General features: G+C 45.7%; 2 protein-coding genes across 2 annotated transcripts; one reads left to right on the top strand and one right to left on the bottom strand.

The window, feature by feature from the left end:
• The first annotated feature begins 50,551 nt into the window (after positions 1–50,551).
• PODXL (podocalyxin like) lies at positions 50,552–95,557 on the top strand. The gene is made up of 9 exons (XM_084206763.1): positions 50,552–50,722; positions 79,235–80,056; positions 82,133–82,290; positions 82,777–82,842; positions 88,224–88,377; positions 89,169–89,230; positions 89,326–89,490; positions 90,826–90,882; positions 91,989–95,557. Exons 1-9 carry the CDS (start codon positions 50,677–50,679, stop codon positions 92,178–92,180), a joined length of 1,722 nt encoding a protein of 573 aa, XP_084062889.1. The 5' UTR covers positions 50,552–50,676; the 3' UTR covers positions 92,181–95,557.
• A 934-nt stretch (positions 95,558–96,491) lies between these two features.
• On the bottom strand, positions 96,492–199,462 carry MKLN1 (muskelin 1). Its single transcript, XM_084206527.1, has 18 exons — positions 199,343–199,462; positions 185,189–185,258; positions 176,867–177,009; positions 175,376–175,464; positions 169,442–169,551; positions 165,510–165,702; positions 158,281–158,358; positions 157,061–157,126; positions 148,990–149,102; positions 133,103–133,315; positions 130,601–130,822; positions 128,911–129,040; positions 120,844–120,991; positions 119,741–119,855; positions 117,991–118,130; positions 115,670–115,772; positions 107,379–107,433; positions 96,492–105,492 (listed from the first exon to the last, which is right to left on the bottom strand). The coding sequence occupies exons 1-18, from the start codon at positions 199,432–199,434 to the stop codon at positions 105,371–105,373; spliced, it is 2,202 nt and encodes a 733-aa protein (XP_084062653.1). The 5' UTR covers positions 199,435–199,462; the 3' UTR covers positions 96,492–105,370.
• Positions 199,463–260,652: the final 61,190 nt, after the last annotated feature.

Below are 260,652 nucleotides of genomic sequence, written 5' to 3' on the forward strand. Positions count from 1 at the left end.
GCTCCTTCCAGTGCTTGAAGGGGCTCCAGGAGGGCTGGAGAGGGATTTTGGACAAAGGCCTGGATGGACAGGGCGAGGGGGAATGGCTCAGTGCTCTCAGAGCCTTTTCCAGCCGTAATGATTCCACGGCAGGTGTGGCATGGGCATTCCCCAGCCACTCCCAGTGCCAGAGGAGGGATATCTGGAGGATGCTGCTGATGTTGGTGTGGTGGGATGGGGTCCTGAAGGGTCACATTCTGTTCTCTGGCACTGCAGCCATCCCCAGATCTGCCTTCTCCTGCCTGTGCATGCTGAAGGATGGGGACTCAAACATCTCCATAGTTTTTTATAAAATCACAGAATGGTTTGGGTTGGAAGGGGCCTAAAGATCATCCACTTCCACTCCCTGCCATGGGCAGGGACACCCTCCACTGTCCCAGGCTTCTCCAAGCCCTGTCCAGCCTGGCTTTGGACACTGCCAGGGATGGGAATCCACAACCTCTCTGAGCAGCAAGCAAGCCAAGATTTCCATTTTCCTTTATCTCCTGACACCAAGGGAGAGTTGTTCATTTTTCTGCTTCCTTACCCAAATCCTTCTCTTCCCCACACTGGCTCCTTGGCCAGGTGAAGGCTGTCAGGAGAAGGCCTCTGGAGCTGTACTGGTTTAGGAAGCATCTAAAACTCCTTCAAACCATCTCAAAGACACATTGAGGCCACACAGGCCTCCAGAGAGACCTCCTCCTTTTAGGAGAAGCTGGCTGACACTCAGTGCCAAAGGAGGTGGCAAATGAAGAGAGAAAAAAGCTGTAACTCTGTAAACTCGTAAATCATCAAAGTCCTAAAAGAGAAGGGAAAAAAAAAAAAGGCAAGAACCCAACATGGCCTTTTTGGTTTGCAGATAAGCACAGAGTTTGTCAGGAAGGAGATTAGGGCTTTTTCCAGTGCACCTCACAGTCGATAATTCCCACAGCAACAGAGCTCCAGGCTGCAAACAGCCACCCTGCAGAAAATGGGAGAGAGCAGAGGGGCAGGGGACAGGGCAGGGGACAGCTCATGATTAACTTTGCTGACACCAAGGGAAGGTCCTGACTGATCCTCTCCACACACCTTCCTCTGGAGAAGCATTTCTCCTGTCTTTGTTAATTCAGAGTTTTTGGAAGCCCCCTGATGCTTCCTGGGAAACTCCAGCCTGACTCTATCAGCTCCTGCCAGCAGCCAAGGGTCGTTATGATTAATAGCAGTAGAAAACTGCCAAAGGCACACACAAGGAATTAAGTTGTCACCAACATTTAAAAATCAACGTTAGGCCATGGGAAGGATGGGGGAAGAAGACGACGGTTGTACGATATCTGCAGCTTCTCTCTCTCTCCACAGTTCCTCCTGGGGTGGCCTAAATCCATCCTGAAAATAAACTTTTAAAAGTTTAGATTCCTTTTAAAAAGTCATTAAAATAATAATTTTAATATCAGAACAATTTCATAAAAAGTTTAAATTATTAACTTTTGAAGTCATGCTTCGTGTCACCAGAGATCCCCAGAGCCCTGCCAGACACCAAAATGCCACTCAAAAGATGCAGGTCTTCCACGGTCTTGTGCCACATCTGCCACTCCTGTGGGGACACTGAAGGTGCTCTGGGACATCTCCAGTGACATCAGTTGTGTTCAGGTAGTTTGGGCAAGTCCCTGCAGTTCTGACTGGGACAAAAACACTGGAAAACCAAGTGAGGGACAACAAATGTCACCAAGGTACCAAGTGATAGGATGAGAGGAAATGGCCTCAAGTTGCACCAGGGAAGGTTTAGGTTAGATACTGGAAAAAAAATTGGAAAGGGTTGTAAAGGATTGGAAGAACCTGCCCAGAGAAGTGGTGGTGTCACCATCCCTGGAAGTGCTACAAAACCATGTGGATGGGGCGCTTGAGGACATGGTTTAGTGATGAACATGGTGGTGGGGCTGTGTTGATAGTTGGACTTGATGATCTTAAAGATCTTTTCTAACCTAAATGATTCTGTGAAATGGAAAGGACCATGGATGGCAGATAAACACAGCAATAAATTCAAGCAGAGTTAATTGGAAGGAGATCCAGAGCCAAGAGTCCCCCTGCTCCATGAAGCATCTTCCCACTGCCCACCAGGGTTGAGCCTGGGGATGCAGGAGACCGAGGGAGAAGTAGCAAAAATTCTCAAAACTCAAACATCTCTCTCCAGAGCTCAGGGCTGGGGGAGGGAAAAGAAAAGACCTCATGACTCCAAGGAACAACTCCCTGTGTAAATCAAGGGTGAGAAGTGCAGCTGGAACTGCCAAGTTCCTTAAGAAGGTGTTTCTCCTCCCTCTGCAACTCTTTGTGCCCCCCACTGCCACAGTGAACACAGAAGGATGGACCCTCCAAAGCCCCTCCTGTCCTTTCCTTCATGCCCTGGCCATGGTGGAATTTCCACCTCTCCAGCCCAGTGGCCTGAGGAAGATCCATTCCATCATTCCTCACATCCCAGACTTCCATGGGTGACAAATGAAGCAGAGACAGGGAAGGGGACTGAGGACATGCCTTCTCCTCTTGTGGGAGTCCCAGTTGCTGGGTACCAGCTGTGGGTTTCTCTGGGTCTGGATTGAAGGCACTGGAGATGGCAGGTCATGTTCAGACTCAGGTGTTTATTATTTCTTATCAGTATAACAGTCTCACTACTGGGAGTTCAGCAGCTTTTCATTAGAGGGCACAAAATGGCCAACAATCTCTTGGTACAAGGACTTTTAGGACTAAACTGTCCAATTAGGAACTGACACCTGGACTATTTTCCCTTTTAACCCAATAACTGATCCCACAGAGCTGCAATGGGGACTTTTCTGCCCAATTACAAAATGCCACCCAAACCCATGGAGAAGGAGGAAGAAGCAGCATGAAGAAGAAACCCAGGCCAACACCCTGTACCCTCCATCCTGCTGCCATCCACAACACACTGAAAATCCCAAACCCTCCATTTCTCACCCAGTGACACACCTACACTGCTCTCTATAATCTATTGCACACTTTTGTGGATTCCAGTCCATCTTGAAGTCTGGGAAACTTTCTCCATGGATGAGGGTCAAAGTCAGTGCTCCCCTGGGGGTCAGGGCATCCCAGAGCAGACACAGAAATATTCCCAGTGCCCTGGGTCCCACACCCTCTCACAGTGGGGGGTATTTCCCTATCAGGAGCTGATAAGATTTGGGCAGAGCTCTGCTCCCCACAGCATTCCTTGCAGGAGGGAGCTGCGTGCTGCAGCCAGCAGGGAGTGGTGGCCCCGGTGACAGCGACAGGCTGTGGGATGTCGGCTCACACTCCATCCCTGGAGCAGCCCCAGCCCTCCACAAGGCACAGATGGCTCCTTTCCGTCATCTGACCTCATTGTTTAATCTGACCTGATCCGGTGCTCCAATCTAACTCCGCTTTAATCACCACTACGAAGCCGGGATTGTTTCCCCGGGCTCCACCCTGAGTTCCTTCCCTCCGAGGGCACACGCACAGCCCAGATCCATCCTCCATCCCTCACCCTCAGCTGGCTCCTCTGTGTGTTCTGAGGGGTGCTCCCAGAGGAGAGGAGATGCTGCTGCTCGCAGGCAGCACTGCACTAAAAGGATGTTTCCATTTGGTGAAGTCAGCAGGAGTTTCTCTTATGGCTGCTACAGGTCCCAAGGGTTCCTAAGACCCTTGGCAATTTTTGATCAGGGCTTTTGTAGTGTTTGGTGGCCCTTAAAAAAGGTCTGCTTGATCACAAGGCTGCAATTATAGAACCACAGAATGATTTGGGTAGGAAGAGACCTTAAAGCTCATCCAGTTCCAACCCCTGCCAAGGACAGGGACACCTTCCACTATCCCAGGGCTCCAAGCCCTGTCCAACCTGGCCTGGGACACTTCCAGGGATCCAGGGGCAGCCACAGCTTTTCCAGGATTACTTCATGACTCTGCATGACCTTGGTTAAGTTGCTTAGCCTTGGTGGCAGCACCTAAACTTTTCCCAATTTCCTGCTGTGCTTTGTGTTCTGGTCCTGCTTTGGCTGTCAGTTCTCACAAGGTCATCCAGAGGTGAATCCCAGCCCATCCTTGGGAACCCTTGATTTCCATCCTTGGGAGGTAGAAGAGATCACAACCCAGGGAAGCTGCAGTGCTCTCCAGTTTATTTTATATTTGCACATAAAGACATCTCACCCCAGTTCTCCCTCTTTGAAAGTCTCAGCCCAGCCTCTCCAGGTCAAAATCCATGGATAGTGCAGCCAAGAAGCACCAAACGCAGCTGAGCAGGGCTGCAGGGCTGCAGACACCAATGAGACCCCAATTTGTTCACCCAAATCAGGTCTCAGCCAGCTGTGGGACTCAGGGTGGTGCTGCCTGTACCCAGGAAAGGACTGCCACACATCCCCTTCCCTACAGCCAGAAGGGGTTTATTGTCCCCTGCCCCCCCTGCCCTCAGCCTCAGAGGGTGGGAAGGGGCCTGGAAAGGTCACACAGCCCATGACATCCCCCAAGGCAGCATCAGCTCTCCTCTAGCCCCCCTGGCAGCTGTTTGTGTAACCTGCCCTCCTGTAAAGGAAGGCCCCGTCCTGCCCCCAGCCTCCTCCTCCTCCTCTCTCCAGGGTCACTCCCAGGATTTTCCCACGCTGTCTGGCTTACACTGCATCCCCCCGAGGTGCAGAGAGCCCCTCTGCTCTCAGCTGCAGCTCTTTTCCCAGACTGAATGAGGAGAAACAATTTGCTGATACCTTTGCAGCGTGGAAAAAAATAAATAAAAATAAATAAAACCATCTCAGGCTGTCTTTGCCTCACATCAACACAAAGCCCCTAACTCACAGCCCTGTCAGCACCTGGGAGAGGATGTGGCTCTGCCAGAATCTGTCTGGCAGCAGAAGTGCTCCCAGCTCTTGCAGAGGGAGATTCCCTGCAATCTCAGGGTAAGGAGTGAGAATAAAATGCTACTCCTTTTCTATCCCTACCCCAGGCTGTTCTGGGATGATGCTTGCTCAGGTGCCTTGTTCCACACACTTTGTCCCACTGTGGTCTCCCAAAATCTTCTGTTTCAATGAGTTTTGCCTCCCCCTCTCTCTCAAGCTCTTACGGAAGGGCACTGACAGCTTTACTCTGTGTTCCTCTGGTGAAGGTGGGCTTTGCACAGCAAAGGTCCCACTTCCAAAACACCTCAGAGTTCTCCATCCTCTCTCCTCCCATCATGCATAATTTTTCCTCTAAATTAAAGAAGCTGGCAGGTGGAAAGCAAATATTTATGCCCAGACTGATGACTGGTGCTAAAACTTCTGTCCAAGGTTAGAGCTGACCCTTTGGTATCTCAGCGTTGATCCCCATGTGCTGCTCAAGGGCAGCATCTCCTCTTCCCCCTGTTCAAGTTTTGTCACTGCCTATTTTAAATACACTGCTGAAACCCTGCCCAAGATACTTATTTGCCTTCTGATGGGAAAGTTGTCCTATTTTGCCATTTTTCTCTGTGCTACAACTGCAGTGTAATTCTAGGAACTCCAAGAGACACCGTTACTACAGCAGCTGGGGCTTTACATCCAAAACACACATGTGATCAAATTGAAAGGCTCAGCAACACCAATTCTTCAGTTTCCTCTGGTATTCCATTGACTTTCTGGCTGAAACAATTTTCACTGCAGTATCCTACCAGTGAAACTGCTCCCAGATGCCTGAGCTTAGGCTGCAGATTTGGCTCTGAAGCCAGGTTTCCCAAAATGCTCCTGGTGATTTTCTACAGGGCTTGGAAATCCTGGAGGGTTTTTTCTTTTTTGTGTCAAGTTCACTTTATTTGATTTGGTAGGCTGAAAAGCAAAAGCTAGATCTCTCAGCAGCCCTATGTAAATGTTATTTAAATGTGCTGTCACATTGGCCTCAGAACTGCTTGAGAAATACTCACTCATCTGCCCCCTTGGAAAGCTGTGCAATCCAGGGATTGCAGACAGGAGGATGATTTCTTGGTGCAATGCACCAAGGGATTTAAATGCTATGTGCTCTTTTAGTTCTGAGGCACCTCTTAATTAAGAACTGATTAAAGTTGGGGGATTATTTTGCAACATAATCGCTGTTTTGCAGGGACTGGTGCTCTGCCAGGGCTGGCTGCACGGGTTACACCCTGGGCATTCAGGGATTTCAGGCATCTGGAGCCAGGTTCTTTTAAAGGTAGATGTATTTAATTTGCAGAAGGGGTTTTATACCACTTCTTCATCCCTCAGCCCCGTGGCATGGTTTGTATCCCAGATGTGGCAGGATAGGCACAGTGTGTATCCCAGATGTGGCAGGATAGGCACAGTGTGTGTCCCAGATGTGGCAGGAAAGATGCAAGCTGTGCTTAGTTAAATCATAGAATTATGGAGCAGTTTGGGTTGGAAGGGACTTTCCAAAGCCCTCTAGTCCAACCTCCTGTATTGGGCAGGGACATCTTCCACTAGACCAGGTTGGTCCAAACCCTCTCCAATCTGTCCACAAATCTTCCACTTATGGGGCATCCACCACCCTTCTGGGCAGCCTGTGCCAGTGTTTTACCATTCTCATTGTAAAAAATGTCGTATTTTTATAGAAATTGAGCATCTTTTAATTTAAAACCATCGTTCCTTGTCTAATCAGTACAGCCCTGCTAAAAGGTCTGTTCCCCTCTCTCTTATAGGACCCCTTTAGCATTTGAAGGGACTCCTGGGTTTACCTGGAGCCTTCTCTTCTCCAGGTGAAGACCCCCAGCTTTTCTAGCCTGGCTCCAGAGCAGAGGGGTTCCAGCCCTGGGAGCATCTTTGTGGCCTCCTTTGGTCTCACTCCAACACCTCCAACATCCTTCTGGTGTCAGGAGCCCCAGGGCTGGAGGCAGCTCTGCAGGTGGGGTCTCACCTGAGCAGAGCAGAGGGGGAGATTCCCCTCCCTGGACCTGCTGCCAGGTGTGCTGCAGCCCCGGATACGGCATTCCCTGGGTGGAATGAGCAAACCCAGCCCAGCTGCCAGGAACCCCAGGAACAACTCCTTCCTTTCCCAGCCTTCTCCCATCTGATTCCAGTAAAGTTTGTGTATTTCTAGCTTGGCACCCCACGGTCTGCCAGGGCGAGTGGCCACAAACAGAGGCCATTTTCCATGGGAAAAAGAAGTCATTTCCCTAGAGTCTGGGTGTCAGCTCAAAGGGGGCTTTTGGAGCTCTAAGGGCTTGCAGGGTCCCAGTTGCTGGCAGCTTTAGTTTTGGAGAAATCCAGCAAAGTTGGCAAATTTCTAGCTTGGCACCCCACGGTCTGCAAGTGCAAGTGGCCACAAAAGGAGGCCATTTACTATGGGAAAAAGAAGTCATTTCCTCAGGGTCTGGGTATCAGCACAGAGGTGGCCTTTGGGGCTCTAAGGGCTTGCAGGGTCCTTGTTGCTGGCCGTTTTAGTTTTGGAGAAATCCAGCCAAGTTGGCAAATTTCTAGCTTGGCACCACACGGTCTGCCACTGCCATGCCATCCAGGATTGCTCCCCACTCCTGGGCTTGTCTGTATGGGATGGACAACAGCCACAGGGCTCCTTCTCTTCCCTCTGAGCCTCCTCCATGGCCTCACATCATCTCCTAGCCCACAGCAAATGTTTTCTCTGCTCAGCCTCCTCCACCTCACCGTATCTGCTCTCCCATCGTGGTGTTTACGCTCTTCAAAGAACCGAAAGCCGTTATCCTATCTTGGCCTTAGTCATAATTTGGCCAGGACTTACACATTTCTTGCTCCTTTTATTTTCTAATCTGCTCTCTCAGGTCTCTCCCATCAGGAGACTGCTCTCACAGGCTGCTTAGGTTTCTCTGTTTATCTTGGAGCAGGGACAGCGTAGATTTTGCAAAGCTAGCTGTGAAGCAAGAGACTTTCACACTCAACAAGCTCACGGGTGGCAAAGTGCCATGGGACAGCTGTGGAATGGAAAGGGATTAGAGGAGCTAAGTGGATGCCCCTGGGACATAACCCCCAGTCCCTCCAGTCCTTCCTCCAGCAGAGGGGCTGATGTGGGCTGTGCTGTCCCACCCTGACAGAGCACGGACCTTGGCAAGAAACTCCTGTGAAAACTTCATGAAAATCCCATCATGGGGCTGTAGTGGGAGGGCAGTGTGTGCTCTGCAGACCCCAGGCTGCAGGATCAGCTTGGGCCTGAGAAATGTGTCTTTTCCTGAGGCTTTCCTGTGCCTTTTCCTGAGCCTGGCCTATTATGGGGTGCTTTAGTATCACCCCTTCTCAGTCAGATGTGGGATCTGTCAGAGCAGGTCCAGAGGAGGTCACCAGGATGATTCCAGGGCTGGAGAACCTCTGCAGTGGAGAAAGAATGAGGAAGTTGGGGTTTTTCAGCCCAGAGGATAAAAGGGTCAAGGGAGATTTTATTGTGCATTTCCAGTACTTGAATGGAGTTTATGAAAGAGGTAGAGAGGGACTTTTACAGAGCAGACGGTGACAGCATGAGGGGAAACAATTTAAAACTAATGAAGGAGAAATTTAGATGTTAGGAAAAGATTCTTTACTCAGAGGGTAGGAAGGCCCTGGCACAGGGTGCCCAGAGGAGCTGTGGCTGCCCCTGGATCCCTGGAAGTGTCCAAGGCCAGGTTGGACAGGGCTTGGAGCAGCCTGGGATAGTGGGAGTTTTCCCTGCCCATGGCAGAGCAGGTTGGAGCTGGATGATCTTTAGGTTCTTTCCAACCCAAACAGTTCCATGATTCCATGAGGTCAACATGCAAACAGGCAGGAAGTCAGAGCTCACCCCAGCTGAGCCTGGCTGGTGGGGATTTTGGAGGAAAAGACAAGCAGTTACAGCAGGAGAGAAGGAAGAAACCAACTCTGAAATTCCACCACCCCAGGTGTGAGAGATCAAGGAAACCAACTCTGAAATTCCACCACCCCAGGTGTGAGAGATCACGGAATCACAGAATTGTTTTGTTGGAAAAGACGTCCAAGACCCCTGAGTCCAAGCATTAACACAGCACTGCCAAGTCACCACTAAGCCACGTCCCTAAGCACCACATGTCCCATCTTTTGGCAGGTCTGATCATTGCCTGATGTCAATAACATGGGAAAAAGGCTCTTCCCATTTTAAGATAAGGGTAAATCAAGCCCCAGAGGAGTTAATGAAATAAAACTTCTGCCAGAAGGCGCTGAACCATCACAGCCCTTGGGGCTTGGATTAAAGTTTTAGGCTGCCTGTGACATTATTAGTGCTTTCTGTCCCTGCAAAGTGAAACCTCTCACTGTTCACAGCAAACTCCCTCAGGTTTGGAATGGATGGGAAAGTGAAACGAGAGTGAATGAGGTGTGGAGGTGCCCTCTCTTACCCTGCAGAGCAGTGACTTCTGCTGGCATCAGCACTGGGCACAGGCTGTGCAGCCTTGGCATGGTTGTGCCATTCTGACAGGCCACCGAGAGTGGCAAAACATGGCATAGAGCTGGGTTGGGGCAGGGTTAGGCTGGGGATCAGGAAAGGTTCTTCCCCCAGAGGGTGGTGGCTCTCCAGGGAATGGGCAGAGCCCCAAGGCTGTGAAAGCTTCAGGAGCATTTGGAAAATGTTCCCAGGGATGCACAGGGTGGGGTGGTTGGGGTGTCTGTGCAGGGCCAGGAGCTGCACTGATGATGCTTGGGGGTCCCTTCCAGCTCAGGACATTCTGGGATTCTATAAAACATCATTCCTTTAGACATTATTTGTGTCCTAATCCTTGCAAAAATAAAGGCAGGCAGGAGAGCAATGTGATCCCAAGGGAAGAGCCAGCACAGGGTCATGGGATACCAGAAATCCCTCTCTTGGCTCAGCACAGGCTTGTGTTGAGACTTTGGCCAACTCCACTGCTCTTTTCCATTTTCCCCCCGCTTCCTTTTGTGCTGTTGCATTGGAAGTGCACAGGAGGGTTTCTCTGTGGGCGTGTGGGGGTGCCCACATGTGTGTGCAACATTCTGAGGTCTCTCAGTACAAAGGCAACATAAATTATATCGTGTCAAAATCTTGGAGTGGTGGTATTGGCAGTTTCCTCCCTCAGAGGCTTTGCAAAATAGCTACCTGTGAAATTAAATTAAACATTTCTTCTCCTGGGGTTTAAACAATACACTCCCTCCAAGTTGGGCTAAGGATTTCTTCGTGCTGTATTACTTTATAGATTAATACAGTGCAGAAAATTAATTACCTTTTATTCACTAAGACATTTTTTTTTTTCCCCTTGAAGGTTTTAGATTTTCAATTTGCAGAGAAAACTGAGGGGGGACCACAGGCAATCCCACGTATGTGAGGAATGCAACCTTAAGATCTGGTTCCTGGTACCTGGTCTGCTCTGCTCCTGGGATCTGCTCTGCCTCCCCCAGCTGATAAGAGCACTGCTGGGTCTGCCTGCCACGCTCATTCCATTACTCCTGACACTGCCTTTTGTCTCTGGTGGGCTCTGGACAGGCACAAATCAAAGCTGTCACGTCCTGCAGAGCCCTGGTTTGGCCTGGCGTGCAGAGATCTCTGAACTCTGCCTTGTGCAACCATTTATTACAGGCAGAAAATGTGCAGGGTAGAAATTGGGATGCCTTTTTTGCCTCTTTGCCCAGCCACAAGCACTGATCTTGAAAGGTGAGGTTTTGCAGCATTGCATTTACCAGAGCTCTTTTGGTGGTCCAGGGAGTGCAGCTGGGAGGGGAAGAGCAAAGCACCACTAAGATCTTATCACAGCAGGGATTTGAGGGGCAGTAAAACATTAGTGAGCACCCTCTTTGTCTTCCAGATCATCAGGTAGAGACCCCAAAGGAGTGTGTGCAAATTCCCAACATTTCCCCTTCAGGGATAAATAAAAATCCCTCTGTCTCACTTTGCCATGATTTTTTTTGTTTGTTTGTTTGTTTGTTTTTACTCTTGCTCCCATAACTTGAAATCCTTTTGGGAGCAGCTTGATGCCCACCTCCACTGCCACCACAACACCTCTGGCCATGAATCCTCTGAGCAAGGAAGATGCCAGAGCTGGCAGAAGGCAGCCCAGCTGGAAATCTGGCCAGGGGTGGATTTGGCCAGCACAGGTACCACCACGTTCCAGAGGTCACCCAGCCTCTGCCAATGTTTTCCGTGCAGAGCTGGCTCAGGGAGGGCCTTTCTGAAGTGCAGAGGGCAGCAGTTTTATCTGTTGCAGCTGGCTATCTTTAGACAATTTTAATAAATCAGTGGGATTAAAAGCATTCCAGCCTCCTCCAAGGTGTTTAACCCCATCAGGCTGGGCGATGAGGAGGAGAGCTTTTGAAAACTGATTGCGTTAAAAAGGGAGATCTGGAGGAGTTTGTGGTTATATCCTCTTGAGCAAGTGCTAAAGGCATGAGGCCAGCTTCCAGACCATCCTCTGGGGATATTCATGCTTGTATCAGCCCTGATAAAGGTGCCAGAAGCCATGCAGAGAAGGAAACCTCTGGATCTGTCCTGCCCTGGCTCCATGGCACCATTATCACCACTGCAGAGTGGCAGAGACCTTCCTGTCATCTATTAAATGGTGTGGATCATTTCCACAGTTCTCCTCTAGAAGCCAAGACATCTGGTCCTTGATTTTGGCAGTTTGGGAAGTTTGTCTGGGGACCTAGAGAGGAAAGAGGCCTTGAACTTCTGCTGAGCAAAGTAGAGGCAGAAGCTGTCCCAGAGGTGGTCTCAGACACCCATCCAAGGAAATCCCTGATTATCCACCTCAGTTATTGATTATCATATTGATATGATTATCCTGACAGGTCAAACAGGGCTCTGAACAACCTGATGCAGTGGAAGATGTCCCTTCTCATTGCAGGAGGTTGGACTGAGTGACCTTTAAGGGTCCCTTGTAACCCAAACCATTCCATGACTCTACAATTCCATGACCTGGAGGGCCCTGAAGAGAGTGGGAGCATATTTCTGCAAAATGGCCTGCAAGGAAAAATCCACATTAATCAGAGCATAGTTCTGCAAAATAGCCTGCAAGGAAAAATCCACATTACTTGCCTTTGCAGGGACAGTCTTCAAGCCTCACAAGTCCAAGCCTTTGCATCTAGTAGACCATGACAGAGGTCCTGAGCTTGACATTTCACATTGCTCCCCAGGGAATGCTGTCACTGGAGTGACTCTTTGCCATCAGGGTGTTTGCAGTCTGGGTCCACACTGAGGACCTCCCCAAACCATGACCCTGAGCTTGCCTGCCCATCATTAGGCATTATCTAATCATCCTTTGAGATTGTTCCCTAGGGAAACGTGCTTCCCTTCCCAGCAAAGCCTTTTCCACCAGCAGAGATGGAGCACTGGTGAGTTGAGAGGTGTACAGAGACTTCTCACCTTCCTTCCTGGGTCTTTGTGGTGAAAAGCTGCTCAGTGCAGCTCCTTTTCCACAGCTGGGCTGCAGCAGGGAAATGTCCAGATATTTCTGAAACAACTGAGTGTTGAAAAGTCACCACTGTTTTATGCTCAGAATAGCCAGCATATGAAATAAGGAAAGCTTTGACTTCAGTGGAATTTAGAATCTAATGTTTAGAATCTAATGTTACATTTAATATTATTATTAATATAATGCTTCATTATTTTTTTCCTAGAAATTCTCAGTTCTTTACAGACAAAGCCCAAGAATCTCATACAGCAGTCTCAGTGGCTGAAGATGAACAATAAACATGAACAAAGCACAATAAAATTTGCTGAAAACATGGGATTGCTACCTCATTTCTGCCTTTCCCAGCTCTCAGGATATATGATCTCTGTTCCTGACCTTTAACTATCCGGTGGCATGGAGCAGGTTCTGTCTGTTTGCCCCAATAAGCAACACCAGGAGATTTTTTCATGAGCTCAGGGAACATTTTGAATCTAAAAGATGGTCCAGACATTGCCTCTGCAGCAGCCCTGTGCTGGTATTTTCCAATTAGCTGTGAAATTAGCAGCCTTGAAGGGATGATTTTCCTTGTTGGTGCTCTCATACAAACAGGGCCCTAAGCTCTGGAGAGCTGCAGCAGCCCAGTCACTAAGGCAGAAGAGAATAAGAAGAGTTTACATAAATTTAAAATGGAGAAAGAATTTAATCTCATAGCTTTATTTGTCTGTTCTCACTGCCCATTGCTCCTGGTTCATGCTCAGCTGTTGATCACATCTCTGAGGGTGGCCAGGTCCAGCTCTGGGTTTGGGTGCTCCCTCCGAGTTTGGTAAATGCCAAAGATGAGGTGGCAGCCAGCTCTGGGAATGCAGAAAAACTGTCAAAAACACATCTCTCTGTGTAGAAAACTGCTACCAGCTCCAACAAGTATTAGCTGGCTGCACCATGCAAACCCTGACTGTGTGCAGGGCCTGAGCATCGCTTTCCCTTGTGGAACTCCAACTCAGATGAGCTCTCAACAAGGAGCCCAAAGTGATTTCTGATTGTAGAAGCTTACATCCTAATTAAGTGAAGGAATGACAAAAACCAGCTGCCTTCCTGAGAAGGGACCCTCCTTACCAATCTCGTGTTAACAGGAGGAGCAGGAAGATGCCGACAGCTGCACGGAATCACTATAATTAAAAAAGCGAAAAGACAAAACTTTCCAGTAAGCAGAGAGCTGTGGGCATCCTGCAGTGGGGAAAGGTTAATTCCAGCCTCATCTCCCAGCTGGCTCCACGAGGACAGAGGTTAAAGATGAAGCTGTAACATACACATGTCAACACAGCTCAGATCTCTGCCTAGCAGTCACCCTCCCGGAGCCTGCCCTGAAAAAAACACTTCCCTCCTGTTTGGTGAAGGGAATCCACCTCCCAGCACGTTTTAATGGAGTTAAAAAATAAGTGTTATTAAATATAAATGCTTAAGAGGCTGTGTCTCCAATTGAGACGTCTGGTCTCAGGCTGTAGAAGACAAGTATTGAAAAGAGAGATCCCTTGGGGGCTCACAGCGAGACAAACTTCTGAAAATAACTGGATGCTGGAAAATATCTGAACAGGGATATTACATGTGCTTGCCCTTCTTGATCCTCTCCCCTGGGGTCTGCTTGCAGCCACACTTCTGTTGCCTTTCCTGTTACAGACAGGGTTAGCCTGTCCTACCAAAGCCAAAGACACCTCTCTAAGGAGAGGAAAAACTAAAGGGAGATGGGGAAAATCTGGGGGGAAAAAAGTATTTAAAGTCCAGGAGCTGGTAGGCTGCCAAATGCTGCTCTGGGAGGAGTCCTGGCTGGACAAGGGAACAAAAACTGTCCCTGCTGCCTCTCTCCCACCCTGCTTTGCTCCCTTGCCAAGGAGATCCTGTTGTTCACTGAGGCCTTGGAGGAGGAAGATGTAAATACAAAGATGAAGGAAAAAAGCAACCAGAACCTCAACAAGAAGCTGTGGAAGGGTGGCTGCTCATTTCTGCACTGCAGAAAGGACACGGGCCAGAGGATGCTGCAAACCATCTTGTGACAGCACTCCCATGCCCTGCAGGAACATTTTTCCCAAGATAAGCATCCCCTAGGTTGTTCTCAGGCTGGCTGTGGTTAGTGCAGAGGGGTGATGGAATATAGCTGGGACTTCACTTACACAGCCCAGTGGTAATTAATACAGACAGCCATGGAATCCTGGGGTGGTTTGGATTGGGAAGGACCTTAAAGATCATCCAGTGACATCTTCCACTGTCCCAGGTTGCTCCAAGCTCTGTCCAACCTGGCCTTGGACACTGCCAGGGATCCAGGGGCAGCCACAGCTTCTCTGGGCACCCTGTGCCAGGACTTCCCCACGCTCACAGGGAAGAATTCCTTCCTAATATCTCATCTAAATCTCTCCTCTTTTAGTTTAAAAATGTTCCCCAATTTCCTATCACTCTCTGTCCCTGTAAAAACCCACTCTCCCTCTGTTTTTTACAACCCTCTTTAAGTACTGGAAGCCTGTAAGGCTGGAATGGTTTTACTCCCTGGCTGTGAGGGTACTCTCAAAACCATTTTGGGAAGATGCATCTCTCTCCCCTATTTAGACAGCAATTCCCTCTCTCAGCCCCTGTCCTCAGCTTTGCTCCTCAATACCTTTGTGCCTCAGCAGAACCCCAGGATCTACCCTCACCCATATTTTTCTCCATGCAGCCCTGACTGAACTTGCCCTTCTGCCACACTTCAGCATGCCAGAAGGCTGATGTGTTAAAAAAGTGATGTATTGAAGCAGCATTGCTCATTCTCAAGTATCAGAAAGTCTCTGTGAAATCAAAATGCCATCCTTGAAATGACTGGAAGGAAAACAAATTAAGCAGTCCTTACATTTGTGTTTCCATGAGTTTTACTTGTGTGACTTGGTTCTGGGGTGTCCATAAGCAAATCCTTCTCTCATCTCCTGCAGAAGTGCTTTTACCAGGGAAATTAAATAATTCCTTCACTACCAATCCCAAGAAGTGCAATTTAAGCTTAGAGTTTGAAAATGGGGTGAGAATGCAGGATATAAAAACATGGATAGTCTGAGCAGTGTGTAAGCTACAGAGCAAACTGAGAAGGACATTAACTAAATCCTTGGAAGATTGCAGAGCAACATAAATCTTACCCCTCCTGGAAATGTGATTCCCTGCATGGGGGGTCTGGGTGACCTTTACCTCTGAAGGTTTCCTGTTGGCATCCAACCTCTTGTACTTTGAGCTTAGGACAGCACAAGTCAGGGATTGGATTTTAAATTCCTTCTAAAATTTTGTGGAAAACAAACCAAGTGTTTTGAGTGGATGCTTTTTCAAGTGGCCAAATTTTTGTTTGTTTTGTGGGTGGAAGTGTTTTCCTATAGTGGCTTTTCCATGCGTGTTTTTTTGTTTGTTTGTTTGCTTTGTGAAAGCCCCAGAAGTGGGAAAAACAAACCACCAAAACATAGTTTTCACCAAAAAGGCTGAATCCTCTATCTGAAAGATTTAGAGAGGTTTTTATTTTGAGGGGGGAAGGTGGTAAGTTTGAAAAATTAGAAGGTAAAAATTAGAAAGCTGTGGTGAGATGTTTGCCTGCAAAGATGGGGACAGACTTTTTACAACAACCCGTAGTGATAGGACAAAGAGAAATAGTTTCAAACAAAATGAGTGTAGATTCAAACTATACATAAAGATAAAATTTTTTATGGTAAGAGTGCAGAAATACTGGCACAAGCTGTTTAGAAAGGTGGTAGATGTCCCATCCCTTGGAAGTGTCCAAGACCAGCTCGGACAGGGCTTGGAGCAGCCTGGTCCAGTGAAAGGTGTCCCAGCCAATGGCAGGAGGTGGAATGAGATGAACTTTGAAGTTCCCTTCCAACCCAAACCATTTTAAGATTCCATGATTCTGTGAATGAAACTCAAGGAATGTTCTTGGAGGATTCCCTTCTCTATCCCCTGGGCCTGTTTGACATGGGAAGGAATTGGATTACGGACTTCCATGGGGGAGTTGTGGGACTCAGTTCTGTGGCTGGGCCCTCTATTTCATCCCAAAATGTAGGACTGAAGGCTGACATGATGCAAAGGGTTGTGGGGTGACAATATTCCTGCAACTCCTCCCTTACAACACAACAGAGACATTGAGTCTACTCAACTCCCCTCCTCCATCTCCTACTCTGTGATATCACAGCCATTCTCAGTTTTTCCCTCAATTCTGAGTCATTTCTGTAGCTTTTCTTCAAAATAGGAAATAGAAGGGGTGGGTTTGCTTTTTTAAAATTATTTATTATTAGGCACTCATTTGCAGCAAGGAAAGAAATGAGAATTTGCACCAGACACACAGAGAAATGTTGAAAACAGCAAAAGAAATATTCCAATCCTTTCTGAGAAAACAAGTCAGAGGCAACCTCTGGGAATCGAATAAAGTGCACATACACATGAACAGCAAAAACCAAACATGCTGCATATTAATTCAAGCCAACTTATTTTTCAGAGCTAGAACTTGGAAAACATAAACAAGTTCCTACAAAAACAGAGGAAATTGGCTGGCATTTCCCACTCTTCCTTTCACAGTTTTTGAAGATGTTTGATAAGAGATCCTCTCAGTCTTTTGATGTCAGGGACAGTCCAGTTCCAATGCCAACCCAAAGGCAGAGTCATCACTTTCAGAGGAAATAATGGATTCCATCCCTGCTGCATAGAGACCAAACTCCATCCTGTGGATCACAGCTCCTCTCCAGTGGGACAGAGCAGATCAGAAGGTGCCTGAGAGCTCCCAGACAGAGTCTCTGACCAGGAGGACTCATTAAATGAAAAATACCCAGAGGAAATGGACTCAGGCTCTGAGAAAGTAGCCCCCTCCTGAAGACAGAATTCTTGTCACAATACATTCAATACTTAAAACCTTTTTTTCAGCCTCAGGTCCCAGTGGCAAAACACCATTTTCAGTCAGAAGCTTGGCTCCACCACTCAGCTCTTTCCATTGATTTTCCTTGGCAGCTGTGTGGGTATTCCAAGGATTGGGGCCACTGGAAGGGCTTAGCTCAGCAGTTCCCAGGGTGTAGAAGACCTTAAGGTCATTCAGAGTGGTCTGCACACACACCAACACACACACACAAGCTGCACCCATGTGTGCAGATGGACAGATTTTTAAACCTGCCTTGGCAACTTTTCCTGGGGCAGCTCTCTGGGCAGCAGGCACAGCTGGAATATCTCAGCTCCTTCTGCCCCTGCTCACAGCATGGGGCTGACTCAGGTGTCATTGCCAGCATTCCACATCTTCCTCCTCCTGGAGGTTGCTGTCCCTGAGAACCACTTTGGCTGGCAGATAAAATTACTTGTGGCTTGGATAGAAACCCTCCTAATCCCCCTCTGTGGCTCATAGAGGTAGACAGGAGTTCAGCAGAGATATCAGCAGTCTCTGAAACGAGCACACACTGCTCTCCTCAGGGTGTTTGTGCTCCTGCCTGGACTGAGCTGAGTGACCTCTGCTCTGACCCATGGAGTTTCACATTTCCATTTGGAGTTTCCATTGCTATGTAGGCAAAGTCTATTTCTCCAAGTGTAGGCAAAGCTGTCAGCATCTCCTCCTGAGGAACATCTGTGCTTGGCTGACCAACCAGGAGTTCCTGGGGAAATCCAGAGAGACAGCTCAGAGAAATTTTCCAAACTCTTCCCAGGGACATCAGCTCTTAGTTCCCATTGGCTCCAGTGAGAATATTTCTCAGAAAATGTTGGATAAAGCACATCAGTGGACCTCCTTTTTATCTTCTGAGCAGGTGATGTGTTGTCCTATGTTGATGGTGCTGGGTTAACACTTGGACTTGATGCTCTTAGAGCTTAATTAAATCTTATTAATTCTATAATTCAACTAAAGTCAGACCCTCCTGGTGGTGGACGTGTTTCTCTTGCTGGTCATTGATAAACATCAAGATCACCTTCAAATAAAGTGGTGGCACTGCATGCCAATCTTTGCTGTCTTTGTACTTAACACACTAATTCCAGGTGCTCCTTTTCCAGGAAGCTCAGCCATTGGCAGTGCTTTTATTTTAAAAGGAACATCTAAAGCTGATAATGGCACAAGGATCAGACAAAGTCCCTGAGGTCCCTTTCAAGTGTGACCTTGGGAGCTGGCTCCAATCAAAACTCCAGCCAGGAGCAAACTGTGACCAATCTGCTTCTCCCAATATTGTCCTTAATTTGGATTCTTACCTGGACAATTTGGAATTTTTAGAATTTTACCTGCACAAAAAGGCAATCCTCTAAGCTGCCAGCACAGAGGATAACAGGCAACTCCAGGATGCAGTTCTCCTTCTACACCAGACAGCCAAGTTTGTGTAGGTGAGCAAATCCCTACAGGTGGCTGTTCCTCACCTTTAAATATCCAGGCAGCAAAAATGAGCAGGTCAGGTGGAGGAATCTGAATTTAGTGAAAGTAAACCCTTTACCTTTATCCTGACAAAACAAAAAGCTCTTTTTCCTCCCCAGAACATGCAAATGTCTTGTCCCTGGGGATACCTGTCAGAATAATTTTCAGGTTTGGTTTTTGTTTGGTTTTTGTTTTTAAGAACAAGCAACTTTATGCCAGTTGCTGTTACAAATGTGCTTTTTTCAGCAGTTGTGGAGGTCAAGTCACAAGCCCATTGGTATAAATCGCTCTCACTCTCAGCTGACATCTTGTCAGGAGCTGGTTAAAAGCACTTTTAGGGCTCAGAAAGAACCCTGTAAAGGACAAAAAGCCTTCAATGGGGTGAATCACCATCTGCTCTGATAGAGACACATCCTTCCCAGGGCTACTGGGAGGACCTGTGTTCAGGAATGCTTTATTCTTGAAGGAAGCCATAAAAAAAAGTACAAGGAAGGGTGGGGTCACAATCTCTGATGGTATAAATGAGTAAAAACTTTTTCATTAACCCATCATCTGATCTGCAGTAACTAAATACCTATATTTGTGATCCTAAAATTTGGGGATTGCCAAAGTGAAGGGCTGGCTCAGGTCACTCCTTTATTTCTCCAGGTGGGAGAGCCCACCTGGGATGTGCTGATGCTGATCAATAATCCTTCAGCACCATGAGGTTGTGGGCTTAGAAGAGACAGAGAGGAGTCCAAGGCTGGCAATTTTTCTGTCACTGCTGAGTTGAGAAAAGGCTGCTGAGCTCTGACTTACAGAAACCAGTGATCCTCTGCATCATCCAGGAACACAGGAGGTGAAAGGGAGGCTCTGGGAAAAGGAGATTTAAGTTTCAGACTGAGCAAGTCTGAGAAAATAAAGCTCTGGGGCCATCTGACCTGGGCTTTGCTATTTACTGTGCATTTCTTGTCTAACACAACTCATAAGGCTGGAATGTGCAGTAGCCAGAGAGAGAGCCTGTTTGCATTGTATATGAAAGCACAATAAAAGCAAAGCTTGCTCCCAGAGAGCTTTAGAGACTTAGAAAAAAACATTGTTCATATTTGAGAAGGCAGAAGAAGGATGAAAAAGAAAACAATGACACACCCAGGAGTAAACAGGAGGTAGAAGTAGAGTAAGAGCCTAAATGAGAGATGTGGGACTCCAAGCAGCTCTTCAAAATGCAGTTTATTGTATTTTATTGATTTTATATTATATTGATGTTACAGCAGTCCAGGGTCGTGGGTAACAGAGCCTGGGCCTAGAGCTGTCAGCTCCAGCTGCAGGTATGGCCTGGAGACCCATTGGTTTTGGTTACAATGCATTATATACTTTTCTTTTGGTTACAGTGCATTATATACTTTTCTTTTGGTTATATTGCATTATGTACTTTTCTTTTGGTTACATTGCATTCTATACTTTTCTTTGCTGAGCATCTTAATACAGTAGAACCAATCTATCCCTTAACTATTACCTATGGCCTATCATAACTGCTATCATTACCATATTCATGTCACTGTTCTCCAATCACTAAAAGTCACTACATTACAGTTTAAGCCAGAAGTTGTTATTCAGTTTCTTGCAGTGGAAAATTCTGAGACATTTTTTCTACTTGCAATATCAGCAGGCTTGTTTGTCTGTGCTCTCTTTCTGCTTGGTAAAAACATCTTCTTGTTTGAGGTGGGTTTATCCTTTACTCTAAGCCATAAAAACCCCTTCTAACTAACACCCTTTGCCTCCTTGGTTATCCAGGAAGTCTGGCTCAGCAATTCTTTTCTTCCATATCAAAACTTGCTTCCATCTCTATTTCTTCATCAGGCTCCGCATTCAAAAATCTTTCTGCCAAGCACACACATCTGTGAGACCTTCTTGTCAAACTTTCATCCTTCCCAACAAAGTAGGTAGGAGATGAACCCAGGTATGCTGGCAGCCTGCTGCTTTGTCCTCTTGCCCCCTCTGACTGGCACAATCAAAAGCTGGAGGAAGGAAAGGACTGGCACATGGCAAAACCAGGCAAAACCAGGCAGATGTGATTTTTAGGAAGGATACCTGTTTGCAGGGGCAGCAGATTTCCTTATCTCATTGATGCTCCTGTTCCCTGAGCATAATTATTCACTGTCCCCTTCTGCCACCAGTGTCAGGAGCAGCAGAAAGGCACTGCTGCTCTTTTTCTGTGCTTCCCATCCCCATCCATTTTCCCCTGCCACTTGCTGTGGGCACAGTGTGTGCAGCCCAGTGACAGAGCAATGGCCCTGTGTGATGGACTGCATCTCCCTCTGTGACCTGTTTGCTCTGCCAGAGAGACAGCTCCAGATCCAGCAAGGAGCAACAAAGAGCCCATAAAGGAGATCATTTATCCCTTTCCCAGACACATCCATGAAAGCAACTTATCTTCCCCTTCATCCACCCAGAGCCAGGATATGGCTCTTATCTGCCTGTAAACCAGACAGAGTGTGGAGCATGTTGCCCTTTAAGGTCAACCTGTTGAAAAAGAAGGTGGAAAAAAAAGGAAAAAAGGATAAGTAGCAACATTTTTAAGCTTTGTTTTTTGCCTAGCAGCTCGGGTGTGTTGGACATGTCTGTCATCATGGCAATCCCTGGGAAATGGGACCTGTGCCTGCTTTTTGTGCTCCTCTTGGAGCTCTTACCCCTGATGTTTGAGCTCCATTTGCTCCGAGCCAGCCCAGAGGAGGCCACAAAGATGCTCAGAGGGCTGCAGCACCTCTGCTGTGAAGAAGTCTGGAGAGAAAAAGGCTTTGGGGAGACTTTAATGCAGCCTTCCAATACATGAAGGGGGTCAAGAGATGAAATAAGGCTCTTTACAAAGACAAGAAAAAGACAAGAGACAAGCATTTTAAACTAAGCGTAGATTTTGATTGAATATAAGGAAGAAATTCCTGGCTGTGAGGTGCTGAGGCCCTGGCACAGGGTGCCCAGAGAAGCTGTGGCTGCCCCTGGATCCCTGGCAGTGTCCAAGGCCAGGCTGGACGGGGCTTGGAGCACCCTGGGATGGTGGAAGGTGTCCCTGCCCATGGCAGGGGGGGAACTGGATGATCTTCAGGTCCCTTCCCAAGGCAATCATGCTCTGATTCTGTGTTTTTTTGTGCAGGGAACTGGACAATACAGTCAGTGGCCAATGAGGTGTTACACAACCTCTGCTAGCAGAAAGCTCTCCAGTGGGTGAGGTGAATCACATTCCTACCAATCCTGGCTCTCTGTGGAGCCTGTCCCCTGCTCAGGAGTGGCCTCTGGCACAAAAGATGCCCAGTTCAAACGGGGTGAATCCACTCTTAAAGCTCAGTGAGATGAATCCCACCCTGGTGACTCAGAGAGAAGGAATTGCAGTCATACAGGCATATGTGATGAAGTATTTCCTTTCATTTCTCTTCCAGTCTCACTCCTGGTCATTTTACTGGATGCATCTTGATTCCTGTGTTATGAATAATAGTGAGTAACAACTTCCTACTCACCTTCTCCATTCTTCCCCACCTTTCATAGTTCTAAAATGTGATTTTAGAAAAGAAACTGGAATGATTCCACACAAAAGACAAGGCTACACTGCAGATTTAAGCAGTTCCATTCTGTTACTCTCTGTTTTGTTCACTATTCCAGTAATTCCTAACATTCAGTTCCCCTGGGCTCTGATGCCAAGATCTCTTTTGTGAGTGGAAATAGCTACCCCAGAGACCATTACTGTGTATAAATATTTAGAGCTGCATTTCCCACATGTGCATTACTTTGCATTTACTAACACTCAGTTTCACCTGTCTCTTTGTTGCCCGGTGTTGAGATGATCCTACAACTCCTGATGGGAATATTAGTTTCAATTACCATGAATAATTCTGTGTCATCAGCAAATTTCATCACTCTTCTATTGTCAGTCTTTTCCAAATCATTTACAAGTGTGTTCAAGAGCACAGTTCCCAGTGGAAAACCCCGCAGGACTCTCCTGGCAATGTTTCCCATCATCAAAACCAATCAATTCTTTGTTTCTTACCTTCTAATAAATTAATAATCTACAGGAATTATTAATCCCACAACTTCATTTTTTGACTGCTCTGTTGAAAGACCATGCTGACACCTCCCCATTTCCACACAGCTGGGTGATTTTATCACATGTTTACAAACTCCTTCCAAACACTTTGAATTGTGGGGATTAATTCCTCTAAAAGAGGTGCTGCCTTTTCCCCAATGTTTGCATTTAGCCCTGGGACTATGGATGCTGCTCCTCCTTGCAGACCCCACCAGTGAGTTTAATTCAGACATCAGCATTCATTTCCCAGGTCCTCATGGTGCCCTTCTGAAGAATTCCCAGCCCAATTGCTGTTTTTTATTGCCCTGCAGCTAAATCTGATTGAAGTGACAAGCTTCACACCACAATTAATAATGCAGTAGTTTTGTATCTCCATTCCCTCTTGAATCATGTTTCTTTTCTTTTCATTGATTTTTTTATAATTTATTTTACTGACCCTTCTGTGAGGGATCATTCCTGTGATTGACTGTGTCCCTCTTCTTCCCCAAGATCAGAGTTGGTGTAGGACCCATCTGAATCCACTCCATATTTAACAGGATTGGAAGAATTCCTCAAACCTTTCTGCTGCACACAGTCACCATCTCCTTCTCCCTTTCATCTTTTACTCCACTTAAAAGTCCCATAGAGTCTCTGGCAGATTCTTGTACCAATAAACTGGAGTGAGGTTTTATTGATATTTCATTCCTTTAGTAAAATGTTTCTTCAAATCTTGCTGGCATAATTTATTGATGTTTTATGTTAAACTTCCAGATATTGAGTTTCTTCTATGCCTCATTTGTCATATAGATCTTATTAAGGATTTTGTTTTGCCTCAATCACTTTTAGTCTTTTACTAACCACTTATTTTTCTAGATTTAGTCTTTTTTAAAGATCTTTTTAATACATGATATATATTTATCCTCTGAGCATCCAGTTTGTTGTCTGCAAAGTATTTACAATATATAAGAACTTTGCAATTTTTGCCATTTCTTATAGTTTCTTTTTGAAAGTTTCCCCCTTTTTGATTAAGTTCCACCCCTTTTGGGGCATAAGGTTTCATTAGTGGACTTTTCTATCTTTTCCTCCCTTGTAAATATTTGAGTTTATGTACATTATGTTCACTGTCAAAGCATAGCTTTGGAAGCTACTGGAATTTCCAGGCTTCAGAAACAAGGAAATAAAATCCAGTGATTCCTCCTGTACTATGTCATTCTTTGAATATTTTTTTAACCACTTTTATACCTCTGGTAGAGAGCAGAAAGAGCTGGCCTCTGTGAGGTGAGAGTGCACTGAGGATGATCCATCACAGCCTGATTATCATCAGTTAATTTCAAAGTTACATTCTGTTCTATCAGATTTCATCTAGTCGAACTTGTAACCTCTCCAAGGATATTCTGAAGCTGTTTCAATAATCAGTCATGCCCATGGGGAAGAATTGCACCTCAAAACCAGACAGAATTTCTTTTTCTGCTTTTATTTTCACTTTTGCTATCTCACAGTTCACCTTTGTCTTCCCTGAGCAAAGTCCATCTCCTGCTGCAGCCTCACAGTCTGCCCATCTCTCCAATCTGTGCACAGACGTGTGAGACCATGTCAGAAGTGCTGCTTAAATACAGGTAGGAGACACCAGCTGCTCTTGCCTGTCAGCTCATCCCAGGAGTCAAAGTTGTCCAAACACAGCCTGTTCTCAGTAAATCATGTTCATAATCTTCTTTTTTTTAAACTCCTGTGCCTGTAAACAGCTCACAGGGGGACTTGTCCCATTATTTTCCAAAGGTCTGAAGAAAAGTCAACCAGATTTAAGTTTCTTGGATCCTTTCACCTCCCTCTTTGAATCTGAATGGGATGTCTGCCTTTTTCCATCAGGAAACTCCAAGAGTTGCCACAGTCATTCAGACATTGCCCAGCACCCTCAATCTCATTTCCTCTGATGTCTTGTAATTGCCTACAAATTATTTAATTCTCCTCTACTCTGAGCAGAGTCTTTCTTCTCCTGCCACAAAGCATGTCGATCTGGGAAGTTTGGAGGAGTCTCCAGTACATACTGAAGCTAAGAAAGCCCTTGGTTATTTCCTTATAAAGCATCCTACGCAGTTTTGCTGCAGCAGAGAAAGCAGCTGCCTCTGTGACCTTTTCCTGGAGTACTTTCAATCACAGACAGGATTTTAGAGGTGGCTTTTCTGTGCAATGCCATCATCATCAGAACAGAGCTATGGGATACCTGGTGATGATATCAGCTGCTTGTTTTGGAGATGCTTGTTTTGGAGCTGCTTTTTCTCCAAATGTTGTAGAAGGCTAAATAAATGCTAACCCTTCCCACAGATGCTGGATTTCAGCAGAGCTGTGATTAGAGAGCCCTACGAAAAGGTCTGACCTTGCTGAGTAGGAGGCAGGAGGAAGAGGATCCTCTTCATCACTGCTGCAGGACAAGGAGTCACCACCAGTTACTACTAACCCACAGCTCAGGATTAAAATCCAAATGTACAGCAACCACATGCTGCCTGCAAAGCTGGGCTGCAGGAGAGGAGGAAGGAGAGTTGCTGCAGCCCATCCTGTTGTTGTTTTTGTAGGATCAGGTTCTGCCTTTGGTGTGTGTTGAGCTTTAGTTGGGCCTCAGCTTTTCAAAGAGACACGAGCAGTTGTTGGTTGCTATAAAGTGCTTCTTGCATGAATACATCAGTCTCAAAGGCAAAGAGCTCAAGGTGTTAAAGTCCCTGCTAAAGCTTTCTGGCGTGGAGTCCTGAGCTGGAGCAGCAGCTGCAGGGCTGCAGGGCTGCAGGGCTGCTCTCTGCTATGGAGTGCCCGGTTCTCTGCAGGAACAGCAGCAGCAGCAGCACAACAATTGTTCCCTGGCACAGAGTCCAACGTTCCCAGCAGCAGCAGCAGGGACCACAGCCCTTTTTTCTTCTTTTTTCTTTTTGTTGTTCTTCCTTCCTTCTCTTCTTCTCGTTGTGGTTGTTGTTTCTTGCCCCCCATTACAGGGCATTTTATTCATAAAACATCCAGTCAGCAAAAATCACAATTCTAAAATATTCTGAACCAATCTGAACTTGATTCTAATGTGCAAAAGTAGTACAAAAGTAGTGTCAGTTCTTGCCTAAAAGACTACACATATAATATTCTCTATTTATGCAAATATACTATTTTCTTACTTAAAATGTACATGTATAAGTTTATCTATCTACTTGAATAGTTCTACCTATTTACACATATAGTTCTGTCTGTTCTAGAGATGCAAGCAAAGTTCTGCTATGTTTTTGTTATGTTTGGAGCTAAGTTACTGGACTTTAAACTAGGCTTTAGGGCCTTTACTAGCTAACACAATTCCTTAAGGAACTTGAAAGATATTTCTACTAACTTAATACTATAACTTACACTTACTTAAAACTTAAACCTACACTTCTACTTCATATCTGCGTGGCTTAATATATCTTAAATTTCTCTAAAGGCTTTAATTCAACCCCTGCATTCATCTCTCTCTCTGAGGAACTCAGAGGCTTGCATTCCAAGAGGTGTAGCTCAATCCTTGGTCCTGGTTTGTCTTGTAGCCCAAAGCAGAGTCCAGCTCTGAGTTTGCACAGGGTGAGTTGGGGGAGGTTGGGCTGACACCTCCTTGCTCAGAGAACTATGTCTGGAGTTCCTGGGCTCCACTGCTAATTAGAACACAGGTACATTTTTAATCTGTTCCTCTTTCCACGCTGCCAAACTCTTTCCTTTCCCACTGTTCCTTAAATCCAGCCCTCTCTTGTTGTGGCTCTGGTCTGAATTCACACTGAACCTGCCTTTTGTTTCTCTGCCTTTCCCACATGCCAGCCTCCCTCCCCTCCCTCTGCTGCTTGTAATTTACGTTCTGCCCCTTCCCTGACACAGATGGGATTTCACATTTAAACAATGTTCCACCGTGTACCATTTCCCCCTGATAAGTCGACTCAGTCCCAGGGTGACTCAGCCCCGTGGCACGCAGGTAATTTCTGCAGCTCCCTCTCATGGCATTCCTCCCCGGTGCCTGCCTGTGAGAGATTCTCACATTCTGGATGTCTGTGTGTGCCTCAGGTGACTGGATGACCTGTTTGCAGTGCACAAAGATGTGATGTACAGATTTAATAGAAATCTTCATAGCAGCTCTGTCTTGAAAACCTCGTATTGAGCTCATTAGGAGAAAAAGTGCAGAACATTCCAGGGATGGGGCAGCCACAGCTTCTCTGGGCAACCAGTTCCGGTATTTCACCACTCTCACAGGGAAGAATTTATTCCTAATATCCCACCTAAATCTCTCCTCTTTCTGCTTAAACCATTTCTCCTTGTCTATCACTACATATCACAAAGTGCCACATCTTGTTTTTTGAAAAAGGATTCTGCCACATCCCTTGTTACAATGCCTAATCAATTTTCCAGTGAAGAAACTTTTCAGAATATCCAACCTGAACCTTCCCTGGTGCAACTTGAGGCCGTTCCATCCTCTCTGTCCCAGAACCACACATCCATTTTTGCTGATGAATGTTGCAGATTTTTCTCTGTGACTGTTTTTGAGCTGCTTCATCTCTCAAGTGAGTGGTTGAGATGGGTCGGAATAACACCGTGAGGGACCCTGCCAACACAGATAGACATCACCACAGAGACAACTGCAGCTTTTTTTTCCCTCCAAACATATGTTCCTCTTGTTGCCATAACTGGAATCAGCTTGTTGGAGAGCCAGGAGAAGTGTCCCAAAATAAGTAATAATTCACTCCTCAGATCCGATGGGTTTGCGTCAGGATTACGAAGGCAAAATCCGAGACAGTTACAAATCCACGGAGTAATGGTGCACTGATAAAAGGGAAGAGGGAGGAGAATCACATTCCTCCCAGCCCAGCAGCCTGCCAGGGAATAATTCCTTATTCCAAAAGGAGTAAGAACATTTAGTGCTCTGCACACCAAGTCCTCAGCCTGGCAAAGGGTGTGAGCCTTATCAGCTGGGCAGGGACTTTGTGCCTCCCCAGCACCTCTCTGAGCCAGGTCACACCTCTGAGGTGTGATCTCCTTCCCTGGTTTGCTTCTGCTTTGCATTTCTCAGCTGAGCACTTCCCCATCCCAAAAAACCCCATTGGATGGGCTAAATTAACCATTTTTGCTTCCAAAAGCAATACATTGGGGTTCACCCACAAGTGACAGGAGATTTAATTGTCTGTTTTCCTTCACCTTTTTTATTCTGCTACCGCAATGTCCAAAAATGTATCTTCTTTTTTTCCCCCCTTTTTTTTTCTTGAGCTTTGAGTACTGACAGATTCCTTTTTTCCAGTTGCCCAAGGGAGGCTTAGAGGGGTCAAAAATGTGCTATTATAGGTTTTTCTCAAGGCTGGCAGGTCAAGAGGGTCCAATCTAATCAAGGAGAAACATCCGCCTCCAGATGAGGGTTCTGCTGGAGTGTACCACGGGTCTGCCTGTGAACTGCCCAGAGAAAAACTGTCAAATAGGAAAAAAACCTCTAAACAAATAAATAAATAACTCAGAGATGTTGAAAAAACACTCTTTTACTTGCTTTCAAACTGAAAAGTTGAAGTGCTAAATTGCAAACTTTGCTATGATTTAAGTTGACCTTTCTCAAGAGCTTGCAGGGATAAGCAGAAAAAGCCACCTGATTTGAAATGTTTCATTTTAAGACAAACCCAAAGTGATGACTCAACCTGATACAATTTTTGTCTGCTTTTTTTTTGCCTATTTTTGGGAAGAAAATAAAATTTAAAAAAACATTCTGTTTCGACCAATATCCATATTTTGATTTTTGATTGACTGTATTTTCTGAGAAGAGCTTCTGAGCCAAAAAAATCTCCCAGATGAAGATGTAACACTCGTTCTGACTCTGTGAAGCAGCTGATAACCACCAGATACTTTCTCTGTTCTTATGGAGGTCACCTACATTTAGATAGGTATTTCTGGCAAATATATGTGAAAACAGGAAACTTCAATTCCCTGCATCAAGAGCAAAATCAGAAATCCCTCCCAAGTTCCTGGAACATCCCCCTCTGCTCAGTCTGCTGTAAATGACCCTCTTTGGACACACCTGCACCTAGGGAAAGACCTTGAAAATGAAGATGAGCCTTGGAACCAACTGAAGAGCCTGACTGAACACCCAAAGAGCAGATATCCTCCTTTCTTACAAATTTATTCCCCATCTGACTCTACTGATTTACTTCTAACCAGAAAATCTCTTAAGCTGACTCCCTTTATGCCCTGAAGATGTACTGAGAATTGTGCAAGTGCTTAAAAGCTGTTTTCCATATCTGCTCTGCACTCTGAGAGGAAAGTTGGACCAATTCTCACATCCCAACTCAGCTGCAAAGGTGAAGTGATTTTCAGGCAATGCCTCAGAAAGAAAACCAGGTTCACCAAATTATGTTTGTGCCTGGCCTGGTTATCTCCACACACAGTTTTAAGCAGCTGAGCCAGAGCTCTGGGATCACAGTTAGGAATCTGTTTAAATTTTCCATTGCAAATCTGTCTGAAGAGCAGGAATGGCATGGTGGTGTCACCAACCTATGTCTCCAATCCCTGAATGATAATAAATCATGGTCAAGTCACCCTTGGTGCCTTTTGAAAACAGAATAGTCTGAATTAATACTTTAAAATATTTACCCCTTGTGGAGGAAAAACAGTCTGCAGCCCTACAGGGGGAAGATGCAATCAGATATTTTGGAAAATATTATTAAATGATCTTTAAGGTCTACAAGATGATTTTTAGGGTCATGACGAAGTCTCCGGTGTCGAGATGACCCCAAGGTGTTGCAAAGTCTCTTTTTCCCAGCCCCAAGAACCAAGAAGAAGACAGGATTCCTTGGCTCTCATTGTCAAGCTTATTTGCTCTTCTCTGATACATTGTCTTTCTGACCCACTGAGATCTGTCCAGCAGGTCGGGTTGTGGCTCAGTCCCTGCCCTTGGGGTGGTGTTGGCTTTCTATACTAAAAACTACGTGTGCTTTATTTACAATAATTTTCCAATACCTATCACCTGTGTTAGACAGTCTGTCTCTGCTCTAAACCAATCCAGAAGTGTCACCATCCCAGCAGAAGATGGAGGACAAGAAGAAGAAGGACAGGACATGCCCAGATTCCTCCATCTTTCCTCCTGAACCCCCATTCTAAATCCCCAAAATTCTGCTTTTTCACCCTGTGACAAATTCACTATTATTCTACTCAAACCCTTGTGGCTTGTAACTCCTCACACAAAGTTGGTAATTGTTTCCATGGCTAAAATCAAAGGCACAGGAGTTTGTGACTCCGTGCCAAGGTCTCTGAGCCCCCTGCCAGGGTCTTGAGTCCCCCAGGGCAGCCAGAGGAATGTCCTGGGTCCTGACAGGATCCCTTCCAACCCAAAACATCTCTGGTTCTATGAAAAGACAGTGTCTGCTCTCTCTTTCACTCCCTAGACTGGTGCAGAGAAGAGGCACAGAGACATTGTGCTATTTGCCTGGAGGAAGCACGACACCAGTGACTATTTGCCTTACCTCTTTGCAAACAAAAATGTAGATTCTTGCTCTGATTCTCATTCACTTTTTCTATCCACCTCGCACACAGTGCCGACCCAGTCCCTGCCTCATGTTTTAGCACAGAGATGACAAGGTGGGACCTGCTTTAGGATGGTCACAAAGAAATACCCGAGGCCCTTGGGCTCAGCTTTCTCCATCTGAGGGCTCACAGTCTGTTCCAGCAGACAGCCAGGTCACTGCAGTGCTCGCCAACAATGCTTGGCACAGGAATGTGGTGCTGATCACACCCTCAGAGCTTCCTGCGGCTGCTGGCAGAAAACAACTTTCCTGTGCCAGGGCAGCACAAGCAGCTCCTTCAGCCAGGCTCGAATTTTTGCTCTCAAACCCGCCCTTTCCTTCATTTAGAACCATGGACTGATTTGGGTTGGAAGGGAAATCAAAGACAATCTCATTCCATGCCCCGTGCAATAGGCAGGGATACCCTGGCAGTTTTGCTGTGCTTCTCCAGCTCCAGTTCAGCAAACTGGGAAGGATTCTGGTCCCCTGAAGACTAAATGTCACCACTGCAAACTTACAGAAAAAGGAGGACTGTGGTGGGCTATCCTACCACTGCAGGAGAGCTGAGCTCATCGAGCCCCTCAGCTCCACATCAACCAGCAATCTTGCAAGACTTCCCACCATCACCTTTTGGCATAAAGAAATCTTTGTGGATCCCTCTGGATGCTTCCCTCAATGACTAACGCACTGTGTGGAACCACGGGAGAGTGTGGAATACATGATGCCTTGATTCCTCTGAATTTTGAACTCACTTGGCTTTATTTGCCACTGTGATTATTATTTCATCAGCCTACTCCAAAACTCCTCTTTTGACCCCCACCTTTTAGTTACATTGACTGTGTAAAAGTTCTTTCTGGCTTTGTGGTTTTGCTTCTGAACCTCTCAAGAGGTTCTCCTTGCAACGGTAGTTTTAGATAAGTGGGTATCAGTTTTCCTTCTCATGAAGTGAATTTTCTTTGATTTCCTGAATAGGAATTTGTGGAAGCGTAGACCAGGTCTCAGAGATCAGCATGTCCCTTTAATTTTCACATACTCTTGTCCTAAGAAAGGCAATTTTAAAATTTATTCAAAAAGAAAACTCCAGCGACTACCGCTTAGTTTGAAACTTCTTTCAAGTAGCTCCACTAAAACAAAGGTTTCACTTAACAATGCATTTCCTTATGTTCTTTAACTCTCAAGAGCATGGGAGCATATAATCAAAATCCTGGCTAAACAGAAGTTTATTTTAAATGGAAATATCTATAGAAATTGTCAAGAAGGATGTTCCGTCAAACGTCACTGCTCCTGGCAAAAATACATCTCAACTGGCACTGTTTGATGGCCTCAAACCCACAGAAAGTTCCTAGAGGATAAACAATGCACTCCACTGCACTTCCAGGCTGCAGGACAGATGGTGACACAGGAGCTGTTAGCTGTGGCTGAAGGGAAAAAAATCAAAGGTCCCAAGAACTCGAGATAATTGACGTGCTGGAGCTTGTTACAAGATAAAATATCTCAATTCCAGTGCAATTTCAGAATTATGCCTGGGCTCCCTTCCCACTGCAGGTTCAGGAGGCTGCCTGCTGTGACATTTTGTATTGACTTCTGTGTGCACAGCAGGACCTTTTGGGGATGAATGCTCGGGGAGGTATCCCCAGTGGGTCAGATGATCTCTGCAGTCCCACTGCACAAATAGTGCTGCCTCAGCTCTAACCTGGGCAGTTCTTCCTAGCCAGGAATATGGAATTTACTACCCAAAGTCTTTGGTTTATAGGTCGGTTGGATGAGTTTTGACAGGTCTGAAATTTTGGGGGTGATAGTTTTGCTTGCAAGAAGTTCAGAAACCAAAACTCAGTGTTCTGTTTGACCCTGAAAACCAAACATGATGTCATTTAGGTGCTCAGATGGACTGGAATGTGACCCTTAAGTAGCTGAAGGCAGCCTAGAAAAAAGATTTATTCACAGAAATAAAATTCCAGTCATGGAAAGGGACTTTTACAAAAGCATGGAGTACAGGACAAGTGGGAATGGCTTCCAACAGAAAGAGAGTGGGTTCAGATTATAAAATATGAAAAAATATATATTGTGAGGGTGGTGAGACACTAGAACAGGCTGTCCAGGGAAATATTGGATGCCCCATCTCTCAAAGTGGCCAAGGCCAGGTTGGATGGGGCTTGGAGCAACCTGATCCAGTGGAAGATGTCCCTGCCCACAGCAGGGAGTGGAGCTGGATGATCTTTCCAACTCAAGCAATTCCATCATTTTGTGATTCTATTAAAATAACTGTCCAGTGCAAGAGCACAGTTATGTAGATGCAAGTGGCAAAACATGGAATTTCTGCACTCATGACTGGAATTTTCTTTCTGTGAATAAATAGACATCCCATCAATAGCAGGTATCACACCCTCATTGCACAAAACACACACTGAATGAGTTTTGAAGCACATTGCAGCTCTGATCTAATCAGCAGTGACCAACTTCCTGACACAACAGCTTTTTGGTTTAGGATCCACAATGACAAAACTCTGTGAGGCATTAACTTTCCTCAGCAGGAGGGTTTGAAAATTAACCTTATTTGCCACAGTTCATCTCCATCACTCAAGATGACTTTCAGTGCCACAAATACTCTGGGAATATCAAGATTTCCCTGTCTGGTGTCCATTAATTTCAGTGATGTTTCTAATTTAAGCCTAGAGAGAAAGTCCTCAATGACAGTGAGTTACCCAACCACAAGGAGATGATTTAAGAGCAGATGCAACGATCTAGTTGTCAAAAGTTTCCTCTCTGTCTGCCTGGCTGGTGAGTTCAAGATATCCTACAGGATGCCAGTAGATAAGTGCTTCCTGTGACTGGAATCAAAATATGCCCTAAAATTCTGCCCGTGACACAAAATGTGTTTGGGGTGATGTCTTTAAACTGACAGAGGACAGGTTCACATTGGATATTGGGAAGAAATTCTTCCCTGTGAGGGTGGTGAGGCCCTGGCACAGGGTGCCCAGAGAAGCTGCGGCTGCCCCATCCCTGGAAGTGTCCAAGGCCAGATTGGATGGAGTTTGGAGCAACCTGGGACAGTGGAAGGTGTCCCTGCCCATGGCAGGGGGTTGGAATTGGGTGGTGTTTAGGTTCCCTTCTAACCCAAACCCCTCTGTGATTCATTCTGTGATTCCATCCTTTTGAGCTGGGTGTTTAAACTCCCATGGAAGCCAACAGAGACTGAGGGCTGAACTCAGCTGAGCTCTGACACTAGCTGAGGGGCTCTAGGAGGTCACAAAATATCCTGAGATGGAAGGGATCTCCTAGGATCATTCAAGTCCAATTCCTGGCCCTGCACAGGACAGCCCAGGAACCCCACCCTGTACCTGAGAGTCCTCTCTGTGGAGAAGAGAAAGCTTACAGATGTATCAGACACCTCACAAGACAACCCAGATGATGCAATAACCCCATGATCAGGCAGCTGAATCCCACCTCCTGTGCATGGCATGGTCAGGAGACCAAAGTAAAGCTCAGCCTGAGGAGCAAGTGACGTGGAAGGTGGAGGACACCTGCACTCAGCCAGAGCTTCTTCACCAAGGGAGCAGAGACAGGTCAGGAATACCAGACATTATATGGGATTAGTTTGCACAGCCAGAAACAGTTCCCAAAACAAAACTGCTCTGGGGAGGGCTGGCCCAAAGCAGTGGCTAGTGGCATGACCAGCTGTGTGCTGTGCCCATTCCCATCCCTCAAACCCCATCTCCTGCCCCCACAGAGGCAGCTCCTAAGCCTCAGGGGCTGGAAACGCACCAGAGGTGTTTTGCTGCTGTTTGTTAGGCCCTGCCAGCAGTGGTGGAAACTAAATATAAACTGGCTCGGGCTCACAGATTTCATTATCGAGCTCAGAGGAGGAAACACCTGGAGCGAGGGGAGGAGGGGCTGAGCACAGCCAGCTGTGGAGCTTGCAGGGAATACCCGCCCCAGAGGCAGCGGTGTTCCCATCACAGCCTCCTAACAAACACCAGATACTGTTTTCCACTCCACAAACACGTCCCTTCAGAGTCACTGTCCACCCTCAGGCTGTAATTACTGCCCCAGGTGGCTGCAGGCTCCTCATGGATCCATCACTCATTGTGAGAAACTACTGCTCACTTTGAAAATTTAAAGAGGTTTATTAAACCTTAACAAAAATATAACAAAGGACTGCATAAGGAAAAAGCTGCAGCTCTGGGAACTGCCCCTCATGCTCACCATGTGTCCAGTTCATCTTCAGGATGGATTCTGAGTCTTTTACACCCCTGGGGCTGCATCAGCCAGCCCTGGCCCTTCCCAAGGTCTGTCAGTCAGCTCTGCTTTGCCATTTATCAGTGCAGACTGCTTTATTGTGACTGGATTGGAGCTCAGGTGTTGCCATGCTCACCCCCTAAGCACCCCCTGAGCTTTTCCATTCCCACCCGCCCCATGCAAGGGACACCTGTGCAGCTCCTTTGTACCTGTCCTGGACAGCCCAGGCTGTCTGATGGCAGCAGTACAGGGGGGAAAGGGAACTGTGGGGAGAACAGAGAACATCCAAACTACACTAACATAACTATACCTCACTAAAGCTTTTATTAGTATTCACACAATAGTTATTTTTTTAATTGTGAGAGCAAATCATCTCATTATCCATCTATAACACTCATCGAGGCGCTGGGGAGGATGAGCAAAAGCATTCCTGTCCACCTGCCAGCCCTTCATCATCTTCTGCTGGCCAGGATTTCTGCTGCCCAGGGCACAGGGATGTCTTGCACAGGCTGGGTCCCTGTCAGAACCCAGGACATCCCTCTGGCTGTCCTGGAGGGCTCCAGCCCCTGCCTGGGCACTCAGAGACCCTGGCACAGAGCCCAAGACCCCTGTGCCTTTGATTTTGACCCATGGAAAAAATTACCAATCTTATATGAAGAATTACAAGTCGAGAGAGTTTAAGTGGAATGATAGCCAGTCTGTCACTGGGTGAAATATAGATTTTTGGGGTTTTAGAATGGGGGCTCGGGGTCCCAAGATGGAGGAATTTGGGCGTGCCCTGTCCTTCTTCTTTCTTCTTCCTAGCCTCCATCTTCTGGGTGATGTTGGCACTTTTGTTGGCTCAGTGTTGTGCCTCCCGCTCCCACTGAGGTCGGCACTACAAATAGAAACTCACTACAAGTAGAAACTCACTAACACAGGTGATAGGTATTGGGAAGTTATTGTAAGTAATGTACACGTAGTTTTTAGTATGAGTGACAACACCACCTCTGAAGGCAGTCAGTGTGACTCTGTCTGACCTGCTGGACAGACCTCGGCAGGCCAGAGAAAGAATGTTATAGATAAGAAATAATAAACAACCTTTAAAACCACAGCTGAGGAAACCTGACTCCTTCTTTGACTGCTGGGCTGGGAAAAGAGATTTGTACGTATCTCAGAGTCACTCTGAGCAGCAGAGATTCTGAGAGGTCCCCATCCCACTGTCCCCAGTGTTAAAAACGAGAGCAGATTCCTGGTACCAGAGTGATTTCAGCATTTATTACAATAAACAGAAAGGCCTAAAGCGCGGGGGCCCGGGCCGAGCAGGAGCGTTCCCGCCGAGGATGCTGCAAGGCCTGTAGCGATGTCCCAGATGTTCCAGGTGGAGCAGCACAATTCAGTGGGTCAGAAACCCCTTTTGATCCTGATTTTTGTCCCTTTGGATCGGTTTCTGTTTGGATCCTTCATTTGCATGAAGGTTGAAGGCGCTTGATTTGTCATTGCAGTTCTGCCCAGGCTGGCTGGTTTCACTTGGGGGTGGTGCACTTTACTGAGGTGTAATTTCTTATACCTACCCTTTTAACCCCTTTTACCATAACCAAACTAACATTACATGTTAAAAACGAGGGCAGACTCCTGGTACCAGAGTGATTTCAGCATTTATTACAATAAACAGAAAGGCCTAAAGCGCGGGGGCCCGGGCTGAACAGGAGCGTTCCCGCCGAGGATGCTGCAAGGCCTGTAGCGATGTCCCAGATGTTCCAGGTGGAGCAGCACAATTCAGTGGGTCAGAAACCCCTTTTGATCCTGATTTTTGTCCCTTTGGATCGGTTTCTGTTTGGATCCTTCATTTGCATGAAGGTTGAAGGCGCTTGATTTGTCATTACAGTTCTGTCCAGGCTGGCTGGTTTCACTTGGGGGTGGTGCACTTTACTGAGGTGCAATTTCTTATATCTACCCTTTTAACCCCTTTTACCACAACCAAACTAACAGTGCATGTTCAAAACGAGAGCAGGCTCCCTGTACCAGAGTGATTTCAGCATTTATTATAAGAAAAGAGAGGCCTAAAGCGTGAGGGCCTGGGCCGAGCAGGAGCGTTCCCTGGAGGCCGCTGCAGCGCCCAGCAGCGATGGCCCCGATGGAGCCGCACAATTCAGAGGGTCAGAAGCCCCTTTTTTATCCTGTTTTTTGTCCCTTTGGATCGGTTTCTGTTTGGATCCTTCATTTACATGAAGGTTTAAGGTGCTTTACTGGCCCATTACGGCTCTGCCCAGGCTGGCTGGTTTCACCCGGGGGTGGTGCACTTTACTGAGGTGTGTTATGGCACATTGAGTACCCTATCTCCTATAACTACCCTTTTAACCCCTTTCACCATATAATAACCCAACTAACAGTACATGCTTAACGACCTATCAACTATTTCACAACAGTTTCTGACCAATTTTGAACACCTAGCACCACCTAACTCGTGGCGTTTGCCTTTCCTCCCTTCCCAGCCTCCAGCTCCATCCACCTCCTCCATCCCCAGCCTGGACTCATCAAAGGGCTCAGTGTTGTGCCTCCCGCTCCCACTGAGGTCGGCACTACAAATTATCCTTTCATTTGGCACAGCACTCAAGTCCCTGTCCCCCCCGCCCCTACCCTTCCCAAGTTCAAATCTGAAAACAAAAATGGCATTCTGGTTTTTCCCCACCTAACACAGCCCACCTGCTCTGACTTTGGTCCCCATCCCGTTTTGTGCCCTTCCTTGGTGTGCTGCCTGTTCTTACAGGAAAACATCCACAATGGAGGGGATCCGAGGCGGTGGGGAGGATCCCACAGGAGCCAGCATCCATCCAGACAGCTGCTCCGGCTCCACCAGCCAGCAACAAAGATTTTGTTTTCCTCTCTCCCTTCACATGCTAATCACCCAGCAGTGATTAGAGCTGCAGCCTGACTCCAAGGCAAAGGAACAGAGGCGAGGGGCCGAGGGGAATTTTTTCAGCGCTGAAAAAAAGTAGAAAGGGGGAGTGGAAAGGGGGGCAGAAATTGGAGAAGGAAAAAAACACCCAAAAAACAAAAACAGCAAAATCAAGGAATGGGACTTGAAGAAGCTTCATTCCTTATGGTTGGTCACGTCCATCCCTTTCAGCATTCAATCCCAAAGTGACCAGGCAAGGAGCCCATTGAAGATCCCTATTTTGTTATTAGTATTCCTCCCTCCCGGCGGAGGAGGTGGCGAGGGGGGAAAAGGGAGATGGGAGCAGGTCTGGGGAGGGCGCTGGGAAATTCCTGGCATTTTTCTGCCTTTGTGTCTGGGGGCTGAACTGAAAGGGAGGGATGCCGGGCTGCATTAAGCCTCCTGCCCCCTCCAGAAGAGAAGGGATTGCGCTCCCAGAACTGAGAGCCTCTTTATCCCCTTCCTTAGAAGGCTTCCAAGAAAATAAAACCTACAAATTCGTTGGTGTTTTGAGGTAGAAATTGCTCTCAAGGGAACTCTGGGTTCTCCCTGCCATCTCACTGGGTATTCCTGACTCCTTTTGATCCCCACAGGAAAGCAGATCTTTGTTCATCCCTGGGGGCTCAAGCCCTTCATTTTTTGGGCTGATTTTACTTCCCAGTTGCTGTTTGATGGGGCTCCCCTGGCTCTTTTTTTTTACAGGATTCTAGTGTGCTTATTTTCACTGTCAGATCCCTCAGGTCACATTCCTCAGGGAATAGCATCCACCACCCTGGAGCTCAGCAAAGCCTGGCCTGAGCCACCAGCAAGGCCCCAAAATAACCAGGGGTGGATAAAGGGGCAGAATGGGAATGGAGGAATTTTCCTGGAGAGCAGAATGAGAATTGCAACAACAGGAGATCTCCCCAGGAGCTCCAGCACAAGGGTGGTGCACGCCCAGAGCATCACTTTCATCAGCCACCAGTATTCATGTCACCAGAATTTCATGTCCTCCATGAAATTTTTTCAGCTTTTTCCATGTTTCTGGTCTCCACAGCATGCTGAGACAGCAAGAGCCACACCTGAGCTCCTCCTGGTTGTGGCTTGGCTGAGGGATGCTGCCCAGCTGCTGGAGTTGGGGGAAGGAGCAAATGCTCCTGCCTCCTCCCCCTCACCCTGGACGCTGTGACCCAGGGGCTGCTCTCCTGCTCAGCTTTCTCTGCTGCAGACAATGGGACCCAGTCCATTCTTACACAGCAGCCATTCAGGGCTTGGAATTGTTCCTGGTGCTATTGTATCCCCCTGAGGTGGGGGATCAGCATTGTGCCCACCACACAAGGGGTCAGAGCCCAGGTGGGGCTTTTTAAACAATATTCTTCTCATAAACTCTAAACTCCTATTTGACCTTTTTGACTCTGGCTGAGTGCAGTGATGACATTTCACTCTTTCCAAGGATGACACCCTGGGAATGGTTAATTTGAGGCCTCTGTATGCTCAGGCTGCTTTTTTTTTTTTTTTTTTTTCCATGTGCAATCTTTTTCACTTTTCAACATCAAATACAGGCTGTCCCTTTTCTTGCTCACTTCCTGCAGACTAGGAAGAATATCCTTCAGCAGGTTTTCCTGGTGAGTTTTCAGCAGCATAAATCTCTGCTGGTTTCACTATTCAGCCCCTTTGCCAGATCAGTCTGAGCAGAACAAGACCAGCATCCTGACTCTTCTGGGAAAATCAGCCACGCATTCCTGTCCTTTGTTCCCCAGCTTTAAACATTTAATTAATCCACTGCAACCCTTGAATAAAGACAGTAGGAAAGTCACTCCAGGAATTGGATCAGTCCCATCAGATCTGATTCTGCCCATGTGAGTGCCAACTCACCCATGTTTTTGACAGGGTCCAGCAAAAGAAAGTGCCCAGTGGCAGGATGGCCTCACTCCTGAGGTTCAAACTGTTGCTTTTTGGGTGCTGTCAAGAAGAATTCCCACAAGAGGCTTTCCTGTAGTCCACATCATCCTGTGAGAAGAGAATGTGCCTAATAGGATAAGGTTCAAGCATTAAATCATAGAATCAGAGAATACTTTGGGTTGGAAGGGACCTTTAAATGCCCTCTGCAATGATCAGGGACACCTTCCACTAGACCAGGTTCCTCCAAGCCTGACCTTGAATGTTGCCAGGGTTGCATCATCTGTGCCACCTGTGCCAGGATTAGCTTCCTTAGAGCTAATCTGAATCGACCCTTTTTGTTTAAAACCATCACCCCTTGTCTTATCAAAACAGACCCTGATGAAAAGTTTGTCCCCATCTTTTTTCAGTATAGAAAGGACACAACAAGGTCTCCCCAGAGCCTTCTCTTCTCACTGAGTCCCCAGAGCTCTGCCTGGATTGATTTTCCCTGGGGGAATCATCTCACCTAATCCCACCCAGCAGGACACATCTCCAACCCTTCTCTCCTCCTCCATCCCGCTGGCACCAGGAGGAGAAAATGTGCAGGATTTTACATCATGGGGAGCTACAAACTGTGTCCAGATCTGTTTCCTGGAAAGAATTGCGAGGAGCTGACAAACATCCACACATCATCTGATAGCTAAAAATAGGGAGTGTCCACCAGGAACCACCAAGCCCCACCTTGGTGTGCCCGTGGAGCACGGGTGGGATGTGTTTGCAGATACACAGTGGGAGATGGGGAATGCTAAATATAGGGAGAGCTGTTCTGTAGCACAGGGAGGCGTGGTGAGATGTGTGCCATGCCAGGAGAGCGGCCTTTGGCCAGTAAATAAGAGATGACAACAGTCAAGGAGGAAGAACTCCATTTATTCCTGGATATGTGCTGTCTTGTGCCTCTGTGTCCTGCCAGGAGTGACCTCAGGGAAACAGGGAGCTCTTCACCACCTCTTCTCCTTCCCTACTCCTCTTTCTGCTTTGGATTTCTCTGTTTGCCATTCTCAGAATATGCACAAGCACCCTGTAGTAAGAATCCCTCTCATTCATTAACAAATAAATGCCTCATATTGAACCCACTGCACACTGGAGAGGAAACTCTCCATGACTAATACACCAGAGGAGGTTTCAGGCATCCATTTTGTTTCTCACTATTTCCTGTGATTATCCTGTGCTTTTTAATGAAGAATGAGAAGTCCAACCCTGCCTGGTGCCATAGGAGCCAGAAAAGCACATCAGGAAAGCTCAGTGATGTCACATAAAAGTAGGAAAAGAGAGATCCCCGCCTGGGCTGGTCACTGCAGTTTGGCTCTCTGGTTCTTACTCATCTGAGGTTCAGTCCTCAAAAAGGACAACTAAGTTGGGAGGGTTTTGAGGGTGAGGTCAGGCCTACCATATTTGGGGTTGTTATCTGTAGAAAATGGTCATAATATTTCCTGTTTTCCATGTTTGCCGTCCTGTGTGCAGGGCTAAATGCTGTTCTGTAATGCCACCACATGCAGAGACCTGAAACAGAAAAAAAACAGTCTGAGGAGGACAAACAGACTCTTTTTGGAGAATATGTAATTCAGTGTGTGAACTGCAATGTTACAACATCAACCTGTTCTTTAATCCAGCATCTTGAAAAGCAGCATTCAGGAGTCAACATCTGGGTTTGTCATCTACCCTGTGATTTCAGTAGCCTTGAGGGAGGTGAGGCTCTTCCTGCAGGGAAGATTCTCACGGGACAGCAGTTTTTTGTGTTCACAGTCCTTGTTCCAGAGAGGCTTTTCCACCTTCTGAAGCAGGAACTTTGCATTGATCCTTGCATTGATCCAGATGAAGCCTTATACATTAAATAACCATGTTCCTAAAGTCTGGGTAGGAATTAATTTTGTTATCAGGACCTTGGAGACAAAAGAGCTGGGAGCTCTTCCAAGGTTACCTGGTTCTCCCCAGTGCTGCAGCTCCTTTATCACCCTTGTGACCATCCTGCTCCTTCCACCCTGGGTGTTCCAGGCATCATCAGCGTGGCTGCTGCACATGGATGGGCAACCCTGCCTTCCCTGGTCATCTCAATGCTGGACCCCACTGTCCAGAGGCTTATAAATACAGAAATATTACAGATTTCATGTTTTCCTTGTTGTCTCAGGATCCTAAATATTTCCAAGTATGAAGGAAGTTATTAAGGCACTGCCTTCTGTGTTGTGAGGGGGCAGCTGTGCCTCATCTCACATCTGCCAGAGAAAAAAGTGAATATCTATGTTAATCTCTCTCTGTCCATCCCACCCAGGGCAAGGGAGGAAAACATCTCCATCTTCTCCAGTGACTGGAGAGACCCTACAAGGAGAGACAGCTTTGAAAAAGCCCAGCTGCTGGTGCCCCAGGAGCCATAGGAGCTTTACAGTGGATATGGAGCATTCACTGATTGGGTGTGGATTGAGACTAAGCCTTCCCTCTGGTTCAGACCAAGATACACTAGATAGAGACCAAGGTACAGATAGAGATCAATAGTATGGATTCCAGTTCCACCCTCATCTTGGCAGCTTTGGGAGCCAGCTCTGATCCTGGAGTAGGTCCATCGGACAAAGCATGGAAAACTCACCCTCTTCACCCCCTGCTGCCTGATTTGCCCAACCCAAATCCAAAAACCCATCATCAGAGCCGTGGGACCCCTCGAGCATGGTCCCTGCTGGTGGTGTGTTGAGGTCTGGCTGTTTGCAAGCCTGTTGGGGAAGGAACTGCAGGTTTTCTCTGCAATCAGATTCAGCCTGGAGAGAAAGGTCAGAGCCTTGTTGGATCCTTTTGCATCTTTTGCAGATGTTCTCCTCAGTTCTCCCTCACACACAGGATGTACAACATAATGACAACTTCCTTCAGTCCCAGAAATTCAGCAAAGCTCTCCCCAAAACGGGGCCTTCCCACCATGTTTCTTACAGGAGCAGGTCCAGCCCAGCCCCCTGTTCTTCCCAGAATTTCCTTTTATTGTTAATCTCAGCAGAGTGAAACACAGACCACATCTGGAGTGTTCTCCTGGACATTCAACTTTCCCACCAGCCACCCTGGAGAGAGGAGACCAGGCCACAGACCCCAGATTGCTGGGGATTTAATTATTAATTTTCTTCTTTTTTTCTCCACTCTGGCTTTTAGCTCTTCTCTCTTTATTATCTTGGTAGAGTTACAGCCCATCACACTGCAGAGTGCCAGAGTGCCCTTGCAGATCTCCCTCCTTCAGGATGCTCAACCTGAGAGCCAAAACTGACATTTTTAGGACAAAGCAACTCCCCTGCCATCACCTCCTGCATCTGTGAGCTGAACCCCTCCTCTTGCAGGTAGCAGAGAGCTGAGGCACGAAGCAGGGCTGCATCTGATGTAAAACACCAAGGTGGAGGGATGTGAATGCTGCTAATTGTCCTTCACTAAATGTCAGCTCCCCAGGTACCTCATTAGCATCCTTAACACAGCCAAGAGGATGTGGCTTTATGCTGTGCTGGGACAGGAATGCTCTCCATGCCTGTTTGCACAGCACTGAGCAAAAGGCAGCTTTTGAATCCATTTGAGCTTTCTTAGATCAATCTGAACCACAAGAAAGAGCAGTAATATTCCTTAGCTCTAATAAACCCCATCTCATTGCCAATGTCCCAGGCTGAAAGGAGAATGAAAGGAGAATTTCTTTTTACTGGTAGAGGCTGCAGGCATTCTGCCTCCAGGCTGGGTTGATCTCGAGGAGGTGAAGTGTTTGCATGAGGTCTCCTGGCAACAATTTCCCAGTGCCTGGGCAGTTTGGTTTAAGCCAAATCAACAGTGACTCCACATTTGGGATGATTTGGGTTAATAACTCCTGCCTAACATATCCTACCTCTGAGTGCCAGAGAAGAAGTAAAGCCACCACAGATCACCAGCACCCTGCTGCAGCAGGGAAACCACACAAACCCTCCCCAAAGTCAGCATTTGCTGGGAGTCCCAGCCCCAGTAGAGGGGAGATGATGACAGGATCTCACACCTTCATAATCTGTCCTTTCCCAGCTGCTTTGGAAAGCTCTGAGCTGTCCTCTCTTTTCAAACACCACTCCAAAATTGTGCTGGCAGGGCTGCTGGTGTGGGCACCTGCACAGAACTGCAGGAATGGTGAGGAGCTGGCTGGATGGAGCTTTCCCTTGCTGCCTCACTGCATCTCCCCTCTTCCCCTGGCAATTTATTGCTATTTTTTTGCAACTGGAGGGGGAGAGAGGTGCAGCTGACCTCTCCTGAAAAGTTCTTTATCCACAGGTTTTGGTGCAAGCAGGAATTCTCCTGTCTCTGCACTTCTCCAGCAGGGAAATTGAGCTCCATCCTTGTCAACCTGCAACCAATGTCCTTCTGTAATTCCCATTACTGCTGATGAGAGTGACGCATTTCCACTAACTGGGTGAATGTCCCTTAAATTAGTCTTCCCTGAAACATGGAAGCAGGGAAATAAAAGGGAAGCAGTGTTTCCATTAGCTCCTAGTTTGTTTTCAGCCTTGTCTTTGAATAGGAGAGCTCCACATAAAGTGTTTAAAAACCCCTCAGAGCTGAGGAAGAAAAATAGAAAATGTGTTTATCTGTACAAAGCTTTAGTTCATGGAAATAATAACATTTATTATTTCCACTGCATGTTCTGTCTGTAAAAGCCTTTCATAGACCCAGCCCATGACCATCTTGTTAATCTTGTTGAGGTGCAGGATGTAACTCAGAGCTTGTGTTGAGAAACTGAGGAGCTGGAAGGGAAAATGGCATTTTAAAAACTAAACCAACTAAACCAACCAATTAGAAATGAGACTTTGGAGTGGGGTTCACCTCATCTGACTGCCAGAAGTGACTCATTTGGCCTAACTTGAATTCCCACTGCAGAAGTGAATTCCCCTTTCCAAATGCACCTTTCTCACCTTAATTTACCACAAACAAACACCAGCATAAGGATTGGGGGTGCTGGGGTGGCACAGGATTCACAACTCTGCCATGCTGCTATGCAGGGAGGGGTTTTGGGGGTGGAAGGAAGCCATCTGAGGTCATTCATGTCTCAGCAGCCCATGGCTTGCACCAGGCATGAAGGAAACTGCTCACAAGGCAGCTGGGAGCACCAGTGTTCAGTAGTGGACATTGGAGTGGGGAAGAGGAAATAAGATTTTTGACAGTGCTGGAGGAACTGGAGGGGTCCACCACTACTCTGGGACATGAAGCTTTCATTTGACCCCTTCTTTCCTCTTTAATTTTTATCCATGTCTAAAAAAGCACAAGGGAAAGCAGGAGGACAGCAACGGAAACACTGTCCAGGACAGGGACAGAGAGACAAACAAACAGGGGTTGGCCCAAGGCTACCTGACCCAACCCAACCCAATCCAACCCTCTGGCCCTCACTCCCAGCCCTCACTGTTCCCATGGCACCCTCACAAAGCCCCAGCCACATCCTAAATGCTCCATGGAGAGGATCCACAAAGACAAACCACGAGCTCCCTCCCATCCCCTTCCCCACTCCAGGCTCCAAAAACTTCCCCTCATCTCTAATAATTCAACAAGCTTTGTTATGACAGGGCAATGCACTTAATGGAGAGTGAAATTGAAGAAGAATGTGTGGAAGTTGCAGCTTCTATCTCTAAAACAAATAGCGAATTCCTCAGGGCTGCTGCAGCCCCAAAAAATGATCCAAGCTGCCGAACCTTTGCAGGTTGCCCTGGTAACTTCCAGGCTTTTTTTGGGGCAGATCCTTGTCAAAGGGAAGAGGTGGTGGCAAGGCCACTCCAAAGAAATGTGGAGCTGGAGTTTGGAGAGCAGTGTGTGCCCAAGGGGCAGACGATATTTAGATTGTAGAGGTGTGCTGCACACAAGGGTCATCTTGGGAAATTCCCACTGGATCCAGAGTGGGATTTCAAAGAGTTTCCCTGCTCCATCTAGAAGGAAGTATTGCTGATCCCTTGTCCAGCAAAATGGTGCAATCCATCCCAAATTTCTTCTAGAGGGCTTCCACTGCTCCTTCACAGCCCACAGACCTCTGCAGGAGTTTGTGGGGAGGATGAACACGAGGATTTTGGAGCAGGAGTCATCCTCTCTGTGGCCTTGGAAAAAGAGTTGTCTGAATTCTCTCTGCACCTTCCTGAGGAGAGGAAGTGGGGAAGGAGGTGCTCTACTCCCTGATATACACTGACAGGAGGTGTTGGAATGGTTCAAAACTGTGCCAGGAGAGGTTCAGACTGGACATGAGGAAGCATTTCTTTACCAAGAGGGCAGTTAAACACTGCAGGAGATTCCCTAGCAGGAACGTTGGCAGCTTGCTGAAAATGAGTCCTCAATTTTTCTCTTGGGAAGGTAAACCCAAGAAAATCAGAAATTTGAGTGGTCCAGTGCAGAGAAAAGTGGAAGAACAGAAGTCTTCAAAATAAGATCACAGCTGAGATCAGGAGATTATTTCAGAACTGAGGGCTGAACCTGGATTTTATAAATCTTTGTCTAATACCAATTGGATTTTTACCTCTTCACTCATCAAAGTTCAGGAAAAGACAGCTGGCATTGTGAGAAGCATCCTGGGCTGTTCTTGGCTTTCTCAAGACAATTTCTGCTCCTAAGGCAAGCTACATTTTGTTGCCTTCTTCTGAGTCAGGTCCAGGCTAAGGAACAGACTCCCATGTGATACTTCTGACTGCCCATCTTCTGTATACAAATACAAACATCAGACCACAGGTATTTTTGTCTCTTGATGAAAGGAGGGTAGTTTGGCTTTGGTGTTTTGTTGTTTTTTTTTTTTGCTTTCCTTCCTGAAATAGCCTCTGGTGATTTTCAACCCAGGAGTCCACAGGCTGTTACTCACATCAGAGGTATCAGCCCTTCCTCTTCCCCATCTCAACCCCAAATCTGAATTCCAAACGTTATTACTTCGTGCCCAGTCTCACAAGGAGATAGGTGACGACATTCAGTAAAATCGGATTACTGGCAAGTTACATGATCCCAAGCTGGATCTCAGCCCGAGGATTTTCAAGCTTTGCAGGCTTCCCTAGGTCATTTTCTGTGAGAAGAAGTAAATATTGCCAGGGTAAATATTGCCAGGCTGCCTGGAGACGTCAGTCAAACATTGTGACAAATCTGAACACAGCCAAGAAGGAATTACAAGGTGCAGAAAAGATAAAACTGTCTTGGGGAATTAATCCCAGCACAAGAGCACCTCCTACTTTATGTTTTCCTCTCCTTTGTCCAGTTTACTTCTAAACTGCAGAAGAAATGGGGTGTTTGTACCCTTTGGGGAATCACAAAAACATTTTGAGATTTCCCCAGCAAGGAAATCTTGTGTCATGTGGAGTCTTCCTCCTCCTGAGAGGGTTTCAGCCCATCTGACTTGCATACCTTGAAACCACTGACTCCCTGTGCTCTTCTTTCAGAGCCTTACATAAATATTTGGCTGGAACACACAGAACTAGGTAAATGTGAACCTGTGTGCAGCCACATCAATGTCAGAATTAAAAAACACACTTGACTCACTTAAGCTCATGAGATTTTAAATAATCATAATGTCAATAATAAATTTTAAAGTAAATTCTTATTTTTGGCTCCTGCTTCTCAGACAGATGTGCAGGCCATTCTCCAAAGGGTTTCCCTTCACCTCTGAGACATTCATGTTTGGAGTTGAAAGCAAAAGCTCTACATAATTTCCTGGCTCTGTGGTTTTGGTGTTTAGGAAAAGCTCCAGAGCTGGGCTACTGGTGAAAAAGCTCCTAGCTAGCAATGCTGCATGTCTTGGGGTCAGTCAAAGACTGACAAACACCAATGCCTTTATGACACCCCCAGAAAATTCCCAGTTTCCCAAATTGGGGTTTTTCCTGACCTTTCCCCCAGCTGATGGTTGGGATGTACTTTATCAGACACCCAGCTTTTGAAGTAGTCATGCTAAATATCCCTTTCTTTTTGCCATCAGCTGCTCATGATTCACAGCCTTCATCTGGCACCCTCAGTAATTATCCCCTTTCCAGCAGAGGCAGATTTGGGGGAAGGCACCTGCACCCTGCAAAGGAGCAGGAATAGTGGGAGACCTTCCTGCTGCCCTCCTGCCAAAGGAGGCTCAGCTCCATGTTTCTGGGTGAATCCCTGTTTCCAAGAAGTGGAGGCCATGCTGTTGTTTCAGCCACTGTGGTAATTGCCAGCAGCCAAGGTTTGAGGGAACCAAAGACAGTTATGTCCAACAAGTCTGCTGAGAACTCACAAAACTCTCTGTGTGAGTGCCAGGCAGCCTTTTGTGATAATTAAGAGAAAACCTACATCCCAAATCAGCAATCTAGAAGGACTCAGATGCTCAAGGGGTGAGCTCCCTCCTCTTTGCCCAAGGCCAAAGGATCAGCACAGCCCAGATCTCCTGATGGGACCAACCAGACAGAATTCTTCTGCTAACTCTCATTAGTTACAAACATCACACAATAAAACCAAATCCAGCCTGACTTTTAAGTGGATTTCAGACTGTTCAGTTCTGTTTTCCTTAGGTTGCTGCCAAGGGAGCTCTGTTCTTATCTGTTATTCCCACAGCCCTCAGTTAGAGAGGAGACCCAAGACACTTGGGGAAAGCCCCATCTCCCAGGCAATGAGCCACAGGATGTTTTTGCAGTGTTTTATGGGCACTGGTGCCATAAACAGAGAGTTTGAGGAGCTCAGCATCACCTCCCTCCTCTCTATCCCAGAATCTGTCCTACTGAAGCAGCCCAGGTTTTTCCCTGGGCTTTCTTGGCTTGCAGTTAACACCAAAAATTGGGAGAGAGTGTCTGTGTGAATGGGATCTGTTATTAAAAATACTCCTCAGGGGGAGAAGGAACTGCCTCTCTGATACTGGTAGGATTAATAATGTGTACCAAGACTTTCATTCATTTATTGCAACTCGAGTTTCACAGTTTTGGCTGCTGTGTAGCGTACAGTTGTAGCAAGAAGAGGTGAGGCTGGGCTGAGGCATCTGGAAAGTCTCTCGTAATCATTAATATGAGTTTATGGGGTTTTTTGTTTAATGTTTGTGTACTTTGGTTTTTTATTAACTTAGATTATTTTAATTTTTAGATTTTTAACATTTTTGTAAGTTGTAAATTACATTTTTTTGAGTTCCTGAAGATTTTTTAAAATATTTCTTTTTCATTAAAAAATTTTATTAACTGACCCAGCAGTTAAATCAGGACAGGAAACCTTTTCTGGGGACAACATGTAAAGCAGGGAGGGCTGAGCCAGCAAACCCAAGCATGTCCTCATCTTCTGAAGGCGACCTTGCAACAAGAATAAAGTCCACCTTTAACTGAAGGCATCAAGAGAACCATGTTTGAAAAGTCCATTTTGGAGTGAAGGTTGTCTTTATCCCCTCTGGTTCTCCAAATAAACTCCCAGCCCTGCTGAGAATCCCCAAACAAACCCAATATGGATGAAAATTCTCAAGTAACCCACACCTGGATGTGAATCTGAAATCAAGCCCCAAACCCCCATCCAGATGAAAATCCTAAATCCACCCCCATCTGCTCATCCTGATAAAACCCACACATTTTTGCCATGCAGGTAGGAATCCCAAAGAGATCCCCAAGTCAGCATCCAAACAAAAATCCGAAATCCTTGTTCATGTGGGTGGGAATCAAAAATCAATTTACAAACCACCATCCAGATTAAAACTCCCAATCCCCCACAAGTTTTCACCATGATAAAAATCCAAAATCAGCCCTTGGCTCCAGTGAAACCCCCCCCAATCATTCCTATGTATATTGAAATACCAAATCATCCTCGCTCCTCTCATTCCAATAAAAATACCAAATCCTCCCCAACATCCCAAATCCAATGAAAACCCAAACCACCCCCACACAGATGGGAATGAAAAATCTCCCCTTAAACAGTCCACCCTGACAAAAACCCCAAATCTTTCCAAAGTCTTCATCCTGATGAATATTCCAAACTCCCTCCGTGCAGGCAGGCATCCCACCACCCCCCAAGCCCCCATCCCAATGGAAATCCCAAATCCACTCCTAAATCAAATGTAATTCCCAAATCTCCCTATGTTGTTGAGAATCCCAAATCCCCACCCCAGATTTCCACAAATCCCCACCTCAATGAAACCCCAAACTCCTCCCCAACCCTCTAACTCCAACAAAACACCCAAATCCCTCCATGAAGTTCAGAACCCCAAACCCCATCTTCCATACAGCCACCCTAACAAACCCCTTAAACCCTCTCCAACCCTCCAACTCCAACAAAACACCCCAATCCCTCCATGAAGTTGAGAACCCTGAACTCCCCCTCCCATACCTCCATGCTAATGATCTCTTAATGATCTCTTAAAGATCTCCAACCTCCCACCTCCAATGAAACCCCCCAAATTCCTCCATGAAGTTGGGAAGTCCAAATCTCCCCCAGATCCCCATCCCAACGAACCCGTTAAACTCTCTCCAACCTCCCAAATCTGATTAAACCCCCCAAATTCCTCCAGGAAGTTGAGAATCAAACCCCCCCCCCCCCCATACCTCCATCCTAACAAAGCCCTTAAACCCTCTCCAGCCTCCCTTAAACCCTCTCCAACTTCCCACCTCCAATGGAAACTCCCCAAATCCCTCCATGAAGTTGAGAAGTCCAAATCTCCCCCAGACTGTCCATCCCCTCCACAGGTGCATTCCCTGCTCCTTGCTGCCCACTCCATCCCCATCCATCCCCATCCCCATGCCCATTCCCATCCCCATCCATCCATATCCCCATCCCCATCCATCCCCATCCCTATCCCCATACCCCTACCCATCCATCCCCATCCCATGCCTATCCCCATCCCCATACCCATCCATCCCCATCTCTATCCACCCCCATGCCTATCCCCATCCATCCCCATCCCATCCCATTTCCATCCCCATGTATTCCCATCCCCATCCATCCCCATGCCTATCCCTATCCTTATCCCCATCCCCATCAGTCCCCATCCATGCCCATGCCCATGCCCATCCTCATCCCTCTCCCCATCCCCACCGTCATCCCCATCCCTATCCCTATCCCCATCCCCATCCCCATCCCCATCCCCATCCCCATCCCCATCCCCATCCCTATCCCCATCCCCATCCCCATCCCCATCCCCATCCCCATCCCCATCCCCATCCCCATCCCCATCCCCATCCCCATCCCCGTCCCCGTCCCCATCCCCATCCCCATCCCCATCCCCATCCCCACCCTCATCCCCATCCCCATCCCCATCCCGATCCCTATCCCGATCCCTATCCCCATCCATCCCCACCCATCCCCATCCCGGCGCTCTCTCCCGCCGCGCCGGGGGCGGAGGCGGGGGCGGTCCGAGGCCGTCCTGCGCCTCCCCCGGCGGCGGGAGAAGGGGGGGCCCGCGGCCGGGGCCGTGGCCGGGGCCGGGGCCGGGGGAGGGAGGGCATCGCCCGCCCGCCCCGCCGTGAGAGAGCGCCGGGAGCCGCGCCGGGACGGCCGCGCCGAGGCACCATGCGGGCTGCGGGGCTGCTGCCGCTGCTGCCGCTGCTGCTGCTCGGTGAGTGCCGCCCCTCCGCTTCCCGTGCCTTCTCCCCCGCTTCAAGCATCCCTCGCCTTCTCGCCGCGCTCCGCTTTTCCCGTTACTATTGGCGAGTTTGGCGGAACAGCAGCCGGGGAACGCGGGGCGCGCACCCGCCGCCCCGATGCGGCTTTATCGCGGCTCTTATCGGCAGCCGGGGCGCATCCAGCGCTCCGCGGCAGCGCAACTTGGAGCCGCAGTGCTGCTCGGTTCTGCGGAGGGATGAGCCTCCAGCTCTGCCCTCCCGCATCCCGCTCCCGCTCGGGCTCTGGGGAGAGCCGAGCTTCTCGCCCCGCTTTTGGGGTCCCGTCGAGCCGGGGGGATTTTTGGGGTCGGCGTGGCGGGGCTGTTCTTGCAGTGGTTCAGGTGCTGCGCCCGCGGAACGTGAGGCAGAGATGGCGCGGGAGAGGAGTGGGGAATGCTGCTGGGGCCAGCAATTCCCGCGTGGAAGTTGGTGGTGGAGTTGGGAAAAGGTGAAACTGGGGATTCTTGGCGAGGTTTGAGAGTGGAAACAGCTCCTGGGGTGCTGCGGTAGTGTTCGGGTTCGGGAGGATGTTCGGGGTGATGGAGTGGGAGTTGTGGTGCTCTGGTGGGGTGTTTTGTCGGAGAAGTGGCCATAAACCACATGGAGAAGTAGCAGGGAAAGAAAATGCACTGATGCTTTCCAGAGTGAGTAAAGGTAGGGAGGAGTGAGGCATTTCTTCCTTGTAATCAGGGAAGGAGAGGGAGGTGCGAAAATAACATAAAATAAAATAATTAAACAAAATAATAAAATAAAATAAAACAAAATAATAAAATAAAATAAAATAATAATGAAATGAATAATAAAATAAAATCCTGCTCCAACTCACGGCTCCCAGAAGAGAGAGCTTCTGCAGAGCTGAATGTGCTTTTATTCAAGGTAACAAAAGCTGGGGGATGCTCCGGAGGTAAAAGCACAAGTGGAGGCAGGGCCCTGGGGATTTAACTCTGGGGTGAATTCCCAGAGCTCTGCCTGAAATCTCTGCCTGCTCCTTGTTTTCTCCTGTTCCTCTTGGGACTCACGGGGTTTGGTGGGCAGGCAGGTGTGAACCCCCATCTGTCCCCGATGCCAACAGGGGCTTTCAAAGAGATTTCTCTTCCCATTAAGACTCAGGAAGCCCTGAGCATCATTAATACTGGCATAAAGCAGGAGCTGTTCATGCAATTTTTCTTGTGCTGGCCAGAATTTAGCTGAGTTTAGCTGACTTTGCCTTCTCAGAAGGTTTTGTTCTGTTTTCCAAAATGAGGTGATAAATACAATGGGACTGGGACAAAACAGGCTTGGAGTGTGTGGACCTGTTTCTATAACACTCTGAAGTGATCCTATTTCATCTTTCTCAAAAATTAATTGATTAAATCCTTTAAAACAGCGTTTTCTGCCATTCCTTGCTGCTCTTAAATTTTGAAATAAGCTCCTTAGAGATGCTTTTATGTTGCTCCCTGGGTATTGGAACCAGGATTTTCTTCCTTAGGGGCCAAGATAGGCATCCCTGTTTGCTGAGTGTTTGGGCTCAGGGTCCCAGCAGTGCTTAACTCCAAAGCTGGAATCTGCTGTGGTCATCTGAGTTTCTCACAGCCTAAAATTCATCTTTTTTCCCCTTCCTCCTTAGATGGGAAGAAGTTTGTAAGTGAAGCTGTAATATTTTGGGTATCTTAGGAAATAACGACTGGGATGGAGCCTGCATGATTTGCTGTGTTTAAATTGGGTGTGAAATGAGAGTTGGGGATTTCAGAGCTGGTTTTTGGAAGGTGACAACTTCTGTGTGTGGGGCAGAGTAGAACCTGCCCAAGGTTGATGAATTTTTAAAAGCAGCTCCCTGGGGTACAGCAATTTCCTTAGAAATACTGACTCCTAGGCTTGTACATCCCAATGCCCTGATTTTGCAGAGATTCCTCTTTATATCCTTGCTTAAATCAGAAGAAAATCAGCTTTAGACAATGCACAGCTAGTGTGTGCAAGAGATGCAGCAAATACATCCTTAAATTCCACCGGCCGGGGAGGTGCTCAGAGTTACCCATTACAGCATCTTCATGGGATATTTTATTTTATTTATTCCTTCTCCACATTGCATCTTGTATTCCCACCGGCGCTCTGATAGCAAAATTGCATCAGGAAGAGACAAAAAATACTTTTTATTCTCAAGGGATTCAAAAGAGCCACAGCTCAAACCTGTCCTGGGGGCAAAAAAGGGCAGGAAGGGTTTTTACCAGAGATCAAGCACCGGGCTCAAAGCAAGGCACAGATTGATGGGTTTGAAACCCTTGTTGCCAAAACATCACTTTTCATTCCCAAAGCTGAATTCCCAGGCTACCTCCCCAGTACTGAGAGTTCCCTGGTACTGGGAGTTGGTGTTTGTGGATGAGCTGTCAGAGGTGTGCATTTTAAAAACAAACATTTTATCCATTGAATACTAATCCTGACACAGGCAGGAGGAGGCAATTGGGGCCATGCCCCCAGGAGGAGAAAAAAAAAATGTTTAACCAGAGGGGGTTTTAGAATCAGCATCAAAGCAGAGAGACTCCTGTAAGATATTTTGTCTCAGAGGAATTTTGATAAGACTTTTGCAGCCTTTTTGCCATTTTAGCCGTGCAAAGCCTTGGATTCCCCTCACAGACACAGTAACACTACCCCAGGGGCTGTTTGGGAGCCTTAATTAAAGGATTGTTTGTAAATCACTCGAAGATTCCTGGATGAAAGGAACTGGAACCGTGCAATATACTGATCTAATTCCAGGATCTGCCCTATAGGTTTGTGATGAGGGGGATCATTCATGCTGGTGGCTGGAAATATCTGCTCCCAGCATTTGCAGGGAGGCTGGGGTAGCACTTTGGTTATTATTTTCCCTATAAACCCTGTATTTTGTCTCTCCATCTGCCATTCTAATAGGTCTAAACCCACCAGAATGAGTTCTGGGGTGTTTTTGGCCACTGAGGGAGGTAATTCACAGGCAGTGATGATCCCTCTGGCTGTGCCCCCGTTATCCTGGGGGTTTTATCACTCTGTGAGAGCAGAGAGGAGCTGTTGGGGTTTAGGTACCCTAAATTTTGCCCCTTTATCCATGATGCTGCTCTGGATGGCCCCTTTGCTGTGTTCCCAAGGACCCACCACACCAGTAATAAAAGCACAAGTGGAGGCAGGGCCCTGGGGATTTAACTCTGGGGTGAATTCCCAGAGCTCTGCCTGAAATCTCTGCCTGCTCCTTGTTTTCTCCTGTTCCTCTTGGGACTCACGGGGTTTGGTGGGCAGGCAGGTGTGAATCCCCATCTGTCCCTGATGCCAACAGGGGCTTTAAAAGAGATTTCTCTTCCCATTAAGACTCAGGAAGCCCTGAGCATCATTAATACTGGCATAAAGCAGGAGCTGTTCACGCAATTTTTCTTGTGCTGGCCAGAATTTAGCTGAGTTTAGCTGACTTTGCCTTCTCAGAAGGTTTTGTTCTGTTTTCCAAAATGAGGTGATAAATACACTGGGATTGGGACAAAACAGGCTTGGAGTGTGTGGACCTGTTTCTATAACACTCTGAAGTGACCCTATTACATCTTTCTCAAAAATTAATTGATTAAGTCTTTCAAAACAGCGTTTTCTGCCATTCCTTGCTGCTCCTAAACTTTGAAATAAGTTTAGAGATGCTTTCATGTTGCTCCCTGGGTATTAGGCAAAAAACACTTTTAAATTCCACCTTTAAATTCCACCCAGAGCCCCCTGAAGCTCTGCAGAGCCAAGGATGGGGTGAATGGGGTTTTGTCCTTACAGGGTGAAGGTGAAGTCCTGCTGTCACATCTGCCTGTGCCACAGGGGCTCAGCTTCATCCCCAAGCTCAGCTTCATCTCCAGGTGCTCCAGGCAGGATGATGCCTGTAGCAAACCCACCTGTGGATGTGCAGGAATTCCTCCTTCCCCACTGCTGAGCTGATGAGTAGTGACACTTAAAAACACCAAGGTTGTGAGCCTGAGCATGCACCTGACCTGCAGTGTTGTTCCCAGCCTGACACCAGCCCTGCACTCCAGGAGCCACCCCCAGCTCTGCCCAGAGCAGCACGGGAGGGTTTGAACCCTGCAGGAATCCGGGTGGCCCGGTTGGGTCCATTCCCTGTGTCAGGCATGTGAAATCTCAGCAGCCTCTCCAGGGCTTTCACACGCTCCTGGCAGCTTCCTGCTCCTGAGCCTGTTTACGTGCTCAGCCCCTTCCACTACTGGCCCATCTCCACCTAAGGATGTTGTTTCTGAATTCTTGCAATGCCTGCCCTTTCCTTCACACAGAGATCCTCAGCAAACCTTGCTTTTTTCTTTCTTTTTTTTTTTTTTCTCTCTCTCTTTTCCCACTCTCTGAGCAATGCACACACAAAGTCATCTGGCATTTCTTGCTCTCCAGCTACCTGGGCTCAATCCAGTGCCACCCCCAGGGCTTTGCCAAATACTCCACCTGGCAGAGAGCACTTCCTTTAGCCTTGGAATTGCCAAACGAATCCATGAAGTGTTTCACCTGAAATTTGTGAGGCCACCTTGATTATTCATTTGGATCTTGCAGCTCCTTTGGGGATGTGGCACCCATCTCCCTCAAAAACCCCTCTGTTTGACACTGGGGCTTAATAAAAAGAATCCTTATTTTTTTCCCTGAACTGCCTGGTGGGATGGTGCCCCACACCCCAGAGTGAGGGTGCTTCCTCCAGTGCTTTGTTATTTGGGAGGTTTGGGGACAGTTTGTCTGAGCTTCATCGGGTTTTAAGCGCTCTAATTATGTATTTGTTGTTGTGCTGGGCTGAAGCCTTGCAGTGTTTTGCTCTGGGGATCCTTGAGGAATACACAGATCCACTGCAAACAGGGAGGAGGGATGTGCTCTGCTCATATCGCAGCTCCAGAGGTGCTCAAAGAGATGCTAATTTTTATCCAAAAATATGCTAATTTTAATCCAGAAAGATGCTAATTTTTATGTTAAAAAGCCCTGTCTGGGAAGGTAGACAGAGCTGGGGAGAAACAGATAATCTTCCTTGTTACTGTACAAAAATCATATAAGATTTTTTTCAGCTAAAAACTGAAGAGATGAAATGCTGTTTAAAGAACTGGCTGTGGTGGAGTTCCTCTCTCTATTTTTCAAGTGTTTGGTGGCCAGACTGTGCAGTGAGTGGTCAGGGACAGGGGGGATTCTCTCAGCCAGGGCTGCTGTGGTACAAATAGCATTGAGAAGTGTTCAAAAGTGTAAATGTGGTGCTTAGAGATGTGATTTAGTGGGGGACCTGGCATGTTAGCTTAATAACTTAATGGACTTAATGTTCCTAGAGGTCTTTTCCTACTAATGGTTCCATGATTCCATGGGCAGGGACACCTTCCACTGTCCCAGGTGGCTCCAATCCCCATCCAACCTGGCCTTGGACACTTCCAGGGATCCAGGGACAGCCACAGCTTCTCTGGGCAGCCTGTGCCAGGGCCTGCCCACCCTCACAGTAAAGCTGAGGTGCCTTCAAAGATGACTAAATCTGTTTCAAGATACCTGCTGGCTTTGAATTGCAAATAATGCTGGAAATAGTGATTATTGGTGGGAATCTTTGAAAATGCTGATAGTACCTTTCAGGACTTTGGGGAGTGCAGAGCTCTGTGGTAGCTTATTTAGGGTGACTTTTTGAGGGTCACATGCCCATGTGCACTTGATTTGAGCTGTTGTGTGTCTTAGAGCCAGCTTTTGGCACTGAATTTTGCTGAAATCCATTGAGAACCAGAAAATGCCAGGATAGCCTAAAGAGAAAAAAACCCCTCCCTCCTTCAAGAGGTGAAACTGATGCCTTGTGAAGGCTGACCTAGAACAAAGACTAGATGGAGCTAAAGAATAAAGAAGGGATTTATGGAAAGGATCTCCTCCATGGAGATCCTCCTGGGGCAGCACCAGAGCCCAGCCAGGGCTGCACCCAAGATGAACCAAAATGGCCCCAAAATCCCCGAGCGCTGCCGGGGTCTCTCCCTGGGATCAGCTCTGCTCCATTTGCACCTTGCAGTTCATTGTCCCATCCCAGCTTCAGCCCCTGCAGTCCCACCCTGCTTGTTTTTCTCTCTGCAGCCCACGGGGTTTGTGCTCCTGCCCTGAGATTTGGCTCATTTGTCCTTGGTGCCCAGCTGGAGCAGGAATTGTTTTGTCTCCCTGCTCTGTGCACAGAGCTCACCATCCCATAATATGAAGCTCAGACCCACAGACCAAAGCAGCACAGAATGTGAAAAATAGAAAAGCTCAACCTGAGGCATCATTTCCCCCCTGAAAGCTAAAACCTGAGGCATCAAAGCAGAGCTCCTCAAACTCCAAAACCACCAACATCCTTCATTACTCATCTGCCTGTTGGGTCCCAGGTCTTGCTGTTGGAAGTTTTCTCACCACCAGATGTGCCTGTTTAGCAAATCTTTGCATCCCTGCATCCCTGCATGCTGCAGGCCCCTTTTCTCCCCCATAAATAACACGTGTCCCACACCTCGCTTGGCCGCGGGCCAGGCGCTCTCAGCAGACACCGGTGACACCTTGGTGACAAAGCATTGCAAGGACACAAGGAGAATTCAAACAGCTTATTAAAATCGACTCAGTGTGATGCCACAGCACCCAGCAGAGAGCAGGAGGGGGAAGGAACAGGAGTGAACCTTTATTTTGGGCAATGGGAATTCCAGCGCTGCTGGAATTTTGGATGTGCATCCAAAATGAACAGCAGAGGGAAAGGTACAGGCCAGGCTGAGATTTGGCTTTCAGCAAGGCTCCACTTGTGAATAACATCCAAGGTTCTGTGTCTTGGGTCTGGGTTCCAGTTTGGCAAACTGGGATGACTGGACTTGAGGAGGAAGGGAAAATTGGGAGTCACAGTGTGACTCTTCTGCCTTTTCCTCCCACTAAAGACCCCAGATAAGGCCATGGAGGTTTAGATATTTAACTAAGGTGTTCAAGGTTGAAGCTGAGTTATCCTTGAATCCAGCTGTGCCTTCTGAAGGCAATTCAGATGGGTCTTGGGATGATTTGCACACTAGAGATGCTTGTTTCCATAAATGCTCCCCAACATGGTCTGATGTTGCACCAAAAATATCCAGGACCTGCCCCTGGAAACACTTTGTCTAACACCATATGCACTCAAAAATGTAAAAAAAAAAATTGGTTTTGGGATTTGGATGAACTTCTTGCTGGTGGGTCAGGAGTGCACCCTAAAGGCTGCAAAATGAACAGGCAAATAAGAAGAACATGGTCCTTGGGTTCAAAAACTAAACCTGTGCCTTGTCAAGTGCGGGACAGATCCTTAGAAATAGGCAGAGATGGGATCTGTGTTAGAAGCTCCTCCAAAACTGAAAAGGTAATTTTTTTCTTTCTGAGTTGGTCCCATTTTAGTTGTTGCTTTGAGGTCTGCTTCATATCCTTATCATTCTGAATAAAATTGGATTTATCCAGTGGCTTTTTCTCTGTTTCACAGGCTCTGAGTGCAGCTTTGGTCTAAGGCCACATGGCTGATGAGGGTGGTGAAAGGGGAAGGAAGGTCATTTTGCAGTGGAAGAATAAGGCCTCAGTTATTAATGGCAAAGGCTGAAATTTTCTCTCTCAGCCTTAATTGATTTTGGCAAATTTAACTGGAGGAGGAGGTAGAAATTGGCTTAGAAATTAAGCTCTAATACTTAAATATATATTGGATCTATTGTAGAGAAATGAGGAGACAGCCTTGTTAGACTTTTATTCTAAGTGGCTTCTGCTGGATACAGGCAAAGAGAAAAATACCCAATTTCTAACTTGGACAAAGGGGACTTGAAAGGCTCTTCAGAAAGGCTTGGAGAAACTCTGTTTTGAGAAAGTGCTTCTTTGAAACCTAATAGCAAAGACCACTTCTTTTTTCCCCCTCCTCCCTGGAGTCTAAAGGCAGGAGAGCAAGATAAGACATTCCACCACGTAGGCAAATGGGAAAAAAAAAAGAGAGAAAAAAGTTTAAATGATACTGCTGCAGGCTGTGGAAAGTGGAGAGCTCTCAGGGTGACTATTATGTGCTGCTTATCAAAATACTGTGAGCCCTGACTGTGAGAAAAAGCAGAGTAATTGAAGAGATGCTCTGTGCCAGCACGGATCTGGTTAGCAGTGGTGGTTCTGGAACAACATCAAGTAACCAAGGTCCTTGAGATATATCCAATTCTATATCTAATCTATACCTATATGTATCTATATCTATATCCACAATAAATAAGCAATAAAGCTGTTCTCATTGAACCTTTCTAATTAATCAAACAACAGAAGAAATGGTTAAAGCACAGGTAAGAGAAGCAAGTTTTTTATTACCTACTGAGTCAGTTGATAAGGAGCAGCCTCAAAGCAGGTTGTGATTGCAGGACTCCAAATCAGTATTCTCATCATGCATTTTGTGCAGCCATCACTCTCTGCTGGCGACCTGGTTCGGTTTTGGAGCCTGAAGGAATAAAAACAACAAATAAACAAACAAGAATTTGTTCCTGTGGGTTTCTCTTGGCAAAGCAGAGAAAGTAGCAACACACAGTAAAAGCAGAAAACAGCCTCCTCCTGTTTTATTTTCTTTTTGTTGGCTTTTTCCTTCTAACATTGGTCTCATTTTCAGATGGATCAGCACCCTGATCTGGTTTGACAAATGCTAAGAAATGTTTGTGCTCTCCATTGCCTCATTCTAAGGGCACATAAATTTATACCAAATCACAGCATTGCCATGAACACCCCAAAATCCTGTGTGGCAAAGAAAAGCTGTGATACCTGTGCTGCAAATGGGAGGAACCAGAAATTCTGGGGCTATCAGAAATCCTGATCCAACTGAGAGACAGCCAGGACAAAAGATAAGCAAAATGGGACAGGGCATTGTGTCAGCTGTGAAGCCAGAGAGCAAAATTCACAGCCTTGAGCCCAAATTTCAAGGGTGCAGGAGTTAATCTCCCCATCACCTCCACTTTCCCAAGGCTCAGGGTCATTCCCATACCAAAAACCAAGGAGAGATGCTGATCTCTCTGACATAAAGAATAAATTTTCCTGTCCTGCACAGTACGCGGAACGCTGCGGAAAATGAAAGTTTAGAGATTAATGCAACACCCTATTATAGACAATTATTTTGTTTCCTTAAAATTTTCCCAGCTGGCTAAAAAAAGCCCTCAAGGCTCTCAGTCCATGTGATTTTGTGGGCTTCTGAGACAGTTCCTGCCCACGAATGGCACAAATAAATCCCCATTAACTGCATTCAACAGGAGAATGATCTTTTTTTCTCATTAAAGCTTCACAAAGGGTTCAAAACCTCATTTTATGGCAGGGTGCTTTGATTTAAATTGATGTGGCTTAAATTATGAATTTTAATCATGACTTAAAATACAGAAGGAGAAAGTCATAATTTGAATGATTTGGTTTTTATCATGTTTTTCATTTACAATTCATAGCTATATCCCTTAAGCAGGGCTGATTCTCCTCATTGTAAAACTTGGAGATTTACAGCCCACTTTTGCCTTTCAACTGTGTTTTCTAACCAGGTTGGCACACTGAACATATTTGTGGAAGGAATTTTATAGCCTGAGACCTCTCTATTTTGATCTCTAATTTATGCATCTCTGGAGTCGTCCTTGGTAATGATGAATAAAAGTAATTTAGGGTTTATTGGTGGAAATCACTCTTTGCTTGTAGAGGAAATTTCTGTTAAACTGACAAGTGCAAAAGAGCATTTACAATTCCTTTAAGATACATCAAATAACCAAGGACCTGGGTACCTTATGCAATAAACTTTTCAACAAACTTTTCCGTTTAGTGCTGAGCAATTCACTGAGCAAATCTCCAGCATCAGTCTGTGATGGAGTTAGTGACTGAAATGAATTGTTCTGTGTCCCTTGAGGGTTTCAAATAAACAGGAGTCATTCTCTTAATATTCACTTCTTACTGTTTAAAATGGGAGAGGAAACAATTTTGGTTTTCAGCTGCTAATTTCCAGTTGTTTTTGCAGCTTGGAATTAACTGTTGGTGGAGCAGCTGAATGCATTTCTCCTTGACTTGGAGAGGGAATTTCAATGGATAGCTGAGGTTTATGCAAATAACTTTTGACTGTCTAACTAACCATCCCATGTCTGGATACCCTGGACATCTGCCCATAGTGTAGGCAGAAAGCAATTAAAGAGAAGCAAAAATTGACAATAGTTCTTTTAATTGACCACCCTGTTTTTGTCTCACATCCAAATCCAGCCCCACTTAGTGCTGGAAAAGCTGAGTTTCCCAAGTGCCATGGGTGTCCTGGTTGGGTCTGGTCTCACTGCAATATATTTAATGTTCTTTTTGGTGCTAGATGATAAAATCTGGTCTCCCAAAAATTAGGAAGAGATTTGGGCTTGATGGATTGTGGCCCATTCCTTTCATGCAGCATGTTCTGATGTGTCTCCTTGCTGATCCAACATGAGAGCTTTTTCTCCAGCAAGGTTGGCAAATAAAACTTTGCTGTTTAAAGCAACAGAGGGGAGAAAAAGAAGGAAAATAAAATAATCCTGAGGTGATTGTGGTTGCTGCTCCTGCCATCACTCTTTGCACAAAGCCATCCCAGTGAGAGGACACATCTGCTTCTGCTGCAACCCATCAGTTTAGGCTGATAAATGTCTCTGATAAGCTGCATTTTGAGCCAACTCAGGGTGGAGGATGCACAAACAGACCCTGGGCAGGTTCCTTCAGCCCTCACTCTGCATTTCCTTAGCCCAAATCCCTCCCAGGCTCTCGGGAGGAGCAGCATCCCACGATGGCCATGCTCCTGAGAAGTTCTTCCATGGTGAGTTCTTCTCAAAACCTGGCCTGTAATTCACCATCTCACCCCCAAACATGATTTCCTGGGGGGTTTTCCAGCCAGGAGAAGGTTAGCAGTGGAAGGGTGGATGTTGAGGAATTCCTAATGAGGACAAGGATGGGCAATACAACCCCCACTGTTGGCTGTCCAGTGAAGGACAAAACCTGTCACCCATCACTGTCCACACTCCCCATTCCAGGTTTCTCCAAATCACAGCTTCCGTTGCTGGGGGTGATTTAGGGCAGCCAGTTTGGGAGGGGAAAAAAAAAAGCTTTTATTTTGGCAAAGGAAGTGGCTCAAGCACAGTGGAGTGGTGGGAGGGTGGTGAAGAGTAGAAATGTGAGGTTGGGTTGGTGGCAAGGGGATTTCATGATCAGTGTGTGCATTTATGAATGTCCTTTACAGAGGGTTGGGGAGGGAAATGCAGGAGTCCAAACTGATGGTTGAGAAAGCAAAAAGGTGGTTGTCTGCTTTAAAAAATTCCACCTGTTTGTGTGTTCCTATTACTGCACCTGGCCACAGGTAGCTGATAGCTGCACCTGGTGAAATTTTGGGTATTTAAAGGAGTTTGGGTGTCACAGGAGAACCCCAAGGCAGCAGTGCTCTTCTTCCCTGATCATGTTAGAAATGAAAATTCCAGCATTTTTTAGCATCCTTGATGGAAGCAAAGGGACCTGACCCCACCAGCAGCTCCTTCAGGAGTCTCTGCACTTAATTCCTGGCCAGCTTTCAGCATTGCAGGACATGCCATGGACAATTGGAGAGGCTCTGGATGGGTGCAGAGCCATCTGCATGATGGTTACTGGTGAGAAATTCATGGGGGTGCTGTGGAGAGTGGGTGATTTTGGCCCAAACCCAAAGCCAAGCTCTGGAGTGGTTGCACTCATGCAGCTCTCCGTTATCTCCTCTAGGTTCTCACACAGAAAAATCCCACTGCCAATCCTGATAAAATACTGCAAGTGGGGGAAAAAAATAAAAGAAGTCAGGAAACCACCAAGAGAAGCTCCATGTGCCTTGGGGGTTTGATGGGGAGCGCTGGGGGGGACAGACACGCCGAAGGAATGCCGGCTATTTCGGGCTGTGTTTGTGTTTGAGAGGCAGGAGGAGGAGGAGGGTGGCAGCTCCTCGCTTTTTCTGCCGTGAGAACCTTTTGCATGTCTGGCAGGACAGCTCCAATCTGATTAGGAGGGGGTTTGATTAGGAGGGGGCTCTGTGGGGGCAGCAGCAGCAGCGATGGGGGATGGATGCAAAGCTGCTTCCCCTGGGAGCAGCAGCCGGGGGATGCCCCGAGCCCAGCTGGCCTTTTAGGGAGGGCTCCCTTCTAATCCAGCTCAGAAGCAGTTTTGGGGCAGGGGTTTATCTCTGTCTTGGCTGGTCAGATTGGTACCCTGAGGTGCTGGAAGAGGAGTGTTGATAAAGTGGATGAGTAAGAAGGAGCAGCACAAGGAAACCTCTGTAGGGGAACCGCCTTTGAGGCTGGATTTTGGGATCCCACTTTACTTATTAATGAATTAATTAATTAACTCCCATCCTGAAGGCTGACACTCATCACAGTGAGGGGGAGGATAAAAAAAGTGCAGCCCATGAGCTGTTCCTGCAAGGATTTCCACTCGGTCTGAGCAGAGGCACTCACCCCACAGAGGGACAGGAGAGAGAAGAGGTGCTAAGATTTTGTCTCTGCTCAAATCTGACAAGATCAGATGCTCACAGCCTATGTGTGAAGAAATAAGAAGCATTCCTGCCTCAGGAATTTATTTCTTAGAGTATTTTTTTAGAAAGGAAATAGGGGAAATATTGGAGGAAATATTTATTTCTGAGACCCTTGGATCTCCCAGCCCCTGTTTTAAGCACCAAGACTATTCCTTGCTGACATGGACAGTTATGCCTGTGGGCAGATTTCCCATTTTTTCTCCTCACAAAAGGCAAGAAAGGGCTTGTTACAGGAACTTGGTACCACCTGCATCTCTCAGGACTCCCCAAAGCCAAAGAGTTGCAAATTTTCCCAGTCTGTTCAAGCTATGGCTGTTGCCATGAAACTGCCAAGAGTGGGGAAAGAAAGGAGGAGCCCTCTGCTTGGTAGTCTAGATTAGGAGTAAGGAATTTGTTCTGTAGTAATAAGGATCAGCTTTGGATCTGCTTGGATTTGGAGTTGAGCTATCTTCCCAGGGGTGAGGGCCCAGCATCCAAATGTCCTGATGCTGTAACTCCTCACACGTTTGGGCTGCTCTCCAAGCATCAGGGTTAGGGTTAGGGTTTGCAAGAAGGGGATTTGCTCCACACCTTGATTTCCTCCAACACTGTTTCTGCCCCTGTTTGGGAGAGCTGATTTGAATCCTGCAGCAGCACAGGACTTGGCCATCTGCTGCATCATCCTTAGTCCCAAAATGCAGTGCCTGGATTCCACCACATATTTTATTTATTTGGCTGCTCTGCTGTGCAGAAACGTCCTGGGCAAAGGACCTGGTGCTGTTGGTTTGTATCATTTGAGCATTTCAGCCTCTCATCAGTGACTCTGTGGCCCAGATTGGGAGGTCTGGGTACTGGGAGGGACTGGTGATGGAGAAGCAGAGCAATTCCAGGCTAGGCTGAGTGGAGTTCTGGTCTAGTGGAAGGTGTCCCTGCCCATGACAGGAGGGCTGGAACAAGATGATCTTCAATGTCCCTTCCAACCCAAACCATTCTGTGATGATTCTGTGCCAGCCACCAGGGCCAGGAGCATGCCTGCACCACAGAGCCGTGTCTGCAGTACGTGGGCTTGCAAGTTATTAATTATTTAAAGCAATCAGTTGCTAAGAATTTAGAGCAAACAACAATCAATTACTGAGAATTACCAATGAGCATTGCTGGAAGTTGTCATTTGCTTTTGATGGCTCAGCTCTTTCTTGCCTCCATGGTCAGCAGGCTCAGGGCCTGATTTCTGAGTGGTGTCCAGCAGCATTTTATCCAATTATAATTTCCAGACATGTCAGGAGGAGATGGGGCTCAGGGCAGGGAGAGGGTATTTTTGCACAGCAGATTGTGCTTCTCCAAATGCACATTTGAAATGTGTGTGGGGATTTTTCAGCTCTGTTCTGCCTAGCTGTAATCAGGGATGCTGTTTTCAGGTAGTTTTGGCAGCAGAGCCATGCTTTGATTTGGCCAGGGATCACTTGCAAACATGCCAGGAATGTTCATGCAGCTGCAGCCTTCACCAGAGCAGGGGCTCCACCTCCACTGCCCAGCTCCAGGATCACAACCAGCAGCACCCAGTGAATCCCAGTTCAATGCCCCCTCTCCTCTGCTCTGCTGGTGACTTTCTGTGGGTCCCATCATGTCCCTGCCTTCTCCTCCCATCTCCAACCCCACCATGAGTCCAGCTCAGTCTCCTAAAGGAAATACCCAAGATGACATGTCAGAGTTTCCCTGCTGAGCCCAAAGCAGGACCTGGTGTCTGTCACCCCAGGAGCAGAGGAATTGGGATATCCCCATCAAGCCCAGCCCCACAGCTCCCTCCTGTACTCAGAGCTGTGGATCCCCTCCAAGGTGAGAACTCAGCCTGGTATTTGCAGACCTGATGGCCCCTCTTAGGAGGAAGAGGAGGATGATTAGCAGCAGGGAGGGGATGCAGCTCCTTCTTCCTTCCTGCTTCCTTTGCTCCCTTCCCTTACCCTGCCACAGCCTCCAGGCACTGCCCTGGAGAGAAGGATTTGGTGGCAGGGAGATGTTTTGGTGGCAGGGAGATGTCAGCAAAGCCCTGAGCTCAAAAGGTGACATGGACAGGGTCTGTTCCATCCAGACCACCCTGGGTGCAGGTGCTGTAAGCTTTGCTTTCCTCTAGATACCATTTAGGTTTTTCCTCCCTGACCAGCAAATCTCTTTGTGCTCAAACTCTCTACCTGTCATGGGAGTTTTGGAGACCTGAGTGTGACCCGTGTTGTGTGCTGTATTTTTTTTCATATATTACATTTTTTTTGGCTGCAGTTTCTCAGCACGCAACCACGTCATTGAAACCTACTGAGTGCAAAGCATTGCATCCCCAACCCAGTGACATCCCACAACTTCCCATGCTCTTCTGCTCAGCTGTAACCAGGCAGGAATCTCACTCCTTGCTGGGCTGCTGGGTGGACAACATTGTTCCCCTATTGAGTCATTAACAATGAGGTCATTGGGCTGGAAAGACAATGTCATTCAGCAGCCAAGAACCCAGCTGGCTGATCCCGGTTGTGTCTCATCTCCTATGACAAAGCCACTTTTAATTGACTAATTAAAGCTTTTGCAGGCTCCATCTTGGAAGGGATGACCAAAATAGACATTGTTCTTTGTCAGCATTAAGCCAGGCCGGTTGGCTGATTAAGAAGCAAGACCTTTCTTCCTTCTCCACTTTGCCACTTGCTGTGCAGGCTTCAATTCCTGGCCCTGGCCAGTGGGAAAACCTCCTCAGAGATATCCCACCATGTGTTGTAGAGCATGCTGTTTGAATGAGGCCCCAAGGACCTCAAGAAAGCTCACCCAAAGCCCACTCAAGCCACTTTGGGATGGCCTCTCTGTGTTACCATCACACCTTCTGTTGCACACTTGATATTTTGGGCTCCCAGCTCCTGTAGGAGTTTGATATGGCACCTAAACCTATGCATTGGGGTGCTCCCATACCCTTAGGCCTTACCAGGAGAATTTGATCCACTGGCTGTGGGCCAAGGGCATTTTTCTTCCCATTTCTGGGCCGTCTTTCCCTTTATGTACTTTTTGGGTGGTGCAGTGCAGGTGGAAAGCAGGGGCATGTCCGAGCACTGGCAAGAGATGTGCCCGCAGTAAATCCTTGCTTCCCTCAGCTGAGTGCTCCTGCACTGCCAGGACCCTCACCACTCTCAGAATGAAGATTTTTTGAGCCCTGAGACCACTGTCCACCTCTGCTCTTTGCATTTCTCGCTCTCATTGCCACTCTGAGTATTACCATCCCCAAACCAGGGAATAAATGTGCCCTGAGGGACTCCACGGGACAGAGGCTATTTCGTGCAGCTACCTTGCCATTTCCATTAAACCCTCAGGGCTTTTTCAGCCTGCAGTGTGATTGTCTCAAACCAGATTTGTCTCCTTCTGGCTGCCCAGGCCCTGCTGAGCAGGAACGCTGGGTGTGTGTTTACCAGGGCCGGTGTCCCAGCCCTAAAGCACAGCAGCCGCTTCTTTTGAAGAACACACAAAGCAAGGAAGAGGAGCGATTGTTTGGGAGGAAGTTGAACCATAATGTAATAGACTCCCATGGGATTTACTATTAGTAATTATTTGTATTGCTCTGGCACCTAACCAAGGCTGGGGCCCCGGTTAGCAAGGTGCTGGATCAGCCTGCAGTTGAAGACAGCTCTTCTGTCCAAAACCTGCCCACTCTTGCAGGTAGAGGTGGGGAAACTGAGGCAGGGAGAGGTTGACAAGCGTAACGAGGGTTGTTTTAGAGAGTTGTGGCTCAGCAAGGAGGTGAGCCAGCACACAGTGCTTACAGGAGCATCCTTCCTCTCTGGGGGTGAATCCTAGAACATGGAACTGCAAAATGGTTTGGGTGGGAAGGGACTTTAAAGACCATCTCGTTCCACCCCCTTCCATGGGCAGGGATAGCTTCCTCTGGGTCAGGTTGTTCAAATTCATCCAACCTAGCCTTGGACACTTGCTCTACTTGTGCTGCTTCCAGCTCCACCTAAGAGTCCATTGGGTAACAAATATGCTGTGCTGGAGGGTCCTGCCCTGGGACAGCACTGTAAAAGGTAGTTTCTCACTGTTCGTGCCTTTAATAAGTGATTTCTGTGATCATGTGTATTATTCTAAGGAGGGGAGGAGCAGGAGCTATCAAAGAACAAGTGCTTCAAATGGAAACTGAGTCCCACTTCTCCTGAAAAACAAAACAAAACAAACAACAAAACAAAAGGCTAAAATGGATTTCTCTTTCTGTAAAGTTTCAGGAGAGTTAAATAATGAGGCAATTACGAATATGCCAACAATAGAAGCTGATCAGATTACACAGGCCTGTAAAACCAGGGGCCTGCAAAGCCAGATCGAAACTGGAGCCATTTGGTGGGAAAGAAACTCAGTGCCAGACAGTCTTTAAATAGTTTTGAATAAGAGGGAGGGTTGGCTGTGTCCTTCCCTTCCGAGGCTCTCCCCCCCTAAAGAATAGCACCGAGCCTCCTGCCAAGTCCATGCCTGAAGGCTCCACTCACAGGCCAGTATATAAATATATAAATATATGAATATATGTAGGTGCTCATGCATGCAGTGTGTATATATAGAGCTTCCCAGTCATCTGGGAAGACCCCACCCTGAGGGAGGTGCGGGTGTGGAACTGGAGGGAAAAAAAAAGCCCAAAAAACAAAAGGTAGGACCCAAAATAGCACGGACACACAAAGGATCCCAAGGAAACGTGGAGCTCTCCTCACGGCATTGACAGGAAATCTCTGGGCTGCTGGCTCAGTAACCCTGGCTAGCCAAGGTCAGGGGGGACTGATTCCTGACATCCATCTTCTGCAGAAATCCTGGGGTGAGGGATGTGAGGGGGAAGCTTTTATGTCAGCGAGGCTTTGCAGGTGTCCCAAATGTGCCTGCAGAGGAACCTGTCTCCAGCATAGCCTGAAAGAGAAGCAAAGTAGACAGAACTGGGGAGGATATTTAACCAGGAATCACCCCAAATTTTACTTAGAGAAGCTGGGATGCTTGAGGGCATCACCAGTGCCTCTTGGAGGTGGCTTCTCTGTCACTTGGCATCACTTGTGTCTTTCACATCACCTTGGAGTGTCAATAAACCAAAGACCTCAGAATCACGGAGTGCCTCCAGCTGGAAGGGACCCACAAGGATTGTCCAGTTCAAGATATTTCAGGTCATCCTCTCTGGGCTCATCCTGGCCTGCTGGTGGGTGTGTGTGAGATGGGCTGGGGGAGGACGCCTGACTTGCCTCCCAGAAAGTAAATTTGCTGGCTGGAGGGCGTAAATTTGGGCTGATTTGTGACTCATCAGAGGTGCTGGGTGCACAAAGGAGGGTGAGGCTCTGGACCTTATCCTGTCCCCGCCATCTCTTTTCCGCTGGTCCGTTCTGTCCTCGGGACAGGCAGGCAATGTCCAAGTCCTGCCCTGAGCGTGACCCTGGGGACTGCCAACCTCCCCCACAACCCACAGGGGTGGCAGGAGCAGGCAGAGCTGCTTCTGAGGGCGATTCCTGCTGTAAATCTTCTGGGGAGGTGGGGAGGAAAGGGAGGTGCAAGAAGCAGGGGACAGCGTGTGGCAGTACCACAGCAGCTGTGTGCCAGCACAAACTCACCTCCCACTCACCCCTCTCCTTTTTTTCCCTTGTACAAGAGCAGCCTGTGGCCAGGCCGAGGTCTCCTTATTCTTTTGGATTTAGGGTCTCTTCCTCTTGTTTTCTGCCCCTTAGAGCTGTGGTTTGGACCTCCTGCCTGCTGGGCCTGCAGCTTCAGCCTCCAGGTGGGGATGGCATCCTCAGTTTTGATGGCACAAATTTGGGCATTAGATCCCTGCTGCTAATACCAGCTTTAACACCTCTCTGTGGTCTGGCTTTGTCAGGCTATGAGGCTCCAGAGAAGCGTGTCCTTGACTTTGTTGTTGATCCTTTTTCTTTAGGAAGAGCCCCTTCCCCAAGAAAGGGAATATTCCCTCCCTTCCTCTTCCTCAGTGCAAAAATTAGAGTGACACTTACAAAAAGAGAGGGGAGTTTTGGCTGCAGAACCAGCCCCCAGGAGCTCTGCTCCACGGGAGCCTTGTGGCCCTCATTGCCTGTGGATGAAGTCTAGACACGTCGCTGATGCACAGCACCCAACTTGAGTGACATTGGATGTGACAACTCTTCCCCGATGCCAGCCAGCTGGCAGAGGTCCAGCTGGCAGGATGAGCAGCTCAGGGCCAGCTCCATCCCTGCCTTGCTCAGCATGAACCCAAATATGGGCCCAGCCAGCTGGAGAGGAGAGCAAGGCGAGGAATGTCATCCCCCCGTGCCACCCAACAACTTGTAGGGTGCTCTCTCCGCTGCCTTCTCTGGTCCTGCCTTTCTCCAAGGACAAAAACTGAGAAAAACTGAGTTCCAGGGGGACCTGAATGTGGCCTTTCTGTAGTTAAGGGGGCTTATAAGAAAGATGGGGACAAACTTTTTAACAGGTCTGTTGCAATAGGACAGGAATGATGGTTTTAAACTGAACAAGGTTCAATTTAGATGAGATACAAGGCAGAGAGTTTTGATGATAAGGGTGCTGAGATGCTGGCACATTTTGTGAAGCTGTGGATGCCCCATCCCTGGAAGTGTTCAGCACTAAGCTGGATGGGACTCTGAGCAACCTGACCTAGTTGAAGATGTCCCTGCTCATTACAGGGGGGTTGGACAAGATTTTAAACATTTGTTCCAACCCAAACTAATCTATGATTCCATGATGTGACATCAAATCTGACATCAAACAAAGCTTTCCATGCCCAGGAATTAGGAAGGGCCAACCTCAGCTGGGGAGGAAGGTGTGCCCCATCCCTGGTGTTTGGTCAGTGCAACATTTAGGAGCATGTTTTCTGGGGACCATCACCAAATTTCTCCTGGATTAACCTTCCTAAAGTGCATCCGCTCCCCCTCATCAGGTTTAAGAGCTGAGGAGAGTTTGATTTAACTTACTTCATTTGGGCTAAATTAAATAAAGACTGATTTAAAGCTGAACAAGAGTGTCCACCTGCTGGGTTATGTGCACTTTGACTAATCCACTCTGAAGTCATACCTCCTTTTAATTTTAGATTAATTTTTTCTGAGCACCCCTGTGTAGACAAGCCATCAGGCTGTATAAAGATCAGCTCCTGTCTCGTGGGCTCACGACCTCACTCCTTCCCAAGCTGTCTGGAGGGAAGTCCTCCAGGAAAAGCCAGGGATGATTCCTCTTTCTAGGGTGAAAAGCAGACTTTTCTCTGTCTGAATGAATAAATCTGTGTCCCCAGACACCCTCCCTGGTGAGGGTGGAGAAAGGAGGTCACGTCCCCAGGAGGAGCTGCTGGGATGTGACAGCTCAGCCCTCCAGAGCAAAGCTGAAGCTTTGGCCAAGCAGTTCATGGTGTTGGCTTCTCCAAAGGGCTCCTTCCCACCACCTCGACAGCTCCACAGCTCCTTCGTGCTGGAATCAACTGGTGGTCCAGCCCTCAACCCTGGGGAGAGATGGTGAAGTTCCTCCAGCCTTTCTTCCACCCCAGAGAGAGGTGGTGAAGCTGGGTGGGATCCTCAAGTGGTGAAGGTGAAATTCCCAATCTGGCAGCCCCAGTTTTTATGTTCTTCTCATGAACCGAGATTTCTGTCCAAACTCAGAAAAATCTAGACTGTTAACCTATTTGCATTTTCTTAAATTAAAAAAAAACAGCTTTTAAAGTGCTCATGTCCACAGACAAAATCCTGAAAAACCATCTTAAAGTCTTACAACACAGAAGAAAAACCCCAGATATTCAGAGTATAACAAAGCTCTGTATTCTTACAGTTTTAGTGAGGTTTTCAGTGTAGTGTTGACTCACAACCACTGCTTTGGGACAGAAGCACCTGTGCTTTACCTTGATCCAGAGAGACTTTCTGGCCCATTACTCGGTGTAAACCTTGAGTTTCTTCCAAAGTCCTGTGTGACTTTTGCAGAAATAGAGGGGTCTCAGGGCTAAATGTAGCAGACACCATGTCCTTCAGCGATGGTGATTGATGCTCTCTTGATACAGCCACAAATCCTCCTTCAAAGCAGCAAGGTCATCATGGGGCAGCTCCACTCCAAGGGTACAAAGGATTCAGGAGGGGACAGGAGCGTGGCAAACTGTGTTTTGGATGGCCTGGTCAGGCTGGGACATGAGGCATTTTTGGCTCCTGCTCCCCACGTTTCTGGTCCAGCAGCTCTGGTGCCATTTCCTACACAATGAGGAGTTTCTGGCTGCAGAGCCCCCAGCTCAGTCTGCAGCCTGGAGCCAGGTCCCTTAAAAATCCCATCGTGGATGGGATGGAGATATCCTCTTTCTCCTGATGGAAAGAGGATTATTTTTAGTGGTGAAAAATGCCTGTGGGTTGCGTGGATAGAGGTGGGCACGTGTGTTTGTGTTGGTTTGATTCCTTGACAACCTCCTGTGAAGGATTTCAGAGCTTTCATTTTCCACAGTGGTCTTCCTGTCTCCTTCTGGTGGTTTTTTTGTCTTTCCCCTTCACTTTTTAGATAGCCACAGATTTTCCATGAGGAGAGTGGTGGAGACACAATCCTAAAGAGGATGTCCTATGTTTATCCCTAAGAGAGGCTGGACTTCCCACTGCTGGCATTCCTCACCTCTGGCTGGAGCTGGCCCTGGGATGCAGAACAGCCTGGGATGGACCAGCTGGGTCCACTTGAGTGAAAAATGCCACAGATCACAAATCTCAGGCAAACCCCAGACTCTGAGGAGAAATTCAGAAGAGTTGGAAGCGTGGCATGAAGGACAATTCAACGACAATGTTTTTGAGAAGGTGGGAGTGAGGAGCACTGAGATATTCCTGCTCCCTCAAACCCCCTGTCTGGTCATTAATTAGTGCAGCAAATGAACCCATTTCTGCCTCCCCAAATGTGGTGTTTAGAGGGACCAAGGGAGTGTGAAGAGGAGACGAATCAGGGCTGCAGGAAAAGAGGAGTGAGGGGAGGTGTGCCTTGGGATGATTATTTTTAATATTTGTCACACTTCCAAATGAAACAGCGGACGAGCTGAGCTGGCTCAAACACTTGCAGAAAGAGCTGATGGGGAATTTGTTAATGAAGCAAGTTTGTCACCAGAAAATGCTGGTTCATCAAAACCTGGGTTCTGGGGACATGTGTTGCAGTCCTGGCAGGAAAAGTGTATCAGGCTGCAGGTGGGTTTCTTGGTTGGAACCAAGGAGGTTTAAAGGCTGTTGTGTGAATAAAATAAAACCAGGCAGATCTAACAGAGAGGATGAAGCAGCCAAAGCTCACGTGAGGTTTGCTTCAAGTCCTGTTCTTTGGGCTTTGGGGTTACTTGTACTTGGTAAAAATAGGGAAAACTTGAATTTTTCCCAGTTCTGGAAGCAGGGTGGCCTTTTGGCTACTGTAGGGATTTGATTCACTGCAAAACGTTGCAGACTTAGAGTCCTCAAGATGATGCTAAAATGCTGTGAGGACATTCTCCAGAACTCCTGCTGAGGGGTATCTCCAGACTAGCAGTGAAGTAGGAAGCCCTGGATGCTCCTCTCCATCTGGAGATGAGGCAAAACTCCTTGGGGCTTGAAGCACATCCATTTCCCACTCTACCCTGCTCCAAGTCCAGACAGTAAGGATCCATTGGGAAGGGTTTTCAGGGCAGAGGCAGTGGCTGCAGATTCCCTCAATTTGACAGGAGAGGAGAGGGCACTGTCAGCATCACTGCCCCCATTTCACTGCCACTTCCACACATGATCTAAACAGCAGCAATTTGAAGAGATTTTTCAATAGAGCCTTCCACAGTGGGGCAAAGGAGGTTCCCTGCTGACAATAAACCCAGTGGATTTAAATCAGAGTCCAGGCACACTCATAGAACCACAGAATGGTTTGGTTTAGAAAGAACCTTAAAGATCATCTCATTCTACCCCCCTGCCATGGCAGGGACACCTTCCACTATCCCAGAGTGCTCCAAGCTCTGTCCAGCCTGGCCTGGGACACTTCCAGGGATCATGGGGCAGCCACAGCTTCTCTGGGCACCCCGTGCCAGGATCTCACCCCCCTCACAGCCAAGAATCCCCTCCCCTGACCTGCTGCCCACACCTCTTTGATGTAACCCCTCCTCAGGTGTTATGGCCACACTAATTAGACCCAGCCATTAGGTCTCATCTTGAACATTTTGCAGAGCAATTCTATCAGAAGTGTTCTGCAGCAGTTTTTATTCTGGCAGGGGTTTGGGGAGGATATGTCTGCACTGGAGGATTGGACTGATTGATTAGAGGCGAATGGTCTGGCAGCTGCTGTTGGACCTTTCCCCATTCCATAACCCAGGAAGCCAACTGGATCTTTGGCCTGGGTGAAGCCATTTCATAAAGCTGATGGCGAGGCTGGCAGCAAAGGGGTTGGGGGATACTCATTAGGAAAGCATCTTAAGACATGGAGAGTGCCAGGGCGGTGTGTAAACCATCCTTGTACCACATCCCTCACTAAAATCTCCGCAGGCAGCTCAGGAAGACCCTGTTTGGATCCCATCCATCTATCCCTAAGCCAATGGAAGGGAAAGAGCCTCTGCACAGGCAAAATTAAAAACCCTGTGAAGTAACCACTTGCTCTGGTAGCCCAGCTTAATTCCAGGATAAATAACACTGCTCTGTGATATTCTGCCAATCTGATCCCTCTCACGGTTTCAAAAGGAGGTGACAGATTTCCTGTCCTCTGCAGTGACTGGGCTCTGCTGCACCTCAGATACGGCTGCATTGCAGAGGGTGGATAAAACCCTCCTTGCTCCCAAGAGCTTCTTGCAATGCAAAGAAAAGTCCAGGAGTTCCTCACTGACTTTGGCCAATGCTGTCCCCTAGGAAAGGCCACCCCCAGAGCCTCAGCCCCTGCTTTGCCTTTGATGAACTCAACCCGCTGCCCCTGTTCAATCAGGAAAGGCTGCACAAAAGGGGAGGAAAATAGGAACTTCCTCAGGGCCTGGCTGACATCCCTTCCCCTTCCCTGGGCTGCTCAGGCTCCTTGGCTTTCTCATCCTGCCTGGGAGGAGCAGGAGCTGGCTGCCGTAAGGCTCCGAGCCGGGCTCAGCCCGCCGGCCTGGGGTGTGTCACCCACCATTTCCTAAGTTATTCTTTTGAGTTTCCTTCTCTCACTATTAATAGAATTTCAGCCAATATCTGAGCTGTTAGAACAAGGTGGATGGGGGCAGACAGGGGGAGGCGTTACCGAAATAGGAAGCGGGAAGCTGTTGGGGAGGGAATAGTCAGAGGAGCTGCGTGGAGAGGGAATAATCGCTGCCTTTGGGTGGGCTCTGGGAGGATGGACGGGACGTGTCCTTTCACTTTGCATTTTGAGCCTGTTCGATTCTCTTTTTGCACTCCAAGCCTTGATCTTTCCAAAAAAACTTCTCCCCTGAGTGCCTTCTCCAGCCTGCAAAATTTCACGTACTCGCTGCACTGAGGTTACAACCAGAGCATCACCCCGTGGCAAGGTTAAACTGGAAGAGGAACACTTTAGATTAGATATTAGTTGGAAATCAGTAGGAAATTTCTTCCTGTGAGGGTGATAATGCCCTCAGAGAAACTGCATCTGCTCCAGCCCTGGAAGTGTTCAAGGCCAAGGCTTGGAGCATCGTGGGATAGTGGAAGATGTCCCAGCCCATGGGTTGGACTAGAGGGCCTTTAAGGTCCTGTTCAACCCAAACCATTCTGTGATTCCATGAGTTAGAGGCGGTGCAAGTTGTGTCTGTGACTGCTGTTGTGAGGAGCTGTGCTGGCACAAAGCAGCTCACCTTTCCTTTTACGTTTTGGGTGACTTTTCACATCCCACCAGACCCTGACCAGAGAACTCCCACACCATCCCATCCCCTCCCAAATGGGCTGAACTGGGTAATTAGCGAGAAGGGAAAGTTGTCTGCCCTCCCGTCTGTCCCCATCCCAGACACACTGTATCCCAGGCCTGCCCGTGGGATACACGTATCCGGACATGAAATCATGTTTTTGCAGCGCACTCATTTCCTCCAGTTCGGCCGCTGAGCCGCTGATGCCCGCAGGGCTCGCGCCCTCCTCCCACGGATCCACCCCACACCCAGCCCCAGAGGTTTGGACACAAAAAGAGAAGCACAGACCAGCCTTTAGACTCATTGCAGCCAGGTCAAAATACCCCCAGTAGCTGCTATATCGCTCTCATCTCCCGTAAAATGGGGAATTGGTGACGGTCCAGGAAAGTGAAATCAAAAAAACGGCCTTGGCATGCCAAAATGCAGCCAGGAAGGTCAGGGGCAGGTGGTATTTTTCTGCCTTCTGGAAAACAGGGTGAGGGTCTCTGGCTGAAATTCAAGTGGGCTTTCTTTTGGGAAGGGTCTCCTGTGGGTAAGGGGAGGGATAACTTGGAGGATCTCCATGCTCCATCCTCCTCCTCCTCCTCTCTCATAGATGTCTTAAATCCTTTTATCTGCGGGCTCACGGCATGAAGGGATCACTTGTCCCCAGCAAAAGGACTTACTGTATCTTTTGTGAGTGATTTTCATGCTGAAGGGGCCCCGGACATAATCCTGTCCTGTCTGGCTGTGCTTACCAGGGGTTTTCTCCTCCTTCAACCAGATCCTTTTCATTTCTGCTGTTGGGGACAGTTGTCAGGCCATACTGGCCACCAGCCCAGGCAAACAGGGGCTCCTTACCAGTTATTACCCCTGAGTCCACCACTGAAAATTGGCACAGGTGGCCAGCAAGGGGGGAAGAGATTGAAAGAAAAAAACATTTTCTGGCATTTAAAAGAGATACAGTACGTGTGGAAGGAAAACAGTGACTCCTGGGACTGTGGTGCTCGCTCGGTAGTTGTTTCTGCTTTGGAATTAAGTTTGCAATGGGTTTGGCTAAGCCAGGTCTTCTGTGGGTGGTGATCCTGCAAGACAACAACAACAACAAAAAAAAAAAGGCAATTTTTCTAAATGAAATGCATTTTTTCCTAAAGCTGCAGTGAGACAGAGTCCCTGGACAAACAACAACATTAAGCTCAGAGCAATAAAGCTGCAGGAAGGTATTGAGCCCCGTGACTGCAGCAGCACCTGGTGCAGCAGCAGTGAGAAAACAGTTTAATTTAATGCAGCAGCATAGAAAAGGTAAATTTTGCTGACAAAAAGGTGCCCCAAAACCTGCAGGAGGGGTGTGGAGATGGATGTTGCTGCTCCTCTGTAGCTCTGTAGCCACAGCCCCTCTCCACTGGTGTGTTGTAGGTCCAGCCCATGATGTCTGATCCCTCTTAAATCACTGGTCCTGGCTTAATGGGGAAGAATAAATGGATTTTTAATGTCTTTTGACCTTAGTGAAGAGTAACACTAGGAGCAGAGGCAGAGATGCAGAAAGATAGAATACTAATGAGATTTTTGGGCACCAACTTGAATTGTGGTTCTTCTCCCAGTCTTTTTTTTTGGGGGGTGGACGGACTGTGTCACTCTGTGCCTCAACAAAGACCCTTCTACCACCCCAGTCAGGACTAGCCTGGAGGATGTCACCAGATCTCTCCATTAGCAGAAAAACCCCTTGCTTTGGGCTTTTGCTCTCAGTTGTTTGCTAAAAGTGGTAAAATCCTATCTGTATCTCCCCAGGGTGGGACAGGAAAGTGCTGGGGCAGGGATCCTGGTTCCTTGGATCACAGGGTGGTCCCAGCTGGACACCAGGACTGGCCCACAGCCAAAGCATGGTCCTGAACCCTTCTCTTGGCCTGAGTTGAATTGAATTGTCTTTTTGACCTCTGTTGGGAGCCTTTAATTTCTGCCCCTCTGGGATGAGCCTGGGGCATGAAGAGGAAATGAGAGCAGTGTGGGATTTCCTCCTTCCTTCCAACCCTTTCTTTCTTTACATCTCTTTTGTATTGTTTCTACTTTTAGGGGATTCTTTGTACCTCTTTTGTTGTCAGACCCCCTGTCAAACTTTTACACCCTATTTATGGGACAGACCCATTTTGTGGCTCACTGGATGCCTGGTCTCTCCCCAGTCTGGTGCAATCATCACTGACAATTCAAGACACACAAATTGATAGCACAGCTAAGGAGGTGGTTGATCAAAACTCCCTCCCATCTTCAACACCTGGGGTTTATCTGTCAGGACCCTGTGATGGTGTTTTACTTCTTTACCTCTTCTTCTCCTGCAGACAGTGGTCAGCCTATAGGAAATATGACTTATCTCCACAAAAGCCCTTTTCCTGCAGATGTAATGGAAATGTTTTCTCTCAAGCCAAGTGTTTCCTAAAATAATTCATGCTGCTGCTTTCAGTTACACTCACATCTTGATTGTGTTTCCAGGAGTGGCTGCTTTTGGTGGCTGGTGAGGAAACCATGTTTTGGGAGGAGATCTGAACTTTTACAAAGGCATGGAGTGACATGACAAGGGGTGATGGCTTTAAAGTGACAGAGAGCAGGGTTAGATGGGATGTTGGGAAGAAATTCTTGTCTGGGAGGGTGGTGAAGCCCTGGCACAGGGTACCCAGAGAAGCTGTGGTTGCCCCATCCCTGGAAACGTTCAAGGCCAGGCTGGACATGGCTTGGAGCACCCTGGGATGGTGGAAGGTGCCCCTGCCCATGGCAGGAGGGGTTGGAATGAGATCATCTTTGAGGTCCCTTCCAACCCAAATCAGCCTGTGGTGCTGTGATCCCCCTGAAATGGTCAGGCAGTTGTATGAGCTGATCAGTGTAGGTGCATTCCAACTGAAATATTCTATATTCCATTCCTTTCCTTTCCATTCCCTGTTTAGATACCTATGCAAGGCCCAGCTGTAGCTCCTCTGCCCCCTCCAAACCCACTCTGTCCCCAGGCAGTTCCCACAAGAACCCAAACTTGTTGCAGTCTCCCCATCTCAAATCCTTCTCCCCAGGTCCTTCTCGAGCCAGATCCTGACATGGTGAAGTTAAATTTTCCCACCAGAAACCTGAGCTTCATCAGGTCTCTGATTCACAGTCAGTGTCAATAGACAGGCTCTGTAAGAGAAGATACTTTGCCTGTGCAGATCTCTGGAGAGCAGCATTAGGCTAAAAATCAATCCTTGGGAGTGTGACTCCTCTTTTGGAGGGTTGGAAATAATATATGAATGCTTCATGGAGAAAAAAAATAAGATATAGCAGTTCTTGTGCACTGACCCCAAATGGAAGAACCTTCTCCCCAAATCAGGTCACTGCTTTGACTCCAGAGGGATCCATGGATAAAGTGACTCAGCCCATGTTTCCTGAAAGGTGAAAAATTGGTCAAACTTTTCCAGGGGTGAATTTGAGCAAGAGCCCAGAACTGGTGATTGCCACGTAGGGAAACTCTCTGTGGCCATTGATGGAGCTCCTGCAGTGATTACAAACAGAAGAATAGACCCAGATTTTTATACTGGTTTAGCAGTGAAAATACCCATTTTGGCATCACAGCACATTGCAGAGCTCTCTGCAGTGGGAGAGTTCTCTCTTGTCAGGTGAGTTGTCCTTCAGCTGCATCCCCCACTGAGGAACAGCTTCATCATTTGAAAGTTTAAAGTATTCTTCAGAAACAAACACAGATCTCTTGGCATGTGATAATGTGAGGTAATTGTTTGGGCTTAATGATCTTGGAGGTGTTTTCCACCCTTTATGAGTCTGTGATTGTGTGTCACCATCCCCTTCAGGGATGGGGGAGACACTTGCAGGGATGGACACTTGCAGGCATTGCATCCCTTGGCTGTCCCGTTACAGGGGCTGGATCTGCTTTATTTTGGGAACCACTTGCAGGGCTTTTCATGGAAGCTGCTGGACCTCCCATCTGAGGGAGTCCTGTGTCCTGAGACCCCGCAGGCCTTGTCCTCCTGCTCTTGCTCTGAAGTCCTGTTAGTTTGACTACATTTGGAGGTTCCTCTTGTCCTCCTCTGCTGTGCTTCCTGCAGGACACAGCGATACCAGAACATGGAATTTAATTTGATATGACTTTGGAGAGCACGAGGCAATCCCTGAGGGAACGACTCATGGTTTATACCAGTGTTTACTTCTACAGATACACGTTCTGAGGGGAAGCCAAGGGCAGTTTCCTTAGTTCAGCGTTTGCTTTGGTGTTTTCCCTTTCCCCAGGTGTCAGCTCTCAGGACGATCCAAACACAGGACAAATCCAAGCCCCCGGAACCGGAGAAGCCACCACGTCAGCCTCGCCTGCAAGCGCTGGAGGGACCTCACCAACCACCCTTACAACAACACCTGCCACACCCCAACCTGTCACCACTGCCACGACTCAGCCCGTTGTGGCAACGACCAGCCCTGCTCAAAACATCCTTGCCACGACCAAGCAGGGAACGTCTCCATCCCCCAGACCCACCTCACCCAGCACAGCGACAGAGAGCACCCTGACCACACCAGGGGCTGCACTGAGCACCAACATCCCCCCAGCCAGCACATCTGGGCAGGACAGCCCTTCCCACAGCACCACCGGCCCCAAAACCAGCCCTGCCGCCAGCACCGCTGCGTCACAGCAGCCCAGCACCACAGTCAGTTCGGGAAGCCTGAGCAGCAGTGCTGCTGCAAAATCTGCTGTCACTGATCCAGCCCCTCCTACAGGAGCTGCAGGGGCTGCTGGCATGTCCTCTCCCTCCCCAGAGCCTCAGGGAAATCAGCCTTTGGATCAGCCTAACAACACTGTGAGCACCACAGTGCCGAGGACTGACACTCCCCAAAGCTCCAAGGAGTGTGCTGTCACTCCTCCACCATGTGACACCAATCGGCCTCTTACTTCTTCCAGTCCTCCAGCCCAGGAATCAACCTCTTCCATCAGCTCTGGGAGCACCAAACCTTCTGTTACCCCTCTGAGTGGATCCCTGGATCCCACCACCAGACCAACGTCACCAGCTGCCAGCAAAGACACGGTCTCAGAGACCACCACCACGACAGCTCCTGGGGCAGGTAACAGGGGACAGGAACCTTGGATTCTTGTGCTGGGGAGGCCTTTTGTGTTTTCTCTTCCTCTGGCTACCTAAGCATCTCATGCCATTATGGGCTGTCACCACCTTGTGTCATTTTAGGACTTTCCAGCACAGTTGTCTGTGTGACAAGCACGTGTTTAAGTCCCTGTTGTCCTCGGTGGAGGTTGAGTCAATGCAGTCAGTGAAATCCAAGGAATGAATCAAGTGGCAAAGTGCAGGCATTGGCTTTTGGATGGACCAAGGGGTGCCTGAAGCACCATCAGCTGCAGAGGCTCCATCTTCAGTGGCAGGGAACGGGAGCAGCAGGGATGGGCTGGGGACTGAGGCGGGAGAGCAGGGGAAGCAGTGTGACAGCCCCCAAAATGCTGCCCCTGGGACATCCCTGGGGCAGCTGACAGCTTAGGGAAGGCTGTCTGGGCATGCACAGAAAATGAGCTTTAGATGACTAAGGAGATTTTGTGGCTAAACTCTGAGTTTACATCCCCTGAGGAGTCTGACTTTGGGAGGATGTCCATCAGGGCTGTGTGGGGGCTTTGGCTGCTGTCTAGGCAGCATTAGGAGTGTCCATGTGCTGTTTAGGACCTTGCTGAACACCAGTAAGGTGTTTTCTCTGACCTCTGAAGTTTTACAGTCCTGTTAGCTCCTGAGTGTCCTGGTGAGGCACAATTCAACCCTCCCAAACTGGCATTTTGTCTGGAAGCATTCACAGGGAATTCACAGACCCTGTGGGACTGTGAGGGCTCCATGGACCCCTCCAGACTTGGCTGGGATTGTGGGCTCAGCTCACATCTGGCTCTGAATAAAAGCTGTGATCCCACTGGAGCCCTTCATTATCTTCCCCTGGAAAATGCTCTTCTTGACCCAATTTCCAGTTACCTGGAATACAGAAGCCACTCAAAAACCATCTCCATCCCCCTCAGCCTCTCAGCTGTTGGCATCACTGAATGGGCCAAGGTTTTATTGCAAGGCCATCGTCACTGGCTTCCCCCAAGTCCTGTTTTCATGTGTGGGCAGGAATGAGGTGAAAATATCCATGAAGGATGTTTCTTTTTCCTTTCTTTCCCCTCCTGCTCCACAGGACTGTTCTCCACTGAAGGATCATATATAAAATTATGTTAATTCAAATTGGGCCTCAAGCATTAAGCCTGAAGAGGTCTAAAAACCCCTTTATATTTAATAAATAGCTGGCAGAATTCATGAGAAACAGATGGCTTTGGAATTAATTCTCTCCTGGAGCCTTCGGAATGTGTCTGGGAGAGAAATATCCCTCATCTTTTCTGTGGAAGAGGTAGGAGTCCCAGGAGCAAGCAGGCTGTGAACATCCTGTGGCATTTTAATTCTCTTTGTCACTACTTAAGGATCAATTAGCAAGCCAGGGATGAAGATACATGTCTTCAAAGGGATCTGGGGAGGCAGGAGGCTGCTGTGCTCCTTGCCCTACTCCCACTGCACAGAGAGTTCTAAGATGATGCAGAACTTAACCAAGTCCTCAGAGGTGACCTCAGGTATCAGAGACACCTGAATGGGGCTGCCAGATTTGGGACTTGTGCCCTCCTGCAATACCAGGCAGGACACCACAGGCTGTCCCCTGCAGAACCAGGCACTACTTCTAAGCTTGTCACTCTGGAATTTTTCCATGGAGGTGCAGTCAGCAGAGGTTATGGAATTACATCCCCTCCCAACAGTGACAGATCCTGGGTAGCCAGGTCTGCGTCTGTCGAGGAAATCTCTGTGGAAGATAAAGTGAAAAGTGGTCACCCCACACTTCCAAGTGATTACCCAGCTACCCACACACAGCCATCCAATGGCCTTTGGTTCCTCTCTGATGAGTTTCAGCAGCAGAAAATAAAATCAGTAATCAGATTCTTTCCATATCAAAGTTAAATTAAAAATGGATATAAAATTAAAGAAGCAATCTAAAGCCTCTCCAGCAGAAGGAGCTTCAAGGTAGAACTAGAGATGAGAAGTGATTTTGAGGAGTGGGCTATGCCAGCTGTATCCTCTATATTGTGTCAGTGTCTGTCTGCTTGTTTTTTGGTGCATGCTGGGGAGCCAGACCAGAGTACCCAGGACGCTGGATCTGCATCAGCCAAACCCACCGGTGCCTCCCAGAGCCCTGCCAGTCCCCAGCCTCCAGCCCCGGGGGACCAGACAGACCAGGCAGAGAGCTGCACTTCTGGCCAGCCACAACCCAACATTTCATATCCCAGCGAGGTAATGGCACCAGATGGGAAGGTGGGCACCTCTCAGGGGTGCTCATTCAGCTCCATCCCCCATGGAGTCTGCGCCTTTTCTCGCTGTTGCTGTGTCAGAGAGAGTGAAAATCTGCCAGCAAAGCAGTTCCAGGTTGTGGAGTCCCAGAACTGTTTGGGGTGGAAAGGACCTTTAGAGGTCATTTACTCCCATCCCTTTCTCCTGGAGCTTTCCAAAGAAGAGACAATGAGGATGGAGGTGAAGGGGAGCGTGTCCAGGGGAGGGGTCTGGAGCACCAGCAGCAGCTGAGGGAGCTGGGAGGGCTCAGCCTGGGGAAAAGGAGGCTCAGGGGGAACCTTCTGGATCTCTACAGCTCCCAGGAGAGTGCAGCCAGGAGGGGGTCAGGCTCTTTTCCCAGGAAACAAATGATGGGCTGTTGGATTGGTGACCAACTGTCCTTCCAACCTTTGTCCACCACTGAGAGCTGTTTTTCTTCTGCCTTTCCAGATCATCTGTATGGCACCAGTGAAACACACCAGGCCCACCATCCACCTGAAAGAACCCAGAAGCTGTGTAAGTATCACCTTTTTGACTTCTATGGAGAATTAGCCAGATGTTGGAGGTTCAGATTTTAACCTGTGGTGCTCTGAGCATGTGAGAAAATGCTCAGAAATTAGGGAATTTCATCAAAGATGCAACCAATGTAAAATGGTGAATGCAAACCCATGTTCAGCAGTGTCACCAGTGGGGGATGTGGCAGGAGGACAAGAGGCCACTGTTGTCTTCTCCAAGTAGAAGGACCAGCTGAGCCCATCCAGATCTTACAGAAGGACAAATGGAAAATTTTAAAGTATAAATCTTTCCCTGTGCTAGGGGCTGAAATGTTGTCCCAAAACCCAAGAAAAAATTGAGGTGTTCCTCTACAGTTATGGTGCACTTGTGGGATCTAGTACCTCACACTGGGCTAGGGTGGCATCCAACTGCAGAGCAGCTGGGAAGCAGAGGAGCCTGGAGTTTGGGACTCACTGTGCTCCTCAGTGCCCCCATAGAACCCTTAAGTGAGAGGTAAAAAATTTCATTTCACTGGTTTTAGACCCTTTACGAGACCAGGGAGCAGTAAAATGTGATGGGAAGGCTGGGGGCAGGCAAGCCCAACTCAGGACCACACACCAAGACCCTTCCTGGTGGGTGGGCACTGTCTGCTGGTGTTCCTGAAGGATATTCAGAATGATTCTGGTGGAAACTGTGAGCTTCCTGCAGTAGGGAAGATGATACTGATAAGTTCCAAATAGGAAGAAGTTTAAAGTTGGTGATAAAGAGGAAGAGACACCAGTAAATGGCTGGTGAGGTCCTGACAGAGTGACTTTGGTAGGGCTCAGGGGTGGGGTTTGGCATGATAATGCTCTGGTTTCTGGCAGTGTAAGCAGTGTAAAATTGGCACTTCAGGGACCTTCTCACAGCCTGTGCCATGGCAGGGACACCTTCCACCAGACCAGGTTGCTCCAAGCTCTGTCCAGCCTGGCCTTGGACACTTCCAGGGATGGGGCAGCCTCAGCTTCTCTGGATAACCTGCTCTGGTGTCCTCACAGTAAACAATTTCTTCCTAATATCTAATCTAAATCTCTCCTCTTTTAATTTAAAATTGCTCCCCTTTTTCCTGTCACTCCTGTCCTAAGTGAATCACAAAATCAGCCAAGTTGGAAGGGACCCTCCCAGTGAAGCCACACTGTGTTCACAAATCCCCTGCAGACACATTGTGAATTCAACTCCTGACACAGCAGCTCTTGAAATTCCCTGTACCTGGGTGATGGCCCTGCCTGGCAGCCCTGGACAGGGCTTGGACCTCCCAGCATCATCCACTGTGCTCCTGGAGGAGGGAAAGCACCTGCCTGCTGTCTGTAGTCACCTTCCTACTCTGGCTGCTGCTGGGTGTAAATGCTCCTTGCCCACACAGCTGCAGTAGTGGTGATGTCCTTAGTGATGCTCTGAATGCTGAGGATGATTCCAAGGAGGGGCCTTATTTTCATGAAGCCCCAGCAGGATGGTCTCTCCTGAGACCAGCCCTTTCCCCAAGCAATGTCTGGACATGGCTGCAGGTTCATGCTGGAAAATCTCATCAAATTTTGTACTGAATATATAAAAATATTCAATCAGATTGACAAAATCCAATTTTGGAGCCTAAGGGGAGTTAGGACCACGCTGGTGTTTAAAGCTGCCCCCCTCCTTCTGGGCACAGTGATGTTCCAGAGCTGCTGTCCTTCCCATGGAGCTGTCCTGGGAGGCTTTTGGAAGCAGGGATGGTGAGGCTGGGAAGCACCAGCGAGCTGAGGGATGGGCAGAAACCACATCCTGGCATCAGCCTGCTCCAGAGCCATAGAGCATTGGAGCTGGCGAGCCAGGGAGTCTCCCACCCTGCTTCCCTTTGATTCTTCTGGGTGTAATAACAAGCCAGAGCATTGTTAGCACAAAATGCCAATTACACCCCAAAACAGCCACAGAAAGGCTGCAGGGCTGCATCCTCCCATCCCATCGCCCTCCTTGGCTGCCCAAGCACCTCCCCACGCTCGCCCTTAACTTTCCACTCCTTGTATTCCTGAAAATTGCAGCCCATTTTGTGCCTCCCAAGCCAAGCAGATAACAGAGAAATGGCACTATCTGGTTTCCCTGCTTTGTAGGCCTGGTAAACACGTCTGTAGCCAAATCCTGACAGCAAAGTGAAAAAATCCTCTGCGTTTCACAGCCCGTGGGAAAACAGGAAAGTGTGTGCTATAAGAAGTGTTCCAGAAACAGCTCCAACCCTGCTCCGAGAACAGCCAGAGTCGGGGTGGCATTGTACTCAAAATCCAGATCCAGCAAGAAGCCAGGGCTGTGTGGGGGGACCAGTGGTGGGGGACATGTCTGGATCACACAGGGCAGGGGAGAGGACAGTGCAGAGCCACCCACCCCATTCCCAGCTGGGCTGGTGGGGCAGCACCAGTGATGGGGGTACCCAGCAAACAGCTGGGACTGAACCCAGGAATTGCAGACCTTTCACCTCACCACACCTCACTTTCCCCAGAAAACAAGGAACTCAAACTATAAATCCTTAAAAAAAGAAGACAATATACAGCTGGTACCACTTTGTGGACTGTAGGTGTTTCACAGGCTGGTTGGTTCCCTGCATCCTTCCTCTTCAGGTGATGCTTTGAACCAATGCTGAGCAGGTCAGCCCATGTTCCCCCACCTTCTCCTTCTCATTCCTTTGATTACAGCAGGATCTTAATGAGCTTTTTAGCAAGGGTTATTACCTCAGTACTTTACATCCTAAAGGATGACTTCTTCCAAGGTGTGGCTTACAAATGCATTTTCAGTTGGGTTTCTCCTGCTTTGGAAGGGATGGATGGATGGATGGATGGATGGATGGATGGATGGATGGATGGATGGATGGATGGATGGATGGATGGATGGATGGATGGATGGACGGACGGATGCTCCTCATCCCAACCCCAAAATTAGTTAGGTGAAGCAAGAAGTGATGCTGACAGAGGTGGTTGGTGTAGCCTGAGCTGTGGTTCAGCCAGAAAACCCCGTGTCCATCTCCCAGGTGCTCCTCCTCCATCATGCCCCCCACCTGGACACAGATGTGTCCAAGGAGCTGAGTCAGTGGATGCTGGGGAGCACCAGAACCTGCTGCAGTGGGGGATGCAAAAACCACAGCAGGACCACTCGAACCCACTGGAACTGCTGTGTGACACCCACTGGAACTGCTGTGTGACACCCACTGGTCGGGGGACACAGGACAGTCCCTGGAGCAGGCGGAGGGAGTCCCTCACTGAGCAGGGTCGTGGTCCCCCCTCACCCCGTGCAGCTGGCGGGGCTGGTTTGTTGACTCAAGTGCTGTTACCTCATTCGGGGATGTTGGTTTTAGGTCCCCGCCAGTGTGGGAACCGGATCCGAGCGCTCGGCAGCGCCTGTCAACTCCGGCCAAGGAATGTGAGCGGGAGGGGGAGCTGCCAGGGGCATCCCTGCCGGCCCAGCCGCCTCACCCTGCCCCTCTCCAGCCCTGGAAAGGGCCAATCCCTCCAGTTCACCCTCCGAAGGGCTTCAGGCACTGCTCACCAGCTGCCACTGAAGTGGTCTCAGCGAGGTTTTAGCCTCGAATCCCATTTCCCTCTGCACCCAAAAAAGGTTTTCTTTTCCCCCCCATGGGGTGGTAGGGGAAGAAACAGGTTATTGAGAGCTGGGGGAAAGCAGAGCTGCGTCAAAACCAGGGGAAGGAGGATGCAGGGAGGCAGCAGAGGCTTTTCCTTCCCCTGCCAAGCAGAAAGTGCTGCTCAGACAGGGACTGGTAAATCTCAGGACATTCCAAGAGTAGGAGCACAACCCAGCGTCCAGACGTGATAAAACCACCAAGCTACAGCCCCCTCCTCCCTGTCCTGCTGGGAACCAGCTTTGCAGGGAATGCTGCCCTTGGGCTGGGGCAGATTTCCCATCCAGCTCTTTTCCCAGGGATGCTACAACCCCACGGAGGAGCCCCGGGGAGGCTGTCCCCGGTGCAAAGCGAAAGGACAGGCAAGGGACAGGGGCTGTTCCCAGGGACAGCCAGGGCCTCCCGATGCTGAGCTCTGTACCGGGGGCCAGCCTTCCGCCCCGGCAAGTGCATCCTGTCTCCACTGCTGCTTCCCAAATATTTAGATAAGATGGGGTGAGATTAGGTGCATCCATGGGTCCGGCAGCTCCCATCCCTGCGGTGCAGCAAGCAGGGTGCTGCCAGCCATTAATGGTGTTGGGATGGGAGGGGAAGGTTTGGGGTGATGGAGCAGGCAGGAGCAGAGCCTTTCCCACCTCATTTCAGCAGGGATTAAGGACTTTTACACACAGGATCACCTGCAGATCAAAGACTTGTGCACGCAGCAGCTGTAAATACAGCACCTCTCATACAGGACCTGTGAGGGCCAGGTCTGTGCACAGAATCATGGAAGGATTTAGGTTGGAAAATCCTGCTAAGATCATAAAGTTCAACCATTAACCCAGCACTGCCAAATCCACCCCTAACCTGTGTCCCCAAGTGCCACATCCACACGTTAGGATCTGTGCAGGCAGGAGGGTGGGCACTTTAGTGAGCTCCCAGATGCTACAAAGCATAGAGCAAAAAACCTCAGGAACAGCCCAGGAGGTGGAGGGAGCACGGGCTCCATCCACCCCTCTCCCATCTCTCCGGGGATGCTTTGGTTTGTCCAGAGAAGCAGTGGTTTCCCATCCCTGGAAGTGCTGAAGGCCAGGTTGGAGGGGCCTAGAGCAATCTGGTTCACAGAAGGTGTCCCTGCCCATGGCAGAGAGTGGAACTGGATGATGTTTTGGGTCCCTTCTAACCCAAACCACTCTGTGATTAATTTTGTGACTCCATCCAAAAGAAGACACACTCTTTTGCCCTTCCCTGCAGAGCTGTGGGGAAGTTTTAGGCAGGGCAGGGAGCTGTGTTGGTGGGGACAGAGGGTGGAACTGTGGGGCTGCACAGCCCTGCCCTGCTCCCGCTGTGGCCCCCTGGCCTCCCCAGCCCCCCCGCCCTGCCTCCCTCAGGGACCTGCTATTCCTGGAACACCGAAAGCTGCGGCTCACAGATAAGGCTGGTGCAGGGCCCCGGTGAGGAACAGCAGCCAAGAGCTCGGCTCCTTGAAAAGAAACTCCTTTTAAACTTTTCCTGTTCCCCGGGAGGGCTGGCGGCAGCCGGGCAGTGCACAGGGAGGAGGGAAGATCACAGAATCCATGTGGTTGGAAAAGACCTCTGAGATCACCGAGTCCAACCCATGACCCAACACCACCCTGTCCACCAAACCACGGCATGGAGGGGCACATCCAGCCTTAAAGGGGTCATTCTATGAGGATGGGACATCCTGCACCCCTGGCGATGGGGCAGGGTGGTCCTGGGCAGTCCCTGGGTGGGGGAGCAGTGCTGACCCTTGCTGTCCCTGCAGGAGGAGTGGAAGGCCAGAGAGAACGACTCCTTCTATGAGAGCTTCTGCTCCACGGCCCAGCACGTGTTTGATGCCAGGAGGGACGGGTGCAAGGTGATGCTGACGGCCTGCGAGAGCCCCTCCCGCCACTGGGCCGTGCAGGTGGTCCTGCACCGTGAGTATGATCCCATCACTGGCACTGGGCACCCCGCAGCTGGAGGCCTGGCAGAGCCCTCAGGTCTGCCAGAGCTTGGCCAAAGGGTTCTGTTCTGCCCCATCCCAGTGGTCTGGGAGAGGAACGATCCCAGAATGAGCTTTGCGCCCCAAGGAACGCACCAAATCCCTCTGCCATGTTGAGTCATGCCCAGTCCATGTTCCTCAGTCTTCCAGGAGGAAGAATTCTTCCCAGGTGGTTGAAACTGGGTGCCCAGTTCAAATCCTTCCCCAAAGACCACAGAGAGGAGGTTCTCACCCATGTCAGAGCCTTGCTGGGATCCCCAGCTCAGCCTGGATGTGCTCAAACACTGCTTTAGGATCAGGATGCCTGGGAGATGGAGACATCCTGCTGCCCTAGCATGAGGGGGAGGAAGGCCTGAGCTCCATCTGCTCTTACTCATCATCAGAGCAGGAGGTGGGTGGGTGATCCAAACTCCACATCCAACCTCAGGGAAATCACCCAGGCACTGGGGACTAATCCTTGAGGAGACAGGTACAATCCCTCACTGGGCTTGCTCATAATCACCCACTGAAGATGGATGGTGGAGCCTGGGGGCTCTGGGGCTGTCCCACTTCCAGAAGAGATCCTGGCTCCTGGTCTGGCTGTGAAGCACCTACAAGGGTTGGCTTCACCCCCACACATCTTCATCCACCTCCTCCAGAAGCTGGGTCACCCCTCTGACGAGGGGGATGGTGGCACCTGTCCCCTGTCCACACCTTGTGCTCACTGAAGCCTTTTTCTTCCCCCAGTTCCCCTGGACTCTGGAGAAGTCCTCATGGAGCTGCAGGAGAAGAAGGACAGGTTAGAGGAGGTAAGTGGGTCCCTGGTCATGGCACAGCTACCCCAGGGATGTTCCCCAATGGTGGGTGGGTGGCACAGGAGCCTGACCTGTCCCTTCTGTGGCAGTTTGGCATCGTCAACATCACCTCTGACAAAATGGTGGAGGACATGACCATCAAGGACGAGTTCAGCACGCCCCTGATCATCACCATCATCACGCTGGCCGGCTCCCTGCTGCTCGTCGCGGCCATCTACGGCTGCCACCAGCGCCTCTCCCAAAAGAAGGACCAGGTAAGGTGGCAGGAGGGTGGGACAGGTATCCCAAACCTTCTTCATCGCAGAAGCATCTTCAGGAGATGAGGATCATCAGTGTTGCTGTCTCTGCTGGTGGAGACATTGTGGTTTGCCCAGTGGGCATCACTCTGGGTTGTAATTTTGACAAGAAAGGCTTTCTCATTCCAAAACCCCATTCCATAAACAAGCCCCTCAAAAAATTTTCTTGAAATACTTTTACAAGTAGTGGAGCTGGGTTGGGTGCCAGGAAGCCCCAGGCTGTGTGCAGAGAAGAAGGAGGGCGTCAGCAGGAAGGGCATCAACACTGCAGGGCTCAGTCTTTGCAAGAGCTGGGCCAGGGCCAAATTTCAGAGCAGCAGCAGCAGCAGGATTTAAGGAAGAACCAACACAGAAAGAGAAAATAATGTGATTTTTATCTCAGGAAGCAATCCTAGGCGATTTTAGCGTAGCATCCACCTGCAAGGACTGGCCATTCCCATGCCCTGGGACACTGAGGTTTGCACTGGCCCCAGCTGCTGTCCCTGAGGATTTACCTCTAGGGCAGACAGAAACAGAAAAGGAAAATAATTATGAAATCAGATTATGCAATCAGGGTAAATCACCCTCTGATGGAGAAGCAAACCTACTTCACTCCTACTTCAAAATTGCTTTCCCCTGGACCAGCTCATCCATTCTCAACCCACCCAACCTCTGCCCCACAGGAAAACAAGGGATAAAGCTTTAAATATTTACAGTGCAAGGTAGGTGAACACAGGAGGGAGGGAAGAGCAAACCAATGCCCCATCAGACTTGTTTGTACTTACCAGGCTTGATTTTTTGGGAAGAAATAGGGGAAGAGGCAAGACCTCAATAAATATTTGACTGGCACTGTGGTCCTCTTGGAGCTTCCAGGGTTTCATCATCCCTTGCATGAAATCTCCCTGGCTGGCATGAAAAACATCCCACTGGGGACAGGTAGCAGCATAACTCGCCCCATGTTGTTCAGAAAACAGGTAGAAATGGGGTATTTTTAGCAATGGGAACACGTGTCCCTAAAATAACCTGGTGCAGAGGAATAGGTACCAGTCCAACTTGGATGTTCCAGAAGTAAATTCCCACCAGACACAGGGCAAAATAGCAAAACCAAAGCAAGGGATGCTATTTCTGAAAATCAAACACATTCCTCCTTCCTGGCTTTGTTTTTGGGTGGTTTCTTTTGTTCTCTTTCTGTTTCATTTCCAAAAATGACTTGAAAGTTTGTTTTGTTTTTTTTTTTTTCTATTTTATTTTTTTTCTCTCCGACCCTCCTCGCCCCCACCTCCCTCCCTGTTGTTTTATCTTGGAAATACCCAGAACATCCACCCTGATGTCCCCGGGTTTGATGATGGACATGTGGCCCTGATCTTTAATGTGAGTTCCAACACAGGGATCGGAGGGGCGGGCGCCGCATCCGTAACACCCCCAGCTCTCACCTCCGGCGCTTGGTAGGGTCCAGTAGCTTTTAACAGGACTAAAGCCCAGCTTTACAGCCCCTTCCCCTCGCTGCATGGCTGGAAGGTGCCTTGCCATGGTGGGAGAGCAGCAATCCCACAGGGAAGCAGCCCTTGGGAGAGCCCAGGTGCGTCCTCTGCTTTCGAGCATCCCAGGATCCCCACCCTGCCACAGGGCAGTGACACGGGGGACTCCCAGCAGCGCCTTTGCAGCTCCTCTGCCAGCACCAAGCCCTGCAGTTCTGCTTCTCCATCCCTCTCCTTCTCCATGGATTCCCTCCCACGCCTGTCTCCTGACATTTATAGGAGCACTGTAATAGAGCAAGCTGTGAATCCAGGCAGATTTTAACAGGGCTCCCCAAAAAGGGCTGAGCAAGGACTGCAGTTCCCCACTGAATCCCTCTAGGGAAGGATGGGGATGCAGGAGCCCAAGTGGATGCAAAATAAGAATGGGCTGGGGTTCTGCCAAGAGAGGAAGGGCTGAGCTGGAGCCTGAAGCACATCACAACAAAGGACCAGAGTGATAAAGTGTCTGATTCCATCTTTCCCTGCCTGGTTTCCACTGAGAGTTCCAGAATGAGGAAGGATAATGCTTAAGATCTGGCAGATGGGAGCTGCCCCCAAATAAAGAATAATAAAGAATAATAAAGCAACTAGAAAAAGGACAGGGGTGGATAAATAGGGGAGAGGAAGAGCAGATTTGAGGTAGGGACGCAGGAGTTGGGATGCAGTGTTGCTCAACCTCTTCCCAAGGTCCTGGATGGAACAAACTGAAGCTGGCAGCTGCTCCTGGAGGTTTTCCACATGTCTCTGGCTGCTCTTTCCTCCTTCCCATCATCAGCAGAGTCTTCCTCTTGCCAGCTCCATGCTATCCCCTCGCTGCCCCCTGCCTCAACCTCACCATGAAAGTCTCTATATGTAGCTATAAAAATCTGTATGGGGCAGCTGTCACAGCCCTGAGGTGACACTTGCAGCATGGCCAAGGTGTTGTTCAGTAGGGTTTATGGCTTTCTTTCCTCATAGCAGCGCCTGACCGAGGAGATGCAGACCATGGAGAATGGCTACCATGACAACCCCACGCTGGAGGTGATGGAGACCTCCTCTGAAATGCAGGAGAAGAAGGTGAACCTCAACGGTGAGCTGGGGGACAGCTGGATCGTTCCTCTGGACACCCTCATGAAGGAGGACCTGGAGGAAGAGGAGGACACGCATTTATAGGATGCAGAACTTGATCAAGAGAAAAACAACCACCCCCCCCAAAAAAACCCCACAAACCCTACACACACGCACACAGAGCTCCAAAATAAGGCAAAATTCCCCCCCAAAAAGCAGAAAAATCCCTTAATGAACTAATCGTGGCCCCTTGTGCCACCACATGGGGTGCAGGATGGAAAAGGACATGAGAAGACACCTCTGGGGCACAACAACACAAGCCACTGTGGTGGCCACATCTGGCCAAGCATCCTCCAACCCCCATCCACCTCCCACGCCAGACCTGACCAGCCGTGGGCAAACAGGGTGGCTCTGCTCCTGAAGAGCTGCTGGTGTCTCCTCCAAGCATGTCCCCTCCCATCCCCACATCTGACCACGCCAGCCCCATCCTCCAGCTACCAAGTGACTCAAAAACCAAGAGAAATAAAATAAATAGGACGAGAGATGGAGTGCATCTGACAGCAAAGCAGCACCTGGCAATTACAGCTTGACAAATCCTCTGGCCCACGCTGTTTAGTCATCACCCTGCCCTCCCTGACACCCAGGTAGTGAATGAAAAAAGCTGGAACAGCCTGTTCATTTTTAAACCAGTTTCCAGCCTCTCCCCAGAGCTGAAACGCACAAGAGCCCCTCGTTGTGCCATAGGCAAATGGATCCATGCAGACCCAGCGGGATGGCAGGGATGCAGCAGTGCCAAGTGATGCTCAGCCCTCGTGCCAAGGGCTGAGGAACTGATTCTGCACCCACCTGGAGACCGAGAGAGGTGCAGCAGCTTCTTGTTTTGAAAGGATGAGATGGAGGGAGAGGAAAAGGAGGAATTCCTTGAGTTCATCCCTCTTTAGGAAGGGTGTGGAGAGCAAGAGTGATGCTTGGTCTCAAGCCCAGGTGTGATGTTGGGGGTTTTGTGGTGCAGGAGCCCAGCTCTGGTGCTGCACTTCCCTCTGGAAGGATCACTTGCCTTCCAGGAATTACACAGCAGCATCTCACAGCCCTCATCCATCCTCCAGGGGACTGTGGGACACACGTACCACGATGGTTTGTGATTTTTGAGGGCACATTTTCCTGCGTGAGCAGCAGAAGAGGTAGAAGAGCAGCAGAACGTGAGCCAGGTAGCTCAGTGGCCTTCAGGTGGCGTTGGTGTTTCACACCCTCAAGGTTTAAAAGCTCAGCCTCAAGCTCTTCTTCACAAGCCACTAAAATAACAGAGACCTGCAAAGCAACTTCCAGCTCAGCAGCAAAACTGAGATTGAGCTTTGTCCTGCAGCCCTTGGTCTGTCACCCAGGTCTCCCTTTGCTGAAGCCTTTAAAGGGGAGAAGAAAAACATGGCTGGACTGAGGCCATTTCTGGATTTTGACTCCCCACAACAGCTCGTGAATAGCTCTAAAAGGCTGGGGAGAGTTTCATGCCTTTGCTCTGGTGAAGCAGCTCAGGCCTGGCAGAGGCAGGGATCATCCTCCAGCTGGGGTGCATCCTCCAGCACACGAGGACCAGAAGGTGACTTGGCTGAGTCCCTCTCCCAGAATGAGGATGGTGCTTGTCCCAAACCCTCTGCAAGCCAGAGGAGCTGCAGAAAAGAGCCATGCCCAGACACAGCCCTGCTCCTCTGCTTGCCATAAACCAAGGCACAATGGGGAGACTTCCTCTGGGCTCTGCCACCAAGTCAACCCGACTGGGATTTGCTCCCACGGCCGCCCTGAATGAGGGGAAAAGCAGAGCCAAGCAATGGGAAGCTTGGAGAAACCCTGGTGAGGTTGGGAGTACTCAGGAAGGAGGGGATTGGGGTGTTTTGTTCAGCCCCCGGACAGGCACTGGCAGAAGATACAAGTGGCTCTTCCCCCTTCTGTTCTGCACTGAAGGGCAGAGTCTGAAGTGTTCAAACCTTTCTATTTTTGTATGTAAATATTCCTGCTATTCATTAGCAATGTATTCTGCACACTTCACTTACCTGTGCACTGCACTATGGGGAAGTAATTTTGGAGGGGAGGGGAAATAACAAATAAATAAATTAAAAAAAAACTTAAAATCTTAAAAATAAAAAATAAAAAAAAGGAAAGAAAAAGTCAAAGGCCTGGTAGGAGATAAAAATTTGACATGAAGCAGAAAAACACCTCTTGCCCAGGTAACCTTGTGCCCCAGCTTTGTCCCTGTTCTGGCAGCATCAAGTTCAGCTCTTTAACACGGCCACGAGTCTCAGAGAATGGAACTCGGCATCCACAGCTGCTCCTGTGAGCATTGTGGCCTCCCAGCTGCCCGCACAGACAAGCAGCTGGTCCATTCCTCACATTTCTGTCCTTCCCAGAAAACAAACACAGGGAAAACACAGGGCAGCAGCGATGCTGTGGCCACTGGGGCTGAGCTGCCACGAGGACACCCCTGGCAGGACATCTCCAGGCTTTGGCATGTGCCTAAAGATTCCCCCTTCCCAGCAAAGAGATGCCAAAGTGCTTTAATGAGTCAGGTCCAAAGACTTTCCAAGAGAATCCTACAGAGGCTTGAGATCAAGTAACCTTAAATCTTTCCGAGCAGAGACCAGTGAGGATATTAACTGCTCAGCAAGTGCTTATAGTGACTTATATTTGAATAGGAATTGTACATTTATTTATTTTTCCAGACACCATATTTTTAAACCACTAATATTTTATAGTAGATTTTCCCTTCCCCTATTTAAAAGAACTATTTCCACAGGAAAAGAAAACAGTACTTTTTGGTTTTTTTTTAATGTTGAGAACATTCTTTTTTTGGAAAAAAGAAAAAATCAGCTAGGAAATGCAGCAATGAGCATCTTTGGCCTTAACCCTTCCCTTCGTAGACTGTAGCCATAATTGTTAGACCAAAAATAATAAATAAAAAAAATAAGATTTACCAAGGCATTTCCTTCCTCCCTGCCCCTCCTCCCTTCCCTGTGCTCCTCTTCTCTGCCCCAAACCAGCTTTAACATCCCACACATTGTACAAAGAGATTCCCGCTCTTACCTTTTGGCGAGAGCTTTACAAGCAGCTCGGATGTCCTTGCAAGAGACTTTTCTATTTTCAGATTCAAGAGGAAATGTGTAAATACTTTAGGAGCATTTTATCTCCCGCTCGCAGTGCCGTGACCCAGCTGATGAGGTTGATACTGTGACTGCTGCCTACAGAAGACACACAGAAGTCATAATCCATGAGGGACTGGAGAAGGAAAACCTAATTCCCCAGGTGGTTACCTGTTGAACCTTGCACATATCGTAGAGCTCTTACATACTGTGTGTAGCAGCACCTCTCACAGGGACAGGAGTCTGATTTACACTGGAATTTACTGAGGAACTGGATTGTAAGAGATTATTCTTGCATTTTCCTACAAATATATTTTGAGAGCATCATGTATTTCTGTCAATAAACATTCTTATGTAAAAGGCTCGTGTCTTTGGATGAGTGAGGAGGGGTGGGCAGGTCAGAGGACAAGTTCCAGGGCCACAGCTTCCTGCTCTGGAGAGCCTCCATGGGAAAACACTGGACCAGCTGGAACAAACCCAACCCAGACCTTCAAGGTAGCCAGCCATGGAAAAGCCTGCATTTTTCCTGTGCAGAAGGAAGTAGTATAGTGGTGGAAAAACTATTAAATTTAAAAATCAGAGGACTCAGTGAGGTGGGAAGCTGAGGTGATGTGAGGGCACCCCCACCACAGCCTGAGCACTTGCCTGAGCTCTTGATGCCTTCAGGCTCTCACAGGAAAAGGCAACTCACCCTTATTTCTGCATTTCACCCCTATTTCCCCATTTCAGCCTTATTTACTTCTGCATTTCATCCTAACTCACTCTGGTCTGCAGCCCCTCCTCGCACTCAGGTCAGGCTGTGGAGGAGGGAATCATCCTCACACATAAAGCAGGAGAGGCATCACCCAAGGGCAGCAGAACGGCAGCAGCAGCGTGAGCGGTTTAGCAACTCTGGCCTTCAAGCACCCAAAATAAAACATTTTGCTCCAGGTTAAGTTTCTACTTATGTAAAGGAAAAAAAAATGTAATTTGTTGAAGTCAGATATTAAAAATCCATGGTTTGCTGCAGCCTATGTTCTAACTCTGTGCTCCTCCCCAGAAAAAGTTCCTGTGAATGAGTGGAATATGTGCTGGATTTATGGGATACTGACTGAGCTCATCAGTGAGGTCAGGCAACAGGGCCAGATGTAATGTGCCACTAGTTCCACAATTTCTCTACCACTAAAAGACCTTCACAGGCATTTTTCCACTCTCTGAAGTGATGTGAGAACAAACAGATCTCAAATCAACACCCTTGCTAGCATATACATTTTTATTAAGAAAAAAATGAACAAAATACATTCTCTCCTTATGTACATTACATACAACGTAACTACATTTGTAGATATTCCTCGTGTCACTCATTCATTTATGTACAGCATGGGGCTCACACACCAACCCAGAAATCATCAAAGATGATTTATGCCAAGGAAGAAAATTAACACTCCGGGCTGAACAAAGATCATCCATAAAGAAAAGGGTGGGAAGGGGAATCACCAGAGTCCAGGGAAGATGCCTGTAACCACCATGGGCTCAGCACAGGAGCAGTCAATATTTCACCTGCCTATTCACCTGCCTAAAACACATGAGCAGTTCACAGCTTTCATCACCCCATGGATGCTTCTTTCCAGCCCAGGGCTGTCCACACCTCTCAGCTCAGCTCTCCTGTGCTCAGGTGTCCCAGACAACAACTGCAGGACAGACACCAAAGGGAATCCAGACGGACACCAGAGCCTGCAGGATTGCTGGGGAGGTGCAAATGCTTTAAACTGAGTGCCAGAACAGAACAGAGAGGCCAATTTGTGGACAGGGGGTGGACCCTCACACTTCCAGCACTAGGGAGGGAGAACCAGCTTTTGGGGATCACACTGGGGTGTAGAGGACAAGATAATGAACATTGAAGGTCCAGACAAACAAACCATCACACACTACAGTGATACCATCAGAGCAGAGGCAACAGCTCAACAAACAGCTCAAAACCCCACCCCAGTCAGGTGATGGTGCCCAGCCAGCTCACTGGTGTCTGACCCCAAGTTACCAAGGTCCTGTCCACGCCACCAACTTCCCTAAGAGCGACAACTGCAGCACTTTCAAAGGGCAAACATTTAACGAGGTTCAATACTCCCAAAATGAGACACGCTGCATCTCTGAATGCACAACATGTACAACACCACCAGCCCACAAGGATGGGAATGTCACCTCCAATTAACTGGGAATGAGCCCACAGACTTTCAATTTCTGTCCCTCAGCAAAGTGGTCTGCGTGGTTCGGGGCCTCCAACTCGCAAGACTCCCGTGAACACATTTGTTTGTATAATTAAGCTCTTTTCTCTGGCTTATGGTCTCCCCAGCACCCCCTCATTTCCTGCTGTGGAGGAGGGAATGCTGGAAGGCAGCAGAAAATACAGCTTTAGCAAATGGCAACAGCTACTAATAACGAGGGGTTTGTTTTCCTTTCCACTACCCTGCACAGCAGCTTCTGAAGTGAAAACTGTTTTGCACATCAAAACATCAACAGGAGGGACAGGAATGAGGAGGAAGAGATGAAGGGGAACCCTCCACTGCTAGTTTGCATTCCCGATGACCACAGCAGACAGGAGGGGAAAACATGTCAGCAGCACAGTAGTTCTCCTCCATTTGCCCCTTTTAAGAGCTGAGTTTTTGTCAAAACCTCAAAAAAAAAAAAAAATCACTTTTCAGCCTTGAAGTGGCTTTTTTAATGAACAGACCCTGTTCACACACCGCAGCATTTCTCTATTTAGTGAAACACTGAGTAATAGATTGAATCCCTTGGTTACTAAGTCAGGATATTTAAAGTATATTTTCCTATCACTGGGGAGTAAAACCTATCCATTTGGGATGTGGAGATGACTGCAAGCACTGGAGCCACTGTTATGGTCTAGCCTCCCCCCCATCATATTAATTAAAAAGCACTTAATTTCCTTTAATCGAACTGGCAGCTTTCGTCAGAAAGCTCAAAACATTTTTAGGTTTTAACAATCCCTTAGGGCAGCCAGACCTGATCCAAAAGCCAGTGGGGCTTGGGGCTGCACCACCTCAGGTCTGTTTGGGCAGGGTTAAGCCCTACTAACTGGCTTCCTCACAATTGCTGTGGAGAGAACAGAATTTGTATTATTCTCTCTGGTGTCAGGGGTGGAAAGGGGCTGAAGCTTGAGTTGAAGCTCCAGGACTAAAGATCCTGCTACTGTATCACTTCTCTCTGAAAAAGAGCAGAGAATCCAGCTCACAATGTAAAATCAGCTCTAAATAGCAAAGCTACTGTTAGGAGAGTCCTTCAAAGCCCTTCCACAAAGACAGAGCACACCTTACACACAGACTCACATCAGCACCCCTGTACTAACCCCAAGACTATTTCTCTTCTCACTCCTTCTACCCTGCAGAAATAAACCAAACACCCCAATAACCCATTAAAGTTTTGGAATGATTACAGCAGGTGCAGGAAGCCAGGAAAACTTAAGTGTTGGTAGTATCACCTTTTTCTTCTTGAGGCCACACAAAATAAACCCCGAGATGGGAGCGAAGGAGCATCACAGCACTGAATGTGAGGTCATGGAAGGGCACAAGTAAATAAGTGTGTGCTGCAGTGGGCAATCATCTCCCAGGCTTCCTTATTCCTAACCCAGGATGAGAAACAGCCCTGGAAAGAACACATCACAAGGATCCTTCCTGACTGTTTCAGAGGCAGCAGGAGGAGTTTTGCAAAGGAAACAACTGAGTAAGATGTGGAGAAACCAATGCCTCAATACCCACTATGCAGCTCTAACCTTTAATTCCTCCATAGGTACCCATTAAACTCAGGGAAGTCTGAAGCCTTTTAATAGGAGTGAACAGCCACACAGAGAAAGAAAATACAGAATAAACAGGGGAATAACCAAGGGGTCATGCTTTAACCATCACATCTGCTAGTGATAAGACTTTCCTTTCAAAATTAGTAGCAAACCCAAGCATCTAACTTGACAAAGCCAGTTTTGAGCTGCTCACTCACATCCTTATTTCCAAGAATGAACTGTGATTCCATGCTGGAGCTGAACAGTCGAGTGAGTTCTGACAGCACTCACACTCTCCAGGTCATCAGTAAAAGCTGTGCTGACTTACAGCAAACAGCTGGAAGCCAAGGCAACGTGGAGCTGTGTCTGCACCAAGTATAAATTGAGATTTCAGGGTACCAAGGTGCTAGCAGCTCCATTGGAAACAGAGCACTGAATTTGGGTCACGGCATTATCTGGAGTTTACCCCTATCAAACCAAGCCCATGAAAGCAAAGCAGACAGCAGCAATGTGTTATCCTCAGGATCTGTGCTTGGGGAAGGTGCTGCCCTGCAGAGCTCCACACCTCAGCCATGCAGCTGGAATTACACAAAACCCACACAGCTGGAATTGCACACAACCCACGCAGCCACCTCATCCTCCTTGGAGGTTTAGGATACAATCAAAGCACACGTGGATAATCCCAAACTCCAGGCAGCTCTGTGACCTCTGCCCTGAATGCCAAAGGGATACCTGCTGGCATCCCCATGAGGCTCTCCTGCAGCACTCTCCAGCAGCAATTAGCAGGTCATTAACTGGCTTCCACTCCAAAACCCTGTTTGGATCCATTGCCTATGGACAAAAGCATCTGGAGTCAATTTTTCCAAGTGCTGAGCCATGGACTCTTATCCTGGTTCCAGTACAGTTAACCTACTTTCTCCACTCCAACTTTTCATTACACTAGAAGCTTTCAGTAAAAGAGGGATTTTGCCTATAAACCATTACCACAACTTGAATAATCTCCAAAATAACCTTCTCCATGACAGGATATGATTGGGTCTCCCATTCCCACAGGCATTTAGATACACTAACAAGCTTCTGACAGCACATTTACATTTCAACAGTATTTACACCTTATATACTACTAGCAATCTATAGCAAGAACAAGTCATATAGCTGTTCTTAAACTCTCCTCTCACAAAATAAGACCCATCTCCAAATTAACACATGTACTTATTAAAATAGGCCAAGCTCAGAGTTTCTATAATCTTTCCCCTAAATTAAAACACCAATAATTTTAATTTTTCAACTGGGTCCACCTCTGTTTCTGTAATAAGTACAGCTATAAAACAACACAAGCACTTCCAGAGACATACATGAACTGCTTTTACTGTCAGGACTTCACTTGACAATAGCCAAACATTCCTTAACTCTGAGCCAACTAATAAGCTAAAATTCAAAGCATACACGGGGACTTCAAAGTTTCACAAGACATTTTTCCACTTTTAAAAACAAAGGGACCGAATGGAAACGTATCTACTAATTTTTGCCATTTTTCCCAGAAGTGGCACAGCATTACATCAGCAGAATTACTGCCTGTACAGAGAGGGAGGTTGTACACAAGTTATTCAAATTAAAGTTCATTCGATATGCTCTACAAAAGTATTTATTTCTCGATTCTGAAATGCAGGAGGCAGCAAGAGAGCTGATAGTAATTGTGTAACAGGTACCTACCACCCTCCTGCATTTGACACAAGAGCATTAACGCTCATCTTTCTCACAGTAAGAGCAGCAAAAAAATTTGCAGCATTCCTCAGGACTCTGCTCTGAACCCATCACTCACCAGTGCAGGTTGGCACAGCACAGCCAGGTCAGCACAAAACTCTGGGACAGAGAAAACTCCCTTCAAAAAATCTGCACACATCAGGAAAATGGTTCAGCCAACAGCTGTTCCACAAAGCCCCATGGAAAACACTCTTCCAGAGTCATTACTCGGCTTTGGAAGGAGTTTCTTCTGGAAGAATGAGTAGCTCATGGAGCCCTGGACACTTGTGGCTGCCAATTAAAGAAACACACAGATGAGCTGTGGCAATCCTTGCCCACCAGCCTGACACCTCTGCCACCCTCCTGCAAATAGGTGGGTTCAGTTAATGTGCTTACTGTCTTCTCTATCTTTGAACTGTAATCATTAATCATTCAATTTTCAGGCTGGGTAATTATAATCAATGACCAAAATGTTTCAGCAATTTAATTTAACTTTGTTACTCCACAAAGGGAAGCTTTTCTATGCTCTTTAGGAAAATATCTAATTTCACTCCAGTTGCCACTGCACAAGGCAATGTCTTAGAAAAGCTTTTCCAACTGGGTATTCCCAGACTGATTTTCCAAACTAAGACTTTGCTAACTGAAGTTCTGGTAGGAAGCTCCAACATGATCCCTGAGCCAGCGTGTACCCGTGTACACCCAGAGCCAGGTGCCCAGGCAAACAAAAACCAAATTCCAGAGGTTTATTTACACAACTGGGTACAGCTACCTTAACTACCCATGCAAGATGCCACCCAGGGAAAGGGCAAAACTGAACTTTTCCAAGACAAAGTTCTCCTTCCTCATTATGCTCAGCAAAAAGAAGAGATTATAAGAATAAACACATCACAAATATAAAGAGTCAGAAGATAACAAGTACAATTAATTTCAATGGACATTTTGCATCACCCTTCAGGCCTTCCCAGGACCAATACTAACTAATGGGATCCTCAAAAGAAAAGAGGCAAAAAGGTGGCTAAAGTGGTTATAATCTCATTTAACAACATGTAACAAAGTCCTTCTGCCACATGACAACATTTTAGGTCACACTGCAAGAGCAGAACATGCTTGGAGAAGTAATTCTGGGAGAACTCCTAACAAGTTCTACCTCATGCCTACTATGAGAGGTTGTTTAAGACGAACATTAACAAACTCACTTAATTCTACTTAATCCAAGTGACCAAAAAAATTAATTCTAAAGGGCTCTATTTCTCTAAGAAAATGCATCACTTGATAAGAAAAACATAAAGAATAATTTCTTGTTTTCCAAGGAGATGATCCACTAAAGAGTATTGTAAGGGTCAGAGTCAGTGAAGAACCAAACACAGGGATTTCAAAGGATATTTTTTAAAAAAGCTAAATCAAGAGTGAAGTCTGGATGTCTGTATCAAGTTTACCCCACCCTGACTTCCTCTAGCTTTAAAAGACATACCAGAACCTTGTAACTTTGGCTTTAAAGACTCAAAACATGATGAATGAGTCCCTCTCCGACAAGGAACGACGCTTTCCTTCGCAAGACCTTATTTACAAGTTAACACAGAATTTACAGATAGAACTACTCACTGTAGTGCAAAGATTATGTGGTGTCAAGTTCATACACAGAGTCACCTTATAATCTAAAGTAAAGGCAAATAGAGTATGTTTGTCTTGTCTAAGCTAAAGAGCAGCCTCAGACACAGCCTACAAGCAATGATGGTGAGGTTTGAAGACTTCTCACGCACAGCTTGGATATTTATAACCCCGCATGCACTGGGCTGTGAAATGTTTTCAGGTGGCTGTTTTCTGATCCAGCGGGTTTCTTTACTGTTTGTATTTCAGGCTTTCTGTAATGAGCACATTAGATGCTTTCCTGGAATATCATCAGTGTCTTTAAAGATCAGCGTGCAATGAAATTCAGACTACTTGTGTCACTGCCTGACAACAAGTGGCTGATTTTAAAAGGAAATTTATACTTCACTGCTCTGAATTTTTGGTTAGAATTTAAAGAAGGTAACGTAGCATACATCAATGCAAAGAGATCATTTGACTCCTAGCTTTAAGGACAAAAAGAAGGGAAAATCCTTGGCAAAGCCACAAGAAGCCTTCCCTTTGGATTAACCTCTCTGGCCACACGGTGCCTCTGCTGCTCAACAAATACTGCAGAGCTGAGCAAAGTTTCTGCTGGTTAATCACCAGCTGTAATCCATGCACTGTGCTGGTGCGAGCAGCATCGATCTGCTCGGGACAAAGGCAGGTCAATATTTGATCATCCTGAAGTGCTCTCGTTAGCTGGGACTGTCAGTCCTGCAGAAGCCACGTTCCCCTGGCTCAAACAAATCATTGATTTGCACGATGCTACAGAACACAGAGCCGAGGCTGCCGAGCTCCGCGCGCACCCCCGGCGCAGAGGACAATGAGTCTGGATCGAATTCCTGTCACACAAATACGACCTGACACGATGCACTGCTCACCAGCAACACCGTTCAAAGCTCTCTGGCCATTCCTGAACTTCCCCTGCCTGCTCACCAGGGCTTCTCAGGGTGTACCTTTTGGGTTTTTTCAGCCATCCAAGGTGGACACACAACAGTTTATGAAGAGCTTGGTTAATTAGAGAATTGTCACAAAGAGCATTTAATCATCTGACTGAAGCTGAGGATACACAAGCAATGAGATCAAGTGGGAAAGGTGCACAGCAGCAGTAAATTTAAGTACTGCAAGGTGACAGAATTTTGGCTGGTTGCACTAAAAGTGCTCATTTCGATCTCAATGGAAGCAACAGCTCAGCTGGAATATTCCCCCAGTATCTACATTTGTACTGCATAAACTCTGCATTACTTAACAAAGCCTCAGCAAGGGTAGCACAGCACAAAGCCCAGCAGTGATGTAAAACTTTCTGTGTCAATAGGAAAAAGACCTGCCACGTTCCAAAGAAACAATTTCATCAGATTTCATTTCCCACACCGAGTGGATTCTTCTGCAGACATCTGATTTACCATCCACTGAAGTGCACAGTGTCTGAACAGTCTCAAGTGACAGGTTAAAAACACTTCATTTGTACAGTCCTCCCTGAAGACAAGCCTGGCCTCTGACACACTGTTCCTTTCTAAGTGATTAAACACTAGTATGAGGTTTTGAAATTTATTTCTAATGCAGCAGGACTACAAAAGTTACACAAAGAACATGATAAAGAGGCAATACAATCAAAGCAAGCAGACACTCGAGCTCTGAAAAAGACACTTGACTAACTCTTTATTTCAAGAGTCCAAATCATCTTTGCACACACAGGACTTCCACCAAATTCAACAGGAGCCACAGCGGGTGCAGCAACGATACCTGACTGGCATGAACACTGCTGGACAGAAAGTTTTGCAGTTTCATATAAATATTTACATCTGCCAGTGTGTACTGAATGCTCCCAGACACTGAATGCAGAGTTTCTAATGCTGGGTATGCATGTCCTTCATTCAACCTCACAGTGCAGCACCAAGCCCTTACAGTGTTTATAAAGAAGGCTTTCAGCAAAAGGAAGAATACATTTTCTATACATATGCATCAGCTCATTTTCATAGATTTATGCTAAGAAGGCCTCCCTCACATTCAGATCTAGGTCTAAAATGCTTTGACAAGGGAGCTGCACTTATATAGGAAGGAGACAAGCTGTTGGGAGCAACGCCCTGTACACGTACACATGGACAAACACACACAGAAACGCTTCACATGGAAATGAAGACAATCTGCTTCAGCAATCCTACACCCAACCTGGGGTCAGGTTTGCAGAGGTTGGGGATGTGTGTGGTGGAAGACCCAGTTCTGCCAGGCTCGCTGAGGACCCACAGGGTTTCTCAGTGGATGAGCACAGCAGCAAAGAGATCAATCCCTGAAAAGGGGCCCGTGTGGGCGGTGACCGCACTCCTGTTTTCCAGCTGTATCTCAGGTTCCCTCTTGCCTGCCAGCTTTAAGTGGAAGGCCCCAGAGAACAGGAGATAGGGATGTAGGTCATCAGTTCAGATGGAGTCTCAGAAGCAATTAGACATGACTGTCAGCACAACTCTGGGAAGGAGAGACAGACGGTTCGGAACACACGCTCGCCTTCCCGCGACACACCGTGAGTACAGGACTCAGGACATAAATTACATCATCTCAACACCTGCCAGTGTCCTGCCACCAAGTTATTCAGCTGCTGAGGATGGAGTTGTAGGATAAAGCAATACATGACTAGTTACAAACGAGGAAAGAAAAACCTCTTCCCCCTCTTCCTCAGGAAACACAATATAAAACCCATCATCTTGAATCCCAGACAACTCACAAATCTCAAATTTTCCCCCATAGGCAAAAAGATCACTGCATGACTGGGTTTTATTTCTTTTTCTTTTTCCCCCCACCTTTTCATCTTACATTTGCTAACTCAAAATCCAAAGTCAGAAAAAATATATATATTTAGTCAGAAGTACGTCAGTTACATTTTATTAACCTACTCCAAGGGAAAAGCTCCAGGGATTCACCATACAAGTATAAAACCCCTTTCAAACACCTAGGGGTTACTATTAACTTCATCCCAGCAGTCAATCAACGCAGTAAAAAAATTAAAATACTGAAAATGGATGCTTTTCCCCTCTTCCATGTGTCCAGTGATTGCTCCATTACAGGGTGATGAGGTCCACCAGGTTGCCTTTAGGAGGGGTCATGTTGTCTGGGAAGAAGTTGACTAACGTGTCAAACAGCTGAGTTCTCTGGGCATACGTGTGGTCAACGTCTGAAAATCCTGGGGGAGGAAGGAAAGGGGAAAGTAAGTCACTCCTCCCAATCCCAAACACTCAGTTTAGCTGTGGAATTGTCCATTTGGGATAAATGTTAACAGCTCCCTCTGCTCCCACTAATAAGGCTGCCAGCTCTCCATCCCACTACTGTAAGCACATATAGAGAGATTATGTCACCCTGAGCCTGCACTGCCATCAAGATGCCATAAAAAGTAATAAACAAATGCCTGTCAAGATCACTGACAGGCCTGAAGAAATGGGGGAAGCAGGAGTTCTCAAGGGACTGCTCTGATGTCCCAGAAAACAAAATCCATGCAGCTATTTTTATTTGGTGCCTCATTTCTTCTGTCCTCGACTTTCTTCATTATCTTCACTGCCATAACCAGAACTGCTCCTTGGATGGCTTGGAGTTTTCCTTGAGATAAGCTGTGCTGGCAGCAGGAGTCCCAACTCAGAGTTGGTATTTACTCACTGGACTTGCACCTGGCTGCATCTTGGCACACAGGAGCTTTGCAAACCAGTTTCTGGAGTGCTGCCTCCCAACATGGCAGAGTTTGGTTGGCATTGTTTATCCAAATCCTACACTAAAACCATCAGCAAGAACAATAGGGCAGGCACACAATGATCTCCTCCACTTTGGATTACTTCATTACTGCTATCTTTAAGGAGTGCTTTTTAATTCACTGCTCAGTTAATCAAAGTCAACCAAGTTAATCAAATCAAGGAGAGCTGGGGTTTTTATTTTCAAAGCACCTCCTGATGTACATATCCTCCCACTGTAAATCCAAAATCTGGATAAAGTATTGTACTGAGTCAAGAACTAATTCATCTTCTAAAATGCTTAAAACTAGGGAAAAATTTTGAGGGTGGTGAAGCACTGGCACAGGTTGCCCAGGGAAGCTGTGGATGTCCCATCCCTGAAGTGTTCAAGGCCAGGTCGGATGGGGCTGGGAGCAACCTGGGATAGTGGAAGGCATCCCTGCCCATGGCAGAGGGGATTGGAATGAGATGATTTCTGAAGGTCCCTTCCAGCCCAAACAATTCTATGAGTCTATGAAAAATCTAACTTTTTTGAAACTTGGGTTTTCTTTCTTTAAAAGAAGTTTGATCCTATCGGTCAACTTGATGTCTTCCAAACCACAGGAACTCAGCAGAGCTTCCTCATCCAGCAGGGCAGAACTGCAGTGGGCTTTAACCTTCCCTCAGTTTCTCAGATTGGAAATTAAACCTCCATCAAAAACTGAAGTCATCCATTCTCTTAGCGAGAGCTCAGTGACTTGAGGACACTCCAGTAAAAGGATGTAATTTCTGCCTGTACCTTTCCTATAGCTTGCCCAGGATGAGTCTCTGAGATCTCTCAAAGAGTTAACTGGACAGAGCAGTGAAACAAATCATGGCTTTGGCTCAGCCCTCCTGTTTCCAGCCCTTCACGCCACTGTTTTCTCCACTCTTGACACCCTGCCCAAAGAACTCGTTCTGCAGAGAACAGAGCGAACCAAACTACTCCAGGAATTGCAGTTATCACAGCAAACAGAGCCGTAGCCATGCTGTGAGATTCCAAAGTGACATGACAGGAGGTGCTTTATTCTGACCAAAGCTTCTGTTTACTTGGGTAACAGCAAAGGATCAGATGTAATAAGAGACACAAAATGATCCCGGGAGGCATTGGTTTAAAACCACTGATGTTGACAGATGTTTTAAATATGGGCTTGAGGTATTGGACACTGCTCATTATAAATAACCTCTCAAATGTCTGGGGAGTGGCACTTTGCATATTGAAAAGAGCCCACAATGTTCATAGGAACTATAACATTTGATATAAAAACCAGTAGAAACTAAGAGTAATTATCAAAGAGAACATCATGTAATTCCTCTGACACACAATACTCACCGAGAGTCGTGAAATCCGAGCCAGACTTAAATAATGCTGAGGCAAGAAGCTGAAACTGCAGAAGAAGAGGTAAAGGGACAAAGAAAGAAAAAAGTGTTATTAACCACAAAGGCAAAAACCCCAAGGGATTCATAGAAGTACAAGTAGCTTTAGAGTTGCTGTGTTTTCTCTACAAAATCCTCCTAACTCCTGTGTCATACACACGAATTACAGCAGCAGGCACTTTCACATGAGCACCACAATTTGTCACCTTGGCACAAGTTAGATGGTTTTTCCTAGAATTAAGAGCAGTGTTGATGCAATGAAAGGTATTTGACTGAGAGCTCTAAAAATCTCTTCTTTTTTACATATAATTTTTTGCCTCTTTGGCAGAAGGTAGAGTCCCTTCCACACAATAACATTCCCAGGGATTAACATGGTACAGGCTCAGCAGCCAGGGATTAGATGGCACAAAAACAGGGTAACTGCTGGAGTGAGCATGAACTTCTTGATAACAGAGAAAGCTCTGCCCCACAGAGAGAAGCTGTGGATGCCCCAACCCTGGCAGTGTTGAAGGCCAGATGGGACTTGAGCAATCTGATCTAATGGGTGGCATCCCTGCCCATGGCAGGGGATTTGGAACTCAATGATCCTTAACATCCCATCCAACCCAAACCATTCTGTGATTCTAATAACAACCACTCTCAACTGCCAGAGATCTCACATCACAAATTTAAGGCACTATCTTCTTAACTAAAAATAAAAATTCTTTGTTTGGGAACATCAAGACCATGAATAAAAACATTTTACTTAACACATTCATGGTTTTAGTCTCCATGTCTCACTGGTAGACAGTGACCACAGTGTGTTGCTCTGCCCCTGACTGCTGTTTCTAGGAACCCAAGGAACAAAGCTTAGTGCTTTGTCATGCTCCTGCAAAGAAAGAGTTGATTCCTTAAAGCCTTGGAATCTTGTGTCTCCTGCCTGTGTGTCTTTTCAGCACACAGCCTGAAGGAAAAGAAGGGAGGAAAAAAAAATCAGAAGAGAAGCAAATATGTTCAGAGAAGGAGTGGAAAGAACAGCCAGGCATTACATATCCATCAGTTTAATTTCAATTTCAATAAAAAATGGGAACACAGACAGTTTGTAGGCATGTAGGAGTGGAGAAGGTGATGAGTAGCAGCCAACGTGAATTTGGCAACAACAAGTTGTAGCACATCAATCTGATTTCTCCTATGAGGCAGAAGGCCCTAGGGATGGGACTTGGCAATAGACCTTGTCCATTCTGACTTTCATAGGAATTCTAACACTTTTATATGATATTTAAGGCACATTGTCAAGGCATTATTAGATTAAGCCAACAGGGAAAGGAAAACAGGTCAAATAACTTTTCTGTGGGTGGCCATCAATGGTTTGACATCAAAATGGAGCCTTGAATCAGGAGTGATTCATCTGTGCCCCAGGGTCAGCATCACCCTGGGTTTTCAGTGATAACCTGCTTGGCAGAACAGGGCAGGATCACCAGACCTTACACCACTGCCAGCATGGAACAGACAGCCTTCCAACTGTTTTTCCACTTAATCCAAATTATAATGATGGATTGAGGTGCATTTCACCAGGGCCAAGTGCAAATCAACAGAAACAGGAAAAATCAGGAATACAGAACAGGTGCAGAGGCTCTGTGAAAATGCACTTAGGCACTACAACAGATCAGTATCACTTTATTATAAAACTGACAAATGCAGGAAAAGAAGCAGAATCTTTAAAAAAAATACTCTTGCTGTTATCAAGGTTTTAAAGTCTCCTCTACAATAAGGAGCCCACTTTGGGATGCCCTGTGTCAGCCAGCACCATATGAGGAAAGCGCTAGAAAAAAATTTAAGTATTCTGAAAAGCAAGTTCTACGAAGAAAGCTCAAAGGAGTGAGGGCTGCAGAAAACGATGGCCAAACACAAAACTGCCAGAAGTCACAGGTGCTAAAAGTAGAAAAAAATAGAAAAAGAAGCAGAAAAAGTGCTACAGAAAGTAGATCTACAACCATGTGCAAGAAGCTACAAAAACACTTCAGTAAGATCAGTTTCAATGTGACATCAAGGGAAAAATCAAAAATAAGGACTGTAGTGTCTGGGGAAGTCTGCATCCTTTGGGGAGGGTACGGTGAGAGAGACACAGGATTGAGAAACTGGAAATGAGGGAGAAGGGGCTGTAAAGTGCCCTCCTGAGTGCAAGGCCTGGTCACACTAAATCACTGCAATGCCACACGTGGATTCCACCGTGAGCCTCATTTGTGAGAACAGCTTGGCTTCCCAGCAGCACTGTACTTAAACAGCTGCCCAGCAGAAATAGCTCCAAAAGTTCCAATAAAACCCGTGGCTAAATCCCTGCAGCTTCTGAGAGCAAATGCCACGCTCTGGCCATCCCTCCCTCCCTCCCACATGATGGCCTTGGGCCCGCTGCCAGCTGCCTGGTGGCACACCAGGCTGGGATAAAGCGGGTGCCACGCGCTCCCAGGGGTTCCCATGCTCCGGCAGCAACGCCCTGCTGGGAGCACAGAGCCACACTGGGGCTCAGGTGCCTGACCAAGAGGCCAGATGAGCAGGGTTCAGCCAAGAACTTGCTGAACTGAGACCAAACCCCTGCTGACAATGGCCTCTGCCAAGTTTCCAGCCTCATCTGCACCAGGCATGATGGATTTTCACGGCTATGAGCTTCTTTGCAGCTTTGTGGGGAAGGAGGATCCTGTTCCCTTCTCCACTCATGGCACCACACTTGAGTTAACCTTGAGGGCTGTTGTTTGTTTGGTTTGAAATCTAATTTGTGTATCAGCTCACACTTGAAAAGTACTTTCTGATAGAAAAGTCAAGCATGTGAGTTAAGAACATCAGTTAAGGACAGTGCTGAACCTAAGCTGGTTCACTCTGCATTTCTATTACAATCCCAAACCCTACAGTGTTCTCCCATAGGATCCCTCTGTTTTTCCCAAAGTGTAGGACAGTTACTGCTCACTCAATACCAGGTCTCTTATATACCATTCCCAGCAGATATCCAATGAACTATTTTCTTCACAAAGTACAAGCTCTGCTCTAAAGAAGGAATTAATTTCTTTATTGACTTTATCATATTAATTGTTATTCTAACAGATGGCACTTCAAACTCTGATTAATTTTGGGTCTATTTGAAAGCAACAGTATCTGATTTTTCAAAATATGTAGTGTTATGCAACAGCTTCTGAATTCACAGAAAAGCATGGCCCTCAAGCAAATCACACCTCAGATCTCTCCCATCAGGCACCAGAATGAAACCCAATTAATGACCATCTAGGAAAAACAATTTGCTTAATATCACAGAGCAACTCTGTTATGGAGACAAGAGCAGAATTCAATTATCCAGCAGAAGCATCCAACTGCTTTAATCACACCACCACCCATTTTCTTCTGACAATCCCTCTGGCTCACTGGCTTCATCCATTCCAAATTAAATCTCCACTCAAACGACAGCATTTCCCTTTGTTACACAATTAACTTCTCTCTCGGAGATCCAACCAACCTCCTGAACAGAGGCAGGGGTTTCTTGGAGATAAACAGATCTGGTTAACTAACAGAAGGTTATACACTATATCTATTTTTATGTATTTGCTGCACACCTCTGCCTTTGCACAAACAAAATGATTGAGGGGGAATGAGTAACTCTCGTTCGGGATACCTGGCCGGTTGTATGAATCAGACACAATTTCTCCTCCTTCTCTGTAATGCCTGTGTGTGAGTGCTCAGATCACAGCATAAACCAGTTCCTCAGTCTGACCAGTTCTCTGGGGCTGGTGACTCCCAGCACGGGCTCAAAGAGGCAAAGGGAAGCTCAAACCCTTTGAGGAGGGAGCTGCTGCTGAAATTGGGAAGGCTGAACGCTGTTTCTGTAAAGGCTCCTTGGCTCCAAAGCCTATGCTCCTGCAGCACTCAGGCTCTGAGGCTTTACAAAGAATCACAGCAGGACACAAAGAGGAGGAACAGGCTTTTCTTAGCTCCTTCCTAGAACTATTTTTCCCATTTGGGCTTCAATTTTCCCAGAAATACCAGTCTAATGCAGATTCAAACAATACTTTTGGGCCCTGCTGGCTTGATCTGTCAAATTTATTAAAGACAAGGTCTTAAGAATGGAAAGTATGAAGCAGCCTTGAACAGGGGCCTCCAGCCTCAGTCTACAAGCAAGTCAGGCCTCAGATTGGCCTCCAGGTCCTTGCTCTTTCTCCTATCATGCTCCAAGAAAAACATACTGTGAGTTTTCCTTGTGCTTTGTATCTGTTTTACAACAATCATGGGATTGAGCTTCATCAGTTGTTGAATCTCCATGTACAAAATCATCCTGCTCTCTCATACTTGGAAAGCACTGGACATTTTTTTGTGTCATCTTGATTTCTACTGCAGCCCATTTAACAGCAGCAAAGTTTTGGATATAATTACTGCAGTATTCAAGGAGCATCTTTAGCTTTTATACATGAACTACTGATGTTTCTGTAATTTAACAGCACCTGTTTTCTCTAAGCACAAAATTTGGAATTCAATTTGATATTTATTTTGACCATCCTTTTATCTTTAAAAGCCTGCTGTCGTAATCTTCCACCAAATTCAAATCTGTGTGTGACAGAGAAGAACAGCCATTCCAGCAGAAAACTTTACACCAGCAAATGACCCATTTATGCAACTTTTAGTCTGTTAAATCGCGAGTAAAATTCTCCATTTTCTAGAAATTTACCCTCCTTTTCCTATACTGTCAGGACTATTAACCCACAGCCACTAAAAAGATCCACTAATTTGGGAACACTGAACTGACTGAGGAGGTTTAAGTGACATCAAGCAGAATCACAGTTAATGACTGGATCTGCATTTGTGGGCAGAGAAGTTGCTGGCACACAGCCTGCGGCTACTAAATCAAGCACCCATGCAATACCTGTTACCTGCAGGCATCTACTTCACTTCAGAGTAATAAAAAAGGGGAAAAAAATAGTCCCCTTAGCATCCCTAAAATTCACAGCAACAGAATGAAAATCTTGGGGTATGTTCCTACTATCAATCATTCATGCTACTTTAAACAAAATCAGTTACTAAGGCCAAAGTAAGTTTCAAGAACAGTCTGTTTGTTTTCCTTGGCATCCAACTGCAAACAGCTGAACAGACTTGCCTAACTAAGTCAGAAGGAATTACTTCTATTACAAAGCAAGCAAGCCTCACCACAAGGGGAAATTCTGCTTGTAATGGTATATAACACCACCCAGATCTCCAGCCATAAAACATGAAGCCATACAGGCCAGTCCCCAGAATTATTGCACTAATTCAGCCTGGTCCTTCCCAAATTTAACAGCTGCCCTGGAAAGAGGGAAAACAGGCTGAATTGATTCCCTAAAGTTCTAAGATGCCTTACAGCATTCAGTGGCTGCAGCCAATCGCATCTATCACCTTTGTTATTAATCGAGATACAAATCAAATAAAGGCAGGGTATGGAGGTGTCTGGGCTGAGAGACACAATCAAAGTGGTGCTTGAAATTCGATATGGAATCCAAAATGCCTGCGTCAGTCCTTTGGAAAGCACAGGAGCTATTTGAAGATGCAATGCCAGAGCAAAAAGCCAACTCGATGTGATAACCGGAAGGTAAATTGACGTCAACTGGAAATGCACCCAGTCAGTACCAGCCCAGCAGCTGGCTCTGTGCCACAGCCCTGGCAGATCTGTCCCAGTGGAGAAAAAAGCTTTGGAAGTTAAAGCTTTATGACCAGCACAATGAATAATAATTAAAAAAAAAAAAAAACTAAACAAAAAACAAAATAGCAAAACCCAAATGAAAAAGCGTCCCAGAAATGGTTAGATGATTTTTGGAGATGGCTGGAACGGATGGAAGCTTTAATTCTGCTGAGTGGTGTGTGCTGATCCGACAGCCCAGCACAACAGACAGAAGCTATTGGATTTTGTTTGGATCAGACATTAGGCCTGCAGAGAAAGAATCCACAATATATTCACTCAGCTGGACTGAGCTATGTAAGCTCATTCGCTGGATCATTAATGTTCAGAACACCAGTGTGCTCTCTGAAAAGGGGTAATTCTTTTTTTCAAACATTTTATTCTACTTCTACTGGTATGATACAGCTTCTACATTCCCCCAAAATCTCACAGGAGCCCATGCAGGCATGTAAATTCTCCATTCCTACAAGGTGGACAAGTTGAACACAGCTGGGAAAAGGAAAAGGAGGATATTGAAGGGTTTTCTGTGCCAGATGTGCCCAACACGCAGCTTCTGCAGCAGCTTCCTCGGTCTGTGGGCGACAGGAGGCAGCAGGAGCTAGGAGAAGAGCTTGCTCATCACAGCACAGATGTTTGCTGTTCAGGGAATAATAAAAACGCCCAGCCAGCCATGAGATGCAAGATCTCCTTAGGAATAACTGGCTGAGGAGAGCCAGGCTACCAGCACACAGGTGTGAGATGAAGAAAAAAGGAGATCAGAGAACACAGGACACATCTTATAGGAGTGGGGGGGAAAAAGAGAGTATCAGGATGGGAGCTTGTATTCTATGGGTTAGTACAGACTCAAACAGGAAGAAGAAACCTTGATTCTAGGTTCAGTTTTGGGCCCCTCAAACACAACAAGAACATCACTGAGGGGATGGAGTATGTCCAGGGAGGGGAATTGTGCTGGGGAAGGGTCTGAGGCAGCAGGAGAGGCCGAGGGAGCTGGGAAGGGGCTCAGCCTGGAGAAAAGGAGGCTCAGGGGAGACCTTCTGGCTCCGCACAACTCCCTGCCAGGAGGGGACAGCCAGGTGGGGGGTCACTCACAAGTAATAAAACACAGGAGAAGAGGAAATGGCCTCAAATTAAGACTGGGTATCAGGAAAGAATTCACCAGAAGGGTTGTCCAGCTCTGTCACGGGCTGCCTGGGCAAGTATAAGCCCCATCTCTGGAGGTATTTAAAAGCCATATAGATGTGACACTTGGGGACATGGTTTAGTGGTGGCCTTGGCAGCACTGAGGCAATGGTTGCAGCACCTGATGACCTTAAAGGTCTTTTCCAACCTCAAAGACTCTGGAAGTGTTACCACACTGGGAAGATGACACATATCTCGGGGGGGGGGGGGAATGTCCTTTCCTACCTTAAGAAAAGCAGGATCATCTGCTGTCTTTCCTATGCTAGAAATGGCTAAAAAGAATGTGAAAATACTTGATATGGAACAATTTGAACAAGAAACTATTCACAGAGAACAGAGAGTCACAGCACTTAAATATTTTGTTGAATCACATGTTTATAAACGCTGATTAGAATTTATGACAAATGTGATCACTTCCAAGATCCTGGTAAGAGTAAGCTTTTTTCCTAATTCTAACCCTACAATTCCATCCTGTAGACATGCAAGAATCTTCTTGTATTCTCCCCCAAGACCTTTCAGTGTCTGTATAATCTTTTCTTTAGCTAAAGTAGCAAGTTAAAGCCACCAGATTAAGAGATTTAATCCAGGGACTCAGTATGGACTAGAACTGCCCCTCCTCCCATCATGATTTTATAAATGGGGCTGTCAAATCCTTTCCCAAGTCATTAAGGAAAGAAGACAGCAAGAACCCCAGACTCTTCCTTATCTACCCATCAGGAGCTGAATGCTGGCACATCTCAGCTGGCTGCTCCAAACTCCATGTGGAAATTAATGCCAGAGTAAAATCAGCCACCTTATCTGACACTTCTCACTATTTCTTTAATCCGTTTTGTAAAGTGACACGCACTGCAGTACTGGAATCAAAACAGGAAATGGGAACAAATTCCTGGAATAAATAAAGAACATGCCTACTGGATAATATTCAAAAGGCAAAGGGCATAAGATTTTAAGGGTAGCAAGCAGTGTATAGGTATAAACTACTTCAGGAAATATTGATCATCTTTGGAAAAGCTTTCCCTCCCCAGAGATGCTGAATATTGAGAAGCCTGAGCATGAGTAAGTTCCTACTCCCTTTGTACTGCACAACCAGCTACAGACTGGTGACATTTCAGAGAGTTTACATTTCAATTAAGGATCCCAAAATATACACCAGCACACTGGAATAAAAACAAGGCTTAGCCTTCACTCTTAGGAGTACAAAAGCTATTTTATCTGGACCTGCAGTTGTTACATGACTGTTTCCAAAACAGTGTGACTTAAGTGCAGAGAAATACATGATACAGCAAAGTGTCTGGCACCTGCTGAGCTTTTACAAATTGAATAAAACCCAGGTTTAAGAGGCCCAAAACTTTCAATGAGAATGCAGTTTACATTTCTTTAGGACAAGGTTCATTGATCCTCACCTCCTTTGTCTCCTCAGGGTCCGAGTGATCCACGGTTACATATAAATCATTCTGCAGGTACTTCAGTGCACTAAGAGGGTCAGTCTGAGCTTTCTCCTCAAACCTGCAGAGAAGAGGCAGAAAACTTGAGCACAGCCATATCCTTCAGGTCTAAGTACTACTGGTTCAACAGAGAGCAAAACCCATCTAACAAACCCAGTACTTCCAAAAAAAACCACATTAGTGAGCCTCATGTTTGATGGAATTTCAAGCCAGACTGAAATATGGAAGAGGGTTTTTTGGGGTGTAAAGGAGTTAAAAGGGCAAAGTATTACATTCTTACTAAAAATATTCAAAAGCATATGCACAGAAACTTCTTGATACATAAATATAAAATCTTGAGTACACCTTGTCTTTCACAAATGAAGTAAAATGTGAGTAGCATCTCAAAGCAGACACAGGCAAGCCTTGAGCACTTCAGTCCCTGGGATATTAACATCCCACCCTTGGAAAGAGCACAGCTCCACAATCCTGCACACCACCACCATTATTTCCTCATTTTCTATTAATGAACAGGAACTGCAACGTCTGTGAATTCCCTCAAGAAGTGAACAGAGCCCTCAGGATATGATTCTGGGCTCAGCATACTCAGTGAGCAGAGCTGCTTCCCTGCAGCACTGAGCTGGTTGCATAAGCCTAGAAAGGATGAGGTTTAAAATCATCTTTTTCCTCCTCTCACCTACCCCTGAGTGCAGCATCTTACTGTTTGTCATCTTATCATATTGTTATTTTTTTTATTTGGGTCATCTACCTGGCTATTTATATCACAGTGGACATGTGCAGCCTGAATTTTGAAACTGCCTAAAGATGTCAGTGATTGAGCAGCACAGGGAGCACAAAGACCTTGTCTGTCACCTGATGCATCTGACAGTTTGGTCACTACACATGGTTTCAAACACTGCCATAGATTTTCTCAGATGACATCACCATGGTCCAGAGAGCTGAAGTGCTTTAAATGAGTGGAAACACTGCCTTTCCCTTGGAAACCTTGCTCTTTCCCACCTGCCCAGCCTCTCTGAGTGGTACTGAACAAGTTAATAGGAAAAACAGGACTCAGGCTGATGCTGTGGGTTTGCTGTGGATCAGTATCTGTTCTGCTACCCAGAGTTTGGGGCAGTGCAGATAAAGGGCAGCCAGTGACTCCACAGCAATTCAGCTCCAGCCAGGCACCCATCCCACCATCCCTGGCTGCTCAGGTTTGGCTCCCTCACATAGATCCCAAAAATGGGAGCATGGTGCATAACCCCCAAACTTCTGCCAGGTAACACACAACAACATTTCCTACAAGCGCAATTTAAGCAAGTAGAAACAAATAATGCAGAGCTGTCTCTGGAGGCTGCACAGCTGCATTTCCACACCACCACATCTGGGTTTAATAAACCTCCCAGATAACTGGGCAAGGCCTTTATTAATTCTTGTAGGTATTCACATCTACCGTGTGGCTAATCTCAGTGTCTCACCCAGCCGCAGTGGCTGTGAGCTGAGTACAGCAATTTGCTTGCTGCCTCAGAAATAAAATACCATCAGGTATTTTAACCTGACCTTCTAACTCTTGGCAGAGCCTGATAACAAAGTATTCTCCCCCAGAATGCAGGGAGAGCTATTTACTGCTTTCAAATGATTTGCTGGGCCCTGAAAGGCTCTCTCACTGCTGCAATTTCTTGACTAAGGCAACACCATAAGCTTGATTTTGAAAAGCTGTTGCCCTTAATAGCAAATATAAGGCAGCTCTGAAGCATCCAAAGTGCAAGAAGCACTGCAGTGTAGCTGAATTCTGCCTAAGTGAGCTCTTTCAGGAGTTTCTGAATGAGAAACTCTGATGACCTCACCACGGTTGAGTCTCAGATGTGCAAAGGCATCCAGCCCCCAGACTTCATTAGCATCCTTGCAGGCTGTTACTATCTCCAAGCACAGTGTTTCCAAAACATACTCCACTTCCTTGGGAGGTGACAGCACCAAAACACATGTTGATGAGCAGCAGAGTGAAAAGGGAATCTAAAAATTCCCCATGACTCCCCACACAATAACCAGATTCTTCTAGTTTTAGAATAGCATGGGCAAAATGAATCAAGTTAATTTAGTAGTTTAGTCCTGGCCCACTGCTTTTTATTAAAATAATTTTTAAAAATAATCAAGAAATATGCAGAAGGTTTAGAAGGGACCTTGAAGAGCATCTAGTTTCATATGTCACAAAATGGTTTATGAGAAATTTGAGTCTTAGCAACTTGAAAAAAAAACAGACACTTGGAAAAGGAAATTGCAAACCACCTTTGTTTCTATACCTGTGCTTTCTGATGAGGTATTTGCAGTGTCTTAGCAGATATTCCTTTGAAGGTCGACAGAGCTTCAGAGACCAGAAATCATCTAATCTCATCTTTGGAGAGCAGGATTTACCAGGATTCCCTCCAAATAAGTAATGAACCTAAGGAAATGAGAGGCAGATCAAAAAATTGATTGTTTGTGTAAATCTACTGAACAAAGACAATTTACTATGTCAGCAGCTTTGCAGAGGTTTATTCTGGTGGAATAAACTCTGCCTTTTAGACAAGTTGCTCCATCTTATTATCAGCCTCACTTTGTCCCCATAGAGATCAAGAAAGTTCTCCTAAACAATTCACATTTTAAGATAATAAAAGAGTTGTACTGTTAGAACATCCCTTTAGCAGATACCTGAGATATTTACAAATGAACATCCAAAATGCACACAAAATCTTTCTTTAGGAAAAGCCTATGAGAACGATAAATCCTTAAGCACTGAGAAAGTGAGCTGGAAGTCCTGAAGATGTCCAAAGTAAAGTGAGAGCAAGCCCAGTCCAGCAACATTCTAGACTTTGAGAGAGGCAAACTTCCAGAAGAGTGGCAGTGTCACAAAAGGACTGTTTATTTCTTCACTACATTTTTCTTCCTATCGTGTGGTAATTTCAGACTCTGAACTGTTGATATTAAACATGCTACAAAGGACCTTCAAATACTGAAATTTAACAAGTCCAACAGCCTACCTTTCCCCATGGCTTTAAAAATAATCACTCAAAACAATGTATTCTGCATCCCACTGCTGAAGGCTCGCCTTATTTATATCAGAGGAGTTTAGAAAGGTCATTGGAACAGAGGTTTCTAAAAATAAGACTCTTCAAAACAAGCACATCAAACAGCTCCTCAGATAAAGCTGGGCAACAGTGATGATTTAGCAACCTTCAGAGTAACTCAGAAAATACTACTTTCTCATGGTGCCTTACACATAAAAGTAAAAGCAGAACAGTATTTACTTATTTACTGTATCATTACAGTGAAGACAACAAGCAATTCAATTTCCCCATACAGAATCTGCACCCATTCCTCCTTAAAATCCCTCAAGTTTTGGGCTATCTAGGTTTCCCAAATTTGATTAGCATCCCACAGAATGCAAGACTAAAACATGTTTTTCTTTAACTCAGACTGTTTCAGACTAGGGAGAATTTTTAGAAAAATCCACGAAAGGACCAGTAAACGTGTCACAGTAATTTAAATTCATGAGTTTATGAACCTAATCTCTGGGTTTGTGCTATACTGCTTAATATCTACAAAGCTTTAAGTTTACTGAGCTGTCATATACACTAAACCAAATTTTAAGTCTATTGAAGTATGAATGTGTCCACTGGAGGCTGACAGTGCTAAAGAATGACAGTTCCTTCTGACATGCAGGGCAAAGTCAGGCACCTCTGATTCAGAGGATTCTTAACTGTGATTAGTTCATTCAAACACATCTTTTCCTAGAAATTTTGGTAACTATCTGTTCTCATTTATTCAACAACAGGTGAGATTAAATCCCTGAGGATAATGAATGAAGCTTTGTGTGTTCTGAAGTGTGAGAACAGATCTCATGTTTACTTCAAATTGACATTCAAAGTAGTTTAGCACCTTATTTCAAAGTATGGGAAGTGGGAGTTATTCACCATATTAATCCAAACATTCAAAAAGGATATTTATCATCTTTAAGGAAATAGCTATATCCTCAGAGCAAAAATACTTTTTAAAAAAATTATCTCTTTTTACCTTGTGTAACTCATCATACACCAGCTGATGGGCAAACCTTGGGCAGGGCTCCTCTTCCTGAAGGCTTTTACCTGGATTCTCTTTGGCTGCTTGGTCATTCTTATAGACACAAGACCTGAAATTCAAAGCAGTAAAGAATTATTAGCTGTACCTACAGGAAGCACAAAAAGTTGCTGAAAGGCTGGAGGGTACAAATGATGTAAAACACTAAAGATTTTCTTACTTCTCTTTATGCTGTCCTCTATTATCCCATCCTATCCTTAGCTCTACAAAGAATCCAGCCAGCAATCAGAGATCTTCTTGGCTGAAAACAGTCCTCAAGCACAAGTTAAACAGGAAAAAATTCTAGAAAATTATTTGTCATGAGCTTTGGGGAGCTCTTCAGACGTCACATTACTTGCCTACAGAACTGTCAGCATGAAGTAGTTTTTTATGATGGAAGAAAACATCTTGGACCCAGTAGAGCTTTAGACCACATATTATAGTAGAGGTAGTATTTCAGTCAGTGATTTCCAAGCAGACTTAGATTATAACTGAGAATTCCCTTTTAAAAAACAACACTCACACCTTTTGAAGTGATTGACCCCACTTTAGAAGAGGCCTTGAACACAAAATCTCTGTCAGTTCTGGAAAGGAACAGTGGCAATGAGCTACGAAGTACAAAACCAGGAGATATTTTGTCAGAATATCCCTTTTGGCACGGAGACTTCTCCATCACCATTCACTTGCACCAGTTTCCTCAGTTTCTAAGAATTAGAGCCATGTACACTGCTATTAACAACTTACACTGGACTGAATTTGCTGCACTGGACCTGAATCCTGGCCTTGAACCCTTCCTGCAGGAAAAGCCTTTTTTAACTGCTCACTTCCCCTCATCCCCTCCACCTGGCTTCAATAAAGATGTTCACATGATTTCCCTCCCTCATTTGGATCACTGCCATTATTACCTCTAAAGACAATGGAAAAAGAGGTGCTAAAGAGAACTCAGCTATCTTTCACAACTTTCAACAATTCCACAGTTAATAGAGGTCACAGAGCTGCTTTATGAAGACAGGATTGCTTTCTAAATAAAGTCAGTGTGGAAGTCAGAAGTTAAGACTTACCAGCTGTTCCTCACGATGTCATAAATCCAGAAGGAATTCCTCACGTTCTCTTCCCGCTTCTCCTTGTCTTTACTGAGCCCTGACAAGACGTGGATTTCATTCAGTTCAGGATCAATGGTGGCCCTTTGAGTGAAACCTGTCATTGGAACTGAGAAAAGAAAAGAAAAGTTACACTCTGGAAGTAACGGAGGATGCAGGAAAGGATCCAAGAATGAGGCAAATGAGTTTCCTTCCCCCTGCAATTCAGCAGATCACCATGCAGAGGCCAACTTCTTCCCTGTTAAAACCAAGTCCAATGAAAATTCTTTTCTTCTCTTCCTATCTCTGACTCTTGGAAGAAAAAACAAACCATTCTGAGAGCTGCTGTTTCCTAGGAAAAGATATGGACAGAGCCATGTGGGAGATGACCAGCTCAGAAATGAGGATTAGCTGCCTAATATAGAGCTGAATGACCAGATGACCCTTACAAATATGAATGGAGTGATTTTTGTTATTGTCTCATCTGTAAAAGGAAGCATTGATTGCAGAAAGCTTAATTGCAAAAGCTGGGAAACTCCAAAAAATTCAAGATGACCTCTCAGTTCTGTAGCTCACAACCCTGCAGGACAAAGATATCAAAGAAGTTTTTTGTATTTTCTGAAGAGTTGTGGCGTAATTACTAAACTATTCTTCTGTCCCACCTTCAGATTTAGAAATATGGCGAAATCCTACGGATTCCAATAGTTTTCACCATAATTCCCTGAAAAAAAGGTCAGCAAATTTGTTTGGCAGTCCTTTTTGTTTGTTGTGTAATTCCCCGTTTCCTGTTTCCCTAGGCAACCACCCTTCCAAAATGTATTTGTGAAGGGCACGTGATCTTTGTTTACAGATCCTGTTTGTCTCCTTTCTCTTTCTGGGTCAGTTTACAAAGGCTGGTAAAGGTTCCTGGCCTTCGGTCAAGATTTTGGCATGAAAAATTCTCAGAACTCTTGTATTTTGCAAATTCTTCCTTGCAATTAACTGAACTGCCCCCACGGCCTAGAAAAAGAGCCCTATGTTAATAAAATGTTTAATATTGCCGTTGGGGAATACACAAAATGGTATTTTGGAAACCTATTCTGTAAGTGGTTTAATTCTCACGCTTCAGTCTTTTCATTAGGCCAGGAAAGCAATAAAGGAATTAAAAAATTCTGAGTAGAATTTAGTTCTCTACAATTTTAGCCCTTACTGAAGAATTTAGCAACACCATAAAACCTAAGCATTTCTTAAAAAAAAAAAAAATCTTAATTCTCATGTAAATTTAAATAGAAACTGGAATATATTTGGGTAACTCAGACTCCTTTTGACAAAATCCTTCCTTATGATTTTACAGGAGGAAGAGGCTTTGGAGCCCTCATCAGCATAAACCTGTCTAGTTTGGCCTCCAATTTTGCCACAATATTTTAAAGGAAAATGAATCCAGTTTATAAGCAAAATGGGTGGTAGAAAAGAGAAAAAAAAGAGGGAATAACACTGACACAACAATGGCTACATACCTTGTTTTATCTGCAAACCACAAAGAACTTTGTTTTTTAAATAAGGCAAATGAGGACTGTGAAAGTCATCCCGTAAGGAAATTGAGAACAGAAAGACAACTACAGACTAAAAATTGCTAATTTTTCAAAAGTATCATGCAATATGTTTGCTTGCATAGTCAGGGACTAAGTTGCTGACCCAAAAGGATTAAATTCAAGGCCTGCTTGAGACATTTCTGGCAGGAGAGCCATCTAAATTTGATCAGCAATGCTAATGCACATGGAAAATGTCTTTGCAACCCTATCTGCTGCTCTGAACATTTGAGACCAAGCTGGGAATATTAAAAAAAAAAAAAAAAAACAAAAAAAAAAAAACCCCTGTGCAAATCTTCAGAGCACTAATACCTCATTGAAATGAAAATTATTATAATCATGAGGAACATAGCTGCTCTCTTACCATTGATACTCAAAGCATCTGAAACTTGTCTATGGAAGTCCCATCCCTCCTCCTGAAATGTTGTTAAATAAATTAATTTTGTATCTCGTTTATGCTCGATTTCCCGAAGCTGAAATTATTATTTAAATAATGAAGGAGGGAAAAGCTGCCAAAGTTCAGCGCTGGTGGCTTTTTTCCTCTTGATATTAAGAATAGAATTCATCTACAGCAACTGCAATCAAACCAAGATTCAAGTCAAGTAATTTCAGGCTTCCCTCAGCTGTAAATCAATCTCTTCTTGAGACTGGTTGAAATGCAGAATGCCTAGAAAAGTACCAGAAATATAAATCCCCACATTTACTAAGGGCTGGGACAAGGAGTAACTTACATAAACTCTGTGACCTATCTAAGCAACTGGGTAGAAACTGTATTTAAGTAGTGCCTTAGGCAAGAAAGAGTTGACATCTGGTCTTTTGCAGAGGAGGACAAAATGAGAAAGTTGGATGCAGTGTCATTAAAAAAAACCCATAACACAAATTTGATAAACAAGTCCCTGAAAATAAATAGACAGTAAGACAAGATACTACAGAGTGGGCAGGAAAAGCTGTGATGCTTTAAACCCAACAGAAACATCAAAAAGATGTTTCCCAAGGAAGTCTGATCCTTGCCAGAGCAAAAGGGCTCCATAAAAACCTCAGGACTGAAATACTTCCACTAGGGGGTAAGAGAGGTTCATCATTTGCAAGTGCAGCAGACTGGCAGGAACTGTTGGACAGAATTCAAACGAGAATGGTTGGAGTATTAGAGAGGGACACGGGCTGGAAATGTCGGAAAAATACTTGTGACATTTAGGTAACAAAATGTACACTGGGAAGGAAATCTAATTGAGCATGGGCAAGAAAACTGAACCTGTAAACATGGGTCTGTAACAGAGACAATAATTGAAGGCTTAGGATGTATTTTTTTAAATTTTAGGACTTGGGAGAAAAAAGTCAAATAACAAATAACAGTGCATTTCCAGATCTGTTATTTACAATGTAGTAGATCCAAGGGGTGAATGAAGTGGTAAGAAAGGCTCCACGCAAGTTCCCTCACTTGCGCTTCTCCACAGAAATGTAAGATCAGCTTTGGAGCAAATCCCCACCAATTCCACACCTTTCAGGGCACCTCTTGGGTCAGCTGTAGGCAGCCAGCTGCAAAGACAAAGCAGTGACTGAGGCCTTAGCCCTGGGTGTTTCGAACACTGGCCTGCGGCTACATGGCATTAACTTGGCTCCTATGACAATACATCACTTATTGAAGAGGAAAAGCTGTAGAGAGAAATCACTGAACACCACACAACCCTACAAAGTCTGGAAGATGGTGAATGCTTTTCCTTTGCTACTGAATGTTTTCTTCCCCCTTAATCTCATTAACCAGCCTATAGCAGAAAGGCAGTAACTACCTGAAAATAAGAGGTCTGAATCCTTGCCTGGGAACTTAGTATTTTCATTCATTTTTACCCAGTAAAAATTAAAAGCTTGTGGCCTCAATATTTAAATACAATATTCAGCCACACAGGCCTGGAGTTTGCAACCAGTTCCATAAGCAAGCAATAATTCCTGAGCAAGCTCCGAGGAGATGCTGTGCAGCTCTGTACAGTGGAATTTCCATTTAAATAAAACACACAGGAAAAGCTGTCCTCTGAAAGTGACACCTAATCATGGAACAGCCCTGTTCCCACTACCACAGTCCCTGCTTACAGGAGTTTATGGGATCACAGTGATCATTTCAGCCAGCTGAATATTTTTTAGCTGGCGTGTGCAAACAGCTACAGTTGTTTCAAGCACAACCTTGGCTGCTGCCAGTATCAAAGCAAGAAAAGAGTTTTTACACAGAGATAGAGCTTGCAAAGCAGGAAATTTAAATTCAAGGAATTCTAGGGTGGTTTGTGTTAAGGGACCTTAAAGATCATCCAGTGCCACCTGCTACAGGCAGGGACCCCTTCCATTACTCCAGGTTGCTCCAACTCCCATCCTACCTGGCCTTGGACATTTCCAGGGATCCAGGGGTAGCCTCTGCCCTCTGGGCAACCTGAAGTCAAGTTTATGGTTACAGAGATGTGGCTCTCATAGTACTGGACAGCATTTTGGAAATTACATCTCATCTCTTACATTTGAGGAGATACTACAGCAAATTTTTCTACACACTTTGAAACAAAACAACGGCAAAACAATGCTATAAATTTACAGTCTACAGACCAGGCCTGAAGGATTCATGAAGGATAAATAAGGGAAGCAAATTCACTGACAGGGTTTTAGTGCCACCTGAGTTATGAAACCCTCAGAACATGTGACTGCCAGTCCCACTGCAAGCGATTCACAAGAATCCTCCCTCCTTGTGATGCCTTTGATTACAAAATTGGGAGAAAACTTCATCACATGGATACTGCTGCTCACCAGAATCTGGCACCTCCCAGCGGATTAATTTTTATAAAGTGGTAGGTGCAAATTATTCCAAGCCACTCCTTGTAGTTCCTACAAAGTGGAAGCAGCACCTCCCCCAGACTTTAATGGAGCAAGTCATGGTGAGTGATAGCACCAGGCCAGCTGTAGACACAGCAAGATAATGATTATCCTCTTGGATTTTTCCTGATGAGACTGCATCTGGCAGTCTGCCAAGGAGCAGCTAAGGAGACCATCTGAGCAGTTTGGTTGTCATGTTGACAAAGCAACAATCCAACGTGCAACGCTCGGGTGTCTCTGAAATTTTGGAAAAAAACAGTCAGTCAGTAAATCTGAATGGAATTCTGAGCTATGGCAGCTCTGCAAGGCACCCCTAGGATCTGGTGACTGCCTCTCCCGCTCCTCACCTTCACAGGTAGAGGAAAGGATTTGGAGATGAGTTCTGAGAAGCACCTCACAAGATGAAAAGCACATAAGATCCCTCACAAAACAAAATGCTTCCATGGCAAGGATGTGCTGGCCACTGGCAACACCTTACCTGAACACAGGCACAACATGCCAGGTGTCACTAAGAGGTGATGAAAATCCAGCCTGTCTGAGCTGGATCCCAGCCATGCTGAGATTATCTATCTATTTTCATTCATGTTCTTGTGACTTTGCCTTGTTTCCTGGGCTGGGCTGTGTCGCCTCTGTCCGTGGTACTTAACCATGAAATTCCCCATCCATCAGGTGCACAGCTGTGTATGTGAAACGAGCACCTGTCCAACAAGAGCCCTGGGAGCTTCCCAGGGAGCTTAAAAACTAGGCTTAGCTTTAAAATCTGTAGGCTGCCCTTAAGAACCATTTCACCATTACAATGAGCCACAAGAACTTTTAAGGCTTGCTCACATTTGACTTTGGAAGTTACTTGATGCCAAAGGATATAAGATGCTCTGCACATCCTCTTGCAGAAGGAGCTCTCCCTCTGAGCAGGAGCTCTGACACACCACCTGAGTCAGGGCCAGAGGGGATTATCACAGAAACTTCAACCAGAAGTGCTGCCATGAGCTCCCTCAGAGCTGAAATGACTGTCCACAATTAGTCATGGGACTAAGGGATTTAAGAAAGCTCCCACTCCAGCCCTTAGGGACACCTGGGACTGATGGCATCTCCAGACCACCTGTGTGTTTCAGATATACGTGATTTTTGTTCGCTGGGGGGGGGTTTATGTTGCTTGAATGTTGTTTATGTGCTTTTTAAAGCAATTAAAATATAAAACTGCTCTAAAAGTGTGTCCATCAACATAAACATTTCTGTCTCTCCTCCAAATACAAACTCTATTCAACGGTACTAAAACACCTCTAATTTGCACCTCTGTTGTTTTCCTTCACATCCAAGACATCCCCACAGGTGCCTGTCTAAATTTGTTAGAATTATATATTTTACTTCAAATTAAGAAAATTTAAGTGATACTTATCACCCATCATTCCCAAACACATCAGCCTTCCAAGGAGCTGGTCTAAGGATCAACATCAGATGCACAAACAAAAGCAAAGAAATGCTGAACAGCACAAATATCTCAGAAGATGAAAGCAGCAAAACCAACATATCATTACCATGGTTTTATAGCACTGCAACAACTCTGTGTTATGATAATCCTTATTATCCATTTCACTACTTTTTAGAAAAAAAAATCCCTACTCCATGAGATATTTAAACAAATGTACAATTAAGTTCTTTTAGAAAGGGTAAAAATCAAAATAGCTCAACTAAGAATAGAACTGAATGCCACATGCGAGCCAGGAACAAAATGTAATCATGGGACTTTATAGGAACATCTAGGTCAGGCATCCTCAACTTGACTCATCACACTGAGCAGCTTAAAACTTCACAGCGACCAGGCAGGCAATCACTTTGTTCAGACAGATCAAAATGGTGTATCACTACCTAACAAGAGCACAATAAAGACTTGCTTTTTTGGGGTGAAAATAGCGCTGTCAACGTTTGCTGTCTGAATGTAATAAGCATTTTGTTCTTTTCCTGTTAAAATGCAAATTATCTCCGTGTTTTCTTTCAAAAGCAATGGAAACGTTCAAATCTCTTTGTTTACTTTTCACACACAGGAGAACAGTAAACCAAAAGAATCTACTTGTGAATTATTTCCAGTGAGTCATTTTCTTATTAAAAAAAATACAAAATCTTCTATTCATCACTTCAGGGCCTGTGGGAATGGGGAGAAGGGCTAAAAATTTACTTCATTTCTCATTTATTTTACTGAACACTGAAGTTCATGTATGAAAAGCAGAGCTCAGTGTCCTGACAAACTCAGTATCTTTAAATCTGAAGTACACAAAGGTGTTAGCTTAAAGCCACATCTTTTCAAGCTTCTGGCTATGAAGACATGTAGCTTGAAAAGATCAAAATGGCAGAATGTTACTAATTTCCTGGAGGAAAAAAAAAAAGTTCTTTAAAAGCTCTAAGGACAAAAAAGGGAGTGTGGGTGTGTACAGAGCAGCATCAGGCAATGTGCACCTGAATAAGAGACTGTCAACAATATGAGCTGGTTCTTTCTTGGAAGCACTTGAGTAAATAAATGACTCCAGAGAATTAGAGCTTGGGTACTTTTCTCCCTTATTGGCATAACTAAATTAATGAGCAAACAATAACTCATCACCACCAATAATTGACTTCAGAATTTCAGTAAAATTACTTACTAAAAGTTAAGCCTGATCAAAAGGAGGAGGGCAGCCTAAATTCAAGATTAATTACCTTCCTGGGGTTTTAGTAACTGGAAGAAGAGGAGGCTGGGACTGAATACACAAAACATGAGAAATACTCATAACTTCTGTCCCACAGTGGTACACAGTGCAACTCAAATTTCAAATTCTGATTGGCAGGATGAAGATCAGGGTATTTGTAACAGGAAAATGATGTGCTTATACATGCAGAAAGGCTTTTTGGGAAGAAAGGAACATTTTTCTCTGTCATTTGAGGAGAAAAGGCATGAAATCAGTTCTTCATGGTTATGTTACGGACCTTCTGGGTGTTTTTAAAGACTTCTGTCATACAGAACTACACACAGGATACATAGCTCCAGTGCTATGAATCACACAGAACTGAAGCCCTGATCCCCTCCTCTTCCTTTTTTTTCGCCCTTTTCTGATATTTATTACAAAATATTGCAGGACAACAGCTTGGTCTCATCTTTCTGGTGAAAATAACTTCTGTCCCTCTACTCCAGTTCTCTGCCTCTGAGCACCCTACCTGCCTTTCTGCAGATTATCTTTATCTTATGGCAATTTACACATAGTGAAAACTAGAAAGATAAGAATTTACTTTCTCCTTTCCAGGCTTAAAGACTTTTTTTCAGCCTTTTTTTTGTCTTTGTTAGAGTTTCCAGAAGATGTATTTGTTCTTATTTTGCTGTTGGTTTTTTTTTTTTTTTTTTTTTTGAGGTGCTGTGTGGTTTCATGCATCAATTATTTGTATTGTGCTCAAGATGGAGAGTGTCAAATGACAGAAAGAACAGAAGAGCTGGCAGAAGTTTAACCTGTATAGTGTGGAGTTGACCTGGGTATGGAGGGTTAGTTAAGGATGCCAACCTGATCCCACAGGTTGAACCCGGCCTTTCACCTCCATATTTCTCCTTTTACAATATTTCATCTTTCACAGTCTAGTTCTCATTTGTACCAAGGGAATGTAGTTATCTTCTTACCCATCCCTGAATCTTTCTTTGTGCCATCTGAGATAATGTCCACGTGGTCACTGTCCACATCATAACTGAAGAAGTCGTTCAAGTAAGTCTTTGATCTCTGGCCACCAAACACATATAAGCAGCGATTTTTCTGTAAAACGGGGGGAAAAAAGAAATCTTTACAAGTTCAAGACAGCATGTTGGTCAACTGTGATCATTAACAGCAATATTTATCATAGAATCATAAGTGGTTTGGGTTGGAAGGGACATTAAAGCCCATCCAGTTCCAATCCCCTTCCACTATCCCAGGTTGCTCTGAGTCCCATCCAACCTGGCCTGGAGCACTTCCAGGGATCCAGGGACAGCCATTAATGAATCCTAGAGGACCAGAGATGTCTCTTCTAAGTTTAACATCATTGTGCTCAGGTAACTGATGCAGCCCTGCCTCATCTAGCTTTGACTTCAGCCCATTAAAGCAGCAGCTCGTCTTTCAAGTTTACTATTAAAGAATTAACAGGCCTGCTCTCTAAAGTCCATCATAAAATCACTGTTAAAAACACAACAGGAACAAAAGATAGACTGTAGGAGAAACCATCCAAGTACCAGCACATTACTAAATTCAGTACAGGCAAATGGCAAGGAGCAAGCCAAGAATAACAGGTTTATTGCTTCTTTCAAGTCTGCCAAGTGGAAAGTCCGTAAGAGGCAGATTATTTTTCTTTCAAATGGTTGAGAAAACAGAAAAGGACTTAAACTTCCATGACCTGTGCTTACAGAAACCAGTATTCTTACATTTACCATGGACTCCTATTTGAAAGATCCTCAAGTTCTTGTGCAGAATTTTGTGGGGCAATATATTTTCCACCAGATTTTAAAGAACCATTCAAAACAAAAATAACATTAAAAGCTCAGAAAGCCCAGTATTAACTATAAAAATTCTGATCTTTCACTTGAAAGGGCAAGAGAAGTAAAATCAGCAATTTCTTCAAATTGGTGGGGTTTGAGTTGATGGTATCAGTAAATATTTAAATGGCACAACATTAATTTTAATTCTCTTTACTTCTCTTCTCTTAAATAGACATTTGGTTGATGAACACATCTGGAAAGGCAATGTAAGGCGGCTTTTAATACCCAACATAAAATAAAATGCTATATACACCTCTCCCCCACCTTTCTGCTTCTCCATGAAGCTCTGGATGAAGTGTCCATCATCCCAACTGTTTACAGCTGTTTGCAGCTGCTCAGGACAACAAAGAGCAGCTGGATGCTCCAGCACCAAAGGCTCTGAAGCCTGTGCAACTCAATGCATATCCATTAAGTCTCATTCCAGTAACAACACAGATTATCTACCAGACCAGAAGCTCCTAAATTGCTCTTCTATCTTATAATCTTAAAAATAATACATTTTTAGGTCAAAATGAACCACAACCTTTGTTTCTATTTACTATTATTATACTAAAATCAACACTTTTAAATTCACCTTAATTTTCACTCAAAATTTTATTCAGTTGGAGTCATGAAAGCTCTGAAACTTGAATTAGCACCTCCTGCACTTACCAAAGCAGCATCAGAATGCCAGCAAACATTGAATTAACTGAGACAACATATCACTCAGGAGATTAAAGAGCCCAAAAACTTGCAAGAAAAACCAAAACCAGATGCTCTCCTTAAAGTCAGACATCATAAATCAAAGTAGGGTGTGGATACTTACAGAATGGAACAACATGCAGTGTCCTATCCGGGACTGGATATCCTCGGGTCCGGCGTTGCAGGAATCCTCCCTCAGAAGTTTCCACGTCTGGCACTGGCAGTCAAAAGCAAACAAGCCACTGAACTGAGGCTCACTGGCTCTGCTGTCGTCCACACTGCCATTGCAGGTCAGGATTCGGCCTCCAAAGGTGTAGATCATGTGTTTTTCAGAATCCATGCACATCTGCAAGAAGCAGGGAAGCAGTTTTAAGCAGGTAAGACCTGAACACTTCAAGATCTAATGTTAACACCCCTCTCCTGCAAGCAATGTCTACTCAGCTAAGACAGGGCTCTGCACATCTGAGCCTCCAACAAACAGAAAAGGACACACATCTTCATGGTTGTCAGGTCTTAATCTCATAAAAGAAATTTAAAACACAAATCTAATTTCTATATGCCATTTAATATGCAAAAGAAAAGACTAAATGTACCCTTCATCACTTAAAAAAACTATTGATTTCAGGGAAAAGTACTTCAGAGTCTTTCACAAGGATTCACAGGGGTCTTTTCCATAGTTTCCACAGAAAAGATCCATGGGAATCTTTTCAGGCTATGTCCTTATAGCCAAAGTTAACAGAGTATCTATCACCTTTGGCAATGGTTGTGCAAGGGAGAAGTTCAAAATCACTGCTAATTTACTGCCCAGCAATCAACTCATGCAAAAATCAGTCTGTGATTTGTTACTGAGATTCCATCCCCAGCATACATTCACTGTTACCCCCATTACTGGAACACAAAGTGGGGGCTTAACCCAGCCAAAGATTTCTCATGGGAGTGCAGCAGAAATATGTTTAATCTCCAAACCTAAACTGAGGTTATAGCACACATGAGAAGCACTACAGCACAAATCAAACCAAATCCCCTGACTCCAGGTGATGTTTTCAGACAAAGTGCAAAGCAGAGGGTTACAAAATACCAGAGGGGGGAAAAAAAAGCAAACCAACAGACAAGATTACAGTAAGATAGAAATGCTACTCAGCAAAGCCTACACAAAACACTTCTGGTGCAGCATATTTCTGAAGGTTAAATAAAAACTGCTATTGCAGTAGGTGCTGAGGGAGAGAAGAGGGAGAGCTGCAGACTGACAGAAGTCAGTGAGGCCCTTCTTCCCTGAGAGACAGAACAGGGAAAAAAGGAATCATTTCAAGAGGCAAGCAAGGTACCCAGAGTAGCCTTGCCAGCTGACAATTTCCTTGTGCCTCTTCCCCAACACCTGGGAGACTGGCACTGGTTATTAATAGAACAGAAAGACTGATTGGCTTTTGTTCTGCAGACATGGCGTATCTTTAATTTTCGGTGTCAGCAGAAAGGCACACTGTGCTGGCAAACAACAGCTTTGGTTACAAAACAGCCAGTACCAATAAAAGCTGATCTTGGGCTGCTTTAAAAATGAGTCCTGATGTGCTGTTTCTTGGCGATGCTTCATAAAAAAAAAAAATCAATTGAGAACAAAATACCTTTTTCAAGTAGACAAAAGCCACTGAACACAACATAAGTAAAGAAGTTTTCAATTTGAACACGTGGACAGGTGTGACTTTTTAAAGGATTAGTAGCCATTCCTCTAAGGAGTTTTAAGCTCTATAAAGAAAGCACATTCTACAATTTTTAAATGTAACCAATTTGGAAAGGATCCTGCTCCTGTGTTGGCCTCAGTCCAGCAGTTTGCTTGGAGTATTCTTCCAAAGGTACCATACACAGCTTTACAAGTTGCTCCCCAAGGCCCTCCAGGCAAGGCATATCTGCAAACCCGGCTCAAGGAGACTGATTAAAACCAGATGAACTGTGCTTTGGGCTTTAATAAAACATGTCTTAATAAAATGCATTTGTTTGCAAAGGTTTTTATGATTCTTCTGACTCGGTTTGATTAGAGCACCAGCAGCCAGTGGCGTTGAGCAGCAATGCTATTAGGATTTAATTGAGTGCAGATCACACCCTCTTCATCCCTGCTCTGTTACCTGCTACAGCACCTCGAAATCACAGAGACTACGATCAAAACTGACTTTTAAGCACTGAGAACTTGAAGCAGGAGGATGAGTGTATTGAAACAGGATGAGCCTCGTGGCAGGGAGAAATTATGAGGAGGACTCTGTCTTATCAGAAGGCTAATTATTATACTATATTAGTATATATTATATTACACTATATTACATTATATCTAAACTGAATCTGCCAAGCACTCAGCTCTGCACACACTGCACAGAATCTCGTGACTGTCAGTGACAGTCCTGACACACACACACACACCTGGGCCTGACAGGCCAAGGAACCAAAACACCATCACTGTGGGGAAACCATCTCCACATTGCATTCTGCTTTGGCACACACACAGGCACAGCAAATGAGATAAGAATTGTTTTTCCTTTCTCTGAAGTTCTGAGAATGTGAAACCCAGAAATACTCTTGGGAAGAACTGTGCCTTGCTTTACTCTGTGAAGAGAAATGTGGTGACATGAGTGTGGCTGACCTGATGATCAAACACCAGCTTGGGGCCTCCATCTGCTGCAGTGTCCTCGCTCAGCAGCATCCAGGTGTTGGTGTCGATGTCGTAGCGGTAGAAGTCGCTTTTCAGGGACTTGCTGTTCCTCACGGAGGAATCCAGGTACCGCCCCAGGGTGTAGATCTGCCGGCGCTGGATGTCAATGCACATCTTGTGACAAGACCTGGCACTGGGACCGCTCTGAGAAAGCAAAGGACCACAAAAATGAAGAGAATGATGGATTTAATGTTGCTCCAGGTAGGTCGCTAAGGGGAAATAAGTATTAGCAGCAGCTAAGAAATCCTTGGGGAATTCAGGAAAATCTGCTCGTAATCAAATGCAGGATTAATATATAACTAACTACAAGAGAACATCCCATAACTTCTGTCCTTTAGAAAGACACCAGCAAAAACCTTAATGCATTTGTCACAACAAACTTATGATTTGAACCTTTTTTGTCAGATTCCTTAGAAAACAGACAGTTTCTCCCAGAAGTGATTCTCAGAGGCGTGTGAAAACTACTTGATCTTTTAAAATAACAGAAGTCGATGCACATGAGAGGCAAATTAAGATGTCACAGCCTATAAATAGCTACACAGGAAGAAGATTAAGAAGTGCTCTATTACAAGAGCCTCTGTTTTATTAATAGGCTGTTTTCTAACAGATCATAAGCAGACACTCCCCCAAGCAATCACATCCCGTAATGGCTCTGGGAAGGTAACAAAAGCACTCCCTGTCCTTCACAAATAGATACGGCCCTCCCAGCCTCCAGCTGAAAGAAAGTTTCCCACGGTAAGCAAAACTGCCCTGAGTTATGATCTTCAAGAGAAACACACAGAGTGCCCCATGTCAAATTATTATGGGCTTAATCCATCCAGGAGTGCTCAAGTTAAATCATGGAGTAATTTATTTAATGACATTATAATGATGATTACACAGTCCTGGGCAGTTTCCTTTCTGCTTCCCAAATCTCTTTTTAAGGGCCTTCATACACTTCTTGTTGAAGCATGAGAGTGATGTTCTGGTACACCAAAACATTAGAAATCAAGGTTTGCAAAGTCTTAAGTGCAAAATATGAGACGAAAAACATCATATCGTGAGTACAGATCAATTCTGTAGTTTACTTTGACACAGTTGGGTGCCAGGACACAAAGAATGGCTTCCCACTGACAGAAGACAGGTTTAAATTAGATATGGGGAAGAAATTCTTCCCTGTGAGGGTGGTGAGGCCCTGGCACAGGGTGCCCAGAGAAGCTGTGGCTGCCCCTGGATCCCTGAAGTGTGCAAGGCCAGGCTGGACAGGGCCTGGAGCAACCTGGGATAGTGGAAGGTGTCCCTGCCCATGGTAGGGCAGTGGAATGGGATAATCTTTAAGGTCTCTTCCAACCCAAACCACTCTGAGATTCTATACAAAAAAATCTATTCAAAACCACTGAAAAGTAAAGATTGGGCAAGTAGGCAAGGATATAGCAAATCTTTAAAATCATTATTGAAGACTTATAGTTAAAGAAGAATGGCCATATCACACCAAATAATCAGCACAACAGCTGCACTGTGTACTACCTTATGTAGAATATCTTATGAACAAACCTTCATAATTGTACCCTTTCACTTAAATTCCATTGAAATTTAAAGCACACTAATGGAATGCACATCACTAAATTGGATAAAACAAGAAAGGAAGCATTACATCTTTGTTGTCAAAAGCCTTTACTATTTATATTACAGAATTCAATTTCTTGATTAAGCAATGGTTCCAGGAAACTGTTTACAGTAACTCAAAAGACCATGTGAAGAGGTGAACTGAATTGTTCATATTTTGCAAATATGAAGCATTATGTTGGCAATGATTACAGCTTTGAGAATTAGTTACTTCATGGTAATTAGGATAATTTTATTTTCTGAAAATAAAAGTACTGAGAGCAGTGAAATATTAGCATAAAATCCTGAAATGCAGCAAAAAACTCATTGCCTTTGGTCACAAAGGAAGATGACACAGAACAACACAATTATCTTTGTTCCTAGAAAATACAAGAACAGCATCTTGCAGAGGTCCCTGTTCCAAGCACATGGGGGAGTTCCTCCTTTGCATGAGGAGCACCAATCTGTGCACTCACAAAGGCAGCCCCTGGTTCATAAATAAATCACCCCAGCGTGCAAAGTCCATCCCAAGTCATGGAGCCGGGACCCTGAGGGCTGTGGCACCAGTCCCCTGCCCATGAGCACCTATTTGCCTTGGCACAGATGCCTTGTGGGTGAGATGTGAGGACCCACCTCTGCTTTCTGACCCTCCCCTCTGGCAAGTCACTGCAGTTTTTTAATGGAATTGGCCAATTTAAGAATCATTCCCCCACTCTCTCACCTCTATGTGGACTAAATTAAATCCTTCCAAACTTGTTCAAATAATGTCTTTGGCACTTTCAGGAGTAAATCTCCAATTTAGCAACTTCCAGATCTGCCTTGCTATGAAAAGCTACACCATCAACCAAAATTTGTCTGAGTACAAGTACAAGGCTGAGACACTTCACAACTCAATACCCATTTCAAGGCGATGGCACCAAAACCACAGTTGCTACAACTAAATATGCAGCATACAGATTTCCTAAGACTATTTTAAAATGAGAAAAGAATTCAGGAAAAATACCTTTTTTCTTTAATTACATCCTAGCCACATCTCACACACCTGCTTTCTTAAAGAGCTCTTAAGGTTAACATTTCATCTCCACAGACACAGAATCTTCATCACCTCAAGTTCATGCAAGAACTTCAGCTCTACCAAAAACCAGCTCTTGTAATACAGGAAACTTCATTCAATTTGAAACCTGTTCTCCAAGAAAACTGGAGTTCTGCCTGCACACCACTCACAAGATCACAAGAAACTTGCCAGTTTCCTCCTTAGCCTACATGTTTACCAAAATGAGTAAATAACTCCATTAACAGTGATACATGCTGGCTTGACATTTAAGGCAGAAAAGGGGAAAGGTCCAAATCTGTGTTGACTTCTGAGTTCAGCTTGACCATGGCAGCCCTTGCAGCTCATGTGTACTTCAAGAGGGACACAAAGTCCATTTACAAAGAACACTACAAAAGAGTAAAACACTTCAAGGCACATGTGATGAATCAAGTGCCCGTGGGTGGCTGCGAGTGTTCATGCAAAGCCGTGTGCTCCACGTGGTTACGACAGCAGCCCGTTGTTCACACGAGGAACACTCTGCCACAGCTTGTCATGGACACAGCAATCCAGTAAAACCAAACAGGAAAGTGTGTTGATTCCACAAGTGTTCAAAGAATCTGACCCTTTAAAAGCAATGAGTGAGAAAAACTGACCATGACAGAGATGAGTCTGTAACCCAAGGTTGAAGAGATCAAGCATGGCTAGAGGGCAAAAGAGCAACCTTTTATCCTCCTGCCAGGATGTAAGCTGGTCATGATCCATTAATTAATATCCCAGGCTGAGTGGATCTTACTAGAGATCTCTATGCCCTTCTTCAAATTCAGGCCTTATCACCAAGTCACAGTATTGACAAGTTGCTTCTGTGACTGTCTGAACTCATAACAAACCTGTGCAAAACTCCTCATCTCTGAAGTGTTCAAGGCCAGTGGATGGGGCCCTCAGCAGCCTGGCCTAGTGGAAGGTGTCCTTGCCCAAGGCAGGGGGGTGAAACTAGAGGATCTTTAAGGCCCATCCCAACCCAAACCATTCTGTGATTTTATAATTAAGTACTTTACTTTAGATCTGGTTTCTTCTAAGTTGTTACACGTGGAATCCACATTTTTGCAGATGAACCTTCACGACCTGATTGACTGAGGTAACAGAGGTGTCACTTCCCAAACAGAGCCCATCTTCCAAAAGGCTCTGAAAGTCACACAGCAACAGCACCCAAACGACCTGAACAAACACTGCCTCTGGGGACTCCTTCCAATTCTCATCAGAAAGCTCCTGGCACACACACTGCAGAAAACCACACGTGAAAGGGGCTTGTGATTGGGCTAAGTCTTTATTCAGATGGCAATAAGTGTGTCAGGCTGCTTTGGCCAGTGCCTCAGCTGCTGCCAAGGCTGTGATGGCAAGAGGAAAGCATTAGCATATCACATTTCTAACCTACAGGACACCAAACAATACCAAAAACTACTAAGCACAGGCACTGCTGGGTTTGTGTGGGACTCAATAAGTGCCCGCACAGAGCCAGGACTGACCTGAACAAAGTGGCTCTGTGCCACCCAGCCCCACCATACAATCAGCACAGCACAATAACAGCTAAAACAGATTAAACAGCATGTGCAGGGTACTGTTTGGAAGTGCTACAAAATACCAAGCTTTATGCCCAGCTCCAAGGCTCTTCTTTGAACAGGTTGGCGTTGATGTAACTCCTCTGGTCTCTACAGCACAGATAAACACCCAGGTGAGGGTGGGATGGTGGGGAAAGGAAGAGAGGCTGTATGGCCAGGAGCACTTAAGAAAGGCTTTCAATCCTTTAAGCACCCAGGGCCAAATAGGATTTTTAGGTTTCGTCAGTGCTACACGAAATTCAATTGTGCAATGCCAAGTGAATACACAGTATACTTTATGAAAAGCCTTCTCAACATGCTAAGCCACTTTATAAAATCTAATTAGAGCTTTCTTCATTTAACTTGCAAATGCTGAAAGCAATTATCCCACTTAAGGACTAACTTACAAAACGTTTTCAAAAAGCAACACAACAGCACCGAGAGACAACACCGCCTCCTTAGAATAATTGATTTGTTCCTATACAGGGGAGAAAGGATTGGGACTCAACTCCTTAGGGTAAGGTCTGCTCAAATCACTATTTATGCCAAAATCAGCAGGCATCATCTTAGCAACAGCATCCTGGAATGCTACATTAAGGCACAAACATGATAGCTTTCATTTTTTTGGTTTGTTTTTAAATAAATGTCCTATGAGCCTCCTTTAATGAGAACATGACCGCAGGAAGCCGGTTCCACTGCCCATCCCAAACAAAAACTGGGGGAGCTTGGCTTCTTCTGGTTATCATAACCTTTTGCAAATAAAGGGGTTTCAGTTGCAAGAAAAATCTGTTTTATTCAGACCAATCCAGATGAAAAACCTCAGGAGCAAGCCTGGATCCTGTTCAAGAGTCAGGGAAATAAAAACAAAGAACAGCTGACTAATTCTCCGTTCTTGGTCCTGTAAAAGACTGAGTGGAATGTGAACACTGCCTCCAGTATGAAGTTCAAAAATAAGCGTCATGAGGTAAATGCTCTTGTCCTAAAGCAAACTAGGACGAGGACATAAAAAGACACAAACAACCTACTTTGTTTCCAGTCCTGAGAGCAGCCTGTCAGGCAACAAATAGTCCCTCCTGCCTACACACAACTGCAGAGATTAATTGCTCTCATTTCCCAGTTTTGGACTATTATTCGTTTCCTCCTCCCCCCCCCCAAAAAAAAGGGGAAAGTTCTCCACAAACTTGAAAATTAAAGGAAATGCATATTATTCCTGGCTTTAATTCAAGTCCATGTGCTTTAAGATTAGAGCTTGTTAGTGCTTTATCAATGCCAGTCTACAGCTAATGCGCTCCCAAAATGTTTAATCTGAGCCGCAGCAAAGATCTGCTTTGCTCTAGATGAGCACTAAATTCAGCAAGAGAAACAACTGCAGCTATACAACAAAATAAAAAACATTTTCATCCAAAACAGGTTACTCATAGAAGGCATTTTAAGTTTATCATACCCTAAAGGTGCCAGAAACATAAGAAAATAATTTAATCTATTATTTTTTTTACGGTACCATGGAGGATTTGTATGGGCCCTCAACAGAAAACACAAAACAGGAGCTGGGGGCCCACAAAATCATCAATGATGTGCCAGGAGCACCAAACCACCAGAGAGAGAGTCCTGCACATCCAGTCACACAACAGGAGCATCACAGCCGTGCTCAAGGCCAGAGCAGTCCAGCACAGGCACATGGCAGGGGCTCAGAGCCCTCTGGAAGGGTTTCTGCAGCGTCAAAGACCCTCCCTCCAACAGCACATTCCAACCTCCTACTCTGTATGATGGCAGGAATCAGTGCCACCCCTGTCATTTGATATCCAAGACCAGACAGTTCCAACTCTAGAATTAAAAACCTTGTTGCACAGGGTAGATGCAGCACAAGTGTTTCCAGGATCATAAAATGGGAGTTTACCTCCAAAAAATGTTTTTTGGATACTCTATGTACACACCATTCTTACTCTGCAGATAATCCCTGGAAGTGTCCAAGGCCAGGCCGGATGGGGCTTTGGGCAACCTGGTCTAGTGGAAGGTGTCCCTGCCCATGGCAGGAGTTTGGGACTAGATGATCTCTAAGGTCCCTTCCAACCTTTAATATTCCATGATTCTTGCCACTATTTATAAAAGTAACAGATATTCCAACTAAATTTTAAGGCTGCTTTAGCAGTTATAAAGAATATTTCTGAGAACATGCAAGATCCTCAGCCACAGAATGGTTCAGGTTGGAAGGGACCTTAAAGCTCATCCACTCCCCTGCCTTCCACTATCCCAGGTTGCTCCAAGCCCCTGGGACTGCACACTTCCAGAGACAGGGCAGCCACAGCTTCTCTAAAAAACTGTTGCATATAAATTAAATATGTTCTGCCAAAAAATAATCTGTGAAGCCTAAGAAAAAGACCACAATCTATCTAAGAGTCATCATGCTGAAAACTCCTCAGGACCAGTACTGGAAAGCCATGAATTTAGACAATTTTTCACACAAGAGAGTTAAATGCCTTATTATAAATATTAGGTTTGGATATTAAAAAGTTATAATTAACTATTAATAAGTCCAGGCAGAGCCAAGACAGGAAGACATCCTTGGTCAGGCAGTTGACACAGAATCAGAGCTATGGCTAATCTGCTTACTGGTGCCCTCCTACAGCGATGCCACGGGATAGATTTACCAGCAAAGTCCTTTCTGGGCATCTGACTCAGACATGATGGAGCAGATTAAAGTCAGAGGCAGCTTTCAGCACAGTTTTGTGTGCACATCTCTTCAAGGTGGGAAAACAAAATTTAATAGGATGAAGCTTTCTTTTTCCCCTTCCTAAAAGCATGCTCATATTTGGGACAGTCCTAATTTCCTACTGTTGATGCTGTGTGGTCATGAGCTGAGCCTGCCACAAAGAGACTTTCCCTGCTTAAATTAGAATTAAAAAATAAATGGCCTGATGTTCTATTTTTGAAAGACAGTTCAATGAGCTTATAAGTCAAATGATCAGGCTCAGAGATCATACAACACAATCCTTATGACAGCAGTAGGCTGGATTTGATGACCCTTGACAGCTCAACCCTTCCAGTCTGACACGAACTTGACTCCAAGTCTTTGCTCCATCCTTCAGGGATCAGCACAGGTTTATCACAGCACAGACTTGGTGCAGCCCATGAGGATTGCTATGAAAACAAATAGATAATGCTCTATTCTCATGAAATTATTATTTATTAGCCTCCCTGCCAGCCTGCTTGTAGAAATAACTAATTTGAGAGTGTTTTCATAAAGGAATGAATTAATACATGATCTTCTGGCTTCTGATGTGCCCTGATCAAGGCACCTCTAAAGACCAAGTGTGTCCTCACAGCTGAACTTTCCAAAGCACCAACACTGTGCTTTGACAGCTGTGCTGCCTGAGTGTTCCTACGGTGCAGAAACAGCTTTGGCAGCCACTGCCAGAGGAACTGCCAGCGCAGGAGCCACATTCCTGGATCTCCTGAGCTCTCTGCTCTCACGCCAAGGTATCATCAAGGCCTTCCAGCAATGCATAACACCATGGATCTTATGCTGCAGTAACACATCTTAAAAGACAGTGGGAAGGGGAAAAAGCTCCCACATCTTCAAGCATCCAAATAGTGGGAAATAATTTGTGGCCACTCAGTATTTAAAATGGGGGTATAAAAAGAGATGAAGGGGGACTTTTTACACAGGCAGATAGTGACAGGACAAGGTGGAACAGTTTAAACTGAAAGAGAAGACATTTAGATCAGCTGTTATAAGGAAATTCTCTGCTCAGAAGGGGGGTGAAGCCCTGGCACAGGGTGCCCAGAGAAGCTGTGGCTGCCCCCAGATCCCTGGAAGTGCTCAAGGCTAGGTTGGATGGGGCTTGAAGCAACCTGGGATAGTGGAAGGTGTCCCAGTGCATGGCAGGGGGTGGAATGAGTTGATCTTTAAGGTCTCTTCCAACACAAGCCATTCTGTCATTCTTTAATTTCTTTGAAGAAGGTTGCAGGAATGTGTATGAAGGTCTTGTGCAGGCTTTAGTTTACAGTCAAAAATAAAAGTCATCCAACCTCTGTGATTCAGCTTACAAATGCAAACAAGAGAAGTACTGAAGGAATACCCCAGTACATGGCGACCTTGCAGCAAAAGGACATCAGTTCTGTGCTATTTCTAACAAAAGCCACAATTCACCTGCAAACAAAGCACAGCTCACACTGGTGAAATGTGAAAAAAGTTTCAACTTCTTAAATTTTACCAACTAAATTGTCAGTTTGTTCCACATCCAGTGCTAAGCTTTGCTTTCAGCAAAACTGATGAAATGTAACAGACAACCCACCAGAGAACCAGAGCTTTCACCAGCTCTGAGATGGGCCCTCAGGACAACGTCCCTCGTGTGCCGAATTTAACTAACCCCATTAACAATTGCAGGATGTTGAATGAGGTCATTTTTGCATGCATCACAAGTTCACTCTGTCCTCTCATTACCAGTAACAATGGCCAGTGAAGGTCCAGCCAAGAGAGATTTTTCCATAGACACAAACTACTCAGCAGAGCTACAGCCTCACTTGCAGACCAGAAGGCTGAAAAAATTTAACTGGTTGCTTATAAACTGTTCAGCCACAAAGGTTACAAGCAAAGCTATGCTTTTGGAAGTTGATTTTTTTTGGTAATTAATTGTCCTTGAGATGCTGGTGATAGACAAACATGAAATTCTAAGTCCAAATCCTTATGTTTCTGAGAAAGTGAAGGCAGTTTTGAGTTGTGTCAAATGAGTAATTTGCACTTGAAGATGTTTGCAAGTTGTCAAAGTGGCTGTTTAGTTTCCTAGAGCCTGGTATCAGTAACATCTCCATCACATGCAAACCCTGGAAAATTCAAGGATTAAGTCCTATTAAACACATTAAGCTCTTTCAGATAGATCTGAATTCAACACATCATTGCACCAGCCACTGTGCCACTAAGTTCTCTTGAGACACTCCACAAAGCTCAATTCCCAATTACCTCCAATACCCAGTTGCTGAAATACCTCAGTAGCAAGGTCCACAAAAACTTGCTACATTTTCAAGCACGTAATTATCCAGACAATTTAGCTACGGATTTGTCTGTGATACTACTTGAGACTGCTTCCCCTACGTTACCACCTTGGGATAACTGATATTTCTTTAGGGATTTCTGTATTTGTACAGACTGAGCAGTGCTAATGTAACATTAATGTAACAAGTCTCTCAGTGTAGCTGAAATAAGACATCACTCTACTCCCAAGGCAAAGTTGACTGGTGTGTGAAGCTACTTTCACTCACCGGCAAAAGAGTTAAGTTTTCCTTCCACCTCTACATATTCTCCTATTTCTTTAAAATCCTTTTCTTTTAATCCCTTCAGTGTGAAATGCTGGGGTCCTGGCATTCCAGCTGGCTCATCTCACAGGTGCATATTTCTGTGTCTTTAAAAGCCAAAAGGATATAAATCAGAATTCCTTGTACCAACATCAACCTCTTCATGAAATCTCTACCTGAAAATCCTGTAATGTCATTTCCCCCCAGGATGCATCCACAGCCACCCAAGAATGACTCTACACTGCCTCATCTACAATTTACAGGGAATTGCAAAATGCATTAGGATGATGCAATAATGTCCTAATAAAGCCATGTAAGTAAAATAAAGTTCCATTCCAGACCAGAGATCAGAGCATTAAACTCATCATAAGCTGCAGCTGAAGTGGTGATTTTTATCGGAACATAAACGCCACAAATCAACTCTGCCTGATGCATTACTTCAAGGACTAAAAGTAGTTTTACTTTGCAACTGAAAGCTTTATGATGACTTGGAAATTCAGCATAACCTGAAGACTGGCATGCACAAGCTCCAGAGCTGCCAAAGTTGTGCAGCCTCCAGAACACTGGGCACAAGGCATTTATTTAATGCTCCTGTCTCCACGAGACTGACTTGAACAGCAGTGTGTGGAGGAAAAGGACCTCCACACACTCAAACACCTGGTGTGAGGAATAACTGAAGTTTGGCTGGTTTTCTGGGCATTTTTTCATGCTGGAAGCAAGAAATACAGGCACCTAGTGAGGGAACTGAATAACTTAAGACCCGAAGCTGTTTTCAAATATGGATGATCTTTTCCTTAAAAAAATGTCAAAGTTAAAAAAAAAAAAAGACAAATAAACCAGGATTAAGAGGACAGAACTCTTGAGGCACACAAGATAGCATAAGCACATAAGTCAGCTTTGAAAGCTGAAAACCTTTTCCAAAAAGCTAATTTAAAAATAAATTATTTTAAAAGCTGAGGTTCTACTCCCTCAACAGGGTTTTTTGCTTTAGGCTGCTTAAGTGGAAATCACTGGGGATGTCAGTTAGGCATATGTGAAAGTCTCTCTCAAACATTCTGGTGAAAGAATACTGGCTTAGAACACTTTAAACCATTATGCTACTAAATAGGGAGGAAAATAAACCATTAGCCTGTGATATTTAGGATCAGCCTAGGATACTTTTCATTTGGTTCACTCCAGCATCTGCTGTCTTTGTCCCTACTTTTGTAGGCATTTGCACTATTTAGGGAGTTGGCTCCGAGGTACGTCTGCAGTATCCAAGTTTCTTTCAGGGACAGCTGCTTTCCCCCTATGTGCTTTTGCAGCACCAGGGATCTCCTACAACTGAGCATCTGTACCACTGGAACTGCTCAGCAGTAGGACATGGCACACTCGCTGTATTAGATATCAAACCTGTAAACATCACAATATTTGCAACAAAAAGCCCCTCAAGTCACTTGATGTGTCTTCCAAACTGTATCACCATCTGTGGGAAGAAGTCAATATTTGAGACTAGTTCAGTTCCTACAAGTCAAAGCGCACAGGGTAAAAGCTTTACATTGATAAGTTCATGTACTTTTGCATCACACCCCAAAAAAAAACAGTCAGAGGTGTCACAAACTCCTACAAAAAATGCTTCTGTGGTAATATGACACTGAAAGCTTTGGGTAAATTCATCCATGTCAACAAATGCAAAGAAATGCATGCAGAGACTGGAGAAAATTAAACTGGAAATACAATAGCAGCTGAAATTCCCCCTGGCTCTCACCATTAGGAGATCTTTCTACACTTGTCAGCTTTTACTTTCAGCATTCTGGAAAAGCACTTTCTGTTCACAGCAAACTGTCACCTCACAATATACCCATTTTCTACATCATTTTGAACCTACTGAACAGGAGGCACTTGTTGACCTACACTTTCCTTCACTGTGAGCAAAGATTTAGCCTCTCAAGCAGTTACACCATGACAAGACCTTCACTTCTACCTTTGGTAAGGAAATACTTCAACAATTTTTGAGAGAAACACAGTGTCACCTAAACCTAACCCATTTACACAATTTCCACATCCTTCACAGAGCTGATTTGTGAGCAGGATTTTCCTCTGAAGAAGCCAGAATGAGGATGAGTCAATGTATTTTCCAAGAAGCAACGCAGAAGGTACCAATCAGTGCAGTGACACTGTTTGAAGGGAGACCCCCCTATCTCTTGTCTCTAGGAAATACTAGAACAAGGTACAGGAATACCAGAGACACACAAAATATGCCAACTATCACACTGCTTTAGCCTCATTTTTCTGATCTCCAGAGGCATCAACACCCCTCAGCATTTTGATCCCATTTCAAAATCCCCTGACTATCAATTTACACCAGTCTTTCCTACACTTAAAACTGTCCTCCTGCACTGATTTTAACTAAATTACCCTTCAAAAGAGAAAGCTGCTGCTTGGAAACTAGAAATAGACATCAAAACACACACATGAAATTTCCCTGTTAACTGACACTGGCTTAGAGTAAAAATGCCCAAGGAATGACAAGGTTTGGTTTTTTTTAAACTATTTATTCCCTAATCCTGAAGAGGTGCGTTGATCTACAGCCACTAAAAAACCCTGAAGACAACAGCATTTGTCAGAACATTCCAATTGATTCAGGGTAGAAACTTTTAAAGGCTGTTAAATGAAACCTATTTTGGCTGTGCCTTGTGCCAGCTGATTCACAGGGCTGTCACATACTCCAGAGACAGAAGTTGTGGGGAAGCTGAGAGGTCCTGAGCTGCTCCAGGGAGCATCTCCCTGGAAGGATTCAGGCTTGAGGAAGAGGATTTGACAAGCACAGCAGGAGTCCTGCTGGATCCATACTCTGAAGGGATGGTGGGGTCTGTCTGCCCATCAGCAGTGGTGGTGTGCTCACCAGCATGTCCTGCAGACCCTGTTTTCGTGCAGTAGGTGATCAGCTACTCCAGCAGAGCCCTGAGCATTTTGTCCAGACATACAAGACAGACAGAAGGAGCTGGAGCATATCCAGAGGGGCTGAGGGAGCTGGGAAGGGGCTCAGCCTGGAGAAAAGGAGGCTCAGGGGGGACCTGGTGGCTCTGCACAACTCCCTGCCAGGACAGGGACAGCTGGGGGATGTTGGTCAGGCTCTGCTCCCAGGGACAGGAGGAGAAGGAACAGCCTCAAGTTACACCAGGGGAGGATGAGCTTGGATATTTGGGAAAATTTCTTCACTGAAAGGGTTTTCCATCCCTGGCACAGCTGCCCAAAGCAGTGATGGAGTCCCAATCCCTGGAGGAACTCAAGACCCACATGGATGTGAGACTTGGGGACATGGTTTAGTGATGGCCTTGGCAGTGCTGGGAGAAACAGCTGCAGTTGATTTTAGAGGGCTTTTCCAACTGAACTGCTCAATGATTCTATGAAAAAGAGCTATGGAAAATCAGCTTTGGTGTCTAATTGTTAAAAAAGACAAATGCAACTTCAGGTGACAAAGAGACACTTCTCTGGAAAATGTTGAAAAACAGCAGCAAAAACATTTTTAAAAGGTCACACAGCGTTCTCCTAATGCACTGCAACAGAAGCTCCCAGTACTCTTGTCCCAAAAGCATTACTCTGCATTATCCCTACAATAACACTGGACAGGATGCAACTTTCACCATATTTCACTCTTATCCAAGTTTAATTATTGAGTGGCTAATTTAACCACTGTCACTGATTAATTAGAATAAAAAAGCTAGAAGCAGAACTAGCACAATACAACAAAACAAGATTAAGCTCCACTGGAATCTACTCTGAATATTTTTTAAAATTCCATGTCAACAGACATTTCCTTTTTGCAAATTGTTTGTGAGCAGTTGATGTCCCTATTAGAGAAACATCTGGAGTCTTTGTTTTTTGAATATACTTCTCAACATTTGAGATTGACCTTTCCATTTCTAAATCAGGTTTTATCCAGATCTCTTTGGAAAAAAAAGCCCACAACCCATTGCTGGTTTCCAAGTCCAGCAGCTGCCAGCTCATTGTACCTCAGAAAGTCACCAAAAACCTGAACTACACTTCAGGAGACCTCCTGAACGCTGCTGAATGTATGAAAGAATCATGGAATGCTTTGGGTGGGAAGGGACTTTGAAGCCCATCCAGTGCCATGCCCTGCCATGGGCAGGGACACCTTTCACTATCCCAGGCTGCTCCAAGCCCTGCCCAACCTGGCCTTGGACATTCCCAGGGATCCAGGGGCAGCCACAGCTGCTCTGGGCTCCCTGTGCCAGGGCCTGCCCACCCTCCCAGCCAGGAATTCCTTCCCAATATCCCATCTAACCCTGCCCTCTGGCACTGGGAAGCAATTCCCCCTTGTCCTGGAACACCATGCCTTTGTCCCATGTCCCTCTCCAGCTCTCCTGAAGCCCTTTTAGGCACTGGAAGAGTCTCTGAGCTCTCCTTGGAGCCTTCTCTTCTCCAGGTGAGCACCCCCAGCTCTGCCAGCCTGACTCCAGAGCAGAAGTGCTCAAGTCCACATCATCAAAGCCTGTTGAGCTTCTCAACCACCAATACTCCAAGTCCTCCTCCTCCACAGGGCTGCTCTTGGATCCATTCTCTGCTTGGCCTCTATCTGCTCTTGGAATTGCCCCAGTCCATGTGCAGGACCTTGCACTTGGCCTTGTTGAACTCCACAAGGCTCACAGGGGCCTCACCTCACAAGTTTGTTGCAGAGAGTCCTTCCAGAATTCCCTTTCCAGAGTTTCTCCACACTTTTCTCTATTAAGTACATCCCTTCTTCAAAACTCCTCATACATTCAGCAAGTCTCCACTTGTAAAACATTCCTCTTTCTTCCTCTCCTTGCTAGACTCTTCCCATCTTCCATCTGAATTTCCTGAGCTTCCATAACACTCTGCTAACATTTTTCCTTCCAAAATCCCTTTTTAATCATTTAATCACATAAAAATCACAACTCTTCTACTGTGTCTCCTCCACAGCTCTCCTTTTGTGCATTCCTCCTTTCTCCCATCCCAGCCAGGCCTCCTAAGCTTTAGAGAAACTCAACTGGATGTGGCACAACCGCAGCAAGAAGCAAATGCATCCTTTAAACACTGATCCACACTGGTTTGTGCAGGAAGAACACACAGCAGCCCCTTTCTGACTAAACAGAACATAAATACAACAATTTTACCTCTCCACAGCTCTGTTATGACAGAAACCAGAGTATCACATTCAGTTTTGTTATTGCCCATTTTGTAAAGGATGTTCCAATCAGTAAGTACATGACACAGAGATTTGAGGGCTACAGGAAATGCCTGTGAGATTTTTTTTTTCCAGCTCAGGCTATTTGTCCTACTTGATCACAACCTCTAAAAAACCTTTGCTATGAAAAAAAAAAGAAAATATTAAAGTGTTATTTAATCTAGTAAGGAAGCTCACAAAATTAGCCGTGACAAGAAACTGAGAAATACAAATGAAAAACAAGATGTTTTTATACTGTTTTCAAATAGCTGAGGAAATAAACTCCTGAATTTGTCAAAAAAGTGGCAAGATCTCAAACTTTTCATACCTCCAAGAAGAGGTGGCATGAATTTTCCTCTGACAAAGAAGTAATGAACACAAAATACAATACCCACACTAAACTTGAAGATTTCAGTGTATAGTGAAATGAATTATAGAAGCCAAAGGTCTTGGACTTTTTTTTGTCTGGTCCTATAACCCAAGCTACATTCATTTCAGGTTTCATACGTCAAATACTGAGCAAAACAGGCCAAGGAAAATGGTTCAACTGAATTCCACGAAAGCTCTTGGGGTTGTGTAGCCTTTGGCAGTAACCCCTGTCCTCTAGATTTCCATCTGGTAGTTGTCCATTTCTATTCATTTTTGACAGAAGCTAAAAAAATAAACAATTGGTTTCTGAAGCTCAAACACCAGGATCAGGTCTGAAATGTTCATTAGCAAGTTCTTGGAACCTTCCAATGGGAGGTGTCCCTGCCCATGGCAGCAGGGCTGGAACTGGATGATCTTTAAGGTCCCTTCCAACCCAAAACATTCTGTGATTCTGTGATAAGTCTGGTTGTTCAGCCACACAAAATTATTTAACTCGTGCTCTACTTGCTGAGCTGATTTTTTGGCTGATCATTTCTGCTTTTGAGAAATAAACCTTTCCCCTTCAGGAATCTTAGCACTTCAAAGCCACCTCCAGCCCATAATTTCCCCATGTAAGCATTTCAAAAGTCTTCAGAACTTGAAGGTCTGAACTCTGTGGCTCTCACCCTTATACTGCACTTCAACACAAGTACTTTAGGAGGGGCAATTTTGTGGGCAACCATTGATGTATTTTTAAAAATATGGATGCAGAACTTACCTCTTTCTCAGTATCCCTGGATATACAGGTCCACTGGTTTTCCTTCACACTGTATGCCCAGAAGTCAGCCAGATCCTGAGTTCCATCCCAGCCACCAAACAAATAAACAGTTTCTATTAAAAAAAAAAAAAAGTTAATTTTATTTTAAAAAGAGAATGTGTTTAAACAGGCTAATGCCTACAAAACATCTGTGACAAAGACAAACTATCAGAAGATAAATTTAAACCCTTTTTTTTTTTTTTACTTAAAACACCACTGCTGTTTGAATGGAACTAGTCATCAAGACAAAAATGTGGTTTGGTTTAGTAATGGAAGATTTTAGGATTGATAGACAGCCAATTCTCAGAGTCATTTTCTATTTCCACATTTACATAAGAGGCAATCAAACCCACAGCCTTCTGATTAAAATTCCAGACAGACAAATGAACAATATTTAACATTTTGGATCCTGTGCATGTAGTCTATCAATGACATCTCATCCTGTGCCCTGTTTTGGTGCAAGATTTATGCATCAACAAGATTTTGGAGATAGGAAGCAGCAAAGTTTTTCTGTTTAGTCCATCCCTTAGGTAAAAAAAATCAAGCACACAATCCTCTTCAAGGGAAATGTCTTGCATAAAATAACTTACCTGATGCCACAAAAGCCAGTGAGCACAAGAGTCACAAATTTAAGTCAGTGTTACAGGGCTGTCACATCAAACCCGCAACTGCTCTGTGTACAACAAGTTCTAAGGCTTCCCAGACTCACTGATAAAGCCAGATGAAGCCTTTGAAAAGGGGAAGCATTTAAGAAAGGAGTTTCTATTCTGCCATGGAGAGATAACCAAACTGCTCCCATTATAGAAACAGCATTATCTGGTCTCAAATTCTAAAAATACTTCATTTTTAGACTGCATTAAAACAGAACACAAAGCCAAGCCCAAGAAGAACAAGCTCCTCAAGACTTGCAGAGCTTTGAAAAACTCCTTTAATATCCACAAACCACTTCCATTATGGAGGTAATGGCCAATTTTTAATCCAACACCAATTAAAGCACGGAGTTAGAGCGCGATTATAAAATGGGACTAGTTCCTGACCCTTACCTACCATCAGGATAGTGGTCATCACCATGGAAAGGTTACCCTGGTTCATTAACTTTAATTACCCTTCCTCCTGGACTCAGGGCTCCCAGTGTTCCCTGCAAAGAGCAGGTCCCTTTGTGCACATAAATTCTCACAGCTCACAAAACCCACATTACCACAACAGCTTCATTGATAGCCGAGAAAAATAAAAGATTTGGCACCAGCTAAAAATCCTACTGGGGCCTTGCCAAAATGTCAGGCCTGCCTGGAAAGGCTTTGTTGGCTCACATGAAATTTAATAGCAAACCTGAATGACTCCGATGAAAACTCAGATTTTGGAAGTTACCTAAGCCAGGCTGATAGAACTAAATGTGAGCACTGAGAGAGGAGAACAAACACCCAGCTGGTGCTGAGCACCACCAGAGCAACACCCTGAACACAACTGGACATGAACTCTGTGCCAGAGCCATTTTTCATCATGAAGTAAAACTGTAGCTCACATGAAAGAAAGGCTCCATCACTATCTAGACCCAAGGAAAGTAATTTTTTGTTTTGTGCCTTATTGCAGAAGTATATACATATTTTAGAGGAAGGTTCCATGTTTTAAAAGGAATGTTTCTTAATGCATAAATGCATCTGTTGCTGGTAATGTCAAGTAAATAATTTTTTATAGTTCTCCTAAAATTTGTAATTGTTTTCCCATGGTATAAAGCAAAAAAATAGTTGTTTGGTGGTTTGTGGGATTGTTCTTGTTTAGTTGGGGTTGGGTTTGATTGTTTTGGTTTGGTTGGGTTTGAGTTTTTTGGGGATTTTAAAGTTTTTTTTGAAGTCAAGCTTCACTCTATTTGCCAACCAGTATCATTGCTTGTATTCTAGCTGTTAATTCAGATTTTATGGGAGCGATTTTTTTCCACCCTGTATGCAGAGACTCAACGAGGACAGGGCAAATATTCAAAGAAGAGGACAGAGGCCACAAACCCCAGGCAGCAGCAGTGGGGCAGCCCTGCAGTCTCACAGCAATATAACTCTGGTAGCACTGGGGAACTCAAGGAGAAAAGGATCCTCCCTCTGCATCCAAGCAATATGGAACACAGCAAATTGATGCTGCTTTATTAAAGAGAGTCTCTATTCAGCTTTAGGAGCAGAGCAGGAGAATTTTCAAACCTAGCTTTAAGGCAACAAGAAAAAAAACATGAAAGCAATTATATTTACCCAAAGCTTTTACCAGCTACGTTTAGGAAGTCAAATTTCTCCTCCAGCAACCTCAGCTTATTTCCTCTACATTTTTTCTGAATACAAATTCAACACTTTGAATTAAATATGTTCTGTGAGTATTTCTAAACTGCTTGCTCAGTCAAAAATTTTTCTGTAATGTCTGAGTTCTTTTCTTCCCTTACTCTCCAGATGATTAAAAGGTGCCAGAGAAGTCCTCAAATTAGAGGACGTACATTCCCAACAATCCACATATTTCCTGTCAATCGCTCCTTAATTTCTATTTCTCAGAAAAGTAGCAAAGCAGCCTTCTCCAACCCGTTAAATATCAAAATTCCTGGGGTGGTTTCAGTCCAGGTTCACACACAGTCTCAGGGACAGTTCTCTACCTCCTGTTATCTGCATTTTCTCCATATGGTGAAATACTTGGTGGGGTTCTGGTATAGGAGGTCTTCCTCAGAGAATACATTCCAGTCCTGCTGACATATTATATTCTTTGGTCAAGTAGTATTTCCATGGCTCTGCTACAACAGTCCTCCATGGAATGTGAAAGAATTGTGGATCTACAGCACTCCTGCAAGGTCCATCAGTCATCCCCCAAATTCCTCACAGGAGGGTTAACTTCAGCAGAGACCCCGTTGCCCAGGGAATTATTCAGTTACACTTCCTCCAAGGAGGGACATTTCAAACTGGATCCCTGCTGCAATGACTAATTAACTTCATTACAGTTTCTTCCCCTAATATCTAACAGGATTTTCCCTTCCTGTCCTGTATCCTATCCCTCTGCTTCCCCCAGAATGAGCCTGGCTATCTCCATGCTCTCACCAGTAGCTGAAGACAGCTCTAGGATCCTCCCATGAACCTTTTTTCTACCAGATGAATAAAACCAGCTCCCTGAGCATCTCCTCACACATCACATGCTCCAGCCCTGACCACCTTGGTCAGTTCAGTTTGACACAATCCTTATTGTCCCAGAGAGCCCAAACCAGGCACAGCACTCCAGATGTATCCCCAAGTACCCAGAAGAGGAACAGCACCCTCCCCCCTCCCTGCTGGTACAGCCCAGCAGCAGAGGCCAGCCTTCAATGCCACAAGGACACACTGATGACAGACACTCAGCTTCCAGTGCCTTGCAAATCCTTCCATGCAGTCAGTCCCCAGCCTGTCCTCCTGCACAGCTGTCACATCCCAGGGGCAGGACCAGAACCCCACAATGCTCTCCTGCAGCCCCTCAGGGTCCCCTGGACTCAAGGCCCTGTTTCCCATTTCATCAGCCACTGCCCTCCCAGTCAGCTGCCAGCACAGACTTGCTGGGGCAGTACTGGAGCATCACTGTCTCTACAGCTATGAAATATTCCTCTCAGAAATAACAAACCAACCAAGGTGTAAGATCTCTCAAAAGCCTTCCACAAAAGGATGTCACTTCTCCAAGTAGCACCCACACCTTTTAGTTACGTGCCAGCAGCACTGCCCACTTTGCAAGGAGCATTTAAGAGCACAAATATAAAACCAGCCTTAAATCTTCTTGCAGTAGCACACTCCTTGGGTTCTGAGCCACAGTTCAGCTGGATACAAGTTGGCTGAATACAAGGGGTTTTTTTAAGGATAGGCATACAGTCTCAAATGTGAAAGCCCCATGAAGTTGAGTAACCTCCAGGATTCAGCAGCTGTTTGTGTTTCAGAGCTTAGAAGCCATCTGTGTTTTGTTTCTGAGATCCCTTCATCCTGTACACAAGTCTTGTCTTTAAATATCTTATGGATAGCAGTGTTTTCCTCAGGCAAAACAGCATCCTTCATGTCTGCTGCTCTCTCTTCATCTTTTTCATCTTTCCATGCTGCTTTTGAACGAGCCTTGTCATTTCTGCTGTGCTGCCCACGTATACAATGGGCACGCTGGGCCCAGTGCTCTGAATCTCCCTCTGTTCCCAACCTACAGATTTGTCCTCGTTTATCTAATGGAAGGAAGCAAACAGAATTCCTTCGGACGAAAGGAAAAGCAAAAATGATGTACAACCAAAATTACACAGCAGTTGCACTTCAGTGAGAGAACAGAGGTACCACATCAATAAAGACCATTTCACTAATGTTTTCCTGCAAAAAATTGTTTCACTTGCCAAAGAGAAGAGAAATGGAGACAGAAGAAAAATCATCCTGGTTGCTTTGCTGTTATTCTAAAACATGGCTCATGGGAAAACTTCAACATTTAAGAAAGCCTGATGTAACACCAAATATCTTTCTTTAAAATATAATGATTTCGACATGGTCCCTATTTCTATTGTTACCAAAACAGTTACATGGCTTTATGGACTACACTGTCATTCACTGTGTCTGCCCTGTAAGAACAGAAGAGATCAATTCCACCTTGCCTATGGAATTATAAACCACATCTCCAAAACACAACACACATACTGTTCCTAAGTATCAACATTACTCCTTAAAACTTGCTTTTGGCAATTCACTTACCCATTCCCTCTTCCAGAACAAGCACTGGAATTCTGAAACATGTGGCATATCTGACCCAAAAGGAGGCCAGGGAGGGCAGACTCAAAGAGCAGTCAATAAGGAACCAGTGCCAGATGCTGACACCCTCATCCAAAACTGCATTAGGGCTCAATTCCCTGGGAACACAGTTCTGCACACGAGCCTGAGTGTTACTGCCCCAGTATTTCCCCAAGGCCTACACAAACAGCTTCTCATGCCTGACATGCAGCACACAACACTGTGTTCTTGTGTACTTTTGGGGTTGTTTGGGGGACAATTTTGTTTTAATCTATGTACCTGGGTTGCAACTACTCAAATACTTCCCCTTGTAGAAAAGCAGAGAGAACTCTGCAGCCTCCCACATGGAGAGTTGCATGAGAAATGCACCTTGCAGGGAAAAGCAGGAACAACAGGAGCTTTCTGTTATCATTTGCAGCATAGAGCTTTAAAGTACCTAACAGTGGTTTCAGTTGTAACTGTGAATTTCTCTTAGTTTATGTTTCTGCACATGTATACCAAATCCAACTTCCTAATTCTCCCATCCAGAGTCATTCCAGTCTCAGTGTTAATGTGATTAATGATGGAGGATATAATGGGAATCACTAACTTCGCATTTTTAATTTCTCTTATTTTTTTAATATAGGAAGAAATCAGATTGCATTCTCAGCTATGCATCCCACGGTGCCTACAGTTCCATTTCAAACTGCTTTAAGAGATTTCCAAAGCATCAGGAACACTGCACTTACTCAGCCAGCTGTGGCAGGTATTAAGAACAGGAGTACCAGATGGAAATGAGCTCCAGCACAAGTTACTGGCTGCCAGCAGAGATGTTAAATTCTCTTTCAGTTACTTTCAGCCTACTCTAAGTGAAAGATAAACCATGCTAAAAGGCAGTTTAGACCAAGCTAATCCATGTTCTACCCGAAACTGATAAACAAAATCTCAGCGACTCCATGCACTAGCAGCAACTTAAGATCTAGTTCAGCTACTCAGCAACCCAAATCCTCTACCTTGATATCAGCACCTGCATCCAGCAGGCTCAGTACTATTAAATTAGAATAATTTTTCTAGTCAGTAATAAGTGGTTAAAATCTCTTTGAGGTTAATCAAAATACTGAACCATTTATAGTTCATTTATAGCTACAGCAGGTCCGGCCATGAGAGATGAAAATTTGCTTCCAACACTTAATTCTACATGATCTGAAACTTCAGAATCTCCTTGTAAGTATGATTTTGCTGTTTCACTTCACTTCCAAAAGATTCAAGTTGAAGAAAATACTGATTTTTGAGAAGGACCTAACTCCTCTAACAAGGAGTGCAAAGTGAGATGATTTTTCTTCAGTTGCCAAAGTCTTCTGAAAAAAACCCACTCAGCAAGTATGTGAGTAAGGAGGGAGGATGTCTTTGAAGGGAAGAGTACACCACTGCTCCTTTTTCCATTAGCACTGGATCTGTCCAAGGTTAGCCAGGGAGCTTTCCAGCTCCAGTCTGTAAAACACATCCTGACATAACTGGCTACATTCCCACCAGCTCATTAAACTCCACCTATATTCAGAAGGAAAACTCCAGCAATCAGCAATGGGAAACAGCCCCAAGAACTTCCCCTGGCCTGTCACGAGCTAAATTAAATGGCAAAACTGATCATCTCAAAAACATCTCAGCTTTTACAAGCCTCAGTGGACCTGGATGCAAAACTGAGAGCAATTTCCCAAACAGCCCACAGGGAAACTTTGGGAAGGTATCCCACCCCCTGTAAATAGAGCTACAGCAAGAAATGACTACCATGAGTGGGGGAGATTCAGGACTCCACCTCTGTGGGTAGTGTCCAGCATTTTTGTACAAGTAAAACAATTAAAATAAAATAACTAAGTTGTATATATTTGATACATTTCTATTATAATGTATAATATATATACATACACATTTATAATATAATGTATATCATACATTATACATATATTTCCACAAATAATATAAATATGATTATATATTAAAAACACACATGTATCCAAAGTATATATAATACATATAATTTAAATATTGTAAAAATATATGGATGAGTTTCACTGCCTTGTTAAAGCAGAGTGAAACTGAAGTCAAAGGCAGAGCTGACAACCTCACTGGGACTTAAGAAAAGCAAGAGCAATGGAAAGGAAGGCTCACACTACCATGGATATTTTATTTTCAGGACTATCATTTCCAAGTTGACAAGGATCATGTTTCTTCCACGCTCTTGTGAAACACTCACTAATTCCCGAGGCCACTAGGGAGCGTCCCCAGCCTCTGCATAGACAAACACCAGCAAATCCTCCAGCAGTGTTTTGTTCTAATCAATCTCAAACCTCTCCCACCAAATGAAAGAAGTTTACTCTCCTACACCAAATAACTTGAGTGCTTCCTCCAGTGCAGTAACTACACTGAGCAAAAGCCAGAGGCTGCAGCTACTGCTGGATTTTTGCTTGTTCACCATGACTTAGCAAATTACTCTGGAAGGTCCTGTCCTGTCACATGCTCCGTCCCCGTCCTGTGACCACAACAGATATGGCCATGGGCATTTTTTTGCCAGCTCCTTCAATGCCACCCTATATTCCTGTCCAATACCCACGCCCTGATCTTGTTTCTCCCTTCCCAAGAACAATCCTTTCACTACACAGCAAAGACTCGGGCAGATGCTTTCCTTATTTTAGTAAGGACTGACGTAGCACAGAAATCTGATTAAGTAACAGACAAAGATATAGAAAATTATGCAGAACAACAATCACTGGAACTGTTCCTGATACACCACCCCACTTTCTTTTCTCTGTATGTTCTCTGAAAAGAGGCTGAGCCATTTCTTAAACTGCTACAGGAAACATTTTTGCAGAAGATGTCTAAAGAATTATATTTAACAGGAGTTTCTTGCACACTGTGGGAATTAGAAGCCACTCCAACCAAAATACAAGGAATGTTTCAACACATCAGATCTATTGCTTGAGCATAGCCTGTAGCAGATAAGGGAAATTATTTTCCCTAATTTCTCTTCTCTTGTTTGAACTCCTGCTCTAAGATGGTAGGAGGAATAAAAAATTAAAACCAATTGCTCTTAGTTAAGACAAGACAATGGCTAAGGCATAACACAGAATTATTAGGGAAGAAGAAAGGCAGCTGGAATATAGATCCAGAGAGGAAGCAGAACATTTAATCCAACTATTAGAAAGTGCAATTTTTTTTCCTCAAAAACTGAAGCTAACACAGTGTCTGAAGAAAAACACATTTGCATATTAATCTGGAAAATAACTGATTAAATAATTTAGTTAAGAAATGTAACAACTACTCACCTGTCTGCACATCTATCACCATTTGATGGCCACCTCTCATCCCTGGCCGACTGTCTTCCCCATCACCTTCAGAAAAAGAGGGAAAAGGAGCATTTTAAGATTTTTAAACCAAAGAAAGATACAGCCTCAACATGGAAGCAGAGGATCTGAGTAACTCACCCTTCCTTAAACACCAGCACATCACTTTTTCCAGGTAGTATTTTTTGTGCATTATAAAACTGTACAAAGTTTTATACTGAATTATCTGGTGACTGACAGTACAGAGAGCAGAAGTGAATACTGCAACTCTCAGCACCTTGGAAAGGAGCTCCAACATTCCTGACACACTTGGTGCACAAAAAAGAACTCTGAGCTGTCCTTGCAGCTCTCCAAAGGATGACACAGCCACCCTTTGGCTCCCCTTCCATCTCTCCACACCTGAGAGCTGCCTGAGGGCTGAGCTGTGAGAACAGATACTCAAATGACAGGGAAATGAACCCCTGGGATGGGAGCAGGAGGTGATGCAGACCACAGAACACAGCCAGCTTTGCACCAGCTATTCTCACATATAGGGGAATTCCAACTGTCCAATTAAAGCAGCTTTCCAACTATCTTATATATCTTAAGCATTCAGGACAGGTGACACAGATAACCCCTCCCAAGGGGCTTGGGGACAGTGCTCCACACCGGGCAATTGTCACCCTGGATCTTGCATTTGCTCTGTGACAGTGATTTTTGTACTTTGCAGTTAAGGATGCTGCTACAAGTCTCCTCTCAAGGCAGACAGGAATGGAAAAGATTCTGCAGTTTGGATTTACTGTGTAACAGATCAGGACTTCAAAAGATCCACCTCATTTAAAATACTCCCTGTTGAGATAATGTATTTATTTGCCAGCTCCTCAGTTTAAGTTGAAGTTACATCAACCCCATGTGCTACAGGAAACATTAATCCAGTAACACAGACAGCTGTTCTCACATTTAACCAGTATTCTGGGATTTGTTACTAAACTGATCATCTATCTTTAAAGTTACAACTAGTATTCCTACAGTGTTCCTTACTCAACCAGAGAGCAGGCTGAATTTCACTGAATTTGCAGACAAATGCAACTTTTCCAGAGAAGAAACCATTCCCTAGGACCCTCCTAGAGGAGAATTTCTTGCATCATTCTCTTGCTCCATATTCTCAAAGGAACAAGACAGAACTGGCAGTACATGAGTTCTAACTTAAGAAATGTCCTTACCTTTGGTGCTTTTGGGGATAATCTGCCCCCAGCGAGGTTTGTACTCTTGCTGACTGATATACTGATTGAACAAGCCATCTGCAAAAGAAAAATTTTGCTGGATAAAACATTTATCCTTCCATTTTAGCAAAATCACTATTAATGTCAGTAACTTCAGCCTAACTCAATCCAGAATGCCACTCCAAAGCCTCCATTTTTAGTGAGTTCTCCATTATGTGTCAGTTAGTTTGTTAAACTTTTGTTAGTTTGTTAAACTTTTGTTAGTTTGTTAATGAACTAAATGTGAGAGCACTAAAATAAAAAGAATACTTGCTACTAGATCAATCAGGAATTATCCAGTTTGCCTGCCAGGTCGTGCCAAGTGTCTATAAATCTCCAGTGTGGTGTATTTAATTAAGAATAGAATCCCTCCCCCTTATTTAAGCAAAAGAAAAGTTGCCAGTGCATATAAAATTCAACCATTTTAGTGCACGTTAAGTTAAAACTAGGTCAGACAGCATCTCTGGAGCTTCATCCGAGAAGGGAGGCAGAGCAGATTGTTTAAATGCTGTGATACAGGACAACCAAGTGCTGGATGAAAAACAAAACAAGAGTTTACATTCTCTTCAGAGAGTTAAGCAAGAAGAGTGACAGAGGAGGCGTTAGATCCTGGGCCAGATGTGCCAACTGCAGCATTTCTGTGAGCAGCACCAGCTCCAGCACTTCATCCACACTCCCCTTGTGCCCTCCACCTCTTCAGCATCCAGAGGTCAGCTCCTAATCCTGTTCAAATGTTAGCAGTCCATCACAAAAACACCAATTTTCTGTATAGGAGACTTATAACACCCACACTCCCTGGGACTGCTCTCCAGTCTGGGAAGGGCTTGGCACGTGAGGAACTTGGTGCTTTTGTTCTTCAAATGTCTCCTGAACCACCTACATCACCTTCTGTAGCACAACAAACTATGAGAGCACCTGAGCACTGTTTGCCTGGCTACATCCCACCCATCACCCACCATCTCAACACACAAGCTCTTCCTGACAAATGTTTCTGCTCTGTTAATGTATTAATGCACTACCTGGAAGAAAAACAATAGAAATTTAATAACGATTAACGCCTCTGCTTATTTGTACAAAAGCCTTTTGTTTGTACAAAAGCCTTTTGTAGGTATATAGGCAAAAAAGAATGATCCTTACTGAACACATCCCTATTTATTTAGAAAAAGGTAAAAAATCTTTGTTAAGCACGACACAAGGCTCAGAGAAAATTTTCAAGTGTTTCCTGGCATCCTGTAGTTTGTCGTGACTGAAATCCAGGTTTTAATTAAAACCCAAGCCAGCAAGTATTTCCTGGGAGAAGATGAAAGCTCTATTTAGAGACCATCTAACAGGAAAACAAGGGCACTCAAGAACTCCTGAAAAGTGATGAGTTTGGTCTGAAAATATAAAACTTCCATAAACTCAACTGTGCCAGTTTTTCCAAATAAATACTCTGAAAACAGGGCAGATTTTACTTTCACCTCAGCAGCAAAACCAGCAGCTCTCCCCCCCACATTAGGTAATCGAGGAAAGCCAGAAGTTTGCTCAACGTATGTAGAAGGAAAAGTGGTTTATTTTGGGTTTAATAGCAGGGTTCTTAACTCCCACTTCTTCAGCATTTATGAAGCTGGGACAACACACTAGAGGCTTGAAGCTTGAGATCTCATAAATTGTGATTCAGAAAAGCCAGGCCTAATAGAACAAATGCATGTGCTGTAAGAAATCCCACAGTGACTCAGCCACAAACCCAGACAGAAATGTAGCTTTTTGGTTATCGTTACAGCCTTGGGTCTGCAAGACAGAAACCAAAACTCTATTTATCCCTATGGCAGCCAATAGATAATTGGACATAAATAGCTCAAAAGGATGAATTACACCACATAGGATCTGAAAGGGTGATTTAACCTCTCTCCCATGCTCTACACCCACAGGCTGCACTTGTCAAGATATGACACTTCTCCCCTACTGTGCCTTCGGCCTCTTTTAATAATGCTTCTCATCTTCCATGGGACATTGGTTTGGAAATACTCCAGCTTGCTTCCCAGAAATGTTTCTTTCTGCTGGAAGCAGTTCCACATTCACTCTACTTGCATTGCAAACCAGCAGCAGCTTGTTTTGGAAGCTGAATCATCACCTGTCTGACACCACCAGGGAAAAAAAAGGAGGATTTCTAGGTGGATTCTGTACCCGACGCCAGACCTACGCCAGCGCACTCCTTATGTTCCTTGTCAGGAGAGCACTGCTGACCAAAAGGTCTCCAAAGCTCCTGTGAGGCACCGAGGCTCACATCTAGGCCTGCTCAGGTCTGTCAGCTGTTCCCAATGAAACAGGAGTTTAAAATAAATTTCAAGACTCTTGTTAAAAAAAAGGAAAAAAGCGCTGAGTGGAGGTTCTTAAATGAAGTGTTTTCTGTCACTCCAAAGACCTCTCACTTCAATGTCCATGTTTACTAAAATTACAGCCAAAAAAACGACTTTGTACTATTTTCAAGCCCTTTGCAGTAAGCCATGACGCATTTTGGATGTAACAACACGAAGTTCACTGTGATTAAAGCTTGGTAAATTCTGCCTCTCTGATAACCCAAGTCTTTATTTTGCCAGCCAATTGCAGGTTACCCAGAAAGGATTACGACAAACGTTGTGGACAAAAATATTTAACTTGCTGAAGCCAATCAGGAGCAAGTTGAATAAAGTTTGGGGGTTTTTAGACAACACACATCTCCAGGTAGGGTTGCTGAAATCTGTTCACTTCAGAGCCAATGGCTCAAAAACCTTCAGAGTGACACTTAGCCAATAATTTCTGGGAGCTCTGGTTTGAGGTTTTAAGATTTTTCTCAAACCAAAGAAAAGTAGCCAAAATACCAGAACGGTTTGAGGCTGAGTCACAAACTACCTTCTGAAGAAAACCTGAAGGAGAGAAAGGTTCTACCAGATAAAAATCCAGCCATTATTTGACAATTTCCTCAAGACTTGGCAGAAACAAGGAAACGTACAATTTTTTTTTCCAGCCTCAGAGGTATAATATTTCCTTGCACTTTGTTTTTCATAAAAATGAAACAAGGTTTGCTCTCAAATCCATGTAAGTTATCCCACTTCTAGACAAACCCCTACTATTTACTTCCCAGAGGCTTTGGATCCCTAGCCAGCCTCTACCCTCCATATATCCCACTATACAGAACAGCTTTCTCCGAACTAAATCCAAACAACATGAAATGATAAAATTCAGGTATACGTGTCTGTCTAGAGCTTCCAGGGGAATCCAATTGTTCCTGTGCCTCCTGTTCCTGTGAATCACGAGTTCTGGGAGACACTGGAGCCTGCAGGCTGCGCATCACAACTTCTTGTTTGTCGCACAGGACTGACTTGTCACCAGATAAACACATGTCACATACTGACACGAGCAGTGCCAGAAGGAACACCTCAGTCCTGGAATACTAATGGGAAACAAGCAGTTCTTCCACCCATTCCAAGCAGCTTTCCATGTCTACAGGAGCTGTGAGCAGTTCAACCAAGCAATTTGCACCCCACATACTCTCTGTAGGAATATTAAGCAGATTTTTTCCCTTCAATAATATAGGCCCAAAAGCTATAGGAATGGATCCAAATGTGAAGCATTTGAACTGAGTCTGTGAACCAGCTGAGATTTAGGGAACCTTTTCTTTTTGAGACGAAGTCAGGCAGCTGCCAGAGTTTCCATTTGCCCATTTTCTAAGTGTAACGCACAAGTCAAAAGAATCAGTGGGAAAAGTGTGGCTGCCTGCCACCGAGCTCTCAAAAGAAATCATCTGGTGATGTGAGGTGGAAGACAGCGTTCATCATTAGCAATGCAAAAGAACAAGAGTTAGCTCTGCCAGCACTAATTCTTGACCACCTACTCTTTTTCTACATGACTAAGTCTATGGAAATAGCCCGCGAGAGATGCAGAGCGTTGCACTTTGTCAATACCCACCACTGCAAATATCAGCCTCTCCAGAAGACATTTTAGGCTGAACTGAGTGTGCAGTATCTCTGTCAACCTCACTGCACTTCTGTTTGTGCCTTTAAGGCAATGAACTCCCAGATCAGCAAGCGGTCAGGAGTTCACATATTCATGCCCAGTCTGCAACAGAACAGTTGCTCTTTGAACGATTTCAGGGATAATTTAAGGATCTGTATGTCTCAATTAACTCTACACTTCAGCTACACTGCACAGACACAGGACTAAAGTTAATCCTCTTTTATTTGGAAAAACAACGCATCAGACAGGAGTTCAGTGGTAAGAACACCCACACCTTAGAGACTAAGCAGCAAGCTACTGAGACTTCACAACAGAGCTGCTAGGAAAGTAAAATGATTAAAAAAAAAAATCACAGAATGGCCTGGGTTGGAAAGGACCTGAAAAATAATCTAGTTCCAACGCCCATGCCATGGAGACAGGGAGACCTTTCACCAGACCAGGCTGCTCAGAAAATGCTGGGGAGCAGATGCAGAACAGAGTAAGGACAGGTAACTGTGGAAGATCACAGGGAGCAGCTAGTAGGAATACTGCAGGAGAACATGCTGAAGGCTGAAAACCTCAATTCTCATCCTACCAAGAAAAATCCAGCTGTTAAGCACCATTAATATTCAGCACCCTGACTGCCACAACTTCAGACAAAATGTTCCAGCTGCAGTTTTGGGGGGGTTTTGTGGCTATCAGAAGAGGTTTGTTCTGCCCTCTCCCCCAACCCAGCTTGATCAGCTCCCTGTCTGGGTTGGCCATGTGGCAGCACGAGCGCCAGTGCCAGGGACACAGTGTCCTGAGCAAGGGCAGGATTGACCCAGTTAGTGAAAACCCACAGTCGTGTCAGCTTAAAGCAAATATGGGATGCAGCCTCGGTGTCTCGGGATAGATAGCACTTCTCTCCAAAGAGTGCTGGGAGGCGATAGAGCTTTAAATGGGTACATTTAAAGCTGAAGACAGCATAAAGAATGGCAGGAGGATGGGGGAAGGAAGGTTAATGTATTCCAAGACAAGCAAAATCATTAAGGATGACCAACAGAGCGATGGGAGATGCGCACACTGACATTTAACTTCAGCTAGCCAGGTGCTGGATTAAAATGAAGCAAAATAAACATCCCCATGCATATTTTTCCGTCCCTTAGAAGCAGTGACAAAACCTAATGATGCTCTTGAAGACTCTCCTGCTAAATTATCCACCGTCTGTTACTACCAAGACTTGCTGGAACTAAAAAAAGGCTGATAAAACAAGCTGCAGCATATTCCTTCAGCTCACCTAAGTGGTGCCGAGCTCCTCAGCCTCCAAAAAGAGATGTGATTACAAAAACCAGGGAAGGAGGATTATCCACATCAAATCTGACAAGAAACAAGTGTCTGTCAGGCAGAACAACACAAGACTTACAGTTTCCTACCAGGCCAGTCCTTTGCCAGTATTTCCACACCTGGAAAAGCAGAGCACTGCTGACAGCAGCCCCACTCTCAGCAAACATAAAGTAGTAAAAGAAATTAAAATATAAGAGCTCAAAAAACGAGGCTGAAAACATTCACTTCATTACTGCCCAAGAAAAAATTCCATTTTTGAGAATACTTTTTCAGCACATTCTAAGACTTTGAGTGAAATTCCATTCAAGAAATCATTTCCACTCCAGCCTGCAATGAAGTGGAAAGAGGACAGCCTCCAGGCACTGAGATTAAGCCATGGCCAAGGCAGCAGAGCGAGGCAATGATAAAATCATCACCATCAGCACACAGCACTCCTCTGACTGCTGCAGCATCATGGTGGACTCATCAGCTCCCTCCAGGCACTCGTGTCTTTGAGACACAGACAGAAACAGCTCCCTGCTGCTTTTGCAGCCTGCAATCCTCCCTTGCCCTTACGATTGAGGAGGAAGCTGCCAGTTGCAAAATTCCCTTGCATTGCAGGAAGCTGTTCACACTCTCAGCCCAGCCAACACTCTGCTGTCTCAGGAGGGTGAGGATGAACGTGGCCATTCTCAGTCTCAACACTTGTAGCTGCTCATGGAGCTCAGCACAGGGCAGGTCTCCACTGCTCTGTCCTAAGAGAAACCTTGAGCCAAACCCATAGAAAACTACTTACTGCAGTCTTGGAAGACCTGTTGCAATAAGCTCCTTAAAACTGTGCTCAGCTGAACAGCTTAGTCACAAAAAGATGGTGGGTTTTCATGGAAGACAACCCTTGATTTCCAAGCTATCATTTCTATCACATTCTGAGAACTACTTCCAGCTTCAGTGGTACAAACCACACTGATGGGAGTCAAGCAGGTACACTGGCATCTTTCCAAAGGTATTACAAAATGACTGATTAGCCCAGAATTAAAGAATAACATCTCTGGTACCAGCTATCCATGAAATTGGTTCACTAAGTCCCTGACTCTACTGGCATCAGACACAAAGTTTTCCTCTTATACCAGTACAAGTCTCCCACGATGAGTGACTGCACAGAGTCAAAAAGCTCTACACCCACAGCCCAGAGCACCTCTGTTTAATCAGACTGCAATCCAAAACTGCTGCACAGGTCTTGAGAGTCACTTCAGTGCAACAGCCCCACTCTTTCTGTACCCCATTTGATCAGGAGAGAGTACATCTCTCTCCTTGTAGGAGCTGAGAACTGTTTATACACTGTTTTTAAGTAGAAAGCTTTCAAGTAAAAAATGAATAACAGTTCCAATGAAACTGACTGCCCTGCCAAGGTCCCACTCTGCAAAGGAAAACAGGCTCTGCCTCCAGTCACTGACTTCCACACAACTGTCCAAGGACTATCTTCCCCATAAGCAAAGAAATCACCCTTATCCAGACACAGGTGAAAACTTCTGCCTGAGCACCAACTCAGTGGTGAGCTCCAACCAGAAACCATGATCCAGATCTCCTGTCTTTTGCTTCCCTGCTCACCATTCCAGTGACTTTCCTGACAGTTTAAGCCCACCTTCAGCTTGCCAACACTTACACGAAGAACTTGTCTTTACCCACTCAAGTGCACCGCCTTGTCATCTCTGGGGGAAAGTGACTCCAAATGTAGCAGTGGTAAGAGATTTCATGAATTTTTATCCTTCATCACACACACACTCACAAATCCAAAAGCTGACAGCACACCAGAAATGAAACAACACATGGACCTGCCAACTCTACTACTAAGCACACTAACATTCAAAAGAAGGTAATATTTCAATGCACTTTTTCTCAAACTAATGAATCATTTCCTCTGATTCTCTTACCATTCACAGCTTTTTCTATCAGCTCTTCACAAGCATCGAAGTCCCCCTTCAACACCAGTTTGTCATGCAGGTCTGTCAGCATGGGGTGCTCCAGAGCAATCTTGGTTTTCTTCTGCAGCGACTCGAAAGCCTCGGTGTAGTTGTGCTGCCGAAAATGCTTTAGGCAAAGGCGAATGGCTTCCTGTTCACGGTACTACTGGAACACAAGAAAACCTCTGAGACATGGAGATTTTTCCTCTGACCAGCACTGCTGGCAACTACCAGTGAACCTGCCCAAAGACAGGATCTCTTATCCACGCCGCACAAAGGGCTCGTGAGCTCACGGAGGAAGGCTGTGTGAGAGACATTACAAGCTGTGCAGGCATTTACTTTCCAACAGTATAGAAATTATACAATTTGGTATCATCCAATTTAATAAGCATACAAGAAAGAGAGTGCATGGTGTCCCAGATCTCTGGGGTGACCATTATTTCCCCCCCATCTGCTTGGCCCTGCTGTTCGAGGCCTACACGAAGCACAGAGCAGGAAAAAGCCTTCGCTATCAGCGTTACATAATTTGATTGTATGACTCTTACATAACAAAATAATTTAGAAGAGTAAGTAGGTCACAGCTTTTCTAGAAGCAGAAGGAGAAAAAAAAAAGCTGTGAGAATGGGAATACTTGCAATGACCAGCACTCCTGCCATGGAAAGGCAGAAGGCTGACCCCAAATCCTGACGGTTTGTGAGGGTTTGGGATCAGCAGCACCAAGGATTTCTGTGCACGCCAAAGTTTTAACCTCTAAATATTCTCCTGCATCTTGAAGCAGAACCTCTGTTTTCACACCACAGTTGGAGCCACAGCTGCCCATCTCCCACTCAGCTGTGGGAAGGGGTGAGAAAGGTGAAAGAAAACCCACGCTGGGTCAAACATCCTGGCACAGACACATGAGGGAGTAGTAAATTCTGAGTAAGAGCTACAATTTTCAAAGCTGCTAACAAGACGTATAAGAAACACAGATTTTTAGGTTGATAAGTAGCAGAAACACTTATTTAAAATAGACTTTTCAATCCTAAATTCTAATGCATTAAAGAAAAAAAAAAATCTCCATTTCCATCTTTAATACACAACTACTATGGAAAAAAGCAAATGTAACTTTAAGCATATATAAGACTGATCAAATTACAGACAAAAGATTTTGCTCCTAAATGGACACTACTGCTCAAAGTGAAGTTTATAGTACTTAAATGAACAGAATCTTTCTGAAAACCTGGAACTAACACTGACATTCAAGAAAATTTAATGCTCTCGAAAGAATGGCTCGATAGCAAGAATCTCATAAACTGAAGCGGCTAAAAAGAAACACGGCCATGTGCTGTATTTTTAGTTCTTAATCCATCAGTATTTCACAGCTGCAAATAGCCAGAACTATGCATTTTTAGAAAACCAGTTCCCAGCCCACATAAAGGCCAAGGACATGTACCGATAAGAATGCAAGGCTGCAGCAAAGAATTATTAAAGCTAAAACAGTTTTACAGCACAACTGGCAAAAAACAACTCCTTTTTTTTCTTTCCAAGAGATGCCTAAGACACTCTCTAAGCAAATCTTCACTTGCATGAGTCAAGGCCAAAACCAAATTCGATTTTTTTGTTCAAAGGGATAGCAAGCAAAAGGAGAGCTGCTCACCAGTAACTACCAGCTTCTGCATTTTTAGATCCTCCAGTTTAGAAATCAGACAAAATGCAGACTTGAGACAGAGGGTACTTCCTCCCTTCCACTGAGCCTCTCATGACTGATAGATCTGGCTTAGATAGCCAGAAATTACTTGGATGGAGTCTGGCCACTTGATGCAATATAAAAGTTTATATTTAAGAGACACCATAGTAGTACTTCAAAAGTTAAATGTAAAAACCTGCTTTAAGCAAAAAATGTGTATAAAAAGTATATAAAAAGCTCCTTTTTAAATGCTGTCATACAGGTTTAAAGAGATGACAACCCAAATAATAGCTTTGATCTGAAACTGTAAATAATTCCTATGGTTAAAAACGTAACAAGAGCAGAAGACTAAGACATCAACACTGTCAAATACACCCCAAGAATTAAAAATACTTATGTGCTCATTATGAGAAGTGGTGCCTAGTGATAAAGGTGCTGAAGTATGTCCACTCCTCAGGAAAGAGGGGTAAGGCTGTTTGGAGGCAGTAGGCTGAGCTGGACAGCAAGGAGAAAGCTAAGGCATGTTTCAGTCCTTATCCATTATCCCCAGCTCCACTCCCCACAGGAGAGGGAGGTTTTGTTGGCACAAAACAAAAAGGAAGGGCAATGTGGTATAGAACCTTCCTCTCATCTGATGTGGCAGGCAGTGAAGAATTATTACACTTCAAAGACTGAGATTTCCAAAAACACATGTGAAAATATTCCCACATCTCAAAGAACTGGAGGAAACAGGTCAACCTTTCTGCCTTTCCCTAAATATGGGACAGCACATCCCTCTCCGTGGATCCAGCAACAGTGGCCTCTCTCCTGTGAGAGAGGAGAATATCAGTGACACATGCACTCATCACCAAAAACTTGGCAGTGGATCCTAGCAGAGCTCACACCACCATGACTCAGTCTCTGCACTGCTGCTTTGGGGCTCCAAGCTCTAGGAGAACAATGCTGGCACCCCCTGAAGAAGCTGTCCCTACACACAATGCTGACCAGGAAAAGCGCCGATTCCATGGGAGAAGATGGAACAAAACAGATGCAGACATCTTCACTGCATGACTCCTGACCAAAAAAGAAAATAAAAATCAGAGCTTCCTGCTTGCAGCAACTGGTCCAAACTGCCAGACATACCACCACGTGCAGAGACAGCAAAAGGAAAACCACCAGCAGCTTCTGTCAACTGGACTTCCATCATCAGTTGACTCATGACCACAACACCACTTGGACCATAAAGCAGCTCCAGACAACTTCCACTGTGCTGGTTATTTAAACCCTCCACAAAGCAGCTCATGATGTTGGTGTAAATGGGCACGAGCCAGACACCACAGTCACACACAGCTTCTTCACCACTCTGGCAGCACCCTGAACTAATCACACACAATCTCCATCTCCTTCTAAGTTCTTCCTTCGGGAAGCAGAGATACACTGCTCCACTACTCAGTCCTACTCAGCTGGGAAGGATGTCTTCTCTGCAACACAATATGAGTTTCATTAATTGTTCCAGAGGAACCAAAGCACAAAATGTACCAATAAAATGTGTTCTGGTTGTCAGTGTGCACTTCCTTCCCACAGGAGAGTCATCTCTAATACTCAATTAAATACAAGTTATAAAAATAAAGTTTGGAACCCCTTGAACTTTCTGTCTATCTAATGACAAATGACATAAATCATCTCATCTCACAGTCCAGTGGCACCAGCCTCACTCTGTTCCAGGATATTCAGCAAAAAGAGGGAAATAACTAAAGTGCAAGACACCAACGAGGATTCTTTAAAAAAAAAAAGTCATTTTTATACCCTGTAACAAAAGATGCCTCTGTAACCCAAAAGGTTCTGGACTCCATGGACTGGAGTTAAAAGACTCAGAAGGCAAGAAGAGGGAGAAATACAATCTGGTTTTGTAAAGATTCATTTCACTTCCAATACAAATACTAATACTTTACTAATACTGTCCCCTTTGGCTCAGTGTTCCCTTCTTGTGATGTCTACCTGTTTTTTTGGGTGATGCTGGTGGTTATGGGGTTTCTTGGGGCTGTTTTGTTGGTTTTTTAAAGGGAACAAACAGATAAAATTCAGAAAGTTTCCCTTAAGGTCAAAGTCAGCCACACGGTTCCAACTATGCATGTTTGCTGTTTTAATAGCTAATGTTCAAGGAATGAAAAGGTCACATCACTCCAGTAAGAGAAGTTTCACAAGATTCTGAGACTGGGAATCTTCAAACAAACAGGCATCTAAAATGCAGGCCTACCTTGCTGTACCAGTTGAGGCACGGCTGGACCACATCTGGATCATCAATGCCATTTAGTTCAACATACCAGATACTAAAATTGAAGCTAGGTCCCCACGATAAGAGTGGAACTGGAGAAGAAAGGAAAAGGAGAAAAACTATGCATAAACATCAAACAGTCACTATTGCAACAGAATGATTTTAAAGTTTACACAAAATTCAGTGTTTCTGACTTAAGTTCTAGCTCATTTAACTTAGCTTAGGAAAATTACCAAATATATCATGTTCAAGTTTGTCATTTAAAGCAACCTGTGCTGAGCAACATTAACACAGCAGATCATTACAAAGCAGAAGCTTGCTTTAAGCAGAAGAGCAAAAACACTATCATTAAAAACAGCTCCAAGAGGCAACAAGCTTTGACAAGGATGGGAATCACGAGCACACTAGCGACAGTATTTGCTCCTCATAGTACATTTATCTCCCCATTTGTCAGCAACAATTATTTTCCCTAATGGCGAAGACAAGAAGCTTGGGTTGTTTAAATTTTACAAAATTAGTAACATCTGCAAGTTGTGGAGGAGCGAGGGAGGGATAACTGTCAGTTTCTAACTTAAAAACTGTTTTTTTAAAAGGTTTATTTAATCTGTGCAGTTTTTTTGCTGATACTATTTTATCTGAATATTGGAACAAATGGACTTGAAATATTAGAAGACCCATGAAACACACTTCAGCCTCTCACCTATGGCTTCTCTACCGCTCTGGGTTAGTATCTGTGGCCTTGCACTGATTTTGTGGTTAATCTGCAGGTTAAGACCTGGTTCTGCTTTTTGAAGCAACTCCAACCCCCAGAAAACTTGTGTGTGAACTCTGACTCATTAAAACTGCAGTGAAATTGAGTGGTTTCATTTCAAATGCTTTTGTTTCCTTTTTATTTGACTGTAGCTGATAAACAGGAAAAGACAGTATTGAAGTTGAATGAGCAGTTACCAGCAACAGCAAGGAGTCCACCACCTCCTCCCTTCCACTATTTTTGCCACTAAGAAATTGCCTGGTGAAACAGGCACCATGAAATACCACTGAGATTAACCTGCTGAACTGACGTTTTTCTGACCTACTCCTTGAGGAAATAAAAACCCCAAACTCATCATAAAGCTTTTCCTGAGCTCTTACAGGTTCTTAAGTATTTTACCTCAAACAAGCTACATCTATGATTGTCTGCAATGTGTTTGGGCACAAGACACATGTTCAAACACATGATTTTCTAAGTTTTGGAGGGTGTATTTACAAACCTATTGCTGAAGACACACAGTAACTTCTGGGAACAGTCAAGATCCAAAGAGACTTTGTATATGCAACTCTTAACTGCTTTTAATATCCCTAAGAAGGTATTTTCTATTTTACAGCTCTCAAAACATCTTTTCAAACAGGTTTTTTTTTCAACTTGATTAAGCACACAGTGATGCTTTCAGAGCAGTTCCTTGTAGGTGCATGTTTGTGGAGAGAAGAGAGCAGTGAGGTGGTCAGAAAAACCAAAAGTCACCTGAATGCCACTCCACACTCTCAGCCCAGGAAATTTCCCTCTTGCTGACTTTCATCCCCTTCACAGGCTGAGTGCTGCCAATAGGGTAACTTAACACCATAAAACATGATTGCTGCTAAATTCAAGTTGGGTCCTGGATATCCTACCCATTAGTGCAGCAGTCTGGCAAAATACCACTTCTAAGGGTAGCACCTTTGGTCTGTCCTCAGACCTGAACACACAGACCAGACCAAACTGAGGTTAAATTTGGTATTTGGTCAGCTATAAACATCAAAGTCTATCCAACAGCTCACTGAACTGAAATGCTCAACTAAACCAAAGAGCACCTCAAATGGGCCAATACCACACATTTCCTGATGGTAAACCTGAGGCCAATTTCCAAACTGAACTGAACCACCTTCTCTATCCACCTCTATTTCTTTTCAGCAATTCTCCTCAAAATTTCTATGAGCTTCTCTCAGAAAACAAATTAACAATTCACCCTCCTCTCTTTGATGCTAACTACAACCCCTAAGAAGTTATTGGGATATACACAAGAATCTGGGGCAGCTCCCACCACAAGAAAAAGCAAAGCCATCAACTTGCTGACATTTGTCCTCCCCACAGTTAACTCAGAGCTTCCAACAGCCTTTTTTACCAAAAGGAAAAAACAAAATAACAGAAATTATGATTTTTAACAGCAAGATTTTCATGGTGCAACCATTTTTTCTAAGGAAAGCGCATGAAGCTGTACAGGGAAGGGAAGGAAAACACTTTCCCAGTACTGCACAGGCAGAGAAAACTGAACCTGACTCCATAGGAGCAGAAAAAGAAACAAAGCTGAAGGTTGAGACTGAAATGTGATTTCTTTTCCAGTTAGGCAAGTTGAAGCGTTCTGCTGGATCATCTCCCCATTTTTGAACTTCTTTCCTGACTCCCAGGAGACACCTCTCACCCCTTCTTCTGCCCTCTCTCTTTTGAGGCCTCCATATAGGAGTGCTCAGATCTTCAGAAAAATCTCCTTTTAGAGCACCCACAATCTGACTTTTACCTGGAAAGAGGAGGCACTAAGTGCAGCACGGAAGCACTTTTTTCTGCACACCTTTGAGATGGAAATGTACTACAATCAAAGATGCTGAAGGCCTAAAGATATGTAATTCCTTTACTTTTTATCAAAAAGCCATCTCACTATGTTTTTTCCTGCAGCTACCACAGCAATCCATCCTAAAAGGTGTAACTGCTCAGAACAGTTGAGTTGTCACTCCACAGTGAGAGGAGTTCAGCAGAGAAAAAAAAATTCAGAAAAAAATCAATATTCTTCTGAGAAACAGAAGGTATTTGAGTCACTTAAACACTTCTTAATCCATACAAGGATGATTTTAGGGGATACTTCTCAATAATAGCTATTCCTAGACAAGGACTTCAACTCTATAGCACAGAAGCTAATAGCAAAGGCATTAAGAACAGTCATTTTAAACACCTCTCTCAAGCTAATTTCTGTGTCCCTCATCTACCGGCAGACAAACAAACAGATACACTTGCAAAATGAAGAAAATATCCATTCAAAAAGTATCCCTCATTTTTGTTCCATCAAAGCCTAAAAATCTTGAAGCTTAGTCACCAAATCCCATGCTAGTAATATACTGCAATGAGAATTACACCTGGAATTTTTCAAGTTCTTTCATGGCAATCAATCTTTACACCTTCTGCTTTCAAGGACACAGCACAGAAAAATCTCTGCTTGGAGGAATCATGAGAACAGAGCCAGAAACAAAGCTCACAGACATGAAAAAGATTATTCTTCGATATTTTGTCTGGATAAATACCTTCTTCTCTCTCTCCAGTTCTTTAATGAGGTACTACATGAAATATAAAATTTACCTGTCAAGTAAGTCAAAAAGCCTGCACAACTGGGCATCTCAGTGCTCAGGAACTGCAGTTGAAGTAATTAAACTAACAGAAGTGCAAGGCTTTTCTTGACCAAAGGAGAGAGGTTATTCTTTCTGCGTTTTATGAGCCTGAAAATTCCTCTGCTATGTGAGCAATGGAGGCTGCAGCAGGAACTTTCCCCTCTCCCAGATCTGTCCATGGTTTCTCCTGCCCCGTGCCCCCATATAAACCCCACTGCTGTGTTGCTGACAGTGCTGTTGTAGGTCCCTGTGCTGCTCTGTGGAATCATAAAGCCCATGCCTGATGCAAGTGCTGTGAACCCCCGAGCCCAAACCTCACTGATAGCGGGATTTCGCCCTGTCAGTCCCCGAGAGTCCAAAAGGGCAGATTTTGGCCTTGTTTCCTGGCATTGTTACAAGGAACACAGCACGGTGCTTGAAATTTTGAGTTACTTTGGCTAGCAGCTTGGAAATTTTAACAAACTCAAAACATTTTCAAGCTGTGAATCTGAAAAATAACAGAATTTCGTAACAGTGTTTTGCAGTTGTTTCACAGCAAAAAATGCTCTCACAACTTCATCAACAAAATGACACCAGCCATCAACCAGAAGCTTTCATAGGTTTAGGTGAAAAGACCATTTCTAGTTCTGTCTTAGCATAGGAATTTCTTCATGAAAGAAGCTTCTGGAAAGGAAGGGCTATAGATAAAGGAAAACTCATCTCAAACCATAACCAGTGAGGAAGTGACAGCTCAGTGCAAATCTAATATGAATGTAGCTAATAATGCTTATTCATGGAATGCTTTGGGTTGCAAGGCAATTGAAAGAGCACCCAACTTCATCCCCCTGATGTGGGCAAAGACACCTTTCACTAGCCCAGGTTGCTCCAAGCCCTGTCCAACCTGGTCTTGGACACTTCCAGGGATGCAGGGGCAGCCACAGCTCCTCTGGGCACCCTGTGCCAGGGCCTCCCTACCCTCACAATCAGGAATTTCCTGCTAATATCTAATCTAAATCTACGCTCCTTCAGATAAGGCTGTTTCCTCTTGTCCTATCAGTACATGCCCTTGAGAAAAGTGCTACATGAAGATCCCATCCCAAGAAAACAACGTACTGATATAATTTCAGAGAAAAACGTCCTGGTAATGGGAATTAATCAGCATTTCACTTTCATAACAAGTTTCAACTCACGGCTACACTTCATTTCATCAGAACACACTTTCCTGGAATACAATTTACACATCCAAAGAAGCAGCCAAAAATCTTTCCACTGGGCCCTTTAGCCCTCCAGGAACCACTTGCTAGTTTTCAGCCACTGAAAAATAACATTTTCCAAAAACTTAATGTTGGAAGCTTCAGAATAAAAAATAAAAATAAAGCTTTTAAAAATTCATTTAGCTTCCCTGTTGTAGTCAACCTTTAACTTGATTCCTCTGCTACTCTTGAGGCCTCCTAAAGCCAAGCACTACAGTTCTGGCTTCCAAAAGTAGCAGCCAGAAACCAGCCCAGTGAACAACCAAATCCTCTGCTTCTCAAAGAACAGGAAACCCCACAAATGATTACTGGATTCCCAGCCTGAAGCTTTCAGTTCCTGACAAACATGAGGAGATTCAGAAAGAACACACTGGAGCAAAGGGCTCAGAGGGGAGCCCCTACACAGCCACTATCATCAGTGTCTTGGCAAAGAATTACCCAACACATCAAAACACTCCTAAATTCATCTTAAATTAGCCAACAGGATCTTATCTCATTTTTCAGCAACTACCTCCTTGCTCTATTTTTAACCTTAAACAGCTAGTTTAAACCCAGTCATTCTTGTACTATCTCAGTAGGTAGGAAGGGAAAGATAAATTTACTGAGCAAGCTGAAAGGCTCCAAATCCTTGGATTAAATCCAACAACTGTAAGGCTCTTGTTCTCTCGGGCCTGCAAAAAGCAAGGAAGAGATATCCTCACCTGCTCCTATCACACATCCCAGTACCTGGCCTTGGGGAGCACCCCCTCAGCCCCTGCCCCAGCCAAACCAGACATCAGAGGGTACAACCCCTGCCTGCCCCTGGGTGTCATCCTTAGCCAGAGGTGAGTGAGATATTGTGATAAGAGCAGCAGGGAGAGAACAAGGGAGGCTTCTGCTGTTGCTTTATGTGTTGCAACCGTGTTTGAGAACAAAACTCTCCAAGCTTTTCAAGACTCGAGGGTTGTCAATATGGAAACTTTCACTGGTATTTAGCTTAGTAATTTATTTAAAGCTCTATATAGCAATTCATAAGAGGACAGTAAGCAGCTTCTCCAGCAATTAGTTGACTCAACAGCTGTATTTCTGAAAATTGCTCTATTTTGCTTTCACTCCCCAGGATCTAAATTATGAAGCTACTATTTCTTATTAACAGGACTTCACTGTGTTTCAATCTAACCAGCCTAAAAGATGATGAAATGGAACAGCTATTGTGGATACTGTGCCTGAGTACAATGAAGTCACAAGTGCCAAGACAGGCACAAGTATCAGAAGAGATTATTTTCTACTCAGAATGCTGAAAAAATGCATTTACCTATCTTAATGAATCGACAGGGGAACATCTGTTCATCAATTTTATGCTTCAAGGTGAATGTTTCTTTGTTATAATCATTCTTTAAGCCACTGTGGGAAAAAATAAATAAGGTTACTAAATCTTACCTTGTATTTAAGGACTAGCTAATAAATGCAATCTAGGTCACGCCTGAAACACGCAGCTTGTTTCACACCACTCTGAATCATCAGTACACGTGCTGGACCGAGGCCTGGGCTGCTCTCCACCTACCTGTGCCTCCCTGGGAGGCAGCACTGGGATTTGGGGAGGGAATTGGCTTTGGATCAGTGCTGCTCCTCTGCACCTGGAACCCTGAGACTTCAGCTCCTGATGTGCTGAACTGCACTCTTCCATTCTCAAGAGGAAGATGGATCAGATTTCAAAATTATTGCCCTGACAAAGTGCTTTGTGATTAATTTATGGGCATTGCTTTCTAAAAATATCAAATATTTAGTAACATTTACCAAAATTCTTAAGTCCATATTTACTGAAAATACAAGTACAGGTCCCAAAATGAGGATTTTCATTAAACTTCAGCAGAAGTGGAACAATATTAAATGCCAATAATTACTATGACTCTAAAAGACTTTTCCCCCCATAATTGTAAAAGCAATAAAGTCAAATTTCAAAAGAGATCTATCTAAAGAGGGCACAAGTGTGGGAAGGGTTGTGGATAGATTCTATATGATCTTGAATGATACCTGTAACATAGAATTTCCCATGTTTGCCCACAGCTATTCTGCTTGACTACAGATGATGTACCCCTGGAGATGGACTTCTCTTCTGTAGGCCCCCCAAAATACACTGGTTCTTGCTACTCTTTTCTCTTGTACTCCTGGATTTTAACTCTCATTTCCCTTTCTGAAACAGCACACTCCTTAAAAGGCCCTTGCAAATTTACATTAGCAACTACTCAAAAGTTCTGGATAACCTGAACAGCCCAAAGGCTCTTTTTTCAGTCCCTATCAGTACAACTCTACGAAATCCAACTAAACAAAGGAAAATGCAGGTTTCCACTTGCCTGTTTGATTTATCTACCCATCTGAAAAAGGCAGATCAGCTGACTAGTTCAGATCTTTAAGGCTGCAACAAGGGTTTTGACATGGGGAGGTTACTTGGGCTTTTAAAAGTTACTTCAAAGTCCCCTACACCTGGGGAATCATTTCTTCCATGCCTCAAGCACATGGAAGGAAAGAACTGCAATCCAGCAACGCTGCACCCAGCTCTTCCAAATCCCCAAGAGCTCACTCTCCACAAACCTCTGTGGTTAGAGCAGGATAAGGAAGGCTCCTGGAGCAAGCGTTGGGACTGCTGCTCTCTGACCTGACCACAAACATGAGGGCAGGTAGTGGCAGGGTCACAACCACAGCTCTGCCCCACTGCTGGCCATGTGTCTGCTGGGGAGCTAAGGGGGAAGAAGAGCATTTTGGTCCAGCCTTTATGATTCCCAGAGCTGATGGAATCACATCTTACCTGGATAAGAGATCTGTCATATTCTCCTCATTCATCCCACCAAAGACTTTAAACTTCTTTAAATTGCAGACATGTGTTTTCTCATATTTGCCAAATGTGATGCTCTGGACTATAGCAGGTCTTTCAAGCTTTAGAATCAAATACTGTGGAAGAGAAAACAGTGAGTTTAAATATTAAAGCCAAGGCTGCAAAACACGCTAAGGGAGAAGCATTACAGCCTCCAAATACTCAGTTTACAAAGACAGAGAATGAAAAGTGAAGATACAACCTCCCCATTATGGTATTTTTTCATTTGGTCCTGGAATGAAGGAAAGTTTTTTTAAAAATATTATTTTAAAATCAGTTTACCTAGGAAAAAGATTTGGTTGAACTACTTATGCCAAGCAATTCTCTTCAGAGCTTACATATATTCCTTTAAGTCAGACTCAAGACTTCCTGAAATCTGGCAAATAGGATCCAACTACAGAGAGTGAAGATTCAAACGCCCACTACAGCTTGAAATGAAACCTAAACTGAATACACAATTAGATAAATACAGTATGTTCCACATGCTAAGAGAACATCAAATTACTTTTTCTCTCTGGGCTGATGCTGTTTAACCACTAACACAAAGTTTGGTGTGTGGCAAACAGCAGAACCAACTGCTATTAACCATCCCAAATAAAACTGAGCCACTTAATTACAGAAAAGGAGCTTTACATGGAAAATGATGAAAATGTTCTCCCTTGTGAACATTTGCTCCCCTCTCACACTGGGTGGACATAATCTGTGTATGAGTAGTCAGATTATTTACACTCAGGCCACAGCTACCAGCTTCACCAGCACTGTTGGAGGAAGAGGTCTGTTCCCATGGGAAAGCAGGAGCAGGGAAGCACTTGCACCATTCATCAGGGACCACCAAGTACCTTCCCCTACCAAACAGCTCTTGGAGGAAGTCTGGAGACACCTTGTTTTTTTTCACCTTGCAGAATACATCAAGTTTTATACCAGAAAATAATGTGTTTCATTTTCTTCCCTGATTTCTCAGAAATAAGCAGTGCACCACAGAGGAAAAGCACAGAATGACAATTACTCATCGTGCTGGATTTTGTTACAAAGCCCTGTCATCAGGACTCCAGCACAAGCAGATCAGCACGTTGTAGGACACCTCCCCCCACAGGCTCTGCTGGTGGCCCTGTCCTCCAAGCAGCAACACTGCCAAGCCAGACATGATGCCTGAGCTTTGGTCTTTCATCAGCATCAAGTAGAGACACTTGCATCTGTGTGGCTGCTTTCTGTAGATCCTGAGTAGTATCTCCTATGCTAAACATCTTAGGAGAGTATCTACTATCCTAGACAAGTCCATCAATAGGGCAATCTCACCCTAGAAAGGAAACTTTTGAGAGACAAGCAGAAAAAACTCGCTCATCCATTTAGTTCTCCGTCTTCTTTTTTTTCTCTCAGCCCTATAAAGCAAATAATTCTCAATCTAGTAGCAGTACTGATATTGTTCTGGAGAGCAGCAGGATAAAGGTTTGACCTCAATGCTCCTAGTATACTTAGAAAAAGCTTAGATTCAGAGAAATACTTGTATACAGAGCAGTTACAGATGAGGATGCAGACTGGATAGGTATACTAACAGCAGATTTACTGTCAAAGATGCTTCCAGCATTTTAAATTTTTTCAAAATTAAGAAAATAAACCAGTAGCAGCACTGTGGGGGTACAAAAGGAGAATGCTTTAGCACTTTTCCAAATCCTTTTAAAGACAAATTTCTACTTTTGTGAAGAACACGATCCACCTAAATGTCAGAACCCACCGTTTATGCAGCAGCAAGTCATGCTGTTGTCTCAAAGTACTTCCCAAACTCCAGGGGAAAAAACCCCACTAAATTCTATAGAGAAAACTGATTTTCTAAAGAGAAAAAAGGAAAGAATGGGCAAAAGGACAGTCCTTTAATGAGCAAGGCAGCACTTGATACATGGCACAGCCCGCTGCCAAAATTCCCATACAGAACAGACAGTACACAATGTCTAAGAACTCCTCCTACACCATCATATCTTCACTGCAGATTTCTCCCAAAGCTGGAAAAGTGAAGCCAGCACTACCAGCAATTGCAATTCTTAATCCTGCTGGAATCCCAAACCTAATGCCTGGGCCATGAACACATACTTTCTCAAGTACCACACAAGATTTGCAAAAACTTGGCACAAATGTCATCCTGCATTATTCAATTCTTACCCTAAATTAAGGGAGAGAAAACCAGGACTGCAGTTAAATCCTTTATGCCTGGAAGGGAGCAAGGCACAGCAATTACTCCACATGGCCAGCAGTGATTTCTTAACCCTACAGACAGGAGAGGGAACTCTGCCACCCTCCTTCCCACTTCCACACATCCCACCACCTGCTGACTCATGCAGACCTTACAGAAAATAGAAACACAAAAGCTAAACTCAACCTTATTTTGTGAATTATCTGCTGATTGATATGGAAATAAAGGTCAGTTTTGCTATAAAACTCTGTACCTAGATATGTGTTTTTCTGGTTTATAATGCATAGACACACACATGAAACTGAAAGACTATCAAACTAGAAGATACATTTAGATTAGTTATTAGGAATAAATTCCTTACTGTGAGGGTGGTGAGACCCTCTGGATTCCCCATCCCTGGAATGTCCAAGGCCAGGTTTGATGAGTGATACGATCTTGGAGCAACATGGTCTAGTGGAAGGTGTCCCTGCCCATGGCAGGGGGCTTGGAATGAGATGTCTAAGGACCCTTCTAACACAAACTATTCTGTAATTCAACATGTAAATACATGTATTTTTACATGATACATGTAAAAATACAGAGATGTACTTTTTGGGTTTCTATACAAACACACACCACTGCCACTGTGTGGGTACCAGCTATGAACCTCACTGATGTTGAAAAAACACACAGTCTCAAGAGCTGCTAGCAGCTGGCTGCATGAATATTTTTGGACTGCTACCAGGATTTTAGCTGTGACAGACTATTCTCTGTAGCTCTAAAAGATGTGACAGAAGTGTCTGCAGGATCAAGTGACTTATTCAACCTGGAGAGAGAACAAGTCTATGAGATTTCAGGCAAATACATCAAGATATTTGACACTTTTCCATTTTATTGCTGTGAGTAACATCAGTACATTTAATGTCCACGTATTCATGCAGTATTCCAAAAATCCAAATTATAACTGAAGTGTTTGTCCATTAGAACATGGCACACAGATACTAACTGGCATGACTGAGCAAAAACCTCAGCCCAGTTGTTAGGCCTCAGATCACAACACTAACAAAAAAGATGCTACAAAAAAACGAGAAGAGGAAAACTTCTGGTTTCTGATCCAACAGATTTGTAAGTAAATATGCACAAAGAGCAGAGTAAGTCACATATGGCACTTCAGCACCCCAACAGCCGCTTACAGTGCACCCCCCAGAAAAAAGCAAGTCAAATCTTGTAACACTGGGAGCTGCAGCAAATTCCAAACTTTTTTGAAGCTCTGGTCTGTGCTACCATTTGATGACAACCATATGCAGGCCGCTTCATCACACAACGGAGTGTAAATTTTATTAACGTACTTTAAATTAATTCCTGATACAATCTACACAGCAGCATGGAAATCAAAGGAAAACTGGTCTTCAGATGTAAAACTGAAACTAATTGTTTGGACAATGCCACTAACATATGATCTTCAAAATTCACAATTCCACAAGACTGGAATTGTCTGCCCAGGGAGCAGATGGCAGAGTCACCATCCCTGGAGGTGTCTAAGAAACAAGTGGATGTGGCATTTAACTGGACCCTGGCACTGAGAAGATGGTGATTAGTAAAGGGTTGGACTCTGATCTCAGAGGTCTATTCCAACCTAATTGATTCTGTGACCAAATATGCTGAACTACATTCCAAACTGCATTACACAAGCTGCCTGTACAATTAAGAGTCACACCATCTTTTACCAACTTCTTTCTCTTTAACCACTTCTGCTCAAGCATAATTTTTGATTAGGGAACAGTGAAACTTGCATTGCATGTAAAAATAAAACCCACAAAACAACAAAATAACAAGGGCTGTCCTTGTCCACAACACAAAAATCTCAATTGCTCCTGCAGTTAAGTTGGTGGCTAAAATAAAAATCTATGCTCTTGTTCTACATGTTATTAATCAAGCCACTGAGGTGAATTAAGTGCTCTGTACAGTCTTCCACATCAGACCATCACTGAAATCATCAGAATGAGCCTTTCTGACAAGGCTATGGTCTTCAGCATCACCAGCCTCATTGCTTCACACTTCCAATGTAAGCCGAGAACAGCATTAAAAATAGAACCATCAGCCCTCTCCTGCCTGAATAGGTTACTACATAACAGGTTTGTTATTAAATATACAATTTCTGGGTCATCTATTTCAAGACTCAAGAAAGATATCTAGTTTAATAAACAGAAAAACAGCTGTCAGATGTATTTCCTTTCACTGGCACTCATTCATAACCAACTGATGGCTTTCATGGCCATGAGAATTATTTAACTCTACCATACCCATGAAGCCAGGAAAACCCTTTACTAAATATAGTCACGTGGCAGCATTTCAAGTGCCTACACTTCCACTTTCATTTTCTTTCTCCTTTTAAAAAGGTTTGGTATGGACTTTAGCATATTTACTGCATTTTCATTGAGCTTCTGAACACATCTTGATGGTTTTGCCTATGTTCTTCTGATTTGTGCTCTGAAAGAAAAGGTGCCTGGAAAGGTTTTGTTTCAGTCAATGAGGGAAGGGAATAAACCAATGTTTAGGGATTCACTCATATTTTTACCCTTAAGCCAGCACAGCATCATCACCTCAGCAGGGAATTACTAAACCCTGGCATTAAGGTGAGGCACTGAGGATACAAACACGAGCGATCAGGGCTGCAGAGCTTATTAAAATATCTCACATCGAGCACGCTGGACACCAATTCTTGTGTTGTGCCTAAGCCCTGGTTTCAGCTAATAAAGCTGGGAACAAGGAGAGCTTTATTTCCCTGAGTTTTAGTTTGCTTCCTGTCCAGACCATTATGGCCACCCACACACTTGAGCAAGTGCGTCACCACGCGAGTGACCAGTTTTTAAATGGAGAGCTGCCAACACAACACCTATAAAATGCTTTCCAGCTTCATTTCCTACAAGATCCATTATGTTTATTCCAGAGATTAAAAGTCATGTGTATAAATCAACATTTTTTGGAATATGAACTATTCTATTCAGCTTGATTTTTCCCCAAATCCTCTCCTCACCACACTTACAATTCAGTCATCCACTGTTTCAACTAAAGTTTTCCAAGCTAAGATTCTGCTGTAACAACTTCAGCCCCTGGGAAAAAAATAAGGAAGCAGAACACCTATATAAATGTTTTTCCTGCATTTAATTTGGCAGTCTTTCAAAGGACAAGGTGCAAGAACTATTTCAATCAAAATGCAACCAAATCTGGAGTTCTTTCATCTGTCAAATATGAGACAACACAAATGGGAACTGTTTCTAGATACACAGAAATAACAAAAACTGCACTCTTTGCACATAGGACTCCTCTGCAGATTTCAATTCCCCACTTCCTCTTTCCAGCTGATTTTTCAACAGAGAAATTAAACCATAAAAAATGCTTTACATGAATAATTAAACACTCAGATTAGAAACATGAGAATTAGCTGCAGTATATAGTACTTTATATAGTATAAAGGCACTGCAAATACATCCTCTCTCTTACTCAGTGTTTAGGATTCAGCTGGCTGAACACATGAGCAACTACACAGTACTTTATATTCTCATTATTAGATATAAAAATTCAAGCAAGAGGATACAGCAACATGGTCTTTTCCAGCCAGGCAGCTAGGTTTTCTGCTAGTTTTGTCTTTAAGTAAGAGAATAAAACTCAAATACTGTCTTGCCAATTTCAGTTGCCACATGAGGATTTTTTTTGCAAGCTAGGCCTTCATTCTGGATACCTAATATATGTCTTGGTACGTGACACACAGGTACATAATGCCAGTGTTAATTCATCTCTCTCCTACCAAGAAGTTTGGGTTAAATGCCTTGCTTAGCATGCAGAGCAGTGCCCAACTCTCCAGGGCTGGAGTCAAGTCATTCTGCAATAGTATCTCCATTCAGGTCACGACTTGTACACACAAAATTTTTGGAAGACATCTCTTTAACAAGCTTGTGTGGTTTGTACAGAAGTCTGCCACTCTAATTAATCCCTGCTTAATCTACATGTCTGAGTACAACCTGCATCACTCCTTGTCAGCCTTAAGTATAAACTGGGAATATTCTAAAGCATCCACTCACAGGAGGTGCATTTCCATTCCAGAATCAGATTTTTAAAAGGGTTGAATGTTCATGATGGCTCAGAAAATACAAGAGTGAATTTAAGCAACAACTAAGATCACATCTCAGATTAAAAACCCAGTCCAAAGACACACCATGAGCCAACCTTGCCTAGGGAACAAAAGCACCCCAAGAAAAACGTGCTTCCTGCATAAAAGAAAGTAAAGGATGGCCCAGGCTGGGATACAATCCATGCTCAATACTCATTACTCTGCAATCCATAGTTCCTAGATAGACTAAACTGCTTCAGGCTATGGATTAAAATCCTACATTGTTTATCAAAATATAAATAAGCAAAATAATCAAATTCAAAGAGCAGTAGATGCACAGAGGCATCAAGAGGATCAATATCAGTCTTCACAATCGGGTGTAAGGAATACAAAGGATACCTTTCCTTCTCCTCTAAAAAATCCAAAAACCTAATTTTACAGACACATTGATATAGAAGGACTGATCAGAAAATCCAGGTGAAAGCTCTTCAGTGGCAGCAGATGACCTGCTGCTCTAAGGAGCCACCAGTGCAGACTCTGGATCTTTAACACAATTCCAAGACTAGCAGCAAGATTTACCTGGAGAAAGATCCTGTGAGATTTCACTCATGAGGAATACTTGGACTAGCTAAGTAGATAAGCAGAACTTTGCATGAGAGGGACACTGTGCAAGTCTCTCTGCTGTGTATTGTTGGGAAGGATGAAAGTTTGACAAGAAAGTCTCACAGATATCTATGCTTGGCAGAAAGATTTTTAAATGTAGAATCTCATGAAGGAATAGAGTTAGAAGCAAGTTTTGATATAGAAGAAAAGAATTGCTGAGCCAGTCTTACTGGATAACCAAGGAGACAAAGGGTCTGTTAGTCAGAAGGGGTTTTTATGGCTTAGAGTAAAGAATAAACCCACCTCAAACAAGAAGATGTTTTTACCAAGCAGAAAGAGAGCACAGACAAACAAGCCTGCTGATGTTGCAAGTAGAAAAAAGGTCTCAGAATTTTCCACTGCAAGAAACTGAAAAACAACTTCTGGCTTAAACTGTAATGTACTGACTTTTAGTGATTGGAGAACAGTGACATGAATATGGTAATGATAGCAGTTATGATAGGCCATAGGTAATAGTTAAGGTATAGATTGGTTCTACTGTGTGAAGGTGCTCAGCAAAGAAAATTATATAATGCACTGTAACCTAAACCAAAGTGTCTCCAGGCCTTCCTGCCGCTGGAGCTGGCAGCTGTAGGCACAGGCTCTGTCACCCACAACCCTGGACTGCTGTAACCTCTTGGATGGAATAAACTGCATTTTGGAGAGCCCCTGGAGTCCTGCATCTCTCATTCAGGCTCTTACAGCGTATCCGTGCTTTAAACAAAGAATTGAAAATAAGCAGAATAAGAGACATAGAAGCTGATCAAACATGTCAGAGTAATAAGGTACAGATCTAACAGAGAGAGAAGGAGAACATTTACTGGAGAAAAAAAGCCTGGAAAATACTATTCTGAATAATCTAACAACGTTAATAATAGCAAGAAAGCAAATTAGATGCTAAAATCAATACAAATCTTATTTTAATAAGGTGCTTATCCAGCAGAAGAGGTGACATTTGTGTCATTTCTGAACGTGCTATAAGGAGAAACAAATACCAGCTCCTTAGATGTGGGATTCAAGGCCAAGAACCTACAACAACCTCTGGTAGTGCTGACAAAGGGGGTCCTGCACGCCTCATTAGCAGCTTAATCTCACCATAAGGTTTGATTATTTCCAGCATGACCACACTGCCAAGAAGGAAACCTGAAACTTCCCCCGCAATGAAGCACTTCTAGAAGGATCACAAACTGCTAGAAATGTAAATATCTCATGTACCAACAACCTGCATTTTACTCAGAGAAGGAAGCCTATAAATATGTCCATGTCAATAGCAGCAGCCCACATTTAAAATAAAAACCCAGAATTCATTACATAGAGAAGCACAGATTCAGGAGCTTACCTGGGGAGGATAATTGCTTTCTGAAGACCATCTTGAGGACTGATCATTTGGTCTATCCACCAAGATATTCCTAAGAAACAAGAAGCCAAAAGTAATTTAAGTAACAGCTGCATATTTTACATGTCCAATAAATGTGCTGTACATTCAGACCAGTAACATTCTCATGCAACTACTAAATCATTAGGTACAGACTCAGGTCTTCCACCTTTTTTATTACAGATTTTCTAAATTGCTATTTTACAGGACTCATCAAAATACGCCTTCAAGCTCTGTGGTTGTGAAACAGAGCTCCAAGTTGCGAAATAAAAAAATTCAAATTGTGAACTAAATGTAAAACAGATGAGTTTACATAGGCCTAAGTCTGTAATGAAGTGGAAAAAAATGGGGTTATACACCTCAGTAGGGTAAGAACTTTGCAATAAGGTTAAAATGATGAGCAGTTGGAGGGTTAGTAAGCCAAAAACTCTCCTTTAGTAGATAGGCAATACTGGAAGGGAGAGAAGGGGCTGCTACCTCACTTAAGCTTTCCTGGAGCACAGAAAGATGACCACCAGAACCATGCCAAATTTTAACAAGTATTTTTCACGAGCTATAAGCCCAGAACAACACGCAAAAAAGTAGAAGCTCAACTCTTCAACCAGAAAAACAGTTGCTTTCTTCATTTTGAAATAGTACAATACTTAAGTATTTAATAAATTCAAAATAGTTATTTTTTTGGCTAAAATAAAACAGATTCATCATGACAGTTACATGACACATCTGTTTTCTCTTCTATAACCATGCAGTAAAGCTCACACCCCAGATTAAACTAAAAAAAAAACCCTATAAATCCCTAAAATATATATAATTATTGGCAAGGTGACAATGCACCACCTGCTGGACAGGGCTTGTGAGCTTCACCACTTCCAACTAACGAACTCGTCAGCTCATAAAACTTATGTAAAAAGAAGGAAACAGTCATCAAAAGGCTTCTGCCATCTCCATCTGCTGTGTAGGAGGCAAAGAACACGAGCATCTGGATTACTACAAAGGGCTGGAGGAAAAAGCACTCCAATGAAAGCTCCAAAGGGAAAAAGGTTAAGTCAGAGGTTGAGCATTACCAGACAGAAATCAGCTGGCTCTTTCCACGCTGGGCAGCCCAAAATCACTGCAGTAGCAACGGTATCCAGGCAGTCCCATGATGGGACAAGGGACACAGCCAGGAGCCACACCAGGGTGGCCTCTTAAATCTGAACACTTTTGAGAACTGGCCAAGTGGCTGTGTCTATCCATAGGCTTGGAGAACACCTCCAGATTTTCACACAGTGCAGGAATAAAACTGAAGTTCCCCCTCTCTTTAGCTGATTCCCATCATAGCACAGCATTTATTAACACAGCGACGCCAGCACCAATCCAGGTCTGTGGCTGCTTTATTCACCCATCCCCACTTGGGAAAATGCAATGGAACAGCACTGCCCTCTGCTCCAACCCCATCAAACATAAAAAACATGGCTCTACATAATTCAACATCCAGCTAACAACATCATCTGCACTGCAAAGAGGCTCGATTGCAAGAGAAAACGTGGCCCTGGCTTTAATAACAACTGGGACAAAACAAACCAATCTAAGCAAAGGGAAGAATTTGGGAACTGAGACACTAATTTCTAACAAAAGCTGCCAGTTTGAAAGCTAAGTCACCATTAGAAACCACAAGACCCGTGCTTTTGAAAAGAATCACCTGCAGTCTCCTGCACCATGCCACAGGCAAGACATGGTATTTAATAAATTCTTAATACCTCTTAGCATTTGGAGAGAAAAAAATGCTAAACTTAAAAGATATGTATCTTATATTAAATACTTTAGGGATACAAAGGCAGATAAAACTAGTTAATGCTGTATGGCTTTTCTGCTTTATGGAACTTTATCCTAATCCTGGAACACAAGAAGACACGTTACCCTACGGAATAAATTTTATTTATTATTCCATTACATTTGTTTAAACATTGGACAATAAACTCTTCATACACTGAGCAACACTCGCAGGAATTGGCACTGCTGCATGGTCAGATAATGCCCAGCTGGAAAGAGGCATTTTGTACCTGGGACAGATCCCAAATATCATATTTTTAGAAGCAGATTTGTTTGCTTCTCCAGGTCAAAGATCAGTTTTGCCACAACCAAGGAAGATCTCAATCAGTACAGCTAGACAAGATAAAAATCCTTCCACAGAGCGAGAGAAAAGGGACAGGCAGCTCACACAAAATAAAGCCTAAAAAGAAATGTGAAAGATAAAGACAGCAGTATCAATGGAGTTAGAAATGTTTAAAATACATGGGTTGTTACTTTATTAAGATTAAACAAACATTGAAGACAGAAGTCCATGTGTACAAAGCCAATTTACCATAACAGTTTAGGAAAATTTATGGACTCGGAGGAATTCAAGCACTGCAGCAGCCGTGAGGCAATAAGAAACAAACAAATGCATGTCATAACAGCAGATGCCTTTTTCCATGTAAAGCCCTTTTTCTGGACATCACAAAACTCCTACATAGTACCCAGAGGGAGGCTTTGCAGATATGACACCTAGATTAAAATCTGAGAAACTTTAGAAGTGAAAATTCCATTAACACAACGACTTTCCATGTAATTTTCACAAGACATTAAAAAAGGTATTTGTAAGCCCTCGAGCTACCACAAGTACCAACGGTTTTACGCAAGCTTTTCCTGTGAAAAAAGCAACCCATTAAACGTGGTTTGAGATAACTTCTCATCATCAGCTGTGGGTACAAGATCAAGTCTAGCACAAATCTACAACACTGCCAAAGGGACCAGCCCACCCACTCGCAAAGGATCCTCCCCCTCCCTCCGCCAGCAGCTATAATAAAGATTTGCATAAATAACTTCTTTCGTCAGATCAGCTCTCCAGCTCAGCTCATACCAGCACCAGCACAAACTGAGACTAAAAACTGAGCAGCTGGATTTGGACAAGGGGTTCTCACTGGAGTGAACTCCCAATCCCCCCCTTCCACTGGAAAAAAACTACTAAAAAATGAGATGATGTGATATTGGAACTCTGGATGCTGAGAATTTTAGACCCTCTGCTTTTAGAATTTTAGCACCTCTGCTACGAAAATCAAAGCAGGAGGGGCCATTTTATTAACACTACAAGGAATTCCAGAGATGGCCCTGGTGTGCCTTATTTCCTAACCTGGCTGCTTGCACAGCTCCCAGGAGCTAAACCTCACTGTAAGCATTCCCATCAGTAAAGAGTGGATGGTTCCATGCAGAAAGCTCTTGGCAGAGCACGGGGCAAGTTTCTTTTCATCACCCAGGCAGACACTGGTCTCACAACTGCTGGAAGGAGATAATTTTTCCTTTTACCAACACAGAAACTGTCATACCCTTTGTGCCAACTGTTGGCTGATCTCTGCTGGAATGACAGAGATGTCCCCATGCCTGGGGACTTCTCTGTGCAGAGCTCTGTGGGTTCAGGCACGACAATCACTAAGGGAGAGTTTTCCTTTGCTCCAGTGGGAAAGGGAGAAATAAGATGACTTTGCAGAATATGCTGCAAATTAGGTTTAAGGCTGCTATAATTTGCATCTAACCTAAATATTTTCATGGAGCTGCTATTAGGGAAATCCATGACTTTAGGAACAAGTCTTTAAGAATAAACAAATCCCAAACACTCTCTGGCACATTCACATGGATCTTCAGAGAGCAGCTGTGCAGGAAAGGGCACAGGCTTTACTAAGAGGACTTGGAACTCAGACTCTCTTCTTCAAAAGCACAGAGCTACCATGCCATTACACTACAAAAAGGCACTTGGAGTGCTAGGAGAACAGAGACTGGCTACAAATGGACTAAATACTTGCTCCAGGGTTGTCCACGTGATGATTCTTTCAGTTTTTCCTACAACCATCCCAAAAGAGATTGGGAAGAATACAGCAACTGGAATACAGGGACTAGAATTTCCACTAAGTTCACTCTAAGACGTGATGGACCGAATTATTCCAAACATGCAGAACCCTCACAGCAGCCAGCAGAAAGCATCCACGGAGATAATCCTGCCCAGCCTAGACACTGGAATGTACACACAGCCTTAACCAAGAAAAACAGGGGAAAAAAAATGACTTACCACCTAAAAACCCAATAGATCTGGAAAGAAATACAGGGTTTTTTTCTCCTGCAACTCCCGTAACTCACTACAAGCCATGCTGGTTTCAAACAACCTGGCTGCAATGTTTGAAAACCTGAATGAACCTATAGCTGTCCCCTAAAGCAAGTCAAAACCCACTTTTTAGGTTCTGCTACAGTTGGAAAAGTTCTCTGCTCAGAGTAGCAGAAGGATGTAAAGACATGGAAATGTCTTGATTGAAACACAGTAAAAACAGGACATTATTATGCAGATCCATTCAGGAAAAAAAAGTGGGGGGTTGGGGTTCCTTTTTTACAATATAGGATTTCTTAACCTCTTGCACAGCAAAGCAAGGTTTGAATAGGACATGCACAGGAGCACAGTTTTAAATATTATGATGTCACGAGTTTAGCCAACTTTCTGCTCAATTTTGCTTCACGTCCTCAGCAGTCTCACACTGTTTTCCAGTATATTATAAACCTATTTCTATAAAAATAAAATAGCTTAGTAAATACAGCATTACAAAAAAAAATTGAAGAATTTAGAAATCTTACAGAAATATATTCATCAGATCACAGCTGACTATACTGGTCAACAAACCTGGCATTTCTTAGCTCTGGCCTAGAAACAGCCCAATTAAAATCAGGTTCTCAATTTGTTCAATGAAAAGTTTGTTTTTGTTTTTTAAGCTGCCTATCATCACTGCCAGACCAACCTACCTTCTTCTTAAATCCTAAATGACCCTGTCACAGACATTTCCAGTGAGGCAAGTTAGAAAGTACTTTTTTTTCACTCCCCCCATCTAGTTGAGACTTTAAAACAGAACTTTTTTGATTCATTAGTTCTTACCAGAGACAGGAATGAAATAGTAACAATAGTGACTAAAACTGCAGCAGTGTAGTGCAGGAAGTTACAGAATCACTTGGGGCTGGGAAAGCCCTAAGATCACCAAGTCCAACCATTAAACCAGCACTGCCAAGGCCACCACTAAACCACGTCCCAGGTGACACATCCACATGTCCTTACAGTGCCTCTAGGAATGGTGACTCCACCACAGCTCTGGACAGCTGAGCCAGAGCTGGACAACCCTTTTGGTAAAGAATCCCTTCCTGATATCCCATCTAACCCTCCCCTGGCACAACTTCGGGTCATTTCCAAGTTATCAGAGCCCAGTAAATAACTTCTATTCCAGCGACACTCAACAACCCTAAATCACGGATTAAACTTTTGACTGTATCACTGCGAGATTCAAATCCTTGGTGGCAAGAGCTCCCAGCTCCAGGCTGGGAATATCAGTATTAGCACAGAGGAAAAACAAACAGGAGAAAAAATAAAGTCAGGCTTATTTACTTAAGTTGGTACCCACAGTAACTTCACGCATCACAGATGATTACCAGCCTAATTGTCCCAACATTTAGGGATTATAGTTTAGATGCAATTTCACTGTTAAGTGATGCTGAGAATCTTCTAAGCTTGAAAAAATTACCAAGGTTGATTCTCTCCCTGCACAAACTTTGGGTTCAAGAATTGCTAGACCACTATTCAGACGTAGAAACAGATCTTTTCTATGTATTTTGATTAATGTCTGTTTTTTTATAAGAAAATAACTTAAAATGCCAGTGATATTAGTGAACTCAGTGATTATAAGATCATCTGATGCAGTTTCCTTTACTCATTTCATACTCTGTGTTCACCAGTAAATATTATTACCTGTACGTATATTAAACATGTGCACTTGTACATATTATTATCCTCAATAAGGATATTTGGGCACACAAGGATATCTGAATTCCTGCCTTTTAACCAAGCTTAGGTAAGATACCAGAAGACTCCCTGAGTAGAAATAAATCCCTGGCTTAATAAAAAGACCAAGAATAGCATGAATTCTGCCCTTCAAGACTCAAGGATAAAGATGAAGAGATTACACTCTTCAGTTGACTGAATTTATAGCCAATAGATAAAATACTAGAGTAAAATCCTCCAGAGTTTAAAACATCACTACCCACAACCACTGGATAACAACGTCCAGTTTTCATTTTGAGAAAATCTCCTATCTAGCTTGAAAATAGTTTGAATCATGTGTGGACATAGAGATTTCTACAGCCAGCAATCACCACAAAAACTTGGACTTTCCAAATCTTCCACAGTTCTGCTGGAGCAGCCCACTTCAGCACTGCTCACTTCTCATTTCGAAGAGCATTTTCTTGGGATGGGACAGATCCTTTTTAAGTAGATTAGAGGAAAGCAATGTCTAGCACACATCTATGTAAATTCCCTGTGCTGTATTTTGGAAGCATCACAACCTCAGTAGAGTATTTCTGTTTGACTAATGCACATATGGAAAAACTTAATGAAGGCCAGGAAGTAGATCAAGGCCTTCCACGATTTCACAACAGTGCAAGGATGCTCTTATATTCCACAATATCTGTAATAATTCCACTCAGGGGAAGCCACAAAACCAGACTGAGTGATGATATGTAAAGATATACATTGCTAATGTAAGTCATAAACACATCTTTAATACTCATCAGCACTGTAACCTCACACCTAGTAAAAGTTCACCCAAAGAAACGATGCCTGTAATAGAATTTAAAGCAGACTATGTTCAACAAAACAGACTAAGAGCCCTCATGCCCAAACTGATGTCATGTTTGGAAATTTTTCTACCAAAACTCTATGGAAAATGCTTCCTGGTTCCAGGTGGGAAAACGTTCACAGTTTTCCTTTCAAAATTAAGCTTCTCTCACTGACAGTGTAACTCAGGGAATGCAGAAGACAAAATACTGATCTGGGAAGATAAGGCAGTTTCAGCCTGTTAAGTGCCGGTTACGTGGAGAAACGCAGTGCAGGTCAAACATTTAACCCTGGACTACATTAGGGAATAATCCCTTATTTTGGATCAATATACATAATTCATGCTAAAGGATGCAGCAGTTCTCAGGCCAAAATTACTGTCATATTTGGTAGTTTCCAAACCCCGTAGCAGAAACGAGGATTTTTAAAAGACAAAATTGAAAGTTAGCAATAGTACACTGTCACATAAGAGTGGAATGGGAACTCATTCATCAATTCCTTATTCACGGGTCAATTTACCTAACCCAAATTTTTACCTCCAATTTAATACTCTGTGTTAAGAGCACCTCTTTACTAATAAAACTCTCAAGTGCAGAACAGGCTGGGAAATTGCTGTTTAAATATAATTACCATAACAGCCAAATGCTGTTTAAACTATGTACTGACAGAAAAGGATTCCAGAAAAATACAGGTCATGTCCTAAAGAGAGTTTCAATGTTTTTTCAGGCACCTTCCCAGAGCTTGAGCATGACATTATGAACCCAGCCAGTCTCAGGAGGAAAGGCAGGGAAGACCAAGGAAAACACCACCAAATTCAAACTGACCAGAGCCCAGTTTTTCTCCATGATGAAGATCCTGTCTTTTTCCAGGAACAGCAGAAGGTGCCAGCAAAGGAAGAGCAAGTGCTATCAGCCAGACTGCTCCTGCAGTTTAAATTCAGACATGCAGGCTGCTGTCCTCAACTTAAATAGATGGTTGTGCTCCTTGATTTAAATTGATTCAGGAAATAATTTCTCAAGGATTATGCACACTGAGTTGGAAGTAATGACTGAAATAGCAGCTACCTAAAGCAACAAACCACTCTACATGTTCAGTGTTCCTCCTCCCCTTCCAGTAGCTGGTGTATTATGGAATTCAAACCCAGTGAACTTACAGCTCATTCTTCCCACAAAATTCAACAGACAGAAAAAGAAAAAAATACATCTGGGTTTACAAGTTTGTATTAACATGCAACTGAAGTCAAGGACTGGCTTGCTTTGGAACAAGTCACCATCTATGTAAGTGATGGAATCAGTGCTACCCACACCACTTAATCTCAGCAAAACAATCAGGATCAGAACACAAAATCAGTGGTGGTGATAAACCTGACCATTCTACCAGCAATCTGATAAAAACATAATGAATGTACAGAATTAAAAACCATATTCTTTGCCATGAAAAAAAAAAAATCAAGCAGACTGTACGTGATGTCCGAACAGTAACATTTATCCCAAGGAAAACTCTGTTTTAATAACTAGTTAGTCTTTAAACCAGTAATTAGTAATTAAAGGCTGGAAATCTTTTATTAAACTCACAGGCTATACAGCAACATACACAGCAAATGATCCACAATCTGATGATGTTAACACCTCCCATGAAAATTTTACATCCTTAATGTTCTGTAAAATGCCATCCCAGAATAGGCTGAACATCGGAGCACTACAGGTTCTGCCAGGTTGGGCACACCAGGGAACCTGAGCAATTAGCATTGCACCTTCCTCCTTCTGCCAGTGAATAAACCTGTCTAAGCTCTTAAATAACATCTCTATTTTAACTGGAGCCTAAAGAGGTTTCTCCTGACACTACAGCACTTGTGCTTTTACCTGGGGAGCAAGAGATATCATAACTCATAATCCCTCACAACTTCATAATTTTGCGATTTTTTTCACTCCCTCCACCTCTGACATTTTTCTTTCTCACTAATTAACTTTATCAGACGCCAAAAAAGCATTTTATAGTTATGTATTCAATCTGTAGGCAACTTTATTTTCTACAGAAATATTTTGCTCTTTAGGTACTGAATTTCAGCACTGACAGAAAAAATCCTAGGCTACAGAAGTGATGTAAACAAGAGGAAAAATGCCTGTCAGAACATGAGGTAGGCTAGAAACATCCAGAAAGTCCACATGAACAAACAGAGAGGAAAAAATATTTTCTACTGGCCACTGAAAAGGATGAAAAGCAGAACTGAGAGAATTTCTGTACACAGGGCTCAGATGAGAGGAAAGGAGTGGGGCAGCTCACTGGTTAGCCAGGGTTTGCATCCCCTGCTCATTTAAAGAAATGAAGAAATTTGGAAGTATTGATCAATGCTGAAAGTCATCAGCAGTTACAGAGCCAGCCCCTGTGTGTGCTCACCTTCCCCTATCTAAAGGCAAAGCAACTGCAATAAGGAAAGTGAATTGGCTATTTCAAAATACTGAAGTAAAGCTAGATATGCTGATAACTTGAGCTGAAAAAAAGTGTATTAATGGTTATTATTAGTGTAAAAAACCTCCAAAGTCACAGTTCTACAACTTTTCCACCATTTGGGTCTGGTTTAAATGGCTTTAAACTGCTTACACCTCAGCAGAAGGTATCCTTGCCTTGTAAAGGCAGCAGAGCTAGGGTTCAGGGAACATAATATTAAAAATAAACCCTTTCATTAGTCATGACTGCTCTCAGCTTGAACAGGAGATTCTTCAAGAGCTGGATGCATCTACAAGGAGATTTATGAACCTCTATGGTACAGATCTGAGTCATCATTTTCATGTGGTTGGAGGAGAAACTGAGAACCACATTTCACTGGCCACAAACATATGTTTTTTCCTGTTACAAAAATCTCAGTGAACACAGGAGGTGGAATTCAGGTTACTTTTCGCCTGGGGCTTTTTGTTTGTTTGTTTAAGTCTGTTGTTTTTAATCCTTATGGACTTTACCCCAAAAGGTTTGCTGCACGTGTTCTCTTCATCTTCTGGATAAGGTTTTGCAAGATTTGAAAAGATCAGAATACACTTCTTTCAGAGTAGACCACCACAGCAGTACATTTTAGTCTGGCCAGGAACTGGCTGTTACATCCTCATAGCTAGAAAGCAAAAGTTAAATTTGCATTCTCACTTTAAAAGCCTAAGAGTCACACATATTTTACTATCAAAGTATCTAAGTTTTCTTTTCCCCTAGTTTGATGGAAATACAGAAAACTGATGAAAAAATAAACTTATTTTGAGTGTATTTTAAGAAATCAACTAGATCCTTCCCTGCTCCAGGACACTTCCTAGGAAAGGGACAACAGGGTTATTCAGCCTTCAGCCTATGACACCACTCAAGGCAACAAAATAGAGATGACTGGAATTCTCTGAACAACTGAAGTTGACCATTGAACAGGTAAAAGTGAGTTGCAGTGAAAAAGTGACACCAACTAAGAGGCTGTTAATGGTATTTAATTATCAGCTAAGAAACCCATCTTGATTTATATTCTTAATAGCAACCTTAGCACGAGAAATAAACAAAACACTAATTAAAAATCATGGAGTCAAACACAGGAAATATACTGATCTTCCTCTACAGAGATTCCATGCAGGAAAACTTGAAGGACTGACAATTTGAGCAACAGAAACAGGATGAACATTCCTCACTAAAGTATGTGAATAGAGGAGCACAGCAAAAAGCTCTTGTTAGTCTCTGAAGTGGGATTTCAGCCATATGAAACAGTGACAGAAGGACCTGAGTGCATTATCAAATACAAAATGCCATCAGTCATGAGGCTGATGCAGCCATTAGAACTCACAGCCCCAGGATGCAGTAATCTGGCAATAAAAAAGGTACATGGCTGCCATCATACAGAGCACTTCACCTCTCATTCAACTCAGGAGTAAGTTCAAACTGGAGCAGGTACAAAAACAAGCCACTAAAAATTCAGGATATGAAGTGCTTCTCTCAGTGAAGAGCAAGAGCTTCTGGTTCTATTCCTTACCAAAGGGAAAAAAAAAAAAAAATTGGAGCAAGGCCTGCATTACCTTCTACAACTCTTTATTCCCTCCTTGTCCAGAAAGAAACAAAGTGGCTGAGCTCATCACTTCCTGCAGGAGGGCAGAGAAGGGAGAGGAATGAAGTCCATCTCCCTGTCTCTGTGCGTGTCTAAAGACACCAGCACTTGTGTGTGTCACTGGAATGAAGCCACTGCCATGCTGGAACAACCCCTACCAGCCCCATGTGAGGCATCAGGGAGCAGCCTCCTCTGAGGCTCCATTCCTCCAGGGAGGAACCCTGGAGAGGCAAGGAATGGATCTGACAGAGCAGCCTCAGGCAATGGGCTGGGCTGATCATTTTCCAGGTTTCCAGGTTGGATAAGCTGAAGCCTCTCAATGCACTCGTGCCTCTGCACAGGCAGAGCATCTCTGGAAACATCAGATGTTTCAACACCAAATTTCCTCCTGGATCAATTCTCTTCCCAAAGGCACAACCCCCCCCTACAACACAGACTGAGCCAGCCACTATTACCAGACCAATTTTTTTATTTCTACCCACAGTTTCTAAAATAAATAACCAAGTCAGTCTTCTTGCTGGTAGAAACCAATAGACATCTCCAGTGACTTGAAAAACAGAAGTACTTCTTTTCATTAAGACAGTCCTCACTAAATGTCTGGAAAGGTCCTTGCAAACATGCAGGGAGCTGCAGCACTGGAAAAACTGCCAGAAACCGGATCCAGCACTAACTAATCCTCCAGTACCACCAGCAAATGCAAGAGGAGAGACACTGGCATTCAGCAGAGGAAGCTTCTCTGTCACTGAAAGAAAATGAGTGCTTTTCAATAGACTACTGATCCTCAACTAGAGCATGACCAGAAAGGCCTCTGAAAAACACTTTTTGTTTGGCTTTGTTTAGGCTTTTTTAATTAAAAGAGAGTTTATCAGATGATTTCAGTGTTCTGAAAAGTTTCAATGTCAGTTCAGCATCACATAAGCAGGTGAGATGTCACTAGACATCTAATTTCTTCCCTGGTCAGCAGTGATGAAAGTTTTACATTCCAGAACTTTGTTTTACATTTAAAACCATACAACTGCTTAAGGCATGTGTTTAAATCGTGCTTAACTCCTCTGCTGCTCCTCCCTGAGCACTTTGTCTGCAATACCACAACTCCCAACAACAATCAATAATATTTAATAAGCTGTATATTCACTCCTACATGCATGAGGGCAGAGCCCCTTTTCTCCTTAAAGTGGTTTCTTTCTAGCTATGCCAGCAAATTTATTTAAACTACAGCACAACCAGAATTCCCAATGTCATAGAATCATGCTGGTTGGAAAACATCCTCTAAGATCAAGTTCTTCCAGACAAGCATCATTTTGTTCTACACATTAAATACAGAGAGAGCTCTTTGTGCACGTTGATCCCACAGGGTGTTATGGTCTTGTCCCAGCAATTTTCAAGATTTCCATCTTCAGTCCATGTCCAAAAACCCACCCTCCCATACACTTCTTATTAAACTTTCTCTCTTTGAGAGGCTGATCTTAAATCACAGGTCAAAGCCTCTCCCTTCCAATTCAGATTGTATTCCAGCTCTCTCCCAGGCCATGGGAATAAAAAGCTAGCAAGCAAAAACCAAAACTTCCATAACAAGACCAGAATCCCTCAGACCAAGGTCAGCACACCAGAGCACAAGCCCACTGCTGGGATTACAGTGCTTAAAAGCAGATAAAATTGTTTTCACTGATGACAACACTTTTAAACAACATCTTAACACCAGCCAAATGCAAGGTCACACGTTTGTAAAATACCATCCCAGCTACAGGAACAGGAATTTGTATCAGGGAAGGCATTAAGGACTTTGGGCAGCACTGCAGAGGCCATGTGAAACTTAATTCCTGACACGAGTCGGTAGCAAAAGGGACTAATCGGAGCCTTGGAAAGGAACATCAAGGACAAAGACAATACTCTCTGTTTGTAAAGCATCACTGAGATCAATAATGGACTGCCACCCCTCTCCTCAGGGACCAACACTTTAACAAGATTTTAAAAGCCAGAAATGCCAGTAGAAATAACTACAAGACCATCAGAGACCTGAAAGAGGCACCCTAAGGGCAAGCTGTTTTAACAGGAAAGGTAAAGGGATGGCTTAATTACCACCAAAGATTACCGATTAGAGAAGAAACCAGTTCTTTTTCACATCTAACACAGAAAATATACAGAAAAACAAAACAATTCAGAGTTCAGTTAAAAACCTGGATTTAGAGATTTATTTCATTTTGCAAAGTGGAGATAATTGAGGATATTAATAATTAACAACTAAGGCCACTCTGTCACTTGTTGAGAGTGGGTGAGTTGAGGATACATCAATCAAAGGTCAGCAAATGCAGCACAATCGATGATGGGATGCGTCTCGACAGCCCATAATGACCTCGTTATGCTGTGACCCCAGCAGTCCTCCCAAATTCCAGCACCAAGGATGGCTCATCCAAAAGGTGTACCAAAAACATCACACCTAAGCCACACTGTGGTCACTCCAAACTTGACTGTCAGCGACTAGAGGGATTCTACAGGCTGCAGCTGGATGCCATATGGCCAACAGAGAATGGGATCACTCGGTACAGCAGCACAAACCGATGCCTGCAACAGCTCCTGCCAACCCCCAAATTCCTAGAGGCAGGCGATTAGAACAGCAGGTGACCTCTCTCCCCTAAAGCCACACACAACAGGGGGCACAGCCCAGCATTCCAGAGGTCAAGGGCAGGACAGGACGTCCAGCTGCCAAAAAACACAGAGCCCATAAGCACCTGACAGAGGCAGGGCAGGGCAGGTGGGGCACTGACCCTTCTCCTCGTTTCACCCAGTAACTGACCAGCCTCTCCCACACCGGCACCTATTCTTCCCCCAAATCTGGGCTCAGCTTCTCCTCTTTGGCTGCAACTTTCCTTTGCCCATATCCCGTCCTGAAGCCACCCCCAAACCTGTCTCTCCAGGCCCTCCCCATTTAATTCGCCACCTCAAAAATCTGCAAGCCCAGACCCTCTGCCCCACGCAACTCCTCCCAAATCTCTTCATGAACCACTGCTCCAAACACTGTCCCTGTGATGGCTGAACCTCCCTGTGTGTCCCTGAACCTCCAGCCCTGCTGAGCACCTCCAACCCCACTAACACCCTCAAGTCCTACAGTACAGATCTCCGTCAAACGCAGCCCCAAAACCCTGCTATAAAGAACCCTCTCATACACAGCCACCCCAAACTCTCATGTAGAGACCCTGCTCACACACGGCCACCCAAAATCTGCTGCACGGAGCCCCCTCACACACAGAACGCCGCTCACACACAGCTCCGGTCCCACTCCCCCCGCCGCGGCCTCCCCGCGCGGGCCTCAGCGCAGGCCGCAAGCAGGCCCAGCCGCCCGGCCACCCCCAGACCCGAGCCCGGAGCGCGTTCCAGGCGCGCTGCCAAGCCCGGCACTCACTCGGGCAGGTAGGTGGAAGAGAAACTGCTCCAGCGGTGCAGGCTGTAGCCCAACACGCGACTCTCAGCGCCCGCCGGACCCGCCGCCGCCATCTTGTTGTCAGCAGCGGCCCCGGCAGCGACCGCGGGGGGCGGGGCCAAGGTCTTAAAGGGGCCGCGCTCTTAAAGGGGCCGCGCAGGCGGGGGTGGGGACGGTCTGAGGGAGCGCGGGGGCAGCAGAGGGGTTGTTCCGTGAGACTGCGGGGTTCAGACACTTCCTCTAGGGCCTGAGGGGCCGTGAGGTGTTCGGGGGCTGCCCCGTGGGGCTCAGAGGGGCTGTGGAGCTGAGGGGATGCCTTGAGGGACTCAGAGGGTGTCCCGTAGAGCTGAGGAGCTCAGAGGTGCTCTGGGTCTGAGGGAATGCCCCATGGAGCTGAGGTGGCCTGAGGGGCTCAGAGGGCCTCTGGGTCCAAGGGGATGCCCTGAGGAACTCAGATGATGTCCCATGGAGCTGAGGTGGCCTGAGGGGCTCTGGGTCTGAGCGAATGCCCGATGGAGCTGAGGGGCTCTGAGTCTGAGGGAATGCCCCATGGAGCTGAGGGGCTCTGAGTCGGAGGGAATGCCCCATGGAGCTGAGGTGGTCTGAGGGCCTCATAGCGCCTGTGGGTCTGAGGGGGTGCCCTGAAGGACTCAGAGGATGCCTCAAGGGTTTGAGGTGAACAGAGAAGTTTGAGGAATGCACTGAGGGGATGAGGGGCTCAGGATGTGCCCTGAGGGGTTCAAGGGGGCTGAGGAGTGTTAATTACCAAATGCTCCTTCCCTGGCCCCACACGGGTGGGTGATTGGGAAAGGGATCAAGAGAAACCCAGTGAGGTTTGATCCTGCACCAGCTCCTGGAATTATAAAATTGTTAAAGCTGGAAAAGACCTTTAAGACCATTGAGCCCCACCATCAACACAGCACCGACAGGACCAGCACATAAGCTGGGCATTCTTTAACAAACTTTTCTCTGTCTGAGGTTGTTGTAGCGTTTTTCCTGGAGAAGGGAGATGTCTTCACCCAGAGCTCCCACCAAAGCAAGGGGGAAACTTGAGACATCCCTGGGGGAGCTCTGGGCTACTTGAGAAAGAAGGGGAGATATTTCAAGACCAGGGGGAGGAAAAATAAAGCCAAACCAATACATTTCCAACTGTCTGTTGGAAATGACAGATTGGAGAGATATTATGAGGCAGGACAGCAGGATGCCTGGCTAGATTAAATTAGCACAAGGATTCTTTTATTTTTTTCCCCTTTATTTTAGGAAAGTGAGTGAGAATGTGGCAGCAAAATCTGCCTGCGGATGAAAAACTCGCTCAGCAGCCTTGAAGGCTGAACATCAACTGCGTGTTTCAAAAGTGAGGGGGAGCAGAAAGCACTTCATCTCAAGACCCCTTCCCAGAGGGGGTTTGCTGTGTTTTCATTGGTATCAAAGCCACATGGCTCAGCAACAACACAACAAAAGCCATGGATGAGGCACAAATATCCACATCTCCTTCTGCTGCTTCACTAACAAGCCATTTGAAGTTTGTGGCCTTCCCGTGGCATTTCAGACTTCACTTAACCCAGCTCCAGGCTGCAGACATCCCCCTCCCAAAATTACCACAGGAGTAATAAAACAAATACTTTGCTGATAATATATTCTCAAACCCAGAAGAAGAGACTTCACCTCAGTGTTTGGAGCCTTGCTAACAGCCACCCCAAGAGGAGCAATGCCATGTGAAACCTGTGACCTCTGAATATGAAATTTAGGGGCTTGAGAGTGGGGATAACAGCCCTGCAGCAGCCAGGGGGAGGAAGAAAAGGAGGAAGAGCCAGCAGCTCGCTGCTACACAGTGAAACCACCCCAGGATTTCTCTGCCCAATATCCTGTTACCACTTGAATCAAGACCTGGATGCCAAGCCAGCGTATTTTTAGCACATTTTTTAAAGTGAAGGGAATGCTGGTGAAATATGCAGTACTGACAGCCCTGGAAAATCTTTATTCATCTGCAGCACAGGCAGCAGGGAAGGCTGTGAGGAAGCAGAGCAATCCAAAGCTGCAAACTGAGCCCTCTGGTCCCTCCAGCACAGCCTGCCCAGTCCTGTGCAGCTACCAGTGGAGAAGAGGGTTTTTCCACTCTGAGTGGACAGAGCACAGTGGGGAGGAGTGTGACGTGCAGGGCAGTGTTGTGCTGCAGATTTGGGCAACCTGCAGCGCCCAGATGCGCTCTCTGTATCCCAACCAGGGCAGCTGCTGGAGCCCAGCTGGTGGCGGGGCCATAGAAGAGGGGAGAAAACTCAGAAAACACGAGTATCTGAACCCCACTGTGCTGGTCCAGGCCTGTGCTGTGCTTGCTCTGCCAATGTAACACTGGATCTGAGGAATGTGGGGAGCCCAATGGCACCAACACGCTTCATCCTGCCTCCAGCAGTGACTGAGACCCATTACTCCAGGGAAGTACCACAAAGAGGGCACTTACACATAGAATCACAGAATCATTAAGGTTGGAAAAGACCTCTAAAATTATCAAGTCCAGCCATTAACCCAGCAGTGCCAAACACACCACTAAACTATGTCCCCAAGTGCCACATCTACATGATTTTTGAATACTTATAGGGATGATGATTTTACTACTACCCAGAACAGCCAGTTTCAGTGCTTGACAACAGTTTCAGTGAAGAAATTTTCCGTAATGTCAATATAAAGCTCCTCTGGGACAACTTGAGGATGTTTCCTCCCATCCAATTGCTGGGAGCAGACACCAACTCTCACCTGGCTACAGCCTCCTGCCAGGGAGTTGAAGAGAGTGAGAAGTTCCCCCCTGAGTCTCCTTTTCTCCAGGCTGAGCTCCCCCCAGCTGCTCCTCATCAGACTTGTGCTCCAGGCCCTTCACAAGCTTCCTTGTCCTCATGAAGCAAACCCTATGCACAGTTTTCCTGCTTCTGCCCCCCCTCACTCGGTACCTCACTGAAACCCTCCAGCACGTTTTGGTGCCTCTCAGCCCAGAGCTGGCTGGGTGGATCTGTGCTGCCTGTGGCTGGCTGCTCTCTGAGGATGGGGCCACAGAGGGGAAGTGAGAGCTTTCCTAGCAGCAGAAGGTCCCTTTGGCGTTCAGGGACCAGCCTGCCAGAGAGCTTGGAGGTCCCTGGATGTGTGCCTTGGACAGTAGCTGGAGTTGCTCGGAAAGGCCAAGGTGACCACAAGAGACGTTCCCCATGTCTCTTTGCCAGGAGGATGCACACAGTGTTCACATGCTTGTCATCAGCGAGCTGGAACCCCAACTGCAAGAAACTCAGGGATTTTACAATTGTTTGTCAGCCATGAGACAAATATCTCATCCCCCCCATCAGAAACTTGCTTCTCTACTGCGCGTGTGTTTCGAGTTTCCTCATGCAAAACCTCGCGTGGGCGTTTGGATATGTAATGAGCACATAGTTCAGGATGAAAACAAGTTTCGTGGAAGAGCCAAGTAACGCCAGAAAAATGAAAGCAATACAAACAACAACATGGCACGCAGCCATACCAGCCAGCTCGTGGGCCAGCCGGATCTCACGTCCTCCCTGGAGCTGTGGAGCCGATCAGCTGTTGGAAAAAGAGACCTTTAAAGACAAGCGAGAGAGGAAATAGCATTGGCAGCACAGGCCGCTGCATGTTTCCTTCCAAAGCAGGACAGAGCCAAGGACATTAGGCAGAGCTGTAACATTTGGGGTCTCGTTGCTCAGCCATGAAGCAAGGCAGAAACCTCAAGTGGGCTGCAGTTGTGTAAACTCCCATTGTTTAGGGAGCGGAAGCGGAGCGCTGGCCCGGCGGGGTATTGTCCTACCAGATTTTGGCGGTGCTCACCTAACCGAGCTCCTCCTGCAAGGCCAGGGCCTCGTTTAACTCAGACATGGTGCAAAGGGAATAAAACCTGCTGCCTGCACAAGACTCAAGCTAATAGTTTCCTCCCAAGCCAAAAGCCTGCTGCCTCCCATAGCACCTTCATAGAAAAATGTTGCTAACCTGTGGGCAAGGCCTGGAACAGGACCAGAGGGAATTCCAAAAACTCCTCAAACTGGCCTCACTCATCTTCATCTCTCATTTTAATGACATGATGGAAAAAAGTGGCAAAGCTCATTGAGACCCATTTCCTGTGGGGCTGCCATCTACACCAAAAAGGGATGAGAACAAGCCTTAAAACCAGATGATGTTTTATTTCTCCCCTTAGAGAGAGGGATCATCTGTGCCTCCTCTCAATGCAGTAAAACTATACCTCCTTCAGGATAATAAAATACCTCTTCTGATCTAGGCCCTGATCCAAGCATCTGCTCCTGGGCTAAACACTCCAGTACCTGCTTGAGTCCTCTTCACTGCCTCTTGCAGCATCCGTCCTTTGGTTGAAGGCTTAAATCAGTGAAAGACCTCACTGACAATCCAGAAGATTGAAAGGGGTCCAAAATGCCAGCGCCTCCATGCACACATTGGCATAATTCTCTGCATAAAAGCCTGCTATAAAAGGCTTGTTTTGCAAAGCACAAGTGTGCATTTTTTTCAAATCAAGGTCAGTAACTCAGCTTCATTCAGTAGTCTCCAGCTGCAAAACAACATGCCCCAGACAATGGAGGAAAGTGTATCTGAGTCAGAAGATGCCTTTTAAGGGATGCAAGTGGCTCTGAGCCACACTGGGGAAAGAAGATCTCCTTGGTACCCTGGCATGCTCAGCCCTGTCTGAACTGAAATAGGGCACCCGAGGGCAGGAAAAGACAGTGAGATGAGAATGGTGCACAAATCACACTCACACTCTCCATCCTTTGGTAAAATCACAGAATGGTTTGGGTTGCAAGGGACCTTAAAGATCATCTACTCTCAACCTCACCTGCCATGAACAGGGATGCCTTCCACTAGGTCACATTGCTCAAGGCCTTATCCAGCCTGGCCTTGGACACTGCCAGGGTTGGGTCATCCACATCCTCCCACTGGTGCTCCAGTGCCTCACCACACTCACAGTAAACAACTTTTTCCTAATATCTAGCCTAAATTTCCCCTCTTTCACTTTGTACCCATTACTCCTTGTCCTATCACTACAGTTCCTAATGAAGAATCCCTCTCTTCCCTGTAGGCCCTGTTTGGATACTGAAATATTGCTATGAGATCTCCACACAACATTCTCTTCTCCAGGCTGAACAGCCCCAACTTCCTCAGCCTGTCTTCGTAAGGGAGATGTTCCTGTCTTCTTGTCAACTTTGTGGCCCTCCTCTCTCTGGACTTTGCTCAAACAATACCATGTCCTTCTTTTTTGGAAGGTATGTTTTTCAGTTTTCCAACGTCACCCCCACGCCACTTCCGTGCCCACCGGTGTGACGCGCCACCACGCTCAGCTCTACTCCACAATTCAGCACTTGTAGGAAGCAGACTAGACACTCCCAGCTGTGCCTCAGGCTAAAAATATTTACTCATCTCTTCCCCCCCAGGCAGGTGTGTTCATCCCAGGCAGGACTGCTCTCACAGGGATGCTCTTCCACAGCAAGCACTCGCTGCTCATTGTACACTGCAGAGCGCTGGGGTGTTGTGATGATTCCTCTGAATCACCCAAAGAGAGCTCTGTCCTGTGTTTCAGATGCAAAATGTGCCTTGGAATTCAATAGTTGCTATAGTGCCTAATTACACATTTTATGGCATACTTAGTCACAATGGCTAGAGCTCTTGTTACTAGACTTGAGCTCCTTCTGTTGCTAAAAAGCTCCTCTTTTTGCTAAACGTTTTCTCTGTGCATTAGAAGTAGTGTATTGCAGCATTTTCTCCCTCCAAAAATATCCCAAATTCATGGAGTACCGGTCATCAAATTGATAGTAGCAAGCTTGCAGCCGTTTCTGTCTGTGGTGCTCCACAATGCTCACCAAAGTCAGCTCAAATGACAGCAGCAAAACATTTCCCAGGATCCAGGAGCTCTTGAGCTCTGGTACTGGCAGCACTGCTGTCTGTGGTTTGAAGACAAGTCACACTGTTTGCTTGGGGCATCCACACCTTCCCCTGGTAGCTTACACAGAAGATGGACTCCTTGGGTGCTCTTCCCAGAGGATGATTCAGCCCACCGTAGTCGGACACATCTTGTGTGAAGCTGAATCACTCTCCTGAGGTGCTGGTCTGTCTAAGCCCATTCTAGAAGGGCTCAGATTTATTGCAAATGGCTGAAATGGGTAAGACAGACCCCATGCTCTGCATTCCTCCTGTAAACTGCAGGAATTCAATTGGAATTGACTGGAAGGGGAGTTGGAATGAGATGATGTTCGGGATCTCTTCCAACCCAAACCATTCTCTGATACAGGCACAGGGATGTTCTCCATTGTATAGGACAGGACTGGTCTGTCCCCTATTAACCTCTTTTTGTGGCTGGTTTTCTTCACAGGGAGAACAAACCTAAGTACTTAATTGCCTACTTTCTAAGGAGTCAGGCAGGATAATTAACTAATGTTTGGGTAATGTGTCATAGGGTAGGAGTGCTAAGTAGTGTTCTGTCAGCAGCACAGTGGGAAAGTGAAGGACTCAATCCTGTTTTTCAGCTGGGAATGTCACGGTCTCCCTTAAGTCCATTGTTCCTGTTGACTGGTTTGCTGAGGGCAGGGAACTTGGGCAAAGTGTTAAAAGGAAGAGGATGCGAGGGGACAGCAAACAGCTGTTTGTGAGAAGAACAGTCAGAAAAACTGGGTGAATTTTGGAAAGAGAAAACTGCCAATGAAGCCAAAAGCAGGAAATACACCTGAGACTGCACAGAAAATCCTTATATTTATAAGTGTGGTGTAAATATTCAACAGCAACATCCTCTGAGTATCAAAAGTGCATCAGAGAAACTTTTCTTGCACTGCACTTATTGCACACAGGCAACACAGTGGGAGTTACGGTACAAGGACCCATCTAACTCACCCTAGAGACTGAAGCAGACAGCCCAGCAGAGATTTCACATCTTTAATTTTTATTACTGTGCAAATTACGTTATGGATGAACTTCAAGCCCTCCTCATGTCCACTGATCATAATTGATGAGATTTCAATCGCACCTCCTTGAAGTTAAACATCTGAGAGACACTTTGGTTAATAGTTTGCCTTTCAGAGCAGTGCATTAGTTCTCTTGTGCTCCTATCTGCTTAATTTAGAGCGAGTGTCCAAGAGTGGTGCAATTAAGAAGGAGGAGTCTTGGGCTGGAGCTCTCGGTGCTTTCAAATGACCAGCAGACCCTTCAGTGCCAGCTTGTTTTTTTACAGTAGCTGGAACAACACTTTCCATGATTCACTGCTAATTATGCTCTAGATTTCATATGAAAATTATAAAATTCAGTGCTCTCCCAGTGCTCTCCTAGGACGTTCTGTTCAACCTCTGCAAGTCTGACTCTTGCCAGACCAGTCTAGGGAGCACATTCTCCCTCTGCCTCTCTTCTAAACAGCCCAAGGTTTCTAACTCTCTTTAGTTATTTTCTCCTCTTGACGACAGTATTATGCTTTGATCTGTGCAGAAGGTGACTTTTCCAGTGAGGCTGTTGGGCTCTCCCTGTTTTCTGTGGAGTGTCCAGCCACAGGCCACATCAAGATGATGCCAGCTCCCATCCCTATTCCCTGGAGGGGCTTAGCCAGATGCAGACCATCTCAGCAGCTTCTGCCAACTGCTCTGCATCCTGTACAGAATTCTCACTTGGAATCTCCACAGCCAGGAATAGGGAGAGGAAAAACCATGGATAACCTGGAACTGATCCTCTCCACCACGGGTGTTCTCTGTTCTTTTGCACAGAGATCTATAAGGAGCAGTAATGCCTTGACCTCTGGAAAAGGAAAGCATCCTTTCACTTCCCAGGCCTGACAAAACACAATTATATGGCCACGCACATGAAACATCCACATGCCAAACCCACCAACCCATCCCAGCACTTCCTGGGGAGAGGTTGTGCCCAGTCTCCAGTCTCTGAAAAGCTGCTTTATTCCAGAGCATTGCTTCCTGTTGTGTCTGTTCCTAGTTTTGTAGGTGGAAATACTGGCAGCAGTTGGGGAAGGGCAGGGCTTGGGGAAGGATATGCCTGTTCACCAAGGTCACCCTCCATGGCCATAGATGCTTCACTTAAGACCCTCTTTAGCACTCAGGCATAAGTGAAAAATAAGGGGAACATACGGCTCCCATGAAGAGAGATGAATTTTTCTTCCACTTAAGAGAGAAATAATATTCTATGTGGGAATAAGCATTTTCACTCAGTACAGCTCATTCAGGGATCTCAAGCTGCATTTAACTGTTGCCCCAGCAGCAAATCCATCCAGACTCAGACTCCTCTGTTCTGTCCAGAGCCCAACCCCACCCCCACCGAAAGGTGATTTGGGAGGGGCTGGGGTGATACATGGTCAGGGACTGTTTTTATCTACAGATTCAGAAGTTCTCAGTCCATTGCAGGACCGTGCTTCCCTTTTTTCGGGAAGAGAGGAGAGCCACATACCCGGCAGGAGGCTTGTTTTATCCCAGGCTCAGCTTCTCCTGCCTCGTCAGAAGCAATTTCCCAGGAGCCACAGACAGGCATGGACTGATGCCTGAGCCCTCCGTGCTCTGCTGGTCCCTGTGGTTACATGGGTTTGCAGTCTGCTTCCTGGGAAAAGGAGGGAGGCAACAGTCCTGTGACTGTTGGAGGCTTGGGATGGACTCCTGCTCACAGGCATCCTCTGTTTGGGCTTGGCAGATGGAGCTCAGAGGTTTTTGGGCTGTGGGAGTGCCATCCCTGCTACTTTCCTGACCTGCCCCCACATCCATGGATTGACTGTGGGGCTCAGGGGCCTCCCCACATTGCTGAGAAGGAGGACTCCCTCTACAGAGATGCCAGAAGAGTAGGATACACAACACAGAGTCAGAGAAGAGAGACAGGAGTATGACCCAAATCACCACATCCTTCAACATGAGCACCTGGAAAAACAATCCAGGGAGTATCAGCCCAAACCTGTGCTGGAATAAAACAAGCTCCCTCCTGACCCCATCCAGCACAGATATTCCCTTGCTGGTTTAGGCTGAACACAGAACAACATTCGAATTTTGTCCTGAAGTGGTGCTGCACCCTGCAAGCCAGGCAAATCCCGGTGTCTCTTGGTTCTGGTGTAACAGGAGGGGCACCAAAAGGCAGCTTTCCCTTCTCCAGTCTTGGCACTTAGCAAGAGACTTCTCTTCCTGCACAGGTTGTTCCTCATCACCGACTCGTGTGTTCCTGTTTGCCCAGACTTAGGTGTGGAGCTCCTTGGTCACTGCAGTGGGTGAAGGAGTTTGCTCTGCATAAGCCCCCAGTTAAGAGCCTTTGTGCAGACACCTTGTTCCTGGGATTTGTCTCAATGGGGCCTAAGTCTGGCTGTGTCCTTCTGCAAGGTGAGGCCCTGATCCCATGGGAGCCCTCCAGTTCACCCTCTTTATCTTCCCTGAGACCCTTAGATCTGCCCTTGGCCTTGAATGCAGTCATCTTTGGCAAGGATGAGAAATTTGGCTCCATGCAAAGCTGAAGGAAGCTCAAGAGTGTGTTGTAATCTCATGGAGTATGTCCCTACACATTCCCCAAAGGAGTGTGTTCCTACACATGCCCCAAAGCTACAGATTTGTTCATGATTCCCAGCTTGCTGTTTGTCCTGGATGTCTGGGGAGCACCTGCCCGCCATGAGAGCTGCAGAGCCCTAAAAATGAGCCCTGGAAAGGCAGAACAGCCCTGCTTCCTCCAGCAGGACAGCAGCAGCAGACATGGCCCCCCTGGGAATACACGGCTCTGAGGGTAAAAATAACAGGTCTGGAAATGGAAAAGGGCAAAGCAAGCAGGTTTTCTGGAGAAAAGGGAAGGTGGGGGGGATGAGCAACAACACAATTCTGAGCTGGAGGTTGATCCTACAGAGCAGTTAGGGAGCATTGAGGCTCAGGAAGTACCAGAGACATGGGTCTGCCTCTGGAGGACGACTGGCAGACGTGTCCCTGCTCTGTCACATTGCCTGGGCAAGGCTGGAGGGGATGGCCACAAAAACCACATTCCCAGGCATGCTCTGAGCCCTGTGCAAAGCTTTCCCCTCACAGCACCAGCCCCACTGAGCTCCTCCCCAGCTCCTACATGTGTCCTTCAGTGCTGCCCCATCCCATGAAATGATGAAGATCACAGCTGGGCAGAATGGAGGTGCCAAACCTGCCCATGGTGGGTGCTGAAGTACCTCATGTCAAGAGTCATTCAAGCCACCCACTGCTGCTGCTGCCCGCTTAGACCTCGGCTTCCTCTGCTGCCAGCGAGCAGCAGTCACGGCTGCGTGGGCATCCAGAGTGTGTGGCTGAATGCGGAAGCAGTGAGTGGTTAAAAAGAAGGTAATTCCAAGAATATGCTTGTGTGTGGTAAGCAAGGACAATGTGTACTCCAGACTGCTGAGAGAGTGACCTTTTAGATGTGATGGAAAACCAGGCAGATAGCTGGGAACTTGGAAAAGGAAACGGAAAGAAGAACAGTCTTGGAAATTTTTACCTGGCAATCTTGACTTCAGTCCTGAACGCAGCAAGGGGGAAAGCAGGGAGTGACATCAACCTCTGACGGGCGAAAGGATGATGGGATAACAAAAGTTAAGGAGTAGGGCTATTGAGAATGCAGAAATTGAGAGATTTCTTATCATTTTGTAAAATGAATAGATGTGGGAACACTGTAAGGCAATAAATCAACTCATCAGTGAAGAGTTTGATGTAGCGTCTAACAAAGCCTTTTTATTTTTTATTTATTTGTAATTAATTTCTCTTGGCTTGCATCTGAACACCGTCATGCAGGCTGAACATTGCTATCTGAAGGTCCTCTCAGGTGGCCACACAGAATCTTGATTCCTTCCAGATAAAGTTTGTGTGTTTCTGTTAAAGACCCCACCCCTCCGCTGAGGCCGGCGCTCTGCAGACATGAAACCACTGCATTCATCTGCTTCCTCCAACCCCAGTGCAGATAAGACTCGACAAAACACCGCATCCTGCAGGATGGAGGCGGCAAGCGAGAAAGCCAGCGAGTGACTCATCCCAGCCTTACGGGCAGGAGTTGCCTGGGATCTGTGCTGTGCAGGAGGCAAAGAGCTGTGCTAGGGGCTTGCAGGAAGCTGGTGCTGGTCCTGCAGAAATCCTCGACTCTTCCCAGCGTTCACTCTCTGCTAGCATCATCATCATCATCATCATCATCAAGAAAAATCATAGAATGGTGTGGGTTGGAAGGGACCTTAAAGATCATCTCATTCCAACCCTGCTGCTGTGGACAGGAACACCTTCCACTATCCCAGGTTGCTTATAGCTCCATCCAACCCAGCCCTGAACACTTCCAGCCCCCTGGGCAGCCACAGTTTCTCTGGGCAATCTGTGCTGGAACCTCCCCATCCTCACAGGGAAGAATTTATTTCTAATATCCAATTTAAACCCACTCCCAGACAATTTGAATCCACTGCCTATTGCCCTGTCACTCCAGGTCATTGTAAACAGTCTCTCTCCATCTTTCTCGTTGGCTCCTTCAGGTACTGGAAGGACACAATTAGGTGACTCCAAAGCCTTCTCTTTTCCAGGCTGAGCAATCCCAACCCTTTCAGCCTCTCCTCATGGGAGAAGACCTTCATCCCTCTAATCAGCTTAGTGTCCTTCCTCTGGACTTGCTCCAACAAGTCCATGTCCTTTCTGTGCTGCATGCAGAACTCAGCAAAACCATGTGCCAGTCACCACCATGTCCTTGTCTCTCTCTCTTCTCCTGCAGGACCAGAAGCCATCTCTGCTGGTTTTCCATCCGGGAAGAAGTGCCTGCAGAGAGGCTGCAGCAGTGGTTTGTGGCCAAAATCCTACGGGGTGTAAATATAGGCCACACTGCAAGAGAAAGTGGCTTTCCAACTGTGTGGCAAGAATGGTCCCTCATTAAGGAACCAAAACACGATCCATCAAGGCTGTCTCTTGCAACATGCCCAAGTCCTGATTATGGTCATTTTCCTCCCTGCTTCCACTGCATGCCTGGGAAAGGGCCGGAGTAATTAAAGTCTGAATCTCATTAAAACCCAGAAAGTGCTTGGCTTTCTGAGAATCCAATTATCACAAACGCTACGTAACGCCAGTCAGGGCACGGCTTGTTTTTGGTGTTTGGAATTATTTTTGTTAAACATACAAATATGGTGTGAAATCAGATTTTCCAGAGGACATTGCAAATCCAAAGAGAGCACAGTTATAAAAGCAATTGAAGAAAAACACTTTGGAGAGGGAGGGAGAGGCTGAAAGGAGGAGGAAGTGGGGGGAACACAGTGATGCTGCTGAAGAAGGACCGAGCCAAGGTGCCAAGCAGCAAGGATGATGCATATCCTGTCCAAGGCCCTCCAGGGACAATCTGTCTGGGTCTGCATCCCGTGGATATGGCATGTCCCAGCTCCTGGCTGGTGACTTTAGGCACACAGCAGTGGCCTGTTGTGGCTCAACTATGTCCTAACTGTCCATACTCACCACATGGCTGCTTGGGTTTCACAGGGAAAGTCCTTGAATCCATGGGTGCAGCATCCATGGGATGGGCAAGAGATGGGAAATTACATGAGCTGGGCAGCAGGAGATGAAGCTGCTCTTCCTCTCCCTCCACAGTGTAGCCCTACAAAAATGCATTGTGGGAAGCAGAACCCTGCCACTTTCTAAGGAAATTCGTCTTTCTCAGAAGAGCTTGACTGTGGAAAGGGAGGAGATGGGGTTTCCGTCCTTCACTAGGATGGGAGCCTTTCTAAGCACCCAAACTGTTCGTGTCAGCACACCTAGAACCAGTTCCTGTGGCTGTGCACCAGCTCTGTGGGCCTTTTCCCGAACTCTGGTGGGCTGCAGCATCTCCAGATGCCATCCAAAACATCCTTCTCCTCTGCTCCCAGCTGCTCCCTGGGCTGTGACCCTTCAGTTTTGCTGACAGTGTGTGTCAGCATCCATGCAGCCAAGGGTTATGGAGTGTCACCCCTATCTGGAACTAGAAGTGGAATTTGAGATGCCTGGCTTTGCTGCTGAGTCCCCAGGGGAAAAGGCACTTCACTGTTCTGTGCCTCAGTTTTCTCAGCTATAAACATGTGTTAAAACAAATTGCTAATTTCTTGGGTGCTGACAACCTCCAGCAGTGACAGCAAGGAGCTCTGCCAACCTGGAGGAAAGGTGCTGATTTGGTGCAGAACAGTGCCATGGCTTTCATGGCACACTGTGTCTGCCATACATCGCACTTATGTAACATTTCTTAGCACTCAGTCGGCACTTCACATCTTTAACTAATTGCACACATTCGAACCGTTTACCAGCGTGAACAGAAAAACATCCAATAATGACTGATCTGGAAGCTTTGGACTGATTTCCAGATTTCTTCAAGGATGAAAATTTGCAGAAGGTGAGAAATAAGGTTTTGAAAAAGAAAGGCCAAACAAACAGATGTATTAAAAAAGAAAAAAAAATTGTACAAAAAGTGTGTCTGCATGGAAGGAATTGCAGGGTGAAACGGCTGACTGCAATTCCTCATGGAAATACCCAGCCAGACCTCAAGCTGCAGCATCTCCAAAGTGCATTTAAAATTCACCTCCTCCTTCTTTTTGCAATTAAACACATATTCTTATGCACCTCGACATTTAAAATAAATAATGACAATTTTTAGCGCTGGCAATTAAAAGCAATGCTGTTTACATTTTAATGAGCTCCTCGAATGTGACTAGCTCAGCTTCTTTCAATCAGAAATGGATGGATTTAGAAACAAGACATCTTAGAATTCGCTTCAGATTTCTGTAAACAGTAGCCCAGCTCTGCTTTCAGGTTCTCAGGGAACAGAGAGGCAATCTGCTGGACAGAGAACTCTGCACAGCTTTTCTTCCTGGTGGCGATTCTCTGTGGGAGTGCAGAAAAGGAAGTTTGTTTTGGAAGTGAGAAAAATAAAGCAAGGTTTTGTTCCAGGAGAACACAAAAATAAGTAGCATCTGTGCAGCTGGAAGTGCTGCATGTGGCTGTGAAGCCCATATTTACAGCTGCAAAATGCCAGGTACATTTTCACATCCTGGTAAGACTTCAGAAGGCATCAAAGTGCTACCAAGCTGGTTTCCAAGATGTATTTTCCACCCACCTTTGGCTTGCACTTGGAAAACCATTAATCATGTTTCGGCTCATCGCCATCCACGGGTCTTGATTCAGTGTAGTGAGAGTGGATGAAAACTTTACTGCTGATTTCAGTAGAAATAATTGTGTTGTTCCAGCCTGGGTAATACAGGTGGGGTACACTGGGCCCTAGGGATCTACAGATCAACGCTGCTCCATCTGAACATCTTCCAACAATTCCAGGGCAGCAGGCAGCCAGTTGGAGCCAGCACATCTGCATCTCAGATGCAAACCTCTTGGAGAAGAGGTGGATGTCAAAACACCAAAGCTTTTGCTACTAAATAATTCCCACATAAACAGCAACTGTGAAGAAGTTGACAAAGTGGGCAAAGGAGAAGCAGGTTCAGAAATGCAGCAATAATAGGAGCAGGGTTGGATTTAGTGCTGCTAAGCAATATTTTCCTTCCTGCACCCTCACGCTGCTCAGTGACAAGGTATCAGCATTTCTGACTCACAAAGAGAATCCAGCTAACACAGGGCAGCAGGAAAGACTTTGGAGGTAGGATGAGGATTTAATGCTCTTTTGGGAAAAGCTGTCATAGAATCATAGAATGGCCTGGGTTGGAAGGGGCTTTAAAGACCATCTTGTTCCATACCCCTGCCATGGTCAGGGACATCTTCCACTATCCCATGTTCCTCCAACTCCTGTCCAACCTGGCCTTGGACACTTCCAGAGATGGGGCATCCACACCTTCCTGGGCAGTTTGTGCCAGGGCCTCACCACCCTTATAGTAAAGAATTTCTGCCTAATTTGTAATCTAAACTTGCTGTCCTTCATCTTAAATTCTGCCCAAAAATCCCTGTTTCCCAGTGATTTCAGCCCTGGCAAGCTGCTAAGGGAGAAGGTCAAGAGGCACTGCAGCTCCTGAGAGGTCTAGCTCTGAAAAATGCATTTTCTTTGTCTCTCTGCTTCAGTTTCCTCATACAAACAGCACTCCTTGGCACGTAGGGAAAATACCCTGTAAAGACCAAGCATTGTCATGGAGTTGGGAGAGAAAAGACAAGTCCTTGTGATTTGAAAGATAATAGAGCATCCATGCCATGGCTGAGGCTGTAAGGAGAAGGAATGAGGTATTTGGGGATGTCTGGGGTATTCCCATGGGGAAATGACTCCTCTGTTCAGGAGAAAAAGGCTGTAGAGATCCTTTCTTGGGGTATTCCTGGCGATTCCTCATGAGGATGGCTTCTGGTGAGTGAACCTCCAGGCTGGTCCCTGCCAGCCCCAGGAGGTCTCCTGTAAACCTGAGACCTTCCCTCACTGCTTGGTCTCCTCCAGCCTCACAATAAGCAGATAAATTAGTGAGACCTTCAAGGGCTTTGTGTTAACTCATGGACACCGCAGGCTGGGATCTGCTGGGTGCATGCAGGCAGAATCACACCCTGGTACTGAGTCACTTCCAGAGAAATTCATCAACAGCCAGGCTCTGGGGAAGGAGAACAGCCATTCCATAGGGAAATGCAGTCTGCAGGCTGACATCACTGCTCCTGTTTGCCCAGTGAGGTGATGACCACCGAGTGTGTGATTTAGCAATTATTCCCCATGGCAGGGCTGAATTTTGATACTGAAATCTCAGTTTAGTCGTCACAGTGATTGGAGTGGGATATTTTTTCCAATTTTTTGTGCTTTTTGTGTAGCAAGGGGTGGTATTTCAGGCAGAGATGGGCATCCCTCAAAATGCTTCTGCAGTTGGAACTCTCATCCTTTCCCCTTCCACAGAAGCCCTGGGTGATGAGTGTAGAAACATTGGTTCAAAACATGTCCCCCCACCAAGGCCAGCACAGGGGACATTTTACCCAAAGCCAGGAGCCTCACTGCTATTTTGGAAGCAGCCCTTGCCAGTGTCTCTCCTCAGGGCCCCATGCTCCTGGCAGCCCAAGGTGAGGAAGCTGCCAGCAAGGAGCAATTCCTGGCATGATGGGGCAGAGCCTGGAGGCAGCATGACAAGTGCAGGAGAAACCAGAGCTGTCACAGCTGGTTGCAGCTGCCTGCCATGAGCTTGAGTTGCTTTGAATATTCCTTGGATGCTTTGGAAAAGAACCTGTGGCTCATTGGCTCCTGTTGTAAGGCTGAAGGACCATCCCAACCTCCCAAAAACTACTAGGTTGCTCTGTCTAGCTGCTTAGAGGCTGCACTTTGCTTTTACATTTTTCCAGCCAATCCTCCGCCCAGTCCTCGCTTCTCTCCAACTCAGCTGCTCACCCCAAAGTAAGGATCCAATGCAAGGATCCAAAGCATAAACTCATGTGATGAGTTACACTTTGGAAAACCTTCCTAACTCTGCTTCCTCCCGACTGGAAATGGATGGGAAACCTTGGACAGCTTGTGAAAGGAGTTCAGCTGGGCCACATTGAGGATTGCATAAAGAAAGAAAATAAAACAGGGATTTGGGGGGTGTTAAGTCTCTTCTTGAAGAGACAGTAAAAGCCAGAGGTGAGGGAGAAGGCTGGAAAATCCCAAGAAAGGTTCTACCGAGGGCTGCAGTCCAAGAGTTTGTCAAACATAAAAGTTGTCCAAGGCTGACTCTCAAGAGGCTCCTCAGGGATGGGGAGCCCTGGACAGATGTGCACTCCCGGATCCAGCTGTGCCACTGGACATGCTCCTCCTCCAGCCTTTCCTCCCCACCCCTCTTTCAACACAGAGCAGCATCACTCGTTGGAGCAGATTTGGGGTCAGAATGATACTTCCACAGACACTGTGGTGCAGACTGTCCTGTGCTGCTGGGGATGGTAACAATTACCCAGGGCACAGTGATGTTTCCAGCTGGCACCGCCCTTTGCAGGGTGGACATCTGCCTGTGGATGGAAAATAGAAGGAGATAACCACGTGGGAGCCTTTTGAGACAGCTAAAAATTGCTGGGAGGAGGACAGTGAGCCAGGCAGCAAAACAGGTTGGTCTTCGCTGAAGGATTAAGAGATTTACACCCAAAAAGGAAATAGGAAGGAAGGTAAGCAAGGAAGAAAAAGACACTATTGACAAGCCCAAAGGGCCAGTATTCTGAATGATCCTTAAAATCCTGTTCTCCAAGTGCAGGGAGAAAGAGGAAAAAGGCTTTCTTGAGAAACTTTATATTTTAGAAACCAATCTGCGTGAGTTGCAGACATTCCGTATTAATTCTCAGTTGCTAATAACAGGTTTCTTTAATGAACATATGGATCCTTGGGTGGTTGCATTTTAAAATCCTTGGACAATGTGATCCTGAGAGGCAGAAGAAAGGAAACGAGGTGGTAATTTAAAACAAAGAAAGGGAGACTATAATTCTGATGATCACCAGCCTATAAAAGTAGCAGAACAAATATTCTCTAAAAAATCATGATGAAATATTTAGAGCTTGGTTCTGTCCACACAATAGTGTCAATGGGGAGAAAATTTGCAGAAGCCAGATGCTGAATAAAATTACCATGAGACAACAGTCAGACTCAAGGGATGACGGGCACAGAAAACTGCCAGTTTTCTTCTTTTCCAACTTTTTTTGGTGCAAAGAGAAATGCTGTTAGAGAACAGCATGGCCAAAGGATGAAAGCAGTGCAGCCTTTTATGAACATGTGTTTTTATTTTGACTAATGTATTTTGCTTCTTTGTCTTAGGAAATACAAAAATTAGGGAAAAAAAGCCTTGGTCTGAAATGTGGTTTATACAAACTGAAAACACATTGGGATGCAGTCAGTAATCCTGAACAGAAGTGGGCTACACAGAGCAAGGCCCAGTTACCAGGGCATAACAAGAGTCAGGGCTAAAGATCAAGTTTCATTAACATCTTTGCTAATGATCTGGAAGGGCAATGCATAAAATGAGATACACAGAGGATGGTAAATTTGAAGGAGTTTGGTAAGTAATGAGTTGTTTCTGCTTTTCTTGTGAACACCTGGAAATTTCCATCCAATATATCAAGCGGTGTTGAGCGCGCTGAAACATCTCCTCTCTCTGAGTGACACCTTCATTACTCACCACTTAGCCCACTCAGTGTCTCTTTTTAATCCTCCCAATTTACTTATGGGCATATTTCCCAGGTCTTGCTGCAGACCCAACCCTGGGGTGATAGTTAGAGAGACATTTCTGGGGCAAACAAAGCAGCCCAGCATACGCAGCTGCCTTCTCCAGGTTCATTATCCTTTCCCCACCTGCAATGAACCCTGCTGGAAAGGATGATGATGATGAGCACTGTGCCTTCAAATGTGTGTTCCACCCCGCTTCTTCTCCAGTGCTGTGACACAGCGTGGCTCAAGCTGGTCCCCCAGCTGCCTCCAAGGTCTGTGCTGGCCTCGTGTTCCTCTGGCCGCCTCGTCTTTGCACTATTTGGGTGATTCATGGCTGTTGCTCAAGACCTTTCCATCCGTGAGGGCTTGAGCAACAGCCATGAGTCGCTGGAGTGGCCTGATCCAGGTCCCTGGAGCACTGAGCCGAGTTCTCTGGGCCATCAGGAGACAGGGAGCAGCAGGGGACAGGGACCTGGCAGCATCTGTGTCCTCTCAAAGCAGGCTAGAAGGACACAGCATGTTTCTGGGGAGGATTTCATGGCTTTTTGTCTTTTCTCACAGAACAAGCTCAGTGGTGGAAGGGAATCAGAGAAAGTGTTACCCTCAGTAAGGGAACCAGGAGTCACTATGGGAAGGACACTCCTTCATCTGTCAATCTTCTGGTAAGGGAGAGAAGGAAGAGGTGAGGATTGCAGGAGAAGTGGTTTTCACCTACATTTTCTATGGTCCTAAAACCTCATTCTCTCTCCTGGCTGTCTCTGCCTGTGGCAGATGCCCTGGTCAGAACATGACCAGTTGTTCTTGGGGCAGCACCATGGTCTCAAACACCAGCAGTGCACCAAGAGCAGAAGGCCTGAAGAAAGGAGGGACATAAAACATTGACACCCTCAGGTCTGCAGGTATGGTGGGATCTGGTCCTCAGGAGGTGCATTTTCCAATTCCAAAGCTTTAATAAAACTTTAAACAGGAGGTAGGGGTTGCAAACTCTATCACCCACTGGAATTCATGAGTGCCTCTGAGGTAGAGGAGGAAAAAACTTGAAGAGAGCAGAAGTAATGGATAGAGTGACTGATGAGGGGACCATGAGCAAAATTACCAGGGCTGGGGTCTGGTTGGGTCAGCTGTGGAGGCCATACCTTCTGCAGGGCAGGAGCAGGCGGTGTGGGGTAAAATTTTCTGGAGAGACAATATTTATCCAGTTTGGTTTGAGACTGTTTGAAGCCGCTGGATAATTTGCTCCCAAACAACCAAACAAACAGAGGAAAAAGAAATGCATGTGAATGGATCCAAATGTCTCCTTATGGTGTGGGGTTTCTTCCCTTCTTTTTTTTTCTTAATGAAATTTGTGGATTTTACGTTTGCAGCACATCAGGGCTAATTTTAGGAATTATTTTCTTTTAAAAAAATAGCCACAGGCAGGGGGAAGGGTTGCAGAAGATAATGCACGGTCTTCATCTCCAAAGGCTGAACCTTTGGCTTTCCTTCCAGAGAAGCAGCAATCCCTAGGGTGGGAGGGCTGTCAGCAAGGCCCTCCAACCAAGCCATGATCCTCAAGCAGGGCAGGGGGCCAAAGAAAAATTCTGCCTCCAAGCACAGGAAGCAGGGTGGCCTTCCCAGGGAAAGCAGCTCTGGGATTACCAGAAGGGACCTGCTGTCTGGCACCTCCTTGTCCCTCCCAGCCTCCAAGGGACCTCCTGGCTCAGCAGGGACAACACGAAGCACAGCTGACCCTGTCCCCTCCCTTCATGCTGCTCTCCTGGGCCATGCTGGAATTGGCCGCGGGCACCTCATTCTCTGACTCAGCCGTTATATCTGGGGAATTTATGGCTTTTCCTTCCTGCCAGCCCTAGTAAATAACCCTGTCATCTGACTGGCTTTTGGGAACCAACCAGGAGCAGGAGCCTCGCTGGCAGGCTGAGAGAAGGACCTGCACCCAAGCAGGAAGCAGCACTGCCAGAGCTGGGGGTCCCCATCAGGACCCTCAGTTGTGGCATCACTGTCCCCTCCGCTGTGGAACTCTCAGCATCCCCACTGAGACCCTCACCCAGGGCACCACCATTCCTAGTGGGATCCATGGCATCAAAATCCACAGCAGAATGCAGAGCCAGGACCAGGAGGTCTAACCCAGAGTGTTTCCCCACTCAAGAAGGGGAACACCGGACATAGCTGTGCTCCCACACCTGTGACACCTGGCTGGGATTTGGCTTTTATTTTCCTTTTTCTTGGAACATCATCCATGAAACAAGAATGAGGACATGGGAACAGGAGGGAGTGGGGGGATTGAGGCCATGGGGTAAGCAGATCTCCATCAGCCATGTGCTTCAGCACTGTTGGCACCTCCTTTCCTTCCTTATTCACCCAGTGGGAGCTGCCCAGGTAGAGAGATGCTTACACCCAGGGCATCCCAAAGAGCCGGGGGCTCCAGTGGGCTCTGCCTGGTGGACACCTCATTGCTCCAGGACAGATCAAAGTCACTTCCACAGATTCCCTACAGCCAATTTGGGCATCCTGGCTTGCCCCCTGGAGGCGGCCCCAAGCACTTGGATGGAGGCAATGAAAAATGATGCTAGCAGCAACAAGTGTGAGGATGAGCTGACTGAGAAGTTCGAGCACCTTTGAAGGGCTGTAGGGAGAAATATGCACTTTTGGGATGTTGAAGCAGCTCTTTTGGATAGATGGGACCATGCTGGACTGGGGATGGGATGAGCCAGCACTTAAATCCAATGTCTAAGCCAAGGCATGTCCCAGGACGGATGCTCATCCATCCCAGAGCACTTTCTCCCATTAGGCACCTCAAAGTTAATGGGAGTTTCAAGCAGGAAGATCAGAGAGGTGTTTTAACTCCCTGTGGTGAGGGAGGTCAGGCTGAGCCTCGGGGACTGCTGTGGAAACTGCCATCCCTGTGCCAGGAATTATGTGCTTCATCCTCCTGGCATGGGCATGGGGAAGTGCCTCTTCCTTCCTGGCCTTCCTCTCCCCTGTGATCCCCTTGGCAGGCTTTGAGGTCTGCTCCAACACAAGGTCTCTGCTCCCTGTGTCATTGCTGGAGCCTGGATGCCAATGAAATGCCATCAGGCAATGAATGTCATCTCTCCCCCTCCCCTTCCAGGAGTTTGCCCTTTTGAGGGTCTTCTTCTCACAAGACTTTTCCCAGTTGTCTCCTGCACCAGTCAGTTCTCCCCAGCATCTTCACATTACCTGTCACCAAGGCTGCCATTCTCTCTTTAACATCCTCACAGCCCTCAAATCCCTTTCCTCCCTGCCATGGGGGTATACAACAATCTCAGCTGGGGAACTGATCCAGCACAGAATAACCTTGCAAATAAAAACCCTCCCCAGGCCCTCTTGGACAGCATGGCTGCTGGAGAAATGTTCCTGGATCCTTTAGGAGTGAGTCTGGCACATCCCTGCATCCACATAATGGTTTGAGTTTAAAAGCACCTTAAAGATCACCTACTTCCAACCCCTCTGCCATGGGCGGGGACACCTCCCACGAGAAGCAGCCTTGTGCTACACCTAGAAGGCTCCAGCACACAGTGAATTGGAGGAATAACAGGGAACAAGAGCCAACCTCCAGACCCTGGAGTACCTGTGTGTACCCTTGGGAGCTGGGCTGCAAAGGTGTAAAATATCCTCTGTCATATGGCTGAGCATTATTTTACCTTCTCGTGGATGTTGAGCAGCTGATAGTACATAATTAGTTTCCTTTCCAGTGTGCACTTATCGTGTCTGTGTGTTCTCTGTATTGGGTGGAGAGTTCATAAATCAAAAGCTCTCAAGAACTCTTCTGTCCCAAAGTGCTTTCGTGGGCAAGTAATCCCCAAGAGGCCCCAGAGCAGTGATTAATAGCACCCATCTCTCTGTTTGGGCTGGTTTAGGGCAGCCTGAGTTACTGTTCTCGCTGAGAAATTCGTAGGTTGGCACAACTTCTCACCCCCAGAAAGCTCAAGGCAGCAAATCCTTGTGAAACACTGGAGTCAAAAATAAGTGAATAAATAAAAAGTGCTGCTGGGAGCCTGCTGGAGACCCCGCAAGACAAAAATTGTAAAGACAATCTGCAAATTGCCACTCTGGACCAAGCTGCGGAGGCAGCCTCTAATCACTATCCTGATGTAGGGCTGCCTTAGTCATCCTTTATTGATTCCCTTTTCTGTGAATCATCAGCTCCTCCGGGGAAGGGCTCTCCAGCTCCCCGGCTCGGAGAGACACAAATTACAAGGGAGCAGCTCGTAAACAGGAGCGGGAGAGTGGAGATGCCGACGGAGATGCCCTCGGTCATGTGCCCGGCAATTTGGGGAGGCGATTAGAGCTGCTAACCAGGAAAAAAAAATAAATTGAATTTTCAGTGGGAAAATGAGCCGGGTGAAAGGTAGCAGGCACGCAGAGGAGGCTGCTGGTCTTCTCCACGAGAGAAAGTCACCTCCTGTTCACTTTCCAGGGAGCAACAGGGAAGGGGTTTCTCCCTTTGATCAAGCACTCTCAGTGCTCTTATTTAATCAGGTGAGAGGCTCCTCAAGTCTGAAGCAGCCGGAGCAGGTCGGGAGCAGTGATTTGAGGTCACCTACATCTCTCCAACCCGCTCTAAACCCCGTTGAGTCATCCACGCCCTATCCCACCTGACCCATGCCCTCCCCTGCTCTTCCCGGGAGATTGCTCAGTCGCAAGAGCCGAAATTTCCTCTGCTTGTCCCGTGGCCACCCTTGCTCTCACCGTGCACGGATCAAGGGGGGCACTGAGGAGGGGTTTGGACCTTTTGGGGGGGATCACAAGGAGAGCAGCCCTTGAGGCAGCTCCGGTCGGCTCTGCTGGCTCTGGCGCTGAGCACAGCTGGCCTCGGGAGCGGCTGCAGAGCATCCCTGGCGCTCTGCAAACACAAACCGCAGCAACAGCATCGCGGGGGGAGGAACGCCGGGTGCCAGCCAAAAACCGGGGTGGCTTCCTAAACGCTGAGGGCTGTGTCCTTGCGATTAACCCCCGGGACATGGGGAGGGCTGGAGTCCATCCCTGCTCCAGCCTGGGTTTATTCTCCTGCCTTGCCGGGGGAGACAGATGCCGCTGCAAGAGCGAGGCAGGCGGTTCCCCTGCAATCCAGAGCAGAGCGAAGGCGAGCAGGCGCTTCCGCTGCCAGGGAACGAGCTTGAAAGGGATCCAGCGGATAAAGAGATATTCAAAGTTCAGCTAATGAGTGAGATGAGTCACTGGCTCAACGAGACAAAGGTTAGGCTGGAAAATAAAAGCCTTCGCTGCAAGGAGCGGGGCTGGTGGGGATGCAGAAGGCAGAGGATGGGGCGTAGCTAAAAGCAGTAAGCGCTGACAGGGGCAGAGGGGCAAAGCAGCGGCTGTGGCTTGGTTGTGACCTCGAGTTTGCCCCAGATTTGGCCCAGGATGAGTGCAGGGGAGCTGGGAAGGTGGCCGTGGATATTCAGGCACATCGCAGCTCCCTCCAGCAGTCAGCAGCCCTTCCAGCCCCTCTCTGGGTGAAGCACAGTTGTTTGGGGGCCCAAGTTGTTTGCAAAGGAAACACAACAGCCCTTCCTTCACTACCCAGTGCTGATGAGAACAGACAGGGGATGGTCAGACCTCAAAAAACACTAATTAATCACTAGGAAGCATCAGCCTACTTCCAATGCTCTCATTGTTACCACTGTGCCCAAAGAAGAGAAATACTGTGGTGAATGTGAATCCTGCTCCAAACTATCCCAAAAATGAGGACAGGAAAACCATCACCTTCCTGCTCCTTGAGGGTGCTGGCTTGGGAGTACCCAAAATCCTGTTAGAGCACCCCTGTGTCAATGCTGAGCAAAACAGAGTAAAAGTTCTTTTCTCCCCATGGTCTTATACAGTCCAGAAACCAAAAAGCTGAAGCTTATAGTACAGAAGGGGTGTGTGTGGCATGGGGCAGGTGCAGTGCCCAAAGGGACTTTGCTAGGGATCTCAGGACTTCATTTTTGGATGGGCTTTTATTTCCTTCCCAGCCAGGTTCATCCTGGGCCAGCTGAGTTGCCACCTGAACTGCTACACTGAAAAAACATTCCCCTCCTCCTGAGAAAGTGAGAAAAAGAGAAATGGGAAAGGATGTCATGCAAATATTAAATTGACTGCAATTGGAGATTTTTATGGTCCTTAACGTGCTTTGGAAGCCTTAATTAATCACACACTAGTTTTGCACACTCAAACTGGCTCTGCTTTGCCAGATCACTGTCCCTCTGCCCACCAAGACCTGTGGGACAGGCTAGAAACAGTGGGATGCACATAAAAATTCCTGGCATGAGGGCTGGTGGTTTTAAACTGGAGGAGGGTTGATTCAGATGAGTTGTAAGGAAGAATTTTTTTACAATGAGGGTGGTGAAATACTGGCAGACGTTGTCCAGAAAGGTTGTGGATGTCCCATCCCTGGAAACATCCAAGGTCAGGTTGAGTGAGCAGGGGCATCTTCAACTAGATCAGAGCTCAGAGCCCCACCCAGCCTGGCCTTGAGTATTTCCAGAGGTGGAGTCACCTCTCTGGGCAGCCTGTACCAGTGTTTTACCACCCTCTTTGATTTCAGAGCTAAATGTGCAACCTGGGAATGAATGTCTGAGCTGGGCTGCCCCAAATGCATCACCTGCACTGGCAGTGTTGGAAAAGTCAATTCAAAGAGGTCCTCCTGCAGCCCCAGGTGCTGTCACTGCCAAGAGCTGGACCTGCTGCTGTCACCAGAGCTGATGGAAGCACCTCGCAAGATGTGAGGAATTGGGTGGGTTGGATAGAGACAAATGGATGGAGTCATCAGGGAGTTCAAAGAAAATGGTGACAAGTCAAATTGTTTTTAAAAATTATTTCCACTCTAGTGGTTGAAGGCTGCCACGGATTTCTCTCAAAAGCCCTACTGATGGAGAGTGACTCAGAATAATGTCTTCTGGTAATCAGAGTGTTGGCCTTCCTAAAGCTGCACAAAGAGGGCATGAAAAGATTTCAATTAAAATAAAACAATCCCAGGACTGATTGATGTTTACAAAATAAAAACCTGGTTAAAAGGTATCCATGTGGACAGAACAAGGCTCCTCACACCAAGAATCCTCAGAGCAAATGCACCTCCTCAACATCATCAGTGGTACACAGGGGAATCCAGCTTACAGCAAGGAGCAGCCATATCCCACAGGCTCAAATCCTGCCCCACCTCTGCTCCTGTGCCCTTGTGCTGTGATCAAAGCCCTCCAACAGCTGTAGACTGCAATGATTTGGTTATTTTGGTCACAGTCCCACCCAGGGCTTAAATAATGTCATAACAGAGTAATTGCCCAGAGCAGCTGTGGCTGCCCCATCCCTGGAAGTGTCCAAGGCCAGGTTGGATGGGGTGTGGAGCAACCTGGGATAGTGGAAGGTGTTACTGCTCATGGCAGAGGATTGGAATTAGAGGTTCTTTAAGGTCTGTTCCAACCCAAACCGTTCTGGGATTCAATGATTCCATGAACGTGCACAGGGGGCTTGGAGAAAAGTTTCCTTGCAACAAAAAGTTTTGCCTGTGCATATTTTCTTGTGCATCTTGAGCTAATCCTTTCCCAGGGTGGTCCTGAAGAGCTTATTAATTTTATAAGAGGGAAAACCTCCCAAAATACCCTATTTGTTTTCAACCATTGGTCTGAAATGCCCATAATTAAAGTGGAAGTGAAGGATCTTCTGCACAAAAGTGATGCAGCCAAGCCCTCAGCAGCTCAATGGTGCTGGAACAGCATCATCCCAGCTGCCCCCCTGGGAACACCACGGACAAAAAACACCTTCTGAAAGCTTTGAATAAAACACCACTTGTAAGGACGTGAAATACAAATGGGTTTGTGTCTGTACAGCCAGAGTAAAAATGAGACAAGGAGGCAAATGAAAATAAACAGATCGGGGTTGAGAGCGATTTATGCCCAAGGGATGAGATGAGGGCTGGACTTTGAGAACTCAGAACTGTGTTTTTGCCATGGGCTTCAAGGCAGTGAGTGTTTCAACAAACATTTACCATTTGCATGTGTTTATCACTCTTTTTTTCCACCTTCAAGCACGACCTGGAGATGACTGGCCTTTCTGATGATGGATGAAAACCCTACATCTGTGCCAGAGAGGCGTGAACAAGGAGGGGACCTGATGCAGGGAATCCATTCTGCATCATCTCAGGCACCTGGGAGCATTTAATTCACCCAGATGATGCTCCCAGGCCAAACAGACTCATCCCTTTAACCTGACGTTATCTCGTTGCTGCTGTGACTCCTGTTATTAGCTTGGAAACAAGCTTTAGGATGGATTGCCAAGGGGATAAATGGGAATACAGGGGTGAAATTAGCAGAGGGAGTGTTTAGGTTAAATGCTGAATTTTCTCCTGGTGGAAATACAGTAAGTTGCCTCCAGCATGTACACTTGGACAAGGCTGAAGATCAGAAAATAAATAGAACAACTCTACGCTGGCAGGGATGAGGGCTGGGTGACCTGACATATCTTCCCTCTCTCTATGGTCAGAGCAAAGATTTTGCTTTAATTGGCTTTAAACCATCCATCTAAGTCACTCCCAGTACTCCAAAACCTGAACAACAGCCAAGTTTTTTAATATACTCATCCTCATGCAGCTCTGCAGGGATAGGAAAATACCCAGACCTGTTTTGTACGTGGAAAACTGAGGCAAAGAGAGACCAAAAGCCTTAACCACAGCTTGCAGGGTGGGATGGCTTCACCACGGAGTGGGACAGTGTCATTTCCCAAGAAATGGCCAAAAGCACGGCACATCCCTTAGGATGCAGATAATGGGACTGACTGTGGCCAGCTTGAGAGAGATGCTGGACCACTGTGTAGAGCACCCTTTCTTGACTGAGCTGGGTCTGTTCTGGCCAGATTTCAGTGGAGAATTTTGAGGTGCTGTCTACAGTGTGAGTTCACCCACAGATACACATGGACTAGGGTGTGAATCCTCTCTCCAACACCTACACAACCCTGCCATATTCCAAAACCCTGAAATGTACTCCACTCCGCACAATGAACCAACCATAATCCAGCACTGCAGAAAAATACTGCTGGCAACTTATATGAAATACCTGGATCTCCTGTGAGTCACCTGGGAAGCATCTCCCTCTCAGTGATGTATAGCAGGTCCACAACTGCTGGATTTGATGCCAATTTACAGCTTGTGTGAGCCCACAGCCCCCTCAGCAAGGCCATCGAGGACATTGCTCTCCAGCACCTCCAGCAAATAACTGCCCAGAGATAAGGACATCCTTCCTCCTTCCTTCAACAGAGCAGCTCTTCACTTGGATATTCTGCATGACTTGATCCACTGCCAGGCTTTGAGCTTTGGTCTTCATCCAGGAGAAGCAGATACCAAATTCATCAGCTTTTGCCTCAAAGTGTCCAGGCACAAGTTCCAGGTGTTGAGCTGACAAACTGGTGGGATCCAAGGTTGGCCAAAGGTGACTCCGTCATCGGCAACAACTCCAGAGTGATGCATCAGCTCCTTTCCAGCCAATGTCACAGCAGAGGGGATCCCAGTTTTCCAGGCTCCTGCTCCACTGTGGAGTCACTGCTCCTCGTCCCTCGTGGCCTCTTCCCTTTTGGTCACATGAAGACGATTCCTTGGTGAGACCCCAAGGCTTTGGGGTCACACTGAGCAGGGGAGGACTTTACTCCTGCCCTGTCTTTGCAGCTAGTCCAGGACAAGGTTCAGTGTCTAGACATGAGTGACTGGCAACAAAACAGGATCATTCTGGGCATCTTTGCAACTCAGCAGTGGCTGGGATTTGGCAGGGACAGCGGGGACCAAGCCTGGCACGGGAGCTGGCGGTGACACGGTTGGGCGCCATCCACTGCAGCCCGAGGCTTGGACCTTTTCCTCTGCGCAGTGAGGAAGGATTGTCCTTCCCTGTCCCAGCAGGACTGTGCCAGACTCCAGGGAAAGGGACAACACTCATCTTCCCTGACTTTGGGGGCAAACAGGAGCCTTCTGCTACTCTCATCAGCCTCAACTCGCTTCAGTCACCCGCTAAGGAGAGACACAGCTGCGCCTGGAGGCTGGTCTGTCACTTTTGATGCCAACCTTAAAATGAAGCAGATCAGCCCCTGCTGCTGCAATTGGCATTTGTGATGCTATGATCTTTGTTTCTTGTGAGTTATAAAGGTGCTTCAATGAGACACTCCACAGACCACTCACAAAACCTGACCTTTCATATAAATGGTTCCGTTTGTCCTACAAACACGTCCAGGTCTTTTAATGTGTCAAAGCCTGGCATCCATTTAAGGGGTACCACATGCCCATTGAGTTCACAGGATAGTACAAAGTTCCCAAAGATCCCTACAAAAGCTTTTCATTCTTTGGGGTAGTACCTTCTCTCATTTATTACAATGGTCAGCTCAGAATCTGTGGATATGGAGCACAAATCAGGAAGTCCATGAGCAGCCCTGCCCTGGCTCACCAGACAGCTCTGTCAAGCCAAATCTCAAGGTCTCATTCTCAGTATTCTGCTCCAAATACTTCTTATTCTTGAATATCCTTCAGGGCTTTGTTTTTTGCCTCTGGCACAGCGGAACCCTGGGCACAGTGGAACACCAAGAAGATGGCTTTGTTGGCAGATGTTCTGCTGCCAGCTCTCAGTTTGGCCAAGGCATCCTCTCTGTCACAGTGATGTTGGTCCTGCATTTGCACATGGGGAGGAAAGGGATTGTGGACTATGCAGGACTCTCAGGGGCCACATCTGACGTGCTGGGAAGTACACAAAAATGATGGGTTTTATTATCAAAATTTTATTTTTATTTTTAGAGCTTTGGTACCCTCTGAAATGGCTTTATTCAGGCAATCTATAACACATCAGATGCCTTTTTTGTTCAGTTTTGTTTTCCTTAGTTAATACATTTATGAAAGTTTCTACCTCCAAACAGAGACCCTGCACTGGTGGTATTGCAACAGGTGTGGAAAGACACAAGGTGTTTGTTTCAGTGCTTATCGTGGGTATTTCTAATTTCAACATTTCCTCATTGTCCTTCATGTCATCAGGCTGAGATGATATATAATAGGTAGTTAGTTCCATAATTATTTTTTGTCTCCTGAACTCTTCAGAAACCCTAAGGAAACGAAAAGGATTTTCTGGTATCTTCGATGGCTTGTTTGTTTAAAAGATTTTTTGGGGAAGAACAAGCAAAACATGACTGAGTCTAATCTGGAAATTGGATCTTTCAAAGCGTTCCCCTTCCTGCCTGGCACTCAGCTGAGCTAAGCTGCTCTCTGGAGCAGTTAATTCCACTGAGTGATGGAGACATATGATTTTTAACTTCTAGGTAGCACTCCAGGATGGGTTAGTAAATCACCTAGAGCTTCCCACTAGAAGATGTATTACCTTGCTTTTAACACTGTGAACTCTGGAACATTCGGGTAGAAGTTTTCTGTGCTGAATGTTTTGTACCAATGCTCAGCCTTCAGCCAAAACCAGGCAGCCATTTCTAAGACCAGGAATAGGGAAGAGCAAGATGTTTTTCTCCCTTTTAAGAAAATATCTGTGGATTTCAGCTGGGGAGTGGGATTGATTGTTCTTTGGATTCCATCATCTCCAAAAACGGCCATTGGCCAGCGTTCAGTGACAGCCCCTGAAATCCCAGCACACCCAAAGCACACCAGGTGCCTTCTCTGCACCTGGAGAAAGAGCAGGAGTATCCCTGTTCCACCAGGGCTGCCAGGTCCATCAGCTCTGCCTGGAGCAGCCAAAGAACAACACTGATTAGCTGCTCATTAAATGAGCACAGCACATCCTGAGCACTAAATGAGGCAGCAGCTCAGTGCAAAAAATAGCTCAATTAAGGGCCATCAGGACTCACCCACACAAGGGGGATCATTGCAGGTTGCAGGGATATTTTTAAGCCAGGGTCTTCCCAACTTTCGTTTTCTCATCTTTGCTTGGTGAGGGTGTGTCACCACAAAAGTGCCTGGAGCCTTTTCTGCTGAGATTTTCATCTGTGACAAAAAGTACTAAAACTGAGCAGCGATTTCTTCTTTGCATGTCCCAAAAGGACCTTGCATCCCCATGTAGGGCAGACTCAAGGAGAGCCACACTCCTTTACCCACAGGAGCAACCCCTCTCATAACTCCCAAGGCAGAGCAAATGTTCCAGAAGCACATCCCAAGCACCTGCCCTGTCCCACTGAGTATTTGTCACAGGTCCACCCGTGGTGGCAGGAGTAAGGTGACCCTGCCCTCGCTCTGCAGGGTCCCTGTGTCACCTCCCCTGCTCCAGTTTCAGGGTGGTCACACGGTGCTTACTCAGAGGGGATGAGGTAACACCCCTGTCAGCATGACGCCATCCATCGCCTTCCCCGTAAAGCGCCCTTCTTATCGCCTTCCCAGTCATGTTTTCCTGGCTGGCAGCCCAGCCAAGGGATATGGTAATCTCCAAACACTATCAGGGTGATCAGCTGAGGCTGGGATATCTCCCTGTAGTGTTTGTGGTGATAACATCCATCCCCATGGAATCAAAGAGTCCTTCTGGCTGGAAAAAGTCCTTAAGAACATCAAATCATGCAATCATCTAGGTTGGAAAAGACCTCTTGGATAATGAAACCCAGTCATGAACCCAGCACTGCTGTGTTTACCACTAAACCGTGTCCTCAAGTGCAAACAGTCCTCTGAACACTTCCAGAAATGGTGATTCCACCACATCCCTGCTCCAGTGCTGGACAGCTGTTTCAGTGAAGACATTTTTCATAATGTCCAACCTGCACCTCTCCTGGTGCAATCTGAGGCTGTTTCCCCTCCTCCTGTCCCTGTTCTCCAGGAGCAAAGACCATCCTGGCTGTCCCCTCCTGTCAGGGAGCTGTGCAGAGCCACAGGGTCCCCCCTGAGCCTTCTTTGCTCCAGGCTGAGCCCCTTCCCAGCCCCCTCAGCCCCTCTGCTGCTCCAGCCCCTTCCCCAACTCTGTTCCCTTCTCTGGACACGCTCCAGCCCCTCAGTGTCTTTATCATCATCAGGGCCATCAAGACAAGACAAAGATTTCCATCTCCCTCAGGCTCTCTCCCTCACCTCCTGTCATTCTCTTCCTGCTCTCCTCATGTCCCTCTCCTTTTCCACCATCCTCTGTCCCTTTTTGGTCTCACCACTGCAAATGGAATCATCCTGCTGCCCTTCCAGGGTGATACCCAGGGGGTCTCCATGGGGTTCCTCATCTGGAAAGGAATCCTAGGTAGCAACTGTGGGTTGTCCTAATGCACAGCCCAGGGTGGATTTTAGAAATCCACTTTTTCCCCCTCTGGATGGCATTCTTGTTTCTCATGGGAGGTTTCAGCATTGCTGACTCATGTAATTTTATTATAAATCTTGTGATATTTCATGCCATTGGTGACGCAAGGGTGGCCAGAGTCACATGGTTCTGTGACAAGGAGCTTTCATGAGGGGCAAAAATAATCTGGTGTATTTGTGCTTCTCATTTTATGAGGGAAGGAGGAAAATATGCCCCCTAAAGGTTTGGAAAGAAGGCACAGAAAGGAAAGAAAAACCAAAACACAGCCTAAATCTGAATGGTCATTTTAAAAAATGCCATGATTTTTAACCTGCTGTGATTTTTCCTGGTGCTGGTTCACAATTCCTGCTCTCCCAAGAGCAGCTGCTGTGCTGGCTTCCAAGCTGTTCCCTGAAATGTGGAAATCCCCCTTACACAAACAATAGCACTGTTAGTCTTGCTGATTTTCTGGAAGCACAAAAACATGTTTGTTTTCAGACATGATCCTCTCAGGGAATTTCCTCTCTGATTTGGAATTTGGGAATTTATTTTTTTTTTTATTCCTCTAAAAGCCATTTTCCCAGTTTCCAAGATCCTTAATAAACTACAATCACCAAGATTAAGAGCATTATGTGGTTGGCATCAGAGACAGACACAGACCCTGAATTGTGATTGCTTTGGTGGAATCTGGCTGGAATAACTGAGTGAAATGATCCCTTCTCCTGCAGAGGGTGAGGGTGTGGAATTGATGTGCCCCTTTTTGGGATAACAGGTCACCTGTGGCAGAAAATTTGCCTCCTTGGAAGCTCAGGCACCTGCCCCAAGTGCTGAACTGTGGAGAATAGGCAGGGAGGACCTGCTGGCAGCATCAGAAGGTGCTGCTGGGGCGTTTGCAGGTTCATGGACAGAAGGTTCAAGGGCTTTTCCCAATAAAAACTGAGTCCCTGGTGCTGCTAGTGGCCAGCATGGGTGTGTTCTCTCCCATGGCAACACTGCATGGCTCTCAGCAGGAATTTGATGGAGGGATGGATGAAAGGCTGGGCAAAGGACTCAGGTCACCACCTGGCTGGGTGGCAGGGAGGAACACACTGTTCTCATGAGAAGCATGAGAGCGTCACTCCTGGAGCTGGTGCTGGGTTTGAGGGCACGGAGACTCCTCTGAAATGATCCATCCTGACACGTGGAGGCAGGAGGAAGAGCTGCTCCATGGGAAGAGCTTCTCCATTGGCATCCCTGGCAAATGCTCTTGTGGTTCCTGGAGCTTCCTGCTGCTGTTGCTCCAGCTGCTGACCTGCCCTTGTCTGGAGAATTATCGGCAACACCAAATCCCGCCCAGAGCTCGCAGGGATGGCCGAGTGCCACCAGTGGAGAACAAACACTGACCCATCCCAGGGAGGCTTTTGGGAGCCAGATGAGCTGCAGCACTTGGAGCTGCCAGTGCCGCCCTTCCTTCCTTTGTGTTTCACTTGCTGTGGCCACCCTGTCCCTGTGCCCCGAGCCTGGGTGGCACCTTGAACCCTCTGATCTGTGCCACGAACTCAGCAGTGCCATGCAGACACTGAGCAATGCCCAGCCAGCTTTGGGACAGCCCTGGGTGCTCAGCTGAGGGATCTTGGCAGATCTGAAGGGAGGTTTGACCCTCCTGCAGAGGTGGGGAGTGCCACGAAGGCTCCATGCAAATCCCTCCCATGGGAGGAAGAAGCTCCTTTGCCAGGTACACTTAAGATCTTCCCAGCAGGGAAGACAGCAGTTATTCAAGGAGGAAGTCTTTGAAAGTGTACTCTGCTGCAAGTAGCTCAGACATCCTCAGTGACCCCAGGATGAGTAAGAAAGGACCTTTTTTTTTCTAGAAGAGATTGAAGGATATGTGGGATTTCCTAAAATCCTCCTCTTTATGTGGCCATGTAGCTTTGATTCCAAGCTGCCAGGCACGTTAGCAGCTCAGCAACTCCTTTGGAGGACAGAAACTGCTGTTGACCACGGTGGATCTTTCCACCACAGGTACTCAGTGGAGACCCAGGTGATGGCAAAAATTTGCCAACATCCATTTTTAATCAGGCACCCACAGCAGGCTTTACAGAAACATCCAAATCAGCCCTAAAAATTGTTCCAAGGGAAGTCTTCTCCTGCCACATCTGAAGCTTGATGGTGGGATTGCAGCCAGTGCAGGAGGATGAGGAGCCCTCACCCCTTTTTCTGGCTGTGTGGGCTGACCCTGAGATACTCAGCACTGAACTAGATCCTGTTGGGCTCAGGAGAGCATCCCACAGATGGATGTGCAGCAGCAGCTACGCCCTGGTGGGCTCAGGAGAGCATCCTGCAGACAGACACGCTGCTTTTCCCACGGCGGCTTCCCTGCAACGCTCCACCAGCGCGAGAGCTGCGAGGGAGGCAGGACTTAATTAGAGGAATCTGGAGAAAGGCAGATTTTGTCATGTAAATGATTCCTGTCACAGGACACGTTCTAAATTTGGATTCTGAAGCTGGGGCTGAGCAGAACAATCTCTGCCGTAGCGTGGCAGCTGTCAAAGGTAGGGAGAAGCGTAGAATGCCTACAGGAGTGATGGCTGGTGCCTTTTATTTCACTGTGGGGTGCTTTCAACCTCTGAGCACATCAAGTGATTTCATATTGCTGGACAGGAACGATCCTGTGAGACAGCTTCCATCATCCCCACTCCTTTTAACTAAGGTAGCTGAACCCCCAAGTCCGTGTGGGCAATAAAAGGAGTTGTTATCGCAGGCATGATTTGATCCTGGATTTCCAAACCCCCGGGCCTGTGCTGAGGCTGTCAGCCAATATCACAGCCTGTTTCTGTTTAATATTTTCTTTCTGGGTTGCTCAGCCCCGCACAGCATCACAATGGGAGGCAGCGCTCTCTGCTCGGCTCCACCTGCTAATGGTGCCTCTCACTGTGTTTTTCTTCTGATGCTGCACCACAAGGTACTTATTCCTTTAAAATAACAACTTTTAAATAAATTTTAAAACTCCCTAAGGTAGGTATGGTACCAACAGATAAGGTTCCTGATAAGGATGCCTCCTGAGTGTGAATTCTCTTGTGCCTCATGGGGTTGAAGCTCACCTTGCTTGCAGGCAAAGGTCTTACAAGAGTTCATTTCTCTCTGGATTCCCCGGGGAGTTGCAGTCAGCCTGTAATCTTTCTTTTCCTTGCTGTTCCCCTTTGCTTGCTTTCATTAAACTTCCAAAAACGCTCACAGAATCACAGAATGGTTTGGGTTAGAAAGGACCTTAAAGATCACCCACAGTTCCAGCCCCCTGCCATGGACAGGGACACCTCCCACTAGACCAGGCTGATCAGAGCTCCACCCAGCCTGGCCTCGGACTCTTCCAGGGACGGGGCAGCCACAGCTTCTCTGGGCAATTTTCACTTCTCCATCCATTAAATTCAGATGAAGATGCCCCCCAAGTCCTGCAGATCTGAGAGGTGCTGGAGAGGCAGGTATGGAAGTGTGGCTCCAAATAAACAGCGCTCAAACGCATCAGCCTTGCTTCCTTGGGAACCCAGGCTAACAGGGAACAGTAAAAACTCTCCTTGGAAAACGGCTGGAACAAATCCTGCTGAATGTATAATGTGGATAATGCTCCAGCATCTGGGAGAAGCGCTAAGAGAACCAGAGCAGAGCGGTAAGTGCTTCATTCATAAGCGCCAGCTTCTTTAACAAATGTGGCTCCTTATTATGCTCATGAATTATCCATGGAGGAATCACAGCTCCTGAGGGTGGTGGGTGCTCGCAGCCGCTGGGTTCAGCCGTGTGACCCTGCACGGAGCAGGCACCGGCGCCGCTCTGGAGCTGATTCCATTTGGATGGGATCATTCTGGCTGGCCAGAAGGCATGGCTGCTCCTGACTGACTGACTGACTATTCCAGCAGCTTCAGCCTCGATGTAAATCTCTCAGCTGTGACTATTTAGTTGTAAATTTGATGTACAGTTTCTGTAAGCCGGTAAAAGTTCACCTAGACTGGCAAAACTGTTATTGAGCTAAAAAACCCTACCCACTCAAAACACAAATGTAGCAAATCCCCTGGAATATGGAAGGGAATAGAGGCAAAGCACTATTGGCAGCATTTGCTGAAGGTTCTGAGAGGTAAAATACTATTGGCAGCATTTGCTGAAGGTTCTGAGAGGTAAAATACTATTGGCAGCATTTGCTGAAGGTTCTTTGTCAGATATCAGCTCTGTGACCCATAAAGCACATCCATATCGTATTAAATCAAACACACCATCCTAATAAATCATTTTCAGGAGCAAAGCCCCTGAGGAGAGGTCCAAAAGTCAGACTGCTTGCTATGCCATCACGGACAGCAGTGATCAGCCCTCCTCCTGCCCTCTCCATCTGCAGGGAGTGAGAAGCAGCAATTAGGCAGGCTGGGGGTGTGTTCCCTGCTTGGGCTGAATGACTCCCTGAGCCCAAAAAGTTCAGGTGTGACCCTGTTTGGTGCCTTAGGTTCAGGCAGCCAGCGGTGAATGGAGCTCTAAGGTCAAGCTGAGTTTGCAAAGTGGAAAAACCCAGCGAGCAACAGCCTGAAATCACACCCCGAGTGCCCCGATCCTGGAGCAGACATGAGCCAGGCTCAGGACACCAGGTCCTGGGCTCTGGCTCATCTCCCACTCAAAGACGTGGTCCTGATTTTGGATACCTGATCCTGAGCTTGGCTCTGCTCCAGGATGGAGGAAATGACTCAAGTTGACTCTTTAGCAGCAGCGGTGAAGAGGAAATAATAAAGAAATCCTTGAAAATAAAAATATACCATCATTAGCAAAGGACAGTGAAAGTCCATCAGAGTTTTTGTGGACTTTTTCCCCAGGTGAACAACCAAACTCAGAGGGAAGCAGCACATGGTTCAGATTCTTCCTGTACTTGGGACTGTAGGTATGGACCAGGATGAGCTGTGCAAGGAGTACAAACCCAGAGCAAAGGACTCACCTCACCCCAGTGATGGCTTCCACCTCCTGTGTTTGGCACAGGAGACAGCAGATGGACTCAGATTGAAGGACACATAAATGAAAATGAGATCTCAGTGACAAAGCCATCTGTCTAGCCAAAGTCACCCACTTTTGTAGTCTGTGAGGCTTGGGTCCACCCACTTGTGTTGTGGAGCCAGACTCTGAGCTCAGTAATTCTGCCTCTGGTGTCTCTTTTAAGGGGAGATGGATTGTACCCTAAGGGTTTGTACTTCTCTGCATTTACTGCAAACTCAGAGCAGGATTTAGTTGTTATTTTGTCATCTATAGTCAACACATCCCAAGCAGACACTCAGCAGTTCAGCTCGTGCCCCATTAGAGATAACTTTTTTTTAGTGTCTTGGCATTTAGAGCTTAAGAAGCAAAGAACTTCAGGATATTCTGATGACTTGACCCAATGGCAAGAGGATTTGTGCTCAGAAGGACCTGTCCTACCTCTTCTCACTCACTGACACCTGAACACATCTTCTCTCAGATTAGGGAGAATTTAGGAAAAATTTCTCCGCCAAAAGGGCTGTCAAGCACTGGAAAAGGCTGCTCAGGGCAGTGGTAAAATCATGATCCCCAAATTTAAACTATATGTGATATGGCACTTGGAGGAGTGGTTTAGTGTTGGCCTTGGCAGTGGGTTAATGGTTGGACTTGATGGTCTTAGAGGTCTTTTCCAACCTCAATGATTCTGCAGTTCTGTACTCAAAGGGCCCTGTAGGAGCACAGTGAAATAAAGCCCTTGAAATTTTGGTGCAATGATCTGTTCCAGCTGGAAGAGAGGTGAAGTTCCCTGCTGTGCCACGAGTTTGCTTTTTGGTTTTGTGTGCTTGGACGTGAAGAACTGACTGCTCACCCAGCCATTCATCCCAGTTCAGTGTTTCCTTTGAGATCCTGCACACTGGGAACTGGCAGGAACACCTTGAGTGCACTTGGGAGCACGGGGCTGAAGGGAGTAAACACCTTTTGGGGCATTAGAAAGAAGCCAGCCAAGAACTCCCATTGTCTTTGGATAAGGCTGGCTTTGTGCAGGTTTTTGTGTCTGCAGTGGCCCCACAAGGCTCCTGTGGACCAAACCCAGAGCCCCTGGTGTGGGGCTGGCTCCCTCCCTTCCTCCCCACCCGTGCTGCTCACAAGGACCTGCCTGGCAAAATGAAGCTGCAATGTCTCCACCTCCATGAATCCCTAATTTCTGCTTCATGAATAGCCCAGTGGGCAATAAAACCAACCACTTCTGCTGGTTTGTCCCACTGCATGGAGGGGGCTTCGCTTGCTGAGGGATCTTGGGGCTTGGTAGGATTTTGTTTTCCCGTTGTTATTTTGAAATGCCAGGGCCACTTTGCATTTTGCTGCTTGAAAACAACAGGAGCCACCCCACCAGCCATATGGGACAGGACAGGGAACAGGGAGCTGGGTCCAGCCCTGGCACAGCCTCAGCCTGGGGGGGATTTGCAGAAGCCAGAACAGAGCCCGTGCAGAGTCCCAGTGCTACAGTCAGGAAAGGCGGCAGCTCTGCTTCCAATGTGTTTCCTCTGCTGTCCTCCCACCCGAGCTCCTACGAGCTCCTCATCATCATTTTTACAGCACAGCTGACAATTCCCTCCCATATTTTCTGTCCCTGAGAACTCTCTGTTCAAAGCAAGAAACTGCCAGGTATTTAGACCGAGGGCTCACGCAGGTTCCCCCTAGGAGCTGTTTCTCCACTATTTACCTGCTTTTTCCTTGTGCAGTCTGCAAAGTATTCGAGGGGAAGACATATTCACCCTCTGGGCTCCTGGGCTTTTTTGTGGAAAGAGCATCAAAAGCTCCAACCTTTCCAAGCTGTGCTGCAGAGCTTCTTGCGGAGTCATCTCTGTCCTCTGGCAGTGACTGTCTCGTTAAAATACAGGTTCCCATTATCTCTGGCTCGGCCAGGAGTGTTACAGGTGCCTTGCCAGTCCTGCACGTGTTTCTCCTGCAAATGCATCACTTTCCTCTGGTCAGGCTGATTTTTCCAACCCTTCCCACAGCCACTCATTGATTCTTTCAAGCAAATTGCAAAGCAAACAAAGAAAGAGAAACAAACCACACCACAGCCCCCAAATACAATACAAAACACAAAACAAACACCCCAAGCCTCATAAACCTGTGTAATTTAAAGCTGGAGAATACATTAAAAATTTCCATCATGGAAATTTCCTAGCTCAGCATGGAGATTTCCCAGTATATTAGACTCTTCTGTTTTTCAGGGCTGCAAGCAAAGAATGGAAATTTCCAATTACTGCATCAAAGGCTGCTGCTCTCCTGACAGTCTGCTTAGCAGGGGTCATCTTCTGCTCCTGTAGGACATTAAATAATTTAAGGGAGGGACAGGGAGGATTTGCTCAGCTGCACCATTTCCTGCACGAGGCATGAGCATTTCCTCTGCTGCTTGGTGGAAGGGAAGGACCTCAGCAGCTGAGAAGGACCTCAGGGTCAGGATTTTGGGAAATGCTTCTCCCTCATGCTGGCAGACTGGTGTGCAGAGGTGGGACCAGGGGAGTCTGGTCACCTTTGCCTTGACTGGAGCTGTCCAGCCCTTAACCTGTTGCACAGTTGAATTCCCACCACTGGGATGCACAGGCAGAAAACCTCTCTCTACCAATGGATCATCACTTCTTTCTCCTCTCAGAGCACTGGACTGGGAGGAGAGGGGAGGAGGGAATGTGCCAAATCAAGAAGGGATCACACAAACCCCCCACTTTGCAGCTGTGCCCCACCAGCACAGGCTGCAAAAAAAGCCTCACTGGCCACTGGCAGCCAGGCTGTGGATGGAGGGAGTCAGACAGGCAGGAGAACCAGCCCGGGTGTGGATGGAGGGAGTCAGACAGGCAGGAGAACCAGCCCCTGCTTTCTTCTCCCACTCCACCACGGGACCAGCAAAGCCCACCAAGCCCTGGCCTGGTGTTTGACAAAGGGGGGTGATGCACACTGGGGTTTAATCAGTTTGTGCTCGTGGATGGTGTCGAGCTCCCAGCTGCAGGTCCTGCACAAAAGTGCCAAGTAATGCCATTACACGGGGATTTTCCTTAACAAGTCTCGGTGCTGCAACACGAGAAGCGCTGGGGATGATGCCATTAACAGTAACCAGCTCATCTCCTTTGGCAAAAGCGGCGGGGAAGGAGGAAAGGGAGGGAGGGAGGAGAAATGAATACATATGAGTCCTGGGAGAATTGAGATTTGAACTCGGGGTCTGATTTTTCACAGGCCGTGTCTTATCTGTCTTTGTAAATCTGGCTCCGGGGCATTTAAAGGAGCTCTTTTGTACTAATGCTTCTTCTGAGCTCTGGTACTTACAGTGTGTTTTTTGTAGGTCCCAGCTCATTACAGAGGTAATCATGTGAGCCTCTTTATTTAAAAGGGAAACTAGATCTGAATGTTCTCCAGACCCAGAACACATTTTACGAGCACGAGTCTGCAGTAGTAACTGCCTGTACTTCTGCAACCTCTCCATCCAAGAAATTCAGGACCCTTCATAAAGCAGAGTTGATGTTGTTTCCCTTAGAGTGACAGAGAAATGGAGAGAAAAAGAGGCTTCTCTCAATGTTTCTTTCTGATTTATTGGTAAAACATGATTAGAAGCTTGGTCTTGTAGGCTCATATAACTTCTCCATCCTCTCAGTTTTAAAATCAAGCCAGGCTGATTGTAGTCAAGCTCAAGAGCAGGTATTTGTAGCATCTGAGAATCAACACGGGTCACACAGTTGAAGAACAAAGTCAAATGAACTTTTTTACGAGTTCATCTTCATAGCACATCACAGAAAATGCAACTGTTGTTAAGAGGAACGTCAGCAGGAGTCAGGTATAAGACAAGTTTCCTGCAGCCAGCATTAAAAACCATCACCAAGCCTTCTCAAAATTAAAGGAGATAATTTCTGACACAAATGGTCCTGCACCAAATGTGAGCCAACTGCTTCAAGCCTCATTATGACAGATAAAATTATATTTATCACAGGGCTGGAAGCTGATGGCTGTTCACAGCCTCGTGAACATCACCTGCAACAGCATTTGGTATGAACTAAGAGAGAACAGACCCAAAGAGAGACACAGCAGCTGGTGGCACAGTAGGTTTCCCAAAGCTGTGGAGAGAAATGGGATAAAACTCTGAGATAGAGCCCCTTGAATGGAAAAAGCAAGGTTGAGAGGAAGAGGATTTTTTAGGATGTCCAAAAAGCTCAAGTTTTCAGCGTGGTGCTCATCTTGGGTGAATAGTAAGATGAAAGCAGCAAGAAGAAATAAAAAGCAGAATACAATCAGCAAAAAGTAGGAGAAGAAGGGGACACAGACACTGGATAGAAAGTGTCAGGCACCAATGAATTAGGGGAACTGTAACTGCAAGAGGCAACACAGGAGTGGCTGGGCTGAGGGGCACAAGGAAGACCAGGAGAAGCAGCTAAGGCAAATGAGGAGCAAAGGGAATGCTTGCAGTGGAGATGTGAAATCACTGCCAAAAGGGAAGAGGGCTACCCAGGCTCAGTGCCTGATGCAGCCGCCTGCTTTGCCTTTCTAAGCAGCTGATGGAGAGAGACACCTCTCCTGGAGAGTGATTCAGTCACTCCAGAGATGGGTGGGATGAGTTGTTCTAAAACTGCTTCCCTCCATTGACTAGAGAGGGGGAGGCCAGACTTGGCTCACACCGAACACCTGACGTTTTGGCAGCTAAAATTAGGTGAGATGAGTCTCATCTGTTGGTAGAACCAAGGAGGATATTGGATATCTACTACAGACAAATATTTTTAGATTAGCCATCGAGGAAATTTGCATCAAGTGGTCCTCAGGAGCTGCCTCCACAGGCCCCTGGATTGATGGTGTTGATATTTCTGCAGGCCTTGGCATATAGAGGAGTTCCTGAAGGCCAGGAGAAGGATAATCATAGAAACATCAAATCCTAGAATGGTTTGGTTGGAAGGGACCTTAAAGATCCTCTATTCTCCATGGGCAGGGACACCTTCCCCTGGACCAGGTTGCTCCAAGCCCCATCCAGTGCTGATTGATGACAAGCAAAGAGGAGAGCACAAGTAATTATAGGCATGACAACAGTCCCATGCAGAACAGTGGACATGCAATTCAGTCCATATGGTATAAAATGACAAGAATATAATCAGCATCAATCAAGTCAGTTTTGATAGAAAACCATCATTTTTAACTGAGTTTGGCTTAGCATTCTTGAGTGAAATTACAGGTTTGTAATAGTGGCAATGATGACAGCACAAAATGCTCAGACCTTTGTCCTTGCACCCCGTGCTCCCTCATTGGGGATATATTTCCATTAAAAAACTGGCACTGAAAATGAGCACAAATTATTATTTGCAAAATGGATTAAAAAGTGTCTGCCTGGCAGACCTCGAATTCCAGCTTTGGCTGGGAATTAGCACCAAATGCAATTTGGAAGGTGAGGTGTCACAGGGATGAGCAGCCTGGTGGCAAACACAGAGTCACTGCTGCTGATGTGCCTCTTTCTGATCACACGTGGTGGCATGAACAGATTGACTCGGGCTCCCCAAGCAAACTCTGCTCATTGAAATACTTGCTAATGGCAAATTCTCCACCCAGGGAGAAGGATGGCTGGTCATCCCTGTCTGCTGAAGGATTGAACTCTGAAAGATGGGATCATTCAGGAGACAGAGCTCAATATGGTCTGCCAGTGTGAGACTGGTTGAAATGGTTGATGCAAATTCCCTCTGTAAGAAGCACATCCTCATTTCTGTGCAGGGTGGGGAGCTCTGTCCTGCTCGTGGTTGTGAGAGGATGTTGGAAAAGAGATAAAAGGATCAGGAGAGAAATATCACACCCAGAGTAAGGAATGGAGCTGGGGAAGGGTCTGGAGCCCAAGGAGAAACTGAGGGAGCTGGGAAGGGGCTCAGCCTGGAGAAAAGGAGGCTCAGGGGGGACCTGGTGGCTCTTCAGAACTCCCTGCCAGGAGGGGACAGCTGGGAGGGATCGGGCTGTGCCATCCAGGAACCAGCAATAGGATGAGAGGAAACAACCTCAAGTTGCACCAGAGGATGTTTAGATTGGATCTTAGGGAAAATTTCTTCACTGAAAATATTGTCAGGCACTGGCACAGGCTTCCCAGGGAAGTGGTGGAGTCCCATCCCTGGAAGTGTTCCAAAGGCATGTGAACATGTCAGCTGAGGATGGGGTTTAGTGGGGAATTTGGCAGTGATGGGTTAATGGTTGTATTTGATGATCTTAGAGGGCTTTTCCAGCTGTTGTGACTCCCTGATTCTGTGATCAATGCCTTGGGGACTGGAGGCAAAATTTTGGAGGGAGTGGTCAGGAAATTGGCTTTTAGCTACTGATAAGCTGGGCAGAAGTTTGTCCTTCCACAGGATGTCAGGGAGTAGGCTCTCCTGGGCTCTTTAAACATCAAACAGTCACAGCAAGACCCTATGACTCCAAGTGGAAGCCAGACAAGCTCAAAGAAGAGAAGAGCTTCAAAACCACAGCAGGAAACCTGATCTACCAGTGATGAAGTGAGTGGTGGCTCCTTCCCTGTGTGATGCTTTTCTGGAGCACATGGGCATGGGACCCCCACGCTGGGCAAACCAGGGAGATGCATCAGCTCATCAGCTCAGAAAGGCCCAGCCAGATGATCTCACACCGCTCACGACTCTGATTTGAGCTCCCCGCATCTCCCCGGGCTGGGGCACTCGCCAAGCCCATGTCCCCTGCAAGGGGAGCTCTGTGTCAGGAGCAGGAGCCCTGCAGAGCCAGCAGTGCCTCCTCTGAGCCAGCTGAGCACCACTCACTGCTGGGATTTGCCCTGCAGAGCCAGCAGTGCCTCCTCTGAGCCAGCTGAGCACCCCTCACTGCTGGGATTTGCTCCAGCACTGGGTTTATCCCGTCCCTGCCGCCGGTCACACGGCGGTGACAAGGCCCTGACTCAGGATGGATGTGCCGTGTGTGCAGGGCTCCATCTGCCTCCCTGACCCCCTGCTCCTGTACCCAGTGGGGATTTCAGGCTCTGGATGTTTGTCTTGCACAGCTCAGGTGACTTCAGCCACAATATTTCCCCGAATGCCCACGGCTGCTTTTCCTGCAGGCATTTCAGCAGCTGTTTGGCAGCATTTTGTGCTGCTGCAGCTGGGATGGAGGACAGTGACTACACCAGCAGTGAATTTTGGGGTTTGCAGCCTGTGGCAGGGGTGGTGACACCCCAGGGGTGCTGCTGGCACTGGTCTCGTTGCCAGCCAGGCAATTCCCCGTGACTGCTCAGCTCAGCTCAGCAGGGATGAGCCGTGCCACCCACGGGCTGAGCACAGGCTGGGGAGGGAGAGCTTCTACACAGGGATCTGCCTCAAAAACACCTTCTCTCCCAGGAGTCTCCCACCACGTGGAGAACAAGACAGCTGGAAGATGGTGGCTTCACCAGGTGCATCTTACAAAGTGGGATTTGGCCTCCTCACAGCTCGGGAAGGAGACTGCAAGGAAAAGGCAGGTGCTCCAGGAAATGCTGAGTGGGAGCTAGCAGTGATGCTCCTTGCCTGTGAGAGGGGGATCTTAGGGAGCAGAGGATGGACTTGGCATGCCCTGGCCACACGGAGGAAACACCCTCCATTATATGTCCAACCTATTTGGTGATAGCAAATCTGTGCACTCATTCCCCTGCACGTGCCTCAGTTTCCCTGGTTATAAAAACCAATTCCATAACCTGAGCAATACAATGATCCCCAGCTGCATCCTACATATGAGGTGGGAAAGAAATGTCCTGGCATGGACCACAGAAGGTCTTGTTCTTCCAAATCTTCTTGGCTGAACCTGCTCATTTTCTTAAAAATTGTTCCCTGTGAGGATGGGGAGGCCCTGGCACAGGGTGCTCAGAGCAGCTGTGGCTGTCCCTGGATCCCTGGAAGTGTCCAAGGCCAGGCTGGATGGGGCTTGGAGCACCCTGGGACGGTGGAAGGTGTCCCTGCCCATGGCAGGGTGTTGAAACTGGATGAGCTCTAAGGTCCCTTCCAGCCCAAACCATTCTGGGATTTCTTCAGGCATCCTTTGGGTACTTGGCCACCCAGGTGGAATTTCTCCTTATCCTCCACAGTGAAGGTAAGGGGATTTTCCCCCTGCCCCATTCAAGCAGGTTGTGTGTTGTCTCATTGGAGGCACCACCCAGCACTGTGGAGGATGCACCAATTGAATCCCATAATTAACCCCTCTAAATAATGAAAAGATCACTGAATAATTCAGTCTAACCTTTCACACTCAAAGGACAGTGTTTTATGGACTGCAACACATTTTCCAGATGGGCCCTACTGCTCTCCTCATACCACTCTGGACTTCCAGGGACTAATAAATAAATGTAATATAACATAGGATGCCTTTGTGCCAGCCAGTTATACTTTTAAAACAGAGTCAGAGATTTGCCACATGAGTTGGCAAAAATTATTCCAGTAGCCCAAAAAAAGCATTGCCAAAGCTTTTTTCATGGGATGCCCAGGCAATGATGCAATCTAATGCTTCTTGCAGCTTCACTATATCATGCAGAGACAGCAAGAGAAGTGTGCAGAAAGTATCCAAAAGTCCTGGGCTGAAATCCCAGAAAATCTGGTGGCAGGATTTCCATCCATTTCAGTAGAGCCAGGACATCTCCCCTGAGAATTCCTGCTGGCTCTGCTGCGCTGTGTGTCCATCTCCAGCTTTTTTTTTTCCTGTTACCAATACAAAGGACACAGGAGCCTGTTTTACTTGTAGGGGTGTAGGGCAATTTAACTCACCCATTCTTGCATGGTGGGTGGGAATTACCTTTTTGGAGGGTCAAAATGATCTCATTATTCTCTTGATTGCCTGAATTTCTGCCTGTGCTGAAGGGTAGGAGCAGATTCGTGCTCCCAGGCCATGCTGTGCCTCCGGATGTGAGGTTTGTTGTTGGAGTTCTGCTCCCTCTCCCCATCCTCCCTCATTACAGGCTTTAAACTGCAGCAAATTAATATGAATAATGGGATTAGGGGTGGATTTTCCTGGTGTTTCCTCTTTCCTGCCTGGGGCACAGGTGAAATCCAGTTCAGTGGGATGCCTGGGCTGGGAGCTGGACCAACATTATGTCATTGCCACATAGGGATCCATCCGTCCGTCCATCCATCCATCCATCCATCCATCCATCCATCCATCCATCCCCTGAACAACTCATGGATTCTTCTGCTCTACATTTTCTGGTCCAAGTGCAAGCTCCATGTATTTTTTTAGATACTTTCATCATGCCAGTTGCTATTGCTCTGTGTTCATCCTGGGCCTTGGGTTTATATCCTTCAAAAAAAGCAACAAAACCAGGGCTCAGACTGTGCTGGGGGTGATTTCCTCCAGGAAAGATTCTCAGATCTTCATTGCCAAAGGGCAATGGACTCTGTAGGAAAGAATCATTCCCAATGGACTCTGTAGGAAAGAATCATTCATTTGGTTCCCCAGTAAAACTCATGGTGGGTGAAAATCCCTTCAAGACACAGAATCATAGAATAATAAGGTTGGAACAGACCTCCAAGACCATTGAGTCCAACCTTTGACTGGAAAGATCAAAGGAGGGTGGGGTGTCCTACATCTTCTCCACTGGATGAGCAAGGGTGAGCCAGTTCCTCGTCAGTGTGTCATGCCCACGTCTTCCTGAAAAGCCAGGAGATATTTGTGTTTAAAGACTGAAATTTGTTTTCCTAAGCACAAGAGAGCTCCTGACACAGCATCCCTGTGATCCCAAGACAACAGGAGAGGGCTTGAAGTTCAAAGAGGCAGAAGTGTGGGAGACAATTTTGCCACTGGATGTGTCATGTGGGGGTCAAAGCCAGGAAGAAGGTGACATCACAGGTGCATCACCCTGCAGATACAAGTCATGGGTAGGACGGGAAACCAAGGGATGAGTCAGAGCCAGCTGCTGGGAAGGAGACAACACTGGTGTGCTTTGTGCTGGGTCTACATCCCCTTTGCTGTCTCAGGCAGAGGACTGACTGTATTGCTTGGGTTTATAGCTCAGTGTAATCACCCAGTGATGTCCTGGAGTGTTCCCTCTGGGGGATGGACTCAAGTACCTGGAGCAGGAGGCTGCCATCCAGCCCTGGTGGGATCTATCCCAGCCTTACCTCTGGTATCCTTTGTGTCCTCCAAGGTCCCACATCCAATCCTCTGAGAGCTCCAACATCCCAGGTGAAATGTAGGTGGTTTTCTCCGTTATCACACTGCTAACCCAGGAGGATCCAAGGGATCTGTGTGACCCAGGCAACCAAGAGGAGCCCCGAAGAGCTTGCCAGCAAACCCCTGCAGCTTTTTCCTGGAGAACATTTCCAAGGCTTCCTTACTTCCCATGTGCCAGGCAAGCCCTGGGCTGGGAAGTGCTCAGGTAAGTTGCTGCAGCTCTGCCCATCAGCTTTTTCATGGGGTGATTCAGATCCCTTGTGTGGCTTCGCCCCGAGCGCGCCGTCCTCGTGCAGCGCGGAGGCAAACACTGCCAGGAGTCTGTGAGTTTGAATATTCCTGGCTAGCAGGAAGCCAAGGCTTGAGTTGTTCAGCACTCAGGAGTGTTAGAGGAGCCCTAAATGGCCGAATTGTTACTTGTGCTGAAAGAAGAGGGCATGGTGTTTCCAATTATTCTTCATTTCAGACAACAGCGAGCTGTTTTGGTTTATTGGAGCAGCAGCTGGGTAGAGGAACAATATTGAGTAAACGATGCTGAAAAAGGCTCAGTGTGAGGCAACAAATTTTTCTGACATAGACCCAACCTTACTCTGGAATATTGCTGGCAAGTCAATAATAGGTAGGGCAGAAATCAATCGGGAATAATGTTGCAAATGAGGCAGGGAGCACAAAAAGTTCTTTCAGCGCCGTAAATAAATCCCTGTTTGTTCGAACAAGTTAGCATTTATGACATGATATGGAGCTCCCAAAAGCAGAGATTTGGGCAAACAGGGGAAGATGTTGAGTTTATTAAGCAGACAAGAAATAGGCAACCTAAGCAGACAAGAAATAGACAACCTCTTTCTTCTTTTCCTCCCAACAGCGTAGAGATGAAATATTAGGAAAAAAAAAATGCAAGCAAAAGGTTCTGGAGCTAAAACATCTTACAGAGAGATTCAGCTGGGGGGAAGCAGTCTCCTGCTAGAGACGATGCTCTCTTGGGCATAAAATTATTTTTAGGTTACAAACCTATGTTAAGATCCTATAGAATTTAGCAGGAAATTATACCTCTCTGTCGAGCTCTTAGCTGATATTAAATCAGTGCAATAGAATTTTAGAGGTTATTAAAAACTCTGTAAAAATTAAATTATTCTCTGTTTAACTCTGCAGATTTTAAAATAACTTCTATAAAACTGAGTTACATTTCTATTGACTCCCACTGCTTTCTTTCCTTACCCAGTTCTACGAGATTTTTTCCCCATAAAGCTATATTACGTAACATTAAAATTGCAGTTGATTTTCACTTGCAAGTGGACTGTCTTTCAGCTATTTTAGTATTTATTAAAATGTACAACTTGATAGTACTAAAAAATCGGTAGCATGGCAGAAAAATCGCATTAAATATCCACAGATACATATGAAAAGAAATGTAATGTTAAAATCACTTAAAATATATTGAAATTGTGGGCTTTAAACCTTGGAAGGTCTGGTATCATCAAGATACTGAAAAGACTAAGGGAGAATCAAACTGAAAACAAGGAAGGGCATTAGAAAAAAAATCAGATTTTTTTAATGCATGAGACAGAGTAAGGAAACCTGGAAGGAAACTGGCAATCTTTCAGACCATCAGAGAGTAAAAGGGGCAATTAGGATGTTGCAGAGAAGAGAAATGATTTCTTTGTGTCTGTTTCCAATCTAGAGGTTGTCAGTGAAATACTTGTTCTGTGCTTGCTCATTGCATGTAATAAATCTGGGAATATTGTCAAAGAATTAGGCTAAACTCATACTTAAACATTTTGCTGGAATAACTGCGTCAGCAGAAGCCCATGTGCTTTTTATATTATAGCAGTAAAAAGTCAGCATAATGCAAAAGACAGCTTATTCTGCTGGAGGGAGCCTGTTTACCCAAAATTAACAAAAACTGGAATGTCAACAGAAGATAAATATGTGTAATATCCCCACTGAGGCTGCACAGCCCCATGACTTCCAGGATGGGTCAGGGAAGACCTGCAGGGTTGAGCAGTTCCTTCCCCATAGAAGTGTCCAAGGCCAGGTTGGACGGGGTTTGGAGCAAACTGGGACAGTGGAAGTGTCCCTGCCCATGGCAGGGGGTGGCACTGGATGGTCTGGAATGTCCCTTCCCACCCAAACCATTCTGAGATTCTGTGACTGGTGGCAGGAGAGTGTGGGTAGGGTCCCACGGGTGCTGCCTCAGGGGGCTCCCTGTGCTAGCCTGGTCCTCTTGCTCCAGGGCTTGTGCTACAGACCTGGTGCTCTCCTGGGGGCTTGGATGTCCTTGGCACTCAGGAAAGCCTGGTGCACATTGGTCTTTCTTGGGTACAGATTTAGGGCATGGCTATAGAAACACAGAATCATTTAGGTTGGGAAACACCTTTAAGGTCATCCAGTCCAACCATTAACTCAGCACTGCCAAATTCATCACTAATCCATGTCCCCAATCCATGCCACATCCACACCTTTTAAATCCCTTCAGGGATGGGGACTTCACCACTTCACTGAGCAGATTGCTCCAATGCTTGACCACCCTTTCCATGAACAAATTTTTCCTAATATTCAACCTAAACTTCCCATGGTGCAGCTTGATGCCATTTCCTCTTGTTCTGTCCCTGTTCCCTGGGAGCACAGCCCAAACCCTCAGCTGTCCCCTCCTGTCAGGGACTTGTGTAGAGCCACAAGGTCCTCCCTGAGCCTCCTTTGGTCCAGGCTGAGCCCCTTCCCAGCTCCCTCAGCCCCTCCTGCTGCTCCAGACCCTTCCCCAGCTCTGTTGCCCAGCTCTGGATGCACAAAGAAGGCCCAGGAACCAGGGATCTGATTTCTCAGTGTGGGCACTGCTAATGTCCCTTTCAGAACATCCCAGGCCAAGCCTCATCCCATACACTGGACTGAGAGATGCAGGGATCAGTTCAGAATATACACCTGTAATGCCTATTCCTGGTCCTTAGAGGACATTTTTGGATGTTCTCATGCAAACCACATCAACAATCCCAAAAAACGAGCAGGCAAGCACCCAGGGCTGTGTCCCAGCCATGGTTTGTACGTGCTGGCTGTGCTGCCAAGTGCTCTGCTTTGGGACAACCCCAACTATTGAGTGTTTCCTAGCACCTCTCTCTGAAGTGTTTATCTGGAGAAGTCATATAAGGGCAGAAAGAGATGCTGGAAAAAGAGGATGAACGGAAAAGCAAGAGGTTTTTAGGACTATTTCATGCATTTCCACATATTTTGGGGAAAATTAGCTATGAAGTATTAAAGCCATTAGGAAATACCTGTGTTAATTGCATTAAAAACCTGTGACAAACCAAAGGCCTGGAGCACACCTGGGTAATGGTGTACTCTGCTATGAAAGAGCAGAGGAATATCAGCAATACTGGCTGTCTTCTCTGGCCCTGAGTCCAACTGGCAGCATCTGACCAGCAGGATAAGCTCTTTCACCCTCCAGAACAGGGACATCCTAGTCCAACTGCCCAGCAGAAGAGCTCAGACTCACGTCCCCACATGATGTGGGAGAGCATTCATTAGCCTTGGCCAAAACTAGACCAGGGACCACACTAAAATTTTAAAAACATGGGCAACGCTTGTCCCTGTGCCCTGATCCCGGTGTAGATGTCACTGTTGCATCAGACCAAGCTCCAAGCAGTCCAACAGACAAGCTCCTGAGATGCCCCCACACCCACGGGGCTGTTTGGAACAAGCAAGTCTCCACCCAGGAGGAATTTGTGACTGTGGGATCTGTCTCACGTCCTGCAGCATTGCGCAAAAACAGGAAAGCCGTGCAGTCACCGTGGCTAAAAGTAAATTCATGATGAGCTAATATGTTTTGCTCTAATAGTAACATAGTGATGTCTAGTGCTAGCTCAATAGCCAAAAATGACTGGTGATAGTTACACCCTGTGCTTTGCACAGAACAATAAATAAATGATCCAACAAAAATGCCTTGCTCGGCTTGTCCCGTTTCCTCGCTAAGGGGCAGGCAGGAGTGCCAGTCCCAAGCTCCTAGAGCCAGGAGTTGTCATGTTTTAGGCTGAGACTTCCAGCATCCTCCATTTATCACTGTCCTCAGTAGTTTTCAAAAATCTCAGCTATGAAGCAACTATCCCAAGTGAACGCAACTAAAATAGTTGTGCTGGTGAAGGCTCAGTTTGTGCCCTGCGTGGTCACTGTCTACAGCCAAAGAGCTGCAGACATGCAGGAAAGACTTCCCCCAGGTTCATCAAAGGCCACAGCATGTGTTGGGGACAGCTTGTGTCCCCCAGGGCTGCTGTTGAGTGGCTTGGTGAGGGTGGAGAGGCAGCCTTGAATTCCTTCAAGGAGCACCATGTCCATCCAGCAGAACAGTGCGATGCGATCCCAGCTCTCTTTGCAAAGTAGGGTTTGTAACAGGCTGGGGCTGCCCCATCCCTGGAAATGTTCAAGGTCAGCTTGGGTAGGGCTTGGAGCAACCTGGGATAGTGGACGGTGTCCCTGCCCATGGCAGGGGGTTGGAACTGGGTGATCTTTATAGTTCCTTCCAATCCAAACTATTCTATAAAAGGGCTGCAAGCACCTGCTGAACCTTTCTCCCTTTGGTTTCCAGCTGCAGAGCACTTCCCAAAGGAGCCAGGCAGGATCTGGCCCAGCATGAATGATGTGGCTTTTGGCTAGTGCTTTTCACCTGTGGCTCTCAAAGCATTTGGCAAGGGGCTCCCCTCACTTTCCTGTAATTGCAATAATCTCAGCAATGCACAAAATGACTCAGAGGTTTTATCATTACATACCTTTGTGCAAAGGACGTGGCACAAACCCGCCTATCTGCAACTCAAAATAATTTTCCCTCGTTAAGGTTGCAGTCATGAGTTAATTGCAGGAAAGAAAATGCAGAAGACTCCAGACGCAATCCCAAGAAATTGTTGCTGTCATTCATCCAGCTGGTCAAAATGTGACGATCAGGATCAGTTACTCAGCAACTGACCTGGCATTGGGCTCCTTTGATTTAAGGTCCCGTAGACTCACTTGAACTTGCAGGCAGAAATAAGTTCTTCTGAGGACAGATAGTCTCCTCTTGGAAAACTAGTACTTCTTGTGAATCCTGGAATTCCTTTGAATTGGAAGGGTGGAGTTTTTTCCACAGGGGAGCTGACTGCTTGTGAATCAGACTTCTGAAGAAAAAAATTTAATTTGGTGATAATTTAAGATTTAGCTAATGCACAGGACAATCATTTGGCAACAGCGTGATGCAAGCTTGACGTTTTCAGGTTATAAACCTCAAGCAAATAAAAAGAGTGAGAAGGATGGCTTCGGAAAAGTTCCATTGGGCTGTAAGTCAGAGGCTGTTCCACAACATTTTATCTCTGAAATGTCATGCTGTACTGGCCTCAAAGCAAGAAGAACAGACGGTTCATCTAATACAATTATTTTAGGATCCTTTCATCATAAGCAGTGTGCATGCCAAAATGAAAACGTATCATGGGAAAGCATTTCTCATTGAAGCCTGAATCTCCTCCCTAATGTTTATTCTATGTCATGGAGAACACTAGGGGCCAAATACACTCTGGGTTAAAAACACTGGCATCAGTTCTTGCAACACAAACCTGGCAGGGATTCAGGATGTGACAGCTGAAGGAGGCTGCAGCCTCTCCTGTACCAACAAACCAGTTGGTGCCCAGTGCTGGTCAGTGAGGAAGGGGGAGGATGAGGAGAAATCTGGAGCATGCTGTGGAGGTTTGCTCCCTTCTGGAGCTGCTGGCTGGCACCCTGGATCACGGCCGTGGTGTCCCAAGAGCCTGCAAGGTGCAAAGGAGGTGGGTAGCAGCAATATCCTTCTCCTGTCTTGAGGTGGTGAATGTACCTCCTGGCAACAGCTCTTTGCATGCTATCCTGGGTGGCAAATCAATCTCTTCTTCATCTTCAAGAACCTCCTGAAGTCTTTTTCTTGGAACAAAAAAAACCCAAAAAAACCAACAACTCTGCTTGATGTTAGCTGAGTTGGGGTACTGCAAAATTTTCCCAGCCTGTTCCCATTCAGTGGATTATTTGGGCTGTTTTGTTGTCCCCGCATTCTGGGCTGTTGTCTTTCTTCTTGCCAACACAATCCACACATTTAACAACAGTGACACTGCACTTTGTTTCATTTAAATTCACCTTATTTCCTTGGCTTTCTCCTGCCATGAGTCTGGAACTTCCACGTCATCCTCAAGTTTATCAGTGATGATTATTATCATTTCCTCTGGGTCAATCCCAAAGACACTGAACAACCCAGGGTCCAAAATAAATAAATGGAAGACTTCAATATCTCTAGTCTAATTGAATTTCAAATTGCATTATAAGATCTCTTGCTGAAATAGTTTTAAATCCATTTAGTATCCCAGATTAGGTTTTGTACCGTTTTCCTTTAATTGGGACTGTGTTCAGGAACTGTTCAATAACTTGCAGAAATCTAACTAATTTATAACAGGCTTATCTTTATTAACCAAACTTACATTCTCATTAAAAAAACATTCATTTGTTTGACATGACAGACTTTCCATAAAACTGCTCAGGCATATCAATCAGGTTAGCATCCTTTAATTCATTACTAATCACAGCCTATATCAGATTTTCTTTGATGCTGTTTGGGATCAGGTTTAAACCACTGAATTTGTAATTACCTGGGATTTTCCTATTATACAGTCTTTGGATTCTGCACAGAGTATCCTTACAAATTTATGCAAAACAGAACCAACACGCTGGGGCAGCTTTGTAATTTTGCTGGCAATCAGCTGGAATGTGCAGGACAGCAACAGGACTGCCCCTGACCCGCCCATACAGGATTTCAGCATCACAGAGATTTGGGGAGGGAAAGACCTTCAGGGATCTCCAGGCTCCTCTCTCACACCCTTCCATCAGATTTCCCAGAGCCTTTCCCTGGGAAAGGGGAGGACAGAGATCCCAAAAGCTCCCTGAACTCCTGTTCTAGTTGTTAACATCTTTAGTTGTATTTTTTCCCCTCCTAATATCTAGTTTTAACATCCTTTTCTGCCACTTGGGTTGGTTGTCTCTTGTCCTATCACTGTGCAACTTCAAGCAAAATCTTGTGTTGTGTTTTCCATAATCTCCTAGAGGCAGGTAAGGACAGCAATGAGCCTTTTTATCTTAATAACCTCTACTCTTCTGGGTCCCACCAAGTGTTCTCTGTGGGCCCAGGGCTACTTCCAGTGTGGAAAAATGCCCAGCTTCACCAGTAGCCCCTCTGAGAGCTGCTTGTTTAATGCTCTCTGCCAAAATTCACTCAGATATATTCACCCAGATATATTCACCCAGCCTAAATGCTACCTCAGTCCTTGGACCTGCTCAGTGGAGAGCACCCATGAGCCTGGAGAGCCTCAGGAAAGCCTTGAGCAAGAGTCAGCTGTGTGCAGTTAATGAGAAAGAAGGGGCAGGTGGATCTACATGGAACTGCAGGTCTCTGTGACCTTGCAGGTTCGTGTTCTTCCTTGTTTAGAGATGTAATCATTTTATGAAGAACAGTGACCCAGAGAGCTGGGGACTTAATTTAATACATCTCATATAGGCCTGGGTTTGTTGTCTGATTTATTAAAAGATAGCAGCACAATTTTTGGTGGGAAAAAAAAATACCATCTCTGTGCTGGACACTATAAAATCTGAAAGGGTAAAGGGATGCTTCAATGCAGGGTACACTCAGATCCCTTAATTGCCTTTCCTAAAAGCCTGCTTGGTCTCACACTGAGCTGGAGAGGGGAGCTTCAGCAGACAGGTGATCTCTGTAGGGCTTGCAGGAGCATCATCCTCATCCACCACCCTAAAAAGGGTTTTAATGAAGCCTCCTAGCTCTACATGCATGCCCTGGGAAGAAGAGGGAAAGAGATGAGGGGATGGAAAATGTCCTCTTCCAATCCTTCTGGATGGAGAAAAAAGACAGGGTAAGGACTGGCATATTGCAGAGGTGAGCATGGGTTTAAGAGACAAACTCATTATTAATTAGATCTGCAGTAATGGAGTAAAATAAAATAATGGTGTCCTATCTGGCAAATGAGCCAAGGGTGCTCTGCAAAGAGGGATTGTACAAAAACTGCCTTGCAAGCCCAGCAGGAGGGTGTGAAACCATGTTTGGAGGCAACAGAAGTGCAAAGGATGGAGCAAAGTTCCTGTGGGATAAGGACATTGGAGTTCTCTGGGATTGGACTGACTAATGGGAGGAGATTGCTGAGGACAGGAAGGGGGTTAATTGAGAGAGATAAGAAAATGATGGAACATCTTCCTCCAAGAAAAGGAAGGAGTGAGGGAAGCAGAAAAAGGAGAATGAAGATCAAGCTGTACAAAGGTGGAAAACAAGACTAGGAAAATTATGTGTGTAAAAGAATAGTGTGACTATGGAGGACTAAAATGAGAAAGACCAGGGGCAAAATGAGTTTCAATTAGGAAGGGATATAGAGGGTGATAAAAGGGTGCTCTGCAAAGGTATTGAAATAGGAGGAAGGCAATGGAAATTATACATAACTGAATTAATGGAAAATGAGAGAACAGAAACAACAATAGAGAAAAGACTGGAGCATTCATTAGTTTTTGTGCTTCAGCTATGGAGGAAAATAAAATATTTTAAAAAAGGATTATGAACTGGTATTTATCAGGACCACTTTTACTGCAGAGGGTAGGACAATCCAAGCTAGCTAATAAACACCACTAAAATAATTCAGAGAAGTTAGGTAAATTCAAGTCAGCAGGACTGGATGAAGTTCCCCCTAGAGCACTTCAGGCACTGGCCAGAGCAATCTGACTCATTAGTAATTAACCAGGAGAGCTCATGGAGAAGGGAGGAGATCCCAGAGGAGGGGAGAAGGGCAAACACAGTGCCTGTCTTTAAAGAAGGGGAAGCAGGACTTGGGGAATTACACAGCAGCCAGTTCAGCGTGTAATGCAAAAACTGTAATACAATAAACTGTGCAACAATCTCTTTGTGAGCATTTGACTCACAATAGAAAAACATACAGACAGTCAGACTGGATTTGTCATAGGGGAGTGATGCTAAAACCATCCAGATTCCATCTTTGAACCCAACAACTGTGTTGTAGAATAAGGAAGATGGAGCATATGTGATGTATTTTGAAAGAAGCAGGGTTTTTAACACCATTTTACATGACATTTCCATAAGCTGACCAGGAACTATGATCTCTGTCAAATTACTTAATAGAGAATAAATGTATTCACACAAGAATTACTAATTCCTTTCCTTTGGATTTAGAAGGTTTCCCAAAAGGGCTCCCTCAGGGTTTGCTCCTGGCTCTGATTCTAATATTTTCATTAGTTATTTGGATGACAAAATAAAGACTATATAAATACTCCAGAGGATGTGTTCCAAAATGTGGCTGGGAAATTGGAGTAACAGTATAAAATCAACCAGATTTGGTTCATTAAAGTAAAAAGCAACAAAATATGTCAATGCAAAGTGGCAAAACTCTGGTCAAGCAGGCGTTCAATGGGAAAAGAGCTGTGAAAGAGGCACTGGAGAGGACACAGCTGTTGCAAAATAAGGCAAATCTGATTCTGGGGCATATAAACAAGAGTGGAACATCAGAAGCAATGATTCCACTCTAACAAGGAAATACCAGGTGTGGGTTTGGGTGCTGTGCTGGGAGAAGGTAGAAGCATGTCATAGACAAATTGTACAGGGGCTGGAGGAAAGCAGTGAGAATTATGAGGGGTTCAAAAAAATTGGAGGATCTTTGCTTTTTCCAGAAGGATAAAAACCTGTGAGAAGATGAAAACTGCCTTCTAAGGCAGCAGAGAATTATAAAAAGGTTATTGACAATTGTTCTGGGTTCCACAGAAATAAATTGTCAAAGATTGTTGTTACTGGATATCTGGGAAAGAAGAAAACCCCAGAAATTAACCCTAGAAGCTTTCTAATTCAAAGCAATTTTATATGAATTAAAATTTTGAAATCGGTTTGTAAATATTTCTCTCTGGAAGCTGATTAGCTTCTCTCAGGGATGTTTGGATCCTGCTCAAGGCACCGAGGAGAATTTGTGGACTTTCTCCATCTCCCCTGTTCCATGACTGTCTCCTCAAGGCATAACAGGGCTTCCATGCCTGGGCAGAATGTGAAATATCGACGCAAATCCTGTGTTTGCACTTTAGCAGAGCTTCAAACACTCCGTTGGTGTTAATTAATTATCCAACAACAGCAGGAAGCCAGTGATACCAAAGGCAGCACAGAGCTTCCCTGACCAATAACAAAAGCAATCCTTCCTCCTGTGCACTGCAGAGCTCCACCAGTTCTCTTCCCTAATGCACCACAAGCAGAATGAAGAGCCTCCTTTTCTGCAGACCTCCCACAGACAGCGTGTGCCTGCTGGGGATGAATGTGGCGCTGAGGTCCTCACTCCTGAGGGCTCCAAAAATCCAGGAATGAGCTGGAGGGCAAAGCAGCTGTGCAACAGCACACATTGCATATCAGGGAAACAGTGTGTTCCTCATTTTTCCCTGAAATGAACATCTAATTTGTGAATAAAGGACTAATACATGGATAAAGTTTGCCAGAAGTGTTGTTCAAGAGGAGCAGGTGGTGAGGAAAAAGGAGGAGGACGTTCGCAGGCTATATTCCTATTTGGAAGAAATATACTTTCTCTGAACTCTAAGAAGATTATGAAACAATCTGCTGGATGTCTCTGGGTAGTGATAAAGGAAAAGAGAAATCAAACAAAACCAGAAGCAGTCTCATGGTAGAGTCCATTGTACTTCAACTAATGAAAAAAAAAAGGAGATATAGGAGCAGTTTTTTTTAAAAAAGAAAGCAATTATGTAATGAACAAGTGCTGGTAGACCTGAAGGAAAATGGTATGTCAAGGATATTGTGAATTTTAAAGTGAGAAAAAAGAGAGGGAAAAAAAAAAAAAGGAAAAGAGACTAAAAAGACAAGAGGAGCAACTTTAGATTTTGACTGAGGGCAGCACAGCCGTCAGAGTCTTTGGGAATTTTCTGGTACTCTGAACGTTGCCTTCTTCCTTCTTAGACTAGCACCAAGTTCTGAATGATCAGGTGGCAGGGATGGGTTTCTGTGGGCATCTTTTTTCTTGAAAAGCACTCAGCTTCCTCCATAAAAGTAGCATGACTGAAGACTGAACTTCTCAGTATAGATGCGCAGCATGAATTTGAGGAGGGAAAGATATCCATCTATATTTTTAGAGAGGGCAACTATTCAGTTCAGCTGGTCAGGCAGCATGGAGAGACCCTAGTGCCTATGAATTTGCTGCTGTATTTTACCTTGAATATTTAGCAAAGGTATGATAACAAAGGTTTTCAACTTAAATATCACTTCATGGATCTTGTATGATGCTCTCAGCCATGATTGTAAGCTGATCCCTGTCCAGCAACTAAATAATTCCTGTTTCCAGGAGGATGACCAAGAATTCAGTAATGTATATTTGGCAAATTTGATGCTCCTTAAAGGTGGGACCCCTTTGTTCACCAGGGAGATGAGGTGTGAAATCAGTGTTCGTACGGTCTCTGCACCTCTCTGCTCGGTTGCTGGGGTGGCTGCAGCTACTGCACTTCTCATGCTGCTGAAGAGGTGGATGAGGAAATGATCAGGGAGGGTAGGATGTGGTTAAAGCCTCAGTTTGCTAACTGGGGCTAATGTGAGGGAAACATTTTATATCTCACGTCCATTAAGGCCTCCAGCAATCACCTCCCACGAAGGCAAAGGAGTGGCGGAGAAGGAATTGTGACTTCCTGAGTCCCAGCAGCTCCTAGAGCTGTTCCTGTTAATATTCAATTATGTGCTGCCCTGGACTTAGAGCAGCTTAGAGCTGAACTACGTCTCACTCCAGCCCCGAGGCTGAGCTGCAGCAAACACAGCTGCAGGAGGCTGAGCCACGGAGAGAAACAGCCCCAAAACAGGGTTATCACACCTCCAGCTGCCTGTGCGGAACCGGCGTGTAGGAGGAGCTGCTCTGTCCATCCCTGCCCTCTCCAGCTCCCCTCTCCAGGCTGTGAGACTTTGGGGAGCTGGTTATTCTGTGAGCTATGGCCAGGCTCATCAGACTCTTCCTCCCGTTTTTTACCCTGGATGTGCCAATTGACCACAGAATGCTCTGCATGTGTTTCCTCTGCATCTCACACCACACAGCTTCTGCTGTGACTTTTCCTTCATCTCATTCCCACCCCCTCTGAAGTGTGTCCCATCTTCATTGACCCACCCACCCTCTGATAAGCCCCTTCCACTTCCAGATCATGGTATTAACTTGACATTTGCAAAAGGTCACCGTGTTTGCTCTGCCTGAGTGTTATATTGCTCGCTCTTTTGTTGTTCTGCTTTGTAAGCTCTTCAAGGCAGAGGTTATCTCCTTGGGTGTGACTACACAGTGGCCAGGAGAACGAGGCCCCTAGTCTCAGCTGGTGTCTAACAGCTAAACCAAAAAATAATAACTTGGTCATTGATGCAGAGGCTGGCTCCAATTTTATAGATTATTCATCAGAGGTTAATGAATCTTAATTTAAATGCAAAACCCTTCCTTCCAGAAGAGGTCCATAAGCAGGATCTCAACAAATGTCTTAATTTCAAAGACTACCAGCATCAGATCCCTGCTGTATTCCAGGAGTCTGTTCGGACCATGTGGTATTGCTGGAGCATATGCCATTTGCTGCAGGAACAAATGTGGGACATAAGGGAGGTGACACACAATACATACTTGGTGCATCCAGTTTATGCAGATGAAGTCCTGGCTTTTTTTAGCCTGGAGTTTGTCACGCTGGAGCTGTTTGTTGCATCAAACTAATTGCAATGGAAACGAACGCGTATGGTGCGTGCAGCGTCAGGGTGTCCCCCCTCCGGTGGCTGCTCCCAGCGAGATCAGCTGGTGGAGAAAGGACACATAAATTAATCCTTTGCTCTCAGGTGAGAATGGATCTGATCCTGTCTGCAGTCCTAACCTGACCAGCATTCCCTAAGGTGGAGATGCAGGGCTGGAGCTCTCCCATCTCCGTTAGGCAGCCGGGAGGGCTCCAGCCAAGGTAGAGACCCAGCACCACCCATGAGGAGATACCCCAGGCTCGGCTCTTCTCAAACATAAACCAATTCTGAGCCTCAGCTGCAGCCAGGCTATGCCAGAAAGGAAGATGGGAGAGTGGGGCTGTCAGATGCAGTAGCCTAAAGCCTGTGGTTGATGCTGCTCTTCACCTGATGTTGGCTTTGCAGAGGAAATGCATCCACGTCTGGAAGAGGTGCGGGTGGGGGATCTTGGCCTTTAGCTTTAGTGCCAAGAGCAACACGGCACCAGACTGACAGCTGTGCTGGCTCTAGGAACAGCCTGACCTGCTCCTCTGCCATGGTTTGTTTTGGGACTGACACAAAAGCTAAATCATTCCCACAAACAATGTACAGCCATTCCCAGGTATTAACTTTTCCGTTGCTTATAGTGATACTCCTTAAATTCCTCTATTATTTTGCCTTGAAAACAGCTCGTTCCCTGAGTTAGCCCAGTTCCTCTGCTTCTCCCTGATATCCCTTGCCAGCCAGAGAAAACTGTACTGGGCAGTCTAGGGCAGCACTGTGGCTCAGAGTCACTACACAGAGATTAATTGCCTGCTGGGTGGGTTGGTGGTGTGAAGGTGGATGCCAGCCTGGAGGCGTTAGGGCTGAGTTCTGCTTCAGTTCCTGATCCGAATCTCTCCCTCCTGCCCGTGTGCACCTCACAGAAATATAACTGAGTTTGAAGTATCTGTTTCCTCCCAAATTCATCTGGAATTCATTAATGGGTTCAGAAGGTTTTGGGAGAGGGGGATGGACACGTACCTGCACAGAAAAGCAGCACAGCAGAACCTTTATTTCCTTAGGGAGGCAGCCTAAAGAAATATTAGCATTTATTCTCATCTGTTGCTGAGCTTACGACCCACACAAATAACAGGGAATAGCGAGCAAGCAGCCGGCTGCAGAATGGGAACAGGGAAAATGACTCAGCAAGCTTGGCACCAATCTGGAGAAAATGCAGGTACATTATAACCTTGCTTGAGCATCAATCTCATCCGTGACATGACGTAGAAACAGCAGCCAGTGTAGATATTTGGATCTGATGGAAACATTCCTTCTGATAAATGATTTAGCTCTGCTTTTGCAAGTAGTTATATCTAGGAGCAGAGCAGGTGAGAAGCTGCCTTCACATGTGCCAGCAAAGGAGAGAAAAAGTTCAGTGAAAACCTCTCACTGCTTTATAAATATGCTTTTTTTCTTCTGCTATCAGTTGACAAATAGCTGCTGAATTATAGTTTCATGCTTTGTTCATGTCATTTTCCCCAAGAACAGCATTTCCTGCTACATCACCTTAGAAACTCGATCAACAAACACTCTGCTCTACACGTAAACAAAGCTTTATTTTACCCCATTTTTGACAGCAGACAGCATTTTAGAAACCAGAACATTTCGGGTTCTCTGGGCTATTTGCCTCAATTTCAAAATCTGATTTTGGTTTTGAGGGCCTGTCAGCATTGTTTATACCTATATCTGTTGGAGTAGTAATGTTTTTGTGTGAGTGGCAAGGAAAATATATTGCTGCAAATTGCTCTCTGGAATCAGACTTTCTTCTCTCAAGAGTCTAAATTAAACTGCACTTTCTAACACGTGGGAACTAAAGAGTGAAATGAATAGGAAAGAGAAGTGAAACAAGAAAACTCAGTGTCAACAACAAAAATGAATAAAAAAGAAGCAAAGACAACTCTGAGAATTAAGCAGGACCATCTTTAAAACTCACGCTCCAATAAAATTCAGGAGTGTCATCTCCAACAGAGCGCCTGAAGAACTCTGCCGCCAACTTCAGCTGTTTCCTTGTGTAATAACATCAGATCTTGTCCTGACCTCATGACAAGGTCTTTCTTTTTAACTGTGGAAAAACAAGATCAGAGCCCTATAAAGTTTTCTTACTTTGTTTCACTAGATGAGCATTTCCCAGGTAGCTGCCG

This window comes from Fringilla coelebs (assembly GCF_963513975.1).
Source record: "Fringilla coelebs genome assembly, chromosome: 5".
NCBI lineage: Eukaryota > Metazoa > Chordata > Aves > Passeriformes > Fringillidae > Fringilla > Fringilla coelebs.

Coding starts and splice junctions, on each gene's coding strand:
- PODXL (XM_084206763.1), top strand. CDS start 50,677: ATGCGGGCTGCGGGGCTGCTGCCGCTGCTGCCGCTGCTGCTGCTCG. Junction 50,723..79,234: donor GCTGCCGCTGCTGCTGCTCG/GTGAGTGCCGCC, acceptor CCCTTTCCCCAG/GTGTCAGCTCTCAGGACGAT. Junction 82,843..88,223: donor TGAAAGAACCCAGAAGCTGT/GTAAGTATCACC, acceptor CTGTCCCTGCAG/GAGGAGTGGAAGGCCAGAGA.
- MKLN1 (XM_084206527.1), bottom strand. CDS start 199,434: ATGGCGGCGGCGGGTCCGGCGGGCGCTGAGAGTCGCGTGTTGGGCTAC. Junction 129,041..130,600: donor ACTGCATGTTGTTCCATTCT/GTAAGTATCCAC, acceptor CCCGTTTTACAG/AAAAATCGCTGCTTATATGT. Junction 119,856..120,843: donor GACATCGTGAGGAACAGCTG/GTAAGTCTTAAC, acceptor TTTGAATTTCAG/GTCTTGTGTCTATAAGAATG.